The 288,358-nt window shown below is 39.4% G+C and overlaps 1 protein-coding gene, 1 long non-coding RNA gene and 1 other non-coding gene across 11 annotated transcripts; 1 reads left to right on the forward strand and 2 right to left on the reverse strand.

The window, feature by feature from the left end:
* Positions 1 to 1,746: 1,746 nt before the first annotated feature.
* Positions 1,747 to 110,303, forward strand: KTN1 (kinectin 1). Of its 9 annotated transcripts, XM_058739125.1 has the most exons (44): positions 1,747 to 1,877; positions 36,432 to 36,984; positions 40,408 to 40,545; positions 42,333 to 42,503; positions 43,797 to 43,927; positions 49,612 to 49,728; positions 52,286 to 52,426; positions 55,697 to 55,803; positions 56,619 to 56,751; positions 58,094 to 58,181; positions 61,762 to 61,928; positions 62,570 to 62,638; positions 64,346 to 64,383; positions 65,074 to 65,164; positions 65,508 to 65,576; positions 66,104 to 66,141; positions 66,289 to 66,370; positions 68,190 to 68,258; positions 73,144 to 73,178; positions 73,589 to 73,679; positions 74,369 to 74,437; positions 75,065 to 75,102; positions 75,796 to 75,886; positions 76,036 to 76,104; positions 77,385 to 77,422; positions 78,077 to 78,167; positions 78,244 to 78,312; positions 78,766 to 78,803; positions 80,996 to 81,086; positions 82,551 to 82,619; positions 83,658 to 83,695; positions 85,317 to 85,407; positions 87,402 to 87,488; positions 90,965 to 91,054; positions 95,154 to 95,234; positions 96,024 to 96,113; positions 96,242 to 96,334; positions 97,462 to 97,533; positions 97,772 to 97,855; positions 98,018 to 98,101; positions 100,719 to 100,802; positions 102,419 to 102,511; positions 103,588 to 103,708; positions 109,822 to 110,303. In XM_058739125.1, exons 2-43 carry the CDS (start codon positions 36,462 to 36,464, stop codon positions 103,699 to 103,701), a joined length of 4,062 nt encoding a protein of 1,353 aa, XP_058595108.1. In that variant the 5' UTR covers positions 1,747 to 1,877; positions 36,432 to 36,461; the 3' UTR covers positions 103,702 to 103,708; positions 109,822 to 110,303. The 9 variants fall into 9 exon arrangements, with proteins under 9 accessions (XP_058595108.1, XP_058595113.1, XP_058595109.1 ...); XM_058739130.1 differs by lacking the exon at positions 87,402 to 87,488; XM_058739126.1 differs by lacking the exon at positions 76,036 to 76,104.
* LOC131517252 (uncharacterized) lies at positions 40,552 to 59,979 on the reverse strand. Its single transcript, XR_009264476.1, has 2 exons — positions 59,863 to 59,979; positions 40,552 to 40,758 (listed from the first exon to the last, which is right to left on the reverse strand). It is a non-coding gene; the product is annotated as an uncharacterized LOC131517252 (long non-coding RNA).
* Positions 110,304 to 269,794: 159,491 nt separating the features above from the next.
* On the reverse strand, positions 269,795 to 269,855 carry LOC131518387 (U7 small nuclear RNA). The gene has a single exon (XR_009265067.1). It is a non-coding gene; the product is annotated as a U7 small nuclear RNA (small nuclear RNA).
* Between the last annotated feature and the right edge of the window lie 18,503 nt (positions 269,856 to 288,358).

A 288,358-nucleotide genomic window follows, 5' to 3' on the forward strand; every position in this document is an offset into this window, starting at 1 on the left:
GTCTTAATTCCTAATAGGGCTTACCATGCATAACAGTTCTAGTTAGTCTTTTTGTTTAGCTGTGAATAAATAGAAATCTTATAAAGAATGAAGCATCTACTCACTTTCCTTTTAAAAAGTGAAAGTCCAATCACCCAGAAAAATTGAAATAGCTGTTACATTTATGCTTCTTTATTTCAAACTATGACACACAAAAATGAGTGAGTTCTGACTGTAAAACTTAGTATATTTAGGGTAAACATGTCCCCAAACTCGACTTACTGTCTTATATACAAATGTACTTAAATATTACTGTCTCTAAAATGACACTGAGGTTTTACTGAAGTCAGAAAAATGATAAAAATTTTTATTCTAGCCTAAAACCTGTCTTGGTACTAACCAGAGGAAGTTAGGTGATTGTTTGTGAGCTAAATCAAGAGTCCTTAAACTCCATTATACAAATGATGCACTTCCCCCTTTGTATTGAGTTTAATGGCTTCACTCTTCAATAAAGCTGGATCCTTTGGCACATGCTTAGGAGACAGCCAGTGGTTTAGAGAGAGATTGCTTTGAGGGCATTGGAGCAGCTGAGGGACTAACACTACTGAGAAAGGAAAAAGGACACTTCTGGAGTTAAAATAAGACAGAATGCATTTTTGGAGGAAATAGTGGCTGGAGACTGGCAGAATTCTCAACATCTCAGGCTAACACATTCTTGCTCAGTTTTCATTTGTACTTTGGAGGTGCTCTAGAAAGCTTAGACAAAAATAATTACAATACAAACGTATAGTGCGTTTTTAGCCAGCCCATATACAGGAAATTCTCTGTTGGTGTAGGAACTGTTCTGATGTTCATTCCTTAAAGATTGGTTTTATTCCTCCTTGGTCGGGATGTAGGGGGAGGAGTTAGTGAAGAGTCCTCGTTTTATTTATCTCTAGCCACACTCTAAAAGCGTTTGAATCATTTTTGAGGAGAATCTGGGGGTGTTTGTATATGTTCTGGGCAGTGCTTGGCATTCTGCAAGAGACTGATGAGCAATAAGCAACGGTAATCAGCACATCTCCTTTGCCAGTGGAGCAGGAAGATCGCTGCTATCCTCTCAGCAAAGAGCAGACTAATAAGCAGGGATTCGGGCCAACCTCTCCTTTCCGAGGCAGCTTCTTGTTATTTACTCTGGCTTAATGAATGGCCACCAGCTGGCAGACACAGCAGTTTCATAATATTTGCACACAATTTGTTTGGGTCAGTTTTTAATTTCTCTTTCCGTTTGAAGCCAGGGTTACCCGAAGGAGAATTCAGAGAAACTCTGGAGACAGAGGAGCGGATTTCGTTTTCTAGTGATTTCTGGGAGGAAATCTGGGACGCGCAGGGTGAAATCGAGTACCGTTTGGTTAAGGTTAAAAAAAAAAAAAAAAACAACAACCAGTGAGGGGGCCAGGTGGTGCTTCAGTGGGAGGGCCATGCAAGACGAAACCAGCTTTGGGGGAAGGAGGGAGCCAGGGAACGAGAACAGGGCTAATGAATGAAGGGAATTCCGCTGAGCCTCCAAACCCTGGACTCCCACCCTCCACCTAGCTGCGGGACTTTGTCTCGGGAGGAAAGCCCCGGAATCCCGAGCCAGCGGCACGCTGGGGCTTACCGGAGCCCGCGGACGCGTGCGCCAGGGCAAAGGCGGCGGGCGCCTGTCCCTTTAAGGGGCCGGTCTCTGGGCACCGCCGGCCCAGACGCCGGGACGTGCCGGGGGCCGCCCCGCCCCGAAGCCGCCCGTTTCCTGCCGGGCGGCGAGACGGCACCTGAGCAACTGCGGCGGCGGCGGCGGCGGCGCCTCTGAGCGGGCGGCCGGGGCTGTAGTGCCCGTGCCGCCGCGTCTTCCCGTTCTCCTTCCCCGGCTGCTTAGGGTAAGGGTGAGCAGGCCGCGCCGGGCCGGGCGCCGGCCTTGGGGACCAGGGTAGGGAGGGCTGTGCCGGCCGCGGTGTCCCAGGGCGGGCGGGAGGGCCGCGCCGGACGGGGGGGCGCGGCCCCGGGGCCCGGACACCGCCCGCCGCCGCCACAGCCCGCTGGGTAGGCCTCGGGCACCGGGTCGCCACTGTGAAGCTCCTGCCTGGGTCGGGCCGCCGCGGTGGGAAGGCTCCGAGGGGCCGCTTGGCCTCGCCCGGCCGCCCAGGGCCCGACCCCGGCTCCGCCGCGGCGCCTACAAGTGTGGCCGGGGAGTCCCCCGGGGACGTCTCCCGGTGCGAGGTTGGCCGGAGAGGGCCCTGGGGTGACCGAGGCGCCTATTTTTAGCTGGGCCTGTGGGCCCCCAGGAGGAAGGCGGATTACCGCCTCCTCGGCCGGCGGACAGAGGGAGCGCGTCTCCGGCGGCGTCCCTGGGCCGGAGCTGGGCCATGCTTACGCCATGCTGGAATTTCAGTTCTCGCTGCCCCTCCGGATACTTAGGGAACCGGTGCTGGCCCTCTTCCCAGTGCCCCCTCCCACCGCCGGGTGCGTGTCCCTGGGTCACGGTCGGGAAGGGGGGTGGGGAGTTGGGGCTGGGAAAGATGCGTTTGGGGAGAGTTTGGAAAAATCTCTGGACCGCCCTCGAGACGGGGGAAGTTATCCCTTCCTCTCCCTGAGGGGTGTGTCTTCCTTAGTGATTCCCCCTCCCCCTTCAGTTTCCAACAATGAGAATTTTGGCGTTGGGGAGCTAGGCAGAAAACCAAACCGGCAGCCTAGGAAAGTCATACGGTAATCAGACACCAGGTGTGGGATGTGCAGCCCCGCACGTTGGTTGTCGAGGAGCATGTGTGCACCAGAGAAGGGCAGCTCCCGGCGCCGGGAGCGGCATCCTAACCTTGTACAGCTGCGGCTTGATTAGGTTAAAGAGCGGGCTGTTTACTTTTAGCCTTTCCTTCTGGGAGGAAGGAGGAATCGAAATTCGTAGTTGGGCCTGTATCAGAAAAGGATTCCTTAGAAGGTATGTGAATAGGCACTGCTTAAAGAGCTAACTGTTCCAAGTTGTGGGTTTTTTGAGATGCTTTGTGGAAAGTCTTGAAAATTTTAGACAGCTGTAGCCTGCTATAGATAAACACCTTGGGGTGAACAGAGCACTTTGAATTGTTTAGGAATTGATTTAAAAATTGAGTTTTTGCTAAATTAGGTTGCACTTGTTCTATCTCACCTAGTAGGCAAATGGCCACACTGCCTCCAGCTTGGCTAAAACGGTTGCCAACAAGACTGGGATGATCTTAGCAACAATAACACTGAGTACTTTGGAGTTGATCTGTATTTGGGGTAGACGTGCCCTGCTGTAGGCTTTCGTATTTACTGTGCTTTCTGATAAACAAGCTCTCCCTCCTCCCCGTTTCATTCAAAGATCTAACAAGAAATAGCTGGGTTTATTGTTTGTAGGTTCTAAGAAAAATTCATCTTCTTCTGCAAAATTAGAAATATCTTTTCTAATTTTACAGCATGAGCGGTCATAACTGTATCTCTGTCAAGTGTGCTTAGAGAATGCGGTGTTCTATTTACCTTTATGAGACTCATAATCACACTGAAGCTTAAAATAAAAGAAAGCCAATGAAAAACTTTCTTTAAATATTAAGCTCTTTCAAATTGTAAGGGATATTGAGTATTAACCTTTTCTTGATGACTCAGGGTCAACATTCCGAAGAGTCATTAATTTATGATTTTGTTCCAATTTAGGTTTTCTATGTCATCCCTTAGCATCAGTAGTCTTTTCTGCTTGATGCATGTGTTTTCTTGGGTCTCTGACCCCAAGCATCCTTCCAGTTTGTAGGCTTTCATGTGGGAAGAACATTTTAATAATTAGCTGTTAATTAAGTCAATATGGATTTTTAATTTTTTTATTTAATTTTTAAATTTTTTAAATGTTTTTTGAGAGAGAGAGAGTGTGAGTGGGGCAGAGAGAGAGGGAGACACAGAATCTGAAGCAGGCTCCAGGCTCTGAGCTGTCAGCACAGAGCCTGGTGCGGGACTGGAACTCACTGTGAGATCATGACCTGAGCTGAAGTCAGATGCTTAACCAATTGAGCCACCCAGGCGCCCAATCAATAGGGCTTTTTTAAAGTGCCTAAGAAGTGAACGCTTTTTTGAAACTTCTACGACTCAAGATTGTTACTGTTATTAAAGTTAAAATAGAATTTTCCTTAAAAATATGGAAGATATAATTTTGGTTAAATATTATAATTTTTGTGTGGCAAAGTTTTTTTTTTTTTTTAATTTTTTTAATGTTTATTCTTGAGAGAGAGAGAGATAGAGGGACAGAGAGAGAGCATGAACGGGGGGAGGGGCAGAGAGAGAAACGGAGACGTGAAATCCGAAGCAGGCTCCAGGCTCTGAGCTGTCAGCACAGAGCCCAACTTGTGGCTCGAACCCATAAGCCGTGAGATCATGACCTGAGCTGAAGTCAGACGCTTAACCGACTGAGCCACCCAGCTGCCCCTGTAGCAAAGTTTTAATCTAAAGGATCTCATAATACTTTGTAAAAATTTCATTTGTTAGTAAATTTAGTATTTTCAGGAAGTACTTTTGGATTTTTCAGGAATCTGACCTCTAATATGTAATAAAGAAATGTAGAGAGACCATGCTTTGCAGGAGCATCAAATATTTGAGGGTAACATCTTATAAGCTGCTTGTTCTGTGTACTCTTTAAGTTTTTAGTTATTTTGAAGGTAAATCCAGACCACTTAGAGGCTAGAAGCGAGTAACTGGTTCTTTAGAAATGACATCAGTCACTGTTATGCATAGAGTTGAGTTTCATTCCTTTCTCTTTCCATTTTTGTTAACATGACTTTGGATGTTCTCATCCTAAAAATGTAGTTTATGTGCAAATCACAGGGAAAACATTGATTTAGATAGGAGTATATGCTACTTTTTCTATACACAAAATTAAAATCAAATGGGGAAAAAATCTTAAGCAATATGAACTAAGCAGTTTGATTAACTTAACCTGTGGTATCTGAGCTCTAGAAAAAGCAAAGTAATGACAATTTATAATTATTTGTATGCCAGGCTGTTGACTTGCTGTTTATTATTTGTATGCCGGGCTGTTGACTTGCTGTTTAAATGAGTTTTTGGTCTTTGAGAGAGATGGCAGTGCAGACCGTTTAGGCTTTTTTTTTTTTTTTTCCTCCTCTAATGTTATAGACTTTTATGTTAAAAAGATGAAATAGACAAAATATACTTTTAGTGCTAAGACTAATTTTAGTAGAGACTCCAATAGAAAATAGAGTATTTCTAGGAATTATTTAAGAAATGTTCCACTCCTTTTATAAAAGTTATGATTTAGTATTTTACGTATCACTTTACTACAGTCTGATTAAGAACTTTTAACTTAAATCTGGTTTCAGCAAAGTGATTTGTATACAAGTGGAACTTAAATTAATTTGTTTATACTCCCCTCCTTCAGGGACAGTGTTTTTTGGGTTTCTTTCCTCACTAATTGCTTTGCTCTTTCTGCCTTATGATTCATCCTCTACTCTTGAAGTTGAAGTGCTCAGTCCTTGGTTCACTTTTCTTTTTATATTTCTCTGGTGATCTCATCCAATGTCATGGCTTTAAATACCTATATGCTGATGGCTTCCATATTTATATCTCCGGCCCAGGCTTTCCTTCTGCACTCCAGACAACCTATTCTGCCTTTCTGCTTGTAGGTGAAGTACTCAATTCAAACTGAACTTCCATTTTTCTCTTTAAACCTGCCTCAGATACAGTCTAGTCCATCTCATTTGGTGGTAGCTCCATCCAATATTCATGCAAAAAAAAAGTTGGAGTCATTTCTGACTTATCTCTTTCACACTTGGCATTCTTGGTTCTATCTTATCTTGAAAATATATCTAGAATCAAGTCACTTCTTACCACCTGTATTGCTTTCGAGGCTGGTCCTGGCCATCTTATCTCTAGCCTAGATTTCTGTAGTTAGCCTCCTAACTGGCCTTCCTGCTTCTTCCCTAGCTCCCTTTGGTCTTTTTCAACTCAGCAACTAGATTCTATCACTTCTCTCCTCAAAACCCTGCAATGACTTCTCATAGGCAAAGTAAAAGCCTTTACATTGGCTGTTGTCCCTCTTTGGATCACTTTTTCCCTAAAAAATCATCATGGCCAACCCTGTAGTCTTCAAGTCTTTGTTCTTCAAATGTTTTTCAAAAGGTCTATCTTATTTTATTTGAAGCTGTACTCCCCTACTTATGATCCCTGTATCTTGCTCTATTTTCTCCATGGCACTTGCCACCTTCCAACACTATATAATTTCTTTGTTGATTGTGTTCATTGTCTTTCCTGTGTGTCCCCAACACACACTATAACTTCTGTGAAGGCATGGCTTTTTGTCTGTTTTGTTTATTGATGGATCTTAAGGGTTTCGGTCAGTTCAATAAAGATTTATTAAATATCTATTCATTATAAGTGAATTAAATCCTTATTCTGCAGTTTCTCACTGTGATGGATACCTCATTCTTGGATACATATAGTTTTCAGTTTACTCCTTTCCTAGGAGCAGAGAGCAGCAGAAAAGTGGCAGGAGGCTTTTGAGAACCCCTTGTTGGAGAGAGTGATGTTAGAGTGTTGTGGAGATCTTTTGGACCTTCTCTGTGTGATTAGGACCATTGGTTAGATAACTTGCATGTTTTAACTTAGAACATTTTTATTTGGATCAATCTCTTGTCTTTGAGTAAGGGGTTACTAATCTTTTTTTCTGTAAATCATACCCTAAAAGCATTGCCTATGATTTCTAGTATTGGTTTCTTTAAAATGGAATGAAAATGTAGGCACTGGGAAACTTTCCAAGTTAAAAATCATTCTAGATTTTCCATTCATTCATCAAGGCCTTCCAAAGGATGTAACTTAGTTTTTATAGAAATAACAGTTTTTGTTTTCATTCTTCTATTTAATGGATTTATAGAAATAAGTGAGTATATAGGAGAGTAGACTGCTAGCCAGAAACATTTAGCTTTCTGTGTAGACACTGGCCTATGTATTTTTATCAAGGGGAGAAATGTCATTTACTCCAGTGAGAGAGCTCCTTTTAGATAGTTTTCATGTTGAGTAAGTTTCATAGGGGCCATAGTATCCAACTGCCTACCATTATAAGAGGAAAATGTCCTTTATCCATATTTCTTTATTTTGACTGTAACATTTATTTATTTTTTAATGTTTGTTTATTTTTGAGAGTGTGTGAATGCGTGCGCTAGTGGGGGAGGGGCAGAGAGAGAGAGAGAGAGAAACAGAGGATATGAAGCAGGCTTTGCACTGACAGCAGAGAGCCCCATGCAGGGCTCGAACTCATGAACCCATGATATCATGACCTGAGCTGAAATGGGATGTTTAGCAGACTGAGCCACATAGGCACTGTGACTGTTAGTAACATTTATGATTAGTTACCAGAACTTACATGATTTTCAGTAATTGTCTATCACAAGACTTGATGTTATACTACATTCTCACTGGAAAATGTGAGAATTTTTTGCACGAGTCATTTAATTTGCCAGGGAAACAGTGTGGTCTGGTGTAGTAAGCTGGAGGTCAGTATTTAGGAGACCTACAAGTCTTAGACTTTACTAACTCCAAGATTTTATGTAAGTCCTCCCCCCCCCCCCCCCCCACCCCCAGTAGTTGAATTATCTAATGTGTGGTGTAGTGGAAAAAGCATGTGTGCTAGGGAGACTTAAGCGCTTAGGTTCGGCTCTGCTAACTAGTACCACTTACTGTATGTGTGAACTTAACTGTCTTAAACTGCCTGAGGTTCATTTGCCTTGCGTGTATTATCTTACTAGTTGCTACATAAGTGATGGCTAATATTAGGGTGCTTATTTGCTGTTAGTCTCTGTAAGCACTTATGTACGGTGCCATACATAATCCTCTTAAACAGTTTTATGGGATAGGTACTATTTGGTGGAAACTAGGGAAACATGTTAAATAATTTGTTTAAAGAGCAAGTAAGAGGAGGAACCTGAATGTGAACTGAGGTATTCTGATCTAGAGCCCATCCTGATTCATTGAACTGTTTTGAAAGAATGCTTTCTAAAGTAATAATAATAATAATGGGGTGCCTGGCTGGCTCAGTTGGTGGAGTGTGTCCCTCTTGATCTGGGGGTTGTGAGTTCAAGCCCATGTGGGGCGTAGAGATTACTATACATGAATGAATAATAAATAGGCACTGTCTATGTGCAGTTATCTGTTAGGTATTAGAAAGCTACATTAATGTTATACAGGTTTTTTTTTCTCCCAGAGTTAGAGGATTGATTCTTAATGTTAGCGACTTAAATTTGAGGACTTGAAATTTTTCAAGTGGAGAAAATAGTAAAAGCAACTTAAAACCAAATATTATATAAATGTTTTATGTAGAAACAGTAGGTAGACTATGCTCTTTCTAGATTCCAAGAAATTTTCTCAGGCTCATTTCTGTGAATGTGTGTTATGAGTTACTGCTGTAACTGCCCACTCTGAAGTGGGAACTTTGTCTTCTTTACCAGGGAACTATATTTCTTGTAGTAGGTGGTGCTCAATTTGATGAATGAATGAATTGCTTGTTTGAAAATGATTGGGACTCATTGAGCCTTCTGCTTCTCATTTGTGCCATCAGTCTTCTGTTAGCATGGCTAGTTGATTTACATGGAATGCCATGTAAAGTGAGACCAAAAATAAGGGTTTCAGGTTTATTCTTGGGAGCAGAATGGAAAATGATTTAATACACGAATTCCAGCAAAAATATTTTTGTGCATAGTACCAGTTAACCTTGTTGATTAGCAATGTAAGTCTTCTGAGTAAAATGTGTGCATACATAATTTAGTGATTGCATGTGTTTAGATCTAGTTATCTTTGAAATAAATTTGAACAGGCTAAGCTGTACATTGAAAGCTCCCCAGTGTTCTGAATGCTGTGTTGCTGAACATTTAAGATGTTTTCTTAAATTTTTAATATCCACACACAGGTTGAATTCCTTTATGTTGCTTCTGACCTGTATTTAGTTTATTGGAAGTCATGTTTATTTGAAATGTGTTGTGTAATTCTTTCACATTTTCATAACCTGGATGTCTGAGGGTGGCTGAAGGTTATGAATTCTGTGAAGTGAATTTCTCAAGCTTGTCATATTGGTACTCTTCATATCTGGGTACAGTTTCAGGTTCTCTGGTGTATAATAATCCTTGTGGTTGATACCCTGTTGCTAATGAATGGGAGTAATTTCTTAAATCCCTTCTAGTTTGACCTAGATGTTAACTATAATTTTAAGTTTAAATTGGATCCTTTATAAAAGCGACTTAGTCATTTTGCTCTTTTGGTTGTTGGGGGTGGGAGAGTGTCCAGAAAATTGCATTTATTTTTAACTTGAATAACGTCTTTCTGAGCTTGAAATTTTTGGAGCAGTTTTCAAGTAAAATACACATTTAAGATTAGCCTCGGAATTCTATGTAAAATATAACCCATGCATTTACCTTGTCTGTTGGGGTAGGGGAGACAAGAAATACTTTATAAATATAAAATAACTGAAATGAACCAGGCTGAATTCTTTCCTGCTTGTCTAGCATTGTTTATATGGTATAAATAGGTGAGTAATCATATTCTATATTCTTTCAGTTTTATTTAAGCAAAACATCCCAGCAGCATTTAAAATAACATACCAATTGAAAAAAAATTTTTTTTTATTTTAGAGTGAGCACAGGGCAGGGTCAGTGGGAGAGAGAGGATTTTTAAGTTTATTTATTTTGAGAGAGTGTAAGCAGGGGAGGGGCAGAGAGAGAGTGGGACAGAGCATATGAAGCAGGCTCTGTGCTGACAGCAGTGAGCCTGATGTGGGGCTTGAACTCACAAACTGTGAGATCATGACCAGGGCTGAAGCTAGAAAGAGAGAGATTGAGAGGTTGAGAGATTTTAATTTATATTTATCTCTTTCTACTTGTCATTTTTTTTTATTTTGTTGAAAGTTAAAACAAGTATTGAATGATTCAGGTGTACAAAAGCATATAGAATATGTTGTACAATTTAAAGATGAAATATAAAAGAAATACCTTTGTACCAAATATCTGTGTACCTTTCACTCAATTTTAAATTTTTTTTGTTAAAAATTAAGTACATAAAAACAAAATAAAATATATGAAAGATAAAGAGTAAGGATGCAGTGAACAGCCTTGTATCTAATACCAGTTCAAGAACATTATCCTAACTTTTTCTTTCTTTTTGTGCTACTCTTCCCTGCCCCCCAGAAGTAACCATTATATTTGCCTTTTTTGTTTTTTGTGGGGTTTTTTAAGTATTTATTTTTAAGAGAGAGAGAATGCGAGTGGGGAGGAGCAGAGAGAGAGACACAGAATCTGAAGCAGGCTCCAGGTTCTGAGCTGTCAGTGCAAATCCCGACATGGGGCTCGAACCCATGAACCGTGAGATGTGACCTGAGCCGAAGTTGGACACTTAACCGACTGAGCCACCCAGGTGCCCCAACTTTTTTTGCTTTTATTTTTGTTTTTTGATGACTTTTTTTTAATGTGATTTTACCACATCTATTTCTATCCCTAAAATATTTTTTTTTCTGTTTTGTTTTTGAACTCTATATAAAAGAGATCCTTCTGTATGAGTTCGTTTGCAACTTTCTTTTTACCCTCAGCTTTATGGTCCTGATATTCTTCCACCATTTTGCATATAGCTCTAATTCATTCACTTTCACTGCTGCATGGAATTTCATTATATGAATATATTTCACTTTATTACCTATTGACGGGCATTTGGGTTGTTTCCACTTTTGCTATTATTAAAAACTCTGCTGTGAACACCTTGCATAGGTGTATTGGTACGCTTGCATACATAAATATCTCCAGGATAGTGTTTTTAAAAATGTTTTTGTTACTAACAGTAGGAAATACGTTTTACATTATGGGACTCAGTACATTATCAGATGTGCCACATATAGAACAAGAAAGTTTGTTGAAAAAAACCCACACCTATGTGATGGTAGGACATTTCATTAAAAATAAGATAATTAAGACCCACTAAGTCAATTTTTCTACTCACTAATGAGTTGAGATTTGCCCTTTGAGCAAATTGTTTTGGACTTTCTGTTTAGTTAGGAGTGGAATTGCTGAGTTGGGGGGGGGGGGTGCATTTTCAGCTTTATTAGGCAGTGCCAAATTGTTTTCCAGGGCAGTTGTGCCAGTTTATTCCCCTCACTAACGTGTACATGTGATGGCTCCACATTCTTGCCTATACTTGATAATTGGCAAATATTAGAGTAAGCCTCATGATACCTTGTAGGTTTTGCATTTCTGCTTACTGAGAAGAAACATCTTTTCAAATGTTTGCTGGCCATTTTTGTTTCCTTTTCTCTGGAATGACTGTTGATTTTTCTGTTGGGTTGCTTTTCTTTTTGATAGGAGTTCTTAATAGGTTCTGAATATTAATTCTTTGCTGATTAGTATCACAAATGTCTTCTCCCACTTTGTGGCTTGTCTTCTTTGTTATATAGTGTCTTTGTTAATAGATAAAAATTTTAATTTTGTTGAATTTATCAGTATTTTCCTTTTATGATTTATACTTTGTGTCGTTTAGGAAATCCTTCCCTACCACAAGGTTATAAAGATATTCTTACATGTCCTCTTGTAAAGTTTTATGTTGCCTTTCAAAATTCTTTGCCTGGAATTAATTTGTGTTTCTTCTCTTTTATGCTACTGTTTTCTGTAAAATTTTACTGCTTAGCATTTCAATTTGGTTTTTTTAAGGGCTAGAATGTGTGAATTTAGTAGATGCTTTGAAATAAGTCTTTGAATTACTAGTTTTATGCATTGTCCACACCTTGCTTTTAGAGTCATGAGAGTATTAAAATATGGATAGAGTTTAAAGTACAGATAAATTTGAAGTCTCCACTCTCTCCGGGTGACATTATAAGAGATTTGCAAACATTTCAGTGATGCCAGGGTTTGCATCTGGTTTTCTTAAGTTGTTAGGGTTAGGGATACTTGTTGTGAAGCAGTCTGGTTAATTATTTCCTTAAATAGCAGCTCATTGTGCTTGGTATTTCACAATTTCACCACAGTGTACTGTATATGAGGACAAACATCTATATATCCAACTAGTACTAAGAGTATGTATACATATAATCTGAGGAATCTGATCTTCAATTTTGGAAAATTCTCAGCTCTTCAAATATGGCTTCTGTTATTTTCACATCTTTTTTGAAAAACCTAAGTTGGGGACTTTGTACCTCAATTGCTCTTTCAGGTTTTTTTTCTCTTTATTTTTCTGTGCCTTATACTAGGTGAATTCAGTACTCTATAGCAGTTTACCAATTCTACTCTGTTCAGTCTGGACTTTATTTTGTCTGTTGAGTCTGTTTGCCAGTATGTATAGTTTTCATCTCTTAGATTTGGAGTTGCTTTTTCCTATGCACCCATCTATTTCAGTTCTATTTTTGTTTTATAACCTTTTTGCTACTTTAAAAAAAGGAGTCTTTTTATCTCTGACATCTTTAACATGTTGAAATTTAAAAATCTTTATGAAGACTGTTTTATAAAACTAATACCATTTGGTGTTAATTAATGTTTTTTATTGATTTCTCCCCCTCCCTCATCATTAATTTTCTTCCTATGGTTTGGGGTTTTGGTTTGTCTGGCTTATTTTGAGTAGAGATGTAAAACAATTTTTTTTTTCCATCTGTGCTAAATCCCCTGTTACCTCTCATTTTCAGCTGTTTCTACCTGGCTCACTGTGCCTCTAGTCACAAAATAGGTCTATTCTGGAACAGTTAAAAAAACACACACACGCACACACACAAAAAGCAAAGTGGATACAAGTGTTTATAATATGCAGTCCTGTACTGATAAAGGAGATGATTTTATGTGTGTGTGTGTGTGTGTGTGTGTGTGTGTGTGTGTCTTATTAAAAGTAGAAGAGAGGGGAGCCTGGATGGCTCATTTGGTTAAGCATCCACTTCTCCACTTCTTGATTTCAGCTCAGGTCATGATATCCCAATTCATGGGATCAAGCCCTGTGTTGGGCTCTGTGCTTGGGATTCTCTCTCTCTCTCTGCCCCTGCCCGGCGCTTACTCGCTTGCTTGCTTGCTTTCTCTCTCTCTCTCTCTCAAAATGAATAAATAACATTAAGAAATAGAAGAAAATGAAGTCTAAAAAATGATGGTTACTTATGAGGGAGAGACCTACAGTGTAGAAAAGCACAAGGGTATAATTTGTGCTTTGAATTAATTTTTCTTAAGACTTGACTTTGGAGACATTTAAATATTTTACATAATTGTTAAATGAAAATTTAAAAACCCTTAAAAATAAAAAGTAAAATGAAACCACTGAATCTTACTTGTATTCACTTGGTGAACACCAGAGTGAACTATGCCATGTGACTTTAAAACATGGTAACTTGGCTGTATATCCCAATTGAAATATACCCTGGGAAGAGAGTGGAGGAAGGATGGCAAAAAACGCAAATCTCAAACTACTATAATCATAATTTTGGTGGTAATGTATATATATGTTGTTATTCCTGTACTATGTAATGTGCGCATTGTGGGCTAAATGAAATGAGTGATTACGCTGGTGTTGTTGAAAACAGATTTTTAGCATTGTTGAAAACAGATGTAGTGTTAAGGTCAGTGAAATGACATAAAAATTCCATAGTACTAATTTTAGTGAAACGTTCTGTATGCCCTCATGCAATAATTTAGCTTAAAATATATACATTTTCTGGTCCTTTTTGACTAAGAAGACCTAGAAATAATGACTGCCTTAGTAGCAAAAAGCACTCCTGGTGCCTATATTGTGGTCTTTAAATACCTTTCACAATAAAAGTAAATTAGTGCTCAAAATGGGTATTTTCTCAGTCTAAGCAGGAAATGTATGAGACAAACTTAAAATTTAATGATTAGTTTCTGTTACAGTATGATACAGGGTTAGATACTTAAAACAACACACATTTATTATACCATGGATTCTGTGGGTCAGGAGTTTAACTGGGTCTTCTGCATAACTGGGTCTACAGTGTTTCACAAAGTTGCTGTTAGGGTGTTGACCAGGGCTGGGGTCTCATGTGAGGCTTAGCCAGGGAAAAATATACTTCCAAGTTCATGTAATTGTTGGTAGCATTCAGTACTTTACAGGCTGCCTAAGCGAAAGCCTCAGTTTCTTGCTGGTTATTGTCCAGGAGGCTGTTTTTAGCTCCTTGCTCCATGGCTTTCTCCATAGGCAGCTTACCAACATGGCAGCTTGCTTCTTCAAAGCCATTAAGGGAGACAAAGCATGTCCTAGTAACATGGGTTACAGTCTTAAGTATCATAATCATGTGTATGTAATCAATTACATCCTGTCACCTTTGCCATACTTTATTGATATGAAGCAGGTCATAGATCTCACTCACCCTTACCAAGAGATTGCACAAGGGTGAGAACACCCAAGTGGCAGAGACCATGAGGACCACTTTAGAGTCTGTTTGCCACAGACTAGAACATACCTGAAGCAATAGAGGCAAAAAGTATGAGGGTAGTGTTGAAACAACCTAGGAGCCGTCCTGAATAGGATCCCATTGGCCAAAAGGGAATTTGAACATCAATAAAGATAATAACTAATGAATTGAAACCAATCAAATGTGTTTAACCTGTGAATCCATACTACAACATTTTTTAACAAAAACCTTTAATTAATTGCTGTTGGACCAGCTTATTGTTTTGACAATTGGTAAATAGAAGCATTTATCCTACTCATATGAATTGTTTCTCAGGTCAGGGAAGAAATTTCTATAGATGTATTCTACCTAATCAAGAAAGAATGATAGACTTAGAATACCACCAATTTGCATCTCCCTAATGAATAATGTCTAGGCAAGGGTAACCAGTAGCTGCTACTATCACTACAAAGGGGGAGACATCTGGACATTAGATACATACTTTTGGAAATATGCCACGTTGTCTGTGCTGTAGTCTTACACTCAAGTCATAATCCTGAATGCGATGTAGCCTCTAAATTTGCCAATTTATTGGAAATAAAAAGGACTAAAAACTTGTTAAATACTATGAAGATGCTAACAACCTATTTATACTAGGAATCTCTACACCAGCTATGTGGTTTTTCCAACCCCAAATTCTAAGAATTATAAGAAACTGAATAATAAAAAGAGAAACAAGGATGATGAAAGGAGACAAGAAATGTATCAATCACAGTTCGAGCCCCATGTTGGGATCTGGGCTGACAGCTCAGAGCCTGGAGCCTAGTTCTGATTCTGTTTCCCTCTCTCTTTGCCCCTCCCCGACTTGTGCGTGTGTGTGTGTGCGAGCGCGCGCACGCTCTCAAAAACAAATGAACATTAAAAAAAAAAAAATACATCAATCACAGAATAACTGAAAAGATATTTACAGTTATGGGGAGATGTGAATGTTTTATCTGTCATTTTAAGTGTTTGGAATAAAACCATCCTTATGGAAGTCTTCATCTTCATTTTTACCTATTCCTATTTTTTAAATTTATTTGAGAGAGAGAGAGAGAGAATGTGCGTGTGTGCACACAGGAGAGGGGCAGAGAGGGAGAGAAAGAATCTCAAGTACACTCCACTCTGTCTTCACAGAGCCCTAGGAAGGGCTCGGACCCCTGAACTATGAGATCATGACCTGAGCCTAACCAGGAGTCAGGCTCTTAACTGCCTAACCAACTGAGCCATCCAGGTGCCCCTCCTAATTTGTTTTTTGAAGCTCAGCTCACAGTATCCTGACTGCTCTAGTTCTGTGATCTGTTCCCTTCCTTTGCTCAACTCTGCCTTCTTTTAATCTTGTTGGGTTATTATTCAACTCTTCAGAATAAATTTGATTTTAGTATCACACTAATTTGTTATGATTACAATCAATTAAAATCTTTAAGCCTTGAAGTGTGATTCTTATTCCTACTAGTTGATCTCACTCATCCTATGTTTCTTTAGTCTATTTTGGTGTATAGGTATCCCTTGCTAGTCTAGCTGAGGCTGAATAATTTTTTCTTTTTGAGATAGAACTGGTGTCCCTTGCCCTCTAAACTCTTATTGAACTCAGAATCAGATGTATTTATCCTTGCTTTAATATCTTGAATTCATTCTTGAAAACCCTGCTGCTAAGCGAAAAGCTATTACATGAAAACATTCCATTAATTTTAATGGTAAGTTATGTTGCGTTCCATCTCAACTGACCAATTTCACATGTAAGAAAATATTAATCTAGCAATGAAGATGAGTTAATGTAAATAGAAACAATTTGAAAACAAATACACTTTGATTGTAAAATGTAATAGGTAAAATGAAGACATATCATACCAAAGGGAAGAGAAAACTTGATGGTGGTGGTGGTTGGTGGGGTGTTACTCTTTGGAAAGTTTATTCTTTTTGTACTGTTTTCTGCACTAATTTCAGCATTTTTGGAACTCAGGGTTATCTTGCATTTTATCTGCACTTGAGTGGCGCTTGGATGGCTCAGTTGGTTGTGTCTGACTTTGGCTCAGGTCATGATCTCACGGTTCATGAGTTCAAGCCCCGCGTGGGTCTCTGTGCTGACAGCTCAGAGCCAGGAGCCTGCTTGGATCCTGTACTCCCTCTCTCTCTGCCCCTCCCCTGCTCGCACTCTCTCAAAAAATGAATAAACATTTAAAAATAATTTTATTTGCACTTGAAAGTCAAATTATGGCTCAGATAGGCACCTTCAGAGGAATAAAGGCCAAACACAAGTCCTTTAAACAGTGTGGAAATTTAAGCCAGGCAGAAACAATGGAAGAGTTGTAGAAGATGCTAGCTCTGCGGTCCTCTTGACTGGCGTATGTGTACAAAGCAAAATGTGCTGGGTTCATCCAGTTGTGTGTAGTATATTGATATGTATGATATAATTGGAAACCATTATGTTAAATAAGTTGTTGAGCATGTCTTTAGCTGAAATCATAATGTTGAAATTTTATTGTAGAATATTTAGTGTGCATTTAGGTGAACAGTCCCTAATACAAAAAAAAAAAAAAAAAGCCATTGTTAGAAAAGTAGTACTTTTCAAGAGCCATTTTCATGAAAATCAGTTAATTGAATTATTTATTTAATAGAGTTTATTTATTTATTTTGAGAGAGAATGCATAAGCAGGGGAGGGACAGAGAGAGGGAGAGAGAGAGAATCCAAAGCAGTCTCAGTGTTGTCATCGAGGAGCCCAATGCAGGGCTTGATCTCATGAACTGTGAGTCATGACCTGAGATGAAATCAAGAGTCGGACACGTAACCTACTAAGTTACCCAGGTACCCCTGAACAATTTATTATGTGAGGTAAATCTGTAGACTGAAATAACATGGCATCCCTCCTTATCTAAGCTAGCTACTGCTACTGGAATTTCTGCTCTTCCAGCTGGGGAACTGAAGGAGTTTGGTGGCAAAGGATAAAATAAAAATCTTACTTTATGAAACATTATTTAGTTGGTTTATCCTTTGTTTTCATTCCTTGTTTGAGATATTCTTATGTTCAACACATCATCATAAACTGACTTATTCAAGAAATTTATTAAAATGTAAGTTCAGGCAGAGAACAGAGAGTCCTTTGATAGGTGATTAAGGCACTTTCTAAAACATTAATTGGCATCTTTGGGATATGATCATTTAACCTTTTAACTATTCCCTGATTGGTACTACCATTCAGTCATGTTCATTATTTACCTATCTTGTCTTCAAGGGTAGCTTGTCTACTTTATCAACTGTTCTGCCAGAATCAGTCATTCTATAATGTGTATTGGGTTTTCCTGATTTAGTAAGCCTTTTGTATTGAAAACAAAAAGAGAGAGAGAGAGAGAGAGAGAGAGAAAGGGACATTGGAATGACTTGTTTATACTGAATGACTTTTGATGCACCTAAATTTTTTAGTTAGTGACTTTGGATTTATCCATAATGAATTCACCAATTTTAGTTTGACTACTTCCTGCTCTTTTCAGTACATGCTCTTTTCAGTACATAAAACAAGTCTTTTATAGATCTTGAAATGTAGAATTGTGGCAGCTGTGTACTGTCTTTTGAAGGCAGTATCTATCTTCACATGGCTCTTAAGGTTGTCTTGTAAACATGGTTTCTAAGCCCAGTCTGCAGAACAGAATAGCTTTAGGATAGGAGCCTCTTCTTATGGCTATATTTTATTTTATTTTTTTCCAGCATTATGAAAGTGTAATTGAGATAACATTATGTAAAGTACAGTGTAATGATTCGATATATGTATACTTTGCAAATAATAAGGTTAGTAAACATATCCATCACCTCATACAGTTATTTTTTATGTTTTGTTGTTTTTTGCAGTGAGAACTTTTAAGATTTACTCTATTAGTAACTTTCAAGTATGTAGTAGAGTATTGTTAACTGTAGTCCCAATGTTGTTCATTAGATCCCCAGAACTTACTCATCTTGTCATTGGAAGCTTGTGCCCTTTGACCACCTTCACCAATTCTCCCTCCCTCTCTTTGTAACCACCAATCTACTTTCTGTATGTATGAGTTTGGATTTTTGAGGAACCTTTGTACTGTTTTCCATAGGGCTATACCAGTTTGCCTTCCCACCAGCAGGGTGCAAGTGCTGTCTGGATAGCCTTGCCGGTGCATGTTATCTGTCTTTTTGATAATAGCCATTCTGACAGGTCAAAGGTGATATTTCATTGTGGTTTTGATTTTCATTTTCCTGATGATTAGTGACATTGAGCACCTTTTCATGTGCCTGTTGGCCATTTGTATATCTTCTTTGGAAAAATGTCCATTCAGGTCCTTTGCCCATTAAAAAAATTTTTTAAAAAAATTTTTTTAGTGTTTATTTATTTTTGAAAGAGACAGAGGGCAAGCAGGGGAGGGGCAGAGAGAGAGGGAGACACAGAATCTGAAGCAGGCTCCAGGCTAGGAGCTGTAAGCACAAAGCCCGACAGCAGGGCTCGAACTCATGGACTGTGAGATTATGACCTGTGCCAAAGTCTGATGCTTAACTGACTGAGCCAGCCAGGCGCCCCTTTTGCCCATTTTTAAATTGATTTTTTTTTTTTTTTTTTTTGCTGTTGAGTTGTAGGAATTCCATACATAATTTGGATATTAACCCCTGATTTGATACTGAGTTTACAGATATTTTCATCCCATTCCACAGGTTACTTTTTCATTTTGGTGGTAGTTTCTTTTGCTATACAGAAGTTTTTAGTTTGATGTAGTCCTATTGATTTTTGCTTTTGTTCGTTGTGCTTTTGGTGTCCTATCCAAAAATCACTGCCAACACCAATGTCAAGGAGCCTTGTCCTTATGTTTTCTTCTAGTAGTTTCACATTGAAACCTTTAATTCATTTCAAATTAATTTTTGTGAGTGTTGTAAGATAGGAGTTCAGTTTATTCTTTTACACGTGAATATCCCGTTTCCTCTGCACTGTTTGTTGAAAAGACTATCTTTTCTCCATTGAGTATTCTTAACTCCCTTGTCAAATACTAATTGACCAGATATGTGTGAGCTTATTTCTGGGTCCTTGATTCTGTCCCATTGCTTTATGTGTCTGTTTTTATTCTACTACCATGTTATTTTGATTACTGTAGCCTTGTAGTATAGTTTGAAATCAGGAAGTGTGATGCCTCCAGCTTTGTTCTTCTTTCTCAAGATTGTTTTGGCTATTCTGGGTCTTCTGCGGTTCCACATGAAATTTAGGATGGTTTATTTCTGTAAGACATGCCGGTAGAATTTTGATAGAGATTGCTTAGGCTTAGGACAGACAGTATGGACATTTTAACAATATTCTTCTTTTCCTTGAACACATGATATCTTCCCATATATTTGTATTTTCTTCAATTCTTTCATTGTCTAACAGCTTTCAATGTATACATCTTTCATTTCCTTGGTTGCATTTATTCTTGAGTATTTTATTGTTTCTGGTGCTATTATGAATGGGATTGTTTTCTTGTGACTATATTTTAGATTTCTTGTATCTCCTTCGAACTTCTTAAAATATATTTCTGTTGTCTGGAAGGGGGTCTTTGCAATCACAGATTTTGAAGGTGCACTGTATTCAGTGTTTTGATTATGTTAACTAGATAGTTTATAAACAATTTAAGAGTGTGGAAACTCGGTTGGTGAAATCTCAGAGACTTGACTTTTTCTCAGAGATTGTTCTTAATAAGGTAACTTACTGTTTTTTGTTTAGGTTGCTTATTAGGAGTGATGTCAAATCAATAGCATCAATAGGAAAAAACCCCAAAACACAACTTGTTTTTTGACTCTTGTAGGTTTAAATGTTAAAATATAAAAGTTGTACCTGTTTCCAGTTTATGGTAGTTTTATCTGGACTATTTGATTTTTAACTTTCCATTATGTATCCTTTTGTAGCTTCAAGAAAATAATGAAGTCCATATGGTGATAAAAGTCCTTGATTTTGTTTTTCAGAGTACTGGTGAACACAGATAGGATTAGTGTGTATTGTATTTTTGAAGGTTTATTTTGAAAGAAAATCCAGAGAAGGACTCAAGGATTACCTTATATGTTATTAAAAAAACCCATAAAATTAATTGTTTTGAAATTATTTATGTCATGAAGTAAACCTTTTTTTTCCCCCCTTGCTGGTTGCCTTTTAGTCATCTATTTCCACAGTACTATGTGTTGAGCACTGTGTTGGGTTTACAGACAGTAGGTAGGAAAGAAGACCATGCAGTCAGTAGGAGAGTCACTCATTTGGCATGTTAAACTTTCAGTAGTGTAAGTAAACCTTTTAATAGGACTACAATAGGACTACATCTAATCTTAGTGTGTAAGAAGTAAGTAAAAATCTTGAGTGAATGTTGTTTTAAACCATCAGTTTTTATCAAGATCTTTCTGTTTGGTAATTCTTCAGTTTTAAAAGTCTGTGTGTCTTTCTTATGTGTATGAATGCTCTTAACACAATTTGTAATTTCCTCAGTTCTTTCTAATCTCTCTGGTGTTTTATATTCTTTTAATTCTCTGGTCTTTTAATTCTTTGTGTGATTTCTTTTATGCGTCTAATACCTGAAAATTTTTTTATAGTCTCTCACATTTTTCTGTTTGGGATTCTTGGGGGTATAATCCCTGTTTGTAAGTTTACCTTCAGCAGGGGTGTATCTGAAAATGCTGTACTGTGCAGGCTAGATTGGGTAGAAGGAATTTTTTTTCCCAGAGGATTTCATGACCTTGGCACTACTTTTGTGTTAACTAATTTTTGGTAGAAGAGGTGAGAGTATTCTGGATTGGCAGAGACTATGGATGCAAATCTCAGAGCCCATGGTTATAAAATCTTTATGAAAACTTTTTTTTTTTTTTTTTAGCTTTTGAGTGGTAGGAAAAGTGGGACAAGCTTTCTCTCTTCCTCTTAATTTACCCTTTGCTGACTGTAGACCTCTTGAAAGTCTGTTTTTCATACCTCACTTCCCCTTTTCCAGCTGCAGTTCAGTGTCTTGTGTCTTTACCTTAAGTGTCTTTACCTTTCATTTCCCATTTGATTTTCCCTCTTCCTTAGGATTTCCCTTAATTACCAGAAAATTTGTCTATTTTAGAGCAAAACAGTTTTTGTTGTATTTAATTGGAAGAGTTTTCGCTCATATGGCTAGACATGGATTCCTCAATTTAGTTTTTAAAAGTTGCAATTTAGGGCGCCTGGGTGGCTCAGTTGGTTGAGTGTCTGGCTTTGGCTCGTGAGTTTGAGCCTCACATAGGGCTCTGCTGTCAGCCTGCTTCAGAACCTCTGTCCCCCTCTCTCTTTGCCCCTCCCTGGTGCTCTCTCTCTCCTCTCTTCCAAAAGTAAATAAAACATTTAAAAATCAGTAAAAGTCACAATTTAATTCATAATTTAAAAATATAATTAAATTTACATTATGTTATAAAATATGTGTGCATGATGGGAAAATGTAAACGTTTTGAAGGATGTAAGATGAAAAGTTACTAAGAAAAGCACCAAGAAGTCGCCATAGAGTTAATGGTTTCTCATGTGTCCTGGGAATTTTCTAAGCATGTATGAGCATGATTCTGTCATGTAAAAGGGAATTTTCTCTCTGTACCACTCTACAACTTGCTTTTTATGTATGTTTGATTTATTTACAATATATTTTTTTAGTGACCATATTACATATGAGGCTACCACAGGCTTATTTAGTCATTTCCCTAATGCCGGACATAGGTTTTTAGTTTTTACAAAGTTATATTGCTAACAGTGAACACTCCTGGGTATATCTTTGTAATTGTGTGATTATATCTCTGTATATAGATATCTAGTAGTAGTTTTAACAAGAAAATGAATTTTCTCTGTTGAAGGGTATGTACTATTTTTATACTTTAAGATTTTTCCAAATTTTTCTTTAAGATCGTACTAGTAGTTATAATCAGACTAACACTAAATCAGAGTATTGTGTTTCATACTCCCTGGTCCATGTCTTACTTTTTTTAGACAGTTTTATCGAGGTGTAGTTGACACACAATAAATGGCATATATTTAAAGCATACGGTATGATCAATTGTGACACAAGTGTACATTGGTGAAACCACCATAGTCATGATCCTCCATACCCTTTTGATCCTCGTTTGCACATTTTCCTGCCCTGCCAGCCTGAGTGTGAATTTGCATTTAATAGAAATTAATTTAATGTGACTAAGGTTGCATTATTTAAAAATACACTTAGAGGATGTCTTTTTTTTTTTCCTTTGAGAACCTTCTAAACATGTCCTTTTGGGTTTATCTTTTTCTCACATTTTTTAATTTGTTTTTTTAATTTACCTCCAAGTTAGCATATAGTGCAACGATGATTTCAGGAATAGATTCTTTAATGCCCCTTACCCATTTAGCCCATCGCCCCTCCCACAACCCCTCCAGTAACCCTCTGTTTGTTCTCCATATTTCAGAGTCTCTTATGTTTTTGTCCCCCTCCCTGTTTTTATATTTTTTTACTTCCCTTCTGTTCATCTGTTTTGTATCTTAAAGTCCTCATATGAGTGAAGTTACATGATATTTGTCTTTCTCTAATTTCACTTAGCATGATACCCTCCAGTTCCATCCACATAGTTGCAAATAGCAAGATTTCATTCTTTCTGATTGCCGAGTAATAGTCCGTTGTGTATGTATATATATATATATATATATATATAGTGCAATTTCTGGGTCTTAGGGTAGTTCTATTTTTCATTTTTTGAGGAACCTCCATACTGTTTTCCAGAGTGGCTGCACCAGTTTGCATTCCCACCACCAGTGCAAAAGAGATCCTCTTTCTCCGCATCCTCGCCAACATCTGTTGTTGCCTGAGTTGTCAATGTGAGCCATTCTGACAGGTGTGAGGTGGTATCTCAGTGTGGTTTTGATTTGTGTTTCCCTGATGATGAGTGATGTTGAGCATTTTTTCATGTGTCAGTTGGCCATCTGGATGTCTTCTTTGGACAAGTGTCTATTCATGTCTTTTGCCCATTTCTTCACTGGATTCTTTGTTTTTTGGGTGTTGAGTTTGATAAGTTCTTTATAGATTTTGGATACTAACGCTTTATCTGATATGTCATTTGCAAAAATCTTCTCCCATTCTGTGTGTTGCCTTTTAGTTTTGCTGATTGTTTCTTTGCTGTGCAGAAGCTTTTTATTTTGATGAGGTCTCAGTAGTTCATTTTGCTTTTGTTTCCCTTGCCTCTGGAGACGTGTTGAGTAGGAAGTTTCTGCGGCCAAGGTCAAAGAGGTTTTTGCCTGCTTTCTCCTCGAGGATTTGATGGCTTCCTGTCTTACATTTAGGTCTTTCATCCATTTTGAGTTTATTTTTGTGTAGGTGTGAGAAAGTGGTCCAGGTTCATTTTTCTGCATGTCTCTGTCCAGTTTTCCCAGCACCACTTACTGAAGAGACTGTCTTTATCCCATTGAATATTCTTTCCTGCTTTGTCAAAGGTTAGTTGGCCATACATTTGTGGGTCCATTTCTGGGTTCTCTATTCTGTTCCATTGATCTGAGTGTCCATTCTTGTGCCAGTACCATATTGTCTTGATTACAGCTTTGTAATACAGCTTCAAGTCTGGGATGCTTCCTGCTTTGGTTTTCTTATTCAAGATTGCTTTGGATATTCGGGGTCTTTTCTGATTCCATACAAATTTAGGATTGTTTGTTCTAGCTCTGTGAAGAATGCCAGAGCTGTTATTTTGATAGGTATTGCACTAAATATGTAGGTTGCTTTGGATAGTATTGACATTTTAACAATATTTGCTCTTCCTATCCTGGAGCATGGAATATTTTTCCATTTTTTTGTATCTTCTTCAATTTCTTTTCATAAACTTTCTATAGTTTCAGTGTATAGATTTTCACTTCTTTGATTAGATTTATTCCTAGGTATTTTATGGTTTTTGGTGTCTTTTTCTCACATTTTAAGGGGTTAAAAGGGGTTAAGGCAATCAGACCTTGGTCGTTTTTTGGAATTTAGTCACTTTTCTTTTGCCATACAAGTCTTTAACATGTTTTCTAGTCAGATTTCCCAGGCTTTTCCTTTACAGCACTAGGTTTTACATGAGACCAAGAAAAGCCTTTTACGAAATAGAATTATTTTACAATGCAAAGAAATAGACTTGTGTCTTCTAGTTCTTTCTTGGTTTAATTTTTAAACTGTTAAAACCAAAATTTATATTACTGAGGTGTAGGGACTTCGTTTCCCCTGAAAATGGCTGTCATTTGTGTCAGTACTACTTATTAAATAATCTACATTTTTTTACATGTTGATTTGAAATGGCTTGTTGATTATATACTAAACTTTTCATATGTATTTGTCTATTTCTACTGTGTTTATTTGGCTGTTCTTGGGCACGTTTTAAAAATTCTTGTTTAATAAGTGAAGCTTTTTTAGTAGTTCCCTCAGTGTTTTTGAGTAGTATTTGACATTCTTGTCATTTGCATTTCATTTTTAGTTTGTAAAATGATGCTTTTTAGTTTGGGAATAGTAGGCAAGAATAAATACATTTTATCATTTTAGTACTTTCATTGTTGAGTGACCTAAGTTGATGCACTTAAAAGTTATTTTAGCAGCCTGTTATGTTCAACTTTAAAACTCCAGTCAGACTTTCCTAAGGGATGACAGGTTTTGAAGTAAGTTTTGTTTGCTGGTAAGTTTAATTGCTACCAGATGCCAGTTATTAAAACTACTTTTTGGTAGTGGGAATGGACCAATTTGGTGAGGTTAGGCGGAAATAGGACCGCAGAATGAAGTTACAGGGAGAGAAGATTTTGGATCAAAACTAGGAAAAATGTTCTAATAGCTTTCTAAAGATACAAAAGGGGGGTTGGGGAAGTGTTCATCCCAGGTTTTCAAGTAGGCTCACTGATGATTCAGCTGGGTTCAATCTTTGAATGGCTAATTGGATTATGTGGCCTTTCTAACAAACCCAAAAAATTGTGTGAAAAAGTAAAAGTAGGTTAGGATTGTAGATGTTAGGGGAAGGAAGTCTTCTGTATATGGTACAGCTATTTTACAATTACATTGTTGATGTGAATTTCATGTTCTAATATTAATGTTTGAACAATTTTGATGATTTATGTTTTGTCTTTGGAAACTATTGATTTGAAATACTGAGTATTTAAAGTGTGTTTTTTGTATTAAATAAAGCTTTTGATTTGTCTGGTTATCAAAAGTTAGATTTCTTTACAGAATAAACTTTTAACCTGACTGTGGAGGTATCTTTAAATGAGCAGTGTTGCTTCCTGAGAAAATGGACTAGTTTGGGCTTGCTAGGGAAGCAGAAGTCTGAAAGATACTGGTTTCACTTTCAGTAGCTACCGGCTTTGTAGATCTTTTTTAATTTCTTGAAAGAGAGGTTCATACTGATTTATCTATTCTTGTGTTATAGAAAAAAATAAGTTTGGCTAAAAAAATAGAAGTTTCATATATTGTGACATATCTATTGGAGAAATTAAATTTTATTACTCATCTCTGGCATTAGTTGAATTTGTTTCAGATTAGGGTAGCAGTACTTCAGAATGGGTATTGCTTGAAATAACTTAAGAAGTATGTGAATAAGGTGTGAGTCATAGAAATAACTGTGTTGCAGTTTAAAAGGAGAAATTGCACCACAGCTTTGAGATTTCAGCGTAGTCTATAAAGTTAATTTTAGACAAGTTACTGTAAATGGAGTTCCCATGTCAGGCAACTCTGTGTTTCATTTACTAGATTATCTTTTAGTTACTTCGAGTTTTTTCCCTCTTGTTTTAAAAGATAAGTTTACAATTGTACTGTGGGCTCTGGGGCCATTATACTTTTGGGGTAGTGACTGATGAGAGAGTGGAAATTTAGATGGGTTTTTATATTTTGATGGCTGTTTGAGGAAATGGCTAATGTTTGGTTTTTCCCTTTTCTTTTTCTTATTAATTTGAAGAATCAGGTTTTTAAAAATTATTGCAGGTGTAATACACCTGTAAACTTTTAACCATATACAACTACAAAATAGATTGAATCTGGGGCGCCTGAGTGGCTCAGTCGGTTGAGCGGCCGACTTCAGCTCAGGTCATGATCTTGCATTCCGTGAGTTCGAGCCCCATGTTGGGCTCTGTGCTGACAGCTCGGAGCCTGGAGCCTGTTTCAGATTCCGTGTCTCCCTCTCTCTGACCCTGCCCTGTTCATGCTCTGTCTCTCCCTGTCTCAAAAATAAATAAAAAAACGTTAAAAAAAAAATAGATTGAATCTTTTTATTTTCTTGCATTTTCTTAAGTACTTTATACATTTTCTTATGTTTAAAACTTTAATCTGTCTGGATGTTTTTTGATGTAAGTGATCAGTAGCCTTTACTGACTTGAAATAATGTAAATTTTTATCTATTTGGATCTGTTTTAGATGGATTTCCACTACTATCTGTTCTTTTAACTTTATCACATTGTAGCATACTGTGGTCTCCTTTTAATTGTTAGATTTTCTCCTATGTCACAGAATTCTGTGAATGTGTACCTAGAGAGTTAAGTACTCTAGGGTTTTAGGAGGAGAACTAGCTGTAGGGATGGTATTTGAGCTGGAAGAGTAGAGCCACATGGAGACTCAGGTTTGGTTTTTTTATGCTCTGGTTTATAGATAATATGTGCTTTACTTCTGCAACAAGATCATTTAAAGTCGGCAAATCAATTTGTACAACACTGCTAAGCATCCTGCATTCTCCATTCAAGTTTTTAAATTTAAGTGGAGAATCAAAGTTTATAAGGAATAAAAATTTAACAATATAGTAACCATAATGTATTTCTGTGTGTCCTCCAATACCACCATTTTTACTCTTTCTCTGGACTACAACTTTGTTTCCCATTTCATTAAGAAAATAGTAGCATTGAGGAAGAGGATTTTCACAAACTTCTATACCATATCTACTTCCTTGCCTGTGCCTGTATACTCTTTCTTCCTTATGTTTTTACAGAAGATTGTACTTCCATCTAAGGCCGTGCTTTCTACTTGTACATCAAATTCTGTTCTTTCTTGCCATTTGAAAGCATTGTCCTTCATTCTCCTGCATCATCGGTCTTACTGTTTCTACTGGATCATCTTTGTCAGCATATTAACATGCTGTAGTTTCTTCTATTTTTAAAACTCAAGCTCTCAAGCTCATATATCCTTCCAGCTTCCATTTCATTTCTCTCATCTCTTCATAGAAAATCTCCTCTAAAGAGTTGTCCACACTTGCTGGAGTACTTACTTTTGAATTCATTTTAGTCAGGTTTTGATCACAACTACTCTACTGCCAAAATCACCAGTGAAGTCTGTGTTGCTAAACCCAGCAGTCACTTTCTAGCTTTCATTGTACTTTATTACCGACACCATTTGATAAAGTTGATTGGTCTCTCCTCCTTGATAACACTGTTTAGCCACTAGGGTAACATCCTCCTGATTTTCTTTAATTGGCTTTAAGTATATAATTCATTTTGCTGAATACTCCTAAGTTTGTATCTCCAGCCTGCAGGTCTCACCTGTCACATACGCTTGTTTAGCTGTCTGCTGGGCATCTCCACCTCTCGAAAAGCTATCTCCTAATCTACAACCCCAGTCATGTCCTTTCCACATTTCTCTCATCTCAGTAGAGGACAACTGTGTTGTTTTTGGCATAGTCTAAAATTTTTGGAGTTGACATTGTCTTTGCTTGTACTCTCATGCCCCAGATTCTAGTTCTCAGCAAATCATCTGGTCTCTACTTTCAAAATGTATGCAGAATTTGACAACTTCTTACTACTCCCCTTGTCACCAACTTGCTCTAATCATCTCCTGCTTAGATTATTTCACTTGTCTCTTAACAGTTTTCCCTGCTTTCAGCTTCCCCTACATCTTTTTATACTCAGAACCCTTTACTAGTTTCCCATGTTACTCAGAGTCCAAGCCGTAGTCCCTCTAGTTGCCTTTAAGAGACTGCATGATTTGTTTGCTGCGCCTGTCCCCTTCACATGGTCTCTTTAACTTCATCTTCTACTTTTTATCTTTATTGTACTTGAATTACACTGTCCTTACTGTTCTTGCTCAATTATGTCATGTATTTTCCTATCTCCTATACTGTATATTAATTGCTGGACTGTCTTCCCTTTAGTAGAATGATGGACATAAAAGGGCAAGGATTGTAGCTTTTCTTTTTTCTTTTTATTGTTGTTTATTTTAGAGAATCCTAGAAAACAGTGCTGACATATAATTGGTGCTAAGTACTCTAGAATGAATGAAAACCTATTGTGGAAGACCATAGTTGTAAAGATATATTCATAGGTATGATTTGAGCTGAGTTTTAAAGGATAAGTGAAGATTTCAAACAGAGGATAAGGCAGAGTTTTTTAGATTTGACTGTAGGGAGGAGGTGTGATAGGACTTGTTTGAAAAGTGACTTTTCGGTTTCTTGATTCAGAACGTGTGGTAGCTTTTTACTGCTGATTTTGTCTCCATTGACTGCTGATCTTCTCCACCTGGTTGTATTTCGTATTCAAAATCATGTCTAAAACTCCCAGACATGAACCTATTCCTGTATTCTTGATCTTGGCAAGTGGTTTATCCATTTATGGACCCTTCTAAGTTAGAAATGAAGAATTGTGGTAGACTCCTCCCTCACTTTGTGCTCTTAAGAGTTACCTTGTCCCTGTTAGTTGTTCCACCCAAGTGTGTCTGTCTGCATTGACTTAATTCACTCTCATCAGATCTCTTTGACCTATTAAAATATTAATTTTAGTTGGCCTCCTTGCATTTATGTTCACTTGTCCATTGGATTTAAAATTTTGATATTTTTTATTTGTAGAAGTTCTGTTTGATTCATATCTACCCAGGCTACTCTGGGAGTCTGTATTTTCCCAGTTCCCTCTTATTTGTCTATGAGTGTATGTTGTAATCTATTAGTTCCAGTGTCTTAAATCTTAAAGGGATCTAATTCCTTAGTTTGTTTTTGTTGCCTCTTGCTCCTAGTAGCTTATCTTATGTTCTGTCATTTTGGATGGTGAGCTTTTATCTGGATGACAGTCTTTGGAAATCTGGAGGAGCCTGGCTTAAGGGAGCATTCCACCAGAGAGGATGGGCATTTACTTCTGGCCACAGGCACTGTGGGCACCACCAACTTGGAACCACTTACATTTTTTGGCTTGGTATTCCAAGATCATGCAGGTAATGTGAACATTAAGAACTTTGTAAGAAAAGACCCCTGGAGCCAAGGCTGAATTGGGACCAAAAGTCAAGATTCTCAACTTCATTTTAATGCTTTATTATGTTGCTATTCATTGGTTCTAAAGTTTATTTTTGTGGGGTACCTGGGTGGCTCAACTGGTTAAGTGAAAAACTCTTGGTTTTATCTCAGGTTATAATCTCACAGTTTGTGAGTTTGAGCCCCACATTGGGCTCTGCGCTGACAGTGCTGAGCCTGCCTGGGATCCTCTCTGTCTGCCACCCCTCCACCCCCAGTAAATAGATAAATTAAAAAAATACTTCATTTTGCTTAGGATGTGTCTGGAATATAACATGCATATTGTATTTGAAGATTAGTAACAACACAATGTGTACTCCTAAATTTTAGTAAGAGTTCAGAAAATATTATAGATACTTCTGTTGTGGAATGGAAATTTGATTAAATGATACTGGTCCACCAAATAATAGACTTTATCATTGTAGAGTACTTGCCATAAACTGTTTTTCTTAAAAAGATTAACTTGTACATTTAAAATAATAACTGTAAGATGTTGTGGATTTAAAGGAAGGGAAACATGGTATGAATAGTGGCATGTTTGGAATGCAAACTATTTAGATTCATTGTGATCAGGTTACAGATTTTTTTTTTTTTTATATGAGCACTGTTTTTATAAAGAACCTGTAATAATAAGAGTTTTCAGCATAGGCTTCACAGCTACTTATAAAATTTTAACTATGTTGTATATTGAGTAAAGCCTCTGAAGGCTACTCTGGGAGCCTGTATATGTTTTAAAGGTGGGTTTATTTAGTTGTCCAGACAGTATTATACAGGAGCTTCTTTGAAATTTTGTATTCTTGGGTTGAAAACTACCATTCCCTCAATTGGTTGCCATTTATCTATCTATCTATCTATCTATCTATCTATCTATCAGACATGCCGACCTACTAGTATGTTGTTTGGTGTACATCAGTGGGAAAAAATTGACTTTCAGTTTGTTTGGATTTTAGTTTTGAATTTTGTTACATTTTTCCTAATAGTTCTTTGAGTCATCCCAGTTGACAAAATTTTAACAATTGAAGAACAGAAGAATTTATAAAATTAAGTTTTGCCCTGTGTTTTAAATCTTTTTAGTTTAAAGGAAATGATGGCAGAAGCAAGAGTACCTGAAATGCCATGGTAGTAAGAAAGTAGAATTCAAACTCTTACGTTTACGTGAAGTTCAGTAGTATACTGACCAGACTGCTTTAGTTTTCCCTCCTCATAACATGTAAGCAATTCCTTTTTGTGTGTTTATTTATTTATTTTGAAGGGGGGGGGGGGTGCGTGTGAGTGGGGGAGGGGACAGAAGGAGAGAGACAGAAGGTCCACACTGAGCATGGAGCCTTATGTGGGGCTCCATCCCACGACCCTGGGATCATGACCTGAGCCGAAATCAAGGGCCGGACACTTAACTGACTGAGCCACCCAGGCACCCCTCTTTGTGTTTATTTAAACTTTTAAGAGTGTAATGTGCATTCAGGATGGTTACTTAAATTTCTGTTTTGATGTAGAAGAAATTTAAAAAGTTCAACAGTTAAGCAGGGGTTTGAGGCAATCGAAGATCCCCGTTTAAATTGACTACCCCAAAACTTAACTAATAGCCTATTGTTGACTGGGAGCCTTCCTGGTAACAGTTGACACATTTTATGTGTTATATGATTATATGCTGTATTCTTACAGTAAAGTAAGCTAAAGAATATGTTTCTTAAGATGTTATAAGGAAGAGAAAATACATTACAGCACTGTATTATATTTATAGATAATATAAGTTGATGTATGTATTGAAAAAAAGCTGTGTGTACGTGGACCACCTACACAGTTGAAACCTGTGTTGTTCGAAGGTCAGCTAGCTGTACATTAAAAATATTTGTAATTTCACTCTAAAAATGACTCTCACTTTCTCTGTGTAGTCTCAGGTTATATCTATATGTATGTAATTGTGCTCAGCATAAGTAGTTTTTAGTTTTTTTGTTATTGTAGTGTATTTTGCTGCATTACACTGTCTTAATTATTTTAAATGGTGTGATTTTTATTTTAAAGATTTTTAAAATTTTTTAAATTTTTATTTAATTTTGAGAGAGAGCACGCGAGTAGGGAAGGGGCAGAGAGAGAGAGGGAGACACTGAATCTGAAGCAGTCTCCAAGTTTCAGGCTGTCAGCACAGAGCTCCACATGGGGCTTGAATTCATAAACTTTGAGATCTTGACCTGAGCCAAAGTCAGACACTTAAACTGACTGAGGCACTGGGTGCCCCAATTTTTTTTTAATTATTATTTTTTTAATGTTATTTTTGAAAAAGTGTGAGTGGGGTAGGGGCAGAGAGAGAGGGGGCACAGAGGATACAAAGTGGGTTCTGTGCTGACAATAGAGAGCCCAACGCGGGGCTGGAACTCATGAACCATGATCATGACCTGAGCGGAAATTGGACGCTTAACCAACTGAGCCAGCCAGGCATCCCTAAGATTTTTTTTTTATTTTTAAATGATCTCTGTACCCAATGTGGGGCTCAAACTTACAACCCTGAGATCAAGAGTCATGTGCTCTATTGACTGAGCCAGCCAGGTGGTATGTTTAAATGTGTGATGTTTCTGTAGATGTCCTGCACTTATCTAAGCCTATTATTATGTCTAGTTATATCATTTTTAATTAAGCAATGTGGTTGAAATCGTAGTAATTGCTCCTAGATTTTATTTGTAAATCATTTAAAATTTTAGGTTTTACGTTATTAATACTAAAATGTTGTTGAACCTTCTGAGAAATGTATAGTACTTAACTGAGTAATGCAGCTCAATTTTTGTATGAACAAATTAAGTTAGAATAAGACAAGTACATGGAATCTTAAAATTATTTGATTAGCATTCATAATACATACTTACTTGAAACACAGAATCATAATACGTACTCAAATGAGACAGAATTTTTATATATTGTTTTCCATCCTGTTAACTTTTTTTTTTAAATTTTAAGTTCTTTATTGGTAGGGCAGGGATGAAAACTCATCTCTTATTCTAGAGCAGGATTTTAAATGTGGGATCCACCTTAGTATGTATTCTTTAGTTTTGGGAAAGTGGATTGGTCTTTTATCAATTTCTTGAAGGATTTATGTCTAAATAAAAGATTAAAGCCACTGGTATGGAATGTGTTTATTATGATTCCATGCTTATCTCACTCCTACTTGTCCACCATTGGCTATTAATTATATTCAGACTGGAATCTGTTAAGGTGGAAGGTATGAGGTAGAAAGCTCATTAATATTACAAAGGGAATATGGAGAAATTATTAATGTTGGTGACTTATGCTGTCATCTCAAAACCTGAGCTGCTAATTGTCTATATGTTATATCAACTCAACAAGCATATGTTGAGTTGTATATTATGGACTGAGAAAATTTTAGCAACCTGATTCCTTTCACCTTGAGCTAAATTAACTTTGTCTCAACCCCTCCTGCCCTTTCCTTTTACTTTTTCATCGTCTTCCCCTGCCCCACGTAAAATAAAATCTCTTGCTACCTTTGTTCTTCTCTGTATTTTTCTGGATTTCATTCCCAGGCCCCCTTTGTCTCTTTTCTCTCCTTATATTACTCTTATACCCATGTGTATAATGTGAAACTATGGTTTATTATTGATATTTTAGTACTTACTCATTTTGCCATTTTTTGAATTAAGCAAAGAATTAAACGTTTTGTGAATATCTCTTAAAAATAACAAAGTGTAAAACTAAAATATTAAGGCAGATGAGACTGCACCCATGATTCTGGCACAACTCTTTTTTGTTTTTTTTTTTTTTTAGAGCGAGAGATAGGTAAGGAGTGTTCATGCACTTGGGAGGGGCAGAGGGAGAGGGAGAGAGAATCTCAAGCAGGCTCCACACTCAACGCAGAACCTGATGCAGGTCTCGATTTTGTGAACCATGAGATCATGACCTGAGCTGAAATCAAGAGTTGGACACTTAACCGACTCAGCCACCCAGGAGCCCTGATACACCTCTTTGTTTAATCATCTTGATATTGCCTATTATATGTAAAAAATTTTGATCATACAAGCAAAATTACGATTTTTGACTATACTGAATTGACAAGAAATCTTATTAAAGGCTTTTTTTGATTTTACAGTTTTAATAGCAGTATTTTATTGTGTTGGTATTTGCTAATTGAACCCATTCTGATGTTGGATATTTTATGTCTCAGTTTTCATATTATATATAATGTTGCTGTGAACATCTTTATATGTGCTGCTTTTCCTTGCAAATTTCTTGGTTTAAAAATTCAGGATTATTGGATTAAAGAAATACAAGCATTTTCTTGACTTTAAATTTGTCTTGGTGTTCTGGTTAGACCTCTCTAGGTGCAGAAAGTAAGTTCAAGAGAAGGGGAATTGAATTGTGTGAAGGGAATCTTATGAAAATCCAGAAATGGGAATCATGATTCCTCCAGGCTTTTATGAGACCTGGAAAAGGGAACTAGAAAATCATCAGAACATTCGAAGAATCTGTGTTTTAGAGTTCTTGTGGTCTCATGGGCTCTTTCCCCTGAATGTCTGCTTCTTGCTTTAATCATAGATTTTGCTCTCCTGAGACCTAGGCTACACATGGCTGCAGTTTGCTGTTCAAGGTCTTTCTGACTTTGACTTGACCCCCCCCCCCTCCCAAGCATCTGTGGCTGCTGGTAAATGCCTTTGTGGCTTTTCTTCCCCAAAGCAAAAATCCAAGTTTTAAACTCATTGTTTTGTTCTTTTTCTCCCCCAACCTCCCCAGCTAACTTCGACAGGCTGTGTGTAGCCTGTGGATGGTAATGTTTAAACAAACAAAAAACCAAAGATAAAACGTGGTCTCTGCTCCTTGAAAGCATTTCTGGTTGACAAGTAACACTTAGACACAGTAAAATATGTCTGATTAGTTAAAAACCTGGAGAGTTCATGACTTATCAGGGAAGAACAATTCTGTGTAAAGTTTCTTTTAGTATTTTGTTAGCACGTGATTCCTGTTCCCCGTCAACCTTTTAAAACCTTGTCTAAGTAAGTCTAGGGTTGTAACACCATTAAAAAAATTGCCTATGGAAATGTGAAATGGTAACAAATGCTGTTTTAATCATAAAGATCAAGAGTGTGCCTAATAAAACAACTTAATTTTCAGGTTCCATTTCTCACTATTTTTAGACTTAAGTCATTGTTGGTATAACTTGAAAAAAGTATACTCCACATTTTAAAATGAGATATAAGGAAGTTGAAAGACAAAGTTAAACTAAATGTGCTTAAGTTTGTCATAAACATAAGATTTCTAGGTCTGTTTATCTTGGCAGTTAACAGAGACTACTGTGAATAGCTTTATTTTGTCTTGGAAAACTCATGAGTCCTATTAAAATGGTTCTGGTGAAGTCTTAAATTCATTAAACTCAGATTTATTCAACTTTAAAGCTGCTGTTTTCTAAGGTCTGAAATAATTCTTAGAATATTTCTGTTTAGGTAGAATTTTGTTGCTTTAATTATTACCGTTTTTGAGACTTCAGATGGATAATTTTAAGAACTTAAGATTCTCAGATTCATTTACACATTAAAAGTACAAAAGTAGAATTTACATAGCTTTACCTTAAGCATGTCCACGGGTTTAATTTCATCTGCATTACATACCTTGCCTTTTTTCCACAACAAATGTGATAGGAGTTATAAGGATACAAGCCGTATTTATGTGGCTTATACATATTTATAGGAATATTGATATCTAGAGCCTAAACATCAGAACCATTCTTACTTTGAGGTATAATTTTAGCTATAACTACCCTTCAGATGAGGGATTATAGTGTCTATGTTCAAGGCAGATCTGAGTAATCAGACCATACCTTTATTTTCTATAGCTGTTTGGTTAATCTAAAAGTAGGACTCATACTCTGTTGGTGAGGCAAGGCCTCTCTTATCTTTTAGCATTTAGAAAAGATTATTATGGCCAGCTTTGTTTTTTGCAGTATAATTTAGTTTGTAGTAAGGGGTACCCTGAAAAAAAATCAAGAAAAGCATCTAATTTGTAATTTATTTCAATACTGAATGACAGAGCCTAACATTTTAATTTGGCTGTAGTATGTTTCTATATCTGTGATGTATCTCACTTATATCATGAGGCTGTTAGTTGTTGGAATAAAGGTACTAGCAGTTGGTGAATGGGCTTAAATTTCTAAATGATGAGATGAACCATCTCTCTCTCTCTCTCTTTTTTTTTTTTTTGCAATTAAAAGTATGGTACCTTTTGGTTTTTTTTTTTTTTTTTTGAGAGTGAGTGTGCAAGCAGGGGATAGGCAGAGAGAGAAGGAGAGAAAATTCCAGCAGGCTCTGCTCTGATAGTGCAGAGCTCAGTGCGGGGCTTGAACTCATGAACCCTGAGATCATAACCTGAGACAAAATCAAGAATTGGATGCTTAACTGACTGAGCCACCCAGGGACCCCAAAGTATGGTACTTTTAATGAATATCCAGTGTTTCGGTAACAGTTGATGGCTTCTGTTTCCACATATAGTAGTATTGGTCAACAGTGCAATAAGAGGAAAAAAGCTAAGTACTAATAAAATGTCAAAAGATGATGTTTGGGAAAAAAAGTAATGGATGTCTAGAGTTTTTTTTTTTTTTCCTCCTGTGAAGACCTTTTCATTTGGTTTAAAAGTAGAGGATATATTACACTCTAATTATTACCACACATTTTTATTTCATAGTATATTTGAATTGTAGATGGCAAAATAATTAAGTATGTGATTTAAACAACTGTAACCTGCTTAGATTTGTACATCAGGTTAGATCTGAAATACTACTTGAAAGAGCAGAGGTTTTGTGTTTAATTTGTATTATGCTGACTAAAGTTTTTGTTTTTTCTATCCCCCCCCCCGCCCCCCATTTAGGTTTTATAGGATCACATTAACAAAAGCACCATGGAGTTTTATGAATCAACATATTTTATTGTCCTTATTCCTTCAGTAGTTATTACAGTAATTTTCCTCTTCTTCTGGCTTTTCATGAAAGAAACATTATATGATGAAGTTCTTGCAAAACAGAAAAGAGAACAAAAGCTTATTCCTACCAAAACCGATAAAAAGAAGGCAGAAAAGAAAAAGAATAAAAAGAAAGAAATCCAGAATGGGAACCTCCATGAATCTGATTCTGAGAGTGTACCCCGGGACTTTAAATTATCTGATGCCTTGGCTGTAGAAGATGAGCAAGTTGTACCTGTTCCACTGAATGTAGTTGAAACTTCAAGTAGTGTCAGAGAAAGAAAGAAGAAGGAAAAGAAACACAAGCCTGTACTAGAAGAACAGGTCACCAAAGAAAGTGATGTGTCAAAGATTCCAGGCAAAAAAGTAGAACCTGTCCCAGTTACTAAACAGCCCACCCCCCCTTCTGAAGCAGCTGCCTCAAAGAAGAAACCAGGGCAGAAGAAGTCTAAAAATGGAAGCGGTATTATAATCTATTCAACTTTATTGTATGATTGTATTTGTTTTAATGACTTTAGAGCTTGAAATTTAGATACTTTGTTAGGTGTGTATACAAAATGTTAAAAATATGGAGTCTGAAACCAAGAACATTGTCATTTTCACTGTGTGTTTGCTTTCATTAACATTAAATGCTGATAAAATTATTGATCATAAAACAGCATTTAAAACTAAACTTTATATTAGAAATATGGAAAAGAAACTTAATGGAAATATATAAAATTCAACTGTTTTACTGGAACTAGTAAGGACCTATAAATATCAGCAGTTAGAAACTTCTGTTTTCTAATTAGTGTGATAGGAATTAAAGATGAAAAGATAGATACCGTTTTTGTCTTTAATTTTGCAAATGTTTTTCATACAGCTATTTTATACTAGGCATTATACTAGGTAATAGGGCTGCAGTGATAAAACTAGTGCGTTTTCAAACTGTCGACATGAACATAAATAATTATTGTAAAATGTTTAATATAATGATTTTGATATGTCTAAACCAGTGTAGGAGTTCTAAGTGGATCACTTAGAGGATGTAATGCCTAAAATTAACCTTAGAGGTTACGTAAGTACTAGCTGGTTTTTGGGTGGCTGGGAAGGGTGGGATAGGATATTCTAGGTAGAGGGGTTAACAGATGTAATGGAAAGCCCATGAGAAATGGTGTCATGACGTGTGAAACTACAAACAGTTTTTATGAAAGGACTTGTGTTTACCATTAAGTTGTTTGTGTGTCTTGTGGAGTGTTGAATTCGTTATATTGGATTTTAAATATTTGTTTGCCAGCTATGATCAAGGCATGATGCTAGAGAAATCAGAGTAAGCACTTCTATTTTAGTGGGGGAGAAGGACATGTAAGTCAGTAATGAAATGTGACTTACATAAGAGATGTTTGAAGTATACAAGAAATGCAGATGCCTAAACAACTACTTATGGGGATCAGAGGTAAAGAGCTTTACAGAGGAGACGGTGCCTGAGGTCTTCCAGGCACTGAATCACTTCACCAAGCAGCTTAGTGGGTCTCATTCTATACTGTCAGAATGTCACTTAGATAGAGATAGGAGTACAGTGTATTTTTGAACCATGAAATAGGAGGTTGGGAGTGGTAGGACACAAAGATGAAAAGACATGTAGAGGCTAGATCATGATGGTTTTTATACATAGCGTTAAGGAGCTGGGGTGTTATAGTTTAGCCATTGTTGAAAATTTTTCAAGCCGGTCAGTTTATATGGTCTGGTCATATTTATATTTTAGAAAGATGTCTTTGGCAGAACTTGGGGAGGACAAGTTTTATGGAGTAGTATTTAGTATAGATAATCTAGTTATGAGATTATTGTTTTCCAAAGTTAAATTGGAGGACTGAACTGTGGTAGTGACAGAAGAATTAGAAAGTAGATTAAAGGGGCACCTGGTTGGCTCTCAGTTGGTAGAACATCCTACTCTTGATCTCAAGGTCGTGGGTTCAAACCCCACATTGGACCGGGAGCCTACTTAAAAAAAAGTAGATTAAAGAGGTCTATAAAGTAAAAACAACATGACTAATCTTATTGAATGAGGTATGGCAGATAAAGGAGAAGGCAGAATCAAGACTGATTATCCAAGTTTTAAGTTTCTCAGGGTTGGCATACTAAAATCTTGGAGCCAAATCTGGCCTGCTTTCTGTTTTTTATGGTCCATGAGCCAAGAATAGTTTTTATGTTTTCAGTGATTCGAAAAAAGTCCAAAGAAGAATCATATTTTATTAAATGTGGAAATTACATGAAATGCAAACGTGTTTGTCTAGAAATGAAGTTTTTTTGAATGCAGCCATACTCATCCATTAACGTATGTGTATGGCTGGCTTTCATACTGCAACAGCAGATGAATAGTTTTAATTCTTTTTAAAATTTAATTTATTCATTTATTTTGAGAGAGAGAGTGGGGGGGAGGGAGAGTGAGAGAGGGAGTGAGAGAATCTCAAGCAAGCTCCATGCTCGGCACAGAGCCCAACGAGGGGCTCGATCCCACGAACTGTGAGATCATGACCTGAGCCAAAATCAAGAGTTGGATACTTAACTGACTGAGCCACCCAGGCCCCTCAAATAGTTTTGATAGAGTCTGTATGGATATGCAGACATATTTAATGTTTGGGCCTTTACAGAAAAAGTTTGCCAATCCCTGATTGGTAGGTGGTTGGTAGCACTAAGATAGGGAATATTGAGAGTGGATGTATATGGAGAGGAGAATGCTTTCAGGTTGTGTTTCAGGTTCCTATGGGGGGCCACTTACATAAAGAGCAATTTAGGATGCAATAGGATATGTAAGTGCAGATGCATAAGGCTAGAATATAGACTTGGAAGCTGTAAGCATGAAAATAGTTGTTGAAGTCACGGGTATAGATAAGCACATCCAAGGGAATTGTTTAAATTAAAGGTACTACCCTGAAGAATACCAGCATATGAGGTATTCTGTAGGAATAGTTTACAAAAGAATTTGCAAAGGAATATTTCAAGTGTAAGAAAAGAATTGTGGGAGCTGATAGAGAATTTTTGGGAGGTGATAGAGAGTTTTAAATTTTACTGTATTGTGGCAAAATATACAATAACATTTACCATTTTACCATTTTTAAGTGTATAGTTCTGTGGCATTAAGTATGTTTACATTCTTATGCAATCATCATCACTAGTCATCTCAGGAGTTTTTCCATCTTCCCCAATAGAAACTCTGTACCCATTAAACAGTAATTCCCCATTCCTCCCCCCCCCCCCCCCCCCAGCCCCTGGTAACAACCATTCTACTTTGTTTCTGTGAATTTGACTAGTCTGGGTACTTTATATAAGTGAAATCATACAATATTTGTCCTTTCATGATCTTATTTCACTTAGCCTAATGAAGACAGAATTTTAAGGAGGTAGAGATCAGTAGTATGAAATGCTAAATAGAAGTCAAAGAAGAAATAAAGGATATTGGTAGAGTATGGCATTTGGGATGCTAGATTGCTCTGTAAAATCCTTTCATGGATAATGGAAGAGATAAAAATCAGGTTGCAATTGACAAATGATTGGTAAAAGAAGTACAGATCATTCTTTTGTTAATATAAGAAGAAATGGGTGTGGGAGGCTGGGAATTACAGTGGTGGGAAGGATTTTCTTTTTTAAGATGGTAGGGATTTGAGCATGCCCATAGGCTGAGTAGGATTAAGAGTGGTGAGAAATGGGATATAAAAGAAGCAACAAGTATTTTTAGAAGTCTTGATGAAATTAAAGACAGGTGTAACAGAGTAAGAAAGCTGGAATAATACTATTAGAGAGTTTAAAATTTTGAAGGTAAAGCATTCTGGGAATTATTTACCAGTAATTGAATCTTCTGGTGTGTTCATTGTTTGCTATGATGACTTTTCATTTATTTTCAATAAAGATGATCAGGATAAAAAGGTGGAAACTCTTATGGCACCTTCAAAAAAGCAAGAGTCATTACCCCTCCATCAAGAGACTAAACAAGAAAGTGGATCAGGAAAGAAGAAAGTTTCTTCAAGGAAGCAAAAGACAGAAAACGGTGAAATGTGTAGATAATGTGTTTTATAAATACTAATTCCAGAGAAGTACACTTAGGACAAGGATCTTAGAACTCACATGCTCTTCAGTTCTCTGCTTAATGTGTACTATAACAATGTTAATGCTAAAAGAAGTCCAGGGATCTCTTGAGTCTTGTGGTTTCATAGTGTTTTGACAGATGGCCAGGGTATATGTTTGTGATGAAGAAGTTTATCTGAAATTTAAAAAGGACAAAGCATTTATTAAATGGTCTCAATGGAGTTTTGAAAATAATGTAAATAACATATAAACTATAGAAGAAAAGTATTCCTGAAACATTTGTACTTTTTTTTTTTAATATGAAATTTATTGTCAAATTGGTTTCCATACAACACCCAGTGCTCATTCCAACAAGGAAACATTTGTACTTTGAAATATCACTTAAAGATTATGCTTGAGGACATTGTCTAGATATATCATTACCCTATATTCCCAATTATTTCCTAAACATTGTTTGCATGTATATGTGGGAAGCATCCCATTAAGAGTGATGGAGCAGTTTGTATATGTTCAGAATTGTCCAGGGAAAACCTCTGTGAAACGTGTGTAGATTAAATGGTGATATTCAAATAATATTGGACAGTGGTATCAACTAGTGCTGGAAAATATTAAAATTGGAAAGAGAAAAGATGAAATTCTATTACTTGCACGAAAATTATGATGTATCAAGCAACTAGGTACAGAAAAATATTACCCACAAATATTTCATAAGATTAAATATTTATTATAAATTAAAATAAATTTTTTTAATGTTTATTTTTGAGAGAGAGACAGTGTGAGCCAGGGAGGGGCAGAGAGAGAGAGAGAGAGAGAGGGAGGGAGAGAGAGAGAGAGAAAATGAATCCAAAACAGGCTCCAGGCTCTGAGCTGTCAGCAAAGAGCCTGATGCGGAGCTTGAACTCAGGAACTGTGAGATCATGACCTGAGCTGAAGTCGGATGCTTAACCCACTGAGCCACCCAGGCGCCCCATATTATAAAAACAAACAAACAAACAAACAAAAAAAACGAACAAAACACACTCTTCATGCCCAAAAGCTTTTTTAAAAAGGTAGGAAGATAGATTTCCATATGTGTGCAGAAGTTTTTATCTTTAGCCAGCAGACATCAGACTTTAATGTTCAAACTCTTAAAGTTCTTCCTGTTAAAAGTAGGAACAAAGTGTAAGGAGGCTTCCTTCCTCCACTTTTAATGTTGTTCTGCAAATTTTAGCCAGTTCAGTAAGATGTGCCATGGAAATTACAGGCATAACTTTTAGAAATGAGACAATATCTGCAAGGAACAATGACTGATTTTTGTACCTAGAAAGTGGAAGGAACTCTGTTAAAAACTTATCATTTGCAGTAAGAATTCGGCAAAGTACAAACATAAATAAAGATTAGTAGTTTTCCTTGGGCACTAATTAAATGTGAATGGATTTTTTAGTTAAAACAGGAAGACAATGAGAACTAACGAAAATATAAAGGATATAGAAGAAGTTTTCAGATAGTGTTAGAAAGGAGATACGCTACACACTTTGAGATAACTTAAATGATTTACTGTAGAATAATATTGAATTGCTACTGCTTAATTAGAAGTGTGTTTTTACTTTATGTTAAATGATAAAATAGGAATTTAAAGCCAAATTGACTTGGTGTTAGATATTTGAAAATAACTGCATTTCTCATTGAACTTAAATGTGTGTACATGTTATTTAATTACTCTGCTGTAAAACCCTGAGTAATTCTAATTTTGTTGAACTTAAATTGCAGTCTTGGTAGATGAACCCCTTATTCATGCAACTGCTTATATTCCTTTGATGGATAATGCCGATTCAAATCCTGTGCTGGATAAGAGAGATGCTATTGATCTAATTAAACCTGACCAAGTAGAAGGAATCCAGAAAGCGGGGGCTAAAAAATTGAAGACTGAAACTGATAAAGGTAATATGCAGCATGTAACAATTTTTATTGAAGAAACACGTTTTTGAGTTCTGATGGAGTTGAGTAAATTTTCTCATAGAGGGGCGCCTGGGTGGCGCAGTCGGTTAAGCGTCCGACTTCAGCCAGGTCACGATCTCGTGGTCCATGAGTTCGAGCCCCACGTCAGGCTCTGGGCTGATGGCTCGGAGCCTGGAGCCTGTTTCCGATTCTGTGTCTCCCTCTCTCTCTGCCCCTCCCCCGTTCATGCTCTGTCTCTCTCTGTCCCAAAAATAAATAAAAAACGTTGAAAAAAAAAATTAAAAAAAAAAAAAAATTTTTTTCTCATAGAAACAATGAATGGTAAAAGAATTATAGAATCTTTGTAATAAAAGGTTTATTGGTAATTTTCTAGTCCAACCTGCTAAGTTTTATGGGGCCAGACCCTTGAATTTGACTTGCCCAAGATTTCACAGCTATTTTGCTGTCTGATGATTTTTTCTCTTATGCTATGGTCTCTTGTGAAGTTTCTGTGCTAATTCACAACCACCATTCATTATTATTTTACTTTTTTAATACACTTTTTTTTTTTTTTTTAAAGAATAGTAGTAGCTTCACAGCAAAATTGAGTGGAAAGAACAGAGAATTCCCATACCTTGCTCTCACGCACACACATAACTGACTTTTTAAACTTATGATGTTGCTGAACTATTAAAGCCTTGGGCTTCTCTGGGTCTAATGGTTGGCAGTTGGTTTTTAAGGAAAGGAAGTTTTTGCTTTATGTAAGAGCCCCCGAGGAAATTGAGTGAGTCAGGGGATGCTTGATGCGTGGATTTTTTTAAATGTCAGGATTGTTTGTATATATTTGGTATTTGTAAAATCATATTTCCTTTTTTAAAAATTTTGTTTCCTTTTTATAATTATTTTCATGCTTATTTTATCACCTGTAAGGTTTGATTTGTATATCATGATTATTAAGTTTAAATGAGAATATTTGTGAACATACTTGGTACAGATACTAGCATACTAGACATTGGAATGATTTTTTTTTTTTTAAGTGAGGGCATACTGGCACTTTAGTATTCTGTAGTTTGATTAAATTTTAGTTAATATAATTGTTCCATAGTATATTAAAGATGATAAACACTTTTTCTCTCTTGACTGGAGCATTTTTTAGTTGTCTGACCTGAAATATAAATCTGTTTTCTCTTGCTGTTGACTTTCTGGGTCAAGAATTCTTGATGCTTACCTTTGCTGAAGTTATTACTTGTGTCTCTTAAATGCCAATTCTTTTCTTTTTTTTTTTTTTTTTTTAAGAAAATGCTGAAGTGAAATTTAAAGATTTTCTTCTGTCCTTGAAGACTATGATGTTTTCTGAGGATGAGGCCCTTTGTGTTGTAGACCTGCTAAAGGAGAAGTCTGGTGTGATACAGGATGCTTTGAAGAAGGTAAGCATGTTTTTTAGTATGGGCATGTTTGGGAACAGTGATGAGAAGTTCACCAAATAAGACTTTTGCTAGAGTAATAAATTCATATTCCCATCATTCATACTCCAAAGCACATAGTCACATTTAAAAGTTCTGGAATGGCTTCAGAAGTTATTTTGTATATCTATACTAATCAGTACACTTATTTAGTCAGGTGTCTGACAAAAGTGAAGTGCTTATAAGTAAGATGATTTATAGGGCTTTAAAGTCATTTGACAACACCGTACCTTGCTTTGCTCTGTTCTGAAGGGAAGGTAAGGCGATTTCTGGATAGAATATATGGAATGCTTTTGTGACTGAAGATAGCACACTTCAGAGAACTTGGGAATCTTTGCTGTTTTGTGTGTGTGTGTGTGTGTGTGTGTGTGTGTGTGTGTGAAGTATCATCCTTCTAAAATAAGTGATTTGGATGGTAGAACCGCTGCTATGATGGACTAAAACTTGTAAACAAAAAACAAAAAAAAAACAATCCATGGAGTTAATACTTAATTTCTCATGGGTCAGGCTCACTATATTATCATGTATACTATGTCATACTGGAAAGGTGACAAGTTTTCAAACGTTATTTGTGTGAGGTAAGATGACACGGTATCTGATGTTCAATATTAGATGTGGACTTCACTATTCTTATTCTCAGCACACGTGCGCGCGCGCGCGCACACACACACACACACACACACACACACACACACCCCTCATTTAAAACAATGAGTGGCTTTCATTTTTTTTTCGTTAAAGAGCACTCGAGTCCAGGCTATCCCCCTCACCTGATTACCTTTAGTAGTCTCCTATTTGTTGTTTCTGTATCATTTCCCCATATAAAGCTAATCTGAATTCCCAGTCTAAATTGTTCTCTCTGCTATTCTTTCTCATAACCATCTGGGCTTTTTTTGTCATAGCATTTATCGTAGCATATTAAGTCTGCTATACCTCCAAGTATCTATTGATAGTGAGTTTTAAAAGTCTGGCATTTTACAGTGTAGTATGCTTGTTGGACGGTCTCCATGTGGTGCCAACAATGGCTCAGTGTAAGCAAGGTGTTCCAGGGTAATCAGGGTGAGTGTTGTAACTGTGTGACTTTGGATATAATATCTGATTATTCTGTTGCAAGAAACTTTCTTGAAATACTTGACTGAAGAATTTGTCCTTTGATTTATTTTAATCGGCTAAGTATATCTATCTTAAAGGGTTTCTTAGTTATTTGTGGGGATAAGGGAAAAGCCTTCAGCTGAAGTTTTTGTGTTATACCCAGTGTTTGAAATTACTGCTTTTTAAAATTGAAAATAATTGCTTTTAGTGTTCTCTTCTAAGGATGTTGGTAGTGACTTGAGGGGGCAAGAGTAGTTATTTTATTGTCTGAGATAGCTTTGAACTCTAGAGACTGGGGGGTAAATCAGCCTCCCCGTGTTTTAGTTGTTTTAGGCAGGCCAAGGAAAAAGTTGGGGACTGTTAAAGGTAGTGTTTTGAAATAGACTATTTTGCAGCTTCACTTTTTTTCCCTATCTTTGGAACTTTTTGTTCCAAAATCTAATTATTCTGTGTTTCTCGTAGAGTGGTTCTGTTCTCATCTCCAGGGACACAGTGTCTTTGTAGGTCCCCAGTATTTGCAAAGGTAAATTTAGTTTCTCCCTTTTCCTGTCATAGGAACTGTCTTGGTCAGACCTTTTAATAGATATCAAGTTTCCAGGTATAAGTAAATCCCCACCCCTAATACTGCTCCAGAGGAAGGGGGAAGATAAATGCAGGATCACCAGCATAGGATGGAAATGGAGGAGTTAGAGGACCTGCTGGCCAGTTAGATGAGGTAGCTAAAGAAGAGTCTAGAATGAATGCTTGTTTTTGCTCTTGAGTAACTTGGTAAATTGTGGTGACAATGCTATTTATGAACACTTTGCAGAGGAAGAGAGAGTAGAGGATTGTGAAAAATTTTGTGTAGTTGTTTTAGGCATCCTCTGAATCATTGAAGTAGATATATTCATTTCACAGTTGAATATGTATTTCTCTGGAGTTGAAAAAAAGATCATAATGGGTGTGATTTAGGAAAATACTCCACTATCAGCAATACACATGGTGGATGTGTGCTAGACTAGAGAGAATGTGGGGAGTGCTAAGAAAATTCAAGAGTGAACCCTGAGAAACGCCAACATTTAAAGGGCAAGGAAAGCCACCGCAAAGGATACTGAAGAGGAGTAGGAGGAGAAGCAACACCAGGGAGACAGTGGAATCACAGACACTTAGGGATGGTAGAGAGTTCACCAGTGAGGGGAAAAGTCAACAGTGACATGCTTTAGAGAGATGAAGGATGATAAGGACTGAAAAATTGGATTTTTTTTTTTTCAACTTTTTTTTTTTTTTTTTTTTTTTTATTTATTTTTGGGACAGAGAGACAGAGCATGAACGGGGGAGGGGCAGAGAGAGAGAGAGAGACACAGAATCGGAAACAGGCTCCAGGCTCCGAGCCATCAGCCCAGAGCCTGACGCGGGGCTCGAACTCACGGACCGCGAGATCGTGACCTGGCTGAAGTCGGACGCTTAACCGACTGCGCCACCCAGGCGCCCCAAGGACTGAAAAATTGGATTTGATATCATCAGTGAAAGTTTGATTGAAGTACTAGACTGTAGATAATCAAATGAATAGGAAAGGGGACAGTGTCCACCCTGAATACCTTAGATGGGAAGGGGAAAACAGTAAAAGCTAGAGGGGTTGCAGAGTTGAAGAGATGTCATGTGTTGTATGTGTGCCTGTGTGTGTGTGTGTGCACGTGTGTACGCATGTGCCTTATGTTTAAGCTGCAGGATACTTGTGTTTTATATTAGAGTTAATATCCTGGGTTCTAGAGTCAGATTTCCTGGATTCATATCTGAGTTCTGCCACATTGATATTTGTTTGGCCTTAAGTTACATAACCCCAGTGTCTCACTTTCCTCTTCTCCCAAGTGGGAATGATAATCAGGTTTTGAATATTAAATGAAATAATACATAGTAGGTGCTTAGAGTTCTTAGCATACAGTAATTGCTCAAAAATGGTAACGGTTAATGTATTAGTAAGAAAATATTTGATTTTATTATTTTAGTCAGTCATTCTTGGTGTTGACCTTTAAATGTATTTGCCTCAATTATGTGATTTTTCAACTTTAAATTGTTAACTCTTCTGACTCTATGCTATATAATAGGAGGTTTGCCTACTTAAAATTTTTTCCTACCCCTTCTCCTTTTTCCCGTTCAACTTTTGTTGGGGATAGCATTTGTTTGTCAGATACTTAAAACATTTAATGTTTACTTTGTGACTATAATTTTCATGTTTTAGTCGCAATTCTGCAGGTTAATGGTGGGTTCAAAGCTTGATAACAGTTCTTTTGCCATGGTGTCTGTATTTGTCTCTTGGTTGGCTGAATTTATTTTTCCTGGAATTTCTTCAGGAAAGGCTCATAGAAACTGTATTTCCCAGGTTGTGGCAAGTTAAAATGCTTTTTTGTTGTCATTATAGATGAATGATAATTTGATGGGGTATGATATTTCTGGGTTTCACTTTCTTTCCTTGAGAATTTTCCTACTTGCTTTACCATTCTTTACTCAGCTGGATAGAGGTCTAAGAACACACTGAATTTTGTATTCTTTTCATGTATTTTTGTCAGATTACTCTCACAATAAAAACATCTTTTGGGCAACCCACCCAGATGTTTATTTTTTGAACTTTTCCAGTGTCTACCCTACCGTACAAACATCAAGGGATTCATTTTCTTTTACGTTCAGCAGGAAATTTAATATGGTTTTGGCCTTGACTCCTGTGTCCTCTGTATTTCTTAGGATAAAGCATATCTTTTCAGCCATGAGATTTATCCCTTAAAATATTTGAAATAATGGGTATCAAGTAAGCATATACTAAATCTTTGCCTATTGTCTTTGTGTTTCATATTTTTTTTTTTTAATTTTTTTTTTTCAACGTTTTATATTTTTTTATTTTTGGGACAGAGAGAGACAGAGCATGAACGGGGGAGGGGCAGAGAGAGAGGGAGACACAGAATCGGAAACAGGCTCCAGGCTCCGAGCCATCAGCCCAGAGCCTGACGCGGGGCTTGAACTCACAGACCGCGAGATCGTGACCTGGCTGAAGTCGGACGCTTAACCGACTGCGCCACCCAGGCGCCCCTGTGTTTCATATTTTAATCCTAAGAGAAAAGCTTTTGGTTTATTTCTACTTCTTCTTCTTTTTTTTTTTTTTTACTTCTCTCCATCCTAGACTCTGTCTCTTAATATATTTCAGCAGCCTGTCTCTTTTTGTTTTCTACTTCTAATTGGATTGTATTTCTGAGATAGTGTTACTTTTACTTCCAGTTTGGGTTTTGCTGGCTCATACTTCATCTCATTCTGTGGTCTTTTCTTTGAGCTTTTCTTGTGAACTTTATTCTTTACTCTTGATTTCCAGAAATGACTACTATAAGATTTTTAAAACTCACAGTGATTTTTTTTTATCACAATTTTTGTCTGCTTTTTGACAATCTTTTTTGGTGATTTTTCTTCACTTGTCATTTGTTTTTTGTGTTTTCTTTTTTCATGTATCTTGCATAGACTTTTTTTTTTTTGTCTTTAAAAAATTTTTTTTTAAATAATTACTTTGAGAGAGACAGAGACAGGACGAGCAGGGGAGGGGCTGGGGGGGGGGGAGGGAATCCCAAGCAGGCTCCTTGCTGCCAGTGCAGAGCCAGACATGGGGCTCGAACTCCTTGAAACTATGAGATCGTGACCTGAGCCAACCAAGAGTCGGATGCTCAACTGACTGAGCCACCCAGGTGCCCCGACTCTGTTTTCTTTTTGATCTGTACTCCTCTTTTAGTGAGGCTGTTCCTCTTGGATAAACTCTGTGCCTGGAGATTGACAATGAAGGACCAATGCTAAGTGCTGTTCTTTTCAGGCTGTATGTGAAAATAAGTTCTTTTAGCCTTTCTGTCTTACAGATAAAAGACGTCACTACAGAGTATGACTATGAAGAATTTCTCCCAACTCTGCCTCACTAGCTGCTTCCTTTGAGTAAAGTTTGTATGATTTCTTCTTCATTCTCACTTCCTTTGCTTCTTGAGCTCTCCTTCCAAAAAGATTCCTACCTTCTGTCTTTGTTCCTGATGTCAAATGGAAGATAATTGGTTTTTCCATATGCTGGTTGATTGCAGAGAACTAGGCACCAGGGCACTTCTGTAGTCTTGAGTATATTTTGACAGGGTTGTGGAGCACCTGTGTTTGATCTCCATACTTTTGGCAGTCTTTTCTGATGTTATGCTTTGACATTACAGGTGATTGTTTCATTTTGGTTGTTTGTATTTTGGTTTCATATTCCTCTTTTGATCTTTTAGGAGGAGAAGGGAGAGATTGCAATCTTGACTCTGGGTTTAAAACTATAGAGTCCTATAATTCTTTGTAAAAAATTTATTTCTTGGTTGATATGTATGCTATTGTATGCCTCAGAATATAGAATGATGGAGTGAATCATGAATCATGAATGATATTTCACTGACCAGGATTTGGCAGTCATTCTACTTTATATGTAATTGTGAACTCTGCATTGGCCCAAGAACATTTGATATTAGATGCTTCATTTTCATTAGCTCATGTTAACTATTACTAATTCTGTATTGATTTCTCTACTGTAGTCAAGTAAAGGAGAATTGACCGCACTTGTACATCAGCTTCAAGAAAAAGATAAGTTACTTGCTGCTGTGAAGGAAGATGCTGTTGCTATGAAGGATAGGTGTAAGCAGTTAACTCAGGTGAGGACATTTTTATATTTAAGGGATATATGTTCTGAATCAGAAGCAGTAAAGGACTTCAGAAACCATGTATAATTACAGATTTAATTATTTGTGTAGTAAATTTATACCCAGTTAAAGTCCATTTCTTATACAGTTGTGGTGGTGGTGTCTCACTTTGTCATGTTGTTTAAGCCTGTGGTTGAATTATGAATTTAAAGTAACAGTGCTTCTAGATACATTAATTTAAAATGACAGAAACATTTGCACACTGGGGGCATGTTTCATTTGGATCTGACTTAGAATTAGTCTCTAAGGAAGCACAGAACTAACTAGGTGTGATCTTGTTTAAATCCAGTAGGATAAGTGTAAAACTTATACCGATAATTTATTTATAAAGGTTTTTGTGATAAATATTGGTAACTTTTAATCAGTGAAATTCTTTAAACCCCAGAATTTTACTCCAGGAGGGGGGGAAATCTTTAAAAAATTGTGTTAAATAATATAGATTTCCAGTTATAAATCAGTTCTGGGGATGTAATGTACAGCAGTATAACTATAGTTTGTAATAATATGTTGTATATTTGAAAGTTGCTAGAAAGTATATCTTAAAAGTTCTTATGAGAAAAAAAATTATAACTATAGTGGTGATGGTGTTAACTAGACTTAATGCGGTGATCATTTTGCAATGCGTACAAATCCCAAACCATGTTGTATACCTGAAACTTTCATAAAGTTCTATGTCAATTATATCTCAAAAAGAAATTATATAGACTGAGAACATAATTGAAATTCTATAGAAAATGTGGTTTTATTCTTCCTGAGGTACTTGTTTCTCCTTTTAGGAATTCAGTACGGTACATGAGGTTTGTATTACTCACAAAACTGCTTGATGACATTAGGATGGCCTCATTTGAATATAAAGCCTTTTAGGTGAATTTGAACAAAAAAAGTTAATGGAAACACTTGGTCAGATTAAGATTAATCAAAATTGTTACTAAAATAAGCATGTTTCTTTAAGATTAGAAACCTTAGTATAGTTTTATGTGACTATGGTTTTTGGACTATAATTTAAAAATTAAAAAGCTATCCACTTTGTGGTAATTCATTAAGCTATACACGTAAGATATATATGCTTTCTTCCTAAGCAGTATAACACCTTGCAGATGTATGTGAACTCTTAAGGGCAGCCATTAAGACATAAAAGTTTTAAATTTTGTCAGTTTCTTAGAGGAGGGTGTATAAATTGATCATTCTTGCAAATAATTTAAAGTTGGTTGGCTCTTGGGGTGCTTGGGTGGCTCAGTCAGTTGAGTGTCTGGCCTTGGTTCAGGTCATGATCTCTCAGTTTGTGAGTTTGAGCCCCACATCGGTCTTGGCTGCTGTCAGTGCAGAGCCTGCTTCGGATCCTCTTTCCCCGCCGCCCACTCCCCCCCCCCCCCCCATCACCCACGTGAACTCGCTGTCTAAAATAAATAAAACAGAAAGAGTTGGTTGGCTCTCTTTTACTTTGATGATTAATATTTGTTCTAGGAGTTCATGATAGTTGCAACGTAAAATGAAATCACCCTTTTGATTTGACTTGGGAAGACAATAAAACTTTGAGTTCTGATTTTTTACTTTCCCTTATTCCAAGCTTCCATTTTGTTGTAAGCATGTCTTCCTTATCTTTTCTCTTAGGAAAGAGACTTCTTCTTTTCCTCTGCTAGATTTTTTTTTTAAGCCTCTTTCAAAACCCTAAAAGAGAGCTAGTACCTGTGAATAATAGAGAATTAACTCTTTTGCTTTAAAACATCTCTTCCAATAAATAAATAAATAGGTAGAAAGAAAGAACGAATGAACGAGCTATTCTTTCTTCTAATCAAGTTAGAATGTAGAATTTATTCTAGGTTCAGCTCTTTAGCTCTTAGACCAGAAAGTGCATCTGGAATAAGAGTAAACAGAACAGCAAAGTGTTTGTGAAGCAATTGGTGTAAAGGTAGATGCAGGTAAATACAGAAGACAATTTCTTTTTTTTTTTTTTTTCTTAATGTTTATTTTTGAGAGAGAGACAGAGTGTGAGTGGGGGAGGGACAGAGAGAGAGGGAGACACAGAATCTGAAGCAGGCTCCAGACTTTGAGCTTGTCAGCACAGAACCTGATGCAGGGCTTGAACCCACATACGGTGAGATCATGACTTGAGCTGAAGTTGGATGCTCAATGTCCCTGACAAATTCTATTTTAAACCTTTGATCTTAGGGGTACCTCATCTTGATTTCAGCTCAGGTCCTGTTCCCAGGGTCATGGTATAGAGTGCCACATGAGGCTCTGCACACAGCAATGAGCCTGCTTGAGATTCCCTCTTTTGCTTTCTCCCCCTCCCCCTCCCCCTCCCCCCGGCCCTTTTCCCTGTTTGCGTGTGCTCTATCTCTTAAAAAAACCAAAAAACACAAAAAAACTGATCTTAAGCATGTAGTTACTTCAAAATTCATCATTGTTTTATTGACATCATTTTGCTGATGCTAAAAATGTCTTTATTATAAATTATGGTACTTTTTTAATAAAATGTTTTCATAATTTTTTTTCTGGTTTATTCTAGGAAATGATGTCAGAGAAAGAAAGAAGCAATGTGGTTATAGCAAGGATGAAAGATCGGATTGGAACGTTAGAAAAGGAACATAACGTATTTCAAAACAAAATGCATGTCAGTTATCAAGAGACTCAGCAGATGCAGATGAAGGTATATTTTTACTTTTTGAAAACAAAATGAAATTTTGCATTCATTTAACTAGGAAACTTTAAATGCCTAATATGTGCAAGGCAGCGTGCTGGGCTATGGTATTATAGCTAGTTAAACTGGCTCCCTGCGTGTAAGTAAGCACCTTTTCTAGGTGCAGATGAGGAAGAAGCTGGAAGGTGACATGTAAATATACTCCATTACAATATTGTAGTCCCCCCTCCTTATTCCTTTTCACTTTCTGTGGTTTCAGTTACCTGTGGTCAACTGAAGTCTGGAAGCAGATGATCCTCCTTCTGACATAGTGTCAGAAGGTCAGTAGTAGCCTAATACTATGTCATAATGCCTATGTCATTTATCTCCCTTCTCATCATGTAGGCATTTTATCATTTCACATCATCACAAGAAGGGTGAATTCAGTATAATAGGATATTTTGAGAGGGAGAGGAACACCTTCATGTAACTTTTATTATAGTATATTATTAAAGTTCTGTTTTTGGTTGTTAATCTCATAACTGTGCCTGATTTATAAATTAGTGATATGTGTGTGTAAGGAAAAACATAGGATACCTAGGGTTTAGTATTCTGCAGTTTCAGGCATCTATTGGGGGTCTTGAAGGTAGGTATTCCCTGTGGATGGGGGGATTACTGTAGAGGTAACCAGTGGGCGCTTTGGAACCATTGGGATGAAAGGTGGGGAAGAGAGAGGTTATAGAGCAGACTTGTTAGAAATGATATGTAAACTGTATTGAATGTTTTGAAACAATCAGGCATTATTAGAGAGTGAAGAAATCGGCACTGGGTTATTACTTGGTGTGATTCCTTAGTTCTGTCCTTAGAGGTGATGGGTCCATGGGTCTGTAAAGGGGTCCAGGATGGAACCTTTTAATGCGTGCTACTCAGGTGTTTCTGATAGAAATTGCCCAGTGATAACGGTTTTTGAGAAATGCAGTAGCAGTTGTGTTTGGAAATCAGTACTAGAATGAGGAGAAGATCTAGAGATATAAATAGAGGCCCTATCTTAAAGGGACTTGTATACTGAAAGACTGGGGAGCCGCTAAAGGAGTTTAAGCAATTCAACAGTGTGATTTTATTAGCAGGTTTTTTTTAAGTTTGTTTATTTTGAAAGGGAGGAAAGTACATGAGCAGGGGGAGGGGCAGAGGGAGAGAGAGAGAGAATCCCAAACAGGCTCTGCACTGTCAGCACAGAGCCCGACTTGAACCTGTAACTCACAGATCATGACCTGAGCTGAAATCAAGAGTTGGATGCTTAACTAACTGAGCCGCCCAGGAGCCTCAAGTATTTTTAACTATTACTCTGGTAGAAGTGTGGAGAGTGGAATAAGGAATAATTGGAAGGCTTTTGCAGGAATCCAAGTCAGAGAACAAGGGCCTGAAATCAGATGTTGACAGTGAGAGGTTGAGTTTGAGTGATAACAGAAGAGTTAGTAGATGGGGCTTGGTGATGGAATAGAGAGAGCAAGAGAAAAATTATAATGAAGGATGACTCCTAAGGTTTTTGCCTAAGTGACTTAATCTCTTGTTACTTTCACCTGTCTTCTTTCAACATGACACAAGGTTCAGTTCTTACTGTCTTTTCCATATATTGATCATTTTCATGATTCCAGTTAGCCTGGACCCATGGTTGGTTGGTTGGTTGGTTTTCTTTCTCTCTCTCTTTTTAAGATTGAAATACCACTTTTACTATTGATAAAGAGGCTATTGAAGAACATGGTTTGGGTCTGCTTGTCTGGTGATCTAATATTTCCCCTAATTGAACTCTCTGAACCAATGATTTTTTTAATTATTTCCATTACTAGTTGATGCTTCAAATTTGGAAGCTCTTGTGATCACCTTAAATTTAACATATGTCTAGAATCAAACTCTTGCTTTTGATCAAGTTGTTTTTATTTTCTAATATTTGAGGCATCATTATCCTTATGCTTGAATCCTTTGACTTCTCTCTCTTGTCCAGTTCATGTTTGTTCTGAAATCTTAAAGATAATTTATTTCTAGGTATTCTTGCATTCAGTTCTTAGCTATTACCTTAGTTTATTGTTTCATACTAGTATCATTATAGCCCCTTTTTAATAGGTCTCTCATTTCCATTTTAACATGTAATATCAGGTTTTTGTTTGTAAGATACTATTCTAATCACATTGCTAGTCTGCTGAAAATTTTAAAATTAATCTTTACTGTTACCTAAGTCCCAGTGTTTTCCATGGAAATAAACTAATAGCAAAAAAGTAGTGAATGAATCTGTGGTCCGGTTCTTACCCTGTCCACTGCTCTCTGCTTTCATTTGGCCCAATCCTCTCTCTTTCCAAACCCCAGCCATTTGAGATCTTCTTTCCCATTAATAAATAGTTCTTCTTATTGAAGAACTGATTTTCCTACTCTCAAGGGATCTTTTCTGTTTCTTAATTCCTACTTCCTAGTCATTGGAAATTAGTCAAGTACTTATAGCACCGTCTTTTATTGAGGATGGAAGGTGATTTCTCATTTTTCTTTCCTTCTCTCTTTTTTTTTTTTATTTAATTGCATTTAGAAGCCAAGATATAGGTTCCATATGAAAAGTTCTCTGAAAAATAGAAACATATACTTTAATTTCTCTTAACTGAATAGGTTTACTTAAAATTATTAAGATTATTTCACATTCTAAAATAAGGCATATCCCTATGGGAATATAAGACTCAGTGTTCTTTATCTTTTGGTCCTGTAGTTGTGAAATAAGAGGCCATAATATTTTAGTAGATTTTTGTGTGATAAATTTGCCATCTATTTGGTTATAGCTCAATTTGTAACTTAATATAAATATGTTGAACATATTTTCAGTTTTTATTTTGATTACTCTGATTACTAAGTAAATACTGAATAAACTTTTGATTACTAAAATCTTTCATTACAAATACTGCTAACCTAAAATTGATATAGGTTTAAGATAGAGTTAATTCTATATGAGTCTTTTGGGTAGGAACAAAATTCAGTGTCTTATTTCTCAAACATCTCTACATGTATTTATTTTACATTTCCAGTATAAGAGCAGCAAGCATCTACTTGCATTCTTGGATGTTGTGGCAGCTTGTATTGACTTTGCATTCATCACTATCAAAATATAATTCTTCCCTTAAACTTCTTTATATTTATTTGAGAAGGATGGTTCAGACTTCATTCTATTGATGCTTTTTACATTCTCATCATAATAAAGTTTCTTTTAAAAGTTAGCTTTGGCAGTTATTGTTTCTAAATCTTATGTTTGTAAAATAATTTTAGTTCCAGCAGGTTCGTGAGCAGATGGAGGCGGAGATAGCTCACTTGAAGCAGGAAAATGGCATATTGAGAGATGCTGTCAGCAACACTACAAACCAACTAGAGAGCAAGTATGTTTCCAAATGCTTTATTTTTAATTGAATGGCAGAATATTTTCATTAAATGGCAGATATTTTCTTGAGCCACCAAAATGTGTTTGATAGTAATTGGTTAGATTTCTGTATTTTACATGTTTTTAAAATGAATTAATTTTCACAATTTTTTTTTGCTATGTGAAGAACTTCTTCAGCTAAACTATGTGATAAACACAATGCTGGCGCAATGGAACATTGTCTACAAATTTGAGACTGCATTTATAAGTTTTAAAACATCTATCCCCTTTAACAGTAGTTCTCAAACTTTATTATTCTGAAGAGCATCTGACATGTTTGTCAAAAAAGCATATTCTTGAGTCCTACCTCTAAAAGATTATGATTCACTGGCTCTGAGGTAGAGCCCAGGAGTCTGCATATTAAGGCACATTCCTTGTGATAGTGATGAAATTGACTCTGGGCCACACTTTGAAAACCTGTACCTTGGAGAAGACTAGTAGCATGCTTACAAGAATAAGCACTCCGACTGATTTTAATAGATTTTCAGAACACCAGTTTGAAGGTGACAATGTTGACTTATGTTCATGAGTGTGTGGTCATCCATTTCTTTTGATTATTTTATGGTGATTTTGGAATCTGTGTAATTGTTACCAGAGTGATTCAGAGATGATACTCAACCAAACTTCATTATTAGTAGTTGCTTACAACTTTTCTGTTTCAGTTGGCTATAAGTGGAATTACTAACTCAGAAAGACTAATAGAAAATATGTTTTGTTTGTTCTTTTTATGTGTTTGTAATAATAGAAGGTTCCTAATCCAGTTACTGTTTTCAGGCAGTCTGCTGAACTAAATAAACTACGCCAGGATTACGCTAGGTTGGTGAATGAGCTAACTGAGAAAACAGGAAAGCTCCAGCAGGAGGAAGTCCAAAAGAAGAATGCTGAGCAAGCAGTTACTCAGTTGAAGGTGACATAGTCCCACCTTTATTTATTACTTCATAAATAATGTAGACATTAAACTTAGGGACCTAAATATAAATATGTATGTAGGTTTGAGAAACGTAGGTTGAGTCTTAAAAGTCTAAGCACTCTGCCTGTATAGAAGCTTGTGCATTAATGAAAGAATTGAATATAGGCTTGAGTTTCAGGTTGTAGACTGTCTGAAGATAAGAAAAATGAAATTTGCTGATTGACAGATACAAGCCGACTTTCTTCTTGTATATAGAAGTTAGGTTCATAAGGGTGAGGCAAAAACCATGTAGTTAAAATTACCTTCAATATCACTTATCCATAACTTGGACTTTTCAATAAGTTCAGTAGAAACTATTTTTCTTCTAGTATTGGAATGGATGATTTTCCTTTGCTTTTAGCACAAGACCAGGAAATGCTCCAGTAGCTTTCACTTGAGCCATACTACATAGTAATTCATAGTAATTCAGCTGAGTCAGTTTCTTTAGATATCAGAATGGTACTTAGTATCATGAGAAGGTCATGCTGAGATGTGATAGATGGGGTTGCTCAGGCTACAGAGGAATAGATTTGTTCCTTTTGTATCTTATAGTGTATGTACACTGAATAGAATGATGAGAAGTGTCCTTTCTTCCTTTGCGGGGAGGATTTGTTGAACATATAGTTCAATTTGTGTAAAGTCAAATGTATTAGATTCTTAGGTCTTGGGTAGAATTCTTCCTGATAGCAGTTCCAGAGTAGGAGGGGTTAAGAGGGCTTTGACAATAAATGATGGTTGAAAATAGTGCAGTTTTTATTTTTTTTAAGTTTTCAAAAAAACAGAAGTCCCTGTGGGGGATTGATAAAATTGTCCTTTCTTTTATTTAAAATTTGTCTTGCTGGTGTGTTTGCTGCTGGAACTTAGGAATATGGAAGTTCTGTATGGATATGGATAAGCATATAGATGATGCTGAAGGTTATAGTCATCATTGAACTCTTGTGCTGTACCTCAAAATAGGAATTTTAGGTACCTACTGAGATTTACCAGTAAAGATACCATCCTGTCTTTTGATAGCCAGTTGGCTGAAGAAGTAAAAATGGATAGCTAAATGGATCAGATCTATACATAGTAGGAGTTATAGTTATCTATCCGCATTCAGTTTCTGTAAATGCTGCATATTGGAGGATAGAATGGCTGTGGCTGATAATATCTTTGCAGAAGTCTGGGCATATCTGCTTGTTTTAGTAATGTAGGAGATGATTTGTTGGAATAGGTGGTTTTATGACAGGACTAAAGATAGAGGATGCTTTGTTTTTTTAATTTGAAGGTTTGTGATTGTGCTGACTTACGCTTTTTTCAGGTTCAACTACAAGAAGCTGAGAGAAGGTGGGAAGAAGTCCAGAGTTATATCAGGAAGAGAACGGCAGAGCATGAGGCAGCACAACAAGGTATGGTGAAAAGGTATTCATGTAAATTTAGTATATAGTCCTGCTTAAAATCTTCTTCCCTCTGTATATGAAGAAAGAATAATCTGACTTTTTTGTTTAGGCCAATAAAAATAGCTTTTATACTTTCAGAGTACCTTTATTTCTTTAAGAGTTCTTAGAGTTTTAAAATAAACTCTACTAGCTTTATCTTGAAACATTGAGTTGCAGATAAAATTATGGTTTCTAAGGTAATAGTAACCTAGCTGTGCGTTTCCTATCTGAATTTATTCCCTTTGGTTCCTTGATTACTTCTTTATTTTTCCTTTGTAAGGGAGGACTCACTTCCTTTATGGTGGGGGGAAAAAAGCATTACCATTCCAAATAATTGACTTAAAACAGTCTACTTAAATGTTAACTTTCATTACTTATTTATTTTTTTTAAGTTTATTTATTCTGAAGAGAGAGAGAAAGAGAAAGCAGGGGAGGGGGGCAGAGAGAGAGGAAGGGAATCCCAAGCAGGCTCTGTGATGGCTGCACAGAGCCCGACGCGGGGCCCCGTCTCACAAGACGTGAGATCATGACCTGAGCCAAAATCAAGAGTCAGATGCCTAACCGACTGTGCCACCTATGTGCCCCTCATTACTTAGTCTTAATTTGATGAATCCATCTGGGAGGTAATGGAACTTGTATTATATGTATTATTCGTCTCTATTACTCCTTTTCTCCCACAAAAGAGGCAGTGAGCTAGTTAAATACAGTTCTAAGCAATAGGGTAGGTCATACGGACTTTTAGCTTTTTAGACCTTTGGTTTCCTCTGATTCCATATACCTGGCACCCCTCCACCTCCCTATTTCCCTTTGGCTCAAAATAAATATACCCAAGCTATTTAGAGGCCTTTTTCTTTATATATAAAATTTATGTTTATGTTAAGATACATTAGCTTACTTTTATTTATTTTTATTTTTTTAATATAATTTATTGTCAAATTGGTTTCCTTACAACACCCAGTGCTCATTCCAACAAGTGCCCTCCTCAGTGCCCATCACCCACTTTCCCCTCTCCCCCACTGCCCATCAACCCTCTGTTTGTTCTGTGTTTAAGAGTCTCTTATGGTTTGCCTCCCTCCCTCTATAACTTTTTTTCCCCTTTCCCTTCCCCCATGGTTTTAAGTTTCTCAAGATCCACATATGAGTGAAAACATATGTTATCTTTCTCTGACTGGCTTATTTCACTCAGCATAATACCCTCCAGTTCCATCCACATTGCTGCAAATGGCAGGATTTCATTCTTTCTCATTGCCAAGTAGTAGTATTCCATTGTATGTATAAACCACATCTTCTTTATCTATTCATCAGTTGAAGGACATTTAGGCTCTTTCCATAATTTGGCTATTGTTGAAAGCACTGATATAAATACTGGGGTACATGTGCCCCTATGCATCAACACTTTTGTACCCCTTGGGTAAATTCCTAGCAGTATTAGCTTACTTTTACAATTACATTTCGTCAGTGAAGCACACATGAATTTTGATAAGAATTGTAGCTATAAACTATGTATCTCTCTATAAACTATGTATGTCACTGTAAACAGTAAAGCTTCAATCTGACTAGAAGCAGTCACTTTTGCTTTTAGTATTTTCTGTCACTTTTGCTTTTAGTATTTTCTGTCATATTTCTAAATAAGCATATTATTTGTACTTACACTGTTATCTCTTAATAGGCATCTGTTGACTTTGTATTACAGGAAATGAGGACTTAACACTCCCACACCATTGCTCCCACCTTCCCAACATTCTACCAGTAATGGCTATGCATTCTTTTTGATTACATCAGCATTCACTGTTTGCATCATTAGGACTTTGTGACTCAATCCTGAGCCAAGATAAACATTAAAACTGCAATTCTTCTCATAAACAATATTAATTTCCTAGAGTTTATTATTGCTTTATGTTTTTAACTTGTTTGATCCTCATTTTCTTATTTAAAATTTTACCTGTGGTTATACTCCTCTTACCATCTTCCCTCTTCCACCTTCACAACATATGAAGTACTGGAGAATGTTTTCAGTTTTTTGGGGGATATCCCTCTGGAGTCCTCTGTCTTCCCGTTCCAGTACTTGTTGTTTTCTAGGTTGGCTCCATGACTGTCTTCCTGAGACTGCCTATTGTTTGAATACTCTGTCACCGCCATCTTTCTTGCTTTCCTCTCTCATTCAATAGCATATCTTTTTTCGTTTTTTTTTTTTTTTTTTTTTTTTTTTATAACGTTTATTTATTTTTGAGACAGAGAGAGACAGAGCATGAACAGGAGAGGGGCAGAGAGAGAGGGAGACACAGAATCTGAAACAGGCTCCAGGCTCTGAGCTGTCAGCACAGAGCCCGACACGGGGCTCGAACTCACGGACCGTGAGATCATGACCTGAGCCGAAGTCGGACGCTTAACCGACTGAGCCACCCAGGCGCCCCCAATAGCATATCTTTTAATAGCATAAGAGTATGCCTTTAAGTACATTTGTTGAGGCTTTGCATATCTGAAAATGTTTTTATTCTTTCTACCTTCATGCTTGATTGGTAGTTTGGATGTAGAGTTCTAGGTTATAAATAATTTTCCCCCACAGAAATGTGAAGGCATTCAGTGTTTTAACTTTTACTATTGCTGGTAAAGAAATATTGTGCTCTTTCGAGTTCTAATCCTGAAATGACCATTATATGTTTAATTATCAAGAGTTCTTTTTTGAGTTGTGTTTCATTCTGTTACTAGTGTCTTGTTAGGGCATTAATAGATTTTCTTAAAATGTGATATGTGCGCGCGTGCGCGCACACACACACACACACACACACTTTTTCTCTCTATATGCCTCCCTTCCTTGATGGTAGTGGTGGTGAACTTGTTTATGTTATGGGGCCAAAGGCAGCTCTCATGATACCTGGCCTCTCCATTTCCTGAGCCTTTCCAGATTTCTGGAACACTTTCCCCTTCCAAGTTAGTGATCATCTCTCCATTTTATCTTAATTTCTGTGATTTGGAGTTACATTCATACTCTGATTGCATCAAAGATAATTTGTGCTTGTTGCTTATTTTCTTTGTTGTTTTGGGGTCATTGCTAAGAAGAGAAGTAGGCAGACAAGTTTTGCTTTATTCTGTACCACCGCATTTGTTAACCATCAGCATCTTTCTCTGTTTTCCAGGTAGGGAGAGTATGGGGAATTTATAAGAAATACGCTAGATAACTTCCTAAGTGTCTTTGGGGGAAATGAATGCTTTCAAGAAATGACACAACAGTTTTAAACATTCACGTACCATTCGGTTAACACATTTATTGAGTATGTACTATGCGTAAGCCTTGGACACTGCTCTGGGTATAGAAAAAAGGCAATCTCTGATCTCAAAAAGCTCACTTCCTGGGTGAGGAGAAGAGTTAGTACAGAGTGGCAGGTTCTGTGATTAGGTAAACCAAGGCTGCTCAGGGGAGCCATGTGCGAGGGGAAGAAGAGGAAAGATTCAAGGTGTGTTCTCTAGAGGAGATAATGCCTGCGCTAAAGATGAGTAGTAGTACCAAGCAAAGGAAGAGACCTTTGTAAAATGCAATGTTCTGTTACAGATTTACAGAGTAAATTTGTGGCCAAAGAAAATGAAGTACAGAGTCTTCATAGTAAGCTTACAGATACCTTGGTATCAAAACAACAGTTGGAGCAAAGACTAATGCAGTTAATGGAATCGGAGCAAAAAAGGGTGACCAAAGAAGAATCTTTACAGATGCAAGTTCAGGTATCTGATTTTCCCTTGCTTTTATTTTATTTAATTTTTTAATTTTTTTAAACGTTTATTTTTGAGAGAGAGCACAAGTATGGGAGAGAGGAAGGAAGACAGAAGATCTGAAGCAGGCTCTATGCTGAGAGCAGCAAGCCAGATATAGGGCTCGAACTCACAAACTGAGATCATGACCTGAGCCAAACCCAGATGCTCAACTGACTGAGCTACCCAGGTGCCCCTAATTTTCCCTCTTTTTAAAAAATAAAGGTGGGCAGTGGCTGGATGTGTCTCTGTAGAAGAGAAAAGTTGGTCTACTTTATCCTAATTCTGGAGTGTTGATGAGTAATTATAGCTTAATCTTTAAGCAGTTGTCATGATATGGTGTGTTTGTGTGCTTAAAGATGTCCTCTTTAAGCACAGTTTTAAATTCTTTGTGTTAGATTACGAACAGCACAACTTATTATTAATTTATACCTTATAAATCAACTCTCAAAATAGGTGCCTAGTGATTGTTGTTTAAATTATGCCTTTTGGAATCTAAGAATGCCTTTTTAAAGATAAGCAGAAGTTTATACCTTATTTTGTTCATATATGTTGGTGTATTTGTTAACAGCACACTTTTCTCCTCTCTCCTTTTTGGTTGCTATTTATGAAAGGATATTTTGGAGCAGAACGAGGCTTTGAAAGCTCAAATTCAACAATTCCATTCCCAGATAGCAGCCCAGGTAATCGTGCTTTTTAAAATGTTGTTTATCATTACTAACAGCTGCTGCTTTTTGTTTGTTTGTTTCCTTACTGATAGCTTCCTAGCCATTTAAATAGTCATCTGAATGCCTGTTGAGTGCCAAGCACAGGATTAGTAGTTGGGAGACTAGTCAGTCAACAGTGATGATCCTGATTGCTCAGCACTCTGATAATTATGTATAGTGCTATGGGAAAACACCAAGAAAGAAATCCAAATCCAACTAATGGAGAGTTTTTACCATAGGAGGAAAAAATGTTGATAATCTTGACACAAAACAGAAGAAATTGGCCAAATGGTGTTAAGAATAGTGGTTTATGTATTAAAAATGCTTGCTGAATATTAACTAGCCATAAGGGAAAACTTTATATACCCTCAGAGGGTAGCAGTACGTTAATATAATATATATTAATCTCAGGTTATATATGCAAAAATTCACTTTAAAACTTATACTTCTGTTTAGTAAGTAGGAATACCTTCCAGAGTTTTGCCAGTTGTGTTGTTAGACCTGTTACTCTTTGGCAACATTGCTGTGCCACATAGATATATTCTAAAGCATATATCTCTATAATAAAACATTAAGAAAAAGAAAAAAAGCTTCTAAGTACTTATTTCTCAGTACTTACTATATACATACTGTGAATTTCGGTTTCAATTCCTCAACTTTAAAATTCAAAAAATTGGGGCGCCTGGGTGGCGCAGTCGGTTAAGCGTCCGGCTTCAGCCAGGTCACGATCTCACGGTCCGTGAGTTCGAGCCCCGCGTCAGGCTCTGGGCTGATGGCTCAGAGCCTGGAGCCTGTTTCCGATTCTGTGTCTCCCTCTCTCTCTGTCCCTCCCCCGTTCATGCTCTGTCTCTCTCTGTCCCAAAAATAAATAAACGTTGAAAAAAAAAAAAATAAATAAAATAAAATAAAATAAAATAAAATTCAAAAAATTGTGGAGAAAGTATTAGCTTAGCATAGAAGTCACTTTTCTGTGTTAAAAAGCAGTTTTAATGTTAACAATTTGTTTTTAAGGTTTATGCAAAGTCAAACTCCCAAACTTTTGGGACATTTTTGTTTTTTGTTTTTTTCTAGTTGCTTTCTTTGTAGAAACTATCATCTAAAATGAATTGGGTAAGAATTATTTACTATAGGAAAGGGTGTCTATCTATATGAAATATACATGTATATATAAATTATCAACTCAGAGTGGATTGAAATCTTGTTATTAGCTGAGAGGTAGCTCTAGAAAATTTATCAGGAATTAAATATTTAGAGACTGCTACCAGTATGTTTTTGAAAAGTGAAGATGAGCATGTGTATTACCAAATGACTCGGTTGTTACCTTAATCATGAACTGTATCATTTCATTATTGGAAATAGTTACTAAGATAAGATGAAAAATGGCCTTTCTGGATATTTTTCCTATGTATTTGTTATTTGTCAGTTATACAGTTCCCAGGCCTGGCAGTTTGTTTTATTTGAACTGTTCTGTGCTATCTAATTCCTTAATACTGTTTGTTAGTGATCAAAGTTGCTTTCAGAATAATAGCTACTATTTATTGAACATTCATGATGGGCCAGATACTCCTCTAACAACTTGATGTACGTTAATTTCTTTTAATTTTTGAAGCTCTATTTGATTATTGTACAACTTTTAAACTTTCTTTTAAATGCTTTTATGTTGACACTGTTCTTCTTTCTTAGACCTCTGCTTCAGTTCTGGCAGAAGAATTACATAAAGTGTAAGCCTGCCTTTCTACACTTCTCTTATAATTACTTAGTTACCACTAACTGATACCTGTTTTATCAACACTTAGGATTTATTTTATGTTCTAACTTGTTCCGAAAATACTCCCAACTAGATTTGGAGCGACTTTGCTCTCTTCCCTCCATCAGTGAGTTGAGTTCCTAAACATTGCACATTTTGTGTTTTATGTCCTTACTGTAAAAGAGTTGAGGAACCTTTCTTTTATTTGGACTTTAGCAGTTATGTAAGAGAGAATTGTGATTTGAGATTAATGGAAGTAAATTACTTTTGTGTCTAATAAGTAGTTGTACCCACTCTGTATCTTAACTATATGGTGGTATACCCAAAACAAGGTTCTGTTTTTAGTGTATTGTTTAATTTGCTTAGACATGAATTGCTCGAGTTCAGAAGACCTGAAATCTGGCTTTGGCATTGCCAGGTTTGTAAGCTTAAACAAATTACTTCTTTTCACCTCAAGTTTTAAAATAGGGGTATGTATTTTAGGGAGTTGTAGTAATACATATGATAGTTATTACTAAACTGAAAGGAGCTATAGAAATGGAGGGTATGGCTACATGAGAAACTATTTAAATAAGCATGACAAATATTTAAGGCTTTTAATCCCTTGAGCTGTGACTTGACTTGTAAATGTTTATTGAATGTACAAATGTATTTCCTGTTAAAGGATTGCTGAAAAGGATAAGCAGATAAAACAGACCGAAGATTCTTTAGCAAATGAACATGATCATTTAACAAGTAAAGAGGAGGAACTTAAGGTACAGTAATTCTTACAAATGGCAACAGTATTTTATAGGCATTGAATTTGTGATGGTAATCAGTATGAATGTCTATCAAGAATGGAAAATACCCTGCATTCGTTTTAAAAGTGCCTATGTCTTTTCTACAAAATCCTCTTTAGCCTTCTAAGAAAAGTTGAGAAGACTTTTCTCATATGCTATAATTCACGGTAATTTGGGAAACATGCTACGTAACAGGATATGGTTTCTCTTTCTGTTTTAAGAAATTGTAATTTGAGATCTTTGCTTAGGTAGAAGAGATGCTTTACAAACTTTAGAGTTAATTATATTAAGTATTTTTTAATATTTTTCCTTCTTGTAGGATACACAAAATATGAATTTCTTATTAAAAGCTGAAGTGCAAAAGTTACAGGCGCTGGCAAATGAACAGGTAGGTAAATCTTCATTGCTGTTGAACATTCACCTCAGAATTTCAGTTAGTCTATACTTACTTGCATTGGTATTGCAAGTCCTAATTTCATATACATAGTAAATATAATGGTTACTTGTGTTCACCTAATGTTTATTGTTGAAAGCCTCTTCTATTTGACCATGACTCTCACAACCCACCTAGATATTGCTGTTTTCATGTTGAAACTAATGTTCGATCAAATGAGTTGATCACTTTTAGGGTCTCCAAGGAATCAATTACAACATTCTTAATGTGCTGATTTGTTTTAGCCTTCTGCCGTTGAATCAAAAAACTGTATATCTTTATTAGGGTAAAATTTGATCAGCGAGAAGTATAGAATATTGGGACAGCAAAAAGTATTACAGAAATCTGTAGGATATTGCTTTAACTTTTATTTACTCCCAGATATATGAAAATGTAGCTTTTCAGTATATAAAACTAAGTGAACAAATAGTTTTGAGTGTTTCCTGAGAAATAATGCAGTTCTCATCTCATTTCAAACACAGGCTGCTGCTGCACGTGAACTGGAGAAAATGCAGAAAAGGTGATTGAAGTATTGCTGTATATGGAGCCATCCTACATTTATGTTCAATTGCAGAAATTACTGCTACTCATAACTGATAGTTGTGCATGTAATTTGTGTAAACTTTATGAATGTATGAAGTATTTCAATTGATTTTCTTTCTCGTAGTATTCATGTTAAGGATGATCAAATAAGATTGCTTGAAGAACAGCTGCAATGTGAAATTTCAAACAAAATGGAAGAATTTAAGGTGTGTGATTAAGCTTGTCAGCTGAGCTTAGAACGACCTTATACAATTTCAGTTGAAGTGAATCTAGAAATACTAGGGTTTTTTTTAATTTTTTTATTTAAGAGAGCATGCTAGTGAGCATGAGCGGGGGGAGGGGCAGAGGGCTGGAGAGGGAGAGAATCCAAGGCAGGCTCTGTGCTCTGCATCGCTGAGCCAAAATCAACCCACTGAGCACCTAGGTGTCCCCTAGAAATACTAGTTTTTATATGAAATCAGTCTGATGCAGTGTGACTATAGTTTATTTGGGGGCTTTTACAACCAGTGCATTTTATCATGTACTTCTTGTCTAGACTATCTTATCTGTTCCTTTTTTTGTTTGTTTTTTAATGTTTATTTTTTTTTGAGAGAGCGCACAAACGGGGGGAGGGGTAGTGAGAGAGAGGGAGACGCAGAATCTGAAGCAGGCTGCAGGCTGTGAGCTGTCAGCATAGAGCCTGACGCAGGGCTCGAACTCAGGAAGGGCGAGATCATGACCTGAGCCACCCAGGTGCCCCATAGACTATCTTATCTGTTCTTATAATAGACGTTTGAAACTCGTTTTGCCTCAGTGTTTGTAGTTTTTAGTTTGTGATGATTTTAACTGCCTCCATTGTGTCAGTTTCTGGTCATGGCTGCTCAGCTTGAGGATTGTAAAGCATTCTTATCACTAGGGTGCATCTCTTCATGTGCATGAGATTTGCATTCTTCTTTTTGCATTTATTTTATTTTTTTAGATCTTTTTTATGTTTATTTAGTTTTGAGAGCGAGAGACAGCATGAGTGGGGGAGGGGCAGAGAGAGAGAGAGAGAGAGAGAGAGGGAGGGAGGGAGATGCAGAATTCGAAGCAGGCTCCAGGCTCTGAGTCTTCAGCACAGAGCCCGATGTAGAGCTCCAACCCATGGACTGCGACATCATGACCTCAGCCCAAGTTGGACACCTAACCGATTGAGCCACCCAGGCGCCCCTTTTTGCATTTATTTTATAAGAATCCCATATTTACTCACTTATCAAGGCAGGATTTCCCAGAATCCAGTGGCACAAACTGAATTCTTTGAAATACACATGAAATAATTCTAAGCACAGTATTAATACTGTTTTCAGATAAAGCACGTGACTGATTTGGGGGCTCAGTAGAAACTGATGATTTTGATTTTCATTGTGATGAAATTTAAAGTGGGGTTCATGAGTACACGCCTAAGACAATTCTTGAGGCGTTTGGTGCAAAAGGTGATTTTATTAAAGCGTGGGGACATGACCCGGGGGCAGAAAGAACTGCACTGGGATTGTGAGGTGTGACTATATACTTTTAAGTTTGTGGAGGGAGTGGAGGAAGTAAGTTTCTAAGGAATTTTGAAGCAAGGCTTTCAGGATCTTGAGGGGACTAGCTGCTGTTAAGATAAGGTTACTTTTAGTTTTTAATGAAACATAAACATTAAGGCACCAAGGCAGCAATGAGTTTCTTGAGGAAGGTCACGCTCTGCAGGTTTCAGGAGTTTATCAGTGGGCTGCAAGTTGTAAGGAAATTTAATTTAAGCTACATTTCTCTTACCTTTGTTTCCCTCATCAATTGTACATGTACTTTATATATTAGTACTGTGTTTCTGTGTTTTGGAAATATATATTCATTGAAACTGGAAAATGAAACCACATGAGATTTGTATTACATTTGTATATAATTCACTTGTCACTTTATGAGTACTTGAATAATATGGGTTGTTTTTTTTTTTTTTTAACCCATTCAGATGATTGCTTGGTTACCTTTTCTTAATAAAACAGTAAACTCTGAGATTCTTTCTTTCAGATTCTAAATGACCAAAACAAAGCATTACAGTTAGAAGTTCAGAAGCTACAGACTCTTGTTTCTGAACAGGTAAGGCTTTTGTGAATCACAGGGTAGAACTATCTAATATTAACAAGATCTGGTTCTTCTTAAATATTAACCAACGCATTCTTTTTGAGGAGTTTTACTTAAGCGATAGATAAGTCTTTTCATTGCATTTCTATTCATCTTGTGCTTATCAGGTGCCTAAATTAAGGGAAATAGAATTTTTCTTCCCTGAGAGAAAGCTAATGCTAACCTCCTATTTATAAGCACTTTAAAAAAAAGTGTAATAGGATACATAAAAAGCATTTAAGGCCTTTTGATACAGTTGGCTCTCAGGATAAAAGTCCTTACATTTTTGGAGCCTCACCTTTTTCTCTAAGGCAACAGTGGCTTCTTAAAAAGAGAGTAAGTAGGCTTAACACTTGCTGTCAGCACTTAAAAGCAATTATGTTGATCAAATTGCTTAACCCTTCTGAGACCTTTCATTCCAAGTCTTTCACATTGAGATTTTATTTACATCATGAATATGTTAGATTTAAATGGGGAAGTTTATGTATAGTGTTTAGCCTGGTACTTGGCCTTTAACAGGTATCTTAAACCTTAATTCCTCTCCCTTTGGATATTTCTTTTTTCATCTCCTCTCTACCCTCTACTGTCATCATACTTTTTTCTGTATTTTTAGCAAGCCATCGAAATTATATAGTGGTCTGAGTAAGCATGGCTCCATAAACTAGAGTCCCAGGCAATGTCCATTGTATGGCTTTTCCTAAGAGTTAGTTGCCTTCAGACTTCTCTTATACATAACTCTTCAAATTCCAGTGTTAAAAATATTCTAGAAACTCTTGATATTAGATGACACATTAAAATAGAAACTTTGAATGTTGCTCTAACAGTGTTAAATTTGGGAACCTGTATTAGAAGCTGAAGTTATGATAGCACATAAGTGCAGATGATAGCACTTCCTTTCACAGATGCATGCTCTCTTTTTTATTTTAAAATTTACATTATGCGGATATTAAATTGGTTTAGCTACTAAGCTGTGCCAAATACTGTGGAAGTATTTCGTTCACATCTCTTTACTTTTCAAGAAATAATCTACTTTTTTCCTCCCCTTCTTATTCCCTTGTGGTGGCATAGTTTATAAGAGATCTATTTCATCAAATCTGAGACTTTTCCCCCCTCAGAGTTTCTGGTTATTAGCTGGCAGCATCTAAAATTTTAGTAGCAACATAAAATACTATGTGTGAGATGCAACATTAATGACTAGGATTAGGTGAAATAGGATTGATAATTTTTGGTTGTGTTAATTCTTACCCAGAAAAGCAGAATGTAAATTTTGGGTTGTTTATCAGAGATTCTGAGTCACCTATTTCAATATATAAGCTTTTAAATACTTTCTAAAATTAACTTCATAGAAGGTAAAACAAATGTCTAGAAACAGATGAATCTGCCCTGGAATTCCAGTATTAAAGGTGTTGGTTACTTTCACTTAACATTTAAGCCAAAAACCTGAATCTTTACAAATCTTTTAACTTTAAAATCTTTTAATATTTTAGTTCTGTACTAAAAATGTATTCTCCCTGATTAGGTAAGAACAAAATCACTAGCCTCAAATTTTTCTTTTTCCTTAAAGATTGTATGAGGACTTAAGAATTGCCATTCTAATATCTTACGTAAAATCCCCCATCATGTGTGTGAAAGTTAATATTAAAAAAGAAAATCCTCTAATTTCTACCTTAACTGAGTCAGCCTTCCACCTACTGCTAAGGTTTCTGTGTACTTTTAGATATTCTGTTAAAATGACAACCTTTAGCATGTGATAGATTTTGCTTGAATGAAGAATAGTCCAATTTAATCCAAGGAACAAAATTTTATATCTAAATTAAAAAAATGTATTTAAAAGAATTTGATAGGAGGGAAAACTGGTACTAATTTAAGATTTTCTCTTTGGTAATTCTTAGAATTTTTCTTGTTCTTAAAGCTCTGTCTTTTAAAAATAGTTTAGAAAGCGTATAACTAGGATGGGTATGTTTTGGTTGTGGTTGTAACTTCTCTCTCTCAACTTGGCAGACCATAGAACCATCTTTTTGGCTTTTTCTCTGTTCATTTTTATTGCTATTGCTAGTGAAAGGAGAGAGAAAAATTAGTGTAATCTTAATTTCTTTCATTTCCACCTTTTTTTTAACCCCTTCCTACCTAGCAGTCAGAATTCCAAGTGACAGTTGAGGGATGAACAGTCTAGTTACATAAAAAAAAGTTCAGTCCTTTTGCTCTTTGGATTTTTATCTGGGAGAAAAAGATTGAGCTTATTGAAACAAGAACCAGTAATGGTGCCTAGTTGTTGTTTCTTCAGGTGTAGGAAGCAGAAAGACAACAAATACCAGGTAAGGTAACCTGTTCATACACTAAAGAAGGGAAGGCTCCATTTGGATGCAGGCCTGTGGATGATGATACAAATAAATCAGTTACTAAGATCTCATTTATTCAGAATAAAATAAACTTCTGGGGAGGCAGGGTTCTGAAGTATCTTTTCTTTTTTCTTTCTTTTTTTTCTTTTTAAGCTCTTTTTAACAAAAGAGCAGGGTTTTCATTCTTATTTTGGTAGATTTTAAAGATTCAGTGATCAGAATTATTAAGTAAAAACTATAAGGAGTAGGAAGTTTTTCTTTTTGTCCTGTTGCCTGGTTGTATATTATTGTAGAGGGATTTATTATTGCATAAATTGTAGTTTTGGAGAACATCTAGGGAGAACAGAATTGGATTAGATTAGGCCAATTATGTATAAAGGAAAAAGGTTGGATAGATGCTAAACTGGTCAGTTTTTTAGAATTATTTGATGAGCTGTTGACCAAGAGTATTTGTTACACTGTAACCTTGTTAAAGGAAATTGATTTCATTACATATTTATGAATGGAGTCTGTTGGATATTGTCCTACATGCTGAAGCTACAGACATGAATGAGACTTGGTTCCTGTTCTCAAGAATGTGGCTTAGTGTGGAGATAGAGGTGTCATACAGAAAAGTATGATGAATAAAATTCTTGAACTGTGGTACAGGTTTAGAGGAAGAGATAATAAATTCTATCTGGAGGAGAGTGAGGGTGAAGAGGCACCACAGAGAAGGAACAACTAAACCTGATATTGAAAAAAATTGCCCAACCCCTGACGGGAAGTTCAAGCTAAGGGGATACAGTGTTAAAAATCATGGGAATGTATGCCAGACTGGTGTATTCACAGTATACTGGCATGTTGTGGAAGTGTAAAGTTTGAGGTGTAAGTAGAGAAAGATTGGCTAAGACCCAATTATGAAGGACTTTGTATGCTTTTTAAGGACCATGAACTTGATCTGGCCTGTTTATGGTAAACCTCTGAAGGGTATTACAAGGATGAATAAATGTTTTGTCTAACATTTTAGATCACTCTGGTAACAATGAAGTGTTTGAATTTGTGTGGGGGAGAAGTATGTAGGACTAAAGATATAATACAATAAATGATTAAGGTGCAGATAATAGTGTTAAAAGTTTTGTTTTTTGTTTTTTTTTTTTTTTTAGTTGAGAGATAATTGACATATAACAAATTAGTTTCAGGTGTACAGCATAATGACTTACATGTGTATAGAATATGAAATGATCACAACAATAAGTCTAGTTAATAGTTAACATCCATCATCATGCATAGTTACAAATTTTTTGTTAAATCTTTATGTGAGATGGCATTCGTCAAAAATAAAAATGGACAAAAAACCCATCTTGATAGATTTATAAACTTATTATATGATTTATTTTCATTGTTTATAAACCTGACTTAATATACTTTTGACAGCTCCTGTTTCTTTTCTAATGATAGGAAAGTTTTTCCCATTGGGATGTTCTTCCTGTACCCCTCACAAAATAATCTTTACAGACTATAGGCAGAGAGAAGGATCGTATGGTATTTTGATATTCGAGATGAGTGAAACTGAGGGCCTAACCTCAGGCATTGAAGCAAAGGGGACTACTTTTAGAAATATGTAAGAAGTAGAGTCTTAGGACTTGGATTTAGCAATGGAAAAATTAATAGTATTTGTGAAAAATGGTTACAATAAAATTGGGGGAAAAGTAAGAAACTAGCAAAATTCAAAGAGTACCAGTGGGAACTGGGATGGGCAGAAAAAATGTTCAAGGAAAAAGACCCCAAGCCTGTTTTGGTAGGCTGCTTAATTGCCTGAAGGCTTGGAAATGCCAAGGGGGAAGAAAGCCCCTCTTCTGGACACAAATTATAGCAGTGGGGACTTCTGTGTTTCTGGGGAGATGCTAGAAGGAAAGTGGTTAAAAGTAGCAGTTAACTTTCATGTTTTAATGCTTTACAAGGAAAATACGTTCATGGGTTGCTTCTGCAGTTTACAGTCTGTTTTAAAACATTCTGTATGTTTTAAGTGGAATCACATAATATTTACATGTTAAAAGTTCATTGATTTGTACACAGGATTTTTGCACTTGCTCATATATATGTTGTATCATAGTTTTTAAAAAGTCAAAAAAGTCAATTATAAGAAGAAAGAACAAAGTCTCTTTCCTGGCCTTCAAGGCTTTAGAGCTTTGAGTTTTTTATATTTGAAGAATTGAATTGATATAGAAGAAGCAAGTTCTCTTCTTATTCTTAAGGTTTTCTTTTATAGTAATTAAAAAATTATAAGGTACTAATTCATTTTGCTAGCCATTATGCTTATCTTTTTTCTGTGTCTTTTTTGTAATTGCTTCTCTACTGTCTTGTGTTTTCTGAATTAAATAGTTCTTTAATTATCAGCAGTCTTCAAGTGTGGATTGCCTTCCTAAATTTTGGATCTAATTAAAACTAAATAATTTTCATAGAATTCTGTTTCTGAACTAGTTTTACCTCATCAAACTTGGTAAAATTAAACTTTTTTCTTTTTTTGGTGATTTTTATTTTAGCCTAATAAAGATGTTGTGGAACAAATGGAAAAATGGTGAGAGTTTAAAATTTTCTTTTTATATTTTAATGACTCATTTCTACCAAATTTGAGGTAACAGAATTACTAACTATATTAATCTAGGTTGTTAAAATGCTCTTTGTACTTCATAATGGAAGAGGGTGATATGCTGTTGAGTGATTTGATTTGGGCTTACGTTAGGTTTGTGGCATTATGTGTGGTGGTGATTTTGTTTAGGCTAGCATGTAAGCATGTATTACTTGAACATGTTTTACTTATTGTTAAAGAAGTACCCTTAGACCATGATCAGAGATCCTCACAAACCTTTGTAGAATTAAGTTTATAAGAAATGATGGACACAGGAATTGATTGATGTAAAATATTTAGCAGTAATAGCATTTACCTTGAAAAATAGTTAATTCATATGTTTTAAATTTGTAATTTAGCATTCAAGAAAAAGATGAGAAGTTGAAGACAGTGGAAGAATTACTTGAAACTGGACTTATTCAGGTGGCCACAAAAGAGGAGGAACTGAATGTAAAGCATTTTATAGATTTGTTTTTCTTATGGGGTAGTTAGTGAACGTGAAGGAGATTTACTATAATTTTAGATTTTCCCCATAGCTTTTGAAACTTCATATTAGTTATCCACATTTTATGAATATATCTTTTTTCATGAAATGTAACATTTTATTAGGAATACCAAAATGTGTAGTTGATTGTAGCATTCACTGTCTTAATGAAATAGATATTGTTTTTATGGTTTATATATGCTTCCTTTCTTCCTCCCTTGCCCAAATTATAACCAAATGATAACTAGCAGACTTCATAAGTTCATGAGGTAGTATTGGAAGCCAGGGAAAGGAGAGTCTACAGCAGTGTTTTGTGATTATCATTAGCCTTAACTGACTTGATTCCTTCTTTCTGGAAGAAATGTTAAAAAGATGTATCTGAGTTTAGGGGGAGAAATGACTTGGTAAGTGGTATATAACATGCTGTTAAAGTGGTGGAAACATAAGCAGAAATACTTGTGGGCATAAATGAATTAAAGATCCATTTGGCTATCTCTAGAAGTTAGAGAATTATAGACATGAGTGACAAGGAGATTTCTGGACCTTCCAGAGATGGAAAGAAGCAGCTAAAGAAAAATGAGAAGGTAGGGTATTTTGAAGATAGCTAATTTTTTAGAAAATAAAAGTATGTTGTGCTTATGTGTCTTTGTAAAAGGCAATAAGAACAGAAAATTCATCTCTGACGAAAGAAGTTCAAGACTTAAAGGCTAAGCAAAATGATCAGGTAGTGTATTCAGTAGATCTTGCAACTGTTCTCTTTTAAAACAATGTTCTCTTTTAAACAATGGACAAACCTGTTTTGTTCAAATAGAGCAAATCTGTTGTTAATTCCTCCCTTCACCAGTGTGGAATTGTCAGAGTTTTCATCTGAATGATTAGTGACTTAATTAACAGTACTAGAAGCTACATTTCATTGAATGCTGACTTGTACACCAGACACTGGGTAGAGTACTCTAGATAGGGTGTCATTGCTGCTTACTACGGCAATAAAAGGTTTTGCGTATACAAGTATAATGCAAGACTCTACGTAGCAGTAGAAGAAGCTCTCTGAAATTGGGCAGTTTTCTAGTTATTTTTTCTTTTCATGTGGTTAGAATTATTAATTGAATAATTGTAACTTGTTATCTATTGATTTTTCTTAACTGTAAATACCCTTAAAGCTACTTACTTCCAGAGTGCTTTTCATTTTCACTATTATGACATTTAAAAAAAATCTAGAAAGAATTCCTGGGTTTACTTTTCTCATTTGGATTTTGGTATAGTGGAAAATTTAAGGATAATATACTTTTCTGTTTCTGAATTCATTTATATTTTGAGCAGATTACTAAGTAGGATGCCCTCCTATTTCCAGGTTTCTTTTGCATCTCTAGTTGAAGAACTGAAGAAAGTGTAAGTAATGACCTTTTTAAACTGGTCTTTCTCTTTTGGTCCATTTTCTTAGTGCTCGTGAATCTTGTTTTGTGCAATTGAGACAGTTGATGTATGTTAATAGTTTAACCTTCCACTCCAGAATTTTTTGCTGGTGGATTAAGAGAATTTAGCTGTGCTTCCTTAGGGTAGTGTGGTTGCTAAAACATATATTTCTATAATCGATTCTATTTATTTTCTGAACTTATGGCATCAAATTATTAATTTTCTCTTTTTGCAGTAAGAACAGTAAGAACAGGTTTTACTGGATAGAGAGATCATGTACCCTCTTGAGGTGTCTATGAGTTTGATGCCATTATTGTGTAGAAGTTCTGCCATTGCTTTCAGAACTCTGGAAGCCAATATTGTTGAGAGTAACTTGATTGTCCCTAGTGTTCTTCAGGGTATTCTTAACATCCTCTGTGCACTTTCAGAGCATGTCACCTGTTTCTCTTTGTGTGCATAGGCTTTAGCCATCTGGTATATCCTGATTAATTCTCATTTAGAAAGACTTAAGTATTTTTTTTTTTTCCTTCTTATCTGCAAGATACATTGCTATCTTACTTAAAATGGGAAGAGTTGATTTGGATGGCACTATTCATGATTTGGTTCTGTTATGTCTTGGTGGATCTTGATATTTCTATTAAAGTTTAATACTGCATTTCTTCATCTAAGGATCCATGAAAAGGATGGAAAGATCAAGTCTGTGGAAGAGCTTCTGGAAGCAGAAGTTCTCAAAGTTGCTAATAAGGAGAAAACTATTCAGGTATTGAGAAAGAGAAATTTGTATGTTTTGTATTTTTGTTTATCAACTTAGTGAATATCATTTAATTTCATGTGTTTGTCTGTACATTGCATTTTATGTCAATTTCTATGTTTCCATTGTCCAATCTTGTCTGTTTTGTCATTGTCAAGGATTTGAAACAGGAAATAGAGGCTCTAAAAGAAGAAATAGGAAATATCCAGCTTGAAAAGGCTCAACAGGTAAAAATCCCAGAGCCATAGCATGACAGATTTATTAGTGTATGTGTATTTATGAGCTATTTGGTTTTTTTCTTGTTACTCAGAAAAAAACTTTCAGTAGTGTGCTGTAAGTATTTTGGGTTATGTGCTTTTTATTTATTTTTTGCCTGATTTGAGAAAGTGTTCTTGATATCAATGTATTTTTTAACTCTTAAAGATTCTTTTCTAGAAGTTTTGTGTATTAATGTTTCATTTTAGTTTGCCAACTTAAATACAAAACAGTTTGGTAAATCTTTTTAACCTTTTTGTTTTTTTTAAATTGCATGGATCAAAATGTTTTGTTATAGAATATTGCTCAACCTTTGCCTGTAGAACCAAGTAAAACTTCATTGGGGGATTTCAGAGGTAGCTGGGATTACCGGACATACAGGGTTTGGGTGAATTTAATCTGATAAAGCTTCATGGAAAAAATGGTGAGATTGTGTGGACGAGATGATTCATCCAACAGTTATTCAACGATATTTCCTGAGTTCCTCCTACTTGTGAAAACACTATGTTAGTGATTGAAGATAATGTGTTGAACAAAACAGGGTATGATGAAAATATCACAGTTCTCTAATATAGATTGAGAGATTAGGAAAGTCTCTTGAGGAACTGACATCTAAGACAAAATCTGAAAGGACAGTGAAGAGAGTGAGGGATAAAATGTAGTATTGAACTACTGTGTATGATGAGAAAAGCAGGACAAAGTAGAGTACTGTTGAGTAGTTGTCCTTGAGCTCTGATACGGTAGGGAAGTATATGTACAGTTAATACTCTATAATTTTCACAACTTGAGAATGAACACATTATTCAGATTTACTGTTCATATTTTTATTTTGTTACTCTTACTGTCATTGGAAACCAGAGAAGGCAAAATCAAAACACATCTCATTTTGGCATGAATAATTCAGCTAGGATTTTTTTTTTAATGTTTATTTATTGTGAGAGAGAGAGAAGTGCGCACATGTGCGCACCTATGAGTGGGGGAAGGGCATAGAGGGTGGAGGAGAAAGAGAGAATCCCAAGTAGGCTCTGTGCTGACAGTGCAGAGGCAGGGATTGATTGTACAAACCGGGAGATCGTGACCTGAGCCAAAATCAAGAGTTGGATGCTTAATGGACTGAGCCACCCAGCTGTCCCTCAGCTAGGATCTTTGTAATTTAAAGTGTACACCTTTTAAAGCTTATCATAAGGCTTAAGGTAAATTGAAAGGATTATAAATTGCTTTTTTTCTGAAAGGTTTTTTCTTTGTATTTCAGTTGTCTATCACCTCTCAAATTCAGGAGCTTCAGAACTTGTAAGTACCATTTCTTTCATTTTCCTTTAATATCTCTTTTCCACAAGTTAAATACAAGTATATGCAAGTCAAATACAAATCAAATGCAATTATAATGAAAATCATAACTTCTTTTTAATTTCAAGTAATATTTTTAGGAATATGAAGTAATATCTCAAAAAGCTCTCATGGTCTTAAGTTTTCCATTGGGATTTAACTTATAGACTTTATGATGGGAATGGGGATAGTGTGGAAAGTCTTATTTTTCATAATTTATAATCCGAATATGACCTCAAACTGAGATGTTGCTCTTTGCCTATTTTAATAGCCACTGTGAAACTGGCTATATAATTCATAGCCAGACCAGTGATGCTAAGCTATCTAAATTCGCTGGTATTGGCCTAAACAGAATGATATGGGATGAGAGTAGGGCTACTCTAATTTATTCAAGATCTGGATCTGCAGTGATAGATGGAATTTCTTTCTTTAATTTTCCTATACTTCTCAACTTATTATCTGCAAAATCACGTTGGCCTGTATACTTAAAATATTTATTTTTTAGTTTATTTTGTATCAGCCTGGACTGTAAATACAACCTAAAATCTTTTAGTCTCCACTTTTGTTTGTACAGTCCTATAACATTTTCACTGATGCTTCTTATTAACTTATTGTCAGATTAAAAGGAAAGGAGGAACAGATGAATACCATGAAGATTGTTTTAGAAGACAAGGAGAAAGACATAGCCAATAGAGCGAAATGGTTGCAGGTGAGAAGTCAAAAACAAAAATAAACACTTTTTTTATACCTGAATGTCAATTCAGTTCATACCAATTCTTTTTCAGGATCTTCAAGAAGAAAATGAATCTTTAAAAGCTCATGTTCAGGAGATAGCACAACATAACTTGAAAGAGGTATAGTGTAAACAGATTACTAGCATAGTACATAAGAAATGAGAAATCTCTTTTTTATTGTACTAGAAAATAAATTGAGTTTCCTTGTCATAAAAATTGGTTTATCATAATTTTGTTGTTGATAGAATAAATTAAATTTTATCTTTGTTAGGTCTTTCTGCCTGATTTGTCAACCTAAGTTTAAAAGTATTACCTATCCTTACTTTTTCACTCATACTTCAGTATCTGTTTGTTATATTAATCTGTAATCCTTTAAGAGGTGGATATTAAAAATTGAGTTAAAGTTCATTCTGTCTGTTTTGTAAACAGCCTAATTTGAACATTTAATTACATTTTTATTTTATTGGTGAGTGATTATGTATGTATGTGTAATGTGTGTGTGTGTGTGTATGTATGTATTGGTAGTACCTGATCTTTTAATGTTAGAATTAAAAATGTGAATCTGTTTCTTAGGCATGTTCTGCATCACGATTTGAAGAACTTGAGACGGTGTAAGTATAATTTTAGCCAGCATTTTAAAAGAGGAACTTCTCATAATTTTCCAGAAAGCACGTATTCAAGTGCTTTCTGGAAAAAAAACTCATATTGAGTTTCTTTTAAGTAATTTTTTGTTAAATTAGGAATTATGGCCCAGAGGCAAAAAAAAAAAAAAAAAAAAAAAAAAAAGGGGGTGGGGGGCAGTCTCTGTTTGGCATAATAAAAAAGAGGCCTTTTAAGTGCTTTCAGATACCTGGAGACTTTATTCTTTCCAAGCCCTTCAAATCCATTTTCTGATACCTTCTTTCTGCTAATATAGACTGGTTTTATTTAAAGTCCTTTTTTTTTTTTTAAACAAAGTATGCAATTATTCTAAAGACAGGTTAAATTTATTTCAAATTGAAATCATTGTATTTGAAAGTATAACAGCTCTGAATCAAACAGAAGATAATCTTAGTTACAGCCTTGATGAAGATGATTGAATCTTTCTAGAAAAGTAACTTGCTTATTGGAGAGAATAGTATCTGTTGTCCTATCAGTTATGCTGTGCTGAATACTAAAAATATTAAATCTGATCACCAGTCTTTATAGATGTTTATGCTAGAAAATTTTTACCTTATAAAGTCTTCTTTTAAGCTAAATCAGTCTACAGTGGTAAGAAAGATATCTGGACTTCATCTTTTTGGCACACTATAAAATTAACAGATTTTGCTTTGATGTGATGCTATCAGTCTTTATTGATATTTAAGAAGAGGCCCCTTGAAAATGTGTTTTTAAAAGTAAGGTATTGAGGATATTAGGTCATTGTCTTTTTGAAGACAAAGGAGATCTCTCCTCTTGACACTAAAATTCTTATATGTGTAACATAATTGTTTATCTTGGAGGCCTTGTGTAACTGTTAAGGTGCTTTCATTTGCTAATAGAAAGCTTGGAGACACATTTGGGGTCCATTTGTAATAGGTATTTAGGTCATTAAAGAATGTGTTTTTAGATTTATTGCTACATCATATTTTTCTTTTTTTAATTAATAGAATTTGGTTGGGGGGAGCAATTTTAGGTTTACAGAAAAAACTGAAAGTACAGAGTTCTTGTATACCCCCTACCCCCACTCAATTTCTGTTATTTATTCTTGCAGTAGTGTGGTATGTTTGTTAGAATTGGTAAACCAGTGTTGACATACTGTTATTAACTAAAGTCTGTAGTTTCCCTTAGGGTGTTGTACATTCTGTGGGTTCTGAGGAATGTATAATGACATGTATCTATCATTACAGTATCATACAAAATAGTTTCACTTTCCTAAAACTCTCCTGGCTCTACCTGTTCATCCCTTCCTTCCTCTAACCTCCATCCCCAATCTTTGGCTACCACTGATCTCCATAATTACCGTCTCCATAATTTTTCCTTTTCCAGAATGTCATATAGTTGGAATCATACAGAATGTAGCCTTTCAGAATAGCTTCTTTCACTTAGCAGTATGTATTTAAGTTTTGCTGGGGTTCCCCCCCCCCCCCCCGCCCCCTGACTTTTAATCCTGTTCTTCATGTGTGCTCTTTTGTCATTTTTCGTGTAGACTTATAAACATCTTGAAATTCTTTTTACTTTCTACATTAAGGTGGGACAAAAATAACGTTCATTTCAACAAATATTTGAGAGTCTGTTACAGGCCCTCTGGCACTGGGAATACTAAAATGGCCAAGATGGGTTCCTGCCCTGAGGAAATAGATAAACAGACCATTTTAATAGCATTAAGTGCTACTCTAGAGGTCTGTTGAATAGGGTGACAAGGGCAATTGGGATTCACTTGAGCTAGATAGAGTAAGATTTATGCCTATGCTGGCTAAGGGAGAACCAGATTAAATTATACGTAGCATCTCTTCACAAAGGCTTGGGCATATTGTAAATTCCCAGGTCAACTAACTATGGCTTTATTTTTTTTATTTTAGATTTTTCTCCTAGATAAAGCCATACTTAAGAAATGTTAACTATGAAATAAAGTGTAGCAGTTTTATGATGTACTTTGAGTTGAGTGATTCTGGGAATAATATCTTTTAAAACAAATTTATAAGTTGGTATAATATGGGGCGAAAGAGCTGTTAGGCATTGTTTCTGCTATCTTTTTTTTTTTTTTTTTTTTTTTATATAGATGATATAGAAGTCTGTCCTTTTTTATGTGTATAACTGAATCAGATCTTTGTAAAAATTCTAGGTTGAAAGAAAAGGAAAATGAAATGAAGAGAATAGAAACTGTACTAAAAGAGAGAGAGAGTGATCTTTCTAGCAGAACAAAGCTGTTACAGGTGAATACATTTAATTAAAATTAATTATTGTGTGACTTGTCTTTGCATGTTTTAAACAATTTTAACTACACAAAAAATAGGATAGAGACTCTTTCCTCCCAGGCAGATACTGGGTCTCATTCCTAAGAAAACTATCAATTATTTGTATATCTTTTGAGAAAGTGCCCATGCATAAAATACGTGTGTAGGTGTGTACTTGTTTTTTAAACACTGTTTAACCATGCACACGTTTGTATTTGGCTTTTCTCCCTCAATTATTAATGTTTTTGAAATCTTTCCACATAAGCACGTTTCTGTCTTCAACTTTCTTTTAAATGTTTATTTTTGAGAGAGAGAGAGAGAGAGTGCGAGTTGGGGAGGGGGAGAGAGAGGAGGGTACAGAGGATAGGAAGCTGTCTCCATGCTGCCTGCAGAGAGCCCAGAGTGGGGCTGGAACTCACCAACTGTGAGGTCATGACCTGAGTGGAAGTTGGCCACTTAACCGACTGAGCCACCCAGGTGCCCCTCTGGCTTCAATTTTTAATGGCTTCATGGTGTTCTCTTGTATCATCTGTCCTCATTTATATAACCAATCCTGATTTACAGATGCCTGGATTATTTAGAGTTGTGTTTCCTGTTACAACAGTGAATATCCTTAAACACACATTTTTAATACTTTGCCTGTATTTAAAATTCCAGGAAGTGAATTTTGGGGTCAAAGGTTTATGCGGTTTCTTTTTTCTTTTTGAAAGAGGTAGTTAAAATTGAAAATCCATATCTCTTCATCTTGTAGCTAATATTGAACATACTTTCCTGAGTGTTAAGTCTTGGAATGAAAGGTATCTTTCACTCTGTGATCATAAAAATATTTTCATGTGTTTCGATATGTTTATAATTTACTTTTTTGTTTGATGTCTTACGCATATGTAATTTATTTAAGTTATGAGAATAACATTTAACCTTGAAAAAAATGCTAGCCACATTATTAAATAATCCATTATTATTTTACTGCAGTGGTTCTGCCCCCCAGGGGACATTTAGCAGTATCTAGAGATTTTTTGGTTGTCACAGTGGTGGAGAGCTGCTACTGCATATAGTGAATGGAGGCCATGGATACTGCTAAACCTCCTACAGTGTACAGGACAGTCCTATCAGCAGAGAAATAGCCAGCCCAAAATGTTACTAGAACTTGCCCTACTGATCTGAAATGTCACCCCATACTAAATTCTTATAGGTATTTAGATCTGTTTCTGGATCCTGTTTTCTTCCAGTGAGACTGCCCACTCCCAGATTGGTACTGAATAATTTAATTATTCTAATCTTATACTGTGTTTTAATATAGGGCTTATTACTCTTAATATTCTCACTTGAAAAAAATTACTACTATTTTAGAATTTTCCTGGCTTGTATGGTATGTTTCAAAAGTTTATATGGAAAATAAAATCTCTGCACAGGTATTCATGTTAAAATTTTTTTTTAAAATAGGAAGTACAGGATGAAAACAAATTGTACAAATCTGAAATCGAGCAGCTTAAGCAACAGAACTACCAACAGGTAGGTACTGTTAGGTGGCTTGCCTTTCATTTATGTGGTGAAAAGTTAAATAATTCAGACTGTCTATAAGTATTCTTACCATTATGCCTTTTTATTGAAAATAAAGTATGTTGGTTTATTTATCAAATTTCTTTAAAAAATTTTGCTATGTTATATCCAAAGTAATATATAATTTATAAAGCATACACAAATAATGTTACTATCTATATTCCAGCTCTGTTATATATCTGTGTGTGTATGTTTTCAGATCCTCCAGAATGCTTTTCTTAGCAAGTCCATTAAAACTATCATGGTTAAATGTAGGTGTATACCATTTTCCCTTTCCCTCCAGTAAAAATATGAGTAATTGGAGAGAAACTAGAAAATGTGTAATATTATCAGTAATAGTTTACCACTATTGGAAATACTTTTTCAAGGCATAATTCTTCTTGGTAAAAATAAAATGCAAATACGTTTTTTTTTTTTTAAAGATGTTACCAATATATCCTTTCAATTATTTTCTGAATGTATATAAACTAGAAAGTATTATGAAGGGCAAAAGAATTTGTCCCTCTCAGCAAGGAGATTATAGTATAGTAGTTTAGTATGAAAGATTATAATCTTCAAGGTATATAAATACTGTATGTTGTGTACTTTTGCACGTTACGTAAAATTAACTTTCTGTTACATGCAAGTTAACTTTTCTTAGTTTTTCTTTTAACTTCACTTATGTTATTTGGACTTTTGGAAGCTTAATATAGTCAAAAGAATTGTACAGTAGGAAAATTTAATGTGTTAACTCAGTGCTTTGCACATGCTATGAAGTTGATAAATACTTGTTAAGTGAAGAATTTAAGTATGTAGTGACAATGATTTGATTTAGTACTCAGTACATTTTTAAAATGTATACATATTTTTATTAAGATTACTTGGTGACAGGCATACAGAATATATAGTATTTTTACCTTTGTTGTCTTAATTTATATCTGAGAAGAGTTTTAATTTTTTGTGGTCTTCTAGAAAGCTTTACTTTGAAATAATATTTAACTCTTTTAACAGGCCTCATCTTTTCCTCCTCATGAAGAACTATTAAAAGTGTAAGTAATAATTTTGATTCACAGTTGGGGAAGTGGTAATTGTTTTTATGTGCTAAACAGTTCTCAGATAAGCAATTTAACTATAAATGGCACCTAATTTTTCTAATTCTATTTAGATTTCTTGCACCTGCAGGTCACTAGAGTTTAGCTGTGCCCTTGGCTGAACTGATGTACCTTTTTATGGTGTTTAGAGTTTAGTTGAGGGAGATTTTGAGGTTTTTAGGCATTCAGAAAACATCTGAATAAAGTTAAATTGTATTTTCAAGGCTTTACTTATTTACCTTACATTATCTCAGTTATCTTCCTGATATCATTGTGGAATTGGATGATGCAAATTTAAGTTTCTGCTTCTGCATTTTATTTTATTTAAAAAATTTTTTTAAATGTTTATTTTTGAGTGGGGGGGGGCGGGGGACAGAGGATCTGAAGTGGGCTTCATGCTGACAGCAGAGAGCCCAGTGTGGGGCTTGAACTCACAAACTGTGAGGTCATGATCTGAGCAGAAGTTGGACCCTTAACCGAGTCACCCAGGCGCCCCACTGCTTCTGCATTTTAAAAAAAAATTTCATCATCTTTATGGTTGCTATCTTTTAAGGGGACTTTTTATGCTGAAGCACTTTTCTTTCATTGTTGGCTGGTATTTTTCTCTCAGAGGGTACATTTAAGGTTATTTTGGCTAACTTGGTATGTTTGAACATGCTAGATGTTGACCACATTAAGTGTTGTTCCATCTTGAATCATTTACAGGGTTGTTGGCTTACTGGTTTAGAATTATTTACTGGTGAATTAAGTCTGGAGTTTGACTGTTTATAGCAAAGTCAGCAAACTTTTTCTGTAAATGGCGTGTAGTGAATATTTTAGTCTTTGTGGGCCACAGAGTTCTGCTTTGTATTTTTTTTTTTTTTTTTTAATTCTTTAAAAACGTAAAATCAGCTCTTGGCTAGAGGGCCAAAGAAGGTCTGTGGTTTGGGCCCAGAGCCCTAATTTGCCAAGCCCTTGTATAGAGCCTTATTCTTAAGGAAGAGCTATTTGTAATTTGACTTTATATCCAAGCTGCTCTCAACTGTAACAGAATTGAATTGGGAATCTTTGCCATTGCTTTCTGCATTTCTGGGAATTAACTAATGCATTAGAACTAGAAAAACCTGAATCCTGATAATGTTATGAAAATGATGACACTTACCTTACATTAATATCACACTTTTGTTGTGGGTTAGCCATTTAAAGAAAGTCATAACTGATTTCATTACCTTTTGGAAAAAATATTTAAGGGAATGCTTGTACATCAGTTTTCACTCTTCTGAAAATAGCCATTTCTCTGCCATAGATAAAAATAGAAACAACTTTAACTGCAGAAGTTCATATATTCATAAACTATTTCTTCAGGGGATGATTTCTCTTTAGCACAAATATCAGCATGTCATATTGTAAAAGTCATTTTTGAAAATAAGAGTGCATCAGGAATAGGTTTTCCATGGTGACAATTAATAGTTGAGTTTAAAAGAGTTTACCTGTTAATACATTCTGCAAAGCATTGTCTGCTTGCTGTTTTTATTTTGTAGTAGTAAATACCATGTTCACTGCCTAAAATGTTGCTATGTGTATTCATGTTTTGGTTTAGAATTTCAGAAAGAGAGCAAGAAATAACTGGTCTTCAGAATGAGTTAGATTCTTTGAAGGAGGCTGTTGAACACCAGAGGAAGAAAAACAATGTAAGCAAATCTTGTCAGAATAAAACTTTCCTTTTTATTATTTCACTGAAATACCATGATTCAGAATTTTTTTTAATTTTAATGTAGATTTTTTCTTAATCTTGCTGTTTTGTGTGTACCTTATTTGGAAGGATTATTAATCATTTTATTAGAGAACATATTTTAATAAATAAATGACTAATTTGTATATTTCTGATTATAATTTTAAGTATTGAAACTATATTACAGCTTCAGATTTTAATTTTTTTATTAAAATGCAATTGACTTTTGGTTGAACTTTTATTTGAAAAAATTCTTTCGTCTCAATATTTTAAAATCCATTGTATTTTTTTTTAATTTGACTAGGCTAGCCTTTTTGTAAACTGAAAGTAAGCCAGTATTGAAACTCAATATTTTTAGTAATTATGTCTTTCGGAGCCTTCTGGAACCTCCCTTTTTTTTAACTGAGAGGTGGTTCAAATTTTGGTAATGAAGCATGTTAGAGGCCTCAGAACCTGAATACATTTACAGTATAGTGGAAGAGGATAGTGCCCTAAGAAATACAAATCTTAATACTTTTACTGAATAGACAGTGATTTAGGTGATTCTTAAAAAATTCTGACCAGAAGGTGATACCTGTAAGTAGAATCCAACCATTTCTTGCTAGAGAAGGAATTTTTGCACACAAAAGTATGCTTGCTAAGACTTGAGCAAGGTTAAAAATGTTCCTGAAATGTCTAAGGGGATCTTGATGGGAAATTGATATGTGTTTTCCAATGGAAGTTTAATTTTCAAAGTCTGCATTAATTTGTTAATTTAACATTAGTTGACATGTACTTGCACCCCAGAGTTTGTCAAAATTAGGTATGTGAATTGCCCTTTGTGTGTCTGTGTAACATTACTAACAGCATTGCTTGGCCACAAAACCAATATATTTGAATTTGCCAATATATTGTTAACATCTTAACTGTGTTTTATCGTCCGGATTCTGAGGCAGGGAGGACGTAGTAATACCAGTGTAATGCAGCAGCATCGCTGCAGGCATGGAAGTGTGTGAGAAGTGCCCGGACACTGAAGGCCAGCAGACTGCGGCGTCAGTCCATTCCCGCTCAGCCACTTCACTGACTGTGTGCACTTGGCCAAATTTCTGAAATGACCCCAGCTGTGATTTCCCCATCTATAAAATGTTATGAGGATTAGTGAGAATTTACATGAAGCACCAAGTTCAGTGTTGGGCACATAAGTAAGCATTCAGTAAATGGTGATTATTGGCTTTTTGTTTTCAATGTTTAGATTTCTCAATCTGAAGAAAGACTGAAATATAGCAGATTGTACGTACTTCTATTTGCTAATGAAATGCTGTTAAAATAGATCTTTCAGAGCTCAGTTTCCAATGATTTCTGTTTCTCTTCCAAGAGAATGTGATTTTATAGCTTTCTAGCCTCCCCATTTTCAGCCTCGATGAGGTACCTCGATGAGATACACTCATGTCAGGTTGCTTTGTGGCATACACGTGTGCAAGTGCAGTGACTATGTTATTCTTAGGTAGACTCAACATGCGTTAATTTGATAAAACCTATTTAGAGGGGAAAGTTATGCCACAGTGGAAAGTCTGAGTGATAATGGTCCTCGTTTAAAAGCCACAATGTAAAGCTTTTTGCAATACTTGTGTATTTTCTGTCCTTAATCCCCTAATATTTGATGTACCTGAAATCATTTTTATCTTGGTTTGTGTGTTTACTTTTGAATGCTTTCTTCTTTGTCACACGTGCATAGTAATTACTCTACAGCTGGCATATTTGGTGTGTATACTAAAACATGGGAAGTGGGCATCTTTATTTTCTCATTCAGACTTCTGAACATTGCTTTTTATTTTTTTGCTAATATACATATTTCCCATTGAAATAATTTTGCAGTAACCAGCATTTAAATGCAGTGCAAAATACTGATGAAGTAAAAAGCAAAAATCTTTCAATAATGGATAAACTGAAATCATTCTTTCTAAAAATGATTAGGACCTTCGGGAGAAAAACTGGGAAGCAATGGAAGCATTGGCATCAACTGAAAAAATGCTGCAGGACAAAGTGAACAAGACTTCCAAGGTTGTAATGCTAACTCCTAGAAACAATCCACCGAACAGAGAAAATCTGCAGCTTGTCTTAAAATCAGACTAAAGCATTTAATTTTACTGCAATTTAAATATAAAATCTCCTTATCATCCACATTATCATCTCTGTCATCTCTGCTTTTTTTCATCTACTCTTCAAAGCTTTAATTTTGGGCATGCGGTTTGTTGTGATTACCTGATTGTTTGAGCTTTGGTGATTACTGCTTTAAGCTGTAGAGTCTCAGGAGACCTATGCTACCCATGTAAGCCCTTGTCACTGTATGCCTCGGGGGATGGTTAAGAGCCTCGGAAAAAACCCTGACCCCCTCAAAATCTAACTGAATTAAACACATTTGAATACATAGATGTACATGAAATCTGCTGGGTTCTTTGGGGCACACCAAGAGGACTCACACAGGGTAGAAAATGATCAAAGTGTTAAGTACAGGGAAGCGATCAGTTCTGGCTGGGTTGTTCCTTAGAGGAGATGAAATTAAAATTAAACTTAAGGTTTTGAAGTGGCTGGACAGTAATGAGGCATGTGTTATGTATAGTGTGGAATATTAATAGAAGGGATTATTCTCCTGACTGGAGTATGTAAAGTACTCCTGAAACATACAGCTCCCTCTGTCTTCACAATGGTAAAGGATATTCTTCCTGAGTTTAAGTTGTTGGATGGTTTGGAAGATTCTAATGAAATGTAATGGAGAAGAGTTGTTTTTAATGATTGAAACAAATGTGCCAGTTTAGTCAGGCATTTTGAAAACTCCTACCAAGAATAAATGTGGAACAGGAGTATTGAATTTTGTACATGGGCTAATAAAGTTAATTATGTGATTCAGTTCATCATTCTGGAAGTATTTTGTGGACTGAGGGAATCTTTTATTTTTCCTGTAGTGTAATAGATTTGTATTTCTATACCTACTCACCTGGGCTTAATTTTCACTAAAACCTAAATTTGAGATAGCTGGCAGACACTGGGACTAGAGAAATCTAGGCCAGGGAAAAGAATGATCTAGGCCAGGTAGGACTTTTATTTATTTATTTATTTTTTGAGCGTAGTTGCAGTCCGTTCCATTGGGGGGGGGGGGGGGTCTCTTTACTTTCTTTTTCACTGTTAACACCTGCCTTTTAGCTTCTATTTTGTTAATGAGACTGGGTTTCTGGGAAGTGCTAATTACTTATTATGCCATTCCTGCAAGAAATTATGGGCCACTGTCATAGGCATTCTTGTATATTGTTTACAAAAGAGAACTAGAATTTATCCATGTTTCATCCTGTGATTGGTGAGGAGTATAAAACTTTACCCTTGTTTCAAACTTATCACCAAGTGCATGATGTTTTCTTACATAGCCAGTGTTCTACAGAGAATGGAAATTGCAGTCTTCCTCTATTTTAATGGAATTTAGACTGTTTTTCAGGTAGCCTAGGTGTAAAGTGATGTTGATTGACTCAGAACCACAAGTTAGGTTGGAGGAGAAAGAAGTATGTACAAGAATTCCTTTAGTGTTTTAGATGATACAAATAAGTAATAATCTTACCTAAAATGTAGGAGAGGATGGTATACTACTTTTTCAGGTTTATCTTTAAATTAGTAAGTATTCTTGAGGAGCTACTATCAATGATAAGTTCACATGAAAGATACTTTGTATATATTACACTTAGATAAAGATAGCAATTTTCAACATAAGATCTTTTCTAAGCATTAAAGTAGAATGGAGATTGCTATCCACAACCAAACTACTGTATCAAATGAAAACTTTTTAGCAAAATTAGTACAAATCAAAAGTAACTTCTCATTTTTTTTGCCTCTTGTTATAAGTTTGACACTTGTTTCTTTTACTTAGATTCTTTTTACCTTGGAAAGCTTTCTAAAAAGTGCCTCTTTTCCTATTTTTCTTCAGTGATTGTTCTACCACTTCTGTGGTCACATGATAAAAATGACCTCTTTTTTTTTTTTTTTTTAATTTTCTTTAACGTTTATTTATTTTTGAGACAGAGAGAGACCGAGCATGAACAGGGGAGGGGCAGAGAGAGAGGGAGACACAGAATCTGAAACAGGCTCCAGGCTCTGAGCTGTCAGCACAGAGCCTGACTCGGGGCTCAAACTCACAGACCGCGAGATCGTGACCTGAGCCGAAGTCGGCCGCTTAACCGACTGAGCCACCCAGGTGCCCCAAAAATGACCTCTTAATTGTGAATTAATTCTGAATCAGCGGTTAATTTTCTTTGAATGAATGTATCTTATGCAGTTAGATGGGTGTATTTCTGAAAAATAGTGAACTTTATTGAATCATTGAAAATACTCCATTAAAACATCTAGTAAAGCCCTGCTACTAATGTTGAGTAAAGTTTTTTTGTGTCTGCAGAGAATATGATTAATCTCTAGTTTTTATTGTGTAATTTTAGATTTTCATGTTAGATTTTCTAAATTGGTGCGTATGCCTCTTAAATCAGTACTGGATTTCAAAGGTCGCATTTAGATGATGTTGGAAAGATAGGGTTGAGATGTTGTTAGCTTGCTTGTCTTGTCACCTCAGCTTCATAAATGTTTTTTCTTGGCTTGGTTTAGATGTGCATTTTTATAGATGTCATTTTTAAAAAAATCTGGTAGAGGTAGTTTGATTATTAGAGTTTTATTTTGCTTGTGATCAAGTTGTTATCCTAATTTTGACAAACCATGGTTTTGAGTTAATAATTGATACCCATTGTACTTGGTTTTAAAATCACCAAATTTAGACATGCATTTGTAATACCTTTAAATTTACAGCTGACAGAGTCCCTACAAGTGTCAGAATTAGTTTTCTTGATGCTTGGTATTAATGAATTAACTGCCATGAGTTTTTCCTCTTTCCTCTTTTTCCCATATGTACCACCCATCAAATTTTGACAGCCTTTTTTTTCTTTGTTTAGCATAAGTAACTTCACTTGACCTTGAAGCTGGAAATGTGAGATTTGCCATTTTAATCCCATCATTATTATAGTCCATCAGTAGTGCATTTTTTTTGTAGAGAGATTTGCTAGACCATAAGCCTCAGTGTTGCTCAGATGCATATTTTTTGCATATAGTTTAAATTTTAGCTATAGGAAGTGTTTTTTTTTGTTTTTTATAACATGTAGTTTAAAGTTTTAGCTATAGGAAGTGTATTTTTTGTTTTCTTATTTTTGTTTCTGTTTTTTAAATTGAGGGGCAAATCACTTGATTTCTAATGGCAAGGGAATTACCAGATATTGCCTTGGCTTGATTAATATAAGACATGGTTATTTAGGATGCTTTAGAGATTTTGCAGATTTTTTCTTACAGAAGCATTTTAATATTTTAAAAAGAGAAATTTTAACTTTTACCAGTATTAAGATGAATTTTTAAAATACTGTGACTTTTTTCTCCCTTAGAACTTAAAAGACTGTAACTTTTTTTTTTTTTTAATTCTATAATCTTGTAAGTTTGATTTGGTTCATCTTCTGCTTTAGGAAAGACAACAACATGTGGAAGCTGTTGAATTAGAAGCTAAAGAAGTTCTCAAAAAATTATTTCCAAAGGTGTCTGTTCCTCCTAATTTGGTAAGATTGATTTTTATTTCTTTGCACATGTCATCTTTATCATTATTCAAGGAAGTTGTAATGAGCATTCTGCACTTGGTTCACAAGTACATCTATTCCTTAATCTTTTCCATTTTTAACTTAGGGTGCTTTTGAGTAGGTAAGATAAATAACTTGGTTCAAAACTCATTTCTCTTTATACAACTGATACTTTTGTTGTATGCTACAAAATTTACGTAATATATTATTTAGAGGATCATAAGCATATTTGGGAAAGAAAAATTTCTTAATGTTTACTAAATCAGTAATGTTTTTAATGGCTTTATTCATAATAGAGCTTAATTTTAAATGATTGCTTCTTAGTTTTAGGAGCACTTTATTTTCTAATTAAATGTGTTTAATACTTTGAGGCTTTTTTTTCTTTTCAAAACTCAACATCTGTTAACTTCTTTAAGCAAAAGGCTTGAAGGTAGTACAGAACAGCTTGCTTTACTTGAGGTTAAATGAGAAAAGTTGCTTTGATTCACAGAATTATTACAGTGAATATTTGAGGCAGAGAAAGTGAGTGTGCACGTAGTTTTGTAAAATGGTGTTGTAGGTCTTTTTTTAAAAATTTTATTTTAATGGAAAATTGTATATACACTCAAAAGTAGAATAGCGTAATGAGCCTGATGTACCCCCTTCCATACATCAATACACAGTCTTGTTTTACCTCCTTTCCTGTACTTTCTAGATTATTTTGAAAGAAATCAAACATCAAAGCATTTCATCAATAGCTATTTTAGTATGTATTTCTAAAAGATAAGGATTCCTTTAAAAAAATTACATGAAAAAAATCTTTAATTTCATACATTTTGTCAATACATTTCTCCATTTGTTATATGAATTTTTAATTTTAATGAAATAACCACTTACTTTAGTTTGTTGTTTTCTTTTTAATGTTTATTTATTGTTGAGAGAGAGAGGCAGACCAAGCATGAGCTGAGGAGGGACAGAGAGAGAGGGAGACACACAACCGAAGCAGGCTTCAGACTCTGAGCTGTCAGCACAGAGCCCACCGCAGGGCTTAAACTCATGAACCATGAGATCATGACCTGAGCTGAAGTCGGACACTAAACCAACTGAGCCACCCAGGCGCCCCACCACTTACTTTAGTTTGTTTTAATCAGGACCTTAAGTAAGGTCAATATGTAATTGGTTTAAGATGTCTCTTAGATTTTTTTTTTTTTTTTTTTTAATTCCATGGATCCCCTCCTAAATGTCAGCAACACCCCTTCTCTCTCTCTCTTTTTTAAAACCTAATGGTTTCATATGAAGTTTCCTAGTCTGGATTTAGCTGACTCCACCCTTGTAGTGTCAGTGTGTTCTCTGTCCTTTGTATATCTCATAAATTGCTGGTCCATAGAGGCCTGATTAGATTCAGATTCAATACTTTGGACGTAGGGTGGAGTAGGGCAATATTTCATGGGCAGTGTTGTGCGCTTCTGTCATGAGGTCTATAAATGTCTGCTTGTCTTTCTTCGGCCCATTGGAACTTATTTAGGCTGGCTATCCAATCCTTTTGACAAAGCAGTGCTATGTCAACATTTTCTACCTCAAACTTGGAATCAACTGTTTCTCCAAGGAACTCTTGGCTCTTTCTGTGGGCACTAGGTGTGGTATAAATAAACTTAACGGCCTGTTCTATGTGTAGTTTGAGTTTAGCTCTTGTTCTCAGATTATATCTACATACAGTCTAAGTTGAATTTGTACGAGAAGCAACAATTCTTTTGTTTCCTTTGTAACTGTTGAGGATACATTCAGGTTTGATCAGTTTGGTAGATCTCTACCACTGTGGGTTTAACTGATGAGATAACTTGCACTGGATAGGCAAATAGATACATTGTCAGTTCTAGTGCTGGTCTTAACTTTGAACCTAGAAGAAGGGGTTGTTATTCATCTATTTTATATTTTTTCTTTTGTGGCCATAATGTGTTTTTAATTCTTTATTCCCACTTTAATTTTATTACTTAATGGAAATAAAATTTGGGAATTGATTTCTTTGACAGTATTTTTATGAGCCAAGAGAGTTAATGATTTATAATATCTATTCTTTTTTTTAATTTAAATTTTTTTAATGTTTATTTTTGAGAGGTAGAGAAAGAGACAGAGTGTGAGCAGGGAAGGGGCAGAGAGAGAGACAGAGAGACATAGAATCCGAAGCAGGCTCCAGGCTCTGAGCTGTCAGCACAGAGCCCGACACGGGGCTTGATACCACAAACTGTGAGATGATGACCTAAGCCAAAGTCGGACACTTAACTGACTGAGCCACCCAGGCACCCCTTGTAATACCTATTCTTGAAAGATTGTGTAAGATCACCAGCATTAAAAATCCTTTTTTATGTAACAGATTTATTCTTACCAACGGTATTACCCACCCTCAATAGCCAAATGTTTTTGACACTATAAATGTTTATAAATCGCCGTTAGACTTGGATGATGATATTTGGCTTTGGTTCATCCACTTGTTAAAAGTTGAATATTTCTGCATGTAGTCTATATTTGAGGAATATATTAACTATACCTCTTAGAGTGTAGTGTTTTAGGTTTTTAAAGGTATGAAGGATAGGATAATTTATTTAACTTAAGATAATAAAGCAGCTTTAAATTTAATCTTAAGCCAATATAGTCAGGTATAAAAGGACTTGTATACCTGAAGTATAATCCTTTTACTGTTTTCTTTTGTTTTTGTGCTAAGCAAATCCTTATAGGAGAGATCTAAACTATATAACCTAGAGGAATGTTTACAAACATTAAGCAACTAAATTAGCTTTTCAGCTGGCTAACTTTTATTGAATCCTGGTATTTGAAGCTAAGTAAGATTTTAATAGTACATTTATTCTTGGATCAAATTTATAACATGAGAGTGTTTTTCTTTTTTTTTAATAGAGACTCTTGACTAATTTATACTGTGGGGTATTGTGTTGTGGGGGTGATCTCAGCATCCGGTTTTATTGTTTTTTTTTTTTAATTCTTATTTGATAGAGTATAGAGAATCCTGATTCAGCACATAAGTAATGCTTGATGTTAGAGCAGTTAATAGAAATTTCATGTGTGTTCTTTTTTCTTGGAGTAAATTAAACCAAGGACTTTAAATCAAATTTCCTCTTCTTCTTCTTTTTAGGTATTTGTTAACAAATACTCTTTACCAGAGTTTAAAATTTGGATAAGAAGCATTAAAAATGTAGCACAATTTGTTCTAAAATTTAGAATAATTACTAAAACCAAAACATATGCCTGGGTTTGCATCCATTTAACCTATTAGCACAAATAGAGTTTTGTTATTTTTAAACAAGTAAATGTTTGTGTATTCTTATCACTTCTCATTATGATTTTAAAAACACTTCATAATACATATTTATTTTGAGGTATGTTCAGAATCTCTGGAGCATCTTCATGGAGTTTGAAATCCTCTGAATTGAGTATTTTCCGTTGAACTTTCAGTTTGAGAACTCGGTTTACTTAGTTTTTGAGAACTGGTTTATCTGAAAAAAGTTTTGAAAATTCTTTCTCTGTTTTAAAGATTGAATCTGTTAGTCCTGGCACTATTTAAGTGGTAGAGGCTGGAATTAAGTGAGCCTAGATCTCTATCTAAGTCCTGAATTCAGTTGCTGATAACCTTGGTCAAAGTAAATAAGATTTGATTTTGATGGTAGTACCTAGGTATATTTTTAGTGTTTATTTTCTTTTTTTTTTTTTTTTTTTTTTTTTTATTTATTTTTGGGACAGAGAGAGACAGAGCATGAACGGGGGAGGGTCAGAGAGAGAGGGAGACACAGAATCGGAAACAGGCTCCAGGCTCCGAGCCATCAGCCCAGAGCCTGACGCGGGGCTCGAACTCACGGACCGCGAGATCGTGACCTGGCTGAAGTCGGACGCTTAACCGACTGCGCCACCCAGGCGCCCCAGTGTTTATTTTCAAATCTGGGTTAGGTACAATTTGCACAGCAGTTTATTTTTCTTCGAAATTTCCAGAGAGGTGGTTTCTTTTGTAGTCCTCTAGTTTGGTTATTTAAAATTTTGTCCCTATTTCGTTTAGGTATTTTTGGAAATTGCTTATTTTGACTTTTCTTTGTTACAGAATTATCGTGAATGGCTGCATGGATTTGAAAAGAAGGCAAAAGAATGTGTGGCTGAAATTTCAAGTTCAGAGGAGGTTAAGGTTAGTTCAAGAAATGAAGTATCTCTGTTTTAACTGACATGGAAAAATGAAGTAAATCCGAATTTACCTTTATGAGCGTGGAACAATAAAGTATATATTATGAGTAGAATAATGACCTTTTGAGAAAGTGTAAGAAAGTGATTTCATTTTGAATAAATTTTGGTAGAAATGCCACAAGTCTTCATTGCATTTGGTACATATACAAAGCTAATGTTTGCTGTTTTTTTAACTCTGTATTGTAATCACTTCTAAAACTGTATATTTAACTATCTCTTACTCTGTTTTTAGTCTGTTTAAAAAGTAAAGATCAGTTGAGGTAGGTAGGTAGAAACTGACTGGTTTGCTAAAGTATCCCCAAATACATCATTAAGAGTGTTCAGAATCTAGATGTGTCTTTATCTTTGCTAATGTTTGGAAGATATTTTGTATCTCAAGTGGCATGAATAAAATCCTCTTTTCCATGTGTGTGTAGCATAGGTGTTGTGACTTGACTTCACTTGTGGGTCTGCTTTGATTTTACCATCCTGCTAAAGAGCGATAAGCCTATTTATTATAAAATTGTGTAATATATTTTATAATAATCAGACTCAGGAAGTTTTATTAGTGAAGACTGAGTGACCAAAAAGGTCATTGAACTTTATTTTTACTTAAGAAGGTTGAAATGTAGTGTTTCACTATAAAGCAGTCAGAAATCATTTGTCAAAATATACCATTAAATACTGCAACAAATTTGAAGTACACAGTTTCCTGGTAAAACTAGAGAATTTTTCTTTATTTTATTCTCTGTAGGTTCTAGAGCACAAGCTGAAAGAAGCTGATGAAATGCACACATTGTTACAGCTCGAGTGTGAAAAATATAAATCCGTCCTTGCAGAAACAGTAGGAAATGATTTTTAGTCTACATTTTAGTTTTATTTTTAAATTATTAACGTATTCCTTAGAGTCTTAAATACTGATCTTGTCATTAGAACATGAATTTTTCAAAACAACCATTCTTTTGCCCATAGGAAGGAATTTTACAGAAGCTACAGAGAAGTGTGGAGCAAGAAGAAAACAAATGGAAAGTTAAGGTCGATGAATCACAGAAGACTATTAAACAGGTATTTACAAAAGAAAAGCATAGTGCAGTAGTTCTGAAGAATGTGGGCCCTGGATCAGTAGCATCAGTGTAATGTGGAAACTGGTTAGAAATGCTTTTTCTTGGCCCCACCTGAGGTTTTCTGAATATGAAACTGTGGGGACAGCAGTCTGTGTTTCAAGCACCCCCACAATGGATTCTAATGCCCACCCAAGTTTGAGAATCACTTGTTTAGTGTACGACCAGACAGTAGTGATAGAGGATGTAAAGTGCTTTGAACATAAGGCAAAGAATTTGGGGTTCAAAATAAGCTTTTCATTGGGGCTCCTGGGTGGCTCAGTTGGTTAAGCGGCCAACTTTGGCTCAGGTCATGATCTCACGGTCCGTGAGTTCAAGGCCTGCGTTGGGCTCTGTGCTGACAGCTCAGAGCCTGGAGCCTGTTTCAGATTCTGTGTCTCCCTCTCTCTGACCCTCCTCCATTCATGCTCGCTCTCTCTCTCTCTCTCTCTCTCTCGCTCTCTCTCTCTGTCTCAAAAATAAATATTTAAAAAAAAATTAAAAAAAAAAAAGCTTTACAGCATTGATATGTGATCCATGATACAGTATTCAAGAAAAACTTTTTTTCATGTGATCTGAATGTTACTGTAATTTTTCTCCCATTTATTTGGCTGTGGTAAAGAGTGTCATCTCTGTGGTAGTCATCTTTGTATGGTGACAGATAGTAACTAGACTTTGGGGGCCATTTTGTAATGTATGAAAGTAATCGAATCACTGTAATGTACACCTGAAACTAACAGGATATTGTATGTCAATTACACTTCAATAAAAATATGTAATAATCACTTGTTTTCCGGTGCCAACCTGTGCAAAATCTAGGGTTGCCAATGGTATTCTATGTTAATGCATTTGGGGATTAAATACAGCCAGTTATTAGTTGATTGTTTTAAAAAAATTCAGCACTTTTAGCTAGCCTTAATATCATGCAAATGGGGTGGGTTTGACTACTGGTTAAATCAAATGTCATACTCTCATATTTAAGGTCTTTTAAAATTCAGTATGATTTTAAATGAGATACATTTCAGAACCTCTGAAGTGTCTGCTTAAACTGCAACAAGGTTTACGTGGTCATATGATTGTTTCGCATTTCAGATGCAGTTGTCATTCACATCTTCAGAACAAGAGCTAGAGCGATTAAGAAGAGAAAGTAAAGATATTGAAAATGTATGTTACTTCATCACTTGTAACCCGTGGACTCATTTTTAGTATTAAGGGTTGTCTTAAGATCTATGTGTTAAGATTTCTGTTATCTAATGATGCAGTTGTTATGCTTTTAAGAATATCATGGGTAGTGTTTGAGATGATAAAGTGTTATGTTTGTGTTATAACTTTTCATTATGGGGGAGCATCATGAAAGGAGATCTTAAATATGTTAACTTTTCCTTCTTTGTTGCTTTGCCAGCTGAGAAGAGAGCGAGAGCATTTGGAAATGGAACTAGAGAAGGCAGAACTTGAGCGATCTACCTATGTTACGGAAGTCAGAGAGGTACTTACAATAGAACTTTTTCTACCTTGCTTCTCAATTTAAATGAAGTTTATAACAGTGATAGTATTTCCATAGAAGTTGTTTGTGGCGGAGCTTCCGAGTAGCATACAAAACATGGGATATCATAAGGAGATCAATCTTAAACTCTAAACTTCATTGCAGCTGAAAGATCTGTTGACTGAATTGCAGAAAAAACTTGATGATTCATATTCTGAAGCAGTAAGACAGAATGAAGAGCTAAATTTGGTAAGAAGCTTGTTCTCCACTGGGTATCAAGTAGGCTCTGAAAACACTTGTGTTGACATGTGGAGAAGCCATCCAGACTTCTTCTCCTTGCTAACCTCTTTAGCTTGGCATTTTTGTAAGTTTAAGATAATCTTCATATTCTGATGACTTCCTAAGATGATCTTTCTTTTCTTTACTCCTAAGATGACCCCTTCTTTCTTAGCTCCTCTAACAATAGCATGTTGGGCTTGCAACTCTTCTCCAGAAAAAATTTCTGTGTTTTATAAAACCTGTTTCTTGGACAGCATTATTTTCAGTGAATAAAGAAGTGAATCAGACAGCTAAATATTGGCTGAATTGTGAAGATTGTTTTCTCAGTTACCATGCTTAACTGGACCTCTTATTTTCTAACCTGGAAGGAGATTATTGAAGGTTGAAGATACGTCTTCTTCATTCAAGGACGATAATTCATTCCATATTTTAACTGGTCTTTCTATAGATTATAGATAACAAAAAGCTTGTGAAAATTCTTTATCATTATTATAACATTTAGAGCATGGTAATTCTAATCTATAGACGTAAAGATAACTAAGTTTAGCTAAATGCCTTATAAAACATAGAGTACCCTGTATTCCCACTCTTAAATTTTCTGGAAATTTACACTGATTATGACAAGCTTAGTTGTTAGATAAATAGGACTATCTTGTTGTATGTTTCAAACAATCATGTCTTTCTGTGACTTAAAAATTGTTATAGCACATGACTAGATTTAAAGTACTTGGATAAACTCTAGGAAGATTATAAGATTGTAAGTTCCTCTTAGCCCAAATTAATCCTGCACACTTTGGAACTTTCTTATACTGCTGTGTATATCAAAGAAAACTTCTTAACTCACTCATTTGGCTGGTCTTCTGTGTTATGGCAGTGATTTATGGGAATGAGTTTTCAAAGTAGGCCTCTTTGAAATGTACACATTTGAGCCTTCCCCTGCCCTCCCCTTTAGTTTTGAAATAAAATTTTGGTTTTTACTTATCTTCATTTTACTTTAATTAAGTCATTTCCACCGCAGTGTGACTGGTTTTATACATATGCTTACTATTATATTGCACAGATTGGGACTGAGATTATGTCACAGCTACAAGCCATAAGCCCTACCCTACAATGTGTTGTTAAAAAATGTTTAACTACTATTGTTAGAGATCTTACTTTTTAAAAATTTTATTTTTAAGTTTATTTTTGAGAGAGAGAGAGAGAGAGAGAGAGAGAGCGCGAGCGAGCAGGGGAGGGGCAGAGAAAGAGGAAGACAGAGGATCTGAAGCAGGCCTTGCCCTGACAGCAGAGAGCCCAATGTGGGACTTGAACTCACGAAATGTGAGACCATGACGGGAACTGAAGTTGGAAGCTCAACCAACTGAGCCACCCAGGCACCCCAAGATTTTACTTTTAACTTTGGTCCTAGGTAGCTGACTCCAACGGTAGTATCGAGCCCATAGGATTATAGTTTAGTCTTCATTTGGCCTGATGTTCTCTTTGTAGTTTTTACCTACTTCCATTAAGAGACCATTTTAAATGGTATTTGTTTCTTATTTTTGCCTTGAATCTTCATTTGAGTCTTCTGTTTGTTTGCTCAGGATAACTGTTGCCACATTTTAAGATAAAATAATTTTGTTTTCCTGTACATACTTTGTGTGTTTGGAATAATCTCTCTGATGTACTAAATTAGAGTTAGGTAAAGGAGCAAAAACTGAAGCATTTGGGTATTTAAATAGAGTTCCCAAAATCAAATTTCCACATGAAAAGTCCCTCACTAATTTTCTCTCCAGTCTGAAGGTTAGGATCTTCTATTTCCCCTTTATGGGTCTTGAGGAACTGTTTGGAAATTTAGGCCAATGGGTGCGAGGCAAGGTCAGTTAACCTGATGACTTTAATAAGAAAGTTATTTTTTTGTCAGTATAATCCCTTTCCCTTATTCATATTTAATTGGAACATTTATCATGAGAAAAGGCATTATATACTGACACTAGAGTTTATGGAACTTTACAACTATTTTGACAAAGTGGTTGTTGAGACATATCTTAAGATATCTCTTGTTGTATATTAGGCCATTGTGGTCTTGCACTGATCTCTTCAGTGATGTTTTAAAGGATTATCAACTTCTAAATTTTTAAGTTTTCATTTTACTGTATTTGTAATCTTCTGTTCAATGTCTTTTAAAATATTACACAGTTGACTCTTAACTGGAGAGGTCAAGAAAGCCTTAAAAAACTAATTAGTAAAATTTCTGACTACTTGCCTTTTAATTCGGAATAATTTAAATATGAACGAAGTACTTAATGAATAGTGATTAAGTAACACTTTTTAAAGGCCCTTTACTGGAATGTGATGGTTTTGTTTTTACATTTGCAGTTTTCTATTCTAAACTCTAGTTTGTTTCTATAGCTTTTCTTATATTTAGCTTTACAGATGGGAACCTCCACCGCTTAGCTTTTCTATACATCTGGTGCAGCATATTGGCTAATCCACTGTGCATAATAACTGTTAGCGATCCCATTCTTTCTCATTCATTCTTCTAGAGGTCTCAGCACAATCAAAGAAGAATGCAGATTAAGTTAACTGTGGTGTTCCTTTATTTTTACAGTTAAAGACACAGTTAAATGAAACACTCACAAAGCTTAGAACTGAACAAAGTGAAAGACAGAAGGTAGCTGGCGACTTGCATAAGGTAAGATGTGGCTTGTCCTGAAGATGCCATATCATCATACTGTGTTGTGCTTTGAATCTTAAGCAAACACACTGCTAATTGTAGATTTTTTTTTTTTTTTTTTTTTGCACATTAATGTGTTTATAAATTGAAGCTGTTTTACAGTCACATTTTTGGAACAAAAATTTTGGCTTGTTCTTCCATTATTCTTAATTTGCTTCATTATTTCAACACATTTATATAAGTACTTGCTTTATGAAGTACAGATTAAGTTTTAAATTTGAGTGAAGGTACTCTTAAAAATTTGGTTACATCCATTTATTGTTTTGTTGAGATTTGCTTATGTAGTTGCTTACAAAGCATGTTTCTTTAGATTTTTATAGATCTAAAAGATGTTTCAGAAATTTGTGCCTTTTGTTTCTTTGTAGAAGTACACTTTCTTTGTCTCATATAAATGGGCAGTTTTTAAGATTACATTTCTTTTTACATTAGGTTAATAAGTTATTTGTAATTGTTAGATATTTTTAGTAATGCAGCTTACATATGCTTATATCAGCTGCTTTAGAGTCTGTGTTTGTGGGAGTCATTAGCAAAACAAATATGTCACTTTTTTAAAAGTTGAGAGAAATATTTTTATTTGTTCTGTATGATATAGCTTATAATTGTTATCTAGAAGCCTAGGAATCTATAGAGTACATTTAGCATGATGGAAAACACAATCTAGGAATTCAGAATAGCTTTAAGTTACTTTGGTGTTAGTGTTATCAGAACATAAAATGTGAACTCAGGATGTTTTGTATCAGCTCAAACTTAGATACGTGATACATTGTCAAGGATGAGCAATCTGATTTACTTTGATATGTGCTTTTAATTTTTGACCTTGATCAAAATATACAACGTGCGCTTTTAGCCTAGCAGTTTGGTTTCTCAGATACTAAGGATATTAAACAGGTGCTCGAAGATAAGGATGTGCCGTGTTACTTACAACAGAAATACTGTGCAACATTTGATTGGAAATGCACATAAATATTTATTGATATAAAAAGTTAACAAAAATACTTTGTGAAACAAACAAGTATAAAACAGCATGTATGTTAAAATCCCATTTATATGAAAGTTTCTGCCCATATTTTCTACTGTCGCAAGATGTATACAAGAGGGATCTGGACAAGAGAGTCTGGGCAAACCCACTGACTTTTTTAGGATTTGTGGGGCATATATGGTTTCTCTCACATATTCATTTTTGCTGGTGTGCTTAACACAATGCTTTAAAAATGTAAAAACCACTCTTAGTTTGCGAGCTATACAAAGACAGGCTGTGTCCAGAATTGGCCGATGCCTTATCTAGACTAATAACCTAAATATCAACTGTGGTTATTTCTTTTTTAAATTTCTTTATACATTTTCTGTATTGTTTGAACTTTTCAGACAATAAGCAGTGAGCATGTGTTTTTATAATCTGGTCAGGGAGGAAGCTGTTTTCATTTTGGAGAGAAAAACAATAGATTGGCTGTACCTGTATTTTGACATGAGCTTTATTTAATCTTGTACAGAATATGTAAGAAAATCGCTCATTTTTTTTCTCATATGTTTATCAGTTGTAGTATTTCGAGGCTACCATATTGTTTTCCTTACAGGCTCAACAGTCACTTGATCTTATCCAGTCAAAAATAGTAAAAGCTGCTGGAGACACTACTGTTATTGAGAATAGTGATGTTTCCCCAGACACGGTATGCGTTTTCTTTAACCGCACATTTCTAGGCTAATTACCTTGTAAATCACGTGAAGAATAAAAAGTGTGCAAGAACCATCTCTGACTTAAAAAATGTCTTTGTAACGTATGTCCATCAGTTACATTGAATTCTTACCGAAAGCCATCTTTTCTATGATATATTTTATCTCTGAAGTGCAGTGTTTTTATTAAGTATGTTTTCACTTTAGCTTAATAAGGTGTTATATTCATTTTAATGTTTGTGTTGCAAGTATTATGGTATACTGCTTAAGAGTGTGGACTTTGGTAGACTGCCGCCTGGGCTTGAATCCTGACCCTGCTGCTTAGTAGCTTTGGACAACTTTCCTTAGCCTCTCTGTGCTTTAGTTGCCCCATCTGTGAAAGGCAGTGATAATAGTACCAATCCTGTAGGATTGTTGAAGGGAATAAATGAGTTCCTATATAAAACACTTAGAATAGTCTGTAACATTTACAGTAGTGCCTAGCTCAGTATATGTAAACTTACTTTTACTGTTATGAATGTGCTTTCCTTTGGTGTCTGGCGAATTTTTTTCTGAAAAGAGAAATGGATTTATAACTGATATTCAGGGTCTAGATTGTTGCCTTTGTTGGCCTAGTAACATTTGTAACCTAGCTTTCTTTGGTGCAACCTTATTTGCACCCCTAGGTAGCAAGCAATATTTCTTTTTTAATGTTTGTTTATTTTTAAGAGAGAGAGAGAGAGAGACAGAGCGTGAGTGGGGGAGGGACAGAACATAAAAGAGAGAGAGAGGAAGACACAGATTCTGAAGCAGACTCCAGGCTCTGAGCTGTCAGCACAGAGCCCAACGTAGGGCTCAATCTCATAAACCGTGAGATCATGACCTGAGCCCGTTGGATACTTAACTGACTGAGCCACCCAAGTCCCTTGCACACACTATATTTCTTTATGTGGTTTTTGTTATTATTTATTCTCATGTGATTTTCAGTATTTTTCATGTTTGTATTTAAAACAACAATAAAATATTTTCTATTTTGGTTGCAAATGCCTTTTCCTTATTCTGGAGTTTCTCATCACTTTCCCCTTCTCTTTAGGAGTCTTCTGAGAAGGAGACGATGTCTGTAAGTCTAAATCAGACTGTAACACAGTTACAGCAGCTGCTTGAGGCAGTAAACCAACAGCTCACGAAGGAGAAAGAACACTACTAGGCATTAGGTAAGGATAACTGAAGTGTCATTGTCTGTGGGTTATTGACACTGTGTATGTGAATGTGTCTGTAGCGTATGCTTGCCGTGAGTACAGAAGCTCTTGTTGTCCTAATGGAAATATTCCCCCTTTCTCACTCTCCGTACCTCCAGATGATAGCTTTAGGTTTCTTGGAGCTTTATTTCCATCTCTTACATATTTTGGTCTTGTGGCTTGGAGGGGGAAAATCCTTTTATTTTTGCCACCTTTGATCTTCTTATAAAACAGACTCTCTTGTAACTTGTTCACCTAGGTTTTGTTCATTGCATAATGTGTGCACCTGTTTCTTTAGTTTATCCTCATCTTCGTTCTGGTACAGGATCTATGTGATTTTTTTTAATGACTTGGTAAAATAAAGTGACTAATGTTTTTACTGAGGTAAGATGCTGAATTGAAAATCAGATTATCACAATTTCTTTAAACTGGAAACTGAGTTTTACTTATGTGTGCTTATAGGGTAAAGAAATTCCCCCTTTTTTAATGTTTATTCATTTTTTGAGAGTGAGTGAGTGAGTGGAGGAGGGGCAGAGAGAGGGAGACACAGAATCCAAAGCAGGCTCCAGGCTCTGAGCCATCCTCATAGAGCCCGATGCAGGGCTCAAACTCACAAACTGTGAGATCATGACCTGGGCTGAAGTTGGAATTTTAACTGACTGAGCCACCCAGGCGCCCCAAGAAATCCCAGGTTTTTTTTGTTTTTTTTTGTTTTTTTTTTAACGTTTATTTATTTTTGAGACAGAGAGAGACAGAGCATGAACGGGGGAGGGTCAGAGAGAGGGAGACGCAGAATCTGAAACAGGCTCTAGGCTCTGAGCAGTCAGCACAGAGCCCGACGCGGGGCTCGAACCCACGGACAGTGAGATCGTGACCTGAGCCGAAGTCGGACGCTTAGCCGACTGAGCCACCCAGGCGCCCCAAGAAATCCCAGTTTTTAACTCCTGAAGTGAGAGTCTGAATTGAAGATAAATAAACCTATCATTAACCTAACCATGTTATGAAATTTTATTGCCCTCAGGATAGGTTAGGTGTCCTGGAAAAGTTGAGCGGGTCACCATTTTGATTACAGGGGCAGCAGTCTATCTCACTTTCATAGAACGATTGTCTTCTGACCTGTCTTGGCATAAAATCTCCTTTAAAATGCTATTTCAGGTCAGTTACCTCTAAAAGACTTTGTAGATAAACCCAGCTCATTCTTTTAAACTGCCAGCAAAAATAATTACTCCTTAATCTTTTATCCTTGGTAAGCTGATCTCTCCATAGCATATAAACTTCTGCCACATTACCTCCCTTCTCCAAATTGGAAAATAACTTGCTTCCTGTTTCATTGGGAAACTCTTTCTCTCATGTTTTCAGCCTTACTCTCTTTACTGCACATGTTCCTTCTGTAGTCTTAAAAACCTGTTCTGATGTCTTGTTTTAACCTCATACTTCCTTCAGGATACCACCTTAATTTTGTTTGTTTAACAGATATTCTTAAACTATTCTCACAGTATGCACTTCTCTACTTGCTGTTAACAGCTTCCTCTAGTCTAGAATACCATTCCAGTGAAAACTTTTTTGCTGGGGTTATTAGTGATTTCCTAATTGCTAGATCTGATACAGGACTTTCTTTTAATACTGAAAGTATAAGAAAGTATAATAGTTTTCAGTATAAAAACTGAAAATAGTTATGAAATATGCTAAATATGCTGGAGTCAGGCCATAGGCCTTTGTGTGATAGGGAAAGGGCTTCATTTTTGAGAGCCTAAAAAATTCCAAGAATACTTACTATCCTTGTCTTTCAACCTTGTCAGTCGCATCTCTCCGTCATCTCAGAGGTGTTCTTTAATATTTCTTTTTCTTCCCAAACACATGGTTTGCTCATATTAAGTCTTATGAACCTGTTTCTACATTGGTCTTCATCATATTAAGTTTGAGACTAAATACTGATTGATGGTAGTATAACACTTTTATTTTTCAGATTTGTTTTCTCTGATGTATGAAATTATAGTAACTTTTAAAATATATATATCCTGGCAGTACAACTAAAACTGAGCTATTGTTTGGCAGGTAGCTCCCCTGAGTGCTAACTCTTATCAGCTAATGAACAGAAGTCCAGGTTTGACAAGTGAAAGGGTGGTTGAGCATCAGCAGTGCATTGTGAAAGACAGGATGGATTGTATGAAGATCACCGTCCACCAGGCACTTGAGAACTCTGTCGTCTATAGGTTCTACCCGGCATTGACAGTGATAACACTTCCCTACACATCCGTTGGTTCCCACAGCTCTTCTTTGTGCCCTTTAAATGTTTATGTTACCAGGGGTGCCTGGGTCGCTCAGTCGGTTGAGCATCCGACTTCAGGTTATGATCTCACGGTTCGTGAGTTCGAGCCCCTCCCTGTCGGGCTCTGTGCTGACAACTCAGAGCCTGGAGCCTGCTTCAGATTCTGTCTCCCTCTTTCTCTGATCCTCCCCCGCCCACATTCTGTCTCTCTCTCCCTCAAAATAAATGAACATTAAAAAAAATTTTTTAAATGCTTATGTTACCCTCAGTGTTTTAACTTTAGCCATCATTTTTGCTCAGTGTTTTCTCCCTCTCGTTGAACTCTCTTAAAACTAGTACTTATGATGAGAAAAAAATCCAAACTACTACCTGATGATTAAATTGGAAGTTTAATTTGCTTAATCATCAAAATGTAGATAATAGATTAATATCTGATGTCAGGAAAATTACTTCTTTTTAGTATGCACCACAAGTACATATGAATTGTTCAAAATAATGCTGTACAGTTTTGATAAGGGAAAGACAATGTTTGAAAGACAAAAATGAGAGAGGTGATGACATGTAGTAATTTAGTTTTCTAAATCCTAATATATGTTACTTAGCATGTAGGGGTAGGTATATTGATCTTACAGACTTAATTTGTAAACCCTTAAGCCTTCTCTTCTCTTTTGGAAGTCTTCCTATCCATCTCCTATCCCTCCTCCCTCTCTCCCTCCCCAAAAGAGATTATCATTCCTTCCCTTTTTCATGAGTTGAGGTCATTTTTTTTAGGTTTGAATTGGCAACACTAGTACTTTATAGTATACCTTTTTTTTTGTTACCTATCTTTCAGATATCTATTTTTCTTTATGTTTCATGTTTGCCTAGCTTCTCAGTATTCAAAGTGTGTATCTGACCATATCAGAAGATTTTATTACTCCAGAGTCTTAGTCTGGGCTGCTGTAACAAAAATCCCATAGACTGGGTGGCTTAAACAACATTTATATTTGATGGTTCTGGGGGCTGCAGAGTCCAAGATCGGGGCTGCAGCAGATTCTGTGCCTGGTGAGACCTTCCTGGTTTAAAGACGGTCATCTTCCCACAGTGTCCTTGCATGGCAGAAGGGGCAAGAGAGCTGTCTTCGATCTCTTTTAGAAGGACACTAATCCCATTCATGATGGTGGAGTCTTCCAAAGGCCTCACTTCCAAATGCCATTGCATTGGGAGTTAGACTCTCAACATATAAATTTTGGGAGACACAAACATTCAGACCATAACATTCAGGTCCTGTTACCTTGGAACCAGGGTATGGAATCCTGGGGAGGTAGGACGATAATTTTAACAGCAGTCACTTTATGAGTGTGCTCCTAAGCATGAGCAGGCTTCTGACATGTGGTCATTCATTTAATCTTGACAACAACCTAGGACGGTAGATAGGTGGCATTATTATTATCATTATCATTATTATTGATTATTACCATTTTACAATGGACTCAAAGAGGTTCCTGTAATTTGCCCAAGGTCATGCAGCTGGTAAATGGGTGAGCTGGGATTTGAGTCGAGGTGATCTCTGCCCAGCACCTATGCTCTTAATCAGTACTTTTCTTCTCCTTTAATCCACGCATTCTGTGCTCTGACCCCTTTTGTTGCTGCTTTCTTTTCTCTTCATCTGGCTAATCCTTAGTTGCCAGCCTCTTCTTGCTCGTGTAGTCAATTCTGACTTTTTCCTAAAGTTGGTATTTGGTTTGTCAGTAGTGAATTGGAGAGGCTCTCGATGTTATCCAGAAAAAATTGAGGGGAAGTTTTGTGTATGTGTTTTGTATGTATGTTCATTCCCTACTCTTGTGTGACAAATAGATTTTTTTTATGATGTAGTTGTCTCTTGTTTCTGAAAGAAAGATGTTCTTTTATAGCAGTATTGAAGCATAAAGACTAGTGTTCCAGATAAAAGCTGGCATTCATTTCTACGTGTTACACTGGCTATCACAGTGCTCAGGTTTTCATTTTCTGTGATATGTTTGCGTAGCACTTAATAGTATCCTGTACCAGTGGGCTAGGTAGACTTTCTGATCCTCTACTAATCTTGTTTTCAATTAGAGAACATGATAACCAGTGAGAACTTTGCTTTTTAACTTTCTAATTCTTTTCCCCTCAACTTTTTATTTTGAAAAAGTTCACACATAAAGAAAAGCTGAGGGGCGCTTGGGTGACTCAGTCAGTTAAGCGTCTGGCTCTTGATTTCGGCTCAGGTCATGATCTTACACTTCGTGAGTTTGAGCCCCACATTAGGGCTCTGTGCTGACAGCGTGGAGCCTGCTTGGAATTCTCTCTCTCCCTCTCTCTCTGCTTGTCCCCTGCTCACGCTCGCTCTGTCTCCAAATAAATAAACTTAAAAAGAAAAGCTGAAAGAATGGTGCAACACTCATACATCCTTTACCTGCTTGATCTCTTTATGTGTATACATGTATTTTGTTGATGTCAAACCATTTGAAAGTAACTTACAGATACCATGACGTTTTATCCCAAAGCACTTCAATATGTATCTCTGAAGAACATAGTCATTCTCTTATAAATCCACAGTAGTATCCTTATCACATCCAAAAAAACAAAAACAAAAAAAAACCAAGAAACAAAAAAATCCCTCAAAAAAGCAGTAGTTCTATAAAATCATCCAGTATTAAAACCATATATTCAAATTTTTTCAATTTTACCACAGATACCTTTTTAGCTGTTTTTCCCAAACCAGTCACAATTGTATATGTTGTGTTTGGATAAGTCTTTTTAGTTTCTATAATGGCTTTTAAAGTTTCACTTCTTATACTCATTTTATCTGACTTGGAAAGCTTCACATGACCTCAGAAAATCTCAGCCTGAAACTTTGTTCATTCATGGGGGAGAGTTGTAAATTCCAGTGCGCCTCACCTTATTAGCTTTATATTTTATTGAGTAAAACTAATAAAAATGGATTCCAGGTGTTGTTCTTTTAAAAGTTTCCTTTTCTTTCTTTCTTTCTTTCTTTCTTTCTTTCTTTCTTTCTTTCTTTCTTTCTTTCTTTCTTTCTTTCTTTCTTTCTTTCTTTCTTTCTTTCTTCCTTCCTTCCTTCCTTCCTTCCTTCCTTCCTTCCTTCCTTCCTTCCTTCCTTCCTTCCTTCCTTCTTTCCTCCCTCCCTCCCTCCCTCCCTCCCTCCCTCCTTCCCTTCCCTTCCCTTCCCTTCCCTTCCCTTCCCTTCCCTTCCCTTCCCTTCCCTTCCCTTCCCTTCCCTTCCCTTCCCTTCCCTTCCCTTCCCTTCCCTTCCCTTCCCTTTCCTTTCCTTTCTTTCTTTCTATATACTTTATTGTCAAATTGGCTTCCATACACTACCCAATGCTCATCCCAACAGGTGCCCTCCTCAATGCCCATCACCCACTCCCCCCACCCCCCACCCCATCAACCTTCAGTTTGTTCTCTGTATTTAAGAATCTCTTATGGTTTGCCTCCCTCCCTCTCTCCCTGTTTGTAACTTTGTTTTTGCCCTTCCCCCATGGTCTTCTGTTAAGTTTCTCAAGATCCACATATGAGTGAAAGCATACCGTATCTGTTCCTAATAGTACTTTCAAATCCCTACATTATTCTCAGTTGGGTCTGAGGTTTTCACTCATATATTTTTAAATCCACCTCATAAGCTTCTGAATCCTGAGATTTTTTTCTTGTTTTCGATTACCATTAGTATAGTTGCTTTGATCCTGGTCAAAAGAGCAGGCTAGATCAAATAGAGTATATATTTTTGATGTTTGACAAATGTCTTCTGATTGCCTTTTGTTTCTTGTCTTAAAATGAATTTCTTCTTTCTGATCTTTTACAGAGTGAAGCAACTGGGAAGCTGTTCATTCAAGGATAACAGAAGGCATTGTATTATATTTTGCCAAATTAAAGCCTTATTTATGTTTTCACCCTTTCTACTTTGTCAGAAACACTGAACAGAGTTTTGTCTTTTCTAATCCTTGTTAGACTACTGATTTAAAGAGAGAAAAAAAAAAGCCAACTCTGTAGACACCTTCAGAGTTTAGTTTTATAATAAAAACTGTTTGAATAATTAGACCTTTACATTCCTGAAGATAAAATAAACATGTAATCTTTTATCTTATTTTGCTCAATAAAATTGTTCAGAAGATCAAAAGTGGTAAAGACAATATAAAATTTAACATTTTAATACTGATGTTGTACACTGTTTTACTTAACATTTTGGGGAGTAACTGCCTCTGACTTCAAGAAAACACTTTTTTGTTGCTAATGTAATCCGTTTTTTGTAATGGCGTCAGCAAATAAAGGGATGCTTATTATTCAGACTTGCTCCAATTTTCATTGCGCTGTAACAGATCTCATTAGTCCTACAGATCGACATGATTTAGAATACAGTTATTAACTGCAGCTTTTGGACAGGAAAGATAGGTGTTACTGTTCATACACCTTCTCTGAGGGGAGTTCTGGGTCTTCTCTGTGTCTCTGTGGTTGTGTGCAGTGTAAACTGTGTCCGGCAGTGCTGTGCATGGGAAGGAGGAGGCACGAGAATATAGCTCTCAAACTCACCACTGCAGCTTCAGGTGGGAGAGCTCTCCTTTTACACTTCCTGTTACTTTCTTAACTAAGTTTTAGTTTCCATCTTGTCAGGCACATGTTACATAGTTTGCGTGTATTATTTTTTGTTGAAGAGAGTTTTAATTCATTAAATAATTTTATGAAAGCACTGGACCCTACAGATGCTAAATAACCACTGAAAGATCTCTTGTGCCATTGAGGGTTTTTTTGTTCTGGTTTTTTGATTTTGGGTTTTTTTGTTTTTTTGTTTTTTTCTTTTTGTTTTTATTGATTGATTGATTGATTGATTTTGCCATCAAGTATTAAAGTGCCTGTTAGGCCATACTATGGCCTCCTTGCTTTTTCAGTAATGCTTCTACCTAAAACTCTCTTCTCTTGGATATGTCTTGGCTTCTTCATCTTGAAATCTGTTTGAATGTCACCTTTTTCATCAGGTCTTTCTTGACCATCCAGTATCCCCCTTGCCTCCCTATCCATCTACCTACTTTTGTCTATGATGTTTATAAACTCCAATATATACTTGGTCACACCTCTTCCTTCCACCAGAAAGTAGCTCCATGAGGACAGGAATCTTCTCTTCTGTTCTTTGCTTTTCCCCCAGTCCTGGGAAAGTGCCTGGCACTTATTTGTGCTCAGGTAATGAAATGAATGAATGGATGAAATTCGTTTTTATAGTTTGAGGATTATCTAAAGGGGTGCCTTCTAACCTTTTCACATCACACCATGCACACCAAATAGTATTTCTAAATTATGTAGAAATAAACTGGAGAGGTTGCTCATAGCCAGTGATGACTGGCCTGAGGACTTGGACTACCCCACACCTTACCTAGCTGCTTTCAGCAAACGTCTGGAAAATTGATCTGAAGGCCAGATACCATGTCATCATCATCACCATCATCTCTCTCTCTCTCTCAATCTTTTTCCTCTGCCGTTGTCTATAAGGATAGCTATGTCCCTGCCATCTGAAAAAAGCAAACAAATCCCGCCTTTCTTACAACCTCTTGCACCTCTCCTTTCAGAGCTTAGTTCCTCCAAAGAAATTTGTAATTGTACTATTTTTCAACCTCCTCGTATATTTGAATGTTTGAAAAAATAATTGCAAGAGACTAAGGATTCAGTCCAATCTCATTAATTTGTGTCCCCTCCCTCAGGATCCTAAGCAAATATGCATTCATCTTTTTGCATCTGAAATGGCAGGAAGTTCACAACATTGCCTGTTTATGATTTGGGACAGTTTTGTAATTGTCTCTTCTGTCCTCCACTGTCCACCTTTCCCCAGTGTGTTATAAGCAGATTGCCCAGAGAGGAAAGGAGCATCGAAAAAAGAGTCCTATGTTCTCCATCTCTAGTGACTCCCTTTGCCACTGTTGCAGCCAACTGAGGCCGGAAGCCCTAAGAAATTTCCTCAGGTTGAAGAGAGCCTACAGGAAGGGGAGAATGACCACTGCACAATGTGAACAAAATCATGCATGGTAAAAGATCCATTTAAAGAGCAAGATCAACTCATGGATTTTAGTGTAACGGTACAAAAAACTCACTCATTGGGTTTCAGACTCCACTTTGCAATTAATCTTTAAGAAATTACAACATGTAGAGTTGTGCTATTGTGTCAGAGAATATCCACGCTGTCTGAATGACTGCTCCTCTGTTTTCCAGTGAGGCCAGATTTCCTTTGTATGCTCCAACCCAAACAGCATACCACAGCAGACTGCATGCAGAAGCAGGTGTCTTTTATTAAGCCAGATAGTAAGGAAATTTGCAAACATGTAATGCCAGTTTTCTCACCATTGTTTTGGTTGGTTGGTTTTGGAAAATGAAGTTACATTTCACAAAAGCATGCTCATTATGTTGTTTTAAAATAGGAAATAAACATCTACATTTTTCTTGGTTTCAATTTCTAATATGTTGAATATTCTAGAAATACCAAAACCAAAAGCTTTTGAAAGTGTAAAGGAATTCTGAGACCAAACATCTTAGAGCTACTGGTCTTTAGCATGTTGTTTTGTCCAGCACTTTTTAATTGTACTGAGCAATTCTGTCAGCACTTTCTGGTTGTAGTTTGTTTTATACTTAATCCATTTATTAATTTAAAATGATAAAAACGTTTTCAGTCTTTTTTTGGCTTATTTTCTGCTGTGCCAACTTCTTGTTTTTAAAATTTATTTTCAATTTTCTTGTCATTTTATTTTTTATTTTTTTATTTTTTTTTAAATGTTTATTTATTTTTGAGACAGAGAGAGACAGAGCATGAACGGGGGAGGAGCAGAGAGAGAGAGAGAGAGGGAGACACAGAATCCGAAGCAGGCTCCTGGCTCTGAACTGTCAGCACAGAGCCCAACGCAGGGCTCAAACTCATGGACCATGAGATCGTGACCTGGGCCGAAGTCGGACGCTTAACCGACTGAGCCACCCAGGCGCCCCTCTTCTTGTCATTTTAGATTGTAAGTTTTCTGTTACTACTTTATACCCCACAGATTTTGATATGTAGGGATTTTTTTGTCTTTCAGTTCTTAATTTTATTTATTTTTTTACATTTTATTTATTTTTGAGAGAGAGAGAGACAGAGCACAAGTGGGGGAGGGGCAGACAGAGAGAGGAGAGGGAGAGGGAGACACAGAATCTGAAGCAAACTTCAGGCTCTGAGCTGTCAGCACAGAGCCCAACACGGGGCTCCAACTCACAAACTGTGAGATCATGACCTGAGCCGAAGTCGGACGCTTAACCGACTGAGCCACACAGGGGCCCCCAGTTCTTAATTTTTAAAAAATCATAAATATTTCAGACATATGGAAAATCATGGAAAAAACCTATGGAGAAAACAATGGAGAAAAACCTGTGTATCCCCTCAGTATAAATTATTAACATTCTCTTCTATTTGCATTAAAAAAAAAAATAAGGTACAGTTTAAATATCTTGTATACCCCTCCCTGGTCCCATTTCCCTCCCTCTCCAGAGGTAGCCAAAGGTGATGTTTATCATTTAATTTCACATTGTTATACAATTAACACCCATGTATCCAGAAACAATATGTTTTGCACATTTTAAAATTTTATATAAATTCTATTTGCTTTACTTGTTCAATATTAGCTTTAAAATTTATACATGGAGCTTTTCTTCATTTTTAACTATAGATATCCCACAATTTATTTGTGTATTCCTCTAAGGGACATCTAAAATATCACTAAATTATGAAAATTTTATCTAACTTCGATTTTCTTTATGCCAAGAGATTTTTTTTTAGTGTTTTTCACATCCTAGATTTTTATTTTTATTTATTTATTTATTTATTTATTTATTTATTTATTTATTTATTTATTTATTTTTAACGTTTATTTATTTTTGAGACAGAGAGAGACAGAGCATGAACGGGGCAGGGGCAGAGAGAGAGGGAGACACAGAATCGGAAGCAGGCTCCAGGCTCTGAGCCGTCAGCCCAGAGCCCGATGCGGGGCTCAAACTCACGGACCGTGAGATCGTGACCTGAGCTGAAGTCGGACGCTCAACTGACTGAGCCACCCAGGCGCCCCACATCCTAGATTTTTAAAGTATTGTTTCTTAGTATTATATTTGAGTCTGTGAACATAACCTGTATGACACCAATTTCCTGAATTTGTGAAGACTTTAGAAGAAAGAAAAACTGTAAGCCAAAAAATAAAATTATTTACTTTTGGTTTAGAGTAAAAGAGGTTATCAGCAAGAATGTTAAGCTTTGGCAGGAAATGATTTCATTATGTGAAGTCATTTGAAATCTCAAATTACCAGGCTCATTCTTATCCTCTTCAGTTAGAAAATAAGAATTGGGTAGTAGTTATTTTCTGGTGATCCCAGGAACACAGGAAACAGTCAAAGAGGTGGGGGAAGATCTTATTTACATTTACATTTATGCATTCTCTTGCTATGAAGAATCCAGAAGTTACGACTTTTTTAGTTCAGAGCAGGTTCTTCCTGAACTATTCCAGAGTTCTTGGGATTTCATTCAATGCCAAAATACAAAGTTTCTGTTTTTCTACTCAATGTAGTATTCATTTCAAAATCAATAAAATACGGTATTCTAATCCATAGACCATAGTTGTGGGAAATGGAAATTCACTTACGTTGATGAATTGTGTTGACTTGTGCAGGCTTTTCGTCCCTGGGCATCTAGTTTTTCTTGTTCGCTGTGCAAGTAGTAAAAAGATGTGGCTATAGTAAATTCTAACCCAAATACAATAATGCGTTTTCTTCAGTTGCTTTGTTGCCAATGGCCAATATTTGTAAATATTCCAAGCAACTGAAAAGAATGGATATTTTCTTTTTTTAAGTTATTTTTATTATTATTATTTGTATTTTTAGAGAGAGAGTGCAGGGGAGAGGGGCAGAGGCAGAGAGAGAATCCCAAGTAGGCTCCACGCTCAGTGCAGAGCCCGACACGGGCCTCCCTCCCATAACCCTGGTATCATGTGAGCCAAAATCAATAGTAGGATGCTCAACTGACAGAGCCACCCAGGCGCCCCAACAATGGATAATTTCTATTTGTTACATTCAAATTTGTTAAGGGATACATTCCTACCATGTTTCTGGTTTATTAGGTCTTAGATGGGGTCAAGAATTTGCAATTTAGAGAGTTCCACGTGATGCTAATGTGGGTTTGGGAACAACACTTTGAAAATCATGCAGTATGGTTTTCAATTTCCTTCTTTTGCAGTTTCTTGGCAGATTCTTGTGAAATGACAGTTCTCATTTTCAAACATTGCTAAGGATTTGCTATTTATTTTTATATCATTTCTATAATTTCTACAAATTTGGGGAGGGGGAAAGAGATTGTAGCATGTCGATCTACTATTTGGAAAACGCTTCTCCCAAAGCCTAAAAAAGGTAAAGTGCTAATTGGTGGTTTTCTTGGTGTTCTTGGTGTTACTTGATATTTCCTGGTTATGCCACACAGGTATTTTTTTTTAAAAAACAAGTTTACCTTAAGCCTTTTTCCTTGTTGGTGAATTTCTTTATCCCCCTATTCCAAGCCTGAATATGCATGAATGTTATTCTCCCTCTGACTAATGTTAGAATTTTTATCTCCTTAGGAACAATCAGGTGGAATAATTTTTTTTTCCTCTTGATACCAAGGACATGATTTATGCAACCAACAATGTGAGGACAGTATAGAAACTCAGATATATAAGACTCTTAAAGAATCTTTGTCTTGATACCCTCTTGGGGACAGTCTGTACAGACTTGGTTTTCTGTCAGGTGAACATGTCCAATCAGATGGAACAGGTTTTTCTAACAAACTTTTTGACTGTAACTTGATGCCTATTTTGAATAAACTAATTTCATTTCCTACCATACTTGCATAGAAGGTACAAAACTTTCTCATATGTGCTCAACTGGTTTTAATGCTATGAGTGGCCCTAACAGACAGCTGGCCCTGAGCTCTCTTACAGCGGCATTAGGAAATGACTGCAATCACTCCTGGCCACGATTTTCTGTCATCTGCACCCTGTAGATGTCCCTGCTTATCCAGCGACTGTAGACCAGCTCTGGCCCAGGGCCACCCAGTGGACTTCTGTGCCCTCACTGGGCCACAACACCACCTTCTGTGAGGCTTGAACTCCAACCCTTCCCTCCAAGCTGTCCTTCAATATGAACTCTCCCTCAGCCCCCAGGTGATGTTTAGAGTTACTTTTACTCTGTTACAGGTCATCCTCTGGCATAATGAATAATTCTTTATATTAAACTTGACCTGTTCAAATTTTGTGGGGTTTTGTCTCCTGATTTGACCTTAACTGTTACACCTGCCAAACCTCCTCTCCCAGATTCTCATCCTCACACTGCCGTGTGTTTTCTTACCACTGACCCAGTCTCTCTCCTTGCTTTGTTCTCACCTCAGCCTTTGTACTTCTCCCTTAGAAAAGAGATGCCCTCATCCATTCTTTAAAAACAAAACAAAACAAAAAAACCCTCGCTTGAATCTCACGCTGTCTAGAAATACTGCCTCTCTTCTTTGCTGCCAACCATACACCTCCAAGTCCCTCATCCCCATTTGTTGAAAGTTGGCATCCACTTTATGGCCTTCTTTCCAGTACAAGCTCCACAACTATCCTTAGTGATTTGGACTTCTACATGGGTCCCCTTGCTCAGCAGTCTAGGCTTCAGTTTCTCCGCTTTGACTTACAGAGTTTACTATGGCTGCTGTAACAAATCACCGTAAACTTAGTGGCTTAAAACAATACATACTTCCTCACAGTTCAGAGGCTGGAAGCCCAAAATGAGTTTCACGGACTAAATGTGTCAGCAGGGTTCGTCCCTTCTGTAGGCTCTTGAGGAGAATCTGTTCCCTTGCCTTTTCTGGCTTTGGAAGGCCTCCCGCATTCCTTGGCTGGGAGCAGCCCTTGCTTGTGTCATTCTGAACACTTGCTCCTGTCGTCACATCTAATTCGTGCTCTTCTTGCCTTCCTCTGATAGAGACCCTTGTGATTATATTGAAGACCCACCTGGATAATCCAGGATAATCTTCCCATCTCAAAATCCTTGATTATAGCTGAAAGCCCCCATTGCTATGTAACATAGTTAGAGGTTCTGGGGAATTCGGATGTGGCTGTCTTTGGGTAGGGGGGTGTTATTCAAACTACTGCAACTCCAAAGACCTTCATTTCTTTCCTTGAACCTTGTAATTATTCTCCAAAGACCTTCATTTCTTCAACACCTGTAACTACACCTTGAACCTTGTAATTATTCTCCAACACTGTATCGTCTGATACAATCTCACATCATTCTTAACGCCACCGTTCCTGTCATTTGCTCTCATGGAGGCTTTAGCCCCTCAACAACCTTTTCAAAAAAAGTCATAATGCCTGTTCATACTATCCCTTGCTCGATGGTCCATCATATCTACAGCTCTTTTGTGATATATTGAGTTCCATGACCCCCTCATTCCTCACACATCCTGGCAGAGAGCTCCAAATCTGTATATTACAGTGGAAGCTGTGTGTGAAGTGGGGTGAGATACTGAAAATGGAATATGGGGGGAAAGGACGCTGATGCTCTTAATTCCCATATCCACTCTGATGGCATAAAAGGGTTCAAAGTTAGAACAAGTTGAGAGGGAATTTTTCAGAGATTGCTTTTATGGGGCCGTGAGTCCCATCTCCACCAAGGGGGAGAAATAGGTGGTGGGTGGCAGGGAGAATCATTCATCTCCAGTCAAGAGGGAAGGCTTTCAATGGGACCATCTCGAGAACTTGTAATGAATGCATCTTCTGCATTTGGAAAACAGTGGACTGGCAAACAACTCATAGAAAATCCAAAGGCCAAAAGATGGTCACTTGGATAGCAGGTTAGGGGAGAGTTGGCTATGCTGGATGGCCTGCATTACCCAAATTTTTCAGAATGAAAGATATGTGGATACCCACCATGGACCGGACAGGAGGCACAGGAGGGAGAAAGCCAATGGGACTATATTGGATTCTGTCCAGAAGGACCATCTGGAGGAGGAAAAGACCCCAGCAGACAAAAGCCAAAGGTACCAGCAGATGCCTAGTAGTTGAAGAAGTAAGCAGCAAGTCAGAATAGAGATGCTCTTGCCCTCAGGGAAGTGGAGGTGAGAGGTCTCTGTGGCTAAGAATGCAGAATCAGGGTTGATGGAGCCACACCAAAGAGCTCAGATCCCAGAGTCAGTACTTGGAGGACAGCTATGCAGAAGCATACTGTGGGGGAGAGAAATAATCTAACTTTAGCCGCTGGGGCTTATCTGTTGCCACAGCATGTTACAGCCTTTTAGTGTGGTCCCACATACAGCACAGCCATTTACCCCAGAGTCATGGTGAGGAAAGTGAGATGCCACGTGTACAGCGCCTGGCACATGTTGAGCCCTGGGTAATGTTATTCTTCCTCCCTCCATGGTGAACTAGATGAGCCTCATACGGTAAACACTTGCAAGAGACTGGCACATGTACTGAAGTATGTCTATGGCAGGGGCATTGGGCCCTTACTGCCAGGAAGCCAATTTAGATCCTTTGAGCACCATCTCTCAGCCTAATTTATCGGTTTGTCTTTCTAATTTTGGTTCCAGTATTAGGATTATCTACAGATCTCAACAGAAAGTGGCTTCTTGGTATTGGGCCATATCAAGGTTAAGCACATTCCTTTTTGGTTTCACTTCTAGGGTGTTTTTTCTTCGCTTACTTGTTTTCTTTTTTTTTTGGCTAGGAATACAGGCACTTCCCTATAAATATGGGTATACTACAATGTGTTTATGGCAGATGTGTGACTTTTATTCATTCAGTAAGTTTTTATCGTAAGTCTTCTAGAAGTCAGGCAGAAGGTCTGGGGCTGGGACATAGCAGAGAACAAGAGACATGGTGGTGTCTTCACAGAATTCAGGGGGCGCCAGGGAGTTACAAATCATGGAAACTCCAGTGGGAGGGCCATGAGCCAGGTCAGGGCTGGTTCCTAGGAGGCACAACTATCTAAACTTTGGCCTAAAGTGGGAGGCACAAAGAAGGGAATGTTAGGGTGGGGAGTGATGGAGTGGGAGGAGATGGTGGAGCAGGAGGTACAGGAGATAGGAAAGGATAATGTTAGGTATGTTTCCACCTTCATCTAAATAATTCCCATGCTTGAGCAGGTACATGACAGTGATGAAAATTCTGTGCCTAAAGTTTTACTCTTAAAGCATTTCTGAATGAGAACCAGCACGTCAATCATGGCACTCATTTATGGATTGTGAATTAGGAATCAAGACTCAGTTTAAGCATACCTTAGTTTGTTCGGGCTCCTATAACAAAATGCCATGCTTATAAAACAGAAATTTATTTCTCACAGTTCTGGAGGTTGGAAGTCTGAGATCAGGGTGCCAGCGTGGTGGAGTGAGGGCTGGCTTCCAGGTCATAGATTTCTCATTCTGTCCCCACATGGTGGGAGGGGCAAGGGAGCTCTCTTGGGCCTCTTTCATAAAGGCACTAATCCTATTCACGAGTGCTCCTTCCTCATAACCTAGTCACCTCCCAAAGGTCCCACCTCCTAATACCATCCCCCCCGGGGATGAGATTTCGACATATGAATTTTGGAAGGTTACATTCAGACCATAGCAAGCATGATACCTGCTTTGAAACTTTCCTGACCTGTCCCCCCAACAGCCACACCCAACCTCCCTCTTCTTTGCTGCCTCCCACTTTTCAGGGGCTGAAAAGCCAAATACTTTTCCAGGTTCCTTTTCAGGTAAGGGTGGTGATGTAACCCAGATCTGGGCTGGGAACCCTAAGTAGAAGTCTACAGGAGGGGCTTCTGGAAATGCAAAATCTCTCTTGGTTGAAAAAGAAGAAAGGAAAAGAATACGTGAGCTGATCTAGCCCCTTTGCCTTTTCCCTTTTTCCTGCCTTGAACACAGACACAATGGCTGGAGATGGAGCAGCCATCTTGTGGCATGAAGGACAAACCAAAGAAGTTGCAGAAGAATAAACCCCCAAATCTTTGAAACTCTGACACACCCTTGTGATTTCTCACCTCCAGACTTCTGAGCATGTTTAAAAAAAAAGACAAAATCCTAAAAACTGTGTTTAAACCACTACAGTGGTTTGCAGTGCAAACCAATCCTAATGGTTATACATTGCTGGGCAGAATCTGGTGGTCCTTTGATTTTCTGCCTTACATGTTGCACAGTCTTCCATTCCATTATCACTAAGTATTATTTTTGGTTTGTCTGTCTGACTTTCCCAATGCTGAGAGTTCTTTGGGGTTAGGGACTATTACCATTTTGGTGACCCCAAAGCTACTCAGTGTCTGGCGCATAATAGCAGCTTAGTAATATTTTGTTAAATGAGCGAAGGACTGAATGAATAATGTGGTCATGTGGAGGATGGTGTGGGGAAGGAGACATTAGTGGCAGTGAGGTCAGTGAAGAGGTTGCAGCAGTAAGAATCCAGGCAAGAGGCAGTGAGACCATGAGCTAAAGCAGGACCATGCACATGAGAAAAAGGATGGATTCAGGGGTTATTTAGGAAGCACAAGGGACAGGACCTGGTAAGGGCTTGGGGAAGAGAGGGGGGAAGAGGAAGAGCTCTAAGATGGCTGAGAGCCCTTTAATGCATGGCGGGTTTGGGTGTCCTCCCAGTTCTGTGGTCTTCGGTTGCTCAGACATATAGGTACCTTAGTCACCTCCTCTGAAAACTAGGGATAACAGTAACGCACACTTAAGTTTGTTGGAGGAGGCAAATGACTTACTTAGCACCTGTAAACTGCTTATAACAGTGCCCGACACATTGTGTTTGATGCATGTTATCAGTTGTCACCACCATCATCATCGATATTGGGGTAAGAGAGTGGGAAACCGGGCAGGTTGTTGAAAGAGAGGAGGGTGAAGGGGAGTTCAGGAGGAATGGGAAGGAGAACCCAAGCAGCTAGCAGAGTGACTTTAGAAGGCTCAACAGCTTCTCGGGTCTCATCCCCTGGAAAGAAAGACTTTATTTAAAGTGGGACTGAAAGTCCTTTAATGAGCTCAAGAGAAATGGGATTAGGTGCAGCCTGCTTTTATTCAAGACTTGTGTCAACTGGTTATGCTGCTTTGATTATTGTTTTAAACATGTCCCAGGAGGGGAGTTGGGGTAAGAAATGAAGAGTTGAGGATGCTCACTTTTAATGGTGAAGCATTGTAAGCTATTCTTGGGCACAGTAGGAATCTCAGGAGGGTTGTGCCTAACAGATTTCTGAAATGATTAATGAAACCTAAGAGCAAGAATAACCTAAGAGGCACCATGTGAGGGCCATTAGCCTTGAGGCAGTGGAGGACCCTGCACGATCAGGCAGGGTGAAATGGCAGGGCAATAACCACGCTCTCTCACTCCTGCAACCAGAGGCCTTTGACTAGGTTACATGGGAACAATGACAAATTTCCACTTACTGAATGCCTGAGAGGGTCTGGTATTTTACACATAACTTTAATCTTCTTGACTTCTCTGCGAGAGTTGTTATTACGATGCCCATTTTAAGAATGAGAAAACTGAGGACTGAAGAGGTTAAATACCATTTCCAAAATCCACCAACCAGGAAGAGGTAGAACCAGGATTCAAAACAGGTCTGGCCAAGATTTGGCTGTTTCCTTTTCACTGTGTTGTAGCTCATGACACCGCTGCTCGGGAATTTTATAGGCAGAGTTCTTGCCAGGGGGTGCTTTTCAGCTCATACTCTATCTGGAAGTTTACTTCCAGGAAGAACAGAGTATAAACTCTATCATGTCTGAATCATGGGCAACACATGTGAATAGAATACTTCAGTTCAACCTAACAGACATCTGTTGTGTGTGAATAGATGGTTTCTGATTCCCAAGTGGCCCTGGCCTCTGGGGAGTGGGTCTGCAGAGTGGGTGTTCAGCTTATTAAAGTTCCATTGGCCCTTGGTGTGGGTTTGCAGGGCCGACCTGAAGCTCTGAAAGAGTTGAGACCATGATGGAATTTCCTGCTTGCCCCTTTAGGGACTGGAGTATGAGATCGCTAGCCTCGCTGCAGAGATGCATGTATGGGCTTGATTGTGTGTGGCTGATGTCTTGCATCCCAGCGTGTGAGTTTCATAGGGTATCTTCCTACTGTGCTGTAAAAGAATTCTGGTCCTCCACACCATGGAGGTGGCAAGGGTGGTGTTTTCTTTAGAAGGAGGTATCAGGATAAAAACATTTCTGTAGTCCCTGATTTCGCTTTTTTCTTTCTCCCCAGTTTGTTATCTCATAAGACCTCAAAGGGACCTGGTGGAGTCTTGACCCCACCATGGAGCAGAGACAGAGGGTAATGCTCATTAGGAGGGCTGCCTGGGTGACATCTGTGGTGTCAAAGGTGTTTGCTCAGGAACAAAGTGCTCTTCATCCTGAACATCTGCTCAGTCTAGGTGCTGGACCTATTTTTGGTAGCCAAGTACAGGAATTACTTTGCACCATCCCCAATAGATCTCATGAGCCTGTAATTGCTCTAAACCTTTATGGACTTGTGTGTGTATGTGTGTGTGTGTGTGTGTGTGTGTGTGTGCATGTGTGCGCACGCATGCACTTTATAAGCTTGCTTAGATAATAAGCCTGATTTAGAGTTGTAAAGAGCTCCCTACAGATTTTTCTGCCCCTCCTCATGACTACTTGTTCCTCTTTTTCCACCAGGGTATAAAGTCTTTGAGGAAGAGAATCCATTCTGAACAAAGCTTGGTCTGAACATGGTTGTGCTCAGAAACTTGGGTGCCTGGGGGGTGGACAGAGAAACTCTCATAGGAACGGAAGGAATAGCAAGAAAGGGTGTCCTGTGGGTTTGCATGTGGCTCTAGGCTTGAGACCAAAGGTGAAGGAGGGCAGAAGAGGACTCTTGTAATAATACCAAGGTTCTTTAGAAGTGAAGTGTATGACAGATCATAAGCCAGGCCAAAATAGAAGAAATAGCTGGAAGATAAGGGTAATTGAACAAAGGAAAAGCATATTTAAATACTTACTAGCAACATGTTTTTCAGTTTCAGGGAAGAAATGCCTCTGAGCAGGTCCAGAAACCATAAATGGATATCTAAGCAAGTGGAAACCCCTCCTCAAAGATGCCCTTAACAACAGCAGCAGCAACAGAGTCATGAAATTTTTACAGGCCTTAGCTCACACCAGGCACAATGCACAACTAGTATAAAAATATGACTCATTGAGTCCTTATTGCATCTCTGTGATACATGCGGTCTCAATCCCATTTCACACACAGAAATGGAGGCACAGGGTATAAGCCACCGGCTGGAAACCGCAAAGGGATGCACGGTGGCACCAGGCTTCAAATGCAGGTTCGACTCTAAACTCCTAGCTTGTTCTCTTTTCCCTGTTTTGATGAATAGGCTCCAAAGCAATGTCAATGTGAAGCAATTGGTGGTAGAATACACCCCGCCCATTTCACAGGGCTGTCATCAGGATACAGAGATTCCGTGTGTGAAAGCAATTTGGGGAACGTGCACTCCTATACAAGTTAAAAAAAGCATTAATATTGTCATTGGGTCACGTAATTTTCCGACTCTGTTGATGGATTCTTAGTGTACATCCCATTTGCAATCACTAGGGGGAGGCAACAGACAATGCATATAAGCAAACTTTGTCTTGGAAGGGAAGTGTATTTTTCTTGTAAATAATGCTCATGGATTTAAAATAGAAAAGCAAAGGCTTATATTAGGGACTGGTAGCCATTCTCATCAAAGTTTGATCTTGTGCTTTTATTGAAGTGTTTTCACAAAGGCATCTTAGACTCTCACGAATCCTTTTGAGTAATGGGTGTTGCCCAAAAAATGAATGGATGATATTAAAGGCTAAGCATTGACTCTCCTTGTTCTCTGGCTTGTTTTCTTGCCTTTTGTCTCCTTTGTGATCATTTCTGTTTTTTGTTTTTGTTTTTAGGTTCAGTTTTCTCCTTCTTTCTCTCCACTTCATTTCACTGCAGTAAGGTACGTTCTTGACCCCTCTCATCCCTTTAATGGTGCTCTCCTGAGCTGGCCTTTTTGACTGTTATATATAGACCATTTGATGGCTATTTCTAGGTCATTGTCATCTGCATTTTTCTCTGATTTGTTCTTTTCTCCTTACGTTCTTCTAGAATTCTTCAGCTCCCTTCTACTAGGTGGAAGGCATATTGGATTAGGAATTCAAGCCCTGTTAGGAATTCAAGTCCTGTTGCATACCCCTTCCTTACTAGTTAGTTGACCTTAGGCCATAGTAGAATCCCACTGAGCCTTTGTTTCAGGGGTAATTATAATTTCCATATTTACCATCAGGCAAAACACTATTTTTTAACCTAGATTAATCAGGCTCTTGTCTCTACTGTTTAAGCAGAATTATCTAAATAGTCCATGTACGTTTCTACTTTGAAGTATTTCTGGGAGTCAGTCTCCAGGTACTCACAAAGAAGTCTCTACCTGTAGTGTCTGTTCTGTTTTGCCAGGTACAGATAATCCCCCAGCCATAGTAGATTCTTCTGTGGCTTCTCTGGAACCAAAGCTATATGGGGCTCTGTTGCTAAAGGAAAGAGTGGCTCTCTTACTTTTGTGTTACCCCCTGTTAGAAGGGTCCCAAAGCAGCATTGTTAGAACTTCCATGTAGAGTTGCCTCTCTCACATCGAGGACTGGCTGGAGGTGGATTCACATAATAGCCCCGCACTCTTATCTTGAGAACCTCTATCTCCTTTAACAACCAAGGCCCAATCAGTTGTGTTGAATACCCCTACCCTTTAGGACGATTCCTACCTTGCTATATCCCTCTGAAAATAGGTTGGTTGTGAGGCAAAACAAAATTTCTGAATCCATCAGAGGACAAATTTTGAGTTCTTCCTATGAGACTTCCCATGCACATAGACTGTTGTTAGGCCTGTTCCTATGGCTCCTGAACATGTCTGAACTCCAGTGGTGGACAATGGGAAGCTCTGGCTGAATATGAGGTCTCTGTTTTAGTTGAAACCATAACTATCCTCTTGTCCAGTCCTTCATGGTTCCTCTTCCTTCTTCCGCATTTCCCTCAATCTGTTTCTTTCATTTTAAATATCACTCTATGTGTTTAAAGAACAGCTGAAGGGGACATGTCAAAAGGACACATGATTTGTTTAAAGGGGTTCCCCTAACCAAATTTGGGACAATTGGAATATCAAAATTAATAATGACAGTAATGGATAGTAACACATTGCATTAAAAAAAGAATCTCCAGTCTACATTTATACTGAATAAAAGAGGGAGGGGTGAAGGAAAAGCCTTTCTTTGCAGGAGAGTGCCAATTAATAACTCTAGAGAAATGACCAAATTACAAAACCACCATTTTCCAACCACCATCATAATAATTAACTCGTGCAGGAATTACTAATGGATGCTAGAACCATTGGGTGAAGCGTAGCCACGCGGTTTCAAAGCATCATCTCCCAGATCACTTACTAATTACAAAGGGAAAAAAGCCCTATTATGATGGAGAAATCTGGCAGACACCAGCTTAACTAAGTGATCAAACAACATCACCAAGAAAGGACAAATCGACCTCATGGCTTCTGGTATGACACATGAGGATACAAGGCCACCCCCATGGGATTCTTGCCAAAAATGTTGAGCCTAAATCTAATCAAGAAGAAACAATGAAACATCCAAATCTGGGGACATTCTGCAAAACAACTGGCCTAGATTCTTCAAAAATACAATGTCATAAAAGACAAAATATCAAGGAACTATTCCAGAGCAAAGAGATTATCAAGACATTTCAAATAAGTGCAATGTGTGATCCTTGATTGGATCCTGGATACTGAAGAAAAAGACTGTAAAGGACAGCATTAGGACACCTGAGGAAATCTGAATATGGCCAGTAATAGTATTATATCAATGTTAGAAATTATAATTTATATAATAAAGGGAAAATTAAAATTAAGTTAGAAATAAAGTGAAATAAAGTATCATGCATTATTTATGCATTTGTGTCTCAGAAAACTAATCTCAATGTTTTTCTAAAAGTCTCCAAATTTTATAGGCTGGTAAATATTCCTGTGATCCTAACTTGTTCCTTTTCTAATCTCTCTCAATTTTCTTTCCTTTATTTTTCAGTGACAGAGATCTCACAAAGAAGAGGGAAAATAATCAAGAAATGGCAATTTTAAGGGTAACTGGTATTATTAGCTGGTGTTTCCCTTGGAGACAATTGTGGGAGAGTCATAGCCTTTAATGGCAGAGGCCATTTCTGTTTTTGCTGGACAAGTGCTTGTATAGCACTGGATTTGTGTAAGACATTTTTACTTCCTTTGGGGCTTAAAAGGCTGCTTATTTGAAAAAACAGCATTTCCTTTCTTTGCTCTTTCAGGCTGAATACCCAGGGCAGATGCTAGAACAAGGGAGGCTCTATAAATGGTTCCTATGGATCGCATAGTTTCTTGGGCTACATACCAGGCTGTGAAACCTGCAGTTCCTTGCCAAGAGGAGAAACGTCGCTATTTAAAAATCATCATCATTATTGCTATCGTTGTTTGAGTTCCAGAAGTCAAAAAAACCTGAAGGAGCATAAGACTGACTTCATAAACAATAGGATTGGAAAGACTGAATAACTAAGTAAGGACAGTCTTTCTTGCCAAGTGCAAAATTTATTGGCTTTGGAGAAGCTTCTTTGGTTTTGTTTTTTGAGGTAGTAATAAATTGAATTTGATGTTAGGAGTATTTCAGAGAAAGGTACACACCATTAGAGCCCAGCACCAGAGGAGAGATGTCGATAGAAACCCCAGATAAGTCCAGGTGATCCCAGAGCATGGGTGACCTGTGTTCCCTGATCTTGAAGACCTCAGAGGTGGAGAAGTCACAGGTGATAGGGGGACAGCCAGGAGACCCCAAGGAAGCCTGGTGGAGTCCTGGCATCCCATCTTAGTGCAATGAGAATACCTAAAGGTCCCATGCCCCCTCGAAAGGGCAAGGAAGGGCTGAGAGAGGCCCAGACTGATGAAGACACAGTATGCATTGACAATGATTTAAATTTGACAAGATTAAGTTCGCTGCCTCAGCAAAATGGGGGCTCAGATACAGAAATTGATTTATATAAAATTAATGTTATACCTTGACAGTCTGAGTCAAAGGCTGTGAAATTTGGATGGCTATATCTATTTTGTTGGGCTTCGCTGGGGCCTGAACAAATGAGCAGGCATTGTTCTGGTGTTACCAAGAGTGGACTGCATCTGACTTTTCTTTGCCTGTTTTGCTCTGGATTAAAAGGCCTCCCAGGGCCGTGAGGCCAGATCCTCTATTTTAGCCCAGTTCTCCTGGCCCATCTGGAGATCCTGACCCAGAAAAGCTCTGAGTGGTTTGCAGTGGATCTTCCTCCACGTTTCCAGGGCTCACTCCCTATTCTCAGTCTGCATCCTGTGACACAAGATAATGGATATGACTGTAAAGGTCCTGGGGACACAGGGACCCAAGGGTGCCCATGGTAGAAGACCATCCACAGTCCCTATGAAGCAGGAGGTTCTCTTCCATCCTGGGCAGCAGGAGCAGTTGCTGCAATTTCTTTCAGCCATGCACATAACTTTCCTGGCTGGTAGGGGTGGTCAGATGTGAGCATCAGGCAGAGGAGTTGCTGTGAGCACAAGCACAGTGCATCCTGGGGTAAGGAGAAGCAGGCAGGGAGCTGGGGGGCTGGGGGGAGAGGGGCAGCATAGAGTGGGGGGGCACGGGGAGGGAGTGAGGTGGGGGTGGAGGGTGGGCATAGGCTTCGGCTGCCAGCTCCCATCCTCCTTGCTCCTGCATCTTGTATAATCTCTCTACAGTATAAAAATCTGTGAGGGGAGGCTGCAGCTCGGAAAAACCACTAGCTCGGAGCTGTGGGGGCCTTTTGGTAATTGTGAAGGAATCACGCATGTGCGTGTGACTTTTGCGGACCCAAGAAAGTTACGTGGAAATCGGCAGCTTAATTAGTCTTATGGAAACTGCAATTCTGTTTGTATTCTGAGGCTTGGGGATTTTACATCTGGAATTATGAACTAGCCATTACCGAAGAGACTCACTGTTGTAGGAAACAGAATGCATCATTTGGGGAGGAGAAAATGGGATACCTCCTACATCCTCAGAAGAGTGTTGGCCAGTACCAAATGGCTCAAGGATGGTCATGGGGCCGGGGGCTGGCCTTTGGGGGTTGCAGCTATCTAAGGAGGTATTTGTCTATTTAAAAAAAAAATTAATGTTTATTCATTTTTGAGAGAGAGAGAGAGAGAGAGGGCAAGGGCAGAGAGGGAGAGAGAGGGAGACACAGAATCTGAATCAGGCTCCAGGCTCTGAGCTGTCAGCACAGAGCCTGATGCAGGGCTCAAACTCATGAACCATGAGATCATGACCTGAGCCAAAGTTGGATGCTTAACCAACTGAGCCACCCAGGCACCCTGGGATTTGTCTACCTTTAAGGACTTACTCCAGCTCCTCTTCCTCAGCACTCTGCTGCCCTCAGCACTCCAGATGGTGACAGCTGGATCATGCCTCCCTGCACTCACCTTTTAATGGAGGGAGCAGCCATTTCCAGACGTGAAACATTGAAGGGTTAGCGCTCAGCCAGCCACCTATCCTAGAAAGGGTGCTAGGTGCAGGACACAAGCCAGCTGCCAGTTTCTTTACCTGGAAAAATGGGAGTGGGATGAAGGTGGATAAAGGAGGATGGCACATGGGAAAGGAGGTAAAAGATGCAGCTTATCATAAAGTACATTGACATGACAGCACAATGACAGTAAAGCAGGAGGAATAAATAAGTTTGTAAACAATGAGGTCAAATGCAGTCACAATTTACCTCCCAACTTTTTGGCAGCAAGGACAAAAAAATGAAGGGTAATGATGGGCAAGAGAATTTCTATTTATTAATAACAATATCTGGTATTTCTTGACTTCTAGGTGCTACTAAGGCACTTGCCAGAGAGAGAATGTCTCATTTCATCCTCACCACACCTCTATGAAGAGGTTCTGATTTTATGCCCATTTTTATGCAAGAGAGCACAGAGAGAGAAAGACATTACATAAGTGAGAAGTGGTGGCCTCAGTTACATTAGGCTGTCAGACTCCGGGGTCCAACCTAAAACCCTTGGCCTAATGCTGTGCTGCCCGCCTCAATATATGGAAAAGGGCATGCATACTTCTTTTTGGCTTCTTGATATGCATCATCAAACCAAGAACTAGAGAGGAGTCCCACAATTGCCCACTGGGCCCAAACTGACTTCATTTGGTCAATATTATGTTTGTGGATGGAAAGTGGAAAGCCTGTCTCAGAGAGCAGGTGCAACAAGGCACTAGGCATCTTCCATTGCTGAAGGTCACTTAGAGAGGCAGAGGGGCAGGGAGCTCTTTGCTTCACGTTAGGCTGTAGAGAAGTCTCACTGTGAGAAACCTTGTGGTCACTGGAGGCACATATTTCGGATTTCTATCACACAACCTCCAGATTTTGCTGATTCCAGTGATGGGTTCAGAGTCAATGACAAGCTATGTTGAAAATCAGGAGCAAGGGATAATGATTTACTTTAACTAAATGTCATGTAGTTTTATCTGACACCTCTCAGGTGACCTGAACTCTTCTTCTCTTGGCCTTGCCTGCTAGACGCAGCTGCTTACTCCATTTCAGCTGTTGCGGTGGGGATCGACTCTGGCAAGGCTCTAGTGGGGTTCTGATACCCAGAGTCTCTGTCTCCTCCCAGCACTTCTGGGCATGAATGAGCATCATGCCACAGGTGTGTGTGGTGGGTGTCCTAGCTTTCTCAGGGCAGGGGCCATTCATTGCAACTCAGAAATTCAGGGAAGTTCAATGGGCCACATTTTGGCCAGTAAGACTAGAGATGAGTAAATTTTCTCTCCATTCTTCTCTTCGATGGACAGCCCTGTGGTACATTGTTTTCCTCCTTGTAGCCTGACTGGAGATGTCATATGTGGCCAAGCAGGTACACCCATAAGACAATGGCTGTCTCTCTTTGAGACTTGTTGGGAAGCACTGGACAGCATAGTAAGACATGAGCTTGCATTTACTTCCCACCCTTCCCTGACTCACCCTCCTTTCCTTCCACTTTATTGCCCTGGCATTGAACTTCCCAGCTAAAGCGTTAGCCTTTAATCCTTGCCTAAGGAATCTAGGCTAAGAGTAATCTAACATGGGCTTTAGAGTTCAAAGTGAAGTTCCTTCTGAATTTTTCATCTAGGCCACTGTCCTATGCCATTCAGTTTTCAGGGAAGGGACTGTGTCCATGGTCCAGAAAGTCCAGGAAGCAGAACCCAACGGCTATGTGGAGATGCGGGCTTTGATCAGGCAGACTGATCTCCACTGACTGCCTGACAAGTTTGGGATGGGGAATTCAGAACCAGAGGACTATGACATTTCCCACTATCTTTCATTTCCTTGCTGTTTACCTGGACCTGCCTTGATGCCTGCATCTTCTCTCTTTTGTCTATGCGCTGGCAGCTATGCTTTCTGCCTTTAAATCTGTTGTACTGAGATGATCCAAATTGCTGTGACTGAGCCTTACATCATTCCTTCCTAATAAACTAAATGATGGCTCAGCCCCCAAAGACTGCATATCTCTGTTGTGAATTAATGATAGTAGCAAGTTACCATTATAACTTTCCATTCGAATCACTCGGAATGAGTTCCTCTGCTCTGATGTGACTGCCAAATTCTTGTGGGACTCTTTCACAGATGAATCCTAGACAACTGAGCATCTTGTTGGCAAACAGAGAAATAGGAACTGGAACTTTTTCCCCTATGGGGACTAGGAAAATGCTGACAGAAGTCCTGGTGCCCACTGATAATGCTACCTTTCTTTAATCACTTGGTCCTCTGTTGGCCCCTAGCTGTAGACAAGTCTCACTGTGAGAAACCATGTGGTCACTAGAGACATATATTTCAGATCTCTTTCTATTGGCTCTCACACAACAATGACATGACCTAAGATTTCATGAGCTAATGAATTTCTAAAAATCCAACTTAAGTCTTTAGGGTTTAGAAAATGTCCCCAAATTCTGTAGATATCATAATGAAAATACCAGAGCAAAGCTGCCCCATAGCAAGGTTGCTGAACCTCCATTCCAAGCTAATGATGAGGGGCTGTGTTGGTAATGTCAGTATGAAAGAAGCTGCCTTATTTGGGAAGAGAAAGGATTAGCTCATAACTTCAGAGTCCCTTAGGCTGGGTCAGATTGCAGATAAGATGGGGGAAGGTCTTTGAGGGTCAGGGAAAGCAACCCAACAACGTATGATCCATGGTTTTGTCTTTTTCCACTTCAATCCTGAGGCAGAGAGGTACATTGTGAGGTCTATGCCCCTCAGACTGAGACGGGAGCTTCTCCTGGAGTCAGTGCTTGGAGGACAAATCACTTAAAGTGATCCTCCCTGGGATTTTCAAAGAAGTTCCTTTTGGGCATATGGTGTCTGGGGGCTCTGGCCTCAGAAGCAGCATATGGTGTCACCTGGGCCTGCCCTGGAAGGAACTCAACAGTGGAAAGAGTTAGGGATGATGAAAGGCAAGGAACTGTGGTAAAAGTAAGGCACAGAGGTGTCCCATGATGTCCAAAGATGAAGCATCAGTTTCTACAGAGAAGAGCTGCCCTGGCCCAGGAGTCAGAAGCAAGCTGAGTTCTGAGACCCCATTGCCCAAACCTTGGGTCTCTTTTCTCCATCTGTCATCAGTGCTGTCTCCCATTCTCCTTCCTGGCCAGTGAAACTCCCTACCCTTGTCTAGTCCCTAGGAGACAGAATAGGTTAGGGGGCCTCACAGAAGGGTCCCCAGACAGGAGCTTCTAGGATCAACATGACCCCTTTAGATGCTGGAATCTGGGTTCTTCTGGTGCCATTTATTGCTTAATGGATGAAATCAGAACAGCACAAGCCCGTTTCATTTCAGGCTGTGTATGTTGCAGGGACAACCAGGATGAAAACAGTTTGATGCATTTGGAGTCAAAGACTTTTTGGTATAGGATTCGTTTGGGATCATAGACCTGTACACAGAGATCATTTCCCAGTGTTTTATTGGTCATATCTTTGGTGCCAGAGTGTCTGACTACTGTTTTGTCTGGAGATACATCCATAATTGACTACAGACAGTTAAGCCTGGGGTCTAGTTTCCCTCTCTCTGTGGACTCAGCAGGACTGTCAGCTGATAGGCCATCACAAACCTGGATGCAGATACAACCTCTACTCAAGCTTCTTTGATCTCTCAACTTCCTTCAGCCTGTGTGAATCTTTCAATAGCTGGGTTTAACCACTTCTTTAAAAATTTTTTTTTAATGTTTATTTTTGAGATAGAGATAGAGAGAGAGAGAGAGCATGAGTAGGGGAGGGACACAGAGAGAGAGAGACACAAAATTTGAAGCAGGCTCCAGGCTCTGTGCTGTCAGCACACAGCCCGACATGGGGCTTGAAGTCACAGACCAGAGATCGTGACCTGAGCTGAAGTCAGATGCTCAACCAACTGAGCCACCCAGGCGCCCCTGGGTTGAACCATTTCTATAAAGACAGCTGGGTAAGTTCCTATGAAATAAGGTGACAAGATAGCATTTCCATGGTGGCATCATTCTGTTTTTCTACCTGTTTTGTTAATTTCTCTTCTCCTTCTTCCACGTGGCTTTCTTTTTTTAATGTTAATCAAGTAAGGGCCCCAGTAGGCTGTTGAGGCACTCAGGTTCACTGGTTCTTCCTGGAGTGATGAGGGGTAACTAATGTTCACCGTCAAGAAAGGAAACTACCTTCCTCTGGAAACCCAGAACACTGCTATACACATAGCTACTTCTCTTTTGTGGGGGGCAGGGTTCTGGCATTCTCTTTAGTTTTCATCACACTGTGGGGCTTTCAGTGACAGAGAAGGCACTTAAATGGCAAGTCACCTGATTCAGGGCAAATGTGTCCTCCTTCCCACCCCCAGTTCTGGGGAAGAAGGGCAATGATGTCTCTACTTGACATCCTCCTTGGCACTGGTATGTGGGTCCCCTTAACCATTAGGCTCTGGGGAAACTCAGGGCCTTGACTTCCAGACTCAGCATAGTGGGGAGGGATTCCAGATAAAGAAGTCAGAGCTGTAAGGATGACCTGGCAGTTTCCCCCAAGCAGCAGGGGGCAAGGCAGGGGGCTACAGGGGGTGGGTTGGCATGGGGAAGGGAGACAGCTTAGTTAGGCTTCCTAGAGATCCTCAAACCTCAAGAAAAGGGTCCCACCTCCCACAGCTCCCCTAAGGGCAGTGGTTAAATAGGGGGTGTAGAGACACCCCCTATCCCATGCAGCTGCTGGGCCTAGTACAGTGCTGGGACAGAGACGATGCTCAATAAATGTGTTCTGAGTTAGTGAATAATTGTAACAAAGTGTGAGGGACAAAGGACATGACCTGGGGCACCTTGGCCTAGGCTGTTCATTCAGAAAATAGCAGTTTAAAAAATGTAAAAATCCTTTCCTTCCATCCCTCCAGTTTATGGGCCCAGGAAAGAGGTGAAAGAAGTGTGTCCCTCCCAACCCTTCCTTTTTCCCTTCCCCTAAAAATCTATGTATACATATATGTATGTATATGGCACCACAAAGCGGTCCTCCCTATGCCCCTAGACCAGGAGCTGGGGGAGGCAAGGCCCAAGGCCTTGGGGGTAGTCAAGGTAAATGTGAGGGGTCAGGGCTTGGGTGATGTGGGGAGCAGCCTTAAGCTGCTAAGCCTAGAGAAGCTGGGCTCTTTAGTCCTGAAGGACAGACAGACCCTTCTCCCTTCACAAGTGGTAACAGATCTTCTCCCCTCTCTGTCCTTCTAGGCAGAGATTGGTGAGGCCTGTATCAGTTCCAAGGGAGGAGGTGGAGACTGGTTCTTCCCCTACCAGCCTAGACTGCAGCAACCTGGAGACTGTTCAAAGCAAGGGCTGAGGGTTCATGGGCCCTGGGAAAATCAGGTGGGGAAGAGAGCTCGATTATGCAAGGCACCTGGTGTCAACTGTTCCCAGGCTGGGGGCCCAAGACATGGGGCAGTGGGTACGCTGCCCCCTCCCCCAAATAGAACCGGAAAGGGCCAACGTGCCCAATTTGGCAGCAGTAAAGATACAGAAAAGGGAGAGCAGCACCCAGGACCCCACTGGATCAAGAAGAAGTAAGTTCTAAGGCACTGACAAGAGGATCCAGGGGCCCAATGCCCTCCGTGCAACCTGCTGTCCCCTTCGCAGCCTGGCCAGGCTGGTGGAGAGAGCCCACTTCCCCAAGATGCTGAGGCAGCGGTGGCCACTGGGTTATCTTAAGGATGAGTCTGTATTTGGGGCGCCTGGGTGGCTCAGTCGTTGAGCGTGGGACTTCGGCTCAGGTCACGATCTCACAATTGGTGGGTTCCAGCCCCCCTCCGCCCTCTGTGCTGACAGTGTGGAGCCCGGAGGCTGCTTCAGATTCTGTGTCTCCCTCTCTCTCTGCCCCTCCCCCACTCACACTCTCTTTCTCTCTCAAAAATAAAATACACATTAAAAAAAAAAAAAAAAAAAAGGAGTTTGCGTTGTGAGGGGTGTGGGCCTTGGTCTGCGGCAGGTCTTGGCTGCCCGGCCGGGGCTGCCCAAGCACTGAGTACGCGGCATCCTCGCAGCAGGGCTGCTCGGAGAGGGCAGGAGGTCGTGGAACTCCGCGTTACTCCTGTTGCCAAACCAGTGGTCCGTCGCTGTCTGCGTGGAAGGAAGACGTAGGGGGCGGGTGAGCTGTCCGGGATAAGCACGCGCCGCAGGTCTCGGGCCAGCCTGCTCCGGTCCTGGGGGCAGACACACCACCCGCGAAACAGCTGCGCCCGGAAGGCCGCATGCGCCTGCAGCAGGTCCGCTACGGAGTCTGCGCACTTGGCCAGGTTGGCAGTGAACGGCGTGCTCTCACAGACCTCGCGCATTGGCTGCAGGAACTCATGCGCTTGGGGCCACTTCAGCGAGTAGACCGGGTGCCAGCCCTGCAGTCGCCACAGGGATGCTGAAGTTGGCCTTGTTCACCGGCTTGAAGGGGCTGTGCGCCTGGGGCTCATCCAGGGCGACGACTTAGCAGATCTTCCGTGTCCTGGGCCTTGGCCTCAGGGAGCAGGTAGTAGACTGGGGTCTTGGGGACAGTGCCGTTTTCCTCCACCAGCAAGAGCCCTGCACCGTGGCCAGAGGAGCAGAAAGCAAGGGGGAGGATGTCCTGGTTCCGGGGCTTCTGAGAAGCGGCTGACTTCCGGTCACTTTTGCCCTATAGCGGCCTGCACCTCTTCCTGCGATCTGAGTAATGGTGGCAGAGCTGTGTGCGAGGCCAGGGTCTGGCCCCGGCTCCTGGCCTCCTGTCACTCTGGGCTCCGGCCAGAATTGGGGCCCGGAGGAGACAGACGTTTTCTGATACTTACGGTGGCAGGGAAGCCGGGTTCTCAGGAGGAGGGGAGGGAGGGGGCGTGGAGGAAACACCATTACAACAGGGACTTGACTTCCTGTGAGGCAAATGCAAACCTGGAACTTCTATAGCTGCCTCTTTGATGGGGCACACTAGATACTGACTTTTCTTATAATCTGGGCATTTCCTAGAACAGGGGCGCTTTTGACCCAACTGAGCCACCCAGGCACCTCTAGAGGGGCACTTTTTAAAGAATCAGACCCTTGCTGGGGCACCTGGGTGGTTCAGTCCCTTAAGCGTGGGGCTCTTGATTTCGGCTCAGGTAATTGATCTTGGTTGCTGAGTTCTAGCCCCACCTGGGGCTGTGTGCTGACAGCGCGAAGCCTGCTTGGGATTCTCTGCCTCCTTCCGTCTCTGCCCCTCCATGCTTGGGCTTTCTCTCTTAAAAATAAATAAACATTAAAAAAAAAAAAAAAAGCTAAAGGAGCAGACTCTTCCTCAAGGGAAAAACCATAGCCCCAATGTATTAAACAGATGAAGTAGACGCCTTGGTTGAGGTGGGATAGAGGCCCACCCTCTTGACCTTCTCTTTCCCCTGTCTTGGCAGCAGTCTGTGAGCCCTTCTGGGAAGCCTGGCACTTAGTGGAACAGTGAAAAGGTACTATGCCAGCAGGAAGTGTGAGCTGATATATTTGTATTTATTGGTAAGATCATGATACAATTAAAGAATATATGTATCATCAGTCTGAGAAAAGCAGTTTTAGATATTGATGGTACAGGGGCTATGGCCCCTATACAAGGCCATTTGAGAGTTAGAGTTAGTTCTTGCCTAGAGGGAAGTGACAACTTAAGTCTGAAAACAGACACATAGTTATGTATATGGTGGTGGTGCTGAGTTCCCATTTCCAGCTGGGCCACCATGACCTAGCCCAGAAACACAAAGGTGTGAAGAATACCACTTGTAGTCTTGAGAGCTACCAGTTCTGTCCACCATTTTAGCAGGAGAGTTTTCTTCTATCATTTCTGAATCAAGCCTCCTGGACAGGCAGAAAGTCAAAGGGCTTCATTTTGGGTTACCTCGACCCTCTGTTGTTGTAGCGAAATTGGTCTGTTCCTTTTGCCTTGAAAGTTGTTGATAACAAATTGATACCTTTGGTGACTGTTACATAATTGTTTTAGGGTATTTGAATTTGGACTGATTCTACCTCACTCTTAGTTTTTGCATCCCATATGTTTCTGATTCCCATTGCTAGAGCATGCTGTGGACCATTCACTAACTGGCTGGGGCCGAGCCTTTCTCATCATGCACAGTTGAGGTGTGGACAACACTTAGAAGTGTGTGATCTGAGAGTTGTTGACTGACAAGGCCTTATATGTGACACTAACATACCGTAGCCAACTGGTGTTACCCCTGCAGCTTCTACTTAGCTATAGTGATGATACACTTACTTACAGCCCCCTTTGTCATGTGAAAGAAAAAAGGGACAAGGGCTTGAAGGTAGCTTATGGGCTTAGTCTGATAAATCATATCCCATTAATTTCCAAATATTCCTGAGAAATCAGGAAGGGGAACCTAGTAAGTTCTGTTAATTCATGGCCAAGTGATTACTAATTGGTTATGTATTTTGAAACACAGAGAATTACATTTAATGTTTTCTTCATCTGGAGAAAGATTTGTTTTGTTTGACAGATCACGACATCTGGAGGACCACTTGTTCCTTCCTGAAAATTCATAGATATGGAGTTTTAAAATTTCTTTTAGGTGAGCATTAAGATAATAGGTACTAAATTATACTTCCAATTTTTTGGTCTTATAGCATGGAAATAGTACCTTTTGGGCCTGAGGGAGCTTGCCTGCTTTGTCCATTGGGTCTCCCCCTTCTCCCTGAAGATAAGCATGAATTCCCTCTTCTGCCTATATCCTATGACACCTCCCTAAAACACTTTGTTCAATAAAATGTCTTCCTTAGCGTATAAAAAGGCAGTGGTGCAATGAGGTTCAGTATTCAGAATCTGGCACACATATTTTGTGTTAAGGGGGTGACAGAGTTGAAATGATGAATTTCATTTATGATGGGGATGTTGTTGACTAGCACAGGAAGAGCATCAATTTGAGTTTTCTTCAGTTGCTGATGATGAATTGCTATTCACTCATTTAGTAAATATCAGTTGGCCCCCTCTATGCTCCAATCTGCCCCTTTTCTTCTGCTCTTTATATGTTCAAGAACTTATCTGTTGGTTAATTGTCTGGTGCTAGGGAGATGCTGAGTATAATCATGGAGAAGAATAAAACAGTATGCCAAAATGAACCTATAGTTCTTAGCATGGCCTTTGAACTTATGGGGCAATTGCATCAGCCACCGTTCCTTTTTCCTGATAAGCGGGATTTCAAAAATAATGACTATTGATTAGAGCCATGGTGAAGAAGTTAAGAACGTGGGTTTCAAAAAAAGATGGTCTGCGCTTGACTCCACACTCTGCCACTTACTATTTAGGGCCCTTTAGGCAAGGTACTTCACCTTATGGTGCCTCAGTTCCCTGAAAAATGGGGCGATATTACCTACCTACCTCATAGTCGTAGTGTGAAGATTAAATGAGATAATCCTCTAAAAGTTAATAGAATAAGACCTGGCATAGGGTAAATTCTTAGTAAATGGTAGCCATTATTATGGCTCTTATATTTGTAATCATTTTTTGATTTCTTTAATTTTCTTTCATTGTTAGGCAAAATATAGTTCTGAAGCATAGTCATGATATAGGAGTAGTGAAAACAGTCTTTGGCTTACCTGACCCTTGTCTAAAAGCTTGCTGCCAAAGACACTACCCTGGGGTGCAGTATATTGTTCTCCCTTCTGGCCTCCATGCATAAAAGGTAGGGGATAGCAGTGAGACATAAGATTATGTCGGAAGTCAGGAGAGACCAAGTTGGATGTTAACACCTTCTTGACTGTAGAACAACTTTGGCTCAATTCTTCAATCACCTTCAGGTCACCTTTCCCCATGTACAAAACTGAACTGTTAGGAACCACAGTAGGTGGCAGTGAGAGCCTTGAGACATGTATATTGTGGTTTAATTTATATTTTATTTTATTTTTTTTTAATTTTTTAATTTTTTTTTTTTAATTTTTTTTTAAATTTTTTTTTTTCAACGTTTTTAATTTATTTTTGGGACAGAGAGAGACAGAGCATGAACGGGGGAGGGGCAGAGAGAGAGGGAGGCACAGAAGTGGAAACAGGCTCCAGGCTCTGAGCCATCAGCCCAGAGCCTGACGCGGGGCTCGAACTCACGGACCGCGAGATCGTGACCTGGCTGAAGTCGGACACTTAACCGACTGCGCCACCCAGGCGCCCCTAATTTATATTTTAAAGAATTTTGTATATAATATGCAAATGAGCAAAAGCACACATCTCTGTGAACCCACTGGTCTCATTGGAAGTCTTTTTTTTTTTTTTTTTAATTTTTTTTTAACTGGAAGTCTTTTAGTGTAGTCAGAAACAAAAGCTTACCATTTACTGAGTTCCAAGTATGTGCTAGTTCTATTATCTCATTTATTCTTCACAGCAACTTCATGAGTAAGTTGTATTATTCCCATTTTTCAGATAAGGAATCTGAGCCTCCTAGAGTTTAAGTGATGTGTTTAAGTTTACATGGTTAATGAGAAGCAGAGAGGGATTCAAAGCTGGACTTTCTTAAGCATTGCCTCTGTGGTAGTCATCAGTGCTCTTTACTTCCAGGCCAGAAGGTTTAATTGCTGATGCAAGATTCTCCTTCTGAAAGGGTGATTGGCTGCTCTTTCAGCCTGTGTCCTCAGGTTACTCTGATGAGCAGAATGCTCTGGCAGCCTGAGATGGACATGTGGTTTGAGCATGAAATAAACCTTTGTGGTTTTTGGTCATTAAGGTGTTGGGGTTCTTTGTTACTGCAGCACAACCTGCCATATCTTGGCTAATACATGCTCCAATAAGATGATTAACACTGATAACTAAATTATCTCTATAATTTTCTTGTTTGTCAGGTAGAAGCAGCAGGCTGAATGGTCTTTGGGAGAAATAATGGTTAAATGTTTCTCATTGCTAATGAGATAGGCCATGGGTTGAAAGGAACTCTTATAATTTTTTCAGTGTTTTCTTTCCTTTCTTCTGCCATTTTTTCCTCTGCTTTCTACTGCTTTCATTCCTTGCCCTGGGCCTCCTTCTAGTCTCTATACAGTTTGAATGCCTACTGCTTAGTAACACTCAAATATTTTTTGGAATAGGAAGGAAAATTCAGAATCCAGAAAAGCACCATGTTGAATTCCAAATTCTCTTCCTTTTGTTGACAATTTGGTTAAAAAGATGATGTTTATGGAGTTTACCTTACTTTTCACTAAACAAAGCAATCATAGAACTCAATTTCTTAGTTTTCACATACCTTCAAAGTTCTTTTCACCCCATTTCTCTGGGTACCACATCTATGTGACTTGAGGAGGAATCTTGGCTAGGATGCTTGTGCAGGAAGATTAAATTTCTAGCTGAGCCCATCTCTGTCTGTCATCCAATTATCATCAATAAATATTTATCGGCTAGCAACCTCCAGTGGAGCTCTGGATATTAGGCTTCTGTGAGTCCCAGCTGATCATTATTAATTCAATGAATGTAGTTGTAAATTGGCTAAGAACACACAAAGGAAGCCATTACATGTACTCTTGTCAATGTAGGCTCACTCCATTGAACGATGTTTTAGATCTGCTTTTGCCTCATTTTAAGAAAATATGAGATACTGTTTGCTTCAAACTAAATGCTCCTTTAGTTTCTTGCCCAAATATTAAGCAAGAATAAGGCAGGTTGGAAGGGCCATCTCTGGAATGTATTGTTCTAAATGACTTGGGAGTTTACAGGGTCACTTTTTGAGCTAATGTGAATTGGCAGGCAAAATGCTTTCCACTGAGATGAATTATGTGCTTAGGGTCACCTGGTTTTTTATTTGAGTTAGACAGAGAAGTCAGAAGTAGATAGAAATGAAATGACCCATTATCAAATAATCAATGAAAAAGCTACACTCCTGCAATGTTTCTGGATCAATATACAAGTTACCTTTCAGAGAGATGAATTATTCTTGAGTAGTTCAGAGCAAAACAAAGCTCACTTCCAGCCATACTCCCCAAACGCATGTGAAATCAGAGAAAGAGGGCATTAACCTACCAGAGACAAGAAAGAGGGGTGCTCTCCATGCAGTAGCCTTTCCAAAACAGTGCCTGGTGAGGGTATTCTTGGGAACGTGGTTTGGCAAACATTGATGCCGAGACACAAGCTGCTGCAGGTTGAGGGGATACTATAGATGAAGGTCTGGGGAAAGGGCGTGTTCCTACCTGGAGGGCAGGAGTATAAGCTGGCAAAGACTTTCTGAAAGGCAATTTTGCGCTATTATCAGAATTTAAATTTCTCTACTCTTTGACCTAGCAATCCAATTCTTAGAATTTATTCTACAAATAAAGTTCCATATGTATAAGGATGTTTCTCTTTTGTGATGGTAAACACATAACACAGCTTGAAAATGTCCATCAAAAAGGGAATGGTTAAGTCAACTGTAATTAATCAATACTGTTGAGTATTACCAGCCACTAAAAAATGAGGTAAATATATATGTTCTGACATATGACCTTGGGGCAGTTATGAAGTTCCTCTTACTGTTTGAAGTATCTCATTTGTAAAATGAGTATAGTATTTAATAAGTATTAGTTGAATGACAGACTAAATGACTATATTTGTGTGTGTGTGTGTGTGTATGTTGTACATGTACAATTTCTTTTTTATTTTTGGAAGGACTAAAATTTATAAAAGTAACTGAGGAACCCAGGTTTAGCATCCCTAGATCCTTATCTGGGAGTCGAGGGTGGTAGATGGAGAGACAGAGGAGGAAGGAAAGTAGTCTTTATTGAAAACACACAGTATGCTAGGCTATCTGCTATATACTTTATATAATCATATTATTTAGTTTTCACAATCATCTGAAGTAGGAACTGTTATCTTCATTTTACAGATGAGAGTAGTAAGGCTCAGAGAAAACTTACCTGAGGTCATACAGTTGCGAGTAGCAGAAGAAGGCTTCCAGTTTAGGTCTAATGTCAAAGCCATGCTTCCCACCATCTCCTTTTAGGCCAAGATCATATCTTAGTCACTTCTGAATATTTGATGTTTAGCGTAGGACCTGACTTCACGATGCTTGTTACATTTAAAAAAATATTTGCTAAAAACATTGAGGATGCTAACATAGATCACCCTTGCTTTATATTCTTTAATATGTGGGAATATTATTATGATACTTTCTTTAGTGTATTTTTCTGTAATTATCTTACCTTTATCAGTCACCATAGGCTAATTTCTGCTGCGGTAATAAACAATTCCAAAACTCTCAGAGGACTACTGTTTTGTTACGTGTACTTCCTGGATAGACTGCCACTCTGCTCCACGTTGCCTTCATTTCAGCATGTAGGCTGAAGAAGCAGCCCTTTCCTGGGACATTGTGAGTCTCACGGGAGAGGAGATGAGGGATGGAGGAATTGTGCAATAGTCCGCAAAGCTTCTGCACAGAAGCAGCACATGTCACTTTCATGCACATTTCACTGGTCAAAGTGAGTCAGATGGCCAGACATGAACACAGTAGGGTGGGAAGAGTATAATCTTCCCACAGGGAGAGTCTCCCCTTGAGGAGCAGCGGGTAAGTGGGGTAGCAGATATTTTGAAGAGGAATGCACTATACCTCATTATCCTAGGCAAGATAAAATTTAAGTATGTATTTGCTAATAGGATTAAAATAGACACTGTCTTAAAATAGACACTGTTTTCTACTTCTGTTTATATATATATGTATATATATACACATATATATGTATATATATATATATATATATATATATATATATATATACATATATATATATATATATATATATATAGAACTTATACTTTATTGATTCTTGTGCTTTTTTTCACCATTTCACTTTTATGGGAGTCAGTCTGATCCCAAATCAGCAGTTCTCAAAATGTGTCGAGGGAACTCTGAGACACTGTCAGGGGTCTGTGAGGACAAAACTTTCTTAATAAGAATACCAAGCTGTTATCTCCATTTTCACTCTCATTCTCTCATGTGTGTGTACTGGGGATTTCCAGATGTTACATGACAAGTAATATGGGAGCACTCTGAATATAGGAGCAGATATGAGAATCCAGTTATCTATGATGAAGCCAGGCATTAAAGAGATGAGCAAAAAATGTTTTTTGTTTTGGAAAATGTAGTGCTTTATAAAAATTGTAACGTATAATAGGATTTTTCTTAATACAATTAGCAAATACATACTTAAAATTTTCAGCTTTAATTTCTAATATAGCAAATGTCAATACTCATAGCACATCTAAACAGTAGCTCTTTGGGATACTTAATAACTTTGATCAGAATGTAAAGGAGTTCTGAGAACAAAACATTTGAGAACTTCCATCCTAAAATGATGTGACAATCCCTGCCTGTCTCAATAAGAGTATTAGTGGAAAGATCATTAAACACAGTTAAAGTTTCCTTAGCTATACTGAAGATAGCATGGAGCCCAGTGGATTCCAATAAATACTGTTATTTTTCATAATCATCACCAGTGTTCCATATCTTGTACCTCCTGAAGGAGAGAGATGATTAGTTTGTTAAAGAAGATTGGTTGCATGAATTATTTCCAGCCTTGCAGAAGTTCACAGCTTGATGTTACACAGTAATGAATAAGAAAAATGGCGGTACATAACCCTGAAAAGAAAAATGCCGCTTTCTAATAAGAGGTGCTAGTAATTTAATGTTGTCTTGGAACTTTATCATCATGTCTTACCAGCTTCAGCACAGAAGAACTGAAAGCAAACCACACACTTACACTGATGAATAGTAATAATGAAGACTACTTTGTGGAGAGCCTTTATTCAGGCTCTATGGTGTTTTTCATGTATGAGCTAATTAAGCTTACTTTCACATTTATGACCAAACTCAGTGAGTTTTTCTTTTTTTTAAATCTTCCCCCTGCTTTTTTGAGTTTACACTTTGCCAGTACCCTTCTCCCCAAAGAGGTATCTCCTAATAAAAGGACTGAAGTTTATGGTCAGAATCTTTTGTCTCTGTTGCAGAATTCTTAATCAAATAACCTTGTTCTGAAAGTTAGTTCTGAAAGGATAGCTCTGAAGGGGCATCTGGATATGTACACTTTGTGTGTGTGTGTGTGTGTGTGTGTGTGTGTGTGTGTGTGTGTGTTGGTATTTAATGCCATAAAGAACTTTGTTTCTTCTGAGAAGCAGAAGAAACCAAGCAGCGAGAGGTATGTAACATGCTACATTGCATTTTCTGCCTTGGCTTCCTGGAAGTTCAGTCCTTACCTGATATTTACCTTTGGTGATTTTTTACTCTTTTTTATTGCAAGTTACTTCCATTTGAGGAAGCAGGCACAAGATACAATATTATTAAAGGAACAACGACAGTAAAACTAGTCAGATGAAGGATGGCCTTTAAACATAGGTAGAATCAGTAACTATAACATTTGAAAGGCTTAGCTAGGACAGGAATTCCTTCTTGAGTACCATGTATCCACCACTATTACCTGAAATTCCTTCCATCAGGGTGCCTCCTATCAAGTAAGGTATTTAGTCTTTAGAAGGCTGCTATGTTACAAAGAAAACATGCTACTGGGAGGAATCCTACCTAAACCCGTTGGTCCTTATTGAGGCCATGGCAAGGGTGTGTTCATCTGCCTGGTCAGGCTTGAGAACACAGTTCTGAGAAGATGGGACAGGAACATGAAATTACTGCACACGACAGGCGGGTCATGTGGGGCTATCAGGCATCCCAAGAAAACATGAAGAACTGGCATTGTGGCATATGGACTGGGGAAAGGTTGGGCTAACAACGTGGAAAGGGAATGAGTATCACAGTTCATCATTTCACTGTCTTACTGATTAAGAGACTATGGCAGGTATGGACAGAGGGGGAGAGTCTGGAAGGAGCTTTGGTCATTTAAGAGTTTGGTTGGCGTTCTGCTGGTTCTATAGAGGGGTCTGCTACAGCAATGGCTGACACTTGCAAAACTCACATTTGTCCTCTTGTCTAATTGCACTAACCACTAGAATGTTACTAGACAATAGTAGAGACATGGACAACTTTCGTTCTTCTGGATTTTAACAAGTATTTCTATAGTTATGCACCATTAAGTAGTAAGCTGCTTCTTTTGAGAGCTACATATATATTTATCCTTCCTTAAATACACATGTTATTTATTATGTTACCACATATAATATAACCACATGTTCCTAGATACATATTATCCTACCTTACTATGAGTTTTTATGAGGAATGAGTATTAAATTTTACTAAATTCTTTTTTAGGATTGTATTTATATGATCACATAGTTTTTCCCCTTTGATCTATTAATGTAGGGATTTATATGAATAGATTACAAAATTTTTAAAAATTAAGTTTATTTATTTTGAGAGAGACAGAGACAGCGGGAGTGGGGGAGGGACAGAGAGAGGGAGAGGGAGAATCCCAAGCAGGTTCTGCACTGTCAGCACGGAGCCCAGTGTAGGGCTTGAACTCACAAAACTGTGAGATCATGACCTGAGCCGAAACCAAGAGTCAGACACTTAACTGACTGAGCCACCCAGGCGCCCCTGAATAGGTTTCTTAATATTGAATTATTTTTGTATTTTTGGAATAGAAATTCCCTGATATATTGCTTTTTCAATGTTTTGCTGCATTTTCCTTGTTCAGGTTTGCTAAGTTTTGAAGTCAGTAGTATTTGAACTTTTTGAAAAGAATTGAAAATCTGTACTTCTTTCTCTATGCCTTGGAACAGGTTTGGGTAACCATGGGAATTATCAGTTTCTTGAAAATTTAAGAGAATTCATCCCTGGAGCCATCAAGGACAGCTGTTTTTGTCAGGGGCAGTTATTTGCAATTTTTATAATTGCTGTCAAACTTATTGACCTTTTTTCCTATATCACTTTGGTGAATTTTGATATACTTTTTCCTAGACAATGTTTCATTTTATCCAGGTTTTCAAATTTGTTGACACAGAGCTGTATATCATTCTTATTTTTTTTAAGTTTATTTATTTTGAGAGAGACAGAGACGGCATGAGTAGAGGAGGGGCAGAGAGAGAGGAAGAGTAAAGAGAGAATCCCAGGGAGGCTCCACACTGCCAGTGCAGAGCCCAATGTGGGGCTCGAACCCATGAAACCGCAAGATCATGACCTGAGCTGAAACCGAGAGTTGGACACTTAACCGACTGAGCCACCTAGGTGCCCTGAGCTGTACATCATTCTTTTATTATTGCTTTATATAACATTATTTTTAAAGTGTGCATAATATTCCGTCATGTGGATGTGCCATAATTTATGTAACCAATTCTTATTATTGGACATTGAAGTTTTTTCTGAGTATCTTCTATTTTAGATAATGGTCTGAGAAACAAACTTGTAGGCTAATCTTTGTACCCATTTTACTAGTAGTTTTAAGGTAATTGACTGGTAAGTGAAGCCAGTTTTTTCTTCTTGAGTCCTACTGTCCACTCTGCCCTCCTCCCACCTCTTGATGAGAGAAGTTGTTATAACAAAGTGACTTGGCCTTTGAATTCAAATCTTATCTCTGAAGTTTAATAGATCGGAACTTTAGGGAATGAATTTCTCTACACTTTAGTTTTCTCTTCTGGAGAGTGCAGATAATGATAGTAATTTCAGTACTCAGTACAAGGAATGGGAACCCTTCCAAATATTTTAAGCAGAAAGGGATTTAATACAGGGAATTATGTACTTATGCAATCGTTGGCAAGGCTGGAGGAGCAGTCACTCGTCTAGATCTCCTGGAATGATTCCCCATAACAGAACTGACCCACCAGGGGAGCCCGTACCTCTGAAGCCACCACAGGAACTGTTGAGTTCAGGAACATACAACTTGTTCAGGAACAAGGGTGTCATGTTGTCATTGCTTCTGCCTCAGGTTCCCAGGAAGCTGGAGAAGGACTACAATGCTGCAGAAAACATCTCACATTTCCACACTTTCTGCCAGAATGAAACTTCCGAAGGGTGCACGCACAAAGCGGCCTGAGCCTCATTTCTGCCTTTCCAAACTCAAGCAAATACTTAGGATCAATGAAGCCTAATTTTCATGCAAAACTGAGAGAGCTTCACAGGAATCTGAGAAACAGTTCTCAGCTTTGCAGCCTAGGGGTTGAGTAAGCCAGTCCACAACCAAATACCTTTCATGAGATTGTTGTGAAAATTAAATAAAATAATGTACGCAGGTTCCTGGTACAGTGTGTGATGCAAGCAGTATTGTTATTTGTTATTGTTTATTAATAGCAAATCATGCAGAGATTGCATTCATTTATTGGGGATGGAAAAACTAATAATGTTTCTTTGCTGTCCTCAGAATATTCCCAGTATAAGTAAGAAGTAGGGACTAAAGAAATAATTATATCACAACGAAAAAACTGCTACAAGAAGATAAGGGACAGGGTAATTCTTTTGGCAGTATGTGTTACTTCATGTATTCATTCATTAAAAAATAGATTTATCAACATAATTCATTATATGGACCAGGCCTAGTGCTAGGTGCTGGCATGCAGAAGTGAGCCAGACAGGATGTTGTCCCTCCTCGGTGTGGGGTGTGGGGTGTGTGTGTGTGTGTGTGTGTGTGTGTAGAGGGTGGTGGGGATTGATAGAAAAGTCAGAGGGGAAGGCTTTATAGAGGACAGGACATCTGGGCTGGATCTGTAAGGATGAAGGAGATTTTCCGCAGAGAAGGGAAAGAAAGCAAGAACAGAATCAGATGCCAGATTTATAAAGGACTTTAGGCATCAGCCTGGGGCAGTGTTTTCTAAAGTGTATTCCACAGAATACCAGTCCCCAGAGTGGTTTCTTGAAGGGATAGATCCAGGGTAAGGCATCATTTAGAGATCATGAGGATTATGAACACATTAAAATAGTGAGAAGGCTGATAGCAAAATATCATTAAGTCAGTTTAAAATATCATTAACTCAATATTTAAGTTTTTGACCATGGACACCTTCTTTGATGCAATATCTGTTAGCAAAGGACCCACTTTTGGAAACATAGACTCAAGGCAAGCAACCACTTTAGTCCATGGATGGCAAGATGAAGTACAGAGAGGTTAAAGATCACGTAACTACCTTATAAGCTCCAAAAAGTCAGGGTCCATGTTATTTTCCAGCACTTTTATTTCCCCAGCAATTAATCCAGTACCTGGCACAGAGTAGATGTGCAAAAAATTTTTGTGATGAGACATCGACGAATCAATGATAGCATGAACTAGAAGAGAACTCAGATACCTCAACTTTCAGATTTATGATTTTACTATTATATACCTTTCAGCTAAGGGAAATATTTCCAAAAAGACACAGAGAGAAATTCTCCCCACAAGAGTTATGTAGAGACTTTTCCCTTTCAGGTAGGGTTGCCAGATAAAATGCAGGATGAATGCAATATTTGGGACATGCTTATGCCAAAAAATTATTCATCATCTATCTGAAATTCAAATTTAACTGGGTGTCCTACATTTTTATTTGCTAAATCTGGCAACCCTACTCTTAGGGGAACAATATGGAAGCCTTTCTTCTTCCAAAATGTTGCTTGCTAATCACCTTGAAGGGCAATTCATATACAGAGGTGTATTTTACTTTCCAATATATCAAAGGTTCAGTCCTTTTAAGTGGGTCTAGGAAGATAAACCGATTATGTACAACTCCCGTTTCTTTCAAGTTCCTGCTGAGAGGGAAAGCTTTTGTGTAAACAGGGAAGTGGCAGAATGTTTTTCTCATCAGCCTGGGCCCCAGCACATGGGAGGGAGCTCCCAGAGAATTCTTCCAGCCACCTGTTGTGATTCAACCAATAGGAGAAGTTTGGGGCCAGAGATGACAAGATGCATGTGAAGGAACAGGGAAGACAAACTTCTAAGTCATGAGGCTGTTCGGATTCTGCAGAGGAAGAACACTGGCTATTACACACCCCAAGCCAGGTTTAGGTTTCCAAAAGGTGATACTTTTAGCCATAAAACTTCTGGAGCCTGGACCAGGTGATTCTTTCATTTTGTGCAGTGCAGACCTGGATGTAGATCAGAAATTATAATGCTTTTAAAAGCACTCTTGTTTTTCTTTCATCTTTGTCCTGTCCCGCAAAGATGCACTGAGACCTCTCACCAACCATCCATTATTACTTTGCCAGGAGAATCCTGTCCTTAAGACAGTTAAACAACTAAAAAGAGCACTAAACAAACAAACAAACAGACAAACAAACACAAAACCCTCCCTAAAACCTTCCTGCTCTTTATACTGTGAGTGGCTTAGGCAGTTCACTTTGCTTTCATTCTCAGCTTAGTATAAATTATATGTGCTTTTGTAACCCCCAACCTAAACCCGTATGTGTTTAGATAGCTTTGTGCACTTCACTCCTTTATGTGGGTTATTTCTCATGATGCACTGCAGTGATTCTACTTCTGCAGAGAAGGGCAAGGACTTGCTTAAAGTGTTGATTAATTGCGCTTTTGTTCATTGGTTTGCTCATTTTACAAACATTTAAAAAAATGCATACTGTCCAGGAACTGTGTGCATGGCACCGGAGGAACAGATAAAGCACAGTCCATGTCCTCCAGGAGCTGACAGGTTAAACAAATATTTGCAATTCAGTATGAGAAGTCAATAGAGATGCTGCAAAGAGGGGCTGGCTGAATGATCAACTTTGCCTGTGGGAGGTGGAAGGGGAAGGGAGAGCTGCACAGAGGAGATTTATGAGCTGAATCCTGAAGAATAAATAGGTGTTTTCTAAGTGTAGAGAAGGCAGAATGGGAACAGCATGTGTAAAGGCAAGGAAATACGAAGTGTTAGAGCTTGTTCAGTGAGGGGCACCTGAGTGGCTCAGTCTGGTGAGCATCCGACTTCAACTCAGGTCATGATCTCACTGTTCGTGAGTTCGAGCCCTATATCGGGCTCCCTGCTGTCAGCCTGTCAGCACGGAGCCCGCTCTTCAGATCCTCTGTCCCCCTGTCTCTACCCTTCACCTGCTTGTGCTCTCCCCCCCCAAAAAAAAGAAAAAAGAAAAAAAAAAGAACTTGTTCGGTGAGAGACCTCTACAGCTAAAGCTGATCCATTGGGATCCAGGGAGAAAATAGCATAACTTACTACCTTTATTTTTATGTAAAAGTAAACTTCACTAACATTCAGTGTGTGACTTACAGTTGAGCATATGTAATTTATCAGTAAATATACATTTGGCTGGTTGCATGCCCAAAAACACTTCACCAAAAGGGGGCGCTTGTGATCAAACTAATTTGGCTACCACTACTGGAGTGGTAGAGCTAGGGACTCGTTCCTGGCCCTCAGCTCCTGCTGCAACAGTGCTAACAAGAGTCTAGGTAATTATGTTTCCTTTAGTTCAGGGTACCTCAAAGTATGGTCAACAAAGACAGAATGCCTAGAGTGCTTGCTAAAAACAGCAAATTCTCAGGCCTATCCTAGGTTGATAGAATCAGCATCAATCAGCAGTAGGACCCAGGAACTTCTAGTTCTTTTTTTTTTTTTTTTTTAATTTTTTTTAATGTTTATTCGTTGAGAGAGAGAGAGAGAGAGCATGAGCAGGGGAGGGGCAGAGAGAGGGAGACACAGAATCTGAAGCAGGCTCCAGGCTCTGAGCTGTCACCACAGAGCCCTATGTGGGGCTCAAACTCATGAACCGTGAGATCATGACCTGAGCCAAAGTTGGACCCTTAAACCTACTGAGCCACCCAGGTGCCCCAGGAACTTATAGTTCTAACAGCTCCCCAGGTGATGCTTATTGTCTTAGTCGACTCAAGCTGCTACAACAAAATACCACAGACTGGATGGCTTCAGCAACAGAAATTTATTTTCTCAGTTTTGGAGTCTGGAAATACCATGGTTAAAGTTCCATTTGGTTCAGTCTCTGCTGAGGGTTCTCTTCCTGGCTTGAAGATGGCTACCTTGTCCTTGTGTCCTCATGTGGTGGGGAGAAAGCTCTGGTGTTTCCTCCTCTTCTTATAAGAGCACCCGTTCTACTGGATCAGGGATCCACCCTTATGATCTCATTTAACCTTAATTATCTTTTTAAAGGCCTTATCTGCAGTACAGTCACATGGGTGACTAAGACTTCAACATATGAATTTTGGAGGAATACAGTTCAGTCCATAGCTCTCATGTTAAATAAAGTTTGAGGAGCACCGCTCTAGTCTAACCAAGAAAAAAGCAGTACAGTGACAGCTCCTAATATAGGACATTTTGTTCCTGAATCTGAACCCAGAGAAAGGGCCATAGAAATTTGGAATTTTCAGCACTTGTATTGCCTTCCAGACTAGTGCTGTTCAGTAAAAATATATTGGGAGTGACAAATGCAAATTACTATGTAATTAATAATTTTTAGTAGCCACATTGAAACAAAAATCAAACAGAAAGGTGAAATTAATTTTAATATTTTAGTTCAGTATATCCAAAATATTATCATTCCCACATAAAATCAATATGTAAGGTTATTAATAAGACACAAGTTTTTGTACTAAATCTTTGAAATTCCCGTGTGCATTATTTTACATGTAGAGCATATCTGAATTCAAATTAGCCAGATTTCAGATGTTCAGTGACCATACGTGGCTAGTGGCTACCGTATTGAGCACTTCAATTCAGTGCTTGAGGCAAAGCAGACAAGGTGTGTTGTAAACATACTGTGCAAGTAGCATCGTTTCTAAGAGAGACCGTATGATTATGATTAGTCCTGGAACGTTTTTGTTGACAAGACTCTCCTCTAACCAGCAGCTTAAGATGTCAAGTTTCAGCAGAGAACAGAAACTGATGGCTCATTCCAGCAGTTGAAGAAATTGTCACCATTCAATGTTTTGTTTACCATTTACATAAGAAATAGCAAGCTGCCAGAGCTGGCTGATGAGTGAGCCAGGCTAACTGGATGATAGTTTGCCCTGAAATGAAAACTGAGCTACAGTTGATTTATTACCCTCAGTTGTCACTTCTCACCGCCACTGAACCTTTCCCAAGACCACAGTTGATGTCACTTCAAAGGATCAGAACTGGATTTCATCTGTGAAGAATGTATTAATCCTACAACCGTCTCTTTCAAACCAAGCAGCATCTGCAGTCAGTATTGGAGGTGGGGAAGGCATATGGAGAAAGTTCTTTGAATTGTATACAATGAAGAGAGCATTAGGCTAATTGTGAGGTTAACTTTATCTGTGTCCCATAAGACCAAGTGGCTCCGGTGCTAAAAGCACGTTATTGGTGCTAAGATGTGTTTTGGGACCCACTAAAGGCCAGATGCTTTCAGTTACTTTAAAGACAACAAATTCTTGTCTTGTTGGAGGAAATTGAGGGTGTTTGGCTAGAAAAGAGAAAGTTTGGTGGGGAGGACATGAGAGCTCACCCTCACATATATATTTGACAGCTTCTGGAAGATGAATTAGACTTACTCTGTATAGTTAAAAAGGGCAGCTAGAACACATTTTTAGCTCAAACTAAAGATAGAGATTGTGACATCATTTATAAGACACAGACACCAGACTGTGTTTTCCTAAGGAAACATTTATTGAGTACCTATTTTGGGTCAAGCACTGTCACTTACATTATTTCATTTAAATTTCACAACATTCCTGCAAGGTGGTAAGTATTACCTCGTTCCAAATGTAGTGTCTCCCTGCAACAAGGCCTGATCACAGCAACCAGGGGAGAGGAAGCCATCCGCCCTGTTGCTGAGTACCTGCTGAGTACTCAGCTCTCCTAGTAGGCTTTGTGCCCCAGACAGGAAATCAAATGTAAATGCCATTTGCTTTCTGTGCTGGATTGGAAAAGAGAAAACTTGCGTGTTGTGTACAATGGAACTTGAATCTAATATGAAAGAAACAGTAAAACAACCAGTACAAAATTGCAAAGGTTTTTCTTTAAAACGGTACTTCCCATTCTCATTAATACTGTGTGTCATGTCAGAGTCTTAATTCTCTTCTCTATGTGCATTTTCAAGTTTTTTCTAGCCTGTACAATTCGTGTGTCTATCATCAGTCTTTTTTTTTGTTGAGATATATCTTGTAGTGTCCGTGAAAGGATATGTTCAGAAATGGATGTTGGTTTTTCTTTTGTCCTACCAGCAGAATGGGTTGTGGCTAGAGCTGCCTCCTGTCTCTTGTGGCAGGAAGTAGACAAAAATATCTGTATGTGATACAAGCATATAAAATATTAACTAATATTAGCAAGTACTTACTATGCGACAGGAATTGTTCTAAGGGCTTTATGGGTCTCAACTCATTGTTCTTGACATAGTTCCCATAATGTAGATACTGTTAGTACCCTCACTTTATAGAAGAGGAAATTGAGGCACAGAGAGGTCACATAATTTGTCCAGGGTCACACAAGTAGTAAATGGTAGTCCTGACTAGCAGGTATTCAGACCAGATATTCTATCCCAAGAGACCATAGACACAATAGCTATATTGTCTCTGGGTATGGCATAGCATGATTTTTCTCCTACTCTAGCAGAGAACGAGCATACCCGTAAGTACCTAGTGGAGACTAGACTTGCACTGTCCAATGTGGTTATGACACATTGGCTATTGAACACTTGAAATGAAGCTGGTACAAACTGTGATATTCTATAAAAATAAAGTGCATATTGGATTTTGAGGACCTCTTCTGAGAAAAAGAATGCAAAACATCTCTTTTGTAATTATTTCGTATTGATTAAATGTTGAAATGATAATTTAGGTATAATGAGTTAAATAAAATCTACAGTTAGAATTAATTTCACCCTTTTGTGTTTACTTCTTAAAATATGGCTTCTAGAAAATTTAAAATAACACATATGGCTTGCCTTTGTCACTGGCATTTCTTTTGGGCAGCGCTGGCCTTGACCTTTTGCTTATTCATTTGTTCACTCATCGTTCATATGTCTTGGCACCTGTGAGGCACAAAGGGTGGGATGTTGCAGTCAACAAGACAGATTTGGCATCTGCTGTCATGTAGCTCAATATTCTGGAAAGGCTGGTGGGTTGGGGGTGAGAACAGACCCTAAGAAATAATTACCTAAGTAGTTAATTAATTATCATCATTACTATTTAAATAGGAGAAGGGATTTGCTATGAAAGAATACACTATGGGCACCTAACCCTTGGGGGCCGTGCAATAAATATTATTCACTCAGCAAATATTTGTCGAGTGAAAGAAATGAATCTGGGGGGATTAAGGAGGCTTCCCTGAGGAAATAACTTCCAGACAGAGTTCCAAGGAATGAGGAGAGAAGTGAAATATTGGGAGCTTCAGCTATATGATTCATAGGCTTTGGCGGGTTCTCCCCTCACATCAGGAATAGTCAGCTTTGGTCCAGTTTCATGGCAAGCCATGCCCAAGCATTTTGTGGGGTGCGCAGACATGTGGGGAACTGCTCCTTGGCATGGAGAGGAGCAGGACAGGCACTGGAGGTATGTCAGGGAGCCGGGCAGGAGGGGGGCACCTTTGCCTCCCTAGTCTAGCAGCAGGCAGTGCCCAACGCCGCTAGGACCTTAGTTTCTTCCACGTGGTGATGGCTTCTGTTGCTTCCTCTCTTGTTCCTCTTCGCCTCCATGGCGAGTTTTGCCTCCGCAGCATTTCCCTTTATTGCACAATCCATTCGACAGGTTTTTATTTTGTTGTTGTTGCTGCCCAGTATAAATGAGACCTCCAGTAGGGAGAATGACTTTTAAATCTTTTGTGACCCTGGAGTACAAAATGTTCCCAATTTCTTCCCCTGAGCAGTCTCCATTTCCGTGGCAAGCTACAAAAGAGCGCTTATTTTTGTTGATAACAGTGTAGCTTCGAGGGGAGAGGGAAGGAACCTGCGCTTGGAGGCTGGGTGGCGGAAGTCTGCTGCCTGTAACTTGCCCAAAGGAGGAGAGAGCTGGGAGCAGGGCTGGGGGCAGCGTGGGAGGAATGCTGGGCACTTGCCCTTGGGCTTCAGGTTGTGTGGAACCTCGCCCCCTGCGCAGACCCTAGGGAGTTGATTCTTGGAGGCGTCTGCTTCAGTTCTCTGCACACCTAGTCAACTAACTAACAACTAACCCTGGTTGCCAAGTTACGCAGTGAGCCGGAAAACAATAAAACCACCATAAACCCAGCTGGGGGTGATTTTGTTGGGTTCTGAGCTTGTGTACCTTGCCTGGATCTTATATTGGGCTTGAACACAAAGAGGGCTAGCCCAGGGTGGGTAACAGTTCCAACAGAGAAATTATGCACTGTGCCCTCAACATGCTGGGCACCCAACAAATATTTGTTAAACCAACAAATAAAAATTTGCAGTAAGGCATATCGTTTTAGTTAATTTGCTACACATGTACTACCTGGGTGGGAAGTCAAGCCAGCAAAGCATTATGATGTGGTTTGGTAAACATTGTGTATTGTAGCTTTATTCTGATTGTCATAAAAATCCATCTGGGTCTCAATGGGGCCAGTTGTTTCTGCAGGCTCTTCCTATTCAGAGTCTGCGATTCTTTGAAAGATGCTTGGCCAGGGCCAGGCTTCTGATCTGAAGGGGAGGGTTATATTCAGGTGATATGTGTCTGCCTATGGTGACTACTCCTTCTTTGCCGCAGGATGTCTTAACTTCAGCACTGTTGTCGTTGGGGCTGGATCCTTCTTTGTAGTGAGGCCATCCTGTGCAGCGTAGGATGTTTCAGAGTCACTGGCCTCCTAAATGCCAGTAGCAGCTCCCCATCTGACCCACGTGATGAAAAGCAAGATGCTTCCTGACATTGTCCAGTGCCGTCGGGGAGGCAAAATTGCTCTTGCCTGCGAACCACTGTTGTATGGGAGTAAAGGGGCACAGCACTGCAGACTGTATGAAGAAGCCCATTATGCAGAAAGCAGTCTCTGCTGGAATATATCCTACAGTATTCAGGTTTTGTGGATTTATTTTCCCAAAGCATTTTATTTGGCACACATGAAAATCGCCTGACCTCTCTTAGTCCTCACTGACTACGGTGGAGGGGATGGGGGTGGGGGTGGAGTGCTCCTGAAGCACAGTGAGTTCTAGGGGTGGTTAACACAGGTGATGTCTGCCTGCTGTGTCATTCTTCTATCCACACCCGCTCCTCTGTTCCTTGTGTATGGTAGTGTATACTAATGTACAGTAAAACCGTCTGGGAAGCTTTCCCAAAAGTAACGTGCCTGGCTCCACGGCCAGGATTCTGACTGGGTGTCCATGTCAGGTGATTCAGCTGTGCAGCCAGGGCTGGGAGCCTTTGGCGTGGCAGAGAGCATGGGCTTTGGGACATGCCTGGCTTTAGTCTTAGTGGACCAAACTTCTTTGAGTTTACTGTTGATGAAACCGGGGATAATTAATAGCTTCCTTGTTTGGTGCCAAGTAAAGGAGGTAACACTGTAAGGAAAGTCTCATTGTGAGGTGCATAGTAAGTGCTCAATAAATGCCCTTTCCTTTCTGGCCTACTTTCCCTGATCTACTTTTTTTCTCCCAGTCTTTTTCCCACTGGGTCCCAGACAGATCTCAGGCCAGTCTGGTGTCTATCCCCATGTGGCTGATGTGAGGTCACCACGCAACTCACTATGGAGCCACTTTAGCTCCCTGCACCTGGAAAGAAGCAGTTTCTGCACATTTTGGAGGCACTAGGCCATGGCAGGGCTCCCACGGCTTTGCCAGTATATTCCTAGAGAAGGTGGTCAGAGAAGTCAGCAGTGAGCTACCAGGTGGTACCTGGTCACATTCCTGACCAGGACTGTGTCTTAATGACAACCTGCTATGTTTTTGTTTGTTTTTGAATGGGGAGGTGGGGGCTGTGGCAGAGCCTATGCACTTAGTAAGTCTGAGTCACAGGGGTCAGCACAAGGCGATGTGGAAAGGAGAGATTCCATTTATTCTTTCATTCATTTACCTGCTTAAACTACTGCCTTTTTAAAGGACCCCTTGTAGGTGCAGGCCCCCAGAATTGGAACAATTCCTTGGTTATGTTGAACTAGAAAAGTGATAAATACCCTTGGAAAGAATGCTCTTGGGTATGTTTGTTGGCCCCCCTGGAAGCTACTGACCAGCCACAATGTTTAATTAAGAGCCAGGGTCCCTGTGAACCTATCTGTGCTTGAACTTTTACAAAACTCCACCATTTTATCGGGAAGAAATTAGTTGCCACAGATGTAATAGCAGGGATTGGAGTAGCCTCGTAAATGAGTACGAAAGTTATACCCTCACCACATTATTTACCCTATTAATTCTCTCCCCTTGGAATGTATTGCTTATAAAAACATGAGATGAATGTTTTTCAGTGGTTTGCCAGAAAAAGGTAACCCTGGGCAGATGATTTGTAACCAGAAACTCTGGATAGATTCTTTGACCCTGCCTAAGAAAACCCACTAAGGACATTTTACTAGACCAGTGGTTCTCAATCAGGAGTGATTTTGTCCCTCAGGGAACATTTGGAAATGCCTGGAAACATTTTTTGGTTGTCACATTAGGGGAGGATGCTGCTGGCATCTAGTGAGTAGAGGCCATGAACGCTGTTAACTACCCTACGAGGCACGGGATAGGCCGCTCCAACAAAGAATTATCCAGTTCAAAATGTCAGTAGCATCAGGGTTGAGAAACCCTGCGTTAGAAAAAACAGTGTCCAGTGCTGCCTCTGTGCTGGTACTGGGATGTGAGGTCCATCTCTCACCTACTGAAATAGCTTGCTTAGCTTGGTGATGGTCATGGTTAGGTCTGGGTACACTGTGGCCAAGCAGTGATGGTGACAACAGTATTCATGACTATTTCATTAATACCTACTCTATGCCAGGCCAGAGCTGGGCCCCTTACAGACATTATCTTACTGAATTCTCATCATAGTCCTGGATCATGTAGATGAGGGCATAGATTCTCAGATAAGCGAAATTGCCTGGCCAAGTCTACCCAACTACCAAGTAAAGGAATCAGGGTTTGTACCCAAGTCTTTTTACAGAACCAAGGTTGCTTGTTCCAGAGAAAACCAAGGGGAATGGCCGTGGTTAAGCATCTGGATTCTTTCATTCAGCTTTGGGATAATAGATTTTGCCCATGATTTGGTTTTTCCTTCCTTTGGGTAACATGCAGTTGGATTAAGTCTTCACCTTTGTAACTTTTTAACTCTACGTTGATAACTTTTTTGTGAGTAGTGCTTTTGTTCAGTACCCTTTCGTAAGTAAGCCATCTTGTCACACAGTAGACAGAGTGACTTGTTTGAATTTCTCAATACATGGCCCTATAGCCCCTGAATCCCACTAACAGTTTGGGGGGGTATACCTCACCTGGTGGGAGGTCCTCAGTGGTAGATTGTCCAGTGAGCAAGGCCTGTCAGATTCCCTCTCTGGGGAAAATATGAATTAGGAGTCACAGGGAACAGGGAACACTCAGATCAAAGATCCTGTCAGCCCAGGGACTGAGATGAGCATAAAGGTAACACTGTATTTTCCAGGTGAAGGAATTGAAAGATGAAAGTTGCTCAGTGAGGGTTAAGATTCACATTCATGGTAGAACCTGGGGAGTCTGGATGTGCCATTTCCTGCCTTGATTATCTGTGGTGTTGGCTGCTTTGGGGTAGACAAAAGGGGGCCCCTGCCCTGGCAATTTGCACTAAGGGGCACAGCTATTAGAAAAGGCTCCAACAGGACTTGTTTTCTGACATGCTCTTTGCTTGAAAGTCTCCTACTACAAGTGGGAATTTGGACTTCACAAAGAACAGTGCAAGTGTAAAATCCACTCTTTAAAGCCCAGCTTGAAGCAGGCCCTAGGCAAGGTTGTAATGTCTGTGAAGTGGCTTTCTAGTTCCATGAAGGCCTTTTTTTCTCTGTTCTTCCTTCTATCCCCCTAGCTCCACAGCTACTTTTCCCCTTTACAAAATTTCCCTATGTGGGAAAGTGAAAAGCGACTGTTAACATATTACTTAGTGAAAGAAGCCAGTCAGAGAAGGCTACATGCTATATGATCCCACTCTGTGACATTCTGGGAAAGGCAAAACTGTGGAGACAGAAAAAGATCAGAGGTTGCAAGGGGGTTGGGGCGTAGAGGGAAGAGACGAGTAACCAGAACACAGGATTTTTAGGGCAGTGAAGATACTCTGTGTGATACTGTAATGATGGATACATGTCATTATATGTTTGTCCAAGCTCATAGACGGTATAACACCAAGAGTGAATCCTAATGTGAACTAGGGACTTTGGGTGACAATGATGTGTCCCTGTAGGCTTATCAGTTGTAACAAATGTTTCACTCTGTGAGGGATGTTGATAATACGGGAGGCTATGGCTGTGTGGGGATAGAGGCCATAAGGGAAGTCTCTGTACCTTACTCTCAATTTTGCTATGAACTGAAAACTGCTTTTAGAAAGCCTTAAAAAATAACCCAAACCAAACAGAAACAAACAAAATGACTGTTAAGACAGAGTGTTATGTATATTCCTAAATAATTTTCCCTTTTGGGCACATATACCCTTTAAACCAAAGAAGAGTTGCAATTGTATATCAGAAAGAACTGTGTGTCACAATAAAAATAGTCGGTATTCAGCACCTTCTATGTACATGGCAACTGTGGTCGACATTGTGGTTTCCTGATTCATCAGTCATTCCACACTATCCTCTCCTTGCTAGCAGAGCCTTGATATCCAGTTACCCCCAACCCTGGTGTGTTCCAGGAAGGCGACTCCCTCAGTATCAGGATGTGCATGTTCCTTAGGTCTAAGCAGATCATGCTACTTGGATTCTTGTTGCCAGGGATTCATTTAGACATGGAACACAGCGCACACCTGGTCAATGAGACATAGGGGGCTTCTAGGAAAGGGTTTATTCCTTGATATAAAGAGTTTTTTAGGGGAGAATCTGCCTTCCCACTCTTCTGCTGGTTTTTGTTGCATGAGGTAGTGTTGCTTGGAGTTATCTTCTGCCATATTGCATTCATCAGGGAGACACATTGCATACGGCACAGCAGAATGATGGAGAACATGAACCCTTGATGACATAAAAAACTGCTCAACCAGCTTTAGAACAGCCCCATTTCTGAACTTACTATAATTCCTTATTGTTTTATTATGATACTTTTATTTTGGCCTAGTTATTTAAAGCTGAAAGCATCCTAATGGATGCTGTGCTAACTGCTTTAGGCAGATCATCTCAATTGATTCTCACTTTATATTGATGAGAAAATTAGGGAACTTAGATAGCTTTCTCCAAATTGCCCAAGCATCAACTGGGACCTCAGATATAGATGCCTGCTTTCAAAGAGCCCGGCTCTCACCCACTGTGGTCAAAAATATTGTTTCTTGCTTCTACCTTCCTCTGGGACCTTAAGTAAGTACCTTAACCTTGCTGAGCTTCAGTTTTCTCATCTGTGAAGAAAGACAGTACTGAATGGCCTCAAATGTCCCCTCCCCCCAATTCTAAAATTCTAGGAATACAATCCCAACTCTAAAATTCTTGCTCCCAGTCCAAGCACCACAGGGCAAGAATGGAGGCTTATATTTTGCTGGCTTCTTGAATGCAGACAGGAAAATACAGCTCTGGATAACATAAACAAAAATGAGGCTTGTTGTAACATATCAGGTGGATCACAGTTCAAGTTAATGCCCTTGGAATACCCTGATGAGGAAGTCGCTGCCACCCCCAAGGCTGCCCAGTGGTTCTGTAGCCAGCACCTGTGCTACGACCTTGTTGGACACAGGAGGTCCTTGCCTGTGGTCTCAGAATGAATCCTAGACTGTTCTCAGTTCTTCACTTGCTTCAGGGTAAAATTGCAGATGGAAGCATTTAGGTCAGACAGACTTAAATTGTGTGTCCTGGTAGCCAGGGGCAAGGATCCAAGCCCAGGTGGGGTTCCCCCAGAAGCAACCCCCCAAAAAGGGTTTAAGTGCAAGTGGTTTGTTTGGGGGTGGTCCAAGGAAAGATTGGCAGGTGAGTGGGAATGTCAGGCAGGGAAGAAAATGCATCAATAAAGGATGTGTTACCAAGCAACTTACCCCTGTGGGCAGCTTAGGCTAACCCTGTTGGAGAGTTCTGGGAGACAGTGTAGACCGTGCACCTCAAAATCATCCCACTGATGGACAAAGGAGCCAGGGTATTTACCATCAGCTCTCAACAGTCATTGGTTGAGGGCTGTGGCAAGGTGGGAGGTGCACTGGACATTCCCTGGCACTGCCTGCTTGGCCTGCATCCTGTGTGAGCAAAGTGGGAGTCAGGGAAAGCCCCTAGGCAATGAGCCTGAGGAGCTGGCAGTTGGAGTCCCATGATGCCCAAGCACCTGGCACTTGCTACCTCTCACCAGCATTTCCACAAACACAGGAAGAAAGTTCAGAAGGTAGGCAGCCAACACGACATCTGTCATGGGATCCTCGTGAAATCATGTCAGATAGGCAGCCACTGTGCCCTGTGGGGGCCCTATCTCCCGCACAGACCCACGTCCTCTGGGTGCCCCCAGCCCCCTTGTTAGAAACGTAGCCAGTGCAGGCTCTGGTATCTCATGGCTTCCCACTTGTCATTCTGTCTCTTATTCAACCTTAAGCTTTTTGAGGGCAGATACCGTCTTTGACGTTTTTTTACTCCCTCTTCTCTTACCAGTTGCATTCTTTACAATGCCAGGTATTAGCAGCCACTAATATGTTTAAAAATTAAACTCAATGCTTTTATCAATACTATTGTTAGTAGTCTGTATAGCTTGTTGGAAAACTAGAATCATAACTATGTGGCAGGACCCTGTAAGTTACATAGAACACACCTTTTCTACACCAGAACCCCTTCTATAGCATCCCACAACTAGTAGGCACAGCTCTTATCCTGACTTTCTGGGGCCATTTGGTGGCATGGTGGAATGGGGTTCTACAGTCAGCCTGCCTGCTTTTGAATCCTGACTGGGCCTTTTTGCTCTATATGTGGCCTTGGCTGAGTTAGGTAATAGTCTGGAGCCTTAGTTTTCTTTTCTACACAATGGGAATAATGATAGTGTCTCCTTACATAGGGTTGTACAGATTAAATGGAAAAATGGATATAAATATAAGTACATACACACATAACATATATACATATATTATGTATCTATATCTGTACCTATATAAATAATGATATTTAGCACAGAGTCTGCAAATAGCAAACACTGCATTGGGGTGTCTGTTGTTGTTATTCCAGAAACAGATGATTCAGTCTCCCTGAAGATGGACTTCTTCATTTGGGAGCAGCTGCTATTGTCAGCAAGTACTTCAATATGTCAAATCTGGATCTTTTGTCCTCTAACTTCCATGCAAAGGTGCAGTATTGAAACTATTTTATAAATTCCGTTCTCTTAAAGAAGTGATTTTTAAACGTGCCTTGATCTTGTTTTGCCTTCTCAAACTAGAGAGGATAATTCTTTTTCATTTTCATGATTTGCTGTCAAATAAGAGAGGCACATTGCCACTCCTAGGTCAGTATTTCCTAAAATGTCTTCTGAAAACTCAACTCTCCAGAGGAAAAAGCCTCTCCTTCAAGTCCCAATGCCCATTTGTACAGTAAAGCCTCTGAGAAGTCCTGTAATAAATCGTTCCCCAAATTCAGTTGTCATGGAATCTTTCTATCATGTGATATTTATTAGTATCCCTGAAATTTCCTGGCACACATTTTGATTTGTCTGACCTCTTTGCTACAAGGCTTTTGGTATTGGGCAACAATACTACAGATACTGAAAATAAGTCCTTTATTTTCACAAAAAATAATTTAATAAAATTTTGCAGTTAAAAACTTCTTTTCCTACCTCTTCCTTTTGCTTTTTTCAGAAGGACATCTTACATTGTCTGCAAAACTGGAAAGACATGGACGGGAAGGCAAAAGAGCCTCCTCTCTGAGCCTGCTCTTTCTGGACCTGCTCTCTCTGGATCTGCTGTCTGTGAGCCTGCTGTCTCTGGACCTGATCTCTCTGATCCTGCTCTTTCTGGACCTGCTCTGCCCCTTCCTCTCACCTGCAAAGCTACTCCTCCCTCCTTCTTGAAGATCAGTTGCTCCTACCACAGCAGCAGATCAAGAAACAGTTCTACAGGGAGAAAAACTTGTTGCCCCCCCCTTTTTTTGCACTATCCTTGGGAGGCAGGTTTCCCACTAGTGAGCATGAAAAATTAAACCTGAAAAGGAGGGCATATTTTCACCAGCACCTTTTCTTCAAACTCTTCCTAATGCTTCTAAAAACTGACTCTGAAGAAGAATGCTGCTCCACTCAGGAAATGAGTAACTGGACTCCTCACCGAACGCTGAAGTTGAGGAAAAGGTCATTCCATGATTTGAATGACAATGGCTCTTTCTTATTGTTTGTTCCCTCATAGGGGCAGGCGACACTCCTTTTGCAGGCAAGCTGGGTAATTAGGTTTGAGGGACAGTGCCTGAGAGAAGGACTGAGCCATAGGACCTCAGCACTGGATCAGCATCAAGCCCAGATTTTCCATCTTACAAACGAAGCAGTTATGGTCCAGAGAGGTTAAGTGTTTTGACCCAAGTCACACAACAGAGATAGCTTCTTCCTCCTGCTTTAATGATACCTTTTTTTTTTTTTTTTTGCTTTCCTTCCTGCTCTTTTGTGTGTGTGGATTGTGGGGAGGAGAGAGGGCATATGGCTTCACAAATCTGATTTTTACCTTTCCCATTTGCAGCCAAGAAAGATATTGCTGGGCTTAAGGTCTTTCTCATTCATTCAATAAATATTTATTTAAGTGCTTACTGGGTGTTAGGCATTGTGCCAGGACATTCTTCCACTGTGTCTGTTAAACAAACATGATTTATTTCCCTCTGAAGCTGGTAGAATGAGGCCCTAGGCCAGTTGTTGTATGCACACAAAAAATTTTGTAATTTCTGGTTCCTCGCACCAGATACTTTGGCCCCCATCATTGAAGAACCCCACTGTTGTTATCTAGCCCCTTGGTATCTCTTGAATGAAGTTGGTTCATATCTGAGCTCCTCAGGCATGGAGCTTCACAGGCCTGCAGAGTCTTTCCTTGCAGGGGACAAGGGGTGGTCCTCTTCCTTAAAGATGGGGGGAGTATGGGCTGGTCTGAGGGTGGTGCCCTTGTGCCAGCCCCCCATTGCCACAGTGTGAAGGACCTGGCTAAGTTGAATTGGGGTGTCCCCCAAATCTTTCCAGACTCCCAGAGGTGAGCAGAATGATGCCAGGAGGAGGGCAAGGGAAGGAAGGTGCATACTCCGGCTTGTGGGTGGGCTCAGATCCTGCCCGGGGGCTGTTAAGACTTAAATTCAACAATTATTTCCTGAGTGCCTTTTCTTTGCTTGTCACAAGTCTAGGTGCTTGCATAAAGCCATGCATAAAATAGGCAAAGCTCTCTGCCCTTGTGGAATTCTCATATGAACATGGAATGTACATATGAGTGCGGAATGTTCACATGAGTGTGGAATGTATATGAACATGTATGTACATACGTACGTGGAGTGTTCATACAAGTGTGGAATGTACATATGGCAGCTTGCTATGGCTTTACTAATAACTCAGTCCAGCTCAGTCCAGAGGAAAAATGAGGTACAGGACAGGCCCTGGAGCCTGCTTACCAGGGTGGAGTAAGGGAGAGCCAATGAGGGTTTCCAAGGAATACTGTATTCACCTCCCCACTGACTTTTGCTATGTTCTCAACATAAGCATGACTTGCCAGTGTCTTGCCTTTTAATTGAGAACTCTTGTCTCCTGATAGCAGCAGGAGGGAGGGCCAGCCCACTCACAGCACCTTACCTTCATCATCCCACCTATAGATGGGGCTCTTTGGTGATTGCGATCAATGTGTCAAATTTGTTTGTGCCATCAATATGATGAAAAGAGTTTAGAAGGATGCTCCTATAACATTCTAGAACTCAGAAGTATTAAAGACCAACATTTCTCTGCCTGATCAAGTCAGAAGACAGAAGAAGCTTTCCATTAGAATGGAAGCTTGGTTCCATTAGAGCCAAGATTTTTAAAGTATGGTCTTTGGACCAGAAGCCTCAGCATCAACTAGTGTATTAGTTGTATATTGTTGCTTAACAAATTACCCCCAAACTTAGTGGCTTAAAACAGCAAGCATGTATTATCCTAGTTTCTGTGGGTCTGGCATCTGGATGTGGCTTAGCTGGGAGCCCCAAGCTCAGGATCTCTGATGAGGTTGCAGCAAAGCTGTCAGCACAGGCTGTGGTCTCATCTGAAGGCTTGACTCAGTTTGGGGGCAAATCCACTTTCACAGCTCACTCATGTGGTTGTTGTTGGGCCTCAGTCTTTCTCCACATGAGCCTCCTCATAGGCATTTTCATAACATGACAGCTGGCTTCTCCCAGGGTAAGCAGTCCAACAGAGAGAGATCACCCAAGATGGACGTCTTTATATAACCTGAACTTGGAATTGGCATCCCATCACTTTTGCCATATTCTGTGCTTTAGAAGTGAATAGATAAGTTCAGCTTACACTCAGTGGAGATGGATTGCATGCCATCTGAGAGGCTATCTGTTACCCCTGGGAACTTGTAGAAAAACAAATTGTCAGACTCCATCCAGACCTACTGAATCAGAAACTCTGTAGGTCCCAAGAGTATGTGCTTCTTTTAAAAGGTTATTTATTTATTTTGAGAGAGAGAGAGAGCGAGCAAACATGAGCGAGTGGGGGAGGGGCAGAGAGGGAGAGAGAATCCCAAGCAGGCTGCACACTGTCAACACAGAGCCTGATGCAGGGCTCAAACCCATAAGCTGCGAGATCATGACTTGAGTCAGACGCTTGACTAACTGAGCCACCCAGGCTCCCTAAGAGTATGTGTTTTAATGAGACTTCCAGGTGATTCTGGTACATGCTAAGGTGGTAACCATTGTCTTAGAGTAGAGGTTGGCAAACTTCATTATATATAGGCTTTGTGGTTGCTACTGTCTCTGTCCCAACGACTCAGACTGGCCACATAGTGGGAAGGTAGTCATAGGAAATATGTAAATAAATGGATGTGGTTGTGTCCCAGTAAAACTTTTTTACAAAAACAAACTGCCTTTGTTCAGGCTGCTATAACAAAATACCATAGACTAGGTGACTTAAACAAAAATTTATTTCTCACAGTTCTGCAGTCTGAGAAGTCCAATATCAAGGTATTGGTTGATTCAGTTCCTGGTGAGAGTCCTCTTCCTGACTGCAGACACCCACCCTCTCATGTTCTCACTGGTGAAGGGAGAGAGATCTGGTGTCTTCCCTTTTATATAAGATTCCCATCATTGTGACCTAATTTAACCCTAGTTACCTCCCAAAGGCCCACCACATTGGGGATTAGGGTTTCAGCATATGAATTTGGGGAGGGCACAAACATTTAGTCCACAGCACAGGCAGTGGGTGGGATTTGGCTTCCCAGGCTGTAATTTGTCCACCCATGCCTGAGAGTAGCAGAGACATTTTGTGTGATCAGAATCGGAGGGAGTTGTTTTCATGTTTCTGTTTTTATCAGGCAAAACTGTTTCCTCTCCTTCTTTCCAGGCTAGTCTGAAATAATACTGACTCTCCAGTTCCTGAGTTATTACCAAGACTCACAATAAAACATGTGCATATGCTTGAGTCTTCTGATCCTATTTTTTATGGCTCCTCAGTGAGTCACAAGCTCTTTGAGATAATATAAAATAGAGGTTAGGAGGTTAGGAACATGGGCTTTGGACAGACAGATGTGCATTTGAAATCTGACTCTACTTGCCCTATGAATATGGTAAGTTACTTTGCCTCTCTGTGCCTCAGTTTTCCCATCTGTGAAATAGGACAGTAATAGCACACACCCCCATACTATTTTTGAAAGGAGTTGCTTTGATTACCTACTATAAACTCCCCCCAAATTTAGTAGCTTAAAACAACAGCTAGGCAGGTCTTTTGCTTCATTGGTGTCATTTGGGGCTGCAGTCATCTGTATGCTGGACTGGGTTACATCCAAGACAGTTTCCTCTGTCACTCACATGGCTGCCAGTTGGTGCTGGCTGTTGGATGGAATCTCCTCTGGGGCTGTCACTGAAGTACCTTGGTTGTCTTCCATATTGCCTCTTGGTGTGGTTTGGTGTTCTCGCAGCATAGCATGGTGGCTGGATTCCAAAGGAGAATATTCCAAGTGCACACAGATCCCAGAAGCTACACAGCATCACTTCTGAAACAAATCATAAGACCGTCTCTGTTTCAAGAGTAAGAGGGCAAAAAATTTGCAGCCATTTTTAAGCCACTGTAGGAGTAAATGAAATTAATCACAAGAAGTGCTTGTCATGGAGTCTGGGCTACAGCAGACAGTAAATATTGAGGACTTATATTAGAAAGCAGAAACTCTTCTTGCCTGGCTCTTTGTGTCCTGTCTGTGACGGCTTACTGCTTGTCACGTACCTCTTATTGCTTAACAAGTGGTTTTTGAGGGCTTGCTGGTTGTTTCTGGGAGGTCACAAGTAGGATTCCTCTCCTCTGTATGCTCTGAAATGATTTGGTTTGTTTTCTACTCAGTTCTCACAACTCTTTAGTTTCCAGAGGTCTGTAGGCCTAGAACTCTCTGGTCATGAGCCACATGACCTTCAACCAGCTAGGAAGAAGAGAGGTGGGAAGGTCTAGGAGGATGCTCTTAGGTGATTTGATTGGCTCAAGGGTCTTGTCCCTTCTTAGCTGCTGAGATAGAGATTCTTAGCCACAGAAAAGGATGTAGCCTGTGGGTTGACAGAGAACTTCAGAGAGGGGCACCTGGTGGCTCAGTCTGTTAAGCATTTGGCTTAGGTCACAATTTCAGGGTCATGAGATCAAGCCCCATGTCAGGCTTTGCACTGACAGCCCAGGGCCTGCTTGGGATTCTCTCTCTCTCTCTCTCTCTCTCTCTCTCTCTGCCCCTCCCCTATTGGCATGTTCTCGCTCTCTCTCTCTCTCTCTCTCTCTCTCTCTCTAAATAAATAAATAAATAAATAAAAAGAACTTTAGAGAGAAGTGCCCCTCATACTAATCTTCCTTATTGGAGCCCCTTGTGGAATCTGTCCCTTTGTTAGGAGCCAGTGAGGAGGGGGCACAGGGCAATGCTGATTATTCAGTTCACACTAGGGCGTGTCCTTTGGAGAATGAGCGGCCCCCAAATTTCACAACCAAAGAAAAATTAAGGTTGTATTTGGAAAGTAATAGCTGTAAAAAAGGGTCTGGGCAAAGTAACATGAGTTAAGGGGCAGGATGAATGTAGTAGGGACTGGTGAGGACTAGGGCAAAATGGAAAGTGAAGGCTCCATTACAGGGGGTAGCCACTCTGCGTCCTCAGTTGTGGTCAAATTGGCAATTGTTGCTACATCTTCACAGTTTTGAAGAAGATACTGAAATCTAGACTTCTAATTGAAATTTCCCATTTATAAAATGTTGGCAACTAATTTAAAAATTTTAAAGGCACTTTGATGGCCCATTGAAACACACACACAGACAGACACACTCGTGGGCAAAGTGCCTCTGGCAGAGGACCTGTAGGAGATACACTGAGCGACATTTCTCCTTATTGGTTTAGCTTGAGGGCCATATCACAGAAGAATTAGAAGAAGGGCAAGGAGACATTGGCTGTTTATGGAATGTTATGGGGTAAAATAGTTCTGAAAAAAATACTACACACTTTTATCCTTACTTATTTAGTCACAAGTATTAATAATGTCACCTTGTGTGAGAACTGACCTCTCAGGAAATGATGAAACTAAGTTTCGATGAGCTTTATATAGAAGAGCAAAGAAATGGCCATGTCTTCTCAACTGGCTGTTCTAGGGTAAAGGTGTTATTCCTATTTTAAAGAGGAGGGAATAATCATTCACTGAGGTTCCTTTGCAAACCGAAATCCCAAAGAAATACAGTTCTTGAACTGAGACAGTACTAAAAATATCTGTGCTCAAATCCAGGTTAATCTACATGAGTAAAAGAGAAATAATTATCTTAACTGGTAAACATGGGAAAGCAAGGTATTTAGGTTAGACACAAGGAAGTACTTAAAGAGTAAGAAGACTTAAAGGCACTGGAACAACAGAGAGAAGCTCAAAGTTTGTTTGTTTGCTAATCTAGAGTTCCTAAAAGGGGGAGTTAATCGCTTTCTGCCTGATATGCTCCGGCAATCAGTCCTGCTCAGAAAGGGGCTGGGTGAAAGAGGTACCGTTTGAATCCTTTTTTATCCTGTGATTTCTTTTTGGACCCAGCAAACAAAAGACCCCCAATTTACTAACTCACCCAAATGATTTACCAGCTGTGTCTTCCCCTAGGAGGTAAACAGGCAATAAAATAAATGAAATTCCTATTCTTTATTACTTGACCCCCATAAATCATCATCCACTCTGGGTGAGCGCTTATCTCTAAGGCATCGCACAATATTTAAAATGCTATCTCCTTTATTATGAATAAAATAGAAGGAATGAGCAAAAATCCCAGTGATGATATATCTTCATGCAAGGACAATTCTGCAAGCAATAACTATTAAATTTCAGAAAATTGGGAGATCTTCTGTGTGTGTGTTTGTGTGTGTATTGTGTGTGTGTCTGTGTAGTGGGGATTCTTAGGGGCTTCTCAGTTTCCTCCATTCTGTTCCAAACCCCAAACCTTTCCTATGATGAGATTCACTTTTGGAACTTTGGGTCCTCACAGAGCAATGCATAGATAAAATCATACGGGATATTACTTTCCATTTTTGGTTACTTATGAAGTCTATCTTGAACTAAAAGCTTATCATGCCAAAATAGGGGGCTTTTGTGCGGTGCTGGTGAGCAGGCGGGTCCTATCCTGTCACCATGACAACAAGCATTTGCATTACAGCAGGCTCCTCAGACCACATTACAGTCATGTGTCCCGGAGGGACCCCTTTGAAGCCCTTGTAATCTTTTCCCTAAGCGTGATTGTTAACATCTTCTGAACATAATCATTAACCATGTTCCGTAACAGATAATTACCTACTGTAGTTAGCATTTTCTATCCCTGAGTGCTCTGTGGGATTCACAGAATGCAAGACCCACTGTACTGTTATTTTACCTAGCCAAGTAAAATAGAGCCATTTGGCTTCTTGAAATCTGGGAAAGTTTGCATTTCACACAAAAATATTGTGCTGACCTGGACATTGTGTGTATCTGTCACATGCCCCAGGGTGTTCTTCATCCTTGTCTTTGAATCCCCCTTGCAGGCAGCTTTCAAAATGCCACAGGCCCCCTTCTGTCTGTGTCTGCTCTTTTCCCCTTAATGTCTGTTCACTTACGGAACTTCTAGTGCCAGTTTGTTTTTATTTCAGATTTATTGCACTCACTTGCCAGGATATATGGGGATTTTTTCCTGTTTATAGAAGTTTTCCCTATAGATTTCTCTTTATACCCAACATTATTCCTTAAGACTCCCAAGGCTTGTGTCATGACCCCAGGGAGTCCTATTTCTGTCCTGGCTCTCATTTGCCCAGGAAAGTCTCTCTTGCACAGGAGAAAGCCTCCTCTTCCAGGTTTCCTAACCCTGTTTTATCTTTGGGGGAACACTGAAAATTTCAGGCGAGCTAGATGAAATGGATGTTAGAAAGAGAGCATGTGAGAGAAAAAGAAAAGAAGAAAAGAAAATTCCAACCCCAAGCCATGAGATTGATCTTTACTAACATGTTTTCAAGACTTTGATGAAAGCATTGCACAGTTTTACTCTATTGCTATACAACTAGGATGCAGAATCATGATGATGATAAAGAATGCTCAGGTGTTTTAAATGGTACCTTGCTGGCCACCTGGATTCTAAAGGTGAAGCATTAACCTTTAATAACCTGGGCTATCTCTTGTGGTGTAGGTTGGGACATGAAGAAGAATGTGAATCATACATGTTTACTTGCTGCTGCTGATCTGTCTTTGCTGATAAAATGGACTAAAGTGAGCCTTTAGAGTTACGTAGGTGTCGTATCTTCTGAACTCCAAATCAGGACCCATGGCAAAGGCATCATACTGTGTGGGTGGTGGAATCAATATCACCAAAGTCATGTGACTGAAGGGGGTAGTCAAAATTTTACTCTGAAAGGCAAAAAGACCCAGAAGAGGCTGCAAAAGGTCAATCTGCTGGATGAGGAGATGTGGGGTGTCCTGGGGAGGGGCCTTCTCATGCTGAATACATATATGTATTATGTATACATATGCATAATGTATCTGTGTGTGTGTGTGTGTGTGTGCGCGCATGTGTTTATACTACGTATATAAAGAATTTTTTTTTAATGAGCCACTCAGGTCTTTAAAACAGCAGCTGGCTAGGCCACCTCTGTCTCTTCCATTTGCTTTTGACTCCAGGTGCCTTGATTCCTACAGCATTACAGCTCCCCTTTCTCTACCCTTCTCAAAAACCTAGAAAATGGGGCCAATCCCCCATTTGTAATGCACTCCAGGCGAAGCTTCTATCATAATGAGCTCCCTTGTGATGCAGAAACCAATAAACCTCTGCCATGAATGCCCAATAGTGAACCAAATTACATATTTCTCTCAGTTGAGTATTGTTTTATTTAATATGCTCGTACCTTTCTAATGGTAGGCATAAAATTATCATGTATGTGTGAAAAACATATTTGGCTCTGATTGTGTGTGTGTGTGTGTGTGTGTGTGTGCAAGCTTCTCAAACACGACCATAAGTAAAGGTCCTTCTGGGATGAGGCAATGAGATTGGGGGCACTGAGACCCCATCCAGTCATGTTTCTGAAGGTCTAAGGTAGAGGAAATTCTTAATATACAGAATATAATTAGCCAAAATGGAAGGTGGCCAAGGTGCTGGAGTTAAGATTTCTTGTTCTTACACACAGTGGGATATTTCAGGAACCTTCTTGTCGTAACCAATTGGACACAATTTCCAGAGATGAATGTGCTAGGGCAGGAAGATGGCAGCTGGTTGTTTGGCCAATTCATTGTTTTGCATTAATTTGATTTTTTTTTTTTTTTTGTCAGAACCCAGGTGGTGATGAACTCATTTAGATTCTCTCTGCCTGCCACATGTCAGTTCAGAAATATCCCAATGCAATGTGGCATTAGTTATGTGCTGTGGGATCCGGGCCAACCAATTGGACCCAATGAGTGTGGATAAGCTTTATTCATTGGCAAAATTAATAAACAGTCACTGTGACTTGAGCCAGTCAGAAGGCAGGTTATTCACAACAGTTCAGTGCCTCTGGGATGAACTGGTCCAGTCGTTGATTGGTTTCAGCCACACAATAGCTCTGTTATGTGTACCAGTCAGTGTGTTGGGGTCCGCAGGGGCACTGTCACAGCTCTGCACTGATATCCATCAGATAAACTGATTAAATCTGCACTAATCACAGGGCCCAGTGCGAGTGAAGTCAGTGCCCTTGAATATTGCCAGGAGGATCAAGTGCTTTGGTTTGGAAAAATAAATGCATTTCTATTGTTGCTGAAAGTGATTACTTGGTGACAGTGTTCTAGTACATTGCTATTATCTTTTAATTAATGAGCACTGAGGGATAAATTCTGACCATAAGCTCATGTACATGCTTTTCAGATATGGGAGCAAGTAGAAGGAAGAACAGAGTAATACACAAAGGTTTTTCAGTGGCCTGTAAGACTTGACATTATTGACGTCTGTCTGTCTGATAATTCGTTAACCGTCCCTTTATGTGCTACACTCCCCTGATGCACATTGCTTCTGGCCTGAGGATTTTGCACTTTCTATCCTCTGCCTGGAATGCTTTGCCCCCCAGATACCTGCATGTCTGGTTCTGTTGTCATTCACATCTTCTCCACAGGGAGATCTCTGATCACCACATAGTGAGGCCCCACTCCTTCGCTCCATATTATATACTCCTGTTTTATTTCCTTCATAGCACTTATTGCCATCTGAAATGCTTGTTAAATAGGTTGTTTTGGAAGGTGACTCTGCTGAGTTCACTACTATATCCCAAGGTGCTAGCACTGAGTCTGGCATATATTAGGCACTTAAACGTTGTTAAGTGAATGAATTTCTCTGTGTCTTGTAATGGGTTTGAGTAAGTCAGTGGACATATGGCTCAGAGGAAAGAACACTTTGCCAGGGGGCTTTAATGCTTTTACTCTAGACTCAGCCCCTAAACTATGGCATGGCTTTGGGCAAGTCAGTCAACCTTTGGGGACTACTTGACTATGTTGGGACTCTTTAGCCCTAAGACAGTGTTTCCAAATGCTAGTTTTTGGTTGAGAGGGGGACAAGTTGGGTAATGAGTATTTTCTGTTTCAGTCATTAGGGTTTTAACCTTAAAGGGGGTGGAGTAGGCCATGTCCTGGAAGATTATCTTAGAATGAGATGGTAATGGGTACCTATTAGGGTACCAGTATGTAACTCATTTTATAGCTTCCACACTATTTAACAGATCCCCAGTCAAGATGCCCGTATGGGAGATTGGTTTTCTCTCCTTGGTGACCTATGGCCTAATGAGTATTTACAGGCCAGTAAAATTAGACTATCAGTGAATGTAAAAACTAACACACACCATAGAGGAGTTTCTGCTAGATCCCCCAGTGTCCACTTTCTCTCCTAGAGCTTGTAAAGGGAGCTTAGGAAAGTTCAAGGGAGAAGCTGAGCTGTGAGAAGGAGGCAGAAGGGGCCTAGTGATCTTTTCCCTACAGGGATGGGCGGAAGCCTGCTCTTTTATCCTGTGCTGGTGACAGCCTTCACCCTTTATTCTTACCAGACATCTTCACGTGCAGGACACTGAGAAAGCAGATTCATGAGGTTGGATGGTGACATCGTTCCCAGCTTTAAAAAGAACCTCACCTTAATAAGTAGTAAAAGGACCCAGGCAATTTGAAAAGCAGCAAAATACAAGGGGCAGAGTACTGGTGTGACAATGGAGATAATAGTCCCAAGGTTGGAGACCGAATGCAGTTTTTTTTAAAGAAACAAAAAATGAGGCTGTTAAACCAAAAATAGGAACAGGAAAACCAGCCCCACATAAATTCTTCAGAGAAAATAAGATGTGAAATGCAATAGAAGTTTTGGAGCAGTAGTTTTGTTTCAATAGATACGACTTGTTCTGATGGAATTTTCTGATAACTTGTTTCTTGTATGGCAACTCCCCAACCTGCCCCACCATGCACACTAAAGGAGTATGTTTTGTTTTTCTCCCGAAAAAGAAAACATGAAAAAAGATAACTTCTTAGAGATGCTTCCTATTCCAAGAAAACTCTTTGCTGCTAGTGAAGAATTTTCCTGGGTCCTACATAAAAAATACAATTATTTTATTCCAAGCAGCTAATGTTCCTCAAGAAATTATTTTATTGGAGGGAAAACACAATACTTTAAAAAATGTTTTGGTTTTGGGGCACCTGGGTGGCTCAGTTGGTTAAGTGATAGACTATTGATTTTGGCTCAGGTCTTGACCTCATGGTTTGTGAGATCGAGCCCTGCGTTGGACTCTATGCTGACAGCGCAGAGCCTGGTTGGGATTCTCTCTGTCTCCCTCTCTCTGCTCCCCTCCTGCTCATGATTTCTCTCTCAAAATAGATAAGTAAACATTTAAGAAAAAAAAATTTTTTAAAATATTTATTTACTTTTGAGACAGAGAGAGACAGAGCATGAATGGGGGGGGGGGATCAGAGAGAGGGAGACACAGAATCCAAAACAGGCCCCAGGCTCTGAGCTGTCAGCACAGAGCCCGACGCGGGGCTCGAACTCACGGACCACGAGATCATGACCTGAGCCGAAGTCGGCCGCTTAACCGACTGAGCCACCCAGGCGCCCAAGAAAAAAATTTTAAAAAGTTTTGGTTTTTAAAAATTGATCCCTTCAACACCTCAGCTATTATTGGGAAAAGGTAGAATTTGACATTGATCTCTGTCCAAATAGAACTTACATTCTAATGGCAGGAGGTAGACAGCAATCAAACAAATGATGAGCACTCTGAAGGAAAATGAAGAAGGTGAGAAGGTAGAAAGGAAAGAAATTACCTTTTTTTTTTTTTTTTAAAGCATTTATTTTTGGGAGAGCACAAGTGGGGGAGGGGCAGAGAGAGGAGGACAGAGGATCTGAAGTGGGCTCTGTGCTGACAGATGTGGGGCTCGAACTCATGAATCGTGAGATCATGACCTGAGCCATAGTTGGACCCTCAACTGACTGAGCCACCCAGGTGCCTCAGAAATGACTTTTTTAGATGAACTGACTGGGGGTCTCCTCTCAGAGGGGGTGGTGTTTGGGCAGATCTAAATGAAGTGAGGGAGCACATAAATATTTGGGAGAACATTCTAGGCTTCAGGTAACAAGACCAGCATGACTGGAACAGAAAGAGTGGAGGGGAGAATGAGGCAGGGACAAATAGTCTTATGAAGCCGTTATGAGGACGTTACACTTTACTTCCATGTTGACTTCTTTTGGACTTTGAGCAGAAAGTAACAGGGTCTGACCTAAGTTTTAAAATAATTACTCTTGAGTACTATGTGGAAAATTAAGTGTACTAAGAGTGGAATCAAGGACACTATTTAAGAAGGTATCATATTGGGGCACCTGGGTGGCTCAGTTCATTAAGCGTTGGACTTCGGCTCAGGTTGTGATCTTATAGTTCAAGAGTTCAAACCCACATTCGTGAGTTTGAGTCCCATGTTGGGCTCCTGCTTTTGGTGGATGTGGAGCCTGTTTCAGATCCTCTGTCTCCCTTTCTCTCCGCCCCTCCCCTGCTCACGCTCCCTCTCTCTCTGTCTCTCTCTGTCTCTCTCTCTCAAAAATAACATTAAAAAAGGAAGGTATTGTATTAGTTCAGGCAAGATAGTGGCTTGGACTAGGATGTTAGAGGTGAGTTAATGAGAAATGATTATATTTGGAACATATATTTAGAATATAGGTAATAGGATTTTTTTGATGCTTATTTATTTATTTTGAGGGGGGGTGCATCGAGAGAGGGAGACAGAGAATCCCAAGCAGGCTTCACATTGTCAGCGCAGAGCCCAACATGGGGCTCAAACTCATGAACTGTGAGGTCGTGACCTGAGCCGAGATCAATAGTTCGGATGCTTAACCCACTTAGCCACCCGTGCACCCTGGTAACAGGATTTATTGATGGATTATTTGTGTGGGATGAGGGAAAGACAGGAGCTGATAAGGAGTCCAGAATCATTAGGAACTGAAGGAATGGAGGAAAAGTTTTGCATTTCCAGTGCATAAGAAAAATGAAAGCAATGGGTATATAGGGCTGGGCACCTAGCATAGGTGTGGTGTAGAGATGGAGTGTGGCCAGGAAAGATTTACTGCTTTCCTTTTACATGCTAATTCATCGCCTTGTTGGCTTTGTCTGATCCTGTCTTTCTGACTTTGTGAGTTTTGTTTTGCTTTTTTGGGCAGGGGTGGAGTGGGGTAGAATTTAGCATTTTTTTTTAATTGAAATATAACTGATAAAACATTGTGTAATTTTAAGGCATATGAGGTGTTGATTTGATACATTTATATATCGCAGTATGATTACCACCATAGAGTTAGCTAACACCTCTTTCACGTCACACAATTGTCAATTTTTTTTTTTTTTGTGGTGAGAGCATTTAAGATCTATTCTCTTAGCAGTTTTGAAGTTTATAATACAATATGGTTGACTATAATCACTATACTGTGCATTAAATCTCCAGAACTTATTTAACTATTAGTTGCAAGTTTGTACTCTTAAAAAGTATCTCCTCAGTTTCCCTAATCCCCAGCCCCTGATAATCACTATTTGACCCTCTGTTTGTACAAGTTCAGTTTTGTTTTGTTTTGTTTTGTTTTTTAGATTCCACATACAGATGATATGATACAGAATTGGCCTTTCTCTGTCTGACCTATTTCACTTAGCATAATGCCCTAAAGTTCCATACATGATGTTGCAAATGTCAGGATGTTCTTTTTATCCTGACTAAATAATATTCCATTGTGTATGTGTATATACCACATCTTTAACCATTCATCCACTGTTGCGTACTTGTTGTTTCCATATCTTGCTTTCGTGAATAATGCTGCAATGAAAATTGGAATACAGATATCTTTTTTATATTCTGTTTTCATTTCCATTTGATATGTAACCAGATCATATAGTAGTTCTATGTTTCATTTTTTGAGGAACCTCCATACTCTTTCCCATAGTGGCTATACCAATTTACACTCCCACCAGCAGTGCATGAGTGTTCCCTTTTCTTTACATTTTTACCAATGCTTGTTATCTCTTGTCTTCTTGATGAGAATCATCATAACAGTGTGAGGTGATAGCTCATTGTGGTTTTGATTTGCATTTTCCTAATGATGAGTGACGTTGAACATTGTTTCGTGTACCCATTTGTCATTTGGATGTTGTTGTCATCATCATTGTCATCATCATCTTCTTCTTCTTTGGTGGTTGTCTTCTTTTGAAAAATGTCTATTTAGTTATTCCGCCCATTTTTAAAATCAGATTTTTTTGTTATTTAGTTGTATGAGCTTTTTATATATTTTGGCTATTAACCTCTGCAAATATTTTTTTCCCATTCCATAGACTACCTTTTCATTTAGTTAATTGTTGATTTTGCTGTGCAGAAGCTTTTTAGTTTGATTTTGTCTCACTTGTTAATTTTTACTTCTGTTGCTTATGCTTTTTGTGTCATATCCAAAAAAATCATTGCCATTACCAATGGCAAGGAGCTTTCCCCCTATGTCTTCTTCAAGGAATTTATAGTATCAGGTCTACTGATACTGTATACTGATACTGATTTATGTTTAATCATGTCTTATAGTTAAGTCTTTATTTATTTTGAGTTAATTATTATGTGAGTGTGGTAAGACAGGGATTTTGTTTGTTTGTTTGTTTTTTCTCTTCTGGGAATCATTACTGCCTGATTTTGGCCTATGGATCTTAAGACTAGATCAGTGGCCGTACTGCCAAGCTGAACATCTAAGGGTAGAGCTCCCTGGTCTTCAGGACTAGGCTCTGGGCCTTTGCTTTGACCAGAAGAATCCATAGCTGAGATCTAGCTTTCAGGGGTAAAGTAACTCACCAGGGAAGATACCTTATCCTCTCACTGGAACTGTAGGACAACATAATCAGGAGTGTCCTAGCCACTCTGAGCACACTCAACCAGTCTGTGGTTCAGGCTATTCAAGATTCACTAATGGAGCCAGGAATAGAGTCAGTTTCTCCTAGTGCATATGGTGGAGGTAGATACTTGACTAACCGTTAAACTTCTAAGAGGTAGGAGAAATATATACTGAGTGGCCCAAACAGAAAATGTCCACTACTTGAGGGGAGAGAAGCAGCATGCTCAGGCAACAAGTGGAGATTAAAAGCACTTTGGGGGCTCCTGGGTGGCTCAGTGGGTTAAGCATCCAACTTCGGCTCAGGTCATGATCTCGCAGTTCGTGAGTTCAAGCCCTGCGTCGGGCTCTGTGCTGACAGCATGGAGCCTGGAGCATGCTTTGAAGTCTGTGTCTCCCTCTCTCTCTGCCCTTACCCTACTCATGCTCTGTCTCTGTCTCTGTCTCTCTCTCTCTCAAAAATAAACAAACATTAAAAAAATAAACTAAAAAAAAGAATTTTGGGGTATCTGTAGTCCATGGGAGAACATGATGTAACAATCTATTTTGAGAAGTTAGACATCTTCAAGGATACATACTTATGTTGAAGCATACCTTGCCTTTAGGCATTAATAAGAAAATGATAATGTATATGTAAGTCAGAGCCTGTTGTGCTTAAGGGACAGAAGCTTCTCAGAAATCATACTCACATTGACCTGTTTTCAGTCATCTTAGAAACAAGCCATTCCTCTCTGTAATTGATGGCAATATTAACCCTGCTTCTGGTTTAAAGAGATCAGAGATCAGAGATGGGAAACGGACCGGTTTCTCAAATGAACATCATAGGTCATGCTATGCTAGAGCTGAAAGGATCTCAGAAGCTGTTCAGTCCAATCCTTTAATTAGATGATAGGGAGGAAAAGGCTTCAGTAGAGTTCTAGATATTATGTATTACATATACTTTTGAAGAATTATTTAACCATTCTATGTAAACTGTGTGACTATCCTCTTAATTTGCTATTTCTGCTGGGTCCATGTCTGAATGAAGGAAAATTAGATCCTTATAGTATACATCTTTTGTCTTTTCCTCTCAGTCATCCATTAACTAGAAAAACTTTCACTGAGTACCTATTACATATCTGGGACTATTCTTAGTTGAGAATATAGTAGTTAACAAGACAGATATATAGAGGGAAGAGACAGAAAAAAAACTCAACAGTCAACTGCATTATTTAGAAATTGTGATATTATAAAGAAAACAAAAGAAGGATGCTATGAACTAGTGAAAAATTGGGAGCTACTTTAGCTAAGAAGATCAAGGGTGAATTCTCAGAAGAAAGGAATCATTCAAAGAATTTAACTCAAGGTGATCTGAGAAAATTCCAGCAGGCCTCATGCAGCTCCATCCCCCTAAGGATAGTTCAGGTCTGGATGTTTGAGATGATCCTATAGCTGTTCTTGTCTAGTTAGATTAAAGTTTCCCTAAGCTGCTGGAAGCTATCCAGATCGACATAGCCTGGTTTATGGAGGCCATAATCCATAATGGCATAAGAACCAGCTGGCTATTTGGGAGGACGCATATACAGATGCCAGGTTGTGTCTTGTACAGCTGTAGGGTCACCATTCACACCAAATGAACACAAGTGTACATGGTGGCTTTGACCAAGACAAAGATTTAGTGTGGTTTCCCCCTTTAATTTGTTGCATCAAATAGTCTGGGATTTAGTTTAGTCAGTGGATTTGGTTTAGTCTACTCTCTGCCTCCCTTGATAAACTCTGTGGTGGTGGCCTGAACATTCAAGTTTTGTGAACTTTAGCCCTGTGTGTTTCCAAACAGAATCATCACTGCAGAACATGGAGTCCAGAAGCCTTGAGGGGCTCTTAACTAGTTCTTTGGTCCAAGAAAGAATTCCAGAAACTTGCTACTGTTGACAAGACTTCTAAATATCATGAATAACTTGGAAAGCTCAGGTATCATAGCACTACCCTACCGCCCCCAACCTAGTGATAATATATATTTATTCATATGCCTTTTCCCCTGCTTCTCTCTTATCCCCACATTTAAGCTGCCTGAGAACAGAATCTTTGATTCATTCATGCTTTCCAGAGCCCTAGAACAGCACTGCTTTACATGTAGTTGGTGTCCAGTAACTGTTTATTCTATCAATTAACGGAGCTTCACAGAGCTTATGTGATCATGAGTCAGAACTTTTTCATCTGGGTCCTCCCAGAAAGGTTTGGCTTCTAGGCCTACAGCAGAATAATCCTGACTCTGGGAGCTGGGAACCATCTGGAGGCTCTCAGCTGGGGAACACAGAAAATCCAGTATCAGGGTTAAGATAGGCTGGAAACAGGATGCCCTCAGAACTTACATCCCAGTGAGATCCCCAAACCCTTTGCCTGAGTAGGAGTGGTAGAAAGGGATTGGGGCTCCTTGGGATCCCTCTTCACCCTCAGTCGCAGCGGGCTGAGGACTGCACCAGCACCATCCACCCAGTACACACGGGATTCTACCCCAGAATTTGTATTTAAAGGGAACCCTACTTTCTCTTGCTTTTTATTTTTAGCTTTGGGTCAAAAAAAAAACACCTATTTTATTCTAAGTCAAGAATATGCTTAATGACCTTTCCCAAATGGAAGGCAAGGTGCCCATAGTCTGTAATTTTAATTTAAATCAATTCCTTTCCTACCTTGAAAAACAAACACAAATAACCTCCCAGGAAGGTGAACTTTTGGGGACTCCAAAGGGTTCTCGGGGTACTTTCAGTGTTCTGTAGTTGATCTTTCACAAAGGTAAACAGGACTTACCTTGCTGGTTTCTGAGAAGTTTGTGGAGGGGTGTGTACCAGGCTTCAACAAAACAACGTTGTGAGGCTGAGTGCCAAGTTCTTTGTGTGAAGGGCAAATCCGTGCTGGTGTAGAGTTGCGGCCACATATGGTGCCGATGCCTGCTGTTTGGAAGGAATTGCAGTGCAATTAAAAGACTTTCTGAGACTTGGCAATATTGTTAATTCCTTTGCCATTTTATATGAGCAGGAGGATTAATTAGCGTTGGCTTTATAGAGTTATATCTAAATGCATATGTTTTGGGTTAGATATTTCTTTTTACTAGATTAGTCAGACTTGTTCCCAACTGTGAAGGCTGCCTCATGGGATTCATTCGTGCCTGCCTGAATGCTTCTTGTTTGCTGGGGTGCGTTATCCAGGGCTGACACCAGAACCATTTATAGTGAAGCTGACTCTGTCCTTACCTTGCAGTATTACTTTTGAAGAAGAAATCAGAAGCTAAGTGGGTAGGGATTTAGAATACAGGGGTTGACTTGGTCACAGAATACCTCTTGTTTTTGTCCATTTCTGCAAATGACTTTTTAAAACAGTCTAATTTTCCCAGTTGCATTTCCTTGATATTTCTTTGTTTTCACACTTCTATAGGAGAGAGAAAAAGAGACAAAACTCTTTGCAGCAGGGGCATCTTTTAATGAAGCTTAGAATAACCCTCCAGAGCTACTTATTCAGACCTCCTCAGTGTTCACATCTGAGCCCAGGAGGTTCCCAGTTCTTCTGTCAATTAAGCCATAATTAGTAGAATAGTTTTTCATGGATGCTTTGGTGACCTTGGAAATATAGGGTATTCTAGAAATAGTCGCATTCATGATTCTCTTTCTTATTGCTCATGGTAATGAGGGTAGTTTTCTTACCTCCTGGCATTGGGCCTAACACATGGAGGTATACAGTAAGTGTTGAATGAATAAATGTTTGGCTTGGTGCTTGGGACATTGTCTGGGGGCAGTGGCTGTCAACTTAGCCTGTATGAGGTTCACCAAGACAGCTTATTAACAGAGTCACTCCAGGCTCCTGCCTCAAGTTAGGATCTGGTAGGTCAGGGGAAGGTTGCAAAAGTCCACATTTTTAACAAATATCCCAATGGATTTGTAGGCAGGTTAACTTTGGACCTCACACACTGCAAAAGAAACTGCTCGGGGGGATATGGCATTCAGAGCTTTAGAGAAAAAGTTTCTTCAGACCAGCTTAGGCTCCTTCTCATTTCCATCCATGCCCATGGCCTCCTCTGGGGACCCTCATGATGATGACTCCCTTTCTCCCAAGCTGTTGCTCAGGCAATCTGTCCAGATGCCACTCCCTGGTCTTTCACTTCCTGATCATTGCAGAATCCACTTCACTGCAGATCAGAGTCTTTTCTTTTTAATGTTTATTTATTTATTTTGAGAGAGAGAGAGAGAGAGAGAGAGAGAGAGAGAGAGAGAGAGAAGGCACAAGCAGGGAAGGGGCAGAGAGAGAAGGAGACAGAGAATCCCAAGCAGGCTCTGTGCTGTCAGCACAGAGCCCGACACTGGGCTCAAACTCACAAACCATGAGATCATGACCTGAGCTGAAACCAAGAGTCAGACGTTTAACTGACTGAGCCACCCAGGTGCCCCTGCAGATCAGAGTCTTGCTGTTCCTCTGGAGCTACCTGAGAGCAGCATAATTGGAGCACACCCCTTGGTCTTACTTTGGGATGGTACAAATTCACTGGTGGCTAGAGTGCCTTGTGCTTATTCGTTTGGTTGTGGTGACCTTTCGAGGCACCCATGCTATGTGTCTGTACAAGACATTGAATGATGTTAGTCATATGGGCTTAGGTGTGTAAATGAGATGATGAATTTAAATTTCTTAGCCTAGCTCAGGCTATATAACACATGCTGTATATATTGTGGATGTTTTTGCCTCTGTGAATTGTTAACTCCTTTAGGGGCATTCCAAGGACACAAACTAGAATCAAACTAGATTTCCCAAGGGATCAAGCCAGTGCTGACACTTACCTGAAAGTTGGACCTCAGTCTGCCATGGCCATAAGATAAATAAATAGCAAAACCCCAGGGATGCATCAAGTGGGCGGTTTTAGCAACAGCTGATGCTGTCAACTGAGAGGGGTGTTGATAAAGTGATATAGGAAGTAACTGTGCACAAAAGCCTCCTGAGTAGACTCAGCAGGACGATGTCATCTTCACACTCAAAAGCTAGGGATGCTCCTTGCCTCCTCCTGCCACGGTAGGAACAAAGGCATTTTATAGCAGGCAGACTTTGTTGGTCTCATTAAATGAGAGTTATACTTTCTATAATAGCACAAATGTGTGCAATAGTGAATAGGAGCAGAAGCAGCAAAACAATAAAAATGTAGCCACTGAAGAATATATTTTAAAATCTAAACTATTGGCCACTGCAGACAGAGACTGAGAATTCTCTCTAGTTTTCCCAGTCCCGATTCTCTTGCTTTAGGACACTCAGTGTGTACAGCCTGAAGAGAAGGCATGGGATGTCCTTTCAAAGACTGTGTAATCCATGATGTCAAGGCATATTGGGTAGTCTGCCTTAGTGTGCAAATCACCAGTCAATTAGGCTAAGAGTGGCTGAAAATGAAGAACTTACTCTTTTTTTAAAAAATTTTCATTTGTTAACATTTATTCATTTTTGAGAGACAGAGACAGAGTGTGAGTTGGGGAGGGGCACAGAGAGAGAGAGAGACACAGAATCTGAAGCAGGCTCCAGGCTTTGAGCTGTCAGCACAGAGCCCTACACGGGGCTCAAACCCATGAACCGAACCGTGAGATCATGACCTGAACTGAAGTTGGGCACTTCACTGACTGAGCCACCCCGCCGCCCCAAGGAGAACTTATTCTTAAATTTTTTTTTCAACGTTTTTTATTTATTTTTGGGACAGAGAGAGACAGAGCATGAACGGGGGAGGGGCAGAGAGAGAGGAAGACACAGAATCGGAAACAGGCTCCAGGCTCCGAGCCATCAGCCCAGAGCCTGACGCGGGGCTCGAACTCACGGACCGCGAGATCGTGACCTGGCTGAAGTCAGATGCTTAACCGACTGCGCCACCCAGGCGCCCCTAGGGAGAACTTATTCTTAACAAGGAGTTGGTGGTCTGCAGTTTCAGAGTTTATTCAGAAGATCAGTCCTCTGGGTTGGTGATTCTTTCATTCTTTTGGCTTTTTTTGTTGAGATCACAAGATGGTCATCGCAATTCTGAGGTTTATTCCACACAACAGGCTCCAAGAGGGAAGGAAGGGGTATTTTTCTCCCCACCCCCTCCCTGTTTCCCCCTTCCCCTTGTCTGTCTCCTTTTCCTCATTCTCTCTCACCTTTTCTCTTTCTTCCCCTCTTTCCCCATCCTGCCCTTCTCTCTTCCCTTTCTCCCTTTCTTTTTCTCCTTTCTCCCTCTGTCTTTTATCTAGGATAAAAATCCTTCTCAGAAGATTCTAAAAGATTTACCTTACCTCTCTTTGACTAGAACCAAATCATGTGCTCTCCTCGGGCTGATCACTAGCCAGTGACTAGAGGGTTACCATTTTGGTTTAGACCTATCATGGCCTCTTTCCTGCGTCTGGAGGGGGGCTCCCATTCCTAAGCCTGTAGCTGCATGAATGCTATCAAGACTAAATGTGCTAAGAAAGAAGAGAGGAATGACTGTCTGGTGGTCAGTTGTAATAACTTTCTAGAGCTATTATGAATGGTATCACAAACTAGGTGGTTTAAATGATAGAAATTTATTGCCTTGCAATTCTGGAGGCCAGAAGTCTGAGATCAAGGTGTTGGTAAGGTTGGCATCTTCTGAGATCTGTGAGGAAGAGTCTGTTCCACATCTTTCTCGTTGTTTCTGGTAGTTTGTTAGCAATCTTAGGCATTCCTCAGCTTGTAGGAGCATCATCTTGATTTCTGCTTTCATCTTCAAATTCTGTTCTCTCTGTATGTCTTTGTCCAAATATCCCTTTATTATTTTATTTTATTTCATGTTATTTTATTTTATTGTTCAGATTTTATTTTATTTTTTTACCATTTAATTTAATTAATTTTTTAAAATTTACATCCAAGTTAGTTAGCATATAGTGCAACAATGATTTCAGGAGTAGACTTCTTAATGCCTCTTACCCATTAAGCCCGTCCCCCCTCCCACAACCCCTCCAGTAACCCTTAGTTTGTTCTCCATATTTATGAGTCTCTTCTGTTTTGTCCCCCTCCCTGTTTTTACATTATTTTTGCTTCCCTTCCTGTGTGTTCATCTGTTCTCTGTCTTAAAGTCCTCATATGAGTGAAGTCATATGATATTTGTCTTTCTCTGACTAATTTTGCTTAGCATAACACCCCCTACTTCCATCCACATAGTTGCAGATGGCAAGATTTCATTATTTTTGATTGCTGAGTAATACTCCATTGTATATGTATACCACAGTTTCTTTATCCATTCATTCATTGGTGGAAATTTGGGCCCTTTCCATACTTTGGCTATTGTTGATAGTGCTGCTATAAACATTGGGGTGCATGTGCCCCTTCAAAACAGCATACCTGTATCCCTTGGATAAATACCTAGTAGTGCAATTGCTGGGTCGTAGGGTAGTTCTTTTTTTTAAGGTTTATTTATTTATTTTGAGAGAGAGAGAGAGAGCACAAGCAGGGGAGGGGCAGAGAGAGGGAGAGACAGAATTCCAAGCAGGCTCTGCACCATTAGTGCAGAGCCTGATGCGGGGCTTGAACTCATGAACTGTGAGATCATGACCTGGGCAGAGATCAAGACTTGGATGTTTAACCGACTGCGCCACCCAGGCACCCCAGGGTAGTTCTATTTTTAATTTTTTGAGGAACCTCCATCCTGTTTTACAGACTGGCTGTACCAGTTTGCATTCCCACCAGCAGTGCAAAAGAGATCCTCTTTCTTCGAATCCTTGCCAACATCTGTTGTTGCCTGAGTTGTTAATGTTAGCCATTCTGACAGGTGTGAGGTGGTATCTCAGTGTGGTTTTGATTTGTGTTTCCCTGATGATGAGTGATGTTGAGCATTTTTTCATGTGTCAGTTGGCCATCTGGATGTCTTCTTTGGAGAAATGTCTATTCATGTCTTTTGCCCATTTCTTCACTGGATTATTTGTTTTTTGGGTGTTGAGTTTGATAAGTTCTTTATAGATTTTGGATACTAACACTTTATCTGATATGTCATTTGCAAATACCTTCTCCCATTCTGTCGGTTGCCTTTTAGTTTTGCTGATTGTTTCCTTCACTGTGCAGAAGCTTTTTATTTTGATGAGGTCCCAATAGTTCATTTTTGCTTTTGTTTCCCTTGCCTCTGGAGATGTGTTGAGTAGGAAGTTTCTGCGGCCAAGGTCAAAGAGGTTTTTGCCTGCTTTCTTCTCAAGGATTTTGATGGCTTTCTGTCTTACATTTAGGTCTTTCATCCATTTTGAGTTTATTTTTGTGTAGGTGTAAGAAAGTGGTCCAGGTTAATTTTTATGCATATCACTGTTCAGTTCTCCCAGCACCATTTGCTGAAGAGACTGTCTTTATTCCACTGGATATTCTTTTCTTCTGTGTCAAACATTAGTTGACCATACATTTGTGGGTCCATTTCTGGGTTCTCTATTCTGTTCCATTGATCTGAGTGTCTGTTTTTGTGCCAGTACCATACTGTTTTGATGATTACAGCTTTGTGATACAGCTCGAAGTCCACAAATTTCCCCTTTTTATAAGGACACTAGTCATAGTGGATTAGGGGCCCACTTACTTTGATATGGCCTCATCTTAATTAATTATATTTATGATGACCCTATTCCCAAATAAGGTCACTTTCTGATATACTAAGGTCTAAGACTTTAACATAAGAACTTTGGTGGTAGTGGTGGTTGTGGGGACACAATTCAGCCCAATTTTGCCACATGAGGTCAAGTGGCTGGGCTGACCAGAACAGGACAACCTCAGCTACTGTGCTTTCTTGTTTGAATTTAGCATGTAATTCAGTCTAAAGAGAAGTTGTATCCTTTCAATGTTAGAGAATAATAATAATAATTTAAGAAAAGCAAGTGAGAAGAAAAGGCGACAAACTTAGAAGCTTCAGAAAACAAAAAATTAAAAAAAAATCATCACTGTCGTTACCATTATCATCAATCTGTCCATTTATGCATCTACTTCCTTCCTTGTTGTAATAGCAGTAGAAAACCACAGCCACTCAACTGGCAAATCCTGGGAAAGCCCTCAGATAGAAATCTAAGTGGCAATAACACTGTATAGTTACTAAACTCCATACTCATGAGGATCATTAAGTAACTCTAATCATTTATGAAATTTTGTCTTCTGGAGTCATAAAATTGATTTTTCAAACATTTGTATTCATTATTTAAACATTTTCTCCTCCAGACTTGGCCATGGAGAACGCATAGAAAAGTCAGGTTACTCATTTTAGACATTTTGGGACTATGTTTATGTCAAATTTTATAAATATTTAAGATACATAATATTATGTAACATTCTTAAAGTAACTGAATCCATTTAGTCCAACTTTTTCTTTCTTTAAAGAAAAATTTTTTTAATGTTTAGTCATCCATTTTTGAGAAAGAGACAGCATGAGCAGGGGAGGGACAGAGAGAGACAGAGAATCTAAAGCAGGCTCCAGGCTCTGAGCTGTCAGCACAGAGCTTGATGCGGGGCTGGAACTCACGAACTGTGAGATCATGAGCTGAGCTGAAGTTGGCTGCTTAACTGACTGAGCCACCCAAGTGCCCCTCTAACTTTTTCTTTCAATGAAAAGTACACTTCCAAGAAGACGAGCATGACATTTTCTACCTAAAACCTTTAAAAAAAATCATTAAAAAGTATAAAAGACCATAAAGCACCCTGAGATAGAATTATTTTGGGTATTGTAATAATTTTTTGGTCAACATAGCTGTTCTCTAGTGCTTTCTGATGGGTGCTCATGGACTGTGGGGAGAATGACACGTGGCTCATGTCTAACCCAATAAAAGAAGACGTGTGATGGGTCAGAGGAGGCTGGCTCTACTGAGCTGTGTGCTTTTATATGCTGGGAGAGGCCCAATTAATGCAGGGCTCTACCCCCCACATCATGAATTTGAGCTTTATCTGAAGCCATAGGGCTGTGCTCCAGCCAGTGCACAGTCTTTCTCTGTCTTCAATAATGTTATGCAGATGAGGTCTCTAGTTAGCAAAACTGTCCTAGGTGACTGACAAGGCCCCCCCTTCTTTGGCTGGGCCACCAAGAAAGGGTCTGGACTTTGGCAAAAATATGTTTTTTCAAGCCCTTACCCCAGTGAGGGTTGATTTGCTAAAAATCTTTTCATGGGCTATTGCCAGGCCCTCTTCTGGACTACAGAGTCTGGGAAATTTGTCCTGAGCTCCCCTCTTCCCAGCAGTCCACCCTGTGATGCATTTAAGGGACAACAGATGCTTTACTTGCTTCTGTTCCCACTACCCCTCTCTCTACCCACCATACAAGTATGAAGAGCATCCATTTGAGTGATGCTGTGACTTTGTTAGAAATTAAGGTGAAACCCACTTTATGGTGAACAATTCAGTGGCATTTATACATTGACACTATTGTACAACCATTACTTCTTTCGAGTTCCAAAACATTTTCATCACCTGAACAGAACCCTTAACCTTGTATCCAGCAGTCACTCCTCATTCTTCCTTCTGCCCCCACCTCCCAGCCCCTGGAAACCACTAATCTGGTGTCTATGGATTTACCTAGTCTAGATATCTCATATAAAAGGAATCATACAATATGCAGCCTTTTGTGTTTGGTTTCTTATACTTAGCGTAATTTTTTTCAAGCTTCATTCGTATTGTAGTGTGTATCATCACTCCATTCCTCTTTTTAATTAATCAATTAATGTATTTTGAAATGTTTGTTCATTTTTGAGAGAGAGAGTATGCACGCAGGGGAGGGACAGAGGGAGAGAGAGGGAGAGAGAGAATCCCAAGCTGGTTCTGCCCTGTCAGAACCATGAGATCATGACCTGAACCGAAGTCAAGTGTTGGATGCTTAACCAACTGAGCCACCCAGGCTCCCCCACTTCAGTCCTTTTTGTGGCAAATAATATTCCACTATATGGATATACTACATTTTGTTTATCATTCATTTGTTGGTGAACATTTGGGTTATTTCTCCCTTTGGCTGTTGCTATGACTTTTTTTTTTTTTTTTTTTTTTTAAGGTTGTTTTCTTCCCCTTGTAGGCAGAGAACTATAGGCTAAAGTCATTAACCATGGACTCATAAGAATCTTGAAAATGTAGCATGTGTAGTTTCTGGACTCTGGGGTTCTAGTTTTAGCTGTTCCAGAAAGTGTTTCCCTGACTTTATATATTTTTTTAATGTTTATTTATTCATTTTGAGAGAGAGAGAGAGAGAGAAATGAACATGGGGGAGGGGCAGAGAGAGAGGGAGAGAGAGAGAGAGAGATGAACATGGGGAGGCACAGAGAGAGAGGGAGAGAGAAGGGGAGAGAGAGAGAGAGAAAGAGAGAGAGAGAGAGAGAGAGAGAGAGAGAGAGAGAGAGAGATTGAGAGATAATCCCAAGTAGGCTTTGCCCTTTCAGCACCAGGGCAGTTTGGGGCTCAATCTCATGACTGTGTGATCATAGCCTGAGCTGAAATCAAGAGTTGGGTGCTTAACCAACTGAGCCACCCAGGCGCCCTCCCTGCCTTTCTTAGAGGACTTTCTGACTCCATCAGTCACCTGGTTGGGCCTGGTTGAACAGCCCTTGCCACCTGTTCTTCCTATCAGTAGCCCTTGTACATCCACCAAATGAGTTGGTCTCTGCTTCCTTCCATAGTGATTCAGCATCTCTCTCAGAGGTTGCCTTTCCTGTCCTGTAAGCCTGCCCTGGGCTTATTTTCATTTTCTTAGATTTCTCCAAGGACTCAGAGCTTCCCATACTCTAGGCATAGAACTAGAATTTGGAGGTTACGATATAAGCCCAGCAAAGTGGCTAGCACTTTTTAGCTTTTAAGTTTCCCTCTCTGGAAAGCAGAGCCCATGGGAATGTTAAACTGCCTCGTGGTTTTAAAAATGCCAAGTGCTAAAAAGATTATGTGCAAAATGGAAGGCCTGGGTGAATGTGATTTTTAAAAACCTCAGCCCTTGGGCCCCCTGTGGCTAAGGGCAATAACAAACTGCTGCCCCGCTGGGCTTTGAATAACGGGCCATAACTCTCCTTGGCCCTTCTGCTGACTCCACAAGCCATTTGAGCCCTGTCTTAAGTTTTATAATGTCACCAGGACCCCCACTGATGTTGTAGCCCACATCTGCTTAAGAATTCTCCTCTGTCAGTTACACGGAGTGTGCTCCTATGAGGCTGTCCTCTGGATGGCCAGTCTTCAGGGCTAACACGTGTTTTGGCTTACTTTCCATGTCGAGACAGTTTAGAATTGCCCAGAACTGACCCTACACATTTATAAAACCTCAATATGCTGACATGATTAAGTGATAATTCTTTAAACGTGAGGAATGTTTTTCTACCATGAAACCCAGACGGGGCTTGATGAACATATGGGAAAACCACTGGCAGCTGCATCACGTCTTTGGGGGCCTCTTGTTGCCCACGTCACTGACACCCCCCTCTAGTTTGTATTTGTAGTGTTACAAGAGTAAGGAGATGACATCATAAAGGGAAAGAGTTTAGCTCCATTGTAGATGAAAGAAAAATTTATCTTACCCCTGCCTACCTAAACAAGCCTAATGAAAAACCTATAAAGCTTTCCTGTCACCATGAGGCTTGGTCTACCTGTTTATTCAGGCTTTTCCTGAGGCTGGGATGACTACTGACACGGTTGGGTGTGATGGAAGGGCCTCATGGATGACGGCTGTGCCACTGTGTTTTAAGACAATGTCCCTTAGCTCAGAGCCGTGGACAGGAAGGGATGTTTTCATCTCAAGGCTTTGTGCAGCTTTATGAGAAAAGGAACTCGGAAATCTTCTGACTCCCAAACCACACTACAGGCCTGGGACTGAAGGTGGCACTCTGTTTCCTCCCCATCCCCCTCTCCGCCCCCGCCCCAGCAAGGCCCCAATTTACTTATAAGCAAAACCCAGCAGAAATTCTTTCCTACCACCTCCCTCCACATCATTACTAGGGCACTTTCTGGAAAGAACGTGAGGGCCAGCTTTGAGAATTCCAGGGCAACATGCTTTACAGGGCCTTGTGACCTGTAGTGGAAGAAATTTTGGGCCTCGTGCCCACAGGCTGATGGTAAAAAGGTTAACTATTATGCAAACGGGGTGGGGCCCTCAGTCAATAAACAAGAGGAAGTAAGATTTGTGACAAATTTTCGTGACTTGATTAAATGGGGAGATCTCTGTACACTCCTGTGGTGCTCACCCTAGCTCCACAACCCCAGTATGGGCCTCTCCTTCCCCTGCCCCTCTCCCACCAGTGCCTGTCTTTCAGGGATGATTGGCCCAATGTTGTCCAACAAGCTCATACCCCCATAGTCTATTCTGGGCAAAAGTAATCAGTAAGAAATGTTTCTTTGTGAAATGTGATCTGAGTTCCCTGAGGTCCTTAGGGGGAAAGTGATGAGAAATTCCAGAGTAAGGAAAAGGCATTTGCAACCAAAATAGAAAATATTTTATTGTTGTTTTAAATACAAACATGAAAAATACTGAAAATCACATGAGAATCAACAATAACAAAAACCACATAAAGAAATAGTGTGTGCAGGGTACTTGGGTGGCTCAGTCGGTTAAGCATCCGATGGGCTCAGGTCATGATCTCACATTCTGTGAGTTCGAGCCCCGCGTCAGGCTCCGTGCTGACAGCTCAGAGCCTGGAGCCTGCTTCAGATTGTCTCTCTCTCTCTCTCTCTCTCTGCCCCTCCCCTGCTCTGTCTGTCTTGCTCTTAAAAATAAATAAACATAAAACAAAATTTAAAAAAAAGTTACCTGGGCAGGTAAAAACAAAAGCTGCAAAACAAAAAAAACCTTTAACTTAGAGACCTTAAGCAAGTTGCTGACATCCGCTGTGTCCTCACTTTTGTCATCTATAAAATGGGCACAGGACTTGCCACCTCCTCCTCCAAGATTTTGTGAGGCTTCACCGAGACCAGCACAGGCTGTGTCTCACAGGCCTGGCTCACACAGGACACACAGAACATGATGTTCTGTTTCCTGTGATCTTTCTTTCATCATTTCTCTTGCCTCCTTTCTGTGAGTCTATTCTGTCCTGAGGAATCAATCCCCTGGACATCCTGCTCCTGTGGATTGTAGCCCTCTCTCTCCGGGCTGATGATTATAGGGTCTTCAGGAGATTTGTAAGCCCACTCAAGGCACTTCTCACCCAGTAGCCTAGTGTGGAGGTAGGCATCAGAAGTTTTAAAAGCTTCCCGGGTGATTCTGATTCATAGCCAGGTATGAGCACTCCTGTCTCAGGCTATACTTGAAAATTACTGGTTGTTATTGCCTTCCGGGTAGTTTGACCAGGGTGCCACCTACCCATTGCTTAAATATCACTTATTTCTACAAAATGCATGAAGTTCCCACGAGGTTCTCGCCTTTGCCTGAAAGGCAAAGTTACTTCAAAAAGGTGGTTGCAGAGAGCCCTGATGGACTGCTAACACTCCAGCACAGACTGGTTTATCAGATTAGCCCCCAGCATCCTCACAGGTGCCTGAGGAATGGGACTGGCATTCCTTTTGGTGAGCAATAGGATGAGAAAGAATGGTTCCAAACCTGGGAATCCTGTTTAGGAGACCAGATCATGGCCCTGAGCAGCCAGGGGACAGTGAGCAAGAGGTGGCACGTTGAGGAAGAAAAAGGGATTGGGGAAGAAAGACAGCCCCTCACTTAATAATATTTACATCATTAATTTTTTAAAACCTTTTTATTTTGATATAATTTCAGACTTACAAAAGAAGTGAAACAGTAGTACAAAGATCCCCTAAACCCTTCACTCAGCATCTTCAAATATTAGCCTCTTAAAAACTATAATCAAATGATCAAAACCAGGATGTTCATGTTGTTATGGTACTGTTATTACTACAGATGAATTCTGTAGAATTAAATTCAAATTTAATTTCAAATTAAATCATTTAGATGTCTCTAATCTTCCCACAGATGTCCTTCTTCTGGACTAGAATCCAGTCCAGGATCCCATAGATTTAGTTGCATTTCCTTAGCCTTCTTGAACACAAAACAGTTCCTCAGTCTGTCTTTGTCTTTCATGACTGCTTTTGAAGAGTGAAAAAAAAAAAAGAGTTATTTTGTAGAATGCCAAACCCTTTGGGTTTGTCTGGTGTCTCCTCATGATTAAATTCAGGTTATTAATTTTGGTAAGACTATCACAAGAGATGATATTTTTCCCTTCTAAGGGGGGAGGTGGTGCAAGGTTTTTTTGTTTGTTTGTTTGTTTTTGTGTTTTTCCCCCCAGAAAAGCATGTTAGAAAAAAAGATACCTATTTTAGCATTTAACCATATACTTTGTGATAACAAAGACAAGGTGAAGCCCCACCCTGAACTGGTGCTGTAGGGGCCCCTGTTTGCTGTCCTGCATCACCTCCTAACCAGCCATCTCCTTCCAAACACTTCCTTCCTCAAGCTTGTCCACCTGGTGTGTAAGCCTCCTCTTAGGGAGGCAAAATACTTTGAGAAGCATTCATACGATATCTTATGAAAATAGGTCCCAAAGTCATAAAAGTGTAGCTACTATGTCTAGTTAAGCAGAGTTTTCTTTGGGAAGAAAATTGGATGTAATAAAAAGAATTGACTGTGGTTGAAGAAACAGAGGTATTTGTGCTTGTATGTGCATAAGACTTGTCAGTAAGGAAAAAATTAAACCAACTGCAGAAAATGTAATTGTTGGTACAGAATTAGCTCATGTTCCAAGAGGGGGTTGGAGAGAAATACTTCAAAGCACTATAGGGAGAGAAGAAGTGGAGTAGAATCACGAGTGAGAGGATGAGAGCCAGGATATATATATTTTTTGCCTACCCTATACAGTTAGAGGCCATATGATTTTAGGATGACCTTTGCTAGAGTGGCAATACCCAGAATGTGCTTGTGTGCATGGATCTATTTTTGCCTTGGTTGGGTCCTTTGGAATAAATTAATAATAATAATAATAGATTAATAAATATAATAAATTACTATAAATAAACAATGTATATATTATGTATATATTATTTTTATTTTTGAGAGAGACGATTATGAAATTATGACCTGCACTGAAATCAAAAGTCAGATGCTTAATTGACTTAGTACTTGTTTGTCCATTTGTGCTGTTGGCCCGAGTGGAGAAGAAAAGTACCCAGAGAACAGGCCTTTATTCTTACACTTCAATGTCAGTGACCTTGTTTTTAGAGAAGATCATATTTGTCTATTTAAGAGAATAAAATAAAAGAGAAAAGGATAAAATTTACAGAAAAAAGGAGGTGAGAAATTTCTGGATCAAACACCTTGTAGTATTTGGCATCATTTAAGATCACTTTTTTGTCCATCTACCCACATAGAGGTATGTTATCTTATGAAGATGAGATACTGCCCATGCTGGTTTGTATCCTGTTCCTTTTTTAGTCTTTTTTTCTGCTTAAAATTATTAAGTTCTTATTGTAAAAAAAGATGCAAACACTTCAGAATATGTGAGACAGGATGTGGAAGTCTCCAGGGGACACCATTTTAATAGTTTGGTGTATGTTCTGTCTGATTTTCTCTATATTGTCTTGGAACTTAATGTTTTCACTTAATGTATTTTGGACTTAGTAAGTTTCTAACTGATGTTGGTGGGGTCATGACCTTTTGGTATACAAAGTTTCTTTTCTTTGGATTCTTGGGGTTAAGGATGTTCATTGATCACCTGTCTTGTAAGCATTTCTCTCATTATGCATCTTGTTCAATATTTTGGGGGCATCTGTCTCCACTGACTACCCCAACCCTCTTCAGAATTCTCCTGCTTTGACTTCATGACACTGCCCTCCATCCTGCCTCCAACCCAGCCATCTCCCTCCATTCTGCACATATTCTCTTTGAACTGAAAGATCCTTCCGGTTTCCTGAGCTCCCATCCAGTGTTCCACTCTGGCTTCTCAGCTTGCTTCTCCCCTTCTCTTTGTCCTTGTTCTGATTTAGTTCTTTCCTCCCCTCTCTGAGTCTTCTAGAAGGATGACTGCACACCTCCTCCCAACTACAGCTCTTACAATGATCCCTCCTGAGAAATTTGCTTATATTAGTTTTGTAGGACTCTTGTGACAGACTACCACCGACTGGGCAGCTTAGAGCCACAGAAACTTATTTGTTGGTAGTTCTGGGGGCCAGAAGTCTGAAATCAAATGTCAGCAGGCTCATGCTTTCTTTGAAGGCTCTAGGGGGGAAATCCTTCCTTGCCTCTTCTGGCTTTTGGTGCTTGCTAGCAATCCTTGGTGTTTCTTGGTTTGTACCTGCATGACTCCTCTGTCTTCACACGGTCTCCTCCTCTTTGTGTCTGTGTCCAAATTTCTCTCTTTTTGTAAGGATACCAGATATTGGATTAGGGCCCACCTTAACCTGGTATGACTTTACCTTAACTTGATAAATATATCTTCAAAGACTGTATTTCCAAATAAGGTCACATACCAAGGTACTAGGTGAACATGAATTGGGAGAGGACACTATTCAGCCTGGTACACTGCTCTAGATCTATATTATTACTTTTCTTTTAGACATTTCCATGTCTAATTTCCGATGTACCACTGGAGTCTTCAACTCAACACGTCAAAAAATGAGGTCATCATCTTACCAGTCCTCTAAGGAGCCCTGGCAAGAAGTGGCTAAACAAATTCAAAGTTATCAAGAAAGATTCTTTGAAATTTAAATTTTACATGCAATTTTGAAGTAAGTGTACATTGTGCTTTGAGGTTGTATTTCTACCAGTATGAAGCTATCACAACTTGTAAGACATTTGGATATTATAATCTCATCCTTTTAGTTAATATTTTCCTGTACATTTCATTTTATATGTGTATAAGTGCATATATATGTGTATTTATATTTATTATATATAATATATACTTATTATATATAATATATATTTATTATATATAGTATGATGTATTAATGTAGTAGATCAGGTATATAATTTACAAGTAATTAAATGCATATATGTGTATTAGGGCGTGTGCTCAGAGATATTTTCAATGAATGGAGTGTGTGATCAAGGGTTTGGGGAACAGTGGTCTGCAGAGAGGTTCATTTTCCTTAGCATTGCATGCAAGGCCTTTAGTTACAGCCACTAAATTATTATTTTTTTTGCAAGATTTTATTTTTTTAGAGGAGTTTTAGATGCATAGCGAAACTGAGAGAAAGGTAACAGATTTCCTCTAGACTCTGCCCCTACACATGCATAAATTCCCCCCTTGTCAACATCCCACACCAGAATGGTACATTTGTTGCAACTGATGAACCTTCACTGACCCATCTTATTATCACCCAGAGCCCATGGTTTACCTTAGCACTCTGTTGTATATGCTCTGTGGGTTTGGACAAATGCATAATGGCATTGGCATGTCTCTCTGATTTTCGTATGGTACAGAGTAATCTCACTGCCCTAAAATCCTCTGTGCTTCACTTAATCATTCCTCACTCCTCTCAACTCCTGGCAACCACCGCTTCTTTTACTGTCTCCATAGTTTCACTTTTTCCAGAATGTCATAGAGTCAGAATTGCATAGTGCGTAGCCTTCAACCTTCTATTCAACCTTGTCTCCACTGCTTCCCTCCGGGCCAGTGCAGCCTATGCCCCAGGCATCTATTTACACACTTGGTTCGTTGGCTTTGGCTGTCTTGTCCGTTGTCAGAGCTCCTTCTCATGGGTTACTCTCCTCTTTCTGCAGCCCTTCTCATCAATCCCATCTCCTCCCTGAGTCTGTCTTTATTCTCAGTCACTCTGTTATTCCCTCCTCTACTCTCACTCATGTGGTTGTTCACATCGCTGTTCAGCTTCTCCACTAGGACAGGTGGTGGTGGTGGCTCTGTGTGTGTGTTGTGTGTGCATGTGTATGTCTCCACCCTGCACTAGCTGGGAAGATCCCTGAGGATGGAGCCAGTGACTGACTGTCCCTCATTCTTGGTCACCCACATCTCCCCTCCTCTCTTCCAATAAGGCACTTAAAATTTGTTCAATACGTTTTTGCAGTACTGACTTGTTATTTAAAAGTTCTCAAATTAATAACATTTTATGTTTAGCATGGTCTACAGTTCCTATACAAAGATTGGAAATCATTAGTAAATGAGGAAATGATAAAATCCAGCAATTAGAACACTGTTTCTAATCCGAGACCCCCCCTCTCTTTCTCCCCAGAACTGTTAGTGGGTAAGTTTTCACAGTGACTGAACATGGCAGAAGGGCAGGGCACACAGCCTCAGGTGGGACAATGAAGTAGAAATGCAATGTTTTCCATTCTGGTCCTTAGTTACAAAAACCTGGTTTTATGAACAGTGTTTCCCTACTTGCCAATAGCAATAGTCACTTCCCTTAGCTAGAAAATAGTTTTCTTTCCTTTTTTTTTCAGTTCTCTAAGACCTATATATGTTTCATCCATTTTTAGCTTTCTTTTTTTTTTTTTTTTGGCAAAAGAAAAGCTTTTCTTTAACTAGGTATAAATAAGTTGCAAATGTTAAATGCAAAAGGAATGAGCTTTTGTAGTCAATAGAACTTACGTTTGGACACATCTAACAAATGGCTACTGTGGTGAGCAGTGTGTGACCACTGGTTATATGGCTTTCTTTTCTGTCTACTTCAGTAGTTCTGAAGGCTGTCTAGAATGACATTTATTTTTTTTATTTATTTATTTATTTTTTTAATTTTTTTTAACGTTTTATTTATTCTTGAGACAGAGAGAGACAGAGCATGAACGGGGGAGGGGCAGAGAGAGAGGGAGACACAGAATCGGAAACAGGCTCCAGGCTCTGAGCCATCAGCCCAGAGCCCGACGCCGGGCTCGAACTCACGGACCGCGAGATCGTGACCTGAGCTGAAGTCGGCCGCTTAACCGACTGAGCCACCCAGGCGCCCCTAGAATGACATTTATTGTTTATACTTGGGCTGCACATAAGAACCAGACAAAAAAGTAATTTTCAACCGTATCTCTCTTCTAGTATGTTCAAGCAAGTGTAAGAACATACATACGTATCATATAAAAATAATAAAAAAATAATATTCAATTTTGGCTAAGTGGTGGAGCAGATTATGCCCTCATCTCCTGTTGGCAGGAATTTGGATTAGTATAATGTTTCTGGAAAGCATTTTGGCAAAATGGATCAGAAACCCATAAAATGTGCATATCCTTTGCTCTAACAATTCCATTCTTAGCAATGTATTCTAAAGATATCATTCTAGTTTTGGACAAAGATTTAATGCAAGTATGTTCATTGCAGCATTGTTTATAATAGTGATAAAAATTTGGAAATGACCTGCATGTACAATAACAAGAAATTGGTAAAACAAATTATGGTTTTCCCATATGATGAAATAGTTAGAGGCCAGTACAAATTGAATTGTAGATGAAATTTTAAGATACAACATATTGCTAAGTGAATTAAGCAGGCTATAAACAGTATGTTCAGTTTGATTACAATTTGTTATAAAAAATGTGTGTAATTTTGATTTTCCAGCTTCTAGCATCAAGAGGCTACACTTTTTTTTTTTTTTTTTTAATTGAGACAGAGAGGGAGCAAGTGAGCGAGGGTGGAGAGAGGGAGGGAGAGAGAGAGAATCCCATGAGAGACAAAGAGAGAGATTGAGAAGGGGGCTCACCCGGAAGTAGGGCTTGTGCTCACCCGATGTGGGACTCAAACTCACGGACTGTGAGATGATAATCTGAGCTGAAGTCAGATGCTTAACTGACTGAGCCACCCAGGTACCCAGAGGCTACACTTGGTTTTAATATTCACATCCTGTGGCTGAAGCCCCCATTCAGCTTGACTGCAAGAGGTTTGTTCTTTCTTCTAGAAGATTCCCCTGCTCATTCTCTCATCTCTCTGTCTGATTTCACTCCTTTGCAGGTCACCTGTTGCTCTCTTGAAGCCATCTTCTCCAGGTTGATACCTCTCTTCTTATAAAGCTTTGCAGAATTGTGGACAACAATGAGTTCCCTATAATACCCCAAACACAGGTAAAACTAAGCTGTGATGCTCAGTACAATTTTCCTGAGTGCTTAGAAGTATGTTTGCTTCTAGAAAACTTACCCTTGGGTCAGTCTCACCCAGGTATCCATGTGTCCTATATTGGTTTTGTCTCTCCTTGTCCTCCTACTGGTCACCATTTTGCAAGGACTAACTTTTACTCCTCTCTCAAGAGTGTTCTTAAGCTTATGTCCCCTCCCAGGAATTTTTGCCACCAATCCCTCTGAGACTCTGGAGAGGGGAAACCTGTTTTCCTAAAAGGAAACATAATTTGTACCAATTAATTCCACCCACATTGAGCATAATAACATTTAAATTATTATGCTTAGTGATTTAACTTAGTGTCTGAAGCCTCCCATTTCAGAATGGGCTCTTACAATTGCGTGACTGAAAAGGCTGTGAAAGGGACCCTTCCCTCTCTTCTCCCTATTCCCCCAAAGGGACAATTTGGCTCAAAAAAGAAGTACCAGCTGTCATTCTGGAATGGAAACATTTCTTATAGTAATAAAAGGAAATATTGTACTTCTGCCTTATGCCTTTGCTTTTTACCAGCAGTGCTTAAAAAAAGGAATTCAGTTTCTACTAGAATATATATATATATATATTTGGAATATATATATGGGTATAGAAAACCCTTGAAAAGACATACCCTAAAATATAAACAGTAATGATCTTTAGGTGAAGGGTATATTAGTTCTCTATTGCTCTGAAACAAATGACCCTAAAATTTAGCTTAAAACAACAAATACTTATTATCTCACCATTTCTGTGGGTCAGGAATCTAGATGCAGCTTAATTGGGTGTCCTCTGGTTCAGGGTCTCTCACAAGGCTACACTCTAGGTGATGGAAGGGCCTTAATCATCTCAAGGCTCAACTGGAGAAGGATGTGCAAGAGAGGGAAGGAAGGAGAGAGAGAAAGAGAGAGAGAGAGAGGGGCCATAGTCTTTTGGTAGCCTAATGTGTCAAGGGTCCCTAAGACCCCGCCCTCCCACCCCAACCAGCAGGTTTGATGATTCCCTAGGGGGGCTCACAGGACTCAGCACATAGTTGTATTCTTTATAGTCCTAGCATATAGACTATGATTTATTACAGTGAAAGGATGCAAAGCGAAACCAGCAAAGGGAAAAGGTGCATGAAATGAAGTCTGGAGGAAACCAGGTACAAGCTTCCAAGAGTCCTGTCCTAGTGGAGTCATCAGGTAAAACTGAATTCCCCCAGCAGTGAGTTGTGACAACATGTATGAAATATTGTCTACCAGGGACCCTCATTAATGACTCAATACCCAGGGATTTTAGCAAGGGCTGGTGGCATAGGCACCCTCTGCATGGCATGTATCAAAATTCCAGACTCCCAGAGGGGAGGCTGGTACTTAGCATAAGCCGTATTATTTGCACAAACAGTTTAGGCACAGTGAGCCCTTCTTATCAGGGAATGGTGGGAAAACTCCTGAAATCCAAGTTCCCAGATACCAGTCAAGGGACAACATTTATAAGCAGGCCTTCCTAAGGATAACAGTCTCAACCTTGCTATGCTAACTCTTTTTTGCACACCTAATCTCAGAAGTGATATCCATGACTTTTCTGCATTTTTTCCATTGGATGTCAGTCCCTAGGTCTAGTCCACAGGCAAGGGGAGGGGGTTTCACAAGGACATGACAATCAGGGGGAAAGATCACAGGGGGCCATCTTAGAGACTCCTTCCTTACAGGGGGTGACTTTGCTTTCCCTTTCTGTATTTTCTGTTTTCTCTCTAAGGGCATTAGTATTTTTATAATAAGAAAAAGCTATTTGAAAAATGTGACGAATTATATGTGCAGCAGTATGCACTGGTGCTGGAAGAAGAAGAGTATTTCTTGGTGGAAGAAACTGGGATTTCTATAGGCCCCATCCATACTCATAGGTGTGGATTCTTATGGCCTAATAAATCTTGTTGATGTTTGAGATGGTGAAGTTACCTGGGAGGAAAATGTTTCTGGTTGTATTTATAAGAATAAATGTAGGATTGAAAAAAAGTTTAGTGTTTTAGAAACAACAACAGCAGCAGCAGGAGAGCTCAAGTGGACAATAATTTGTGACATGGCAGGATGTGGAGGCTAGGGGGAAGCCTCACCAGGCTCCAGGAAGCTTCAGACCAAGGCAAATATTACGCCTTGAAATATCTGGCAAGAAGTCCTGCAGGTCTTTGATAAATGCATGAAATGTAGGGGCAGGGTGAGGGGGCGTGCAGAGGGTGGAGCAGGGCACTTTCCCCCTTGGCTGGGGTAACAGTGCTCTCCCTCCTGCTCTGGTAAGAAGAGATAAAGGGAAGAGGAACTTCTTCCCTCTTCTGAGCTCAGGAATTCAGAGAGGAAGGGAGCCTGGCCTGGGGGAGGTGAACCTATCACAGAATGAGTGAGAGTTGTCTGCTGGTCTCTGTTACCCATGGCGGAAAAGATGCCCAATAATCTGAGGTGGGCAATCTCATGGGGATCCAAGGTTACCACTGCTCTTAGCCGTCCAGAAACCCATTAGGACAGCACCTGGGGCACGAGGAGGCATTTAGTGAGAGAGAGAGAGAAAGAGAGAGAGAGAGAGACAGAGAGACAGAGAGAGACATGTACAAGTGTAGAAATGTATTCTGGAGACTACTCAGAGGCCTCCTCCAGCATCCATGATCCCCCAAAGCTGTTCACATGTTAATTAAGATACTCTAGTATGATATCATCATCATTATCATCATTTGGTATGTTTCTTTCCACCATAATGTAAGCTCTGTGAGGGCAGGGATTTTGTTTGTTTTGTATCTGGCATATAATAGGCACTCAATAAGTATAGTAGAATTGAATACAAGAACACATCGAAGCTACTACTTCATGTTCTTTGCCTTGCTTCTATTGCGTAGTGGTATTTAAATAAAAACTGCATATGTTTGCCTTTCAACTTAGTGGATTTCATCTGTTGGACTCCGTGAACTTTAATGCAGATCTGCCAATATTATGCCAAGTGAAAGAAGCCAGACACAAAAGGCCACACAGTGCATGATTCCATTTATGTGAAATGTCCAGGGTAGGCAGGTCCACAGAGACAGAAAGTAGATTAGTGGTCGCCAGGGGCTGCAGGGAGGAGAGAACAGGGAGTGAGTGTTAATGGGTGTGGGATTTCTCTTTTAGGGTGATAAAAATGTTCTGGAATTAGATAGTGGTTATAGTTGTACAACTTTGTGAATATACTAAAACCCACAAATTGTACACTTTAAAAGCGGCATGGGAATTTTATCTCAACAAAGCTGCTGTATAAAAAAATACAGATTTGTCATTAATTTCTCATGAGGCAGGGGTGGCTGTTCCTTTTATTGCATGTCCACAGATAAATAAAACAAGACTTATTAGCAGTGCAGTGCGATACAAATGGTGTGGATTTTGGAGTCAGACACACCCAGATCAGTGTCTGACTCCTTACCACTGTATAACCTTAGGCAGGATAGTGTTCTGACCTCTGGTAGCCTCATTTCCCTTCTTTGAAAGTGGGTATGCTAACACCTAAGACATAGGACTGTGTGAAGGTCAACTGCATTAACCCATGAAAAATGCCAGCACCGGGCTTGACAGCCTGACAATGAGCTTAGTCCTTTTTCTTTTCTCCTACCTCAGAAGACCTGCGAAGTGCCCAGGTGAGTGGCAGAGCAAGTAATTAGAATCTGATTACTGAGGTAGGGTCCATTTTGTCACATCCAAAATGATGAATCTGCCTCTTGAAGCCCATTTGTCTGTGGTGGGTTCAGCATTGTTGTGTGCATTATGTGCCCTGGAAAACACTGTCCCTCAGTCTCTTTTCTCATCAAATTCAGAACAAAAGTCCTGTCAATATCAGTGAGCATTCCCAACAGGGTCTCTTCACTGCTCTGGAGATAGATGCTGTTCCTGTCTTTCCTGAGAAGGAAAGAGGTAGGCAGACAGAACTCATTCCATGGATTCCCGTTTGCTGGGTGGTTCACCAGCATCTCCCCTTCATGCAGGTGGGTGCTGGTAAATGTCAGCTATCAGTTCTTTGGGACATACAGAAGTACTGATTTGTAGCACGTGTCAGTTTCCATGGTGTAAATACTTTCTCCGGGGCTGACTTCAAGCTACCAAGGTGCTATCACTGAATGTGGAACTGGGAGGAGAGGCACCTCATCAGTGTGCTCAAGTTGGCGGGGGGGATGGGCTCCGACGTATCACTGCCTTTACAGGGCATTTCCACCATCACGGCTCAGCACAGCTTCCAGGCAGCTTCTCCATGTGACTGCCCGGGAATGAAGGGGTTTCCTCCCATGAAATTTCACAGCATGACACCTCTGTGGTGCCTCCTGCCCCAGGAGGACTCATCATGGAAGGCACAACACTGTGAGCTTGAAGGTAAGGTTAGGAATCTGCATGGGAACTGACTGGAGAGTGGGGGTAGGGGTGGTGAAGAGTCCAGATTAAGTCTGTCTGGTAGGTGTATTTTTTTGACCGTATGTGAAGTTGTTTTGGAGTCAGCACATCCGGACCACTCAGAAAGCTTCATACACTAGCACTGGTAGCCTGATGGAATTGAGTGCATGCATATTCGACAAGGTCAGAGTCACACAACTAATGTCTCAGTATTACAGGGTGCACGTTGAAGGGAAAAGGCAAAGGTATCTGGCAAGTTGGCAGCCTTACAAACAGAAGCTGTGCAAACCCAAACTAATGAAACCCCCACTCCTCCAGGGGATGGCCCATCCCCTATTGGATAGCAGGTTACTGATATAATATATTCTTGGAAGCAAAGCAATATTGATGAAGGTGATTAATGGAAATAAACTTGAATTCTGGGGCTGTTTAGAGTTTGCGGGATGCTACGTGTTGGTGCTGGAGTATGCTATTTTTTGCCATGAGAGTAATGGCTGGGCTCATGCTCTTCTAATGAGGGACAGTGGGTTAGTTAGAGCAACCTAGCTGCTGTAGCAGACTCGGGCGATTTAATACAAACAAGCTATTTCTTAGGACTTTCTTCTGGTTGGCTGAAAGTAGGATGACTCTACCTGCCACAGGCATTCGTGGATCCAGGCTGACAGAAGCTTTGCTGTCTTCTCGATGCATGGCTCCCAGCATTTCCCTGCTATCAATACCCAGCCAGGAAATGGGAGAAAGACAAATAGAGAAAGCATGTTTGCTTTTCAACCATATCCATTCCACTCACATTCCTTGATGAGCCCCCTTTTGCCTGAGGAACAATTTCTGGAACTAGGTAGGCATTATTGAGGACCCTTGCCTTTACCCCAAGTTCTTTGATTTTTAGATCACTGAGTAAGCCCTGGCTGGGCTGCTACTGCTCAAGAACAACTGTGTACTATGGAGGGGAGCAAAATCTTCGGTGGGCAGCATGCTTTGTTTGCCAGAGATAAGAACAATTCTGTGGTTAAAGTTGTGCTGATCAAGAGTGTCCTTTTGTTAAGAGTACCTTTGCTTGCAGATTAGGCATGTTAGCATTTTGTCTGCTGTGTTTCCTTTCTAGAGGAAACATATTATTCAAGAAAGCATGGTACTATGTTAGGCTGATAGGGAACTAAGCAATGCATTTGGTCTGTGTTCCCCAAGTGGGACAGTTCTTGAAGGCGTGGACTTTCAGCCATGGGGGAGCCATTAACTGAAGGCCCTCTGCCCTTTCTGCCTTAGCAACTTCTCTGCTTCTTAGATCCCTAGGCTCTTGTTAAATCCACTAATTTACTAATTCACTGCCCTGGGGATTTTAATTGAAGCCAACATGAGTAACAAAGTCTCATGGTAATTACTGGGGACAATAAAGTAACCCCTTCACAACTAAAGCTACTTACTAAGAATTCAAACCTTATCCATTTCTTTTCATACCCAGAGATTTCTAGAAAATGTATTCCCCTAGGTTCATACCTTAAGAGACAATGAACAGTAGATGAACACATTGAAAACTGGCTTTTTTTTGGCCAGAGGGAACATGTGTGCCTCAGTGCTTTGCATATGTAGTGGAAAGTGATCCACTTCATTTGTTTACATTTTTCAAAAAAGCAGAGAGTTAATTTAGCATGGGACAGTCAGGGTAGACAGGACTCTTCAACTGCCCCTAAGGTCAGCAGCGCTGTACTCAAACGGGAAGATAAGTAACTTCACACCCTAAGGGTTCTTTTGATGATATGCTGAAAGCCATTTGGTAAGCTTTAATCTTTGTACCTTGAGACAGTCTTTTAGACTTCCCAAAGGGGATCATAGATTAGTGCTATGAAGTATATTTCCAGGCAGCTCAGGCAGTAGTGGTAAAATCGTTGAAGGTTTCTGTACTGGAAACCCACTCTTCCTATTTCACTCTCTGTTGTCTTTCTGTGCCTGCCTTCCTTTCCCTTTCCCTTTCCCTTTCCCTTTCCCTTTCCCTTTCCCTTTCCCTTTCCCCTTCCCTTTCCCTTCCCCTTCCCCTTCCCCTTTCCTTCTTTTCTTTCTTTCTTTCTTTCTTTCTTTCTTTCTTTCTTTCTTTCTTTCTTTCTTTCTTTCTTTCTTTCTTTCTTTCTTTCTTTCTTTCTTTCTTTCTTTCCATTGGTGTCCTTGATATTTTGTGATGGTTAATTTTATATGTCAACTTGACTAGGTCACAAGATGCTCAGATATCTGAGTAAACGTTATTTCTGGATGTGTCTGTGAGGGTGTTTCTGGCAGAGGTTAGCATCTGAATCAATAGACTGAGTAAAGCGGACCACCCTCCCCAGTATATTGGGTGGGACTCATCCAGCCCATGGAGGGCTTACAATGAATACAAAGGTGGAAGAAGGTTGAACCAACACTGCCTGTCTAGCTGGCAGTCTTTTCTTGCTGTGGAGCTCCTGATTCTCAGGTCTTCAGGGTCTGACTGGAGTCGGCACCATCTACTACTGCTGCTGCTGCTACTACCAAGACTGGAGAGATCTCAGGCTGTTGAACTGCATGGCTGGCTCTGCTGGGTTTCCAGCTTGCAGATGGCAGATCATAGGACTTCTCAGCCTCTATAATCACATGAGCCAGTTCCATACAATGAATATCTCTTTATATTTAACGTCCTGTTGGTTCTGTTTCCCTGGGGAACCCCTTGTAATATATTATTTCACCTGTGTGAAGTCGATGGGAAAGCACAACCCCCAGATGATGAACCAGATCCCAGACACTGGACACTTCTAGAGTTAGCACTGATGAAAGGTGTCTACTTGCTGGGGTGGGGATGTGTCTCAGAGCTGGTTTTCTTCTACATGGTTGGCATTAGAAATTTAATGACTTCCATAGGGGTCTAGAAATGTGTTTTACTTGCAGGGACTCGAAGTGACCTGGTCTTATGGAATCTTCACTGATCAAAAGTATTTCTTGTCCTAGTCAGGATGACAAAAATCCAGATCCTTATGTAGACTAGATTGAAAGATTCAGTCATGTTTATATTTATCTTTTCTGAGTGACAAATAGTCTATCTTTTAGTATTTCTCTTACCATAGAAGTTGAATATTGGGAGAATCCTAGTTTGTGTAGGTATGGCAGATAGATATCATTTCACATGTGAGCACCAATGGATTGGTTGTACCTGTCAGGAGAGTTATGCTGATTCGATTCTGCATCCAATTTCAGTATGAAAAGCTTTCATAGTTGATTAGCAGTGCCTGCCAGTGGTACAGAAATCAGAAGCAATGACATGTTTGCCACATCCATTCATTGAGCCACTGAACATGGAGTGCCTGTTTCATGCCTGGCACTGTTCTAGGGGTGAGGGCATTGTTTTTGTTGTGTAGTCTCTATTGTAGGTGCAGGGGCGCTGTTCTAGGAGCTGACTCTTTTGTTACTCTTGATTGCCCCCTTATTTTACAGGTCTATATAAGTCAAATGATTGATCTGAGGCCACAAAACTAGTTAGAAGAGTGTCAACCAGAACATAGGGCTCTTGACTTCCTAATTATCCATCTTACAACCCTCTCACCATTACCTGGGTAAGCTGATTGTAAAAATTTTCATTCTAGGCAACTTAGAGTTGTCAAAAAATTCTTGACATTCTTACATCTCTTTGATAAAGGGTTGACCCTCAACTTGGACTGCAGCCCAGGAGTAAGGAGACTTTCCCTTCTTTTTTGGAAACTTCCATGCGGAATCACCTGCCCCTTTTGAGAAGGTAACAGAGGCAACAATGCCTGTGGAAAATTCTTCTCTGTTGGCAGTATTCAATGTGGTATTTAGTTAAAGTAGGATATTATCCAAAGACCCTATAGAGGTTACAGAGTGCCAAGGGGGATGGGAGCTCCAAGGACAACAAAAGTATCAAATGGTAGTTGGGTGAATTTTTCCATGGCTGAATTCCAGGAAAATGATCCCTGATATGGTTCTGTTGTTCAAAGTAGGGTGTTCCTGCCCAGGGCTTGTGAGAGTAGGCATGTCCAGAGGGGTGGGTGGAGCGGTACTTGGGAAGAGATTATTTTTTCTCATTAAGATACAGTTTATTTCACCAGTTCCTGATCTCACTTTATCCTGTACTTAGGGAAGGGGTGTGTGCCTCCCTACTACGATTTTAATCTGAACTTCAAACCTTTGCAAAACAGGCTACTCTCTTTTCCTGCTTGGTTTCCATGGAAAACTGGTGATATCTGACCTCCTCCCAAAGCGTCCAAAGCAAAGTGTCTACTCAGAACTCTGTGGGCTCTTACTGCAATTCCAGAGGGACAGAACTCAGGCCACTAGTGGAGGAGGCTTTGCTTGCTCATGAATCTTTCTTTCAAAGAAATCATAGGCTGATTTATATAACCGTGTCTATTTAAGGGTTATTGAAAAGATTTCTAGGAAGTTAAGACAAATCTGAAATAGATGTTCTAAAATGCCTCTATCCATGGGGCACTGTTTTTAAGAAGCTCATTACTGGTTGTTAGAAAGCCTAATGTAGCAGGATTTGTCCAGCCCGGCTCAAATTCCTTTAGCCTGCCCTGAACATCGCCCACAGATAGATCTTGTATGGGTCCAGTGTCTTCCTGAGCTCTCTGCCTGAGAACATTCTCTGGCAGTGCTTCCTGGGCACAGTGCTGGGGAGTTAACACCCAAGGAACAGCCTTCAGCCAATAAGGGACAGAAGTTGGTGGATAAGTCCTCTAGTTTCCTTCCCCCACAGCGATCAGTTATGAGGTGGGTTCTTCACGGTTCCTAAGAGATCTCAATGGGACAAAGCCCCATCTATCTGCAGCTGGAAGTTTGTCATTGATGCCTCTTCACTGGCTTGCCTCCCTTCACTGTCTCAGTTTTCAGCTTTGCCACCATGAGTCTGGCCACCTCCAAATAAACACTTGTACCCAAATCCTGGTCTCAGGCTTATGAGGAAACCAGAATAAGACCTGACAGACCTCTGTGTCTTTTCCTTCTTGAGCAGGAATATCTTGAGGAATATCTAGAAGGCAGAGGGGATGATGGTCTTTGACTGGCTATTCTGGCTGAGCTGCAAGAACTTTCTGAAGCCTCAGCCTTCTCTACTGTCCTCTGTTGGCAGGTAGATGGATGTTTGTCCAGATGAAGGTTTATCTTCTCCATGGTGAGAGACACAACACCACAATGTAAACAAAGTAAGAATCACTTTGGGGAAATCAGAATGATCTGGGGAAATTATCTTATTCCTAGGCATAGCATTTGACTTGGCACTAATAAAGGTGCTGGGTCCCAGGCTGTGGGAATGACCCCATGCTGTTCATTGAAATACCAGGCAGTGTCTGTGGATCATAGCCCGACAACATCAGCTGGGTCTTGATGGCAGGTTCAAAGTGACTGAGTTTGGGAAGGTGAGGTGCTTGCAGTGCTAAGAGGTGGGGTGTGGTGGGGAGAGAGTATGATACAGATAATCTCTGGTCCAGACCAGGAGTACACAGCCCCTTTTCCTTGTGAAAATCAGCGTTTCCATTCCCTTTGGGTAGACAGATTAACCCAGGAAATGCCAAATCCCAGTGCACAGTGGCTTTGTTTCTCCAGTGCATGGAATGTTGATGGTGTCATAGGCTTGAGCTCATACTGAACTGTGCTCACAACCAAAGGAGACTCACCTTTCTCCTCTTAATGTCATATTTGACATTAATGTTGCTTATCAGATGTTTTTGCTTGCCTTACTTTTAGGTGGCACAGCTCGGAGGGGACGGTCACTTGTCCCTTAGCCTCAGGCAAGGTGATGAAACAGCCTGGGCTGTAGCTGCCCTGTCTATAGAGCATCACTTTGACCTCTGGCCCCGGCTGCTTGGTAACAAGTGTAAGGCCAGGCTCAGTTCTGTGGAGTTGGCAGGGACAGGAGGAGAAGAGGAGGGGGAAGGAAAGAGCCCTTCTGAAAGGAGTAGTTCTTATTTGGGAAATAGAAGGTGTTACTTTCTTGGCCTGATTCCACGAGCTCTTCTGTGACATTTCTTCCCCTGGCATACTTTCCTACAGTGCGTCCCTACGTCTGTCCTTCTCTGTGGCCACGACTCCTCTGCATTCTTTCAGGGCTTGGCTAAGCTGGGAAGCTAGTTAATACTGGAAGGTGACCAGAGAGCTATTGGTTAACATGCTGATAGTGATAATAGCTAATGTTTCTTTCTTTCTTTTTTTTTTTTTAATTTTTTTAAATGTTTATTTATTTTTGAGAGAGACAGAGTGTGAGTGGGGGAGGGAAGAGAGAGAGGGAGACACAGAATCTGAAACCGGCTCCAGGCTCTGAGCTGTCAGGACAGAGCCCGACACGGGGTTCAAACTCATGGACTGTGAGATCATGACCTGAGCTGAAATTGGAAGCCCAACTGACTGAGCCACCCAAGTGCCCCTAGCTAATGTTTCTTGAGTGTCCACTCTGTGCCTGGCACTCTGCTAAGGACTCCACAAGGATTATCTTTTTTTTTTTTTTAATTTAACATTTATTTATTTTTGAGAGAGAAACAGAGCATGAGTGGGGTCGGAGCAGAGAGAGAGGGAGACACTGAATCTGAAGTAGGCTCCAGGCTCTGAGCTTTCAGAACAGAGCCCGACGTGGGGCTGCAACTCATGAGCCATGAGATCATGTCAGATGCTTAACCGACTGAGCTACCCAGGCGCCCCAGGATTGTCTTGTCTAATTCTTTTAACAATCACAGAAATTAGTCACTATAATCATCCCTGTTTTTAAGATAAGAAACCAAGGCACAACAAGGTTAAGTAATCTTCCCAAGGTCACACAATCAGTAAGTACTGGGGCCAGTAAACAAACTCCATGTTTTCAACAAATATTTATTTAGCACCTACTATGTACCAGCTACTTATTCCGGGTGAACAAGACAGACAATACCCCTGAGACAGACTCTCAGTCATTAGTTCCATGCAGAGAATTAAAATAAAAGAAGCTGACAAGATGGAGTTACTAGGTGGCCACTTTAACCTGGGAGGTCAGGGAAGGCTTCTTAGAGGAGGTGACATTTAAGCTTCTATCTGAAGGACAAGGAGACAGACCCCAAAGATGATGGGGAAGAAAAGTTCTGTAGATAAACAGCTGGGGGTGACAAAATAGTCAAGGCAAGAACAGAAAGGAGAGGAAGAATGATTTCTGTGAGAGGAAGGAGAGGCAGGAGGGCCCCTTCTGGAGCCTCCTCATTGCCGTTCTTCATTGGATCAGGTCTTCCAAAACTCAGAGGGCTCTGTGGCTCCCCTGTGGGAATTAGGGGGCCAAGGGGGCCTTTTCAGCTTGTAATACAAGCCATACGGGTAACAATGTGACTAGAACCAGGGTGGGAGCCACAGGCACACCCAGCCTGCTTCTAGGCTCTATGCTCTCTGACCTCATCCCGGAAGCCAGGCAGTGCTGCAGGGTGGGGGCACTTCAGAGACGTGGTGGGAGGGCTTTGTGTCAGGTCGGCACTATCTCCCCTCCCTGGCAGGACAAGGCCTGTGCAGCCACCTCTGGGCTTGGTGCCAGCACCTCTTATTGAAAAACAGTGGCACCGATGGCAGTGATGTTTTACAAAGGAAACAATGGAGAGAACGTGACATGGACTGAGATCACAGCGCACAACGTTTCAGTCCCAGGCCAGTTTCAATAGTGATGGTTCAAACTCCTCTCTGAGATTGTTTCTAGGAAACTGTAGGGTATGAAACTATAGTGCCAGATGTTGTATTGAAAGGAAAACCTCCCAGAACAAATAATAATAATAACAGAAGGGCAAATTAATCCCACAGGTGAAAGAGCACGAGCGAGCAAGAGAGTGCTAAGACTGTAACCACATCTGGGGTAGTTCTGGACAAATTCCATGTCACATGCTTGTTTCTTTCCACTCCCTAACCCTTCTCTTCCCTGTGATCTTTGGGACCAAACCTTCTGAACTGCTGAGGTACCAGTCATAGTGAGGCAAGCAGCTGGAGGAGGGAGGTTTGCAGCCACCTACAAGCAGCACATTTCACACATTAAGAAAGATACTCCTGATGGTGTGTGTAGATTGCACAGCCAAGGCAGAGCTCACTCTCCAGCCAAGGTCCTGAGCTAGAATTCCATGCAGTGGAGGGTGGGATGTGTGGCATGTTAAGTCAACAATATCCAGGGTGCTCAGATGGAATACCTGTCCCAGAAGAGGCAGAAAGAAGTGGGTGAATTATTTTGAAAAACAAATGCCTGAGAAAAGTGAGGGATGTACCTGGGGGTGGAGGGGCATGTGAAGAGCTGTTAACCAAACCTCATCTGCCTTGGGTACTTTAAAAGCAGGTCCAGAAAATTGTTATATTCACACCAGTTTCAGCATAAGCTTGGACTTTCCTTTATGCTCAAGTAAGAGTCTATGTTCTGACAAAACCATTGCAACCTGGGCAGGAGTTAGGGTGTCAGTGGAATGGGCTCTCTTAGTCTTCATGTTTCTGGTGATGGAAAGGACAGAGAATGTGTCACAGATTGGTATAGGGTCAAGTAGGGCGGTCATGCACAGTGGTGCAGGTTGTACCCTGCACAAAGATGCTTGGCAAGAGGGTACATGTGGGGGCCAAAATCTAGCCGGCACCATTGACAAAGCCTGGTATGCAGCTGCATCAGCCCAAAGAAGGGACACATTTTAAAAATAGGTTCTTCTAGCAGGATACCTGTTTCTAATTCCCAGAAAGGTGTTACTGTTTGAGTCCTTGTCGTAAAAAAAAAATGTTTCCCATATTTCCCTTCTGTATACCTTCTCCCTCTCCCTTCTTTTTTTTCTCTCTCTTAGAATGCTTCTCCACATGTTTTCTGGGAAATTGATAGCTGATATGTAAACCAAGAGTTCAGTGGTAAAATAAGTTTGGGAAATGATGGTTTAAACACAGATTTCTTTGAATAGTAGGATTTCCAAGAGCATTTCATATGTGACCTGGATTACGAATCTCTGACAGGTAATTATGGTGAGCAGAATTTCCCAAATGTATATGGCCATGGAAACATCTTGGAGGACTACTGTTCTGTGAACACATATAATACTGTTTTAAATGATCCATGTTTCGTCCCTTAAGTTTTTATTCAGGAGAGGATTGCTCTGGAAGCATGTCATTGTTTATCAACTGGGGATCTAGTATAAATGTCAACCAACTGCCTTGACTTCCTAGTAGAGTCATGGACTCCTTGTTGAAGGAGACAGCATGCTTTTCTATAAGCAGTGATGAAATATTTGAGGGTGCACAAAGCATTTACCATGTGGAAGGATATCTTCTTGGATGGATAAGTGGGGTTTAATAGCCACTTATACCTGCTACCCTCCATGGATGGGATTTTTCAAGTGTCAATAACCAAAATGGTCCCTGGGGAGCCAAGAATTTTTGGTGCTATTATTCAAAAAAGGTAATAGGAAGAGGTAGTAGAATAAGGAATTTATTCTTAAAAACCCACAAGCTTTAAATTCATTAGCAATAAGGAATCATCCAGAAAATATCTGATGACTTCTTTGACATGAGTCTTCCGAGTGTGGAGAAATGTCTGTGCCCCACCCCCTCACCAACAAGCATATGAGCAAACAAAAGGGGTATTTTGTGCTTCTCTATTGCTTTCCCATGAACTTACTAGAATCTCTATAAGACCAAGGGAAGTTTGAGAAGGACTAAAGAGATTCTGTTCAGACTGATGAACCACAGATCTCCTTGTGGCCCTAACAGGAGGACCTGGCTCTCAACTTGGTCCTGTCCTCACTGGCACAGCTTTCTGCTCCACTGGCTGCAGATGATGAAGGGGCCAGCTTAGAGTCCAGCTCAGAGTGGAATTTGAGAATATGTTTTGTAGACAGTTACTGCATCGAGAAAGCTGAAGAGGAGCAGGTTTTCTGGGAGTCTGTAGGTCAGGAAGGGAACTGAGAAGCCTCCCACTCACCTGCATATTGAGGTCCCATGGGTTATCCCCTCTAAAACTAGATAGACTTGTTATTTTATTTTGTTCATTCAACTTTGTGATTCATGCAAATTGTACACAGCGTAACCCAGGATCACCAAAAATCACCAAAAACATAGCTACTACCACTGCTTTTGCTGAAAGTATTATTTTGGTTTGTTTTATATGGATCTGGAACTAGCCAAAAAATTTAAAGGACATCACAGAATCATAATAATCAGGCATACCAGTGAGAGGTTATTTCTGCTTTGGTGCTTTGAGAAGGGAAGATTTCTTACACTGATTGGAAAAGCAGATGAATTCAAATGCAAATCCCCTTGCCTACATGTGGGATTAGAGAAAGTGTACATTATAACAATTTGAATACCCATTTAAATTTGGCTGTATTTGTCTTCCCAGATTTTACTCACATCTATCCTTATTGTGTTTGCCAGCCAGATAATGAAGAACTTGGCGAACTTTAAAAAGTAATTTCCCTTTTTGTACCCTGAGCTAGCCTCATGGAAGATGTTCTACAGATTTATGAATAGAATGACCATAAGTTTTGGTTTGCCCAGACAGTCCTGGCTAATGCTTGTTGACGGATTAATGATTGTTAATTATTTTTAGCTCCCAGTTTCACTCTTCTAAGTGTCCTATTTGGATGATAAGTTACATGGTTTCTCTACTCATGAGTGGGAGAAGTGGGTAGGTAGAAGAAATACCACAGTTGGTAAATCATTTCGGCTGCCGCCATCATTTAAACAATACACACATATACATTTTTTTCTTGAGTTACTAACTTTAGACAGTACATATGAATTCCCTACTGTGTAAAATGAGACAAATGGAATATCCTCCACATATAGTATTTCCTCCAATTCCATCACCCTTCCTCCCTCCTAGCTTTGGTCAGTCATTATATTACTTTCACATTGTCAAGATTTACATTTGTTAGTTGTGCATATATTCTGTTGCATAATTGTAGTCAAGCTTTCTGCTTTGTCTGTAGGTAGATCCTAAAAGTTTAAATGCAGTGAACATTTATAATATCATAATTATGTAACTCTTATTCCCAGTAGAACCAACTAGCATAAATGAACCTTTAGAGAAGGATATGCCATGCTATGCCATAATCTGGAGAACATTTCAAGTCAAATAAATGGATGATGATGATGATGATGATGACGATGATTTTTTACCTTGTGATAATGGCTCATTTTTTTTTACATTAATTTTTTTTTACTATTTATTTATTTTGGGGAGGCAGAGAGACAGAGTGCAAGCAGGGGAGGGGCAGAGAGAGATACAAACAGAGAATCCAAAGCAGACTCGAAGCTCCAAGCTGCCAACACAGAGCCAGATGCGAGCTTGAACCCATGAAAGGTAGGATCATGACCTGAGCTGAAGTCGGATGGTTAATCGACTGAGCCACCCAGGCGCCCTTTTTTTTTTTTTCACATTTTAGTTTGCATTATATCTGAAGTTCCCCCTCCCCCCCCACAGGCTTTGTTTGTTTTTCCTCCCCTGGAGATGCCAACTATTTTTCTTCCTATTCATTAACTGAAAAACATGTCCATAAGAGCCTCGAGGTTCTTACTCATACATGGAACCATCTTGTTCTTGAAGACCTTCACGGACCCTTTGACCTCTTATTTTAATTTGGACTCAGTTGCTTTCCAAGTCAGTTGAAAAGTTGTCATCTTCAATTTTCTACTCATTGGGTTCTTGTGTTACTTCCTTCCCCCCACCCCCAGAAACCATTTATTATTCTTTCTTAAATTCTTTTGTTGTTTTGCTAAAGGCCATTGTCAAATCACGTACAGAATAATTCTCTGTATTGCTAGATTTCTGAAAATGTCTTCTTTTTACCTTCATACACAATTGACACTCATCAAGATCCCATCTAGTGTATCACGCTGGGTCCAATCAGGAGACGGAAACTACACAGTAATTTAAACAGGAAAATAATATAAAGAATTATTAATTCTAATGGAGGATTGGAGCAATGAGGAATTATCTAGTAAAAAGTAAAGAAAGCTCTCTGAAGAATATAGAAATAGCAGAAATACAGAGCAGTTCCACCCCCACTCCCACCGCGGAGACAGAGTGCCCAGGAAGAGCCACCCTGAGCCCAGAGCTAAAATCCAGATCTTTTTGGAGAAAGCCTAGCCATGGCTCACTGAATACCAGAGAGGGTGCTGTGGTGCCATTCCAGTTGGAAATCCACCCTCTGGAACTTGATAGAAATCTACCCTGTAAGGTGCTATGGAAAATTATTCATGGGTGTTTTACCAGGGATGCTACACTATAAAACAGCTCAGAGGACTCCGGGAGTTCTTCTGGCCACTGGATGCCTCTGCCAGCTTTGCCCTGCAGGAGTTGTCTGCTAGAGAAGGTGCTTGTGCTGCAGCAGCCTTCTGAGTAAGCACACCAAATCCAGGACCCAAAACCCTCCCGGGTCTCTTTGGTGTCCTCTGCTGGCAAAGCTTTGGTGACAGCAGGCAAGGAAAAATAAAGGGCCCAGATCCATTTTCCCAGAGCAAGCAAAAGAAGAGAATTTGGAGCCAGGAGGCAATAAATCAGTAACTGGCACATCTAGGTTCAGGAGCATGTCATCAGAATGTTGAAGGCTTTGCTCCATTGCCTTCTGATTGTGGTGCACATAAGCAGTTTGATGCTATCCTGACTATTACTCTTTTCTGGGTGACCTGTTTCTTCCTTTCTGCAAGGAATTTTCTCTTTATTTTTGGAATTCTGAAATTTCATCAGAGTGTGTCTGTATGTCAACTTTTTTCCCCTGATTTGCCTACTTGAAACTCTGTGGATGCTCTAACCTAAAGACCAATGTATGCAGCTTAGAACATTCTTATATTTGAGGAAACAGTCAACAAAACTAAAAGGCAACCGATGAAATGGGAAAAGATATTTGCAAACAACATGTTGGATAAAGGGCTAGTATCCAAAATCTATAAAGAACTCCACACTCAAAAACAATCCAGTGAAGAAATGGGCAGAAGACATGAATAGACACTTTTCTTTTTTTTTCTATTTTTTATTTTTTTAAATTTACATCCAAATTAGCATATAGTGCAGCAGTGATTTCAGGAGTAGATTCCTTAGTGTCCCTTACCCATTTAGCCCATGCCCCCTCCCACACCCCCTCCAGTAGCCCTTAGTTTGTTCTCCATATTTATGAGTCTCTTCTGTTTTGTCCCCCTCCCTGTTTTTTTTTTTTTAACGTTTATTTATTTTTGAGACAGAGAGAGACAGAGCATGAACGGGGGAGGGTCAGAGAGAGGGAGACACAGAATCTGAAACAGGCTCCAGGCTCAGAGCTGTCAGCACAGAGCCTGATGCGGGGCTTGAACTCACGGACCACGAGATCATGACCTGAGCTGAAGTCGGCCGCTTAACCGACTGAGCCACCCAGGCGCCCCCCCCCCCCCGTTTTTATATTATTTTTGATTCCCTTCCCTTATGTTCCTCTGTTTTGTCTCTTAAAGTCCTCATATGAGTGAAGTCATACGATTTTTGTCTTTCTCTGACTGACTAATTTCACTTAGCATAATACCCTCCAGTTCCATCCACGTAGTTGCAAATGGCAAGATTTCATTCTTTTTGATTGCCGAGTAATACTCCATTGTGTGTGTGTGTGTGTGTGTGTGTGTGTGTGTGTGTGTGTATGTATATATATATATATATATATACATACATACCACATCTTCTTTATCCATTCATCCATTGATGGACAGACACTTTTCTAAAAAAGACATCCAGATGGCCAACAGGGACATGAAAAGATGTTCAGTGTCGCTCCTCATCAGGGAAATACAAATCAAAACCACACTCAGATACCACCTCATGCTGGTCAGAGTAGCTAAAATGAACAAATCAGGAGACTATAGATGTCGGCGAGGATGTGGAGAAACAGGAACCCTTTTGCACTGTTGGTGGAATGCAAACTGGTGCAGCCACTCTGGAAAACAATGTGGAGGTTCCTCAAAAAAATTAAAAATAGATCTACCCTATGACCCAGCTATAGCACTGCTAGGAATTTACCCAAGGGATACAGGAGTGCTGATGCATAGAGGCACATGTACCCCAATGTTTATAGCAGCACTTTCAACAATAGCCAAATTATGGAAAGAGCCTAAATGTCCATCAACTGATGAATGGATAAAGAAGATGTGGTTTATATATACAATGGAATACTACTTGTCAATGAGAAAAATGAAATCTGGTCATTTGCAGCAATGTGGATGGAACTGGAAGGTATTATGCTAAGTGAAATAAGTCAGGCAGAGAAAGACAGATACCATATGTTTTCACTCATATGTGGATGCTGAGAAACTTAACAGAGGACCATGAGGGAGGGGAAGGGGAAAGAAAAAGTTACAGAGAGGGAAGGAGGCAAACCATAAGAGACTCTTTTTTTTAAATTTTTTTTTTTCAACGTTTTTTTTTTTTATTTATTTTTGGGACAGAGAGAGACAGAGCATGAACGGGGGAGGGGCAGAGAGAGAGAGGGAGACACAGAATCGGAAACAGGCTCCAGGCTCCGAGCCATCAGCCCAGAGCCTGACGCGGGGCTCGAACTCATGGACCGCGAGATCGTGACCTGGCTGAAGTCGGACGCTTAACCGACTGCGCCACCCAGGCGCCCCAAGAGACTCTTGAATACTGAGAACAAACTGAGGGTTGATGGGGAGTGGGGGGAGAGGGGAAAGTGGGTGATGGGCATTGAGGAGGGCACCTGTTGGGCTGAGCACTGGGTGTTGTATAGAAACCAATTTGACAATAAATTATATTTAATAATAGTTCTTGTATTTGGTTATCGTATTATTCCCTCGTGTCAATTTCTGTTCTCTTTCTCATTTGAACTCCTACTAACAGGTGTGTGCCTCTTGGACTGTCCTTTCTGTCTTGACAGCTTTCTTCTCAAACTTTCTCTTTGTCTTTTGGTTGAAGTTCTGGGAAACTTCCTTGGCTTCATATTATACATTACCAATTCAGCCTTGGCCATATCTATGTGAATATTCCACCTCCTCTGTTAAGTAATTTTATGTTGCCAATCCTATTTTAAGTTTCCATGTACTCTCTTTTTTCTGATGTTTCCTTTTCATAATAGTGTTATTTTATGAATGCAATATCCTCTTAAATGTTAGGATACTAATTTAGAATTTTTCTCTTGTTTTTTTCTATTCCTTGTATTTTCTGTTTCCTGAATGGTTCAGTTATTTTATTTTGGTTCTTCCATTTCATATGCTGATTTTCCTAAAAAGTTCCAGCTTTTTGGAGGTTCCTTTCATTTATGAATGAAGGACTAGTCTGGTTAATAAAGGAGGCTGATGTGAACTTCCTCTGTAGTTGTGAAGGAAAGCTTCCCAAACAGATCCTTTCCCTAAATGGGATGGTTGACTTGAGGATTTGTGTACCTAGTGACATGTGCTAAAAGCCAGTCCACTGTGTCCGCCTACTGCAGGGGATACAAACTGAGCTTTCTGAGGTGAGGGGCAAGTGAAGTCTATCCCAAACCTTAGTAAGAAACCAGACTTAGTATACCAACAGCTCTTTCTTGAAATCTTTCAGTAGAATCTCCCAGTTCTAAACTCCATTTATACTCTGAGTGTTCATGAGGGGTTAATGGGTTGATTAAGTGGTTATCAGCCACCTACTTTGAAAACTGCTATATTCTGTTTAGTATCCTATTTTGAAAAGCAGTGTCTAATTGAATCTTGTCTTTACCAAAATATTTATTTTAATACTATGTTAGAAATACCTTTGAGTACTTATGAAAATATACATGTAGGATAATATTCCTAAAAGTGTTATCAGATGGTGTTCAGTCTTAATCTTGAGAATCAGTGGCTTAGCTGATGGAAGTTGTTGGGGCTGACTCAATTATTAGCTATCTCACAGCTTTTTAAACAATTACAGTCATTGCTTCTCTTCCACCTATACTTCCTTACATGACTGTCAGGAAGTGTCTATGGCAGAGGTACAAAGAGTGGGACTTGTGCCACCATGAGCTTCACCCCAGATTCACTGTGTGACCCTAGGTAATAACCATAATTTCTCCTGCTGGCCCAACGGCTTGCTATTGGCTGGGCACTGTACCAAGCCCTCCATAGGCATATTCCTAATCATCTCTAATAACAACTTCATGAGGACAGGACCATAATCACCCCCAGACTTACCGAGGCTTAGAAAGGTATACTATGATGGCTTCACAACTCTGTGAATACACTAAAAACCACTGAATTATAACTTTTAAATGGGGGAATTTTATGGTATGTGAATTATATCCCAATAAAGCTGTTATTAATATTTTTTTTACCAACCTGAGGTAAAAGCAATTAAAATTATTAATGAGGTTAAGTATCTTTTCTTTTGCAGAGTGGAAATTCTTATTTTTCCTTTCATATCTTTCATTCACTTACAAATGGAGTTATTGGTCTTTTACTTACTGATTCGTAAGAGGTCAAGTTTGGTCCATCATATATGTTGCAAATATTTTTCAACATTGTTGTTGACTTTTGAGTTTATTCATCTTCTTTTGTCCAGCAGAAAATGCTAGTTTTTATTGAGATAAGTTTATCAATCTTTTCTTCACGTGTTTGGGGTTTTACGTTATGGTTGTAGAGGCCATTTTAATCCTAAAATCTGCCTCAAGATGAATTTTTAAAATGTATCATTCTTTCTTTTAGTATATTTGTGATTTATTTTAAAATGTGTAATGTTTTGGGGTGCCTGGGTAGCTCAGTTGGTTAAGCTTCCAGCTCTTGATTTTGGCTCAGGTCACAATCTCACAGTTCTTGAGTTTGAGCCCCGGCTCGGGCTCTATGCTGACGGCGTGGAGCCTGCTTGGGATTGTGTCTCCCTCTTTCTCTGCCCCTCCCCTGCCTGCTCTCTCTCTCTCTCTCAGAATAAATAAAAATAAACTTAAAAAAATGTTTAATGTTTTATCCATTTGGACTGGGAATAATGTATAAAAATCTAGTCTGTTTTCTTCCAGATGGTTGACCAACTGTCCCAACATCATTTAATAATTAATATATTTTAGCTTCATCGATGGGAAAGTAACTTCTGTCATGTATTAAACTCCCATATGTGTTTGGTTCTATGTTTATACCCTTTATTCTGTTCCATTGATGTTTCTGTGAATTCATTCATCAAACTCTTTTATTGTTGTAGCTTTATAATCGTTTTAAAACACCATAAAGTTAGGGGGCACCTGGGTGGCTCAGTTGGTAGAGCATCCAATTCTTGATCTCAGGGTTGTAAGATCAAGCCCCATGTTGGGTGTAGATCCTACCAAAACAACAACAACAACAACAACCCAAAAAACAAACAAACAAAAAGAACATGGTAAAGCTAGTTCTTGTTCAGAATTGAAATTATACCATGCATACTTTCAGACCACAATGCTATGAAGCTTGAAATCAACCACAGGAAAAAGTCTGGAAAACAGCCAAAAGCATGGAGGTTAAAGAACACCCTACTAAAGAATGAGTGGGTCAACCAGGCAATTAGAGAAGAAATTTAAAAAAATATGGAAACGAAAATGAAAATACAACAATCTAAATGCTTTGGGATGCAGTGAAGACAGTCCTGAGAGGAAAATACATTGCAATCCAGGCCTATCTCAAGAAATAAGAAAAATCCCAAATACAAAATCTAACAGCACACCTAAAGGAAATAGAAGCAGAACAGCAAAGGCAGCCTAAACCCAGCAGAAGAAGAGAAATCATAAAGATCAGAGCAGAAATAAACAATATAGAATCTAAAAAAACGGTAGAGCAGATCAACGAAACCAAGAGTTGGTTTTTTGAAAAAATAAACAAAATTGACAAACCTCTAGCCAGGCTTCTCAAAAAGAAAAGGGAGATGACCCAAATAGATAAAATCACGAATGAAAATGGAATGATTACAACCAATCCCTCAGAGATACAAACAATTATCAGGGAATACTATGAAAAATTATATGCCAACAAATTGGACAACCTGGAAGAAATCGACACATTCCTAAACACCCACACGCTTCCAAAACTCAATCAGGAGGAAATAGAAAGCTTGAACAGAACCATAACCAGTGAAGAAATTGAATCGGTTATCAAAAATCTCCCAACAAATAAGAGTCCAGGACCAGATGACTTCCCAGGGGAGTTCTACCAGACGTTTAAAGCAGAGATAATACCTATCCTTCTCAAGCTATTCCAAGAAATAGAAAGGGAAGGAAAACTTCCAGACTCATTCTATGAAGCCAGTATTACTTTGATTCCTAAACCAGACAGAGACCCAGTAAAAAAAGAGAACTACAGGCCAATATCCCTGATGAATATGGATGCAAAAATTCTCAATAAGATACTAGCAAATCGAATTCAACAGCATATAAAAAGAATTATTCACCACGATTAAGTGGGATTCATTCCTGGGATGCAGGGCTGGTTCAACATTCGCAAATCAGTCAACATGATACATCACATTAATAAAAGAAAAGATAAGAACCATATGATCCTGTCAATTGATGCAGAAAAGGCCTTTGACAAAATTCAGCACCCTTTCTTTTTTTTCTTTTTTTAAGTATTACATTTTTTAAATCTTTTTTTTTAAATTTTTTTTAACTTTTATTTACTTTTGAGACAGAGAGAGACAGAGCATGAATGGGGGAGGGTCAGAGAGAGAGAGGGAGACACAGAATCTGAAACAGGCTCCAGGCTCTGAGCTGTCAGCACAGAGCCTGACGCGGGGCTCGAACTCATGAACCGTGAGATCATGACCTGAGCCAAAGTCAGACACTCAACCGACTGAGCCACCCAGGCGCCCCTCAGCACCCTTTCTTAATAAAAACCCTCGAGAAAGTCGGGATAGAAGCAACATACTTAAACATCGTAAAAGCCATTTATGAAAAGCCCACAGCTAACATCATCCTCAATGGGGAAAAACTGAGAGCTTTTTCCCTGAGATCAGGAACACGACAGGGATGCCCACTCTCACTGCTGTTGTTTAACATAGTGTTGGAAGTTCTAACATCAGCAATCAGACAACAAAAGGAAATCAAAGGCATCAAAATTCGCAAAGATGAAGTCAAGCTTTCGCTTTTTGCAGATGACATGATACTATACATGGAAAATCCGATAGACTCCACCAAAAGTCTGCTAGAACTGATACATGAATTCAGCAAAGTTGCCGGATACAAAATCAATGTACAGAAATCAGTTGCATTCTTATACACTAACAATGAAGCAACAGAAAGACAAATAAAGAAACTGATCCCATTCACAATTGCATCAAGAACCATAAAATACCTAGGAATAAATCTAACCAAAGATGTAAAAGATCTGTATGCTGAAAACTATAGAAAGCTTATGAAGGTAATTGAAGAAGATATAAAGAAATGGAAAGACATTCCCTGCTCATGGATTGGAAGAATAAATATTGTCAAAATGTCAATACTACCCAAAGCTATCTACACATTCAATGCAATCCCAATCAAAATTGCACCAGCATTCTTCTCGAAACTAGAACAAGCAATCCTAAAATTCATATGGAACCACAAAAGGCCCCGAATAGCCAAAGTAATTTTGAAGAAGAAGACCAAAGCAGGAGGCATCACAATCCCAGACTTTAGCCTCTACTACAAAGCTGTCATCATCAAGACAGTATGGTATTGGCACAAAAACAGACACATAGACCAATGGAATAGAATAGAAACCCCAGAACTAGACCCACAAATGTATGGCCAACTAATCTTTGACAAAGCAGGAAAGAACATCCAATGGAAAAAAGACAGTCTCTTTAACAAATGGTGCTGGGAGAACTGGACAGCAACATGCAGAAGGTTGAAACTAGACCACTTTCTGACACCATTCACAAAAATAAACTCAAAATGGATAAAGGACCTGAATGTGAGACAGGAAACCATCAAAACCCTAGAGGAGAAAGCAGGAAAAGACTTCTCTGACCTCAGCCGTAGCAATCTCTTACTCGACACATCCCCAAAGGCAAGGGAATTAAAAGCAAAAATGAATTACTGGGACCTTATGAAGATAAAAAGCTTCTGCACAGCAAAGGAAACAACCTACAAAACTAAAAGGCAACCAACAGAATGGGAAAAGATATTTGCAAATGACATATCGGACAAAGGGCTAGTATCCAAAATCTATAAAGAGCTCACCAAACTCCACACCTGAAAAACAAATAACCCAGTGAAGAAATGGGCAGAAAACATGAATAGACACTTCTCTAAAGAAGACATCCGGATGGACAACAGGCACATGAAAAGATGCTCAATGTCGCTCCTCATCAGGGAAATACAAATCAAAACCACACTCAGATATCACCTCACGCCAGTCAGAGTGGCCAAAATGAACAAATCAAGAGACTATAGATGCTGGCAAGGATGTGGAGAAACGGGAACCCTCTTGCACTGTTGGTAGGAATGCAAATTGGTGCAGCCGCTCTGGAAAACAGTGTGGAGGTTCCTCAAAAAATTAAAAATAGACCTACCCTATGACCCAGCAATAGCACTGCTAGGAATTTACCCAAGGGATACAGGAGTACTGATGCATAGGGGCACTTGTACCCCAATGTTTATAGCAGCACTCTCAACAATAGCCAAATTACGGAAAGAGCCTAAATGTCCATCAACTGATGAATGGATAAAGAAATTGTGGTTTATATACACAATGGAGTACTACAGGGCAATGAGAAAGAATGAAATATGGCCCTTTGTAGCAACGTGGATGGAACTGGAGAGTGTGATGCTAAGTGAAATAAGCCATACAGAGAAAGACAGATACCATATGTTTTCACTCTTAGGTGGATCCTGAGAAACTTAACAGAAACCCATGGGGGAGAGGAAGAAAAAAAAAAAGAGGTTAGAGTGGGAGAGAGCCAAAGCATAAGAGACTGTTAAAAACTGAGAACAAACTGAGGGTTGATGGGGGGTGGGAGGGAGAAGAGGGTGGGTGATGGGTATTGAGGAGGGCACCTTTTGTGATGAGCACTGGGTGTTGTATGGAAACCAATTTGACAATAAATTTCATATATTGAAAAAAAAAAGCTAGTTCTTGTTCCTTTTGCCTTTATTTGGGAATTTTCATGGCTTGTCTCTTAACATTTATTTTTTTTTAATAGGCAACTTTAGTTTAAATGATCAAGTTCCAATAAAAAATTTGTTGTTTTTTATTTGATAGCATGAAATTTATACATTTAATTAGGGGTCTATTTCCTATATGGTTAAAGATACCCACTTTTTTGGCTTCCCTCTACTTCTTGATAGTCCTCTTTGTCTCCTTTATTTGTTTGATGGTCCCCAGAGTTGGGTTATTGGTTAGTGGGACTATAAAATTTATTGTTTAAACTAGGACACTTTTGTGATTAAACAAGTTGCTATGGATAATTACGTTAGGACAACAGGTATAAACCAGGACTGTTGTGGGCAAACTGGGGTATATGGTCTCCCTAGTTATGGCCTTTTCAATTAAAAAATTTTTCCCCCTTGTGATCTTATATATTGCCATTTTACCAACTGAAATCTACATGTTAATGATTCCCAAATTTGCATCCAGCTTCTGTCTTGAGTTCTTGATCCATATTTCCAGACCTATGCCTGATATCTCCCATCCAAGTACTAACCAGGCCCGACCCTGCTTAGCTTCCGAGATCAGATGCGATCGGGCGCATTCAGGGTGGTATGGCCGTAGACTATGCCTGATATCTCATCCATGGCCCCACAGTCATGTCAAACTCAAGTTGGATTCAGCTTCACTTCATAACTGAGTCCTCCTTGCTTGTTTTCTCATGAAGTCAGTCATCTAGTCTTTTGAGCTATAATTTGGAACTCATCCCTGATCTGGAACTTATCCTTCTCCCTCATCGCCCGTTTTGGTCTCCGAATCTTTTCAATTCTATTACTGAAATAGTTTCTAAACACACTCCCACTTCTTATTGCCACTGGCTTCTCTGTATTAGGGGTATCATGAATCTCTTTTCTGGATTATTACAGTGGCTTCCCTTCTGGTCATCCTGCCTCAAGACTTTCCTTACTTCCATCCAGCCTCCATTCTTCTATTAGAGTGAAAACATAAACCTGATCTTGTTATTCACCTGCTTAAAGATTTGTGCTGGTGCCACCTTGCCAAACCCCTTACCATGCTATGCAAAGCCATCCCAACTGGTTCTTTCCTCCTGTTTAAGTTCTCACCTCTTCTGATACAAATGCCCCAGTCATAGTGAAAGTCATTCCATCTCCCAAGTATACCATGACACTTCTACAACTCTAACTCTGCACACACTGGGCTCACTAAAATTCCCTTTCTGCTCTCTCTCTCCCTGCCCCTGCTTTTTTTTTTTTAGCCAAAAGCAGCCCCCTCAGACACCGAGATAAAGCCTCACTTCCTTTGTAAAGCCTTCCCTGATTCTCCCAGGCAGTGAATCCCCTTTGCAGTTCACCTGCAGTGCCCCCTTCCCACCTTTCACCCACTCATCACACCATGATTCCCTTTCTGTGTACATGTCTCCCTCACTCTCCCAACCGGTCACTTTTTAAGGGCATGGACTAATTTCCCCAGAGCCTGGTACTTAGCAGATGCCTCATAAATTTTTGTTGGATAGACTCATGAAAGATATTGTGAGTGGTGGTTTGTGACTACTTGTGGTTACCTGCAAATTCCATCTGGAATGCAGCCCAGGGCAAGTGTGCTTATTTTTAATATAAATTACAACAATAAATTCAAATTATTACTAGTAGAAGTTATGGAGGACTTGCTTTATTTAGATGTTATTATAGGCCCTTCAAGAGGCATTTTCTCCTTTAATCTTAAAAATAACCTATCAAGATAGGTTTTTCTCTAGCCATTTTCTGATAAAGGAACCAAAGATTGAGAGATCGAGTAACTTTAAAAAAAAATTATTTATTTATTTTGAGAAAGAGACAGAGAGAGCATATGATGAGTTGGGGAGAATCAGAGAGAGGGAGACAGAGAATCCCAAGCAGGTTCTGTGCTGTGAGTACAGAGCTTGACATGGGGCCTGATCTCATGAATCAGGAAATCATGACCTAAGCTGAAACCAAGAGTTGGACTCTTAACCAACTGAACCACCCAGACACCCCTGAAGTAACGTTTCTGAAAAGGAGTAACTAGTAGGTAGGATTAGAACCAGCAGTATTTTACTTCAGAATTCAGTCTTGATTGGGATTGTATTGAATGTGTAGATTGCTTTGTGTAGATTGTATTGACATTTTAACAATATTTTTTCTTCCAATCCATGAGCATGGAGTGTTTTTCCATTTCTTTGTATCTTCTTCAATTTCCTTCATAAGCTTTTTATAGTTTTTAGCATACAAATCTTTTACATCTTTGGTTAGGTTTATTCCTAGGTATTTTATGATTCTTGGTGCAATTGTGAATGGGATCAGTTTCTTTATTTGTTTTTCTATTGCTTCATTATTAGTGTATAAGAATGCAACTGATTTCTGTACATTGATTTTGTATCCTGCAACTTTGCTGAACTCATGTATCAGTTTTAGCAGACTTTTGGTGGAGTCTGTCGGGTTTTCCATGTATAATATCATGTCATCTGCAAAAAGCGAAAGCTTGACTTCATCTTTGCCAATTTTGATGCCTTTGATTTTCTTTTGTTGTCTTATTGCTGATGCTAGAACTTCCAACACTATATTAAACAACAGCGGTGAGAGTGGACATCCCTGTCCTGTTCCTGATCTCAGGGGGAAAGCTCTCAGTTTTTCCCCATTGAGGATGATACTAGCTGTGGGCTTTTCATAAATGGCTTTTATGATGTTTGAGTATGTTCCTTCTATCCCGACTTTCTCGAGGGTTTTTATTAAGAAAGAATGCTGAATTTTGTCAAAGGCTTTTTCTGCATCAATTGACAGGATCCTATGGTTCTTTTCTTTTATTAATGTGATGTATCACATTGATTGATTTGTGAATGTTGAACCAGCCCTGCATCCCAGGAATGAATCCCACTTGATCATGGTGAATAATTCCTTTTAGATGCTGTTGAATTAGATTTGCTAGGATCTTATTGAGAATTTTTGCATCCATATTAATTAGGGAAAATTGCACTAGCATTCTTCTTGAAGCTAGAACAAGCAATCCTAAAATTTGTATGGAACCACAAAAGACCCCGAATAGCCAAAGTAATTTTGAAGAAGAAGACCAAAGCAGGAGGCATCACAATCCCAGACTTTAGCCTCTACTACAAAGCTGTAATCATCAAGACAGCATGGCATTGGCAAAAAAACAGACACATAGACCAATGGAATAGAATAGAGACTCCAGAATTGGACCCACAAAAGTATGGCCAACTAATCTGACAAAGCAGGAAAGAATATCCAATGGAAAAAAGACAGTCTCTTTAACAAATGATGCTGGGAGAACTGGACAGCAACATGCAGAAGAATGAAACTAGACCACTTTCTCACACCATTCACAAAAATAAACTCAAAATGGATGAAGGACCTGAATGTGAGACAGGAAACCATCAAAACCCTAGAGGAGAAAGCAGGAAAAAACCTCTCTGACCTCAGCTGCAGCGATTTCTTACTTGACACATCTCCAAAGACAAGGGAATTAAAAGCAAAAATGAACTATTGGGACCTCATCAAGATAAAAATCTTCTGCACTGCAAAGGAAACAATCAACAAAACTAAAAGACAACCGATGGAATAGGAAAAGATATTTGCAAATGACATATCGGATAAAGGGCTAGTATCTAAAATCTATAAAGAACTCACCAAACTCCACACCCAAAAAACAAATAATCCAGTGAAGAAATGGACAGAAGACATGAATAGACACTTCTCTAAAGAAGACATCTGGATGGCCAACAGGCACATGAAAAGATGCTCAACGTCACTCCTCACCAGGGAAATACAAGTCAAAACCACACTCAGATACCACCTCACGCCAGTCAGAGTGGCCAAAATGAACAAATCAAGAGACTATAGATGCTGGCAAGGATGTGGAGAAACGGGAACCCTCTTGCACTGTTGGTGGGAATGCAAATTGGTGCAGCCGCTCTAGAAAACAGTGTGGAGGTTCCTCAAAAAATTAAAAATAGACCTACCCTATGACCCAGCAATAGCACTGCTAGGAATTTACCCAAGAGACACAGGAGTGCTGATCATAGGGGCACTTGTACCCCTTGGTATAAACTTGTACCAATGTTTATAGCAGCACTTTCAACAATATCCAAATTATGGAAAGAACCTAAATGTCCATCAACGGATGAATAGATAAGGAAATTGTGGATTATATACACAATGGAATACTACTTGACAATGAGAAAGAATGAAATATGGCCTTTTGTAGCAACATGGATGGAGAGTGTTATGCTAAGTGAAATAAGTCCTACAGAGAAAGACAGATACCATATGTTTTCACTCTTACATGGATCCTGAGAAACTTAACAGAAGACCATGGGGGAGGGGAAGGAAAAAAAAAAGTTAGAGAGGGAGAGAGCCAGACCAGAAGGTTCTCTTGAAAACAGAATAAACTGAGGGTTGATGGGGAGTGGGAGGGTGGGTGATGGGCATTGAGGAGGGCACCTGTTGGGAGGAGCACTGGGCGTTGTATGGAAACCAATTTGACAATAAATTTCATATTAAAAAAAAAAAAAGAATTCAGTCTTTTCTCAGTTGATCTGGAGGCAACTTTCCCTCCTAATGATTTTTTGGGATCAGGTATCTTCCTCACCATCCCCGACCTCCCTTGATCTCTCTCCTCCTTATCTCTTTACCCAGAGGCTGGTTCTGAGCAGCCCACCATTAGGGCCTGCCCTTTCTGATTCATGATGCCTCCTCCCCCAAATAGTCCCTGGCACCCTCATGCCACTGAAGAGTCACTTGATATTGCCATCTAAGGTGAGAATGAACTAATCTGAGAAGGAAATCTCCTATGTACCAAAGGAAAGGTCCAGACAATGCTCTCAGGTCTCCTGATTTCCTCCAAAAGAACACAGAGGCATTTAACAGGAGACTTGTGGGGACACCACTTTGTTATTCAGTATAGAAGGGGTGAGATGAATGATGGGAATGGGGAGGAGGGTTTAAGGCTACAAGGAAACAGCTGCCCAGAGAGATATTTGGGGATGTAGGAGGCTCAGGCAGTGTCAGAGGCTACTTGCTCTGAGCAGAGCAGGATCAATTCATAATCCTATTTAAATTTTATTCCAAACATGAATTGTAGGAAACTTAAAAAATTAGGCAGCCACAGGGAAAAACTATCACTTTTAATCCTGTTGTGGTGTATGTACCTTAAAACATTTTTCTGTGCATACACTTCTCCCTTGCCCACTTTTCCTTTTATAAAAATAAGATCATACTCTGTGTACATTCTGATATACTATATTTCATGTTATTGAACATTTTTCCTCCATACCATTTTGCATGCATTCAGAGTGGTCATGTGAACAGCTGTCTGATGTTTTGGTGTGGCACCCCACTGAATGGGCAAGAGGGGATGAGGAGACAAATGGTGACCCCCAGGTTTAAATGGCTGACCCGGGATCACCTCACCAACCTTTGACATCTGGCTCAAACATTATAAGTTAGGACAAGGAGGAACTTCAGAAATGACTTCATTGGCCACCTCCTTTTACATTTGGGGGCACTGAACAAAAAGGTGGAGGTTCTTGCCTAAAGTCACTGAGGCTGACACTGGCAGGTCAGGTCTAGAACCCAGGATTCCTGATTCTTTGTCCAGAGCTGTTTCTAGTCTTCCACTAAACACTGTCTCAAATTCTTAGAGAGTGTGATGAATTTGGGAGAATCTTACTTACCATGTTCATGTAGAGGTTGGAAAGTGAGAAATTTGAGGGAAGACCAAAGCAGAAATTATTTAGACAAGAGAAAATCAAAGTGTGAGTGATCATGCTTATCATTAAGAGTTGGAAGTAACGGGGTGCCTGGGTGGGTCAGTTGGTTAAATGTCTGACTTTGGCTCAGGTCATGATCTTGAAGTCCCTGGGTTCGAGCCCCACGTCAGGCTCTGTGCTGACAGCTCAGAGCCTGGAGCCACTTTGGATTCTGTGTCTTCCTCTCTCTCTCTGTCCCTCCCCCACTCGCACTGTGTCTCTCTCTCTCTCTCTCAAAAATAAACATTGAAAAAAATTGAAAAAAAAAGAAGTTGGCAGTAGTAACATAAAGTGAGCATGGCCTGTTAGGCACTGTAAAGGAAGAATTAGATCAAAAGTTATCTTTGCTCATTGTTATGGCAAGTGGGTTTTAAAGGGTTATAGCTTATATTCACAATAGCTAACTATGTGTGAGGTTAGTGACTTTAAAGAGCTTCAACGTAAGTAATAGTATCCCTATTTTTGAAGGGGTGATAGAGGCTTAGAGGTGTCCAGTAACTTCCCTAAGATCACAGAGCTGATTTGCCACTTCTAGGGGTAACTGGGTGCTTTAGCTCAGAAGCCCATCAGAGATATAGACCTATCTGCCTGGGGGAAGGAAGGAGGAAGCATCTATCTGTTGGCTTATTTCCCTGTGGTTGGGTGTTACTCCATGGGCATTAATTCTCTTGCACTTCCAGGTTGTTCTTGTCTGAGCCTATGTTTCCCGGTCAGACAAACCCCAGGGTGGGATGTGAGAAGCTTATGTAGGGGTGCTGCTGTGAGACAGCACCTGTGTGAGCTATTCAGAACCTAGGCATAACTGCTTGCAACAGCTGTGGATCAATAAGAAGTGAGGAGATTTGAGTTGTTGCAAAAAGTATTCTATATATTCAGACTAGAACTCACACCTGGCTGGTTCCAGGTAGAACATCCTGTGCAGCTGAGACTTCTTTTATTTGTAAAGGCCTTTTTGAAATATGGAGCCTCAAAACTTAGACTCTTGTCATTACGGCCCAGGGGGCAGGCTATGATGACTGTTCTTACTCGTGTCAGGAGCCATCTCTAGACCATCACTGTGGCCAGGGTTTATAAAATGACAGATGCCAGCATTTAATCATACTTAGAGTTTAGTGAAAGGTACTAAAGGTTCCTAGAAGACAAAAGTAGATTTCCATTAAGCCAGCAACCAATAATAATGCACTTATCAAAACTTATTTGATCCAAAGTTCAAAGTGCTTAACTTTTATTTAAATCCTAGTCTTCATAGGAACTCAGTGAGGTAGTTATGTAAAAAATGTTTCATACAGGACAAGAAGAAAAATAGCATCTTTTGGAAAAAAGCCTCTAAATCCTTTGCAGGGTTTCTCCCTTCCACCAAGGGCATAGAAAGAATACCTTGCATATCGCATCCAGAAGGCTGAGCAGAGTTGGTTCTGTTTGAACCAAATAGGAATGGAATTTCAGAGACAAAGACCTAAGAATACTTCTAATGGCTATATCCCACAATGGCTTTCCAAGATAGATTCAATGCAGCATTCCAAGTGGATACAAAGTTGAATGAAACACAAAAGGATTGTTTCACTGAGTGGATTGGGACAGTGTAACCAAAGGGTATGGGCCTATTCCAGAGTCCCCTGTAGGCGAATGAAATGGCAAAGCGTACCTGTCTGCATTGTCTGAGCTTTCTGTCCCTGGTACCTTCCTGTCCCTGGTACTCAGAGCTCCTTTGGGTGAGGCAGGGGGCCAGCTCAAAATCTTCTTGCCTGTTTTAGTTGGACTTTAATCTTCTGCTTTGTTCTGGTTGATTTTTCTGAAGAAACCAAGAGAAGCAGATGGCTTCATGCAATGTAGTTGCCTTTGCTATTATGAAAGACTATGATTAAAACAAATTTGCAAACCTAGTTTTAAACTCAGGCCTATGTTTCCTAACCCCACCCCAAGTCCTTTGTAGAACCAGCTCAGGAGGACAGCTGTACTCACATTTGTATTTTGAATAGAGTTGTATCATTTTCTCAAGTAGAAAGTACATTTGCTTTTAAATGTGTTTTCTTATTTTTTTTTTTTTTCTCCTTTTCCCTCCCTGGTGCTGGAGTTCTCAGGCTTCTGACTTAGATAAGTTCTTGATATTTCACCTAGTTGAACTGTGTGTTGGGGGTGAGGTTTTCCTCTCCCCTCATCTCAGCATTTGCCTCTTGACTCCTTGTTTTGCATCTCTGTCTCCCTGAATTTTTCTTTCTCCGGTTAGGCCTTTCTCCAGAAAATTTCCTATAGAGCAGAAAGGAAAAGAAATGTTCTTTATTTGACTTTGGTGCTGGGTGTGAAGGCAGAGGAAAGAAGGTCCCACCTCAGAATACAGAAATAATAAGGAAGGGGGTGGTGATGAGAAATCCTGGAACACTGGGGGTCACTTTTGGCATTTTTCTATAGAAGAGGATGAGGATCAGTGCGTTGGAGCCAGCTTCAAATCCAAGTTCAGTGATCTCATTTTGGTAGCTTTGAAATTGACCATGAGGGAAGTACTTACACCATGGAGACTGACACACATATCAGGCCTGCCTAGAGTGCTGGTCGTTAAACCTTTACCAGTGAATCATATAGGTGTTCACCACAGAGTGTCTGAGTTATTACAGCTGTGAGGCCTGGGTTATAATGTCTTTGTAATAGATTTTCTGTAAAACGCCCATTTGTTCCACTTCCCTTCCCCATATCAGATTCCACTGGGTGAGGTGCCAGCGGCTCTGTACCAGATGTTAGGAGAACATGGTTCTGATCCATGCTGTTCTGTCTGCCTGGAATTCTCCCCAGATAGCAGCATGGCTCACATCCCTTCCTCCTCCGGTCTGTGTTTAACACTGCCATCTCCGGAGCCTGGGTGGCTCAGTCAGTTAGTCTTGACTCTTGATTCGGCTCAAGTCGTGATCTCACATTGAGTTCTGTGCTGAGAGAGCAGAGCCTGCTTGGGATTCTCCTTCTCCCTCTCTCTCTGCCCCTTCCCTGCTCTCCCTCTTTCTCTTTCTTAAAAAATAAGTAAACTAAAAAAAAAAAAAAAATGAAAAAGTACAATACAATACAATAAAATAAAGTAAAATAAAACAAAATAAAACTTCCCATCTCAATGAGGCCTTTTCTGACTGTGCACAGATCCCTGTGACATGCTCTTTATGTCCCACTGTGTGCTTCGCTTTCATTTTCCATGTCCCTTACTGTCTTCTAACGTACCACATACTTGGCGTATTGATGGTGTTTCTTATGTGTCGCCCCTTCTGGAATGTAAGCTCCTCCACTTTGTAAATCTGTGTCTGGTTTGGTCATGGGTCTAACCCAAGCACCTAGCACAGTGTCTAGTACATAACAGGTGCTCAATAAATATTTGTTGAGTGAACCAAATGAGTGAACCACCCTGTCTCTAAATAAATTGGCAGAAGGTATAAGAAGGTAACAACTCTGTGGTCCACGGGTCTTTCCCCTCTGTGAAGGAGGCCTCCCCTGGGAGTCCCCCGGAGGATGTGCTGTAGGCCTCATGGCTGAAAGGGCTTGCCCAAAGGATGACAGTGGAGACAGGTTACTGTCTCCTCTGTGGTCTGCCCCTGTATGGTCACCATCTTTGTTATTTGCTTAAGGCTTTTCAGCAAGAAATAAACACAGGACAACGTAGGCAGGTGGAGGAGGAAGGAGAAAGGACAGACTCCACTGTGGACAGATACCAGCCTCTCACCTGCCTGATGCTTGAGTCAGTAGGACAGATCTCCTCGGGGCAGTGGTGCTGCTGTAGTATGTTTGCATGATGCTTCAGCCCAAGAACAGACAACTAACTGGTGGGCTTGAGGACACTTTGGGGCTGAGTTTTTCTCTCCCATTCTCCTCTTTTTTGGAGAAAAGGAATAGAGTGGTAGAATTGTTTTTTCTTTTTTCTTCTTTTTTGATTTTGGCAGAAGGTATAGAATGGCAACTCCAGTCTTCTAATCCACAAAATAATGATATATATTGGTTTTATTTCAGAGGATTTTCACTAGGCTCATGTGGGAAAATACACAGTCATAATTTAACAATGCAAAGAAGTTTCCCAAAGTGAAAGGCCTTGTATTGAGTATAATAAATTCTTTCTTTTCTGTTTTTATTTTATTTTTTTAATATAATTTATTGTCAACTTGGCTTCCAATGCTCATCCCAACAAATGCCCTCCTCAATGCCCATCACCCACTTTCCCCTCTCCCCCACCCCCCCTTAAGCCCTCAGTTTGTTCTCTGTATTTAAGAGTCTCTTATGGTTTGCCTCCCTCCCTCTCTGTTTGTAACTTTTTTTCCCCTTCCCCTCCCCCATGGTCTTCTGTTAAGTTTCTTAAGATCCATATATGAGTGAAAACATATGATATCTGACTGACTTATTTCACTTAGCATGATACCCTCTAGTTCTATCCACATTGCTGCAAATGGCATGATTTTATTTTTTCTCATTGCCAAGTAGTATTCCATTGTGTGTATAAACCACAATTTCTTTATCCATTCATCAGTTGATGGACATTTAGGCTCTTTCCATAATTTGGCTATTGTTGAGAGTGCTGCTATAAACATTGGGGTACAAGTACCCCTATGCATCAGTACTCCTGTATCCCTTGGGTAAATTCCTAGCAGTGCTATTGCTGGGTCATAGGGTAGTTCTACTTTCAATTTTTTGAGGAACCTCCACACTGTTTTCCAGAGCAGCTGCACCAGTTTGCATTCCCACCAACAGTGCAAGAGGATTCCCGTTTCTCCACATCCTTGCCAGCATCTGATTTGTTCATTTTAGCCACTTTGACTGGTGTGAGGTGGTATCTGAGTGTGGTTTTGATTTGTATTTCCTCGATGAGGAATGACGTTGAGCATCTTGTCTTGTGCCTGTTGGCCATCTGGATGTCTTCTTTAGAGAAGTGTCTATTCATGTCTTCTGTCCATTTCTTCACTGGATTATTTGTTTTTTGGGTGTGGAGTTTGGCGAGTTCTTTGTAGATTTTGGATACTAGCCCTTTATCCGATATGTCATTTGCAAATATCTTTTCCCATTCCATCGGTTGCCTTTTAGTTTTGCTGATTGTTTCCTTTGCAGTGCAGAAGCTTTTTATCTTCATGAGGTCCCAATAGTTCATTTTTACTTTTAATTCGCCTGCCTTTGGGGATGTGTCGAGTAAGAAATTGCTGCAGCTGAGGTCAAAGAAGTTGTTGCCTGCTTTTTCCTCTAGGGTTTTAATGGTTTCCTATCTCACATTTAGGTCTTTCATCAAATTTGAGTTTATTTTTGTGAATGGTGTGAGAAAGTGGTCTAGTTTCATTCTTCAGCATGTTGCTGTCCAGTTCTCCCAGTACCATTTACTAAAAGAAACTGTCTTTTTTCCATTGGATATTCTTTCCTGCTTTGTCAAAGATTAGCTGGCCATACTTTTGTGGGTCCAATTATGGGTTCACTATTCTATTCCATTGGTCTATGTGTCTGTTTTTGTGCCAATATCATACTGTCTTGATGATTATAGCTTTGTAGTAGAGGCTAAAGTCTGGGATTGTGATGCCTCCCACTTTGGTTTTCTTCTTCAAAATTACTTTGGCTATTCGGGGCCTTTTGTGGTTACCATATGAATTTTAGGATTGCTTGTTCTAGCTTTGAGAAGAATGCCAGTGCAATTTTGATTGGGATTGCATTGAATGTGTCGATTGCTTTGGGTAGTATTGACATTTTAACAATATTTATTCTTCCAATCCATAAGCATGGAATGTTTTTCCATTTCTTTGTGTCTTCTTCAATTTCCATTATAAGATTTCTATGGTTTTTAGCATACAGATCTTTTAACATCTTTGGTTAGGTTTATTCCTAGGTATTTTATGCTTCTTGGTGCAATTGTGAATGGGATCAGTTTCTTTATTTCTCTTTCTGTTGCTTCATTATTGGTGTATAAAAATGCAACCAATTTCTGTACATTGATTTTGTGCCCTGCAACTTTGCTGAATTCATGTATCAGTTCTAGCAGTCTTTTGGTGGAGTGTTTTGGGTTTTCCATGTAGAGTGTCATGTCATCTGTGAAAAGTGAAAGTTTGATTTCTTCTTTGCCAATTTTGATGTCTTTTATTTCATTTTGTTGTCTGGTTGCTGATGCTAGGACTTCCAACACCATGTTGAACAAAAGTGGTGAGAGTAGACATCCCTGTCGTGTTCCTGATCTCAGGGGGAAAGCTCTCAGTTTTTCCCCATTAAGGATGATATTAGCTGTGGTCTTTTCATAAATGGCTTTTATGATGTTTAAGTGTGTTCCTTCTATCCCGACTTCCTTGAGTGTTTTTGTTAAGAAAGGATGCTGTATTTTGTCAAGTCTATTGACAGGATCATATGGTTCTTATCCTTTCTTTTATTAATGTGGTGTATCACATTGATTGATTTGTGAATATTGAGCCAGCTCTGCAGCCGAGGAATGAATCCCAGTTGATCATGGTGAATAATTCTTTTTATATGTTGTTGAATTCAATTTGCTGTTATCCTGTTGAGAGTTTTTGCATCCATATTCATCAGGGATATTGGCCTGTAGTTCTCCTTTTTTGCTGTGTCTCTGTCTGGTTTGGGAATCAAAGTAACGCTGGCTCCATAGAATGAGTCTGGAAGTTTCCCTCTATTTCTATTTTTTGGAACAGCTTGAGAAGGATAGGTATTAACTCAGGTTTAAATGTCTGGTAGACTTACCCAGGGAAGCCATCTGGTCCAGGACTCTTATTTGTTGGGAAATTTTTGATAACTGATTCAATTTCTTCACTGGTTATTGGTCTGTTCAAATTTTCTGTTTCTTCTCATTTGAGTTTTGGTAGTCTCTCATAATTGCTTGTATTTCTGAGTGATTTGTTATAATAAATCCATTTTAATTTGTGATTTTATCTATTTGTGTCCTCTCTCTTTTCTTTTTGAGAAGCCTTGGCTAGAGGTTTATCAATTTTATTTTTTCAAAAAACCAACTCTTAGTTTCATTGATTTGTTCTACTGGTTTTTTTGTTTTTTGTTTTGGATTTTATATTGTTTATTTCTGCTCTGATCTTTATTATTTCTCTTCTGCTGGGTTTGGAGTTTCTTTGCTGTTCTGCTTCTAGTTCCTTTAGGTGTGCTATTAGATTTTGTATTTGGGTTTTTTCTTGTTTCTTGAGATAGGCCTGGATTGTAATCTGTTTTCCTCTTAGGACTGCCTTTGCTGCTTCCAGAGGGTTTGGATTGTTGTGTTTTCATTTTCATTTGTTGCCATATATTTTTTAATTTCTTACTTAATTGCTTGGTTGACCCATTCATTCTTTTTTTTTTTTATTAAAAAAAAAATTTTTTTTTTAACGTTTATTTATTTTTGAGACAGAGAGAGACAGAGCATGAATGGGGGAGGGTCAGAGAGAGGGAGACACAGAATCCGAAACAGGCTCCAGGCTCTGAGCTGTCAGCACAGAGCCCGACGCGGGGCCCGAACTCACGGACCGCGAGATCGTGACCTGAGCCGAAGTCGGCCACTCAACCGACTGAGCCACCCAGGTGCCCCCCCCCCATTCATTCTTTAGTAGGATGTTCTTCAACCTCCATGCATTTGGAGGTTTTCCAAACTTCTTCCTGTGTGAATTCAAGTGTCATAGCATTGTGATCTGAAAGTGTGCATGGTATGATCTCAATTCTTTTATATTTATTGAGGGCTGTTTTGTGACCCAGTATGTGATCCATCTTGGAGAATGTTCCGTGTGCACTTGAGAAAAATGTATATTCTGCTGCTTTAGGATGAAAAGTTCTAAATATATCTGTCAAGTCCATCTAGTCCAGTGTATCATTAAGGGCCATTGTTTCTTTATTGATTTTCTGTCTAGATGATCTGTCCATTGTCGTAAGTGGAGTATTAAAGTCCCCTGCAATTACCACATTCATACCAATAAGATTGCTTATGTTTGTGATTAATTGTCTTATATATTTGGGTGTTTCCGAATTTGGTGCGTAGACATTTATAATTGTTAGCTCTTCTTGATGGATAGACCCTGTAATTATTATATAATGCCCTTCTTCATCTCTTGTTACAACCTTTAGTTTAAAATCTAGTTTGTCTAATGTAAGTATGGCTACTGCCACTTTCTTTTGACTTACAGTAACATGATAGATGGTTCTCCATCCCCTCACTTTCAATCTGAAGGTGTCCTCAGGTCTAAAATGGATCTAATAGACAGAAAATAGATGGGTCTTGTTGTTGTTTTTTTTTTATCCATTCTGATAACCAATGTCTTTTGATTGGAGCATTTAGTCCATTTACCTTCAGTGTTGTTATTGAAAGATGGGTTTAGAGTCACTGTGTTATCTGTAGGTTTCATGCTTATAGCTATGTCTCTTGTCCTTTGTGGTCCTTGCAACATTTTATTCAGAGTCCTCCTTAGAATCTCTTGTAGGGCTGGCTTATTGGCGATGAATTCCTTCAGTTTTTGTTTGTTTGGGAAAACCTTTCTCTCTCCTTCTATTCTGAATGACAGTCTTGCTGGATAAAGGATTCTTGGCTGCATATTTTCTCTGTTCATCACATTGAAAATTTCCTGCCACTCCTTTCTGGCCTGCCAAGTTTCAGTAGACAGGTCTGCTACTACCCTTAGGTGTCTACCCTTGTAGGTTAAGGCCCATTTATCCGTAGCTGCTTTCAGAATTCTATCTTTATCTTTGTATTTTGCCAGTTTCACAATGATATGTCATGCAGAAGATTGATTCATGTTATGTCTGAAGGGAGTTCTCTGTGCCTCCTGGATTTCAATGTCTGTTTCCTTCCCCATATGGAGGAAGTTCTCAGCTATCATTTGTTCAAGCACACCTTTGGCCTCTTTCTCTCTCTTCTTATTTTTCTGGAACTCTTATGGTACAGATGTTATTCCATTTCATTGAATCACTTAGTTCTCTAATTTTCCCCTCATGATCCAGAATTTTTGTATCTCTCTTTTACTCAGCTTCATCTTTTTCCATAATTTTATCTTCTATTTCACCTATTCTCCCCTCTGCCTCTTCAGTTCTCGCTGTCACCCCCTCTAGTTTATTTTGCACTTCATTTATAGCATTTTTTAATTCATCATGACTATTTTTTAGTTCCTTGATCTCTGCAGCAATAGATTCTCTGCTGTCTTCAGTGCTTTTTTTCAAGCCCAGTGATTAATCTTATGACTATTATTCTAAATTCTTGTTCAGTTCTATAGTTTATATCTGTTTTGATCAATTCTTTAGCTGTCATTTCTTCCTGGAATTCTTTTGAGGAGAATTCTTCCGTTTCATCATTTTGGCTAGTTTTCTGTCCCTTATGTGTTCTAAAAGTTTGTTATGTGCCCTGCACCTGCGAGCACTACTATATTATACTATATTAAAGAGGGGTCATACACTATCCAGGGCCTGGCCCTTCAGGAGGTGTTTTTTTTTTTTTTTTTTTTGGAGAGTGTTACTTGTTGTCTGTTGTTTTGACTTTGGTTACTTTATCTCCCTACCCGTATTGATGTTTTGGACCTTCCACCAGGTGTGCTTTGATTTTTTTCATTGAAGTAGCCCTGGAAAGGAAAACAAACAGACAAGCAAACAACAAACAAACAGAAAACAAAAACATGCAAACACACAAAGAAAGAAAGAAAACCAAAAATAAAAAACAGAAACACCAGCTACAAGTAAACAACAGGGTGGAGGCTTTGCTGATGGAAGAGGACTTATCTCATAAAAAGAGAGAAATGACAGGGGCAGGGAAAAAGAAAGAATAAAAATTGACCAGAGAAACTATAAGGCTTAATCCAGATAGAGAGAAAGGAAAATAAAGAAGGAGGAGGCGGGGAAGAAAAAGAAGATAAAGTTATCCAGACAGAGAAGCTCTATGGCTGAATCCATAGAGAGAAAACAGAGAATAAAGGAGGTGTGGAACATGTATCAAGAGAATGGATTAAATATGTCTGCTTAAACAAACCAATAACCAGAGTAACCAGCCTAGAGAAGGGAAGAGATAAGAAGGAGAAAAGGAAGAAAGAATATATCTATATAGCAAGAATTGTCGAGAATTAAACCAGGCAATGCAGCAGCGCTGGTCTGGAGGAGGGGGCCATCTGGTTCCTCAGCGACTATCCAACTCCAGTAGATACCCAGTTACCCAGGGCAGTAGTGGGGCGTGGTTTGGTGTAGGTGGGTCCCGCCTCCACTGTGGACCCCACAGACCGATCCCTGAGGCCCCCCCTTGGTGATGGTGGGGAGAAAAATGGTGACCCCCCTCCGCTCACTAACCCCCCCCCCCCCCCCCCCCCCCAGTCTCTCCTCCACATACCTGGTGTCCCAAGCCACTCTTTTGGAGCCATTCTTACTGTGCCGCGGGTGCAAATGAGGCCGTGGGTGCAAATGAGGCCGTTTGTCTTGCTCCGCTGACTCCTGTGCCTGGAGCTTGGCTGGGCTTTAAACTCTCTCTCTCCGTGTGCCCCAGGTACTGGGGAAAAGCCACGCTGCACCACCCGATATATGGTCCTGTCCCATGGCACTCCAGGGAGGGGATCGCTTTCTCCTACTGGGCACTGCGCCCCTGACCTAGCCACCGAGTGGGGGCTGGCTCCCCTCCTCCCCAGGTGCGGGATCAGGGCTGCCAGTCTGGTCCAGAGAAAGCCCCGCAGTTGAGATTGGATCTTTCTCCCCCGTCCGAAGTTTTTCACTAGTCCAGATACAGTCCTATGCTTCCCCAGCCTCTCTTTCTCTTCCACAGAAGCAGAATCCTCCCCTCTGTTGGTTTTCTCTCTCCCAGTTCGCAGTCACTCATCTGTGGCTTGGCAGATTGTCCCAGTGGGTCCCTGGAAGCGCGACTGTCTCTTTTCCTCCTGGACTCTTGGGGTTCAAAGTCCTTTGGCTTCAACACTTCTTTTTTTGTGGGAGGAGAGAAGTTCAGATTCCCCTACTTCTCTACCATGTTGGCCCCTCCCTCAGTAAATTCTTTATAAAAGCCAACCACATTGAATTTGAATTCATTTTTCCTTCCAGGAATTACCTTCACAGAGAAGGAAGGAAAGAGGGAGGGAGGGAAAGGGGGAGGGATGGAAGGAAGGAACAAAAGATGGAAGGAAGGAAGGAAGGAAGGAAGGAAGGAAGGAAGGAAGGAGAAAGAATGGAAGAAAGAGAATAATAAGAAACAGAATAGGCTGCCCCAGATGGAGTCTGCCCTTTATTAGTGTACAACATTAATGCATTTCCATTATTAAAATGAGGGTTGAAACTGCCCCTCAGGATTGGCTAATGGCATGGTTATGCCATAAAAAAGCCATTGTCCTCTGGGAATAAGATACTACTCTTTTCAAGGCAGGGGTTCTTACACCACCAGGAAAAATCAATTATTAACTGATACCTGGAAAATGAGATTCCCCTCACATGGGGGGAAATGATTGACTTCCAAAGGGCTGCTTCTGAGATTGCAGATAAAACTAGTGATTGCACGGTTTTATGTACAGTGGTTCCCTCCTTGTTCGTAGCTCACTTTCTACTGTCCCAGTTACCTGCAGTCAATTGTGGTCCAGAAGTAGAGGATCCTCCTTCTGACAAATCGTCAGTATGTAGCCTAAAGCTACATCACAATGCTAACTTCATTCACTTCACTGCATCTTATCATGGAGGCATTTTCTCATCACACAACATCACAAGAAGTGTGAGTACATACAATTAAGATATTTTGAGAGACTACATTCACATAACTTTTATTACAGTATATTGTTATAATTGTTATATTTTATTATTAGTTATTATTTTTAGTCTCTTGCTGTGCCTTATTTATAAATTAAGCTTCATCCTAGGTATATATGTATAGGAAAAAAACATAGTATATATAGGGTTCAGTAATATGCACTGTTTCAGCCATCTACTAGGGGTCTTGGGATGTATCTCCCATGGATAAGGAGGGGCTACTGTATCTATGAAACACCTGTGACACAAAATGCCCAGTTGCAGCGTGTTTTTATAGAGAAAACTATAAAATAAGGTGCCAAGGAGAATCAACATCCATCCATCCATCCACCCCTTCATCTATCCACCCACTCACCCATCCAGCCATCTGTAATGGTTAAGAGGAGGGACTCTGGATCCTGGGTGTGAATTTGACCTCTACTGCTTAATAGCTGCATGTCCTTAAGCATGTCCTTTAACCTCGTTATGAAGTTTAGTCATCTATAAAATTGGAATAATATTAGTTCCCACCATATAACGTTGGTCTGAGAATTAAGTGAGTTAATATATGTAAGGCTGGAGCCTGGCAGATAATAAAAATTCTGGGTGTTAACTATTATTCACTTAACCAATGTTTCTAGAACTCCCAGTATGTACTGGGCACACTTTTCCCATTAAATATTCATCTACAAGAACATTGTCAATGGTTGTATACTATTCCATGAAATATATATGGATATACCTTGGTACAGTGATTTTTTAAAATCTATTTAAATTCATGTTAGTTAACATATAGTGTAATAATGGTTTCACGAGTAGAATTTAGTGATTTCATCACTTACATATAACACCCTGCTCATCCCAAGTGCCCTCCTTAATGCCCATCACCCATTCAGCCCATCCCCTCCACCTATCTCCCCTCCAGCAACCCTCTGTTCGTTCTCTGTATTTAAGAGTCTCTTATGGTTTGCCACCCTCTCTGTTTTTGATTCTTAAATTTTAACCTGCATCAGAAGGGCTTGTTAAAGAAGATTACTGGACCCACTTATAGAGTTTCTAATTGAGGAGGCCTGAGGCACTTTGTAAGAATCTGCATTTGTAACAAGTTTCCAGGGGCTGCTGTTGCTGCCCATAGGGGACCACACTCTAAAGGTCACTATGTTAATATTTTTAACTAATGTCATATTTTTAAATATTTAAATAGTTTTAGAAAGCTTTTGGGCAACCAGAATTCTTACCAGTCACTGACAGGTAACTGTGGATTAGTTTATCAGATAAATGAGGAAAATGATTTGGACAGTGTCTAAGATCCCTATGTCAGATACCTGTTAAATATTTCTTCCAATCCTCTTAGCCTCACCTGTGTTGTATTCTGGCCACTGCTGTAGGGACCAGTTGAGGGAGAGCTCAGACCAGCCTCATGCAGTTGCAGTGAGCTGTGCCTCACCTCAGGCCTAGCTCTTGCATCACTCAGTACTCACCTTGGAGCTTTTTTATTGATGCCTCACCTTGGATTCCTGAGATATTTACTAGGCTTGCACGTTGTACTATCCAAGGCAGTTATGTGCCCCCACCCTGCCTTTCAGGTTGGCACTCTTCATAATGCATCCTTCACCCTTCTCCCAAACCTTCCCTAGGATCACACTTTCCAATCAAGTATGGCTGTTAAGGCTTAATCTCAGGCTCTGCTTTGTGAGGAACCTGGGCTGGGCAATCCTTTTCAGTGTAAAATTTAAGTTTTCTGACTGGTTTCCCCCATGATTGCTTAGTGGGAGAAAGGCAGAAAACCAGAAGAGTTCTAAAATTGGGATAAATGGATCAGGTTTTAAGAAGTCTGAGAACTCTCTCAAATTGAATGCAAAATTGTGTGCATGCGTGCATTTTTTTTTTCCTGAGAGAAGTCCATTGCATTCAACAGATCATCAAAATAAACAGTCAGTAACATGGAGAGAAGAAAAAGGAAGGAAAGTAGAAATTTGGGTTATAAGGCAGTGTTTGAGACAGTAGATAGAGATGGGATACGTTAGTGTAAATTCTAGGTAGCTGGAGGGTGGTAGTTGGGGGGTGAAGAGGAAAGAGTGAAAAAAAAAAAGGAAGTAGGAGTAGATGGAAAACAGGTTTCTCGATTTACAGCTGGACCTAGCTGGGAAGCTTCTCTGGCATTCACTGCAGGCTTTTACCACTGTTCAGATAGCCCATGCTGAATGAACATCTGCTTCAGAACCCACTTGTCTTGCTATTGCTTGGTTTCCTGATTTGTTAAAGAAGGGGATTGACATTAAGAATTTCTAAAGAACTTTTAGCAAGAAAATACTTGCCTCCTCCTTCATGTCCTTGTGGTTTGACTTCTGGTGGTTTTTATCTTAGGAAAACCTAGAATTTTTTGGTTTTACCACTGAGTGGAGGAACCCCAGCGTGGTACTTAGCTGGAGCCCTACCTATCCAGCCCTCACCACCTGAAGTGTCATGCCGGAAAGAAAATTATGTTAATTGAATTTTGGGGCATTGTGCCTTTGGAGCAGGCAACCAGAGAGTCATATCTAATTTACATACTGATAAGAGTTGAAAAATGATGCCTTCTAATGAACAAAATGCCCGCAACTTGTCTGGCTTAACAATTAGCATAAAAGTGTTCATCACATTGGCATACAGTTAGAAGGCTGGGAAAATTTGCCTCTAAAAATTCATTGAAGCAGAGTTCTCTCTCCATTTTTGGTGTCTGTGTAGTTTATAGTTATTTTGACAGGCCTGAAAGCAGAAACCAGAATCTGATTAAAGACCAGTGTTTGATACTAGTGGTTGGTTGTATTTGTTTGATTGGCGATAGCCCTAGAGAGTGAGAAGAGAAATCCCCAACATCTGTAACATAGTAGCTCATGGTGACATTGGCTAGAAGAGCCTGGTTTGGGGAGGACCAATTTCTCCCTTCCTACCCTTTGAATGTAGGGGCTCAACAGCTCTAGGCTGGCCATACTTCTACAAGCTTCACATGACTGTTTAGAAATGAAAGATTTATTTTCATCATGCTGCCCAGATGCTTCGATTGACTTCTGCCCACCACCAGAATTGACAGGTTGTTTTAGCCTCAGCTCTCTTTGGCCTTCCCAGGTGTGTGTGTGTGTGTGTGTGTGTGTGTGTATGTAAGACTACTGTGAATTTGTACATGAATGTTCATAGAAGCACTATTCACAGTAGCCCAAAGTGGAAACCACTCAAATGTCCATCAACAGATGAATGTATAAACAAATCATGGTATATCCAAACAATGGAATATTGGTCAGCCATAAGTTGGAATGAAATACTGTCATGCTACAATATGGATGAATCATGAAAACATTATGCTAAGTGAAAGAAGCCAGACACAAAAGGACAAATATTTCATATTTCCATTTATATGAAATATCCAGAATAGGTAAATCCATAGGGATAGGAAGCAGATTGGTGGTTGCTGGGAGTTGCGGAGGGAAGGGGGCTGGGAAGAAATTACTTAATGGGTGTGGAGTTTCCTTTCAGGATGATGAAGAGGTTTTGACACTTGATATAGGTGGTATATATACAACATTGTGAATTAACTAAATGCCAATGTATTGTAAACTTTGAAATGGTTAATTTTATGTCATGTGAATTTCACCTCAGTAAAAATGAAAACCAGATTCTTCTGAATCTGTGTGGAGGCTGGGTTAGAAGGGTAGATTTCAAAACTATTGTAACAGTCCAGGTGAGAAATTCTGATAGCTTGGACAAAGGTGGTGCCTGTGAAGGTAGAAAGGAGCAGATGGCTCTGAGAGATATTGAGGTAATTGCGAAAAACTAATGACCAACCCTCATATCACAGAAACCCCATTGTTGGTGTCAAAATAAAAGAAAAAAAGGGAAATGAGAGGAATTCTTCTCTGGGGGTTTTAGCTGAATTTCTTGCACTAGACCCTTAGAGCTCCTTGATTTTATAGCTACACATATAGTAAAATGTATTTGGTATTGGCAGGCATTGTGTAGCTATGTCACAGGCCATTTTAGGCTTCGTGGGGAAAAATTTCTTGGGAACTTGTGTACTGGTCACTTTTCTACCATCTTATTGTTTCTGAGAAGCCTGTCTGTAATTGAGGAGCAAACATACCAGAGACACCCATCCAGTCCTGGATGGTCACATCACACTCCCAAGGAAGCTAACAGCTTACACTTTGATGCGCAGTTGGCACAGATGAGTCAATAAGCTTATTGAAACAAGAGGGAAAAATCTATGGCATGTTTTCCCTGAGCACCCTCAAGAAAGTGCAAATTAAAGAAAATGGTTCAAACTGACCATATATAATTAGACCAGGGGAATTCTCTGCCTCCCTCATCCCCATATGAAGTCTCTCCAAGATTAGCTTTGGGGATATATATTTAGTTTCTACTGTAGAAGAGGATCTTCAGTATCTTCTGTTTTTATTGTAAAAAATAGATTGAGACATTCATTGACTGGCCATAGAACAGTCTAGCAGAGCCCATTAGTATGAGTGCATCACATCTGAAATTGTTCAAAAGTCTTGTTTCCCTTCCCAATCTTATCATCTTTCTCTGTAATGAAGATTATTATTTAAAAAAAATTGTCCCAAAGCGAGGCAAGTCCCAGTAGTTATTTTTTATCATGAATTAATCTCCTTCCTGAGAGATTGAGGGCCTTCTGGGTGGGTCTTGCTAATACCATCCTATGTATACAATTATTTTCTAATAAGCATAGCCTCTATCATTGTTGCTTATAGCTTAATTATATTACTTAGGACAAAGACTGGCCCAGGCCTAGTTAAAGACAGTTCAGACAGTAAACCCTAGCTGGCCACCAGGAGCAGGACAACACTTCTGGGAATGGAATGTTAAATGGACATGTGTATTGAGCCCTCTGTATCTGTTCTGCTTGTACAACACTTTGCTCTTGGCCTAAAGACTGGCATTTCCAAGGGCCCTGGTGCCTGCCTCATGTAGACTGAAATGTAAACGGTGGGATGCTCCTGACTTCTGTCCTTACGTGTATGTTAAAAAGCGATAGAAGGTGTAGTAATAGTCACACAATAGAAGAAGCCAGAAAAATCAGCAGTGAAACCTAAATATATTTAAGAAAAAAATGATAGGAGAGGGATTTTCAAAGTATAACTTTGGAAAATTTTAGAGAAAAAATATTTTTTCTTTGAGTTTTTTAAATTATCAAAGTCATGCATGAATAAATCATAGTTATAAAAATTTTGGTTGCCACAGATATAACTAATTATTTGCATTATTGACTGCTACCAATACAGCAGTCATCTTTTACTCCCCATACCCCCATCCCACCCCAATAACTTCACTAATAATAGAATTCCTGAGCAAAAATGAAATTGTTTGAGCCTTACTTAACATGCACTGAAGCAATTTGGGCTTGCTTTTGAACTTACCAGAAGCTGAATATTTTTTCAAAAACTTTATGTTATTCCACTTTAAAGGACCCCTGGTCTAGTGTTGGCACAGAATTGTGTAAGACCTTGAAGCTTTTAAAAGAATAGTGATGTCATGAGAAATCCAATGACATGGTTAGACCATGAAGCAGTTAAATCTTCAATGAAGAAAGGAATCTGACTCTTAGGTCAAAAAGACACAAATAATAACACCCAGCCTTTGAGAACTGGAGGAACCCTTTGGGGGTCATTTGTCCTCATTTTATGAATGAGGAAACTGAGGTCTTCCAAGATAAATACTTTCTCAACACTGATGCTCCTGCTGTGCAGAATTCACCCCTGATATTTATTTATTTATTTATTTATTTATTTATTTATTTATTTAAAAAATGCTTTATTTTATTTTTTTAATGTTTATTTATTTTTGAGAGAGGGAGAGACAGAGTTCAAGCTGGGGAGGGGCAGAGAGAGAGAGGGAGACACATAATCCAAAGCAGGCTCCAGGCTCCGAGCTGTCTGCACAGAGTCTGATGCGGGGCTTGAACTCACGAACTGTGAGATCATGACCTGAGCCAAAGTCGGACGCTCAACCGACTGAGCCACCCAGGTGCCCCCAAAATGCTTTATTTTTGATAGAGAAAGAGAGTGTGAGCATAGGAGGGGCAGAGAGAGAAGGGGATAGAGAATCTGAAGAGTGCTCTGTGCTGACAGCAGAGAGACTGATGCGGGGCTTAAACTCATGAACCGTGAGATCATGACCTGAACTGAAGTCAGATGCTTACCTGACTGAGCCTCCCAGGCTCCCCTCATCCCTGATATTTAAAGTGGTGCTTTTTACCAATCAAATTTGATTTTATTTTATCTTATTGATTGACTTGGCTTCATCATCCAGTTGACCTGAACACACTTAGCTAATTCATTCAACAAATATTACTTGAGAATCCATTGTTAGCAGGCCCTGGGAGGACCAAGCTAGGGAGACCAGGTCTTTCCCGTCAAGGAGCCCACCAAAGACACAGTGATGGTATTAAGTCCTGTAATGAAGGCAAAAACACATTCTTATTTTTATGCTTTTGAGGGTTTTTTTCTGCTGCTAATTCTCTTCCCACTCCTTTCTACCCCTTGCACTACTCAGTGATATAACTATCTTTCCAGACTAGCCTGTGCTGATCTCTCTCCTCTTGTGTCCTTGTTATGCTTACATTTAAGGTACCAACATTTTAGAGGTTGATTCTTGTATTAATCAGGACAGCCAAAATTCCTCTTGAGCAACAAACAACCTCCAAAATCTGTGGTTTTACAAAACAACAAATGTATTTCTCATTCACACTAAGTCTCCCTTGGAGGTCAACAGGGAACCTTTGTTTGTCTCATCATTCTGGGATCCTGGCTGGCAGAGGCCCTATTTTGACATGCACCTCCATGATGAATGCCACATGGGAGGGAGGTTGGGGCTGAGTGCCACTAATTAAATGCCTTCATGGAAAAAAATGGCACCTATCCCTTATTCACATTGCATTGCAAAATACTGGTTATATAGCTAAATTTCTCGTCAGGGGATGGAGAAGTGCAATCCTTTCTTGTATGTGGGAGGAGGAGAATCTGGATACTTAAAAAAAATTTTTTTTAATCATTAAGAGAGAGAGCACAAGTGGGGTAGGGGTGGAGAGAGAGGGGGATAGAGGATCTGAAGTGGACTCTGCACTGACAGCCAGATGTGGGGCTTGAACTCACAAACTGCAAGATCATGACCTGAGTTGAAGTCATACACTCAACAGACTGAGCCACTCAGGTGCCCTTGTATACTTTTGAACATATATATAATTAACACAATTATATAGTCCTTATTAGTGTGCTGGTATTTCCAGCATGTGCATCTTAACTTTATCAAACTGTAAGAATTGCGAAGGTCAATGACTGTGACCTTCTCATTTTGTAAAACCATAGTGTCCACCAGAGGGCCCCAAACCAGGCACTTATTACTTTTATGTTTGACCTGAGATTTTGTGAAATCATGTTTAATTAAGCCCAGTTTATGTTATCTTCAGATTCTGACCTTACCATATGGATCAAAAGCTTTAGAGAAAGCTAAGGCCTGGTTTGTGTTTCTTGCTAGCACAGCCGAGTAAGGGGCTTCCAGGCAGGAAAGCTGAACTGAAGCCTCTTCTCATTCCTGGACCTGTCTGAATGCCTCCAGTGATTGTCAGTCACTTAACACCACTCCCAAACACAGTCATTTATTCAGCTTATAACAAACCAGGCAAGGTGACCACCCACATATATCAAGAATCAGAAGAAATGCACATTCCAGAGGACCTTTGAGATTCCTTCTGAGATTCCTTAAAGTTTCTTGTGGGGAAGATGGTAATGAGATAGAGCCTGCACCTTTAAGCTCGCTGAAATACCCCGAGCCCCAGAGTCAGCTAACAGCTGGCCAGTCATCTTCATGATGAATCTACATCTTGGGCTCTTGAGTCTCATTTGTCCTTGCACCCATCCACCTAGGCCTGTTCACAGTCACCCAATTTCTGACCTCTTACCTGTGATGCCTCCTAAACCTAGGTGCTTCAGACAGACTAATCTTTCAGTGCTTTTTCAATCTTTAAGTTTTTGTTCAACATGTATTTTAAGGGGAGGCTTCCTGGAGGAGAATAGAGAAGCAGGGTAGCTGATAGTAGTGCTCAGATTCCCCTCTGTTGCCCTAAAAAATTCAGCTCTGGCCCTGGATTGGTTACCTATGGCCAACTGTGTAACAAAAGACCACAAAATTAGTGGCTTTAAAATGAGAACCATATATTATTTCCCATGTGTCTATCGGTTAGGCAGGCTCATTCACACATCTGTTCAGCTGGTGAGTGTGAGGAAGGCTGCCTGGTCTGGGGTGGCCACAGTTGGGATAGCTGAGGTCTCTGGGCTTGTCACATGCACATGCCCCACATACCTCCCTAGAGGCTACCTCAGGCATGTTCTCAGGCTAGCCTACACATGTTCTCATGACAATCACAGAGAAACAAGAGGACATAGAAATGCTCAAATACTGTGTAAAGCCTCTGTACGTGTCAGGTTTGCTACTGCCCCATTGGCCAAAGGAAGTCACATGGTCCAGCCCTATATGACAGTGGAATGGGGTCCTACAAAGTCACAGGGAGGCCATTAATTGAGACCATTGATGCAACCAGTCTACCACAGGCCTCAAACGTGCACATTCCACACTACAAAACCAAAGCCCTATAATGATCAAGACCCACTAGCTCAGAAACCAGTTTATTATGGAAAGAAATTTGTATGTGGTTGCTGCACATTCAGGAAACTACTAGGATTTCACTGTGGGTGACTGGGGGCCAGCTGAGAGAAATAGGAATCATGGTGGGGTATAGGACCACTGGACACTTACTTCATTTGCATCTGATACTCTGGCTCCTCTGAATTAATAGAATACCTTATTGAGTGATGAGGCATTGGTCATTGTCATTATCATAGTCATGCATTTGCAGAGAGATGGTGAAACTGATGTCTTTCCTTTTGCCAGGACTTGAATTTGCAAGGGAAGGGCAGGGAATGCAGAGTTTTCCATATTATGGCTTTATCCCCTAAGGAGATGCCGTCAGTTTCAGAGAACCAACTAATGTCCTCAGTCAGAATTCAAGAGCCACTAAAATGATGTAATGCAAACAGTTTTTTATCAAAGGCTGTAGAAACCAATTTATATGCTGTGCCTTTTTGACCCTCTCTACCATTCTAGCCACAGGAGATAAATGATAAATATTATTAAAATATTACACAGCTCCAGAGGGAGTCTAGAACCTCTTCAACACTGCATTTATATCATGTCATAAAACTTCTCTTTAATTTGGCAGGAAAAGTTTTTTGTTTTTTTTTTTCCCCCAATGGTTTTTGGAGTCTGCAAAGAAATGCCTTGTTTAAAGTGAGTTGCTTATCTCATCTGCACTGGGACCTGCCTGACAGCTAGGCGTACCACGTTAACTGAATCTCACATGCAATGCCAGGGGCAAGCAGGCTGTTGCTTAACAAGGATGCATAATAGCTAATTGCATTTTAGGCCATTGGTTTGTCACTGTGACAGTGCCAAGTAACGGTTTCAGAAGCAAAGCAATGAGGCCAATTCTGATTCACTTATGAGCCTGAAAATCATAAAACAGCCTGCTCCCTGGGAATATGATGTTCCCAAGGATTTTGGCTTGTACTGTACTGTATCCTGTCCAGTGCTAGACTTGACTGAAATGTGTGTCTGGAATATATTATGGATCCTTGATGTCAATCATCAATTGTCATAATCCTCAAATGCACTTGCTTAGTCTTTCCCCACATTCTGCATCAACAGCCTGTAGAGACAAAGCCTGCGTATGAAGAAGGCAGTGTTTAACCTCCCTAATTAACGGCTTTGGATGAAAGAACATCTCCAAGGTGCTCAGAGGAAGAGATTCTAAGGAGATTTATGCATCTCTCTTTTAAGATGCTTTGCATGCTGTGTATAATTTGCAAGTACATAAGGAAGTGAATGCTCAGAATATAATATTCAGAGCTCATCTATTTATGTTTATATTTATTAAGTTCTTTGTAAATCTCAATTTAGCAGATGTCTTCTGACTCAAAATAAAGCTCTTCATGAGGGAGTCAGTGTGGCTGTACAACAAAAGTCACATTATCATTTGAGTACAAATATTTGCAAAATAGAACAAACTGGAAAATTGAGGGAAAAAATACCCACTGGAATTTGTGACTCATTAAATTCTCATGTGCATGACATATTGTGAAAAACTTTGTTCAGTTCTTGGTTCAAAGGATTCATTTCCTCCTCCCTTCTTGGCTTTTGGCACTAATAAAAACTTCATGGGAGTGTGTGTGTGTGTGTGTGTGTGTGTGTGTGCACATGAGCACGTGCACAAGCATGACACACTCCACTCTTTTCATATTAGAATGTATTTCTAGAAGACGTTATAATGTATGTCTGTTGTATTTCATGTTCTAAGGTCCCAAAAGCACATGGAAAGGTCACTGGTCCATCAGCAGACATTTTCTCTGAAGGGGCATTACCATGGGTTGTGCTCATAACAGCCTGAGCCTCACCCACGGCCAAATTCTTGTCCCTACAGAAACTTCTGTGTCTGTTTCATGAGACATTTCTCCAGTCACCACCTCCTTCCTCTCTTCTGAACTTGCTCGTTCTGCCACTAAATGCCATTGTGTTACTCCATGTGTGATACCAGGTTATCTCAATTCTGGTTTTAGTTCAAGATGTTGACATTCAGATCTCTATCAGCTTCATGTTGTGTAACCTATGGGAAGTCTTGTCTCACCTCTGCATTTATCTGAGGCTTAAGAGGTCCTGGCTTTTCCAGGAGGTAGATTTAGGCAGAAAGTGACACCAAGATGGAAAAACATATCTCTCTAGGGCTTCAGCCTTACAAGGCTAATTGTGTTCACCCAAAATAAAAGTCCCTTATTATGGTGTCTCCACCAAGGAAAGGATCCAGATAATTTTCAGTTTGGTTTATATTTTTGGCCTCTGTTACCTCTAGAGCCAAGAATTCCATAAGTTTACTACCCACTGTGTAAAGTAATACTCACTTCTACTTCTTCTAAGATAGTATTCTTCAAATCTTGGTTCTAGAACTCTGAGGCTCTGGACCTTGAAGAATCCATCGCCACTTTTCTGGATTTATAAGTATATATGAGTTACCTTCAGTATTTCCTTTCATCTTTGAGTTTATGGATTTGAGAATCTTATTTATTATCATTGTTTTACACTTTTCCTATTCATGAAATATGTGAATACAGATGCCTGGCCAGCAGTTCTTTCTATAGGGTATTTAGAAAAGAACTGCTTTTATTTGTAGTTGCCATTAGTAGGAAATGCCTCTGTTTGAGTCAGTCTCCTCACTCATTGTCTTCTCCAAATAAATTCCCCCACCATGTCTCACATCCATGTTTCTTTGTCCTGAATATTTGCCTGAGGCTTATACTGTATGATACTGTATTTATCTTACTGAAGCATTTTTTTTTTTTAATGGACTGTGAATTGTTCTCTCCCTAGTGGCACATTGGTAGGGGGATTTATATCTTAGGAATCTTCCAAGTAGATGTAGGAAGTAAGCAGTTGGATATTAAGTTCTGGAGATCAAAGGGAAAAATCACAGGTAAATATATAATTGGAGTCATCAGCATTATATGGTATTGAAGCCATGGTAATGGATAAGATCCCACAAGAAGATAACATAGAGGGCTGAGGGAAATGTTGGTATAATTCAACTCACAATATGGCAATTCTGCATAGCTGACGTTCTGCTCATCTTTTGATAATTCTTTTTTTGTTCGTGTCTTTCCTCACTGCCTTTCATCTTCTAGTACCAAATTTCTTAGTCACTCTCAAATTTTGATTTTTAAGTTTAGTTGGTGGTTTCTTTCTTGGCAATTACGGTTCATTGAAAATATTGCCCAGAAAGTCTTTTCTTCCTCCCTGGGAGTCAGTTAATAACTATGCCTTTCCAAGAGCCTCTCCATTCCCTCCCACCACTGCTTCTTCTCTCACCTGGTTCAGAAATCCTGAAGAGAGTTGAATAAGAGTCACCGGTATCTCAGGATTAGCCAAAGTAATAAGGTCTAGTAGGCAAATATTTCTCAGGACCATGGTCAGCAGCACACACGTCCTGATTTCTATTCTTCTAATATTTAGTCCTTGCTGTACCTGTGAGTCTCAGTCTTCAGACCCTGGTCTCAGTCATTGTTTCTGCCTTTCTAGGGCAAACTAGCAGTGTCAATGTGGATAAACCATATTTCTCAGTGTTCTTCCCTGCTCTAGCCCACTATCATCTCTTCCTTAATCTTCATCAAAAGTCCTGGGAAAGTTGAACATGAGTTACTCCTAATATAGTAAATTGCCACATAGAGAAAACTTTATGTAAGGGCACACATGTAATGCGTATGATAAGTTCAAGTTTTAGCCAAGAGAAAATGGTTCTTCTGTATCTCCTAGTAGGTCTTCAGTTTGTGGGAGAGAGAAATGGACAAAGACTTTTAGAGAAGAGTAGCCATTGAGAGATTGCCAGGGAGGGAAAAAAAATGCTCTTGGGACACAATTTTACCAAGTGATTTACCAAGAAAGAACCATATACCAACCACAAATGAAATTTAACACCAAGGAGGGTTAAGAAACTCAAGAAGGAAAATGTAAGATCTGTAGTAGGTTCTGCAAACAGAAAGTTATTTTAGCCTCACTCAGTTAGGGATGAAACTTGATGTCATTTTGAGGTCCCTAAAAACATGTAGAATTGCTTGAGCATGAGCTCTGTGGTACCTCACAGGATGCATTCAGCAATAGCTTCAGCTCTGAAGCCAGTGGAAGATCCCAGCTGCTTTTAGGATCGTCCTAATGTGGAATGGTGTTTAATCTTGGGTCTAGTGTTCATGGTCAGAGAGATGCTGACTCTGCTAAGTGACTTATAATTGTGTGCATACTGTCATTGGTGTGTCTCTGGAGGCATTCTTGTGAGTTTACAGAAATTTCTTAATGACTCTGTAAGAGATTTGGTGAGGTTTACAAGTCAAAATATTTGATTACATGATAGCTCCCTGCTCTGTTCCTACACCCTAAATTAGAATATATTCTGGCCTATTTTCAATATTTTCAATACATTGCTAGTTGGTGTGTGTGTGTGTATGTGTGTGTGTGTGTGTGTGTGTTTGTGTGTGTGTGAGTGTGTGTGTATAAATTTTTATGGTAAAATGAGAATGCCTATTTTCAATTTGGTAGAAAAGGCCACCCAGTTCTCCAGCAAAAAATAACTCTAAATTCACTTAGTAAAAACAAATTCTTATCAGGGCTTAACTGTAGTTGAAGGGTGGTGAGGGATAAAAAGAAATCTCTGTAGAGTCAGCAGCATTGTCCAACAAGCTTAAATTCATTGCCAGTATTCACTACCGAGATCTCATAGGATTCCATGGAAGTAACTGGTGCATATAGCCCTGGATCCTGGCACGGTGCTCTTGGTGGCTTATGTCAAGTCAACATCAGTTCCTGTTTGCCAAACTCCTGCTCAGCTGTAGATCTGCAATGTTCATTCTGTGGGTGTAGTCCAGCCCTGTAATTGAACATAGCAATAAGAACCACCTTTGGGATGCTATCAGAGTGAAACTCCACCCATAGGTGATGCCTGGATTTAATCTGCTACCTAAAGGGATATTTCTTTAAAAATCTGAAGGTGCTGTGTGCCTGGGAAGCTATAGCCTTTTTTTTTTTTAAGTTCTCTTGTCCTTATGGGGAAACTTATATCCCAGTTTCAAGTTTGTCCACCATAGCAATCTCAGCATACCTCACAACCAAGCCAGCCCAAGATTACCACCAACATATTTGAAACAGTCCATTCTTACGTGTAAATCTTCCTGTATTGCTGATAGATTTCATTGGTAGGTATGCTACAAGCTAAACTATGGTCTCCTCTAAGTTTCCATAGAGTTTTAGGTGGAGAGAAAAAACCTCTGGTAGCATTATATTATTCACATAGAATCAGTTTCCTGATCCATTGCATGAAACAGAGTACACAGTGGGACAGATTTTCTTGAATGTGCCTCCCTTCCTCATCCAATTACTACCCTTTGGAGGGAGGGATACTGGGCTTATTGGGCCAGCTGCCCTCAAGATAGCACAATGGCATGAGATGAAAAGAGTGGACCCTTTCCAGGCTGGGTGTTACACATAGTCTTTAATCTGGGGAGCCACATTATAGGTACTGTATCCTAATTATTGCCTTGCAAGGATTAACTAGGTACATGTACTAATCTTTGCCTTCCCTCCTATCAAAGATCACCTGCCTCTTTCTTAACAACTCTGTTCCTTCTTTTGCCTCCACTCTCTCCTACATCACCAGCTTCACTCTCTTGGCTGGCAGTTCCAATCAGCATATACATATTCTCTAAGATCTTGCATGTTGAAAAACTTTCCTTTGACCCCACTTGTCTGCTTCCTTGAATAGCTGAACTTTTGGAATGCATGATCTACATTTATTATCTCTGCTTCTTTACTTCTTATCTGTACTGTAACTCTAGGCAAGTTTCTGTGCCAGCACTCCACTAAAACTGGTTTCCTTTCACTAAAACTGATCTCCTTAAAGGTTGTCAATGTCTTCCATGTTGCCAATCCAGAGGACTGTTCTCTGCCCTCATCTGATTGAACTTTTGAGCAGCATCAGCCACTCCAGTTGTTAGCTGGTTGATCATCCTCTTCATCTGCCAACACTTTCGGCTTTGAAAGCACTAGATTTTCCTGCGTTTCCTCCAACATCACTGGCCATTCTTTCTCAACCTCTTTTGCTGGTTACTCCTCCCATACTTAATTTCTAAATGTTGGCACACCTTGGAGTTCAGTCCTGTGCTCTTTTTTTTCCTACTCATACTTTTTTTTCTGATATTTTAATATATTCCCTGGTTAAGTCTAACTTAGACCTATGCCCTGTGCTTCTTACTCACATATCCAGTTACTTGCCATTTCTTCCCATTAGAATGTCCGACTTCTTAAACATAATGTGTTCAAAACTGAGTTTCTTTCTCTCACAAACCTAATATTCCTCTAGTGTTAACCCTCTCAGTAAATGGCACGACCAAACTCTCAGTTGTTCAAGCCAAAAGTATAGGAGTTATGCTTGATTTTCCTCTTTCCTTCAACTCTCCCTATGTGTTATTTATCAGCAAATCTTGACTCTACATCCAAAGTGGATTTAAAACCTATCTACTTCTAGTTCCGGAAGATGGCGGCGTAGGAGGACGCTGGGCTCACCGCGCGTCCTGCTGATCACTTAGATTCCACCTACACCTGCCTAAAGAACCCAGAAAACCGCCAGAGGATTAGCAGAACGGAGTCTCCGGAGCCAAGCGCAGACGAGAGGCCCACGGAAGAGGGGCCCCTCCTGAAGCGGATCACCTAAGGAGAAGCGAGCTAAGCCGGCCCCTCCCGCCCCCGTGCACCTTGCCTACCCACCCCAGCTAATACGCCAGCTCCCCAGCACCACAAGCCTGGCAGTGTGCAAGTAGACCAGACGGGCCACACCACCCCACAGTGAATCCCGCCCCTAGGAGAGGGGAAGAGAAGGCACACACCAGTCTGACTGTGGCCCCAGCGGGGGGCTGGGGGCAGACATCAGGTCGGACTGCGGCCCCGCCCACCAACTCCAGTTATACACCACAGCACGGGGGAAGTGCCCTGCGGGTCCTCACCACTCCAGGGACTGTCCAAAATGACCAAACGGAAGAATTCCCCTCAGAAGAATCTCCAGGAAATAACAACAGCTAATGAACTGATCAAAAAGGATTTAAATAATATAACAGAAAGTGAATTTAGAATAATAGTCATAAAATTAATCGCTGGGCTTGAAAACAGTATACAGGACAGCAGAGAATCTCTTGCTACAGAGATCAAGGGACTAAGGAACAGTCACGAGGAGCTGAAAAACGCTTTAAACGAAATGCAAAACAAAATGGAAACCACCACGGCTCGGATTGAAGAGGCAGAGGAGAGAATAGGTGAACTAGAAGATAAAGTTATGGAGAAAGAGGAAGCTGAAAGAAAGAGAGATAAAAAAATCCAGGAGTATGAGGGGAAAATTAGAGAACTAAGTGATACACTAAAAAGAAATAATATACGCATAATTGGTATCCCAGAGGAGGAAGAGAGAGGGAAAGGTGCTGAAGGGGTACTTGAAGAAATTATAGTTGAGAACTTCCCTGAACTGGGGAAGGAAAAAGGCATTGAAATCCAAGAGGCACAGAGAACTCCCTTCAGACGTAACTTGAATCGATCTTCTGCACGACATATCATAGTGAAACTGGCAAAATACAAGGATAAAGAGAAAATTCTGAAAGCAGCAAGGGATAAACATGCCCTCACATATAAAGGGAGACCTATAAGACTCGTGACTGATCTCTCCTTTGAAACTTGGCAGGCCAGAAAGGCTTGGCACGATATCTTCAGTGTGCTAAACAGAAAAAATATGCAGCCGAGAATCCTTTATCCAGCAAGTCTGTCATTTAGAATAGAAGGAGAGATAAAGGTCTTCCCAAACAAACAAAAACTGAAGGAATTTGTCACCACGAAACCAGCCCTACAAGAGATCCTAAGGGGGATCCTGTGAGACAAAGTACCAGAGACATCACTACAAGCATAAAACATACAGACATCACAATGACTCTAAACCCGTATCTTTCTATAATAACACTGAATGTAAATGGATTAAATGCGCCAACCAAAAGACATAGGGTATCAGAATGGATAAAAAAACAAGACCCATCTATTTGCTGTCTACAAGAGACTCATTTGAGATCTGAGGACACCTTTAGATTGAGAGTGAGGGGATGGAGAACTATTTATCATGCTACTGGAAGCCAAAAGAAAGCTGGAGTAGCCATACTTATATCAGACAAACTAGACTTTAAATTAAAGGCTGTAACAAGAGATGAAGAAGGGCATTATATAATAATTACAGGGTCTATCCATCAGGAAGAGCTAACAATTATAAATGTCTATGCGCCAAATACCGGAGCCCCCAGATATATAAAACAGTTACTCATAAACATAAGCAACCTTATTGATAAGAATGTGGTCATTGCAGGGGACTTTAACACCCCACTTACAGAAATGGATAGATCATCTAGACACACAGTCAATAAAGAAACAAGGGCCCTGAATGATACATTGGATCAGATGGACTTGACAGATATATTTAGAACTCTGCATCCCAAAGCAACAGAATATACTTTCTTCTCGAGTGCACATGGAACATTCTCCAAGATAGATCATATACTGGGTCACAAAACAGCCCTTCATAAGTTTACAAGAATTGAAATTATACCATGCATACTTTCAGACCACAATGCTATGAAGCTTGAAATCAACCACAGGAAAAAGTCTGGAAAACCTCCAAAAGCATGGAGGTTAAAGAACACCCTACTAACGAATGAGTGGGTCAACCAGGCAATTAGAGAAGAAATTAAAAAATATATGGAAACAAACGAAAATGAAAATACAACAATCCAAACGCTTTGGGACGCAGCGAAGGCAGTCCTGAGAGGAAAATACATTGCAATCCAGGCCTATCTCAAGAAACAAGAAAAATCCCAAATACAAAATCTAACAGCACACCTAAAGGAAACAGAAGCAGAACAGCAAAGGCAGCCTAAACCCAGCAGAAGAAGAGAAATCATAAAGATCAGAGCAGAAATAAACAATATAGAATCTAAAAAAACTGTAGAGCAGATCAACGAAACCAAGAGTTGGTTTTTTGAAAAAATAAACAAAATTGACAAACCTCTAGCCAGGCTTCTCAAAAAGAAAAGGGAGATGACCCAAATAGATAAAATCATGAATGAAAATGGAATTATTACAACCAATCCCTCAGAGATACAAACAATTATCAGGGAATACTATGAAAAATTATATGCCAACAAATTGGACAACCTGGAAGAAATGGACAAATTCCTAAACACCCACACTCTTCCAAAACTCAATCAGGAGGAAATAGAAAGCTTGAACAGACCCATAACCAGCGAAGAAATTGAATCGGTTATCAAAAATCTCCCAACAAATAAGAGTCCAGGACCAGATGGCTTCCCAGGGGAGTTCTACCAGACGTTTAAAGCAGAGATAATACCTATCCTTCTCAAGCTATTCCAAGAAATAGAAAGGGAAGGAAAACTTCCAGACTCATTCTATGAAGCCAGTATTACTTTGATTCCTAAACCAGACAGAGACCCAGTAAAAAAAGAGAACTACAGGCCAATATCCCTGATGAATATGGATGCAAAAATTCTCAATAAGATACTAGCAAATCGAATTCAACAGCATATAAAAAGAATTATTCACCATGATCAAGTGGGATTCATTCCTGGGATGCAGGGCTGGTTCAACATTCGCAAATCGATCAACGTGATACATCACATTAACAAAAAAAAAGAGAAGAACCATATGATCCTGTCAATCGATGCAGAAAAGGCCTTTGACAAAATCCAGCACCCTTTCTTAATAAAAACCCTGGAGAAAGTCGGGATAGAAGGAACATACTTAAAGATCATAAAAGCCATTTATGAAAAGCCCACAGCTAACATCATCCTCAATGGGGAAAAACTGAGAGCTTTTTCCCTGAGATCAGGAACACGACAGGGATGCCCACTCTCACCGCTGTTGTTTAATATAGTGCTGGAAGTTCTAGCATCAGCAATCAGACAACAAAAGGAAATCAAAGGCATCAAAATTGGCAAAGATGAAGTCAAGCTTTCGCTTTTTGCAGATGACATGATATTATACATGGAAAATCCGATAGACTCCACCAAAAGTCTGCTAGAACTGATACATGAATTCAGCAAAGTTGCAGGATACAAAATCAATGTACAGAAATCAGTTGCATTCTTATACACTAACAATGAAGCAACAGAAAGACAAATAAAGAAACTGATCCCATTCACAATTGCACCAAGAAGCATAAAATACCTAGGAATAAATCTAACCAAGGATGTAAAAGATCTGTATGCTGAAAACTATAGAAAGCTTATGCAGGTAATTGAAGAAGATATAAAGAAATGGAAAGACATTCCCTGCTCATGGATTGGAAGAATAAATATTGTCAAAATGTCAATACTACCCAAAGCTATCTACACATTCAATGCAATCCCAATCAAAATTGCACCAGCATTCTTCTCGAAACTAGAACAAGCAATCCTAAAATTCATATGGAACCACAAAAGGCCCCGAATAGCCAAAGTAATTTTGAAGAAGAAGACCAAAGCAGGAGGCATCACAATCCCAGACTTTAGCCTCTACTACAAAGCTGTCATCATCAAGACAGCATGGTATTGGCATAAAAACAGACACATAGACCAATGGAATCGAATAGAAACCCCAGAACTAGACCCACAAACGTATGGCCAACTCATTTTTGACAAAGCAGGAAAGAACATCCAATGGAAAAAAGACAGTCTCTTTAACAAATGGTGCGGGAGAACTGGACAGCAACATGCAGAAGGTTGAAACTAGACCACTTTCTCACACCATTCACAAAAATAAACTCAAAATGGATAAAGGACCTGAATGTGAGACAGGAAACCATCAAAACCTTAGAGGAGAAAGCAGGAAAAGACCTCTCTGACCTCAGCCGTAGCAATCTCTTACTCGGCACATCCCCAAAGGCAAGGGAATTAAAAGCAAAAGTGAATTACTGGGACCTTATGAAGATAAAAAGCTTCTGCACAGCAAAGGAAACAACCAACAAAACTAAAAGGCAACCAACGGAATGGGAAAAGATATTTGCAAATGACACATCGGACAAAGGGCTAGTATCCAAAATCTATAAAGAGCTCATCAAACTCCACACCCGAAAAACAAATAACCCAGTGAAGAAATGGGCAGAAAACATGAATAGACACTTCTCTAAAGAAGACATCCGGATGGCCAACAGGCACATGAAAAGATGCTCAACGTCGCTCCTCATCAGGGAAATACAAATCAAAACCACACTCAGATACCACCTCACGCCAGTCAGAGTGGCCAAAATGAAGAAATCAGGAGACTATAGATGCTGGAGAGGATGTGGAGAAACGGGAACCCTCTTGCACTGTTGGTGGGAATGCAAATTGGTGCAGCCGCTCTGGAAAGCAGTGTGGAGGTTCCTCAGAAAATTAAAAATAGACCTACCCTATGACCCAGCAATAGCACTGCTAGGAATTTATCCAAGGGATACAGGAGTACTGATGCATAGGGGCACTTGTACCCCAATGTTTATAGCAGCACTCTCCACAATAGCCAAATTATGGAAAGAGCCTAAATGTCCATCAACTGATGAATGGATAAAGAAATTGTGGTTTATATACACAATGGAATACTACGTGGCAATGAGAAAGAATGAAATATGGCCTTTTGTAGCAACGTGGATGGAACTGGAGAGTGTGATGCTAAGTGAAATAAGCCATACAGAGAAAGACAGATACCATATGGTTTCACTCTTATGTGGATCCTGAGAAACGTAACAGAAACCCATGGGGGAGGGGAAGGGAAAAAAAAAAAAAAAAAGAGGTTAGAGTGGGAGAGAGCCAAAGCATAAGAGACTGTTAAAAACTGAGAACAAACTGAGGGTTGATGGGGGGTGGGAGGGAGGGCAGGGTGGGTGATGGGTATTGAGGAGGGCACCTTTTGGGATGAGCACTGGGTGTTGTAAGGAAACCAATTTGACAGTAAATTTCATATATTAAAAAATAAATAAATAAATAAATAAAAATAAAAATAAAAAAAAAATTAAAAAAAAATAATAAAAATAAAAAAGTATATGAAAAAAAAAAAATAAAACCTATCTACTTCTTCCAATCTGCATTATTACTACTAGGTCCAATTACTTGGACCTAGTGGAATAAATGAATGACTGAATAAATGAATGAGTAATTGTCTCTGGAAATGATACTATTCTAGAGCCTTTTCAATATCAGTTTGCTTTTACTCTGCTCAAAGATTTTTCTCCCATACCTGTCAATGATTTCCAAGCAAGAGAAAGCAAAGTACTAACTGCCCAAGCATCACATTTTGTATAAAGCTTGAAAGCACTATATTTAGAAAAAGTTGGCAGACATAAGCTCTTAAGTCCAATTACATTCTGGCATAGTGAAAGTACTAATGGAGACAGTGGGCTGTAGTTGATATCTGGACACGGAGTTTCTGATCATTTGTATTATAGATGTCTATTAATAAACAGTCAGTTTTTGGAGAATAAAACCTAGCAAATAAAATTTAGTAGATTGAGGAAGACCGACTCTTTTGGCTAACCTGGATTCACTCTGTTATGAAGAATATTGATCATAAAATCTGATTTGATTTGGCAAGTCATATCATTAAGGAGTAGCCATGTAGACAGGCAGTCTTACTTATGATAAATTAGACTCCTGCTATAAAATTCTCTAAGGTAAACAAATACTGAGTAAGGATTGTGATCTGCCTCTTTGCTGTAGGCCAGGAAGTATAACTCAGTCAAGTGCATGTCCACACTATTATGTTGTATCCAAGTCTGCATTTTGATTCTGGACACTCACAGCATTGTCATTGTAATACAGTTATTGAACCCAAAGGAATTGGGTCAAAATGATGCTACCAATTTGATGTTCTTCTGTTTTTAAAAAATATTTCTTAAATTAATATACTTTTTTAATATATATAGTTCTGTGGATTTTTAAGCCATGTAATATGTGCACCCCCACTCAGGGTACAGATGGTTGCACCACCCCACCCCAAAACATTCTGTTGTGCTTTTACTCACATCTTTCCCCCACGACAACTCCTGACAAGCATTGGTGAATTCTCCATTATGATAGTTTTGTCTCTTTGAGAATGTCACATAAATGAAGTTATATAGAACACAATCTTTTGACACTGGTTTCCTTTCCTTAGTGTAATGCCTTTGAGATTTATCCAGTTTGTTGCATGCATTAAGAGTTTGTTCCTTCTTCTTGGTGAGTGTATTCTATTGCGTAGATATATCATGTTCTACTTATTTGCCAATTGCACTGGCTAAGTTTCCTGACTGTGAATAGGACTAGTTAGAGTGGACATCCTTGCCTTATCCTAGTATCAAACATTCAGCTTGTATCATTAAATATGATGTTAACTGTAGGGTTTTTGCATATGCCTTTTATCAGGTTGAGGAAGTTCCCTTGTATTTCTAGTTTGCTGAGAGTTTTTATCACAGTGGTTAGTTTTTTCAAATGCTTTTCCTGTATCAATTGATATGATCATGTGGTACTTCTTTAGGACATCAACATGATGGATCACATGATTGAGTTTTATTATTTTTTTCTAGTTGATAGTTTTTTTATGAATATAATTTATTGTCAAATTGGCTTATGTACAACACCCAGTGCTCATCCCAACAAGTGCCCTCCTCAATGCCCATCACCCATTTTCCCTCTCCCCCATGCCTCCATCCACCCTTAGTTTGTTCTCTGTATTTAATAGTCTCTTGTGGTTTGCCTCCCTCCCTCCCTCTCTGTTTGTATCTGTTTTTTTTTCCCCTTCTGTTCCCTCAGGGTCTTCTGTTCAGTTTCTCAAGATCCACATATGAATGAAAACATGTAATATCTGTCCTTCTCTGACTGACTTATTTCACTCAGCATAATACCTTCCAGTTCCATCCACATTGCTGCAAATGGCGTGATTTCATTCTTTCTCATTGCCAAGTAGTATTCCATTGAATATATAAACCACATCTTCTTTATCCATTAATCAGTTGGTGGACACTTAGGCTCTTTCCATAATCTGGCTATTGCTGAAATTTTAAAATTGAACTAGACTTACATTCCCTGGATAAATCCCCCTGGGTCATAGTATTTTATTCTTTTTATGTATTGCTTGGATTCAATTTACTGATATTTTGTTGAGAAATTTTGTGTCTATGTTTTCATGAGGAATATTGGTCTTTCTTTTCTTTTCTTTTTTTTAATATGAAATTTATTGTCAAATTGGTTTCCATACAGCACCCAGTGCTCATGCCAACAGGTGCCCTCCTCAGTGGCCATCACCCACTTTCCCCTCCCTCCCACCCCCCATCAACCCTCAGTTCATTCTCAGTTTTTAAGAGTCTCTTATGGTTTGGCTCCCTCCCTCTCTAACTGCTTTAATTTTCTTTTATTCTCATTGTCTGGTTTGGTAGCAGGGTAATGGCCTCTGGCCTCATAATGTGGTGGGAAGTGTTCTCTGCTCTTTTACTTTCTAAAAGAGATTTATAGAATTTGCATAATTTCCTTTTTAAATGTTTAAAATGTTTAAATGTTTAAATGTTTAAATGTTAAATGTTTAAATCTAAATGTAGAAATCACCAGAGAAGACATCTGGATCTGAAGATTATTTTTGGGGGGAGGTGTTTAACTATTAATCAATATCTTAATAGTTATAGGACTGTTCAGGTTATCTATTTCATCTTGTGATTAATTTGTGTTTTGGGGAAAATTTGTCCATTCCATGTCAGTTGTCAAATTTATAGGCATAGTTCGTACTATTCCCTTATTATCCTTTTGATGTCTGTGTGTCTGTGATGATATCCCTTCTTTCATTCTTGGTTTTGATAATTTGTGTCTTCTCTATTTTTTTCTTTGTGTCTTGTTGGAGGTCTATCAGTTTTATTTATCTTTTCAAACAATCAGCTATTTGTTTCACTAATTTTCTCTCTTGTTTTTCTGTTTCAATTTCATGGATTATTGCTCTTTATTATTTCCTTCCTTTAGCCTGCTATGGTTTCATTTAGCTATTCTTTTCAAGTTACTTAAGGTAGGACCTCAGATTTATCTATTTGAAACCTTTCTTCTTCTCTAATGTAAGCTTTTAATGCTATAAATTTCCCTATAACTGCTTTAGAGGCATCCTATGAATTTTAATGTGTTTCATTTTTCACTTTTACTCAGTTTAAATTAAAAAAAAATATTTCCTTGAGATTTCCTCTTTGAACCAGGGATTGATTATTTACAAGTGTGTTGTTTAATTTGCAAATGGTTTTGAGGATTTTTCTATTATCTTTCAATTACTGATTTCTAGTTTAATTCTGTTATGTTCAGAGAACTTGCTTGCATGATTTCAATTCTTCTAAATTTGTTAAGGTTTATTTCTAAATAAATGATAAATATTCAATGTGCACATGAAAAAATATGTATTTTAATGTTACTGTTTTCTAAATATTTTTAGATTTACTGGTGGCACTCAGTACTCTATATATTTACTGATTTTCTGTCTACTAATTTTATCTATTATCTACAGAGAAGTGTTGAAATCTCCAAACATAATTATGGGTTTTTTTTTTTCTATTTCTTCTTTCAATTTTGTCAGTTTCTGCTTCAAGTATTTTGAGGTTGTGTTGGTAACTGCATGTACATTGAGAAATGTATGTCTTCTTGGTGAACTGACCCTCTTTATTACTGCATAATGTCCCTCCTTATCTCCGATAATTTTCTTTGCTCTGAAGTTACTTTGCATGATATTCATATGGTCACTTTATCACTGTTGTTTTCATTAGTGCTCACATGATATAACTTTTCTCATCCTTTTACTTTTGTATCATTTCTTGTGTCACTTCTTGTATCACTATATTTGAAGTGAGTTTCTTATACGTAGTATAAAGCCAGGTAGTTGTATTTTTTCTTCTAACAATCATCGTCTTTATTTTTTTAATTTAATTTAGTTTAATTTTTTCCTTAAAGATTAGTTTATTTTCTCATATCTTAGGGGAGGGCAATTTTAATTGTTGATACTGTTTCTTTCTTAATTATTCATTTACTGGGGTTTTTAAAAGCCTGAAGCAATTTTGATACTTATGTTTTTCTAGAAAATTATCCATTGTACGTAAGATTTCAAATTACACATAAAGTTGTTGATTTTATTTTGTTACTTTTTAGGTGACAATCTTCATCTTTAAAGTACATGTAAAATTAATGTAATTACTGATATGTTTGGATTTAAGTTAACCATTTTATTATTTGTTTTTTTGTTTGTTCTCCATGTCTTTTGTTCCTATGTTTCTCCTTTCCTGCTCCTTCTGAGTTATTTGAACATCTTTAGTACTCCATTTTAATTCTACTTTTGTTTTGGAAGATGGTGATCTTTGTGTCATTTTTTGAAATATTGTCACAGGAAATATTGTTCCTTGATGTTTAAAGAGTTTCTTTTCCATTCCTTTAAGTTGAATACTACTACTGCTAACAGCAGCTATGATTTAGTAGGCACCTGATATATGCCCTTTCCATATGTAATCTGTAATCTTTATAACAATGCTCCATGGTTAAGTAATTTTTTTATTTTATAGCTGAATAAAATTGAGAATGAAAGGGGCTTAAATGTCTTACTCCAAGTCACCTTGATGGTAAGGAGGGGAGTCAGTAGGCCAGTCCCCATCTAACTCCAAAGACTATGTTCTTTCCATGACAACTTTCACAAATTTGGCATACAAGACTTCAAGATATAGGATTTTGTTAATTACCATGGCTATGAAATTTCTTGACTGTTAAAAAAATGATCAATGTAAAACACGTTTTGTGTTATGGCAGATAATCCATTTTCCATCAGCTGCAAGTCTTGTGTGGGAAAGTCACCCCCTCCCCCGACTTGTGACTAGGAAACATACAGATCACAAAACTTTGGTTAAAGTTCCCTGCCAATCTGTCCCCAGCTATAAGTAATACTATACTACTAGTTTGAATTTATTATAGATAGTTTAGTTGTACTTGATCATTCTCCCTTTCTTTTACTCCAGATGTTGTATCCCAGTATCTCTTGAGCCTTATTGTTATATTGGGATTGTATATTGATACAGTGATCTATTGTCCCCATTTTTATTGGCTCATAAAGCTTCATAAAGAGCAGATGGTGTATATTTGCTTCTGACGTTAAGTCCTATGACTCTGCCAGTGGATGTTTTTATAATGCCTGCTGTATTTATCAAGTAAACAGTGTTGCCAAGAGTCACCCACTTGCTGTTTATGCTGGGTATTCAAGCTCCAAGGGATGCTATAACTACACACTCTGTAAGTTAGGCATTTTCCAGGAACTTTGTGTTAGGTAGTAGAGATGGTCCATTAAGCCACTTAGATACCATGCATCAATTTTATTTTGCTGGTGATAATCAGGAGATGGTCCATTTATCATGAGGCATACATTTTGATTTGATTATCTGAATGTGTTCTGCCCTATTTAATAACACTGTTTTCGATGTTAACAAAGGAAAAGGAAACAAGCATTTGTTGAGTGTGTACTACATAGAGTTACTTTGCATGTATTATTTCCAGTAATCCTCCCAATGAATCTGAAGTATAGATACATTTTTACAGATTATTTCGCAGATTATGTAATTTGTGCCACAGAGATTAAGTAATTTATGCAAGACCATATAGGTTAGAATTGGGGGAATGATATCCAGTTTAAACTATAGGACTCCAAACTACATAACCATTCTGGTAGAGCAAAGTATCTGCTTTACCATCTTTTCCCCATGCTGGTTGTCATTAACCATATATCTCTAGAAAAATTCTGCCTTTTCCACTATTTTAGATCAGACTCATGGTTTTACTTCTATGCCATAAAAAATAATAACCAACAAAAGCAAAATAGTGTAACGATTGATAGTTACAGACTTTGGAGTCGGACTGTCTGTGTTCAGACTCCGGTTCTGCTATTTATGAGCTGTATAATTTTGAGCAAATTATTTAATTTCTCTGTGCCTCAGTTTCCTCTTCAATAATAATAGGACTCACCTCAGAGGCTTGTTATGGACACTAAATGAGTTAATATTTGGAAAGATCTAGAATAGTGCCTCATACATTACAAGTACTACACACATATGCTTGTCAAATAAGTAACATTTATCTGTCATTGTGTATGGGGTTCTCTGTTAAGCACTTTACATGTAATACCAAATATGTGGAAGGTACTATTATTATCTCCATTTTATGAGTGAATATACCAAGACTTAGAAAGGATAACAGCTAGTCTAAGACCATACCACAAGTAAGTTCCTTGTGGAAAACCAAAAAGAATATAGGAGAGGAGAATAAAACTTACCCATGATTCTATCACCTAGAGAGTATTGTGGTTACATTTGGAGTATTTCCCTTATTTTATTCATATCACTGTAGATTATTGAAATCATATTGAATGTACAATTTTCGATTTTTGTGTTGTTTTTTACCATTATATTAAACATTTTCATCTTAACATATCTTTGATTTTTGTTGTTGTTGTTGTTGTTGTTGTTAACATTGTTACTGGTTACAGAATATTCCACCACTTGGATATATTTCATTTAACCCCTCATTAGATGATGGGTATAAAGTTATTTCAGGCTTTTGTGCTAATGAATAATGTTACATGAATTTCTCTGCATTTTGGATTTTTTTCTCAGGATATGTTCTGAGCTTGGGATTACTGTGTCAAATAATCAGATATTTGTAATATCTCTTAAATGCACAAATAAACTAATATTTTCAAAGGAACTTGTAAAAAATTGTAAGCAAAAATACAGGTAAAATACAAAAAGAGAAGAATCAAGTTACCCAGATATAGGATTTTTTTAAAAATTAGATTTTTAATTTTGAGATAATTCTAGATTAACATACTTTGTTAAGAAATAATATAGAGAGATCCTGTCTGCCCTTGACTCCATTTCTCCCAGTGTTAACATCTTACAAAACTGTACTGCATTATCATAACCAGGATATCTCACTGATACAGTCAAGGTAGAGAGTATTTCTGTCACCACCGTGATCCCTTGTATTGTCCTTTCATAGTCATGCGTATCTCCTCCCAACTCCCATCCCTGACTCTTGACAGTTACTAACCTGTTCTCCAACTCTATAGTTTTGTTATGTCAAGAATGTTGTATAAATAAAATCATAAAGTTCTTCTTGACTTTTTAGCGTTGGCTGTTTTTACTCAGCATAATTCCCTGAGTGTTAGGAATACCCTAAATTCCTTTAGATGAATTTAGATTCTTTGGAAGCTGTGCATGCCAGTAATTCATCCTTTTATTGTGGAGTACCAATTCATAGTATAGATGTACCACAGTTGGTTTAACCATTCACCCATTGAAAGGCATCTGGATTGTTCCCAGTTTGGGGCTATTACAAACAAAGCTATTATAAAACTTGTATATTGCTTTTGACATAAACATAAGGTTTTATTCTCTGGGGAAAATGCCCAAGTGTACAGTTGCTGGGTCATGTGGTAGTTCCATGTTTAGTTTTATTTAAAACTGCCAAACTGTTTTCTAGAGTGGCTGTTTTATTTTTGATTCCAAGAAGCAATCTACGGATGATCTAGGTTTTTACATCCTTGGCAATATTTGGTACTATTCCTGCTTTCTGTTGTAGCCATTCTGAAAGGTGTGTAGTGTATCTTATTGTGGTCTTAATTGGCATTGTCCTAATGGCTAACATTGTTGAACATCTTTTTGTGTTCTTATTTGCCATCTGTATACCCTCTTTGATGACATGTTGTGCATGTCTTTTGCTGGTTTTCTAACTAGATTGTTTTTTAATGTTGAGTTTTTATATATTCTAAGTTCTGGTCCTTTGTTGGATATGTGCTTTGCAAGTATTTTCTCCTAGTCTGTGGCTTGACTTTTCATCTTCTTAAGAGGGTATTTTGTAGAGCTAAATTTTTATTCTTGGTGGGATCTCACTTACCAATTTTTTCTTGTATAAGATTATGCAAGTATAAGAATCCTTTGCTTGGCCCTAGATCCCAAAGATTTTCTCCTATTTTTTTCTAGAAGTTTTATAGTTTTATATTCCCCCCCCTCCCACTCCCCACCAATCCTGGGGTCTTTTGATAGTGACTGAAAACCTGCTAGACAAATTCTAAAAGGACTTTTACATTTTATGTTTAAGTCTGTGATTCATTTTGAGTTGATTTTTGTAGGAGACAAAAGGCTTAAGCCAATGTTCTTCTTTTTTTCTTTGTTTTGTGTTGTTTTTTGCCTGTGGAGTGGGAGTGATTCCTCCCACTTAATTCTTTTTCAAAATTGTTTTAGATACTCAAGTTTCTTTGCCTTTTCATATAAATTTCAGAATCATTCTATCTGTATCTGCAAAATATCTTGCTGAGGATTTTTGAACTGTATGTCAGTTTGGGGGAGAATTAATGTGTTTCCTATTTTGAGTCTTTCTTTTTTTTTAATTTTAATTCTAGTATAGCTAACATACAGTGTTGTATTAGTTACAGATGAACAATACAGTGATTCAGCAATTCTGTACACTACTCAGTGCTCATCATATCATAAGTGTATTCAATCCCCTTAAGATTTCTGGGGCTGGTTTATTGGTTATGAATTCCTTTAACATTTGTCTGGGACACTCTTTAGCTCTGTTTCTCTTATGAATGATAGCCTTGCTGGATAGTCCTGCTTAGGTTTTTTTCTTTCAGCACTTCAAATATATCATGCCACTCCCTTCTGGCCTGCAGAGTTCCTGCTGAAAAATCAGCTGGTAGCCTTGTGGGATTTCCCTTGTAGGTACCTGTTTTCTTTTTTCTTGTTGTTTTTAAATTAAAAAGAATTTTTTTTAAGTTCATTTATTTACTTTGGGGGGAGACAGGGAGGGGCACATCCAGAGAGACAGAGAGAGGGAAAGAATACAAGCAGGCTTCACACTGTCAGTGCAGAGCCCGATGTGGGGCTCGAATCCGTGAACCGTGAGACCATGACCTGAGCTGAAATCAAGACTGAGCCACCCAGGCACCCCTCTCTTACTGTTTTTAAAATCCTCTCTTTATCACTACTTTTTGCTGTTTTAATTACTACATGTTTTGGTGTGGACCTCCTTGGGTTGATTTTGTTGGGGTCTTTCTGTGCCTCCTGGATCTGGATTTCTATTTCCTTCCCCAGATTTGGGAAGTTTTCAGCTATTATTTCTTCAATAAATTTTCTACCCCCTTTTCTCTCTCTTCTCCTTCTGGGATCCCTATAATGCAAATGTTATTACACTTGATGGTGTTGCTTAGTTTCCTCAGTCTATTTTCATTTATTATTATTATATTTTCTCTTTCCTGTTCAGCTTTATTGCTTTCCATTACTCCATCCTCCAGGTCACTGATATGTTCTGCTTCCTCTAGTTCTTATTTATTCCATCTAGTATAGTTTTAATTTCAATTACTGAGTTCTTCATCTCTGTTTTGTTTGTTTTGTTTTGTTTTCTATCTCTTTGTTAAGGATCTCACTGAGGTCCTCCAGTCTTTTCTCGAGTCCAGTGAGTATGTATATGATTCTCTATGCAAATTCTCTATTAGGCATATTCATTATTTCCATTTCACTTAGGTCTCTTGCTGTGATTTTGTCTTGTTCTTTCATTTGGGACATATCCTTCTATCTCCTTGTTTTGTCTAACTCTCTGTTTCTATGTGTTAGAAAAGTCAGCTACATCTCCTACTCCTGAAAGCAGTGGCCTTATGAAGAAGAGATCCTGTAGTGCCCTGTGGTGTGATGTTCCCTGTTCACCAGAACCTGGTGCTTCAGTACTGTCTATGTGTGTCCTATGTGCCTTTCTGTGGCTGCGCCACTTTTGGCTTCAGTCTAGTTGTCTGCATTGTTTCTCTTTGCCTGTTGTGGGCAGGGTTTGGTCCCTGTGTTGTTCATGGGCTTGTTTGGGCTGCTTTGGGCTTGAGTTGAGTCAGACCAAGGATTTGCCAGAGATGCAATAGCACCAAACTGCAGGACAGTCTCCCTGTCTTGTCTCCTGAGAAGCTTTCAATGATGGGCAGGGACTGCAGTCAGACCGGGTATCTGCCCCCAGGCTACTGCTGGGGCCACAGTCAGACTGGTATGTGCATTTATCTTCCCCCCCTCCCTGGGGCAGGAGTCACTTTGAAGTGGTGCTGGCCCCTGTCAGGGCTGCTTGCACACTGCCAGGCTTGTGGCACTGCTTTGGATGGGCTCTGGCCAAGGGAGTGTTAGAGGGAAGGTCCATAGGGAAATGTGCATATGGTATTAGCAAGGTTTGAGCAGGCTGCTGTAGGAGGGGACCTGGAGCCTTTAGAAAACTTTAGAAAACTCCTGCCACAGGGCTGGGGGGCAAGTCTGTAGGAGAACACAAGGGAGAAGCATGCTATTAGCAAGCTAGATGGAGAGTGTTGGCACTAGGCTGGTTCCCATAGGTGTCCATGTATCAAGGCCATGAGGCAGGGGATGGAAATGGTTCCTGCCAGCTCCTTTGTTCCTGGAGAAGTCTCCTAAAGATTCCTGCCCCTCTAGCACATACTCTTGAGATTAGTAAATAACGCTCCCTCCCATATACCCCAGGTGGTTTTCAAAAACTACTGCTTCCATACTGTTCCAGCCAGCTGTTTGTTGTGCTGGCTCTTTAAGTGTGGGGACTCAGTTTCCTGTTGCCCTCCTGGCTCTCCCAGAGCCTAGCCTACTTATTTTTAAAGTTCTAGGTGTTAAGACCCACTGATTATAAAAACTCAGGAAATTGGGCCCCTCTGGTTATCAAAGCCAAATGTTATGGAGATTTGTCTTCCCCATGCAAGATCCCCAGACCTGGGGTGTTTGGTGTGAGTGTCTGTTTCTCTCCCCTCTCCATGCCTGCTGTATCCCTCCCTCCCCGTGACAGTCCCTCAGTCAGTTTACTCCAGACCACATCTCTGCTCTTCCTACCCTCGTCAGTGTGGCCTCTTCTCCACATTTAGCTGTGGAGAGTCTGTCAGTCTTTGTATCATTTTCTGTGTCATTTACACTGATGTAGGTGTTATCTAGTTGTACTTATGAGACAAGATGAGCTTTAGATCTTCCCTGGATGTCCCTATGTTGAGTCTTTCAGTCCATGGACATGGCATCTCTCTGTTCTATTAGGTCTTCTTTGATTTCTTTCATCAGCATTTTGCAATTTACAGCATATAGATTCTGCACATGTTTTATTAAATTTGCATTCGAGTGTTCATTTTCTTTGGCATGATTGTAAACGGTGTTGAGTTTTTAATTTCATTTTCCATATGTCATTATCAGTATATAGAAATGTGATCAATTTTTTTTTTTTTATATTGATCTTTTATCCTACAACCTTGCTGAGTTCACTTGTTCTAGGAGGGTTTTCTGTTTTGTGTTTTTCTACATAGATACTCATGTTATCTGCAAATAGAGACATTTTTATTTTTTCCTTTTAAATTTGTACACCTTTTGTTTCCTTTTCTTCTCTATTGCAACATAAAACTTCCATTGTCATGTTGAATAAGAGTTGTGAAAGTCCTATGTTGAACTAGATGGAACCAACTTTGCCTTTTTTTTCTGATCTCAGGGAGAAACCATCGAGTTTTTTTTTTCATTAGGTATGATATTAGTTGTTAGATTGTTTTTCCTTGTTTGTTTCTTTGTTTGTTGTTGTTTTAGATATTCTTTATCAAGTGAAAGAAATTCCCCTTTATTCCTAGTTTGCTGAGAGATTTTATGGATAGGTATTGGATTTTGTCAAATGTTTTTTAAGATACAGGTTTTTCATTGTTAAAAATTTTTGTCAGGCAGTGATTTTTGCGTGCTGAGTTACCTTTCCCCAAGATAAACGCAAGCATCTGCAGGTGGTCTAATCCTGACTTTGACCAGATTTCTTCCCTTTCAGTGACCTGTCTCCCTGTGCTGAGTGTCATTTTATTTTCCCAGGACCTCAGGAACGGATCTGTTTTTTCATGTTCCTTGACAAATGCAAAAGGACTTTATCAAAACTCAAATATTTTCGGGGCGCCTGGATGGCGCAGTCGGTTAAGCGTCCGACTTCAGCCAGGTCACGATCTCGCAGTCCGTGAGTTCGAGCCCCGCGTCAGGCTCTGGGCTGATGGCTCGGAGCCTGGAGCCTGTTTCCGATGCTGTGTCTCCCTCTCTCTCTGCCCCTCCCCCGTTCATGCTCTGTCTCTCTCTGTCCCAAAAATAAATAAAAAACGTTGAAAAAAAAAAATTAAAAAAAAAAAAAAACTCAAATATTTTCCCTATTCAGACCTCCCAGGCTTTTCCACTTAAGTCCTATTTCTGGTTTGAGTAATGTGTCTGGTTCAGAACTGATTGTCGCTGGTATAGTGAAGATTACATTAACTGGTTTAGACTTCCCTGGCTTCGATTACCTATATTGCCCACTTTTGGAGCCTTTTAGGACATCATAGTCAGGTGACTTATCTACATTTAGTGTGCTGGTGAAGCTTTTCATAACCAGGGGTGCCTGGGTGGCTCAATCGGTTAAATGTCCAACTTCGGCTCAGGTCATGATCTCACAGTTTGTGGGTTCGAGCCTCGCGTTGGGCTCTGTGTTGACAGCTCAGAGCCTGGAGCCTGCTTCGGATTCTGTGTTTCCCTCTCTCTTTGCCCCTCCCCTGCTTGTGCTCTGTTTCTCTGTCTCTCAAAAAAGAAATAATGAACGTTAAAAAAAATAAAAAAGCTTTGATAACCAGGTCTCAGGGTAAGGGAAACCCCTGACTTGCTAATTTCCATGATGTAAGTGCTCCTATAATGACTGATTTTAAGTTAACATTGTGATGTCACTGAACATGGGGTTGGGGAGAGATGTGCCCAATGAGCTTTCATGAATGATACAGGCCAAATCCAGCACACCACCCCTTATATATAACTTAATGTAACCCTGGTGACAGCCACCCCTAATACAAACTTTCCCAGATACTTAATCTTCCAGACTTTTATAGGATTGCTACATTCTTTAACCCTAGTATTCTTAAGGTATATGAAAGATAGGATAGGTGGTCAGCCCCATAGGATTGGAGGTTAATGAGCAGCAAGTACAGGTTTTTGGGACATGTATCAAATAGTTCATCCTTTTTTTTTGCTGAGTAGTAGTCCATGGTATGGATGTACCACAGTTTGTTAACTCTTCATTTAGTGTTTCCAGTTTTGGGCTATTAAGAGTAGAGTTACCATGAAAATTCATGTATAGGTTGTGTAAACATAAACCTTTGTTTTCCAATATCCTTTTATTATCCTTTTACCTCCTCCATCCTCCACCAAATATGCCTGAAATCCAGGAGTTATATTTTCTTTGCCTTGTCTCCTAAATCCAGATCAATATATAAGGGAATTACCAGAGAAGTACATTTATGTAATTCTGTCCTTAGCAGTGATATACTAGAATTTTCAGAGAAGTTGGCCATTGGAATTTCATGAATATGGACAGGTCTTGACCCACACATTAATTGTGACAAGATGTCCTTCAGTGTTCATACAGAAAGCATCATGGAGGGGGGGTGGTTGACCCATATCCTTCTGTTCTACTGACTTTGGGGATCTGCTGACACCTTTACACCCTCAGCATGAACTTCTTTTATTCTATTTCCACATCAGGTAGAATGAAGACTTTCTAAGAAAATAAACTGTTGGGAACCCAAAGCCATGTCCTGCACTTAGGTGGCTGAGGTATCCCAGTTGTCTGCTCTTCAAATGCACCTTAGATGCCTGCATTGACTGATACTGGGCTAGCATCCTGACTTTATAGATTTTCATTTCTTGGAAGCATGACCTTTTCAAGGGGGAAGAATTGCTAAGTGATTAACAGTGTAGGTCAAGGGCAGACAACCTGGGTTAGAAATCTAACTCTTTTGGGTATTAGCAGTGGGACTTTGGAAGAAATTCTATCCCCTCTTTTGTGCTGAGGTTTGTCATTTGTCAAATGGGCATAATAATATTTACCGCATACAAGTGTTATGAAGGTTAAATGAGATAGCATGTGTAACTTTAGAAAATGTTTGCAGATAGGAAGCACTCAGTACATCATCAGCACCAACATCATTATCATCAACCATATATTGGAAGCGTTGAAGACTCCCAGGGCTCCTTCTTTCCCTCAAGGGCCATTTGCTTCCTCATAACTTTGGTTGTCCCTTCTTTGTGTGGACTCATAAGCCTTGGGGTGGGTGGCTTCTCAGTTTAGCCCCACAACTCCACTGCTCAGATCTGTGGAGTGTACCAACTTTTGGCCCTTCTGAGATCTGCATTAGATCCTAAAGGAGCTATTCACTCTTTTCTCAGGGCCGGCCCTGCACCCAGCTCATGTAACATCTGGGAGACCAGCCTGTAATTGTGCTCTTGGTAGTGACTCTCCTCTAGGGTCACCTGTTACTCCCTCTGCTCCACCTCTTCCTACACAGCAGGCACTCATCACAGGCTGCCCAGCCTGGGCTCTGCTCTCAACTTGCATGCCCCTAAACCTCTGGGGGTTTCTCCAGTGGGAGGAGAACAGTTTCCAGTTACTAGCGTCCTCACCCCCTTTTCTTCCAGCATCTTCCACAGGTCTTTTCTCTCCAACCAATCCAGACTCACTGCCCTTTGTTACTTCCTTCAACTCAGGGATTTGGGTTTTCTTTGGACGTAGCAGGGAGCATTCTGTACATTTTGGGGTGGCAGTTCTTCATCCAGATCCTATAAGGTCCCCTCATTCTCACTAGCCAGCAACTCCCTAAGGCTGAAATGCATTCATCTTCCTGTCTTGCTAAGACCCAGTAGAATGCCTTTATATAGCATGTCAATATTTATTAAGTGAATGCCCGAATAAATGATGAGTTTCTTGAAAGCACTGGGAGAAATGTCCTGCTAACATGGATTCCTACTACAACCTAGGGATCAGCCTTCTGGTGGAAAGTTGGCTCATAATCTTTGCAGTACTCCTTGGCTGCTGATTTTCCAACCGTGGCTTTACACCTGTTTCATTTTACAATATTTATTGGGAAAGCATTTTAGTTACTTATTATAGTCAGATATCATCCGTGACAAGCCATTTTCCTTGAATTAGCCCAGTGAGAAATATTTCTAAAGGCATTAAATGAAATCATCCAGATGCTTCCTGTGGCCAGCTGGACCCGGCAGCCACGTTTTGTCCCTGGACTTGCACACAGAGTGGACTGTGTTTTTAGTCTACTCCAAGCAGCAAAGCTGTTGCTAATTCTCATGCTAGTAAACAAGGCTTTAACAAATTCTAGCAAGCAAAAGTAACAGGGGAATTTACAACTGTGTTTTGAGTAAATTAAGTGAGATAATACCATGCCCACCTCATAGTAATCAGCCACTAAATGCTAACTGTTATAACTACCAAGAATTGTGGCAGATAAATGACACCAAAGATAGATGGGGGGGGGGGGGCAGGAGGGAAGTATATTTTTAAGGATTAGTGGAAGATAAGGTCACATAAACACTTTGTTTGAAGTTAGGAATAAGGAAAATAATGCTGAAAAGAGAAGGCCATTTAATAAAAATTAGAGGGAGGAGTGCCTGGGTGGGTCAGTTGGTTGAGCATCTGTCTCTTGGTTTTGACTCAGGTCATGATCTCACGGTTTGTGGGATAAAGCCCCGTGTCAGGCTCTGTGCTGATAGCATAAAGCCCGCTTGGGATTCTCTCTCCCTCTTTCTCATTGCTCCTCCCCTATTCACGATTTCTCTCTCTCTCTCAAAATAAACATTTAAAAAATTAAAGGGATAAAAATAGAGGAGCTAGAAGAATTGAGAGAAAACTAAGAATGTGCATTTCATAATGAGTGTATAAAAACATGAATTACATGCTTATGCACTCATCCTGGAAAATTTCCCACACTTAATCAAATCACATTGTTTCCAACTGTGCTTCTAAAAACTTTGAGATACACTAAAACAATGTCTCCAAAAGTGTTATAAGTGGAAAATTGTGATTACATCCTTACATAATTCTTTCAAAGGTTTTTGAGTAGATGCAGAAATCCCCGTTGACACATAAAGTTATGAAACATGTACTACTTAGCTCTGTGATTCCATCCTGGCTTTGTTTTTTTTTTTTTTTAATTTATTTATTTTTGAGACAGAGAGAGACAGAGCATGAACGGGGGAGGGTCAGAGAGAGAGGGAGACACAGAATCGGAAGCAGGCTCCAGGCTCTGAGCCTGTCAGCCCAGAGCCCGACGCGGGGCTCGAACTCACAGACTGTGAGATCGTGACCTGAGCTGAAGTCGGAGGCTTAACCGACTGAGCCACCCAGGCGCCCCACCATCCTGGCTTTGAAATACCACCTGTGATGTTATCAAGATGCCTAAGTTCATGGGACTTGTATAAGGAAACTTTCATTAACTCTAAGATCTGGACCCTTCTCCCCAAATACCTGGGGCTTCCTGATGCCACTGTTTCTTTGCTTTTGTTATTAAATAAGAAAATGCTGATTTTGACCAGCTATAAACTTAGTTATCAGCTTTGGTTTTAGTAAAGCCTTTCAAAGTAGTGTTTTATTCTTATTAATTTTAGATATACCATCATCTTTTATAGCTTGAGTTTGTAATCCTGGAAATAGAATTTTATAGCATGATGCTTCTTAATGATTATCTTTTATTCCTGAGTGAATAGAATGCTGATTCTTACACAGCCTGTGATCAGTAGTGGTGGTCTTGGAGGGAGAAAAATTTAACATGATCTTAGCAGCCAGCTGTGCTTGGCTGTCAGCTGAGAGAGAGCCGTGGACCAGGTTGTTGGTGTTTTTTTTTTAGTTAAAAAAATTTTTTTTAGTTTTTTAAAAGCAATTTTATTGAGGTATGATTGACATGGAAAAAGCTGTACATATTTAGTCTGTACAATGCAGTGTATTTGGGGATATGTGTACACCCGTGAAACATCCCCACCTTCAAGGACATAGACATATCCATCACTTCCTTTCTACTTACCCCTGTTGTTGTTGTTTTAGTTGTTGTTATTATTTTGTTTGTATGTGGGTGTTGTTGGAGCACTTAACATAAGATGTACCCTTACCAGAGTATTTTAAGTATACAACACAGCACTGTTAGCTATGAGCACTATGCTAGATAGTAGCTCTCTCCGATGAGGTTTTATTAGAGTGAGATTGAAGGGCAATCCAAATGGAAGAAAAGGTAACCACAACATAGAATTTCCAACAGGGACTGCTTAGGTTGTGGCCTGGGATAGTGCTGGTGACACTGTGGGGAGTAGCTCAGTGATCACATCTGGCTGAAGCAGATATAAATGAGGACCATGAGGGACAGTGAGTTTGGAGCTTATTTTTCCTTGAGTTGGAGATGAAGGCATGGCTAGATGACGCCTCCCTACCTCCATCCAGCAAAAAGATGTCAGTGTTTTACTCTAGCAAAAAGCTAGAAAGGAAATGAATAATATTTTGCTTTAGAAGTATACCTCTGAGATAGTGTATGGGATTCTTTAATCAATAAATCCCAAGCATAAGCAGTTGTCATAAAGCAAGATAATTAGTAAACTTTCCTAGCTAACTTATTCCATAGTACAAGGAAAATTGTAATCCCCCACCCCCCGGATTTATTTGCTGGTGAGAGCCAATTATATTTACATGTCTCACTTGCATTAAAATATCAGTAACCAGTACCTTTTTTTTTTTTTTTTTAAATCAGGGAAACAATGACAAACATTTAGAAACATTTTTTCAGAGGTTCACAAAACACAGTATTAAATGAAAATCAAAGACCCTTATAGTTTATCTCAGTGGATTAAAATTAATGTGAAATTACCTTTTGGACACTTACCCTATCTTAGCAACATATTATTTAGCACAAACAACTTTCTTGCTTTGGATTTAGAAGCAGTGCTTAAATAGAACTGCTAATTGACACTTAGTGAAAAACAATTTATGATACATTTTATTTTCTTGTTGCTATAAAACTGGTTTAAAATAATGAGGCTCATGAAAGGATATGACCCAGACCATAAACGTACTTATTAGAGTTGTTTGATAAATCATGAAGGGTAGATTCTCACCTCTTAATAAGTGTAAGACACAGCAATGTGAGAGCAGGACAGAGATGGGGTGTGGCAGGTCTCTAGGCTGCTTGTAGTGTTTGCTTGCACTGTCTCTTTGTCCCTCTCCCTCCTTCTGCCTCCCCCTCCCCACCTTCTCTTTCTCTCCAGGTGTCAGAAAACAGTGTGTTTCTGAATGCCCAGACTCCCTTATGTCTCCTGTTCTTTAGTATCCTGTCTGGTGTCCAGTGAAGCTTGTGTTAGGGTGGGAACAAGATCCTGTCCAGGGATCCTATCTGGGTTCTGACAGACCCAGAAGATGGAAACAGCATCCCTCACTGGAAATAGCCTTCCTGAGGCCACAGTGGTACAGGAACCTCATTTATATAGTCATTCCTTCATTTGTTCTTCTGCTTTTCTGTTTCTCAGAAGTGCTTTGAGCATCTCTAATATCTCTAGCCCTGTGTGGGGTGGTGTGAACTTAATAGAGAATGCAGAAGACATGGTCTCCACCCTCATGGAGCTTGCAGATGAGAAGAAGAAGTGTGCTCAGTGCTTAGATGGGAGGAGTATAGAGTACCATGGCGACACAGAGCAGAGAGAAAGTTTCCAGGAATGGGGGACTCTGGACTCCACAAGAGATAGGGTGGCAGGTCGTGGGACACCTGAATCCCCTAAGGGACTTGTAAACCTAATGGAATGGTGTTTCACTGGTTACAAAACTACCATCAAGAGGGTTCTAGGCCAAGGAAATACTAGCCACTACAGCCTCAAGGAGGTATGGAGGTGCCTAGAGCACAAGTGAATGAGCAGAGGTTTGGGGCAGGTGGAAGAAGCTGCCAGAGTTGGGACCTTTGAGATCAGGGTCAATTGGCTGAGACCCCGGCAGGCCTGTCCCTTGGATGGGATAACTGGGCAGCCACTCTGGGCTTTCAAAATTTGTGTTTAACAGTATCCCAAGGGTACAAAGAAAGATGTCAACAGTATAGCCTCCTTTCAAGTGTGTTACGTCGGGCAGCCTGAACTCCGGTGGAGTTGCCTGGCAGTCCCATACCATCCTGGGAATGGCCTTGACCACAGTGGTGTATGGTGGATGCTATCATGGGTGGGTTTTGCTCATTGGCTGAACAGAAAGAAAACGGCCAGTTGCACCCCAGCAACCTCAGTTCAGGGAGCAGGTAAGACCTGTCACACACTGGAAGTCCCAGCTGGGGTCCAGAAGGCCCCGAGAGAGATGCATCTGGGAATCCCTCTCCCTTTTCACCATAATGTCACATAATGTGTACCCTCTTCTGCTATACAGCCAGATGCTTTTTAAGGAAAATAAGCCATGGGAGAGACTTGAATATGAGAGATTGACCTATTGCCACAGAAGAATACTATCCTTTGGGCACAGTTTACAATATGGGGACAGTTTACGATTATTCTGAGATTTTGGAGTTGCACTAACTTAGTTTTTCTCCAGTAGCTGGTGAACGGGTCCACTCCTGACCCATAAAGAAGCCATATTTCTTTGTATACATGAGTATAGTTAAGTAATTTTGTAACTTTCACAATTTGTATAATGTAATATTATGCATCTCTTAAAATAATAATTTAGGTCTATACTTAATAACTTAGAAAGTTGTCTGTGATACTTGAGAGGGAAAAAATCAGGTCCCAAATCTTTAAGTCTGCTTTGATTCTATTTATGTAAAATTGTGTGTGTGTATACTCATAAAAAGGAGTCTCAATAAGTGTTCACCAAAATGTTAACATGGGTTATCTTTGGGTGATGCTATCAGGTAATTTTTTTTCACTTTCTCCTTCATGCCTTTCTGGATTGCCTTAAGATATTTTGACAATGAGATTTATTTTTTATAGAAGCTATTTTTCATTTTGAAAAACAAAACAAAAACTTGTTAGTAACTTTTGGTGGTTAGGGTCATTATTTGCTAAATTTTCTCCAGATTATTCTTTTGTTTTCGTAGGAAGCCAAAATCCTTTTTGAGAGATGGATTGCATAGTTGAACAGTTTCTATAAGTAGATTTTATCTCTTGCTGAGATGCTACCTGGTAACTTCCAACAGCCAAACATGCTACATGACCTATAACTTCCCCACGTGAAGAAACGATCTTTCTTTGACATCAGTGGGGCAGACAATCCAGGAGTCCTGAATCCATGACCTTTCTTATGTACTAGTAACTGAATTCCTCAGAGATACGAAGGGGAAAAATAACTCTTGAAAGCTGTTGATACTATTTTAAATTCTTTAAAGGTAGGGGACAGACTGAGTAAGTAATCAAAGGAAGAGGCGGGAATTTGAAGAATACTGCTTTTTGGGTAAGGAATGACAACAGGTTAGGTTTAATTTGCTTCCTAGCCCATTCACATTTATTATGGGAAATTTGGAGGTCAGAGTCATAGCATAACCTTTCCAATGAATATTGCATACCAGGCTGTCAGCAGCTGGTGTATCAGAGAGTCTTTGGGGGGGTTGGTGGTATAAAACAAAGACCTAATCAAAAGCAGAGTGGAATTAAGTGTATGAGAACACCATCCTTTCCTCTCTTAGCCTGGGTAGCAGACAGCACGTTTATTGAGTGAGAAGGAAGTATTAAGTACCAAGTCCAGCTTGCCATGGATATTCCGGTGTAGAGTTACAGGATATTGGAAGAATTTTTTTTTTTTAATTTTAACATTTATTTATTGTTGAGAGACAGAGAGAGCACGAACAGAAGAGGGGCAGAGAGAGAGGGAGACACAGATCCGAAGCAGGCTTCAGGCTCTGAGCTGTCAGCAAAGAGCCCAACGTGGGGGCTCAAACTCACACACCATGAGATCATGACCTGAGCTAAAGTCGGACGCTTAACCAACTGAGCCACCCAGGAGCCCTGAAAATTGTTTTTTAATCTAAAATGTGTTTAGGGGGCGCCTGGGTGGCGCAGTCGGTTAAGCGTCTGACTTCAGCCAGGTCACGATCTCGCGGTCTGTGAGTTCAAGCCCCGCGTCAGGCTCTGGGCTGATGGCTCGGAGCCTGGAGCCTGTTTCCGATTCTGTGTCTCCCTCTCTCTCTGCCCCTCCCCCGTTCATGCTCTGTCTCTCTCTGTCCCAAAAATAAATAAAAAACGTTGAAAAAAAAATTAAAATGTGTTTAGTAGCACCTGGGTGGCTCAGTCGGTTAAGCGTCTGACTTCCGCTCAGGTGATGATGTCGTGGTCTGTGACTTTAAGCCCCTCATCAGGCTCTGTGCTGACAGCTTGGAGCCTGGAGCCTGCTTTGGATTCTGTGTCTCCCTCTCTCTCTGCCCCTCCCTTGCTCACAGTCTGTTTGTCTGTCTGTCTGTCTGTCTGTCTCTCTCTGTCTTTCTCTATCTCAAAAAATAAACATTTAAAAAACATAAAATGTGTTTAGAGTTTCCTAAATTCAGTTTAGTATTTTATGATTGAATTTTCTAGAAGAGTCAGGTAAATCCTGGGTCCTACCTATATGCTGGGCATTATCCAGAGTGATGTAAGAACAAGTGTCTGCTTCACACAGTTCAGACGTAAGTCCTGGCTGGTTCTCCAATCTCCTTCTCTTCCACACTTGCTTTTGTTGGCTGGTCTCAGCTGCACCAAGCCCCAGCACGCCAGTCTCCTTTGCGTTCTTTACACACACGGAGCATGGTTTGACTTTAAGGCATTTGCCCTTTTCTTTCCCCTGTCTAGACCTCAGCTTGAACACCATCTAGCAGAATGACCTTCTCTATAAAGATAGCACTCTACTCGCTATCCAGTCAGATGCCCCCTTTACTTTGCTTTATTTTTTATATAGCACTTATTCCAACCTAACATACTGTGTATTTCCTTGTAATTCATCTACCCCTATCATAATGTCAGCCCCCTGAAAATAACTATCATCTGTTTTGTTCACTACAGCGTTCCTAGCCCCTAGAACAGTGCCTGCTATGTAGGAGATAATAGATTTTTTGTTGAATGAATGTACAGAATGCTTGAACTCAGTTTACCCAATGGACATGCTCCTGAGCAATTGTATATGTATTAATTATTATAGATGGAAACATATTTTAAATGCTTTAGGAGAACCCTGTTGTTGAAATGAATCCTATCTTTCATCAATCCTTTAAAAGAAATTTGAATTCCCAGTTAGCCTTTTGTTTAGACCCAAGTTTTAGAGTTACATTTTTCCTTCAAGCAAGATCTACCTATGTATGGCTGTGTGCATGTTGGAGAACATTCCAAGGGTCATCTGAACTTATATGTGCTTTCTGTACAGATGATCAGAATCACCACCATGATTCCACACCATGATAGGTGTGTTTTTTTGGTCCCTAATGAAGACCAATAGAACTGAAGGACTCGGTGGAAAATACTACCTGGAAGGAGGGATGATATTAAAATATTGACGGCCATTGTGGCCACACTTGCTGTGTCAACCCTTTAGTTGATGGATCTGGGAAAGCTGACAGAGCAGGGTAACACAGGTGCCTCAAGGCTGACCACTGGCCAGGGGGAGGAGTTTGCAGATTGCTCAGACATTGTGCCTGTAGATTTTATTTTATTTTATTTTATTTTATTTTATTTTATTTTATTTTATTTTATTTTATTTTACTTTATTTTATTTTATTTTATTTTATTTTACTTTATTTTATTTTATTTTATTTTATTTTATTTTATTTATGCCACATATCCCTACTTGGCTGTAAGGTCCTCCTGGCTTGGGCAGGAATTACCTGTGTGGTACCTGTATCTGATGGGTGCTTAATTAACATTTGGTCAGTGAATTCACTATGTGAGACAACTTGATGAGAAAATCTGACTTGAAAGTGTTTTTTCCATCCATGGAGGTGGTTTAGTGCTGGCACAGTGAGGGTTTTCTTACAAGAGCAGCTTGTGGGGCCCCCAGTTCTTTCTTTCAATCACCAGGAAAGAGTGGGAATAGGGTCTGGATAGGCAAATACAAGTTGTGTGGAGTCTGAGCAGCTTACAATTTGGGTGGCCCTTTGTGAGAGAACAAATATGCAGTTAGGCACAGGGTCTGGGCAGTAGTCTGGAAGCTTAGGTTTCAGTAGTTTGACAGCCAGTCTGCTTCTGGGGCTGCAAGCTTTCCAGGCTCAGGGGGCTGGCTTTGTTAGGGGACTCCCGAGGTGGGCTCACTGAAGGTCTGTTTGCAGGGAGGATGGGGCACTCCCTGGGAACAAATTTGTCCTAAGAAAGGGTCAGGCCTACTAATAACAAGGCCCTAGTTATCAGAGGACCAATTCTGAGAAGAATGGGAGGACTTTTTCTCAGAACTGGTTTCTCTCTGGCTCTATATTATATTGCAGCCCAGAGTGGCACCCCCGGTACCCAGGGGTGATATCCCGAACATGACAGGAGAGTTGTCCTCCCACCTCCATAAGAAGTGGGCTTCATGGGGCGCCTGGGTGGCGCAGTCGGTTAAGTGTCCAACTTCAGCCAGGTCACGATCTCGCGGTCCGTGAGTTCGAACCCCGCGTCAGGCTCTGGGCTGATGGCTCAGAGCCTGGAGCCTGTTTCCGATTCTGTGTCTCCCTCTCTCTGCCCCTTCCCCCGTTCATGCTCTGTCTCTCTCTGTCCCAAAAATAAATAAACGTTGAAAAAAAAATTAAAAAAAGAAGTGGGCTTCAGTCCCCAGAGTGCTGGTGTCACCCAGAGGTGGGGACAGCTTGACACCGACCCAGAGACCATGGTCTGGGCATCTCATTACCTCATAGATAGCGGTGGAGGCTGGCAGACTTTATAATAACAGCTTTGGTTGCCCTTCATGGGGCACATTCATGCTGGGTGTCTTCAAATATATTCTCTCTCATTCTTACAGGAGGCTTGCAAGGTGAATATCATTAACTCCGTGTTACAGGTGTAATTGGATGATGGCATATTTGCTCACACGGCACTTACTGCACAGAGACAACATAAATTATTTTCTCCAGCTGATTTGAACCTCTTTATGAGTCCCAACCCCGCTGGGTAGCACAAAACTGAGTTCTCCCAATTAACAACACCTCAGTCTCTTCTGGTTTATGGTCCCTTTCCTGTTTAAACAGTCAAGGTTTTCTAGTTAAGTTCCCTATCAGGGCTGTTTTAATTAGTCTCTTTTGGATAACTCATTCTTCCTGATGATATGGTACTCTTGCAGAGTTCCTCATTTCCCCCTTCTCCACAAAGATAGTCCTGTGTGCTGGCAGGACTCACTGGCGTTGCCCAGTCAGGCCATGGGACTTCTGGACACTCACTGTTCTACCCCATGGGCCAGGCAATCAGGGAGGGTAAATGGATCCGTCTGCTCTCCGTCTTTGAGAGTCACAGGTGTTGCACACTGTTGAGGGCTGGTCATCTCTGCTGTTGTGAAGTTTGTAGAGGGGTGATCACTCAGCACCTTTGTATCTATGCCTGGGATTGTGGAAACTTCTGGATCCTTGGATGCCACACATAGGCCATGGGGAGACTGCAGAGCAACGTTGGCTCACCCCATCTGGGAGGAACACTGCAGTGACTCCCACTCTCTCTGGCTCTCTCTGGCTCCCTCTTGCCCTGATCCCTGGGGCTGGAGAGGGCCATGGCTTCCGTTGTCTCTGTGTTACTTTGTGCGTTCTATCCCTGTTGGCATATAGTGTGACCGTCTGATATGGCCCAGTGGTCTTCCAAGTCCTTTTCCGTGTGTCCCCTCAAAAACATCTGGAAAGCTATGACTGCCTTTTCAAGTTGATATCAGATGTTTTTCATCTAAATTAAAGAGTTGCAAAGGATGTAATTTCTGGCATACTGTAAATACTGACATTTTAGAATACAACCGTTACAGCGCTTTTTACATTTACTCAGTGGAGTCTAAATACCAGAGTGATTTAATACCCATGGTTCAAAAAACACATGAACAAGCTCTTTTTTAACAGTTGGAAGTTTCACAATGTTTCTTTTTCTCCTTGAAATTGTATTTCCATTTCACTTCTCCCGCAGAACTTTAGCCTAATGTGATATATTTTTATGCTTGAAAGTCTTTTATTAATCACCCTATCATTCCTCAACTATATATATATATATATATATATATATATATATATATATATACACATATTTTTTTGGTCATATTTTTTGGTCATCACAGCATTCTGTTAGAAAATTGTTGTGGGTTAAATTCCAACAGAATTATTATTAACACAACATTGATCAAAGCAATATATATACATACACATGTTACATATTTTATGGTTAATTATTAAACATAAAAATAATTGTGCTCGAGATGTATCTCTTAATAAAATGGATGGGAGGATTGTTATGGCAATTCTGGTAGGCTTTGCAGACACTGATATTTCAGTGTCCTTTTGTCTGTTGCCTGGAGGTTTTATGCCTTAAGGAAATGCATCTAGTAAGGTTTGAGGCAGCTTCCTTTCTTTGAGTTGTCTATCTTCCTCTGTGGAGTGAGGGAGGAAGGAGATAGGAAACTGTAGCAGATATAACATTGATCCCCTATAACTCTCCATATCTGGGGTGCTTTGGACAGTGAGAAGTTTCTGGAAGTTTAAAGACCACTATCCCCAGCCCTGGCTCTTGCCTGTTTTGAAGGGGTGTTTGAAGGGGTGGCCCCAAAGTCTTTACCTTCTTCTCTGGGACACTAAATCTCATGCAAAGTATTCAGGCTTTAGAAGACAACAAGACAATACAAATGCAAATAACTGCTTTAAAAATGTCAGTAGGAAAAAAAAATGTCAGTACATTGCCTGTGTCATAGAGATGAGGAAATTAAGGCCTGGAGATGTTAAAATAGGTCAAAATATGTAGTCAGTTGGTGGCAAAGAAGGAATTTGACTTCAGGTCTGGGATCCTTTCTGTTAATGGATCATGGTTTCCAAGCTAGCCTATGGATAGCTGCATCAGAATCATGAGTCTTTTTTGTTTGTTTGTTTTTAAAAATTTTTTAATGTCTATTTATTTTTGAGAGAAAGAAAGAGAGTGAGAGAGCGCAAGTGTGAGCAGGGGAGGGGCGGAGAGAGACAGAACACAGAATCAGAAGCAGACTCTAGGCTCTGGGTTGTCAGTACAGAGCCCAACATGGGGCTTGAACTCACAAACTGTGAGATCATGACCTGAGCCAAAGGCAGATGCTGAACTGACTGAACCACCCAGGCACCCCAGGGAGCACCCTTTTCTTGTAGCAGCTTCTGCATGGGGCTGCTTTTAAAGCACCTGCCCAGAACTCTGGGGCTTTCCTGTGAGAATCTCTGTGGCCTTTGAAAGTCAGTCTGGAGCAAATTCAGGATCTTGATGAGACTGGCTGCCATTTGTCTTCAGTATGGAGAATGGAATGGCTTGCTGTGAACCGATTTCTTTTTCTCTTTCTTTCTTTCTTTCTTTCTTTCTTTCTTTCTTTCTTTCTTTCTTTCTTTCTTTCTTTCTTTTAAATAAATGTTTATTCATTTTTGAGAGAGAGAGAGACAGAGCAGAGGAGGGGCAGAAAGAGGGGGACGGAGGATCTGAAGCAGGCTCTGTACTGACAGCAGGGAGCCCAATTCAGGGCCCAAACTTATGAACCCACAAGATCATAACCTGAGCTGAAGTCAGACGCTCAACCAACTGAGCCATCCTGGTGCCCTCAGCCCATTTCTTTGTTAACATCCTCAGTGCCTATGGGCAAAAGGCAGCATCTTCTCCTGTACTTCTCTCTGGAC

Source organism: Neofelis nebulosa, chromosome 7 (genome assembly GCF_028018385.1).
Source record: "Neofelis nebulosa isolate mNeoNeb1 chromosome 7, mNeoNeb1.pri, whole genome shotgun sequence".
Lineage (NCBI taxonomy): Eukaryota > Metazoa > Chordata > Mammalia > Carnivora > Felidae > Neofelis > Neofelis nebulosa.

Coding starts and splice junctions, on each gene's coding strand:
- KTN1 (XM_058739125.1), top strand. CDS start 36,462: ATGGAGTTTTATGAATCAACATATTTTATTGTCCTTATTCCTTCAGTA. Junction 52,427..55,696: donor CTCAGCAGATGCAGATGAAG/GTATATTTTTAC, acceptor AAATAATTTTAG/TTCCAGCAGGTTCGTGAGCA. Junction 66,142..66,288: donor CTGGAGAAAATGCAGAAAAG/GTGATTGAAGTA, acceptor TCTTTCTCGTAG/TATTCATGTTAAGGATGATC.